The following is a 273,286-nucleotide window of genomic DNA, read 5'->3' as shown; positions in this document are numbered from 1 at the left end:
TCAGAGACACCACAAAGAATTAGCAGATGCAGAAGGAGCACAACGGTGTCAAGCTGGAGCAACAGGAATCTGTGTATGTGTGTTTTGTTTGAGTGCAATGACCCTCCAGGAAGAGTCAGAAATTCAAGGAAAAATCACTGCGTAAGACCGGTTTTGTCTATACATTTTAAAGAAGCTTGCTATGTTGGGGAGCAATCATATTAAAAGGACTTGAAGTGCCCAAGCTGAAGAGATGTTGCAAGTCTACATGGTGCCCAGGGGGAAAAGAAACCATTATCACCACAGGCAGTCTCCTAACATACGTGGCCCTCATTTTTCTGTTAGGGAATGGAGCCATATAGAAGGGGGCTAATTAAAGTTTTTCAGCGTTTAAGGAGAGTTGCAAAGGATTTTACTGATTTATAGGCCCTTTCTCTTACTCGGCAAGTCATCAGAGACTTCCCCTCAACCCCACAAGCCACAGGAACCTACCGGGAGAAGCTGTGCCACACAAAGTCATCCGTTCTTTCTTCGTGTGCTCACAGTTTAAAAGACAGATTTTAGAGGGAGTTGCTTGCAGAGTATCTTTTTCTCTAGTTAACAGCATCTTCCTCTCGAACTTGGGACATGTGAAACGTTACGCTGTGGAGTCTGAATCTGTAGGTTTAAATTATTCATCATGTTATGGAGATCAAGCAAGGTAGTGTGGCATCTAACATCAGAATATGTCAATTCTTTTTTTTTTAAAGTAATTTTTCTGTGTTTATGGAATGCCTTGCACAAGCGGCCATAACTAATGAGTTATTACCTCTACTTTAACAGCCTCTACTGGGGCTACTTTGATGAAAATAGTAAATCATACATTTCAAGAGACAGACGCTTTTGCATTTTTGCTGAAATAAGTATGTTCAGATTTTTTTTAATTGCAGTTGAGGGTGTCTTAGATACAAGACACTGTTATCAGGAAAACTTGTGTTCTTGAGATCATAGATAAAGTATGAAAAAATTCACAGAAATGTTGACAGAAAAAAAAATGTAGTGTATTTATGAAAAATGTTGGAAGATATATGGGCCTACAGATTGTCTTTATTACAGATAGTGTAATTTTTACTTATGCTTTGTTAAATCAATCATTTAAAATATTTAGAAGTGTTTTCATTTCCTCGTTACTAATTCTCTAAAATATCTGAAACAAAATAAAAAATGGTCAAGACAGTTTTCTCTTAGCTGGTTCCAACAAACAGGCCTGTTCAGTCTGAGATTTGAAAGGCTTTCCGCCCATCTGTTTTCTTTTCTGGTCTTTGGAGTTTTACCCACTGAGATTAAGTGATCGAAGAGGTAACATCTGTACTCCTTCCAAACCTGGATTACACCACTCTATGGGAAATAAACATAGGAAATTTGGTGGAATCAAACTTTTTTACAATGTCTGTAACGGAGGAAGCTCTTTAAGTGTGTGTGTGTGCTGTAAATACAGAGGAATCATCACTTGCCCTCTGGGTATCACACTGGCATACAGTGAAAGGCTTGACAGAAAAAGATAGAGGGTATTCTTGTTTATTCAAGATTATGCTTTTTTCTAACAAAGAGCTGTTTCAAGTAACCTATAATACTGGTTTTCTGCTTTGTGGACTGAAAAACAAAAAAGGAAATTATAGACAATAAGGGAAATTCCAATTTATAAAGTAATAACTGGAAGGAGTGCTACTGCTTTTCCTTTTGTAGCAACAAAGATGGCACTCTTAAATGGCATACTCTTAAAGCAGAGCTTTTATTCACACAGGGCTTCATTTATAGCACTCCAGCTCCTACTAAAATTGGTGACTCAGAAATAAGGCGTGTAGTCTTCCTTTGAAACAAACTCCTGTCACATGAATATTTCATGAAGCTTTCTAGACAGATGGAAGTAGAAAACAAAAACTTGCCTCAGAAATGTACCTCAGAAAGTGAGTCACTGGGCTATTTTCTAGAAATCTGACAAAGAAGGTCCTGTCCATGTTTTCTGGAAAAAAAAAAAAAAGACAACATGGAGCATACTCCTCCAGTGACCAAAGGGAAATTACTAATACTTAATATAAGGAATTATTGCTAGGAACAACTTGAAAATAGGAGTTTCAATGTGCAGAAAACTCAACAGCCACTGCTATGGGCTTCATTGTTTGATTCTGTTCCACAATAGAGTGAAATTTTTCTTGTCTTTTCAGGTGGTGGAAACGAAGAGACACCCACTGTTCGGGACAGTTAACAGCAAGTAAATAATACAAATAACTGTTAGAATTGTGAAAAATTTAAATCCCTTCTTTGCTAATTCAGAGAAAAAAATATGAAATTTGTGAGCTGCCCAAAGCTGCTTAGTCATCTTTTTGTTACTATACAATCTTTGCTCACTCTGAGAGTATCCCCTACACAGCCTTGGGCAAAAACTGTGATTTTCTTTTGAAACTCTTGTCTAGGTGATTTGACCATTTTCTACCAGATGAAGAAATTCTGAAACAAAAATTTTCCAGAAAAAGCTTATGTTCAGCTCCAGGAACTACCTCTAGTCCAACATACAGAAAAAAACCCACGTGGTGGCACAAATCATACCTAAGTAACTCAGGTATGTATTTTGTCCTGTAGTAGAGTACTACTGAAAACAGAGGAATAGTTATATTTTAAAAAAGTTAAACATTATAGAGCAAAAAAGAGAGGTTGTTTAATAGATGAAATTCTTAAAATAATTTAAATGTTGAAATAGTTCTCTCAGCATCTTGGAAGATCTAGAAATTTTCTATTTAAGATTAATTAAGCCCATAAAACTCTGCTTTGTGCCCACCTCCATCCAACTGGGAAACATCTGGCTTTGAGCTATCAGAGATCATAACTGGGGTAATAGAGAGAAGATTCTGAGAGTGGTGAGAATTATTTAACATTTGTCTTTATGAAGGATGTAAATTGTCTGTTCTTAATGATGTTTCAGCTTCAAAAATTTGCAAAAAAAAAATTCTAATAGATAAGAGGCAAGAAATTTCAGCACATGCACAGAAGGATATTCTTTGAAGTTCTTCAGTTACCAAGGACAAATTTTGCTGTGAAACCATAAGCAAAAAAAAAACAAAAACCCTTTTACAGCTAAAGACTTGAATGCTTCTAAATGTTGCAGACTGCTGAGGCCATCTCAGAGCAACAACAAAGATTTTGTGTCGTGTATGTCCAAACTAGGACATAGTGAAATTGATCTCAGCAAGTCTGCGGGCTCTTGAAGGTTTCAGAAATCATTTTCTACTAACATTTCACCTGTGGTCTTTATAGACATATTTTATCCATGCTTCAGCACAGCTGCTCTGTTATGAGTCATTTTAGGACTAATATGAACTTATCTTTTGGTGCAAATATTCTTTATGTAAATTATAGAATGGAGAATAAAGAAGTTTTATATCCTTTTATTGCTTAATGCTTCATAATATGGAACAGAGATTTTATATTACGTTTTAGAGATGCTGATATAAGGAAAAGGATAAGGTGGCAAATAAATGCATCTATAACACTATGATAATTTTAAAAAGGACAAAGGATATCAATATTTGTTTCACTGACTGTTCCTAACTAACAAGTTTTTGTGAAATTATTTAAGGTTTCCTGTCAAGCATACTCTCATCCTCTTTTCTCCTGTGTTGAGACTGCATGTTCTGTGCAAGAAAAATGTTATTTTTCTTCCATGACCTCTATAACATTTGGAGTCTTTAGGTAAAAATTCATTAATTTGTCATCATTTCAAAATATTCCGTAATCTGCCATAATTCCAAATGCTTCTGCAGACATTTTCTGAACTTTAATCCTTGTTATAGAATAAGACATGGGTTATTTGTGGATTAACATGGCATTCATCTGGGATGGCTTGAGTAATATGTTTTCATATGCTCCCACTACTTATTGAAACAGTTATACCAAAATGAAATTATTGATATATATCTATAAATTTTTAAAGATGAGTAACTGGATGAAGAGAAGTTACATTTACAAACCTGTCTGAAATGGTTTTGTCTGTTTCAATAGTAAAATATAATGATGATTGTCTGGTATAATTAAAATATGATGTAGAGGTTGTCAAATCCACTCTTACAACACTATTTAAGTAATTATGCAGTTACTGCTAGTAGTACTAGTCACTCAGGAGCATTCATAATTTAAAGAAAAGATATTTGTGGCTGATTTTGCATGTTCACTGCTAAGACTGAGAATAGCTCCCAGGCAGAAAGTTTACCATTTTATTGTATGGAAATGATTCCCCAGTAGAGCTGATGTTGGAACTATGCCTCAGGTCATCACATCTAACAATGAGATAAATGAAATGGGTATCCTTTTTTGGCAAAAAATTCAAATATTCCTATGTAGAAACTCAGAGCCTGCTTACATTTTGGAATGTGGAAATCTGGGTGATGTGGGGTGAAACATCCTCTTGGGAAAAAATTAAAATTAAATTGAAAAATTAAAATCTAAAATTTAGAATAAAATGTGAATCTGCTTATAAACAAAGCCCCTCAGAAAATAATAAAAAGCTCTTTATGTTACAATCTCCAGTTTTGAAGCAGGAGAGGTGATTTGAAGTGGAGGACAACCAGAGACTGGAAAAGGGTGCGGGAAGTCAGACAGGAATGCTGAAAATAGAAGAAAAGGCTACAAGGGAAAAAAAAAAGGTTATCTTCATTTGCTTGTTTCTGTTGTTGGATGCATTGATTCTTGGGTTCAACCTTTCAGCAGTGTTCAAACTGCTGATGGTATGGTATTCTTTATTTTTTTATATTTCTGATCATATGTATATCAGTACTGAATTAACACATTTACACTGCCAAATTTTTTATTATTCTTCCTGAGCAGACAGTTACAATGTCTCTGTTTATTGTTCGTACTCTGTTGTACACATATTGTTTGCAAGGTGGTTGCTCAAACCCCTCACCCTTCTTCCTTTGAAGTATATGGTACCAAAAAACCTCTAAAAATCAAGATTTATTGTACCTATTTGAAGCTTCCACCCTGAGGAATTTTCTATCAGACATCTCAAAGAAGTTCTATTTGTTCTGCCTAGTTTAGCCTTTTTTCTACTTTGTGGATAAAATGAAAGTCGTTTCTTTTAAAATCGATTTTCTCAAATCCTCTACAAAAGTCAAAATCAGTGGGTTTAATGATTCCCTTGGCAACTGGCTCCTTAGGCAACTCTGCAGCAATTACAAATAATACTGATATGTTCATCTGATGGCTTCTGATAACGACTTGATTCGGAATTCCGCTTTTCTTTTCATAGCATAGGGCACTGGTTGTTGAGAGAGAGGCAGAGACATTTGTATGAGTCTGTGTGTGAGAGAGAGAAGCAGAATTGATTTGCATTCTGAGCTACAATTTGTAACTGGAAAGACAGAATCAGGAATTTATTTTAAGAGATTTACTTATAGGCATGTTATGATCTTCCTCTCCAAAACAGAATAAAACAAGGACCTAAACCTAAGGTCCAGAATAAGAATAAGAAGGATCCAGAGGAAGAAAGGTTGAAATTCATATTCTTGAACCTGCAATTGTATCGTGTTTGGTCTTAAAGAAAGAAAGGTGTAGATGTGCACAATAGAGCTTGTGCAGAATATTGTACAAAAGGCCTGGTGCTATGTAACACCTGGGCACTCAGAGCTATTATCTGAAGTAGAACTATCCTGCTTTCATTCTTGCAGTATAGTTCCGTGTTTTTTTCCTGGATTCCAGAAGTTAAATTACATAGAAATCCCATTTGAAATAATGTTTCAGTAATTACAACTCTTAGAATAAATATATTTATGTAGAAAAAATATAATTTGTACTTCACAAACAGTGTCTCCATTATTAGAGATGGATATATATTATGTAAAAAAATGTCGTTAATAAAATGTTTGCCCACATATCTTCTTGAAACTGAAATATTGCTGTGTAGATTAGTAGGGACAATTTTCCATCATAAAAATAAATGTGATTTTATTGGATGCAAAGGTCATATGAAGAGGTTTCATTGCTTTCCTAGAATTTTCATGGACTCAAACAGTAGCTGATTGACTGAATCTGATATATCAGTAATGGCTGTTCCTCTAAATGACCTTCACTGTTCTTTCTCAGCCCAATATTTTTCCTCATCTTTAACCTCAATAAGCAACGATTTTATATGTCTTTTAGTTAATTGCCTGAAGTTATTTTGTACTTTCTAGCCAAGAATGTAGTTCTCTGGGATGAAACTAGATAATTATTTCCAATTAACAGTTAATTTAATTTTACAGTAAAAATTACTTGCACTGTTCACTTTGGTTTTATCCCTGTTGCAGAATTCTCCTCTCTTTTGCTGTTGTATCTGGTGAAGATCAGTGATGATGGCGTTTCTTTCCATGTTTGGATTTCAAGTACTGGACAGTAATATTTGTTTACTTAAAACCCATTGTCATCTTTTCATTGTTGAAGGTGGGGGCGGGGGGAAGGGAAGTAATTTTGTTGGTCTTGATGTCAGTGATAGGCACTGCAATTTCCCTGGGGAAATGACTAACTAGGTTCTGTGAAGGCTTTAATGGTTCTTTTAGTGCTGGACAAAGGAAGATTTGAGGCTTTCAAAAGTATAAGAGATAAGAAACCGAGAAGTAGTGTGTTCAGAGCTTTTTTTTTTTTTTTTTTTTTTAACGGATTTATTACTATATATTTTTGCAAGTCATTGCTCTCAGGAAATCGTCTCCAACCTCTCCATCTTCTCTGTCTCCATAGGCAAATGCTGGTTACATGTTAAAAGCAACAGTACTCACAGGTAGGTCTGCAGAGGCTTTTGCTCTAGTGCACGACGGAATATGGGAATATGAAAGGTTCAGACCAGAGATCTATTCCCTGCTTAAAGAAGGAAAAAAGAATATCTTCAGAAGTTGCAGGTTTTATGAGCTAAAATTTACGGAAAATGTGTCAGTTAAACTTAGAAAAGTCAACAGTAGCATGGAAAATATGGAGATTCAGGGACCAATGTGCTTTTGCTAAGTATTTTGGAAATCAACGTCTATGTTAAAGTGCATTTCCACATGCCCATGACATCTTGGGTTACGTGTGTGTGGGAAAGAGACAAAGGAAATTACTGAAGAAACAAGATCAAGACAGAGGCTTCAGGTGGAGCCCATGGTCTGGTAGGATTTTGGTGCTGAAACAAGAAAAATGGTATTTGGTCATTTGTTACTGTTTGTGCAAAGAATGTGAGAATTTGTACTTTCATCTAAATACATGGAATTACAGTGAAGATGACCAGCTAAATTACCAATTTCTTTCAAATTTAAATAATTCCCAGAGTGATTGCATCTAACCAGATTAAAAAAAAAATATTAAAAACAATTTATTTTTGCATGCAAAGTTAATTTAGGTCCAATTTAAGGGGACAGGCACCAGTGTGGAATATCTGTAACCAGGCAAGCCCATCATCCACATGAGAAGGTAAATATATATTCCATCTATATCTGGTAGTGGTAGTTACCTGCCAGGCACAGGCTGCTGTTTGAATCCACATTTAAAATACAGAGAAAATGTATATGGAAACTGTTGTTCTGTCCATATTCGTTCATAGTACTGCTGCAGATAGACACAGCTAATATGGGCAAAACTGAATTTCTCATTAATATATTGGTCTGAACAGTGTATGAAAAGTCATAGAATCATAGAATGGTTTGGGTTGGAAAGGACCTTAAAGATCATCGAGTTCCAACCCCCTGCCATGGGTAGGGACAACTCCCGCTAGACCAGGTTGCTCAAAGCCCCATCCAATCTGTTCTTGAACACCTCCAGGGATGGGGGAGCCTCAGCTTCTCTGGGCGACCTGTTCCAGTGTCTCACAACGCTCACAGGAAAGAATTCCTTCCTAAAATCTAATCTAAATCTCCCCTCTTTTAGCTTAAAACCATTCCCTCTCATCCTATTGCTCCACTCCCTGATCAAGAGTCCCTCCTCATCTCTCCTGGAGCCCCCTTCAGGTACTGGAAGGGGCTGTAAGGTCTCCCCGGAGCCTTCTCTTCTCCAGGCTGAACAATCCCAACTCTCTCAGCCTTTCCTCATAGGACACGTGCTCCAGCCCTTTGATAGTTTTTGTGGCCCTTCGCTGGACCCATTCCAACAGGTCCATGTCCTTCATTTGTTGAGGACTCCAGAGCTGGACACAGTACTCCAGGTGGGGTCTCACAAGAGCAGAGTAGAGGGGCAGAATCTCCTCCCTTGACTTGCTGGCCACAGTTCTTTTGATGCAGCCCAGTACGTGGGGGGCTTTCTGGGCTGCCAGTGCACATTGCTGGCTCATGTTGAGCTTCTCATCCACTAGCACTCCCAAGTCCTTCTCCTCATGGCTGCTCTCCAACCGTTCTCTGCCCAACCTATATTTGTGCCTGGGATTGCCATGTCCCAGGTGCAGGACCTTGCGCTTGGCTTGGTTGAACTTCATGAGGTTTGTTCACATGCCTTTAGTTAGGCTGGCTTTATTCAAAGAGACTCTTCTGCTTCTGGCACAGGTTACAGATGTGGAAAACCTGCTGAACGTTCCCAGATTTGCACTCTGTTTTGTCTTGCAAGACACATGGTTAAAGTAGTTATGAAGCCTTCTTTGTACGTAACAGCCCATGTATAAAGGCTACTAACAAGAGCCGTGGTGTGTCAGTGAACACCTGGATTAAATTTGACGGCTTCAGTGGTGTTTAGCCTGTGACCATGCTCTCAGTAGTAGATGCTGAGCACTCTGGAGCACCTTTACAAATTGCCTCATGCGGTCAGCCCCAGAAGACACGTCCTTAAAATTTTTTTAGAAACCATGTTTCTCAGTTTGATAATCTACAGACTTTGTGTTGGTTTAGTTTTTCTTTTTAACCGTGTTTCACTGTGATTAGTACATTTGAATGCCACTGTTTTCCAGATGACTCCCTGATTGAATTGGGGACCATGTTAGTTCTCCCCATGACCCGTCAGAGATAAAGAATTTGTTTACTGTAAATTGCTCACCACTCACTCCTATGCACCATCTGCCACACTTACCCACGAAGAGCTGCATTTCTAATAATAGCTCTTTTAACTTAAGAAAAATACTGCAAGATGTTTCATGAATGCACATGGGATATAACTGCAGTTTTAATCTTCCTGGTCACTTTACCCATACATATTAAGCTTTAGTGTCAATAAATCAATTTATTTTAGATTTCAAACTTTTTGTGTAACAAAGTTTTGCATCATCAAGGAAAGGAATGAGGAGGGTACTAATTTGCCCATAAATTTGCCTCAGCTGAACCTATCTATATGTTTAAACTTCATTAGGAAATTAATGTCTTTTAACCAGTAATAGCCTTTTCTCATTCTGTGTCTGTGAGGTTCTATTTTAGGACCAGAGAAATAAGATAGAGGCAAGCACTAGATATAGTAAAGCAAGTTATTGCCTACAACTTGGGTGCATAATGAGTGGGTACCTGGCCCAGGAGCAGAACACAGACTGATGGGTGCCTGAGATGGGTTAGGAATGGGAGCTGAAATAGGAACTGCCATCCTATAATTAACAAGCAAGAGAGATTGCATGGAGAGGAGAGAGAGTGTCTGAATTCCTGCTCATCTCTATGAAACATAGACTTGAACTCAGAAATGCTTGGGGGGTGTCTTCTGTCTAAAGCCAGAGGCTGTCATCCCCTCACTTTGAAGGTTTGGGGTTTTAAAAAACCCCATTACTTTTGCCAAAAGTACCAAAGTTTGGAACACAGTTGTTAGACCTGATGTGGGACATTTGGGTTCAAATTCTTTACTGACTCATCAGCACGGTATCTCCAGCTTTTAAGGGGGTCTTAGTAACTATTAGGCCAGGCCAAGTGTAGACACTTTCCACTCCTTTTGAACTTGAGGCACTGGAGCAAAGTCTGCAAGGTAAGAACGACCAGTGAAAAATAACATGAGAAGACAACTGATGTTACACCAAGTGTTTAAATACTACTCCCCACGGATGGAGTCATTGCATTGGTGAGTTTCTGATGCTTGGCTTGTTGTACGTTTCTGTCTGTTTGCTGTTCATCTCACTCCATGCATAAGACTCAGGTAATCACATCAGTTCATGGTGTTGAGGGGTGTCCAGCAGGTACCTACTTTTAAAGGCTCACTAACTGGTAAATGTATTAGATTTGCCATCTTTCAACTATTCTACTTGTGCCTGTGCACTATGAAATGTTTAAATACCTGAAAATTGTGTATGTCAATGTAATGCAATTCTTAGAGTTAGCAGGTGCTGCCTGAGGGAAATCGAAAGCCCCAAATTTCTTGCAATTCAGATGAATGACAAAGAATGATTCACATTTATTTATTCACTTAAATTTTTCCTCAATATTTAGTGTTGAGGAATGGCATAAGGAGATAACTGCAGCAAAGTAGCTGGGAATCCCTGCTCAAAATTAAGCTCCTGCTTCTTAAGGTTTTTAAACTTGGGACAGCTTCTGACTTCCATTCAATTAGCTGTCTTTTTGCCAGTAATTTCTTTTGCCAGAAGGTTCATAAATATCCAAGGGATATTTAATTTTTGTAAATATCTTCCAATCTTCTCTGGATTTTTATTCTAGATTAATTGTAAAATTGATTTTTCAAAATCTCAGAGAACTAAAGCATTTTAATAGAATTTTACTTTAATTCCCTACTTTTGCCATCTTTCCTAGCACTCGTCTAGAAGTGTCTTTCTGTCTTTTTTTTCAAAATTTTGGATGCTCTAGTTCACCAAGTACCTTTGCTTCATTTATTCCACGTGTCTTTTTGTTCCATGTTGTCCAGGACTTCATATTTTTTAAGTGTATTACTCCCTTATTGGAAATAATTTAATTCACTGTGTGTCATGAAGGGAATTCTTTTCCCTGTGTATCTATCTTTTTTTTCTTTCTGTATTTTAGTATTTTCATAGACTCACTGCTTTCATCCTTTTAACATATTTTGTCTCTGAGGAATCACAAATACATGTTTTCACACAGATTATTTTAATACTTTCTTTTTTGCAGAATTTTGTTTTCTAATTTCATGTAATGAGTGTAAGTTAAATAAAATACCATTATTAACATGTTTTGTTTCTATACATATATATCATGTTTAATTATTTTGTTCTCTTTCAGAACATCGTGTTACAAGAGGCGTAGAGACCCCAAAATTTGTCAACCTTCACATAAAATGCAACTCAAATTTTATCACACCTCCTGTTTTCAAGAGCCTGGAAGCCATAAATGGAAGTAAACAAAATAAGCTTCCTAGTTTTATTGTTATCTTCTAATTTTTTTTTACCTCAACATCTGTGGCAATGATCTCTGGTAAAATTACACGTGTTCCTGTTTTCATCTCATGATGATTGAGGGCTGCTTAGGATCCCTGATTGAGAAACCTATTTCTGTATCTTAAATATCTTGTTTACAAAATATCCACCGTGTTCTGCTTTCAAAAAAATAATTGTATTATTTATAACAGTCCTTCAGACATTGTCAGACATTTCCTAACTGGCAATTTTATCTTGCAAAGGCTGGAAAAGTACCCTCTTCAATAGCGTTGTTCTTGTAAATGCAATTACTCTTGGGAGCACTGGTGAAAATTTTGAGGCACAGTCCTTTCTTTCCCCTTTCAGTCTCTTATACCTGAGTTATGACAGATCTCCGTTAACTTAAAGCCACTTATTTCCATTTTTAATAAAAAATAGCAATAATACCAAACTCTCAGATTATTTACATAACCAAAAGTTAATTTAGACAAACTATTCAAGTGTGACTGCTATTGACTACTAAAGTCAAACTATTTCTTAACAGGAATTTAAATATGGATTAAGAAGCTTAACAGTTTTGGCTTAGTATTTACTTTTATACTTTACTATTAAGAAACCTATCTTCCATATCAGAATTCTCATTTTTAAGCTATTACTATGAAAAATTAAAATAAGGATTATTATTTTCATTTTTTTACTGTTATGATTGTTAATCTATGTGATTTTCCGATTATGCTAGCAGGTTTGTCAATAGTATGGGTGATATGTGAAGGCTTGTTCTTTTATTTTATGTTTTAGTAGAGTAGATCTATGGATGAGTGACAACCTATAGAACATATTTTTAAGACATTTGCAAAACTGTGGTCTTAGTTTGAATGCACATGGAAGACAAAAAGCAATCTATTTAATAACAGTCAGCAAAATTTTAGATGAAGCTACCCATTCATTTATGTAGAAGAGTGTATTTTCATAGCAAAAAATCAAAGAAATTCAATAACAGAAGGATTCATATATACACAATCCTAATTATTTTTGTGACTCACATATTGCACGTCTATGACAGTTTTCAAGGGAACAAATCCCAAGATGTGTTCCTTCAGTGGATTGACAGTAAATCACTTCCTTGAGTGACAGAAAATTCTGAAATACCAGGTTCATGCTATAGTCTGGCATCAGTAGAAATAGCAGAAAACCCAGTAAGTAATCGACAAATCAACTGGTACAGATTTTTCAGAGGAACGAGAAAGAGGATAACCTGCCCTCTCTAAACATGTCATCATGATTCATGCCAGAAAAAATAGTCAAACCCACGAAGCAGGACACTGCATAACTTTTCCAATTTGTTTTCCTACCATTAACTTATTGTTGTGACTATGATATGATCTACCATGATTACTGTCAGCCAATCCTTTCCACTTTTAATGGCAAAAAAACCAGTGACATGGGTTTTCCACAGCTACAGGTCTGCCTAATGACATGCTGTATGAAAAAAAAAACCCACAACAAATCTTTTTCAGATTTGAATTTTGTCATGTTTCACTTTTGTTGACTTTCCCCTGCTCTTCTGTTAATGAGGAACTGCCATCCTCCCTTCTCGACGCCACTCATCATCTCGGCTGCCCCCGTTGCCGTGATGGCTCGGGGTTTCTTGGGAGTGATGGGATTTGTCTCAGCTCTCTGATCATGGCAGAGGGAGGGGTCTGTTTATTCTTGCTGGAGTGCACTTGTTCCTAATCATCATGCCAGGTCCCCAAGCTGTTTCTTCACAATTGCGAAGGAACCACCCTGCAGAGTCCAAATTCCCTCTTGGGAGGCTTCAAACAACCCGTCTGTATGAAACACTGCAAATTTGCAAGCTTCAGATTTACCTCTGCTGCCTCCAACACGAGACAGACTTAATTGTGAAGCAAAAATTAGTTTTGTATGTCTACAGGTCTCAGTTTGGAAATTATAAATTTGGAAAGACTGTATAAATTTGGAGACTGTTACAAAGAGGCAAACAGAAATCCAGTTGCTTGACTTCTCATGAATGTCCCAAGGGCTTGTCCACTTTCCCGGCTTCCTACCAGCCTGGATTCCTGTTTTGTGTCCAAAGAAAGAGGCAACATTGATGAATTACATTTGACATCCACACTGTCTTTGCAAGGCATGAATGTGCTTGGCGGCTTGATCTTGGAGTGGACATTTATAGGTGACTTTCCAGACCTGTCATGTAGCTCATCAGACAGGTGGCCAACTGTTTCTCCCACAATTTGGAATTTTGCCCTTTTTGTAGGGCTGCTTGTGCCCTTATTTTAAATAAGATATAAAACATCAGTTATAAATAAACTTTGTGACCATTTCAATTTCTTTTTTAATCGTTTCCTATAGAAATCGCATGTGATGCTTCATTAATACATAGGGCAACTTTAGCAACAAACTGTTCTTCCACAGTAACAGAACATGAGCTTGGTGTTCCTGGAGTTCACTGTGATAATACCCTTTCTTTTTCATTTCCTGTTATAAGCAATCAAGTTTTTTGGTTACATTTCAGTGAGCTTTTCTATGTTTCTGGTTGTTTTATCTTCTTGTGTAGGTCTTTTGTACAATGCTGTGCCCATCCCTCTATGCAGTGCTCTAGAACAGGGCTCATTCTGTATTTAGAAAAATAAATGTAATATAGGTCTTCAGCACAGCTCTGGGTATTCCAAATGCTGGATGAATAATAATTATTTTTAAAAAAAAAACTTGGAAATTTTTAAATTTTTTTTTTTTTTTAAAGTTTTTTCTATTTTTTAGAAAGAGCTCTCTCATCAGGTACCCAGCTATGAATTTGCATTAATTCAAGTAATAGTTTTGTCTGGATGTGGAATGAAGCTTATATTTTTATTTTTAGTATTTAAATGTTTCAGGATTTGCTTAAAAATTTTCAACTCAAACTAATTACTTAGTTTATGCATCAATTTAAAATGTTAACATTTAGTTATATAAAATACACATATAAAATTTTAAGCATATACGAGAGAAACATATTACAGTATAAATATACACTACATATCTACATTTTGAATGTGAATATATATGTGTATGTGTATATATATATATTTATGCCCTTCCTCCTTCCAGCCTTGATCATAACAGCTGGATTGCTTTTTACCTTCTTCCTGCCACCCCACTGTATGTTGTGTAGATATATATTGTGTTGACAATATACAGGGGTGTTTTCTCAAGAAAATACCTTGGAGATCACCGATATTCCTTTAATTCCACTTTATCAACAGTTTTAAAACCAGTTGTGTATAGTTGTTACCATTGTGATTACAGCAGAACGTTCTGATTTGCTTATCTTCAAAATGGTTCTAGTGAAATAAGAAGCTGTTTTTCATTAAAATATTTTCAGTGATCAAATATGAAAATTAAAACAAATAGCCTTAAACTGTGTGGGGATAGGGAGAAATATTAACTATCTTTCTTTATTTTGCCAGGTTCACAAAAGGAAAACTAATTTTTCTGTGGAAGAAATTATAGTATACAAATAGTATAGTAGTATAGGGTTTTTTTTATGTTATTGACTTGATTTATTATTCACAAAGAACCTTTGAATAGAAACTGGCCAATGTATGAGCCAAAATACTGACTTCTAAGAGGTCCTTTGGCTGTAATTCTTACTGCCCTGTGAAAATCAGCAGGGAATATCACAAGCATGTTAAACTTTGCGTTTGAAAGTTAAATCTGATAAAAGTATACTTAGCAAAACATATTTTATAAAATAAAATGAAGCATTTTGATATTTTAGGTTTTGTCTCTTCTGAGGTATAAAGAAATGCATGCTATTCATTCTGTCCTGTATTTTCAGGTTTTATATCTTACTAATTTCATTTTTAGTTCGGAAAAAAAAAAGTAAGAAAAATATTCTGTCCAATCTAATTTAATTTTAATTTGGCTCAATACAACAGTTGCCAAAGGATGGTAATTAGCCTTGCTAAAAATGTATGCAACACAAAGAGGGGAAAACAGCCTTATGGAAAAATCTCTGAGACAGTAGGAAGGCTGTAGTCTTTTCTTAGACCTTAGGGACAATCTTCTGTCTCTCAGGGCAAGACATTTGGTCTTTGTTACCTTAGTCTTCCAACCCTTAAGTAAAGACAATGTGCTGCTGTATTTGGGGGATTGTGAAATTAGTGCCTACAAACCCCACAAAGTCAGTTCAAGCCCTTCCTTATAGGCATTGAGAAGAGAGTTGTCTTCCTCATTATGCTTTTTTTCCCTATACATGCTTCCCGCAGCAGGAGGTTTCAAATTGCCAGCGTTAAGCAGTTTAATAATTACTTTTGGAAAGTGAAAGTGCACACAGTTAGGCAATTCCATTTTCATTTTGAAAATATGTTTTTTTTTCCTCTTGTTTCTGAAAAAAAGGGGGTGGAAATTATGCTTGCTTATAGCTGAAATTAGTTTGTGCAGCTGGTTAGGTATTTGATTATTTGAGCCTCTGTCTTTAACAGCTGAGATAGTTCTGTTGCCTTAAGCAGAAATCGGTGAGGTGAGAGCAGATAGTGGGAAAGAGACAGAAATTGGTCTTGGGCTACTTGCCACACTAACAAGAAGTCTAGTGGGAGAGGACAGGAGTTGCTGGACTCAAATGGTGGATGTAATGGCAAAACCAGAGACCCACTTTAAAAACTCACATTTTTGCAAGTAGAAATAATTCCAGTTGCAAGTCACTTGGTGTGAAATTCTTTTCCCTCCCTTATATACAACACCATGATGGTAAAGAAAATCCCTAACAAAGGAAAGAGCATGGATTAGTTGGAACTTCAGTAAGAGTCCTGTGTTTCCCTCCATTGCAGTAGTCCTCTACCTCCAGGATCATAATGGCCATGTAAGATTGAACAAAAGTTATAAAAATTTGACTGGCAGAGGAAAAAAAAAAATGTGGTTTTCTGCTGTTTTAAAGTATATCTCTTCATATCATTTTTCTTTTTTTTTTCTTCCAGTGCAGATCACACATCTTTTCTTGTTCTCATGTCCCACACCTGAAAAACTAAATAGGACAGGGAAACTGAGAAGAGCAGTGAGGCAGCCTCTCCTCAAAAACTAAGCTCAGAGCTCTGTTGCTAATCCAGTTTCTGACAGAGTTACCCTTGTTTGCCCTTGGCTAGGATTAGAGGTTGGATATAGGGATCAGGAATGTGACATGGGAGGTAAGGAAACACGTAAATTTGTAGCTTATTAGATCAAATGGCAAAATACTTTGCTCTATCAAAGGAATGAAATAAGAACCCAGTATATTGTTGTTGCTATTCTTCATAAAGAAGAAAAACAAAAGTTAAAGTTGATGGTTGCCGTAAGACCATGAACATCCTTGCATGGTGGTGGGGGATGGACCCCAAAGGAACCATTGGCTCCTTACAGGAATACTACATTGTTCTGTAGAAAAAGGCAAGTTAAAAGATTTTGTTGTACAGCTATTTAAGAGATTTTTCTTTCCAAAGTGAAGGACAACACCCCCATGACTGAAATGACACACCGTCTGCCAGCCCAGCATCTGCCTTCTGGCACAATCCTCAGGACCTTAACTTTCAGAAGCCAAAATATCTGAGAGAGAGAAAACATTCCCCACTCAGGAAGACAGGAAGCATATTTGAATGATAACTAAAGTTTCCTTTTACAGTTCATATAACATAGTTATGGTGTAGCAAGGGAAAGAATAGAGTTTCTCAAAATAAAGCAAATTATGCATTAACAGAAAGTAAAATATGCCATGTCATTTCTGTCCAAACCTGTACCATGCTTTGTTACACCGTGTGGCACATTTCTGGAAGAATGGTTAAAATGTGTAAAATGTAGAAGAAGCAAAATTAGTGTCCAAATCCTTACCTTTCAAAAGTTCCTCAAAAATAAATGGCTTAACTCCCACTTGGAAAAAATTTTATGCAGTATCTCTGTGTTATATAAAGTAGTGATATGTCTATTATTTGAAAAGCTTTTATTTAAGTCCCATGGTAAGTTGAAACAAATAAGATGTAATATACAGTTATGAAAACTTTCTGTTTGTGAATATATGATCCTACATGTGTATGGTCCAGAGGATAATTAATTCTGGTGTGCTTTTTTTTCCCCATATAGTATCAGAATAATATTTTTTTTCCATATAGTATGATAATAATCTGTGAGTAGTGGATAAAATTTTTAAAGGAAAAATAAACTTGATCACGGTTATGGCTAAATTATGGGCTACTAATATGTATTCAGTCTATTATGTGCAACAAAGGAAAGAAGAAGTCATTAACCAGAAAGGTACGTGTTAAACAGAAACAAACCATTTTACTGTCCTGGGAAGCAGATTGGAATTGATTGGAAAATAGATAGTAGGCAGGTGGGAAGTGTATCATTACCTAAAATGCAATTTCATAAGTGTCAAATACGTGCAACTGTCCTACAAGACTCTGGCGAGCACATAGATTGTCCTGAAATGAGTGTCTACCTACCAGCCCCATATATCTCCCAAGTACCAAAGTTCTCTTGCACTCAGGACTTTTGCAAATGCTTGCAGCTTGTAACAAATAATAGTGTAGTGAAATAAACTACTAATGACTGCAAAACCATGATAAAGTTCCTTAGAATTTGCAATGAAGGTCTTTTTTTTTTTTTTTTCAGTAAGAATGATTGTGAAGAGCAGAGACCCTCACCAGCCATAAAATCTCTAAGAGCAGTAGATTGCACTTGCAGATAAATCATTGTAGTACAAAGGGACATCTAAATGATGCTGATAAAATATGGAACTGCTTTATCAGGTATTTAGAAAACTACATTTATAAAGAGTAATTGAAGAGAATAAAAAACACCCTGGGACCCTATTGTCTTGCACATGAAAAACACCTGAATTTTCCATCTTTAAATTGATTTAAGGAATGGGGAGAGGGATTGCATGAATCATCGCTATATCCTTATCATTGTTTTTCTAAATAGCCTGCAATTATAGTGGAAAAAAATTTTAAAAGTCTCAATTTCTGACTGAATTGTACCAAAAAACCCCATTGGTAAGTGTTTTTTTTCTACTGCTTATCTTTGGTAGACTCATGCAGCCGAATCACCCACAGAGCTGAGGACTGACATGAATCCTCCAGATCACATTAGTGATCCTGGGCCGATGCAGTTTTGGCATTCGGGGGAATCTCGAGTTCAAAATGTTTAGCGTATAGCAAGAAAACAACATCGTATGTAAGGCTATTTATCTGTCCATTTATAAGGCCACTCTGGCACAGTTAAATTCCATCTTTAGACTGGAAAGATGCAAATTGCAGTTGTTTGCATCATCGGTTTCTTTAAAAAGATTGTATGTGACAGACTTTCTGTGGGAGTATCAATCTTGCCCCAAATTTCTTTGATGGGATTGTCTCCAAGGCTCTGAGACTTAGCCTCAGAAAGATAAAAAAAACAGTCAAACAGCTAGAGCATCCAGATGGTGGCTTCTTTATTGATGACCCACCTCTTGTAGCACAATCCCTCTGCTGCTTTTGAAAAAAAAAAAAAAAAAAAAAAAAAAGATCAGAAATCCCTGTTTTGTTTCCTGTATGGATCTCCCTTGAAAGTTCTTTTCATTATTCTGGAAATTAATATCAAAGAGGGAATCTGAAAGACGTGTCTAACAGAAGGTTTGTCTCTACAGATGCAGGGGCAGGAGGGAGGGGAGTGCAAGCATCATGCCCAAATAATGATAAATACTGTGATTTCCAAACATGCTGAAGTGAAGGAAGAGCCCATGTGTCATCTGCAGATGTTTCACAACTGATTTGATGTTAATTGACATCCATAATAGCTAACTCTTTCCTAAATCTCTTTCAAAATAGAACAAATCTCCCAGTTCACCAAACACTGCTAGGATTTAAATATTTGTCTGATTTTTTTTTTTTGTGTTCTTTTGGCCTCCCAGCATCTTCCTAAATCTCTGTGGAATGGAACCTGTCTTCCACACAACATGATAGTGGTGAACCCCAGTGTTTTCAGCACAGCAGTTCATTAGCAAGAAATGTTAATGGAAGCGGTCAGACATTCTGGCTGCTTCAGTATAAATCAAAAAAAATTCAGCTTAATGCTACGGCCCTTCAACAGGATCAGCCGAAATAAAGTGTCTTTGTTAGACACAACCTTCTCCAGTCAGTGAGTGGGAATTAATCAGACTTCTTAATCTAAAGAATGAAAAATGTCATCCCAAACATGTGTTGTGGGTTGTTGGTTTGTTTTTTTTTTTTCCAATTCTTTTGCAAGAATTAGGGCATGGATTTATTTTTTTTTTTTTTTCTGCATTAACATGGACAACTCTGTTCTGCCTTTTCCCAGAGTGACCTGGTTGAACTTCTGCAGTTCTGCTCAGCACTGGAGAGGTGATGATTGTTTCTCTACAGACCGGTAATGTCCTCACCTGAATTACAGGATTTATGGAAGTGTGCAGCTAAAAGCATCCATAAAACTGTTTCAGGGTTTTTTTCTGGAATTTTCAGAAATCAATTCTGATGTCCAAGAGGTTTAAAATCCCTTTTCCTTTAGGAATACAAACGTATAGAAATACTCATGTTTTTGTGTGCTACTAATGTAAAACTCATAGCATAAGATAAAAAAAAGTCTTTTTCCTACTCATGCTTAGTTTTTCTAGTGCTCTTGAAATAATTACTGAATTCCACCTAAAAACATTTTCACATATTCATATACCTAAACATCTATTTAAGTGTTTCGTAATATATCTGTGATACACGAATGAAGATACATCCCCTTCCTATACTGTGAAATCTATTTCATAATTTTTAATACAGCCTGTCCTAATAGTTGTTGTGTGTTTCGTGTGTCCACCTTCTACTTTGTCATCTTGGAGCAACATAGCAATCCTCTGTTTTACCAACCACCTGGGCATGTTTGCATTCATTGCCTTTTTTTGCAGTGGAATAAAAATAATGGAAGAGGGAAAAGGATGGGAAAAGAGCAGGCTCATGTCATTTCCTTCTTAAAGTCAAGTAAATACTGCTCTCTTGTGGAACTCGTAAGGTAGTTACCAGCACTGGATAAAGGTGTCCTTGACTTTCTGTTTTATTTTGTTCCATTGAGTATTACTAAGGGAGATTTAGTGCATATGATGTAGCAGTATTTTTGAACTCTGCAATATAAACGCCAATCCTTCCTATTAATGTACTTTATTGTATTTTTTTCTTCAACAGTCAGCAGCCATTGTTGACATAACTGTGTGTGCTGATTTGGAATTAGATTTGTGCTCTTTGCAAAAAACATACACTTATTAGTATTGGAAAATTGCCTTTTCTTCTCTTTAGGTGACACTGAAATATATCTGTAATTTGCTCTGGTTCAATCTTTTGATTAGCCTAAATAAGAACATAAGTGGTTTAAAAAAAGGAATGAAAACTTGGGTATTAATCTGCATGATATTTGTGTATAAGGGGCGTGCTGTCCAAATGATGAGCTCTAAAATCTTTTCTCATGCATTATGAAACTGAGAGCTGAGTGAAATTTTTAGAATAACGTTGCAAAATATATCACTGTCCGGGAGAACTTCCGATGGGTGGTTTCCTGAGGGCATCTTCTCGGTAAGATTCTTTGCTTTCCTAAGAATATGTGTGTTTGAGTTCACGTGGCAGTTGCTCCCTCATTTTGCACCTCTCTACCTTGGCATCTGTTTTCATTACAGGACAGAAGTATTTGAGGCTGCTGTCCTTCTGTCAGATGTGGTCAAAAATGTCATTTGCGAATGAGGGATAGAAAGGCAGAGCAATTTTGTTACCTTATTTACCTGGAAAACGTAAGATAGATCTATTTGTGCCTGAATAGGTCCTACAACTTACATATTTTACAGCATATTTTATCCAACAGGATCTAAAGGAATATGCAGGCTACAGACTAAACTTCCCCCTTCTGGCGCAGCCTGAGAATTTCTACTGCAAACTTTATACTCAGTCTGTTTCTGGAAAAAAACCACTTGAGTTCATTGAAATAACACATACACAGCAAAATGCTTGACTGGAGAGAAACACTTCATTCCCCTGATATAAATTCTTGCTGCCACCTCTGCTGAGGAAACAATTCTCCTTAATGCGAGTACTTATCCCTGTGAGCCGCACCGATTTCGAGGATAAGTTATGTCAGAGTATCCCCATCATTAAAACCACACGGGCAGTTTTCAGGAGGCTGAACTTACTCTTGCCAAGAAGTAAGCCCTGTTCAGTAAGTTGGGGGAGAAATTAGGCAGTTGGTCTGCTCTAACTCTAGAATTACTGCAACAGTTCATGTGCTATAAACACAGCCCCTAGCTCCCCGCACACCAGCTTCACGGTGTAGCCAAGCCTTGTATTCTCTTGCTTGTAGACAGGATATTCTCTGGTGAAAAGAGGGAGTCTAAAGAATCAAGTCGTAATCAGCGCGCTTTTGTGAGCCCTGTGAAACAGAGCGAGAGTTACAAAGGAAAAGCAAGTAGATTTTGAGCGTACAATGCTTCAGGAGAGACTGGGAGAGGGCATTTTTACGATATTCTATTATGTCTCCTCTTTAGAGAGAGGCTAAGCCAGTGCCAAAGGAATAGTTTCCCGAAGTGCTATTTGTTCACAGGATGGATAGGAGCTGACAAGCCGACCATCAGAATGGCTGCTTTGTCCTTGGAGCTCCAGGTGGTTTAACAGTGTAAAGAAGTTACGTGTTTTTACCAAAATGACTGTTCATTCCTTTTTAGATGGCTTTTCAGCCCTTTCCACCGTATTTTCAAGGGCTTTTAAAGGAAACAAAAACAAAGCAGTGTATAAGGGGAGAGGGGTGGGGAGGTGAGGAGGAGGCAAGACTGGATAGATGTACACGTGGTGTGGAGAGGATCTCTCTCTTGCCTTGTCTAGAAATACATTCATCCAGAGAAGGCTCAAATGTAGAAGTAGTATTCATGTTATGTAAATAAGAATCGTGGCAGAATCATGGCTATAACCAGCTTTTCTAGCAGCGGGATTAACATGGCTATATTGCATCCTGTGCATTTTCTGAAAGCATATTTAAGGATATAAACAGCAGTATTAAAATTATGCCCAAGAGCCTTACAAGATTTTTTAAAATATAACATTTTATTGTTTATTTTTTTTAATAAAATATTTGAAAGCTCAGCCCCTTGTGACAGGTAAAGGTAATAAGATAATTACCTAATGTAGACAGCAAATAGCATCGTTGGCATTCATTATACCCTGGTTTAGTCCATGTAGATTAAGAGAGAAGAGAAGAGAAGAGAAGAGAAGAGAAGAGAAGAGAAGAGAAGAGAAGAGAAGAGAAGAGAAGAGAAGAGAAGAGAAGAGAAGAGAAGAGAAGAGAAGAGAAGAGAAGAGAAGAGAAGAGAAGAGAAGAATTATTACTACTCAAGAAAGAGGAGTTATTCTTGTTTACTACTTTTGGTTCTGATTCTGACCTTTTTGTAAAGATATAAATTCAGGGCTGAGCTGAGGGGACTGATGACCTCCTTCAAGCTGTTCTAGTGCAGCCCTGTGTGCAGTTGACTCCCTCACTGCCAGGGTCTGCAGCTGAGTCATGGTCAGCGTGAGCTTTTCAGGCAAGAAATAATGAAGAGATTTGGTTCGTGTTGCACAAAATGGGCTAGAGACCTCTAGTCCATTAACTCTCAGGACTATGTTGGCTTGGCTGAGGCCTGGGGACTGTTGGGATAAACTGGGGAATGGCACTGCCCACCCTGAATTTCTGATAAAACTACATTGGCAGTTCATCCAAAGAGGGAAAATTATCCCCATGCAGGGCTTAATGGAGTGATTATATCTTATTTGTATCATTCCTAGGAGGTGAAAGATGGTTGTGAGATTTGACAGAAACTGAGGCCCTTGTTTTGAAAGGTTTCACCATTATGTGTACGGCAAATGGTTGTGCCCAAGCTGCTTTCCTGCACAGCTCGTCCTCTTTGCTGAGCTTCTGCACGGAGCAAGTGTGGCAAAATCCCCCTGCAGATTTTGGTTTCTGCAAGAATGCTGCTCCCTTTATAAGAGTGATCTTTTTCATTTTTGCCTTTGCAAGCCAGTTTTCCCCAAATTTTTACTAAACTTATTAAACTTCTGGTCCTTATTCCTTTCTTCCATTTATTTACAGAAACTGCTCGTTAGTGTGTATGATCGTACCTGCTCTTCATCAGTAGTGTGAACTGTGCTGTGCTTTGTACCATCTCTTCAGAAGGTAGCATTGTCTTGTTTCCTTCTACCTTATGACTTTACTTCCATCTTCTTTTTAAAGCTTATTAATAGCACTGAAGTCTTTACTCGAACTTGTGTCTGTTCACCAGGCTTTTGCCACGTGTGCTAATCTGATTTCAGAAGGGAGGGAGATGTATAAACTGCCAATTTACATCTCAGTGTTTCTAGGGGTGCTGAATCAGCAAAAAGGAGCACAAAGGGCTGGGGCAGTGGCAATGGGGATAGCTGAAGCCAGAGAAAACATTGGCAGAGCAGGGACTTGCCAGATGTACTGTAGTGGGTAGTGCAATGCTGTATTCAAAGACGTGTAAATGAGAGGAGGAACATAAAAAAGAGATTTTGATCTCTGATGGGACCTTCCCAGTGCAGTAATCTGTGCCTCTGAACCTCCACGTTGCCTTGATTTTAATTCTGCATCTGTTACAAAGACAACAAAGACAACATCTTGGGAGAATTTACGGGATATGTAGCTCCAAAATCTAACTGCATGTGTATTTTCAGCGAAAACATTAATTTGCTGTGTTCAGTTTTATATAGTAGAATTGAACGAGTAGAAAACATGGTTTTTAGCTTCTGCTGCTAAAGAAACAGGCTGAGAAATTTGGCAGCAGTGCCACCCTGTGGAAGCAGAGCCACCAACCTGCCTCCTCCCGCGGGGCTCTGCATCCCTCGGATACCTCGATACATTTCTTTTCCCTCCTTCCTCCCCTCCAATGACTTTTTCTTCTTTTTCCCTCTGCATCTTGCCTTGCGTAGTTAACACTGCAGCCCTGTCATCTTGCCATAGCAGAGAGTATCCCTGTATCAGTTCTGGGGGTGTTTCCCTGGAGACCCAGATGAAGGCGATGCCCTGTTCTTGCCAGACCCCCAGCTCACCATTTCACTAAAGCTCAGGATTGTAAAAACTCAGGGTTGTAAAAACTCAGCTTTTATGGTTGGATGGGGAGGACAGGCCAGACTGGAGGGGTCCCTTGCCAGGAAAACAATTAAGATATCATTTTCTCCCATCCAAATTATTCATCACCCAGACCTAGTAATGGATACACTGACAGGAGTTTTCAGATGCAGCCAAGGTGTTTTCATAACGGAAGCCTCAATATTTTTCAGCTAATGAGGCCTTCTAATTACCAAATGGGAAATATTTGCATTGCCCTTGTGTTTGTTCCCATTCTCATTTTCCACTTTTTTTTCCTTCTCAAAACACATAAGCTCTCCCTGACTGGAGTCTCGTGAGCTTTGCCTCTTCATTTTATTACCTACTGCCAAATACTCTTCTCTCCTCCTATTTAAGTTCAGCGCACATAATCAGCGCTTCTAGGCATAACCACCTTGGCAATGTTTATCTATTTACTGTAATTTTTGAGGGAGACTGGAGACACTTTGGTTGTCTGACAGCTGCTTTGCAGTCAGTCAAAAGCAGAAACAGAATTTATTCCAGTGTCGTCTCCAGAGAAATCCTTTGAAAGCACTTCTATAAAGTGGGAATGGCGCGGACGACAGAAAGAAGCAGAGGACAGGACAGGTGCCTCAGTTGTGTAGCTTCCATCCAAATATGTGCCTTGCTCATTATTCATGTGTTCAGTACAGGAGCTCTCATACCCATCTGTTCCTGATGGAGGAATCAGAAATAGCTGTTGTGTTGTTGCAGGAGCATTGGCAGGAAGAAAGAGTAACAAAACCTCTGGTTGCAGTGTTAATAACTGTAGATTCCATGTGTCAAACCTTTGGTTATAATGTTAATAATTGTAGATTCCATATGTCAAACCTTTGGTTATAATGTTAATAATTGTAGATTCCATATGTCCAACCTCTGGTAAAAGGCAAGTCCAACCTGCCTAGACCCCTTAGAATATTCATCCTCCCAGGACAGCACAGTGACCACCTCACATCTCACCCCTAGTTCCAAGGGAGGTCTCTCCTTATTCTTCACTTGCACTTGGTACACGTGAGGGTTTTGAAGGCCTCCAGCTTCATTGTCATGGGTCTCACTCTGAGTTGTGCTGTGCTTAACATTGATAGTAAAAAGAAATGTTACTCTGCCTGGTAGTGATTGCTTTTTCATTTCTGAGAGAGATACTATTTGATTCGTACAATAAGAGAAAGCTGACTCTAAACACAGGCATAACTCTGTTTGCAGTTGCTCGTATACCTATTTATCATTTATCAATGGCATTATTAATAGAGGTTCCACAGGTAGTCCCCTAGCAATAGATTTTGGACACATAGAGACTAAAACCAGCTTATATAGAAAGGTTTCTGATAAACTACTTTGTTCTTCCTCCCTGATCTTGTACCAAGACATTATAACACACTAGTAGTTTTGGCGTCTTTATATATATATGTATATACACAAACAGATAATTTTTAAACTATAAGTAAATTTTTCAGGATTCCAAACTTTGTAATAATTAGCACTTGGAAAATTCTGTAAAGTTTTTCACAATTCATATTTTGATGTGCAAAGCCTAATGTTCATACTAAAAACTCTGCTAGAGATTCATTGCTCTCATTTGCACCTCTATTTGATTAATCTTTTTTCTTGGACCGTCACTTTTTTTCAGCAGTGATGGTTCTTTGCTCTTAATCTAACATCTTTGATGTCCCACTTTGATTCAAAGAAATGAAAGTGGGATGCTAATGTTTGAAAAGGTGCTATTCCTGTTAACTGATGAAGACATTCTGGTTCGGTTTGTTCACTGATACGTCTCCTTTTGGCTAATTGGTCTGATGACACGTAAAAGTGGCTCGTAGACATCACAAGAGTGACAGAAAAAACCATGCCCCCCAATTTGTTTTAGTGTTCTGGTAAATTTTTCTGAAAATTCTCCTTTCTTCTTTTTAGAGCTGTAAACATCAGAGGGAGGCTTTATTAAATTGCTTTTACCTCAGACTACAGGGGAGTTTAATGGAAAAGGGAAAAACGTTTGAAACTGTTGAGTCTTTGTTCTTTTTATAAAACAAGAACGTCAAGAGTCCACACAACAGGATTTTCATAATTTGGCTTATTACCTTCACAGCAGTAAAAAAGTACCTGGTTTTATTGAACTGGTTAAAAGGATACTGAGCAATTCCATACATAATGTACTTGAAAAAGCACACAGAAGTATAAATATTTTATTGCCAAAATGTTAATCAGTCCTATAGAACATATCTATGAAGTCTGAGAAGATGTTCTGTCTATTTTGCAGCCTTGAATGCGTGAATGTGTGCCGTACACAGCAAGGGTAACTTCTCCGTAAGAGTGAGCAGGAGAACAAGGATCTTCACAGTATGTGTTGGGAGGGTATGTTCCACTTATTTTTTTTTTAATTTTTTAAGAATTACAATTAATGGTGTTATGGAATCAGACATAGCAGGTCCTCTGCCATGCTAAATAGATAGATTTTTCTATCTATTTCTCCCCTTGTAATTGAAATAAATGCTTTATTTATTGCCTTCTAAATTAAACAGTTGTCAAGATACCGTGGTATTCTCCTTGGACTCTGTGTTGTAATCACAACTGATGAATCCAAAATTCTCTGATATGGCCTCTGGGACGAGTCGGTTGTGGTTTTTTGCACCAGCCTGTCCATGTTCTGTGAGTATTTTCATTTCTTCCTGCTTTTTATTGTTTCTTCTTGAACAGTCATTAGTGTTGGACAAGAAAACACATGCAATCTTGAGAGTTCTCTGTGCCAGGCTTTCTGCCTGGTTGGCTTTCCTTGCTGTTGCTGCAGGATCTCATAACGCTGTTCCAGGTCTCTGTTCTCTGCGGTACGGTGTTCACTGGGACTGCGATTTCCAGAGCAAGCTGGAAGATCAAAGCAGATATTGCAAACAAGTCCATTTTCTGTTGCTTCGTTTCTCATATCATCTATCAACTGATCTCCTGGATCATGTAGCGTCTTCCCAAACTGGCATTGCTTTGGTAATTTCTGTTGTTTTGCCATGTAGTCAGACATTATGATTTTTTTTTAAACTTTTATTTATGAAACAGAAGAAATCCGCAGTAATTAGTGAGTTTAGTGCTAGAAGGTTTTGTAAAGTTTCTATGGTTACCTAAGTGTCTTGTCTGCTAGTTTAGTAGGAGTCAGCTGAACAGTGAGTTATTTTCATCCTTAATTCAGTGAAGTTGGCATCTGTTTCATCCTTTGAGTCATTAGCTGTTACACTTTTCCAGCATATTTGCATTGCTGCTCTGGCCCTCTGCTGTGCAAACAAGAAAAGCAGTTTCCCCCTATTTTTGTACCCTTTTCCTACCTATATGATACCTTATAAATTGTTGCAGTGTTGTGGTTGAAATTATTTTCCATAGGCTCACACAGTTATACTCTGTACCACTGTGCGCCTGTACCAACCTTACCAAATCTGGTAATTTATTCATCTTGTGGCAATATGGTGCTTTTCTGTGAAGAAGAAACAGAAAGAGGCCTCTGAGTGTTTGCTACTGAAAGATTCTGAAATAGATATTTGTTTTGCCAGAGAAACCATTCAGGTGTAGCTACATACTGAAGCGCCATACAGCTCCACTGAAGCCTACAGAAAATTTACATCCCACTCTTAGATGAAGATAAGGGCCTACGACTGGAAAATTAGCAATGTTGGCTGAATTTGTTTGCATACCTATTACTGCATCAGCTTCCCCATCCCAGAAGTCTCACATATGTTTGTTATAAAACCAGTGTAGAGTGTGTGAAATAGCCTGCTCTAATTATAATCCAGACAATGCCAGGAAAGTGAAGCTAACTCAAATAATGTCTATTAAGTCATCTAACATGGCAGTATATGCCATGAGGTAAAACTGTTTGGATACAGATTGGCAACAAGGGAAATATTATGTGGCAGATCATGCCTTTTTTTTTTTCTGCCTTCTTTCAGCCAACAAATTATAAACTCATTTGAAAAGTCAGCTTAATTTGATATACTGATGTGGTGATGCCAACTTGGACAGTGCTTAATTCTCAGGAAACAAATCTTGTAAAAGCAAAGACCAGAATCTTCAGTGGTGGAATGTAGTCATTTCACAATTTTATTTAATTTTGGCACCTAAAAACCTGCAGGTGATAAGTTAATATCTCTGAGGTGTACTTTCACTATATTTTAGGTCCATTTTACAAATAGTGAGTAAATAAGCTTCTATTAGACCAATAGCGTACGAAGGAAGTTGACCTCTTTGGTCAACTGAGAATCTGGCGACTGGTTATATGTGTGATACACCAAATGAAGATAAACTGACAGAGAGAAAGCCTTTACTGAGACACTTGTTGGCTTTTAAAATATAAAAAAAGTTGATGACAACACTTTTTTTTCCCTTTTTACTTATATTTTTCCCCTCAGAGATTACTAGCTGTATCAAGGGGGATTTCACTTGTCTATGGTTTATTCATTAGTTTTATATCTTTAAAATTTTCCAGGCCCCAGAAGCTGTCACTGAAGTACTTGTAGGTGTGAGAAATAAGGATACTGTCCATGTTTGTTTGTCCTTGTTTGCCTACAAGTATTGGAACCTATAAAAAAAAACACCTTTCTATTATCTGTTAATCCCATCAAGTTTTATATGAATCCTAAACCATTATCTGCCTCAGTGTCCGAACAAAACACAGTCATGCATGGGAGCAAAAATGGGTATGTATTACAGTACTATCAGCTATGGAATCACGTGGTATTTTTTCTCACAGGGCCCAGTCTTCATTCACTTCAGATAGTCAGCTGTTACAATTCACTTTTCTGCATCTGGTCCTCCATTTTCATCCCCAGTCTCCTCCCAGATTAATCTTTTATCTTGTCCATAAGTCCCTTAATCTTCTGCTGACTCCTTAGTGTGCCATGCCAAAGAAATCTTGGAGGAGTTCAGCTTCCAGTCTTCTAAGAAGTTTCTATGGGACAAGGGGGAAATGAAGGGTTTCAAAAGCTTTCTAATTTTTCCTCATTTGAAAGATTGTAGAAAGGCTGGTTTTGACTTTACAATCAGCTCCTCCTTACACTTCCCCTGTTTTGTGTTCTCCTCCAAAGTAAGGATTCTAACCAAAGGATTGTCAGATTTTTTTAAATCATAGAATGAATTATAGAATGAGTCATCGAATCATAGAATCATAGAGTTGCTCGGGTTGGAAGGGACCTTAAAGGTCATCGAGTTCCAACCCCACTGCCCTGGGCAGGGACACCTCCCACCAGACCAGGTTGCTCAAAGCCCCATCCAGCCTGGCCTTGAACCCCTCCAGGGATGGGGCACGAATGGGACATAAATGAGAAAATGGAGCATAAATGAGACAGCCAGCATACTGTATTCAATTTTAGCTGGAGCTTTAAAACAATATTAAATTGCATAAAGATTAATGAAGGTAACAGTAACTGAAAAAAAGTTGTTGTGAAGGTAAATATTGCAGAACTGTCACCGTGGGCTACCTGGCTGATGGGGACACTTCCTAACGATGGGGACCTGGGTGCTCTCCCCTGGCTAGCAGGATTCTTTGGCTCAGCAAATATTCCACTGTTGTAGGCAGATTATCTTGAATGTTTCACCAGATGGGGCTTCTACTACTTTCCTGGAGAGACTATGCTTTAGTTTTACAAATCATGAATATTCGAGCTGAGATGTGCCTGGGGAATTTTCAGGGCCATATGTCTGGGCCATATATCAAAGTTTTTTTTTTGTTTATATGCACTTGAGTTACATGTTTTTTGCTTGCCGCCTTCTCAAGGTACACTGAATGTCTGAATGGGCCGGAATTGAATTCTGTTTATATTTATTATGAATTTACAACAATGGTACCTGCTATAGGCCACATCTTGGATCTGCTTCTTACTTGAGCACCCCAGAACCATTAGAAGAGCAGTGGATAGAAGAGGTGGCATAGATTCAAAAGCAAATTCGTCCCCATCATAGAAGAAAAAGCCACCTAAGTCTGCCACATACAGTGGCTGGTGGACAACTGCTGGCCTAGGGAGACCTGAGACAAATGATACTTTGCTAGGTAGTGTAAATGCAAGAAAAAGCCCTTTGGGATGTTCTGAAAAGTTCACATTTTTTGTTGTTCTTCAGACATTAATTTCAAATTTTCTACTCATGAATGTCTTTTGCCAATAAGTTGTTTTGTAAGAAGAGATGCTCTACTACTACTAATTCCTTGCTTGTGTTGTCCCTGTCTTCACCAGTTCTTTGGTGAGCTATAGTTAAACGTATTATTTGGCTATTTACTATCACAAATGTAAGTTATTTTGAAATAATTCTACTCTGCTTTTCAGAGAGAGAAGTCTCACAGCACATGCTTTGTTATGTCTTTGTTCATACCGGATTTTGCTGTGGCTCATTGCTTTGTGACATATTTTCCCCTGCTCATTTTTGTCCCCCACTGCTATCTTGTGTTTTATAGTTAATCCTAGCTACTCTTTAGATCACTCCAGGCACTTTTTTGTTCCAGTTTCTCATAATTTTACTACTAGCCCATAGGCTTCTTTACCATGTCTGCTCAGTCAGTATTATTTTTTTTTTTTAGCATTAGCAAGTTCTGTGTCCTTCTTGAACAGTTTTCTAGATCATTGGTATATTAGGCAGACAAAATTAGTCCAACTGCTTACCTTTGTGACACATCATCTGTCATCACGATCCACATAAAAGCCTTGCTTATAGTAATAAATACTTTAAATACTTTCTAGTATGTAAATATAAATATAAATAAAATACTTTAAATACTACTTCTTTAAAATAATATTTTCCTCCTCTTTGATAGTAATTTAATGTAATTTACTTTTATTTAATTGTCCTGTGATTCTGCTGGAAAAAAAAAACCCTCCCAACCCTGTTGCATATGTGTTTTCTTCTTATATACATAGTTCAATCCAGTTCATGTGTGGAATGCCCAGGATGTTCTATATGGTAATTGACAACTACTGAAGTAGAACTTAAAAGCTTTAAACGATATAGGTCAAGTAATAATAAATGTTATTATCACTTATATTATCTTCTTATTATCGCTATAGTATTATTATAGGTATATAAAACCTTAAATAATAGCAGAAAGTTCTATAGCTTTTAAGAACTCGTTAAACGTAAAGACAATTTTTAATACGTGGTGCTAAGGCTTTCTGATGAGAACCATGAAGTATTCCAGAGAAACACTTTGTACTGCTGTTTCAGTGATCTAAGGTGGTAGATGGATGTCTTGGCATCTGCAGTACCACCTCATTTCAAAGAGAATGAACTAACAGAGATGGAGTACAGCAGTTTCTAATATAAATAATGCTTTGCCTTTCTGAAAGGGCCCATTTACAGTTTTGAGGCCATTAGATTTCTGCCCTGGCTTCTTTAGCCCTGTAATTCTGCAATAGGATTGGAGAGCCAGTTTGAGATTGACAATTAACTTCTCACTTGTGCTGCAAAGCTTCTTTTTATATTTCTGCAAAACTGAACAAATGACTGCTACTAATGTTTTGCTCATCAAGTAGTAAGTGGAGGCCATTTAAGGCAGAAATGTAGGGTTTAGCTCCAGCTGCTGTTCTAATGTTGCAGAAAGCTTTTGCTGCAGTTCATTAAATTCAACTTCAGGCAGTCAAAAAACTGCCAGCTAATTATTTTTTTTCTTTCCTCAGCTGAGTGAAACCTGGTGTCACCAATTTCCACTCATAAAATGGAGCTACAGTATTGTTCACTCTTGGAGACTGAAGAAACAAAGCAGTGAGGAAGATACCAACAAAATCCTTAAAATAATAGGTAACATTGAGTCAGTGAAACTTTATTTTCTACCAGTTTGGAGTATTATCTTAGGAGTCAAGCTTTTTACGGGGCATTGGTTCTTTGCTAGCATGCCACGGGGCCACTATTGGTAGCTGGGAGGTTATATTGTAGTGACTAAGCCCCCAGATGAATGCCTGTCATGGTTTCAGCTGGGATGGAGTTAACTTTCTTGCTAGCAGCTGATGCGGGGCTACGTTTTGGATTCAAGCTAAGATTAGTGTTGATAATGTGCTGATGTTTTTCATTATTGCTAAGCAGTGAAGGCCTTTCCTGCTTCTCACACCACCCCACCAGTGAGTAGACTGGGAGTGCACAAAAAGTTGGGAGGAGACACAGCCAGGACAGTTGACCAAAGGGATATTCCACGCTGCTGAAAAAGAGCAGAGCTGTGAAAGAGAAGTATTATTCTTCAATAGTGAGTATGTGGGGTGTTTTAGTCTCTGTTATGTAGGTTCAACTCAAATTAAGTGATGAAAATTTCTTTTGTGGAACATCAAAACTAAAAATGAGGTCCAAAGCGGAAATACACACGTATGGAGATTCCCCTCCTGACCTTAAATACGGAATATCGACCCAAACTCAGGTCTATGTTATCCCATGCATGATGCTACACATCTCTGATAAATTGTTTTAAATATACCTTGATATCAACTGTACTACTGATGATTTTAAGTTGTTAGTATACCTTATAAATCCATGTGTGTTTAGCGTAATGTTCAGAAATAGGAAATATGAATACATAACTTCCTGCCATGGAGCTGCTCATGGGAATAGGGCTTTTGCTTGAGTTCTGTGATGATTTGCTCTTCAGGGACCTCACAAATAGAGAACACTTCCAAGCTAGTCAGCCAAGCTTTCATCCCAGAATTCTTGGAAAAACAGTAGATACTGAGGATTTGAGCTTCATTATTTAATCATTGTTTATTGTCATATCACAGTCAGGTTTCCAAAGAGAGAGTTCTCCGCTCTGCTATAATTGTACACACAGAGGAGACAGCCCTTACTATGATTTTACAATGAAAATTAACACAAAGTGAGTATAGCAAGGGAACAGTAGAGAAAAGTGTAAAGTAACAGCAATAGAATGGTGTGTTTGAACCTGAAATATGTAGAATCAGGTGTTTTTAAGGTTCCCAAATACATAGCTGCAGCTCTGGTTGCATGAAGAGAGAAAACAAATTATTTCAGCCTCAGAATTCACATTTTAAGTATGCATATTTTTGCTTTTATAGCATGCCTTCAAATACTTGTAAGTTGTCAACTGGTAACTATTGTTGCCTAACCGTGATCTTAAGAGTGAGGAGACACATCAAAAGAGAATTAAGGCTACGACAGCAATCAGTGCAAATCAGAAAAGTTCCAGGTAAGGATGAAATCTGGCATTTGCTTCAAGCACCAAGACACAATGGGGGCACGAGAAGAAAGTTATTAAGGGAATCAGGTTTAGAGTATGAAAGCAAGACACAATATGTCACCCTTCCTTTGTTTTTCTGTGACAGTTTTAGTATTTTTTTCTCTGATATAGTTGTGTAAATAGGTTCAGTTTAGGATAGGTTTCTGTAGGACTTCATTAGGCAGCACATTAAAAATAATCTGTCAATACTGGACTGCCAACAAACCGTGAACGTGCATTCACAGAAGTGTGCTAAATTCTGGTCAGGGGTTCAAATTATGTTGCTATTTCCATATACGCATCTCGATGAACCACACTGAGAAGAATTAAAAAGACTGAGCTTTAAGTCACAGTTTGACATGTACAGGTAAAAAAAGGCTTTTGTTTTCATAATTGTTAAAGGAAGGAAAAAAAATTAGACTTGCTTTCATACCCAACACTGAATTTGTGATGAACCATTTTTTATTTGTAAGCTAAGCAAGACTGATCTGATATTTATTGAGAAACAAATAAGTAATCTTCTGTCATTTTAAAGAAATATAATGACTCTATGAAGGGTATTTTTGAAAATAAACAAAAACTCTTTCATTTTATAATTTCAATTTCAGAATATGACTCTAATAAACCTCAGGACTAGGTTCTGAAGACAGCCCACAAAACTTTAAAACATATGTGGGAGCCACCAGCCCCTCATCTATAAAGAGACAAGTACCAAATCTTATTTTCTCTAAAAAGACAAAGAATTTCTAAATACATAAATGCATGTTAATAATGAAACAGGCTCGACCTTGAACTGTTTGAAATGTGATTTCTTTGAATGTGGGAAACAACAGGAGCCATGATCATAGGTTACGATCCTGTGGCTAAGTTTCAACTTCAACAGAGTGGCAAATTGAAAGCCTTTTTCCCTTACCCAAAGGGGACCCCAAACCGGACACAGAGCTCTCAACAGAACCCTAATGAGGGCTGGGGGGGACGACTAACCACCTCCTTCAAGCTCTTGCCAGTGCATCCCTGCATGCTGTTGCCTCCCTCACTGCCTGCGTCTGTAGCTGAGTCATGGCCAGTGTGTTGTCCACCAGGACCCACCTTACCACCTCCTTTTCAGCAGAGCTGTTTCTTAACCACGGACAAGCAGGACTGGGGAGCATCCAACAGTATCAGCTTGTCAAAGAGGGTCAGAATATTACACATCAGGCTGGAAGGTCCAACTTAAACCACTGTCACCTGTGGGCACCAGCAGGTTGGTGTTAACAACCTGCCACTCTGAGGTCATCATGCTCTTACCAGGCGTGATCCTCTCCTGGTCCATAGTTGCCTGATGGCAAACAGAAAGACCAACGGCATCTGCCAAATGTCATCGAAGATGTGCCTCACAGTAAGCCCTGCAACCTTTCAGATCAAGCAGCACTTAGCAAAGATGTCGGTTTTCAAAAGGATGTAGGAGATGCTTCACCAGCCTGTCACTGCAGGACAAGCTCCTCCAAGGCCAGGGGCACCACCCAAATGAGGGTAAGAAAAAGGAGTCACCTGCTCCCTCTGTTGAAAAATAAACCAAGAGGCAAGCAGATACTGAGACCTCCCCACTACGGCTCTTCACCTCCCTGAAAAAGCACAAACCATTTGTTCATCTGCCTGGTCGTTAGCTGCTTTTGGATTGATGTTCAGCTTTACTGTGTCTAAGAAAACAACCAGAAGATTCAGAAATAACCTTTTCTGTAGCCAAATTGTGCTCAGTGATGCCAAGAAGATCCTGAATGCCTGCTGAATCTCACTACCATTTCAGCACAATAATTTTCTAGACCTAATACTGCAGATCTTCACATTTCTAGGAGGCTAAAATATTTACAAGGCTTACCTAAGCCTCTGGATTTACCTCTCTATTTATCCCTTTTTATTATACTTGTATTGGAAAATCATATTCTCCTAATATTTTTTAAAATAAAGAGTACGTTTCCCAATCTGTGAGCCATTGCCCTAGAAGTATTGCAACCAATTACCAAAGTCCTGCCGTAAGTTTTCTTTACTGAATGTGAAGACCATATGATCTTCATTAACATACCATAGGTAATTCTCTTCTGCAGAGTTTAAATGAGAATTTTAATTTTATTCTCTCAAGTATCTTTTTTAACTGTTTGTAGAATTCTGCCTGTTCTGAATTAAACAACTTTAAATGATCTAAAAATTTCCTCTATTGAATTGCAGGTGGGAAGACAAATCCAGTGCTTTTGTTATTTGACTGTGGATTCCAGGAGAAGACAATGTAGGTAGGAGGTTCTTCTGAAAATCCTGAAATGCCTCTAAAATCAGTTGTGTGCTCTTAAAATTGGGTTTAAACCTTTTAAGGGTTCGTCTGGAAGGGTTACTGGGGGCGGTGATAACTACTGAAGTTGGACAAAACCCTGTGAACTGATGTGTAAATATACACTGCAGAGAAGGACATGAAAAAATTGAGTTTTGGAGAGGACAAAGACAGAACACAAGCAGTTATGAAAAAAGTGTCTTTTTTTTTTCTTAGGTAATCAAAACAAATTCTTGATTCTAGAAGAAATTAGAGTGAATTTGGTAATGCTTATTGAAAATCTGGGATGTAAACAGCAATTTTATTGATTGCATTGGGCATGTTTGTTTATTGGAGGAGGGGGATTTTGCTCCTTGTTTCTTCTCATATAGGGACAGGGACAGATTCAACTTCACTGAAGGGAATAGGTATATTTTGGTGGGATCTTGATCCACCCCTTATTCTCCACAAATGGGTTGGCTTTTCTGACCTAAAAATGGCAATTAAGGAAGAAAATTTAAAATACCATTGATATATGGCATATATTGGATATTTATCGATCAATTAAACATGCATTGTAGACTTGTATGGAAACAAGGACTGTAGCAACAGACTTTGATAGTTACCATAACATCAGAAAGTATTTTTATTTCTTTTTAAAGAGAAATACTAATATTTAACAAGAAAATGTTTTCTAATTTCTTTCCAAAAAAGAGACTAATTAAAAGGTGGTCATATTTCAGGGGTCTGGCTTTTACTGTTACTCTATCCCAGCATAGTATACTACATCGATTAAAAAAAGACATTACATGATTTTGTGTTTATATTTATTGTCAGCAATACATCAGTTATGTAAAAATAACCCAGCTGAAAATGTAAGATTTGTTACATTTTCACATCATCTGTATTAACTGAATAAAGCTTAGTGACAATATACACAAATTTGCAGTAGTTGTACGTAAACATTTTGTGCATTAAAAAAGAAATATACATAATTTAAAAAATAAAAATGCATTACACAATTTACAAATTAACATTAACAAAAAAAAGGTAAACATTCGTCAGACAGCTGCCTCCTTGTTCTACAAAATAAATATTCAAGTAAATTAAGTTAGGCAAAATAAACTCTTAACTTTGGGTGAGCACAATTTACATAAAGGTAAAAAGACAAATTTCCATTTCATCCAAGGTATATTTTACAGTGATTTATACATAGAGTTTTTTAATTGGTCTCTTCAGATTGTAATATTGAAAACCAAACTTTATCACATTTTGGCAGGAGGAAGGGAGTTTCAAAATTGATGCTTCATACCAAATATAAACAAGCTTGTGCAGTTGCATCAAAGCTTCAAAAAGGAACTGCTCCAGGACTCAAAGCAGACACAGTACTCTAGAAACTACAGATTTAAAAAGGAAAATACAAACCACCACATCAACAGGAAAATGTCTACCTTGCTATTTTCTGAATGGTTTATTTGATCACTGGAAACGTTACTTTCACAAACTAACAATCTACGGTAGTGGCTGCTTTAGGCACTGGATTTGTAGAAGCACTCTGATTTTTTTAAAGCAAATTGCTTTTCATTCTATACTGATAACTCACCTATTATTTATTTCTGTTTCAATGCTATAGGGCTTAATGACCTTCGCAACTTTTAGCTTTACATAAAATTTCAGCCCTCCTTATAGCCTAATATTTTTTTTTTTTCTTAATAACAAGGGAAGCCATTTTGGCTTCAAATTTCCATGCATTTTGTTAGTAAAAAAAAATGATAATGAAAACGCACTCGAGATTTTAACCGCAGCACTAGTATGATGCAGATGTGCACCAGCAAAATTCACTGACCGGATATAAAATATAACACATACTAAAATACTTGCATGGATTGCAAAGGCCAAACAGACTTAAAAAAACCTCCTATCTCTTTCTTTGTTTGTCTATTTTCTATAGGGAGAGAAAGGAAATGGCATACCTTTAATTCAACTTATTAAATTCTTAGATTTAGGACATAAAAGTCTTCAAGGCAAGAACTAGGCAACAGCTCCTGCTGTTATTATACCAGCCAGTGTAATAAATAAAGATGAATCATTGCCAATGACAGAAACCCTGTTTCCTCAATTCCCTATTGGTCCAAGACTATTTGACAACACAGAATCAGACTTTTAAAAGTACAGAAATCGTGATTAAGCTTTATGTCTCCACATGACAGTTATCATTCTTCAAAACTTTAGAACTTTCCCACATTATTCTTTTTTATGTCTGACAAAATAGGAATTAACTAGGTTTTCCTTGTTTTCTACTCAAGAATGCTGAAGTAATTAAAATCACCAATATTTGTTTTTTTTTTCCTATGGGTTTTTACAAAGCAATGTAAGACTGAAGCCCCCAGTCTTGCAACACATATATGAATAAACCACTGCTGTGGCAGGAGGCCATGGCACTTCACCAGCTGTGGCCGGATCAAGGAATAAAATGAGAATTTAAACCTGTACAAAAGACTGTTACTATTGTTCCTCTCTGCTCATCGTTCCCATTTGGGGAATGTTTATACGGTGGGAGGAAGGTCATTTTCTTGACGCAGTAACACCACGCTGGTAATATAAATTAGCAATGTTAAAGTAGGACCGTAATCTCTCTTGAACATTCACAAAATACACATTGGTTCCAAGAATTACTCTACATGGAACAAGACTAGGTATTTTTAAGAACTGATGTTACCCATTGACGTCTGTGAGAGTCTTGTCATCAATTTCAGTGGGTCTGGGCCAAAGTTTGCAAAACTAGAGTTTTATTCAGAGTGCAAAAACCGGTGCTTCTTGAGCAAATAGCATGATGAGTAGGCAGAAATGGTTTAGGTTATAAAAAAGACCTGAGAACCTAATATTGAACTTTATATAACAATTATTTTTGAGAGGTTGCCTGATAAAGTTTTGTATTGCTTAGTAGTGGCACAGTCACTTATATGTTCAGGCTACACGCAGAAGCCATTTGGTGAGAATAACCTTTCTCAGGTCATGAACCACGTACGTCTGTGACAGGCAGGTAGACACAGTGGCAAGTCAACGAGCTTCGTGTGGGAAGCGTAACACTGAAAAGCCATAAGCATGGAAGAGGTTAACAGTGAGTTTTTATGCTGCCGGAGTTTTTTTTAAAAAGTCACGAGCATTAAAATGGCAGAACTATTGATCAGAGTGTTTACTTGCCAGTACACTCAAGAGTTTAACTGAATAATTAAAAGACTCTATCCAATTATCCTAATTAGAAAAGACAAAAGGGCTCTGAGTATTGCACCGTCAGCAACAGTGAAAATGCTCTCACTAGCGGAAGGGGAAAAAGAAAAGCAAAACCATTTTATTTTAGATGAACAACCAACCAGAATACCTTTTCAGACAGCAAGTATGTCACTCAGGATTACAGGGCAACCACTTTTCTTTTTCTTTTCTTTTTTTTTTCTAGCAAAGTTAACAAATATAAAAAATCTAGTCATAAACAGCCTTCAAAGTACAATTAGAAACCAGCAGGACAATCTATACCAGGATAGGTAGGACGGGGCAAGAAACTAGACACTTGTATTACTGCCATGAGAGAGACTACAAATGGCCGCTGTGACAGGGAACGGTGTGTACGGCACACGTCCTCAGCCGATTCCATCCAGCCGCAGTCCGAACCGAACGCTACTCTCTTCAGGATCCAAGACCTGTCTACGCGACACTCCTTGCACAAGATACATCATCATCCTTTCCGAAAAGAGGCAGTTTCTATGGCAATACTAGTTAAGTGCATATCATGCTGCACTAATATAGTGCAAAAATTTGCCTTACATGTAGCAAAAAAGATGCAGGCAACAGTTTGAGTTAGAGAAAGTAGAAACGTATTGTAACATTTACAATGGGTTTGTTTTTGTTTTTTTTTTTTCCAGAACAGCAACCGCTAGAAAACACTGAATCTGAGAACGCCTCCCTTCTGGATGTACACGAGGCCTCTATACTTTGGAGAGATAACAGGACAGAATTTTGCAAGTGAGTCATTGCCCTCTGAAATGCAGGTTAACACAAGTTATCATCAACTGGCAAACTGTTGAACTTGCTCAGTGGGTTAATCCCAGTTAAATGTTAATATTGTACTAAGCACTAAAAATGCTCTTTAACAAGTATATAATCTGAGAGAGTAATACATATGGTTCACCCGAGTATATATGTTATGCTTGAATGTAAAGAGTCATAGACAGCTTGGTACAAACTCTTCATGCGGACTGATTATACTTGGTTAATGTTGCAGGGGCTTCCAACTGTTAATATTATGTCAGCTACAGTGTTCTGAGGACAGAAGTGGTGCTTATAGTTTGTAAGATTGAGGAAAGACCACAAATCTCCAACTGCAGCATCTATTAATGTGATTCTGCCAGATTTCTCAGTGCTGATGGTCTAAAGTAAAGCGATAATACCTTGAATATCTGTAGGCATTATGAAATCCATCCTTCTTTATCTATGGTGCAGTTACAAAAAAGAAAAAGTCAAAACACTTAATCCACTCCATAGAAAATCCCTGTGGCTTTGGATACCTTCTGATTTCAATCCATAAATTTAGACTCCATTTGTCACCATGAGAAGTTATATTTTACATATCTGCATCTCCATCATAAGCCAAGGTTAAAGGTTTCAGTCGGTTGTTCTGCCTTCTCTGGGGCTTCTTTGGCTTTTTGCTGAAACAATAAGATAGTTTGTAAATAGAACAAAGAACTAATAAAGCGATGGGTTTCAGTCTTAAATGAAAGATGAGTGTGGGTTTTTTAAGACCATGAATTTGGTTGATCATTTGTAAAAGCTATAAACCTAAAACCTTCACTTGGAGCAGTAATTTTCTCTTTATCAACCCAAAGCAACACCTAATTCAAAGCTCATTTGCTCAGAAACAGGCTGTTACAGCGCTGATGTAACTTGATGAAATCCTTGGCAGGTAATCCTGCCAGATCAGTCCGTTTTCAGAAGAACCCAGAGCCTGCAGTGCAATATTTGGTCACGTATCAAAGCCACAATCAGGTTCTTTTAAATTATATGACTCACATCTTAACCTCTTTTGACACATCAAGGGTTTCCACAGGGAAGTTCCATCTTTTGATTAGTTTTATCTCGTTATGCTTGCTGGAATGACTACCATTAATTTTAGATGTTATAATCAAACCAGTCATAAATAGCAGTGATACGGTTGTTAGCCATAATCGTTCCCCGTCTAGCCTTGAACTAGATTTTAATCCACCGGTATTTCCAATCCATTTGATATAGTATTAAAAAATTAGCAAGCCAAAGGAAAATACATGTTTATGCATGTCTTCTTTCAGAGTGTACTATAAGCATTTCTTTAAATCAGGCCTGTCCATCCTCAGTCTCGTCCAAAATCTTATCTCAGCTCTGTCACTTGGGCTTCTCAAATCTAATTCGCTGCTTCCAAACCAGTTGTTACAGTGGCTTCCAGTGACCACAGATTCCAGTCAGAAGAATCTGCAGTGAAGTTGTATGCTAATGATAACGATAATTTTCTCTTCCTCAAAAAAGAAAAGATTTTGTTCCTTACTTAGACACAAGTGAAATTTCTGGGAAGGTTTACTAAAAACCAAACAAATCCAGAAGCCCCCCAAATGTTTACTGATGCAGTAAAGCCAAGAGACTGCTGAGTATGACCACACTTCCCTCACCTTCCACTGCACAGTCCTTTGGATCAGAAATTCCAAACAGGACCTAGAAAACTTCAGGGAGAGTGTCCTCAAAGGTGACTTGTTCTTGCAAAAAATCTTTGCTTTCACTCGCATTAAGATTTTTCAACAAAAAATATTATTTCAGGTATGAAAAACACCTTTTTTTGGTTATGGCTCTCTATATCCTGCCAAATATAAAATCTGACTCTAAATTTCTAAATTTGGAGTCTAATTTTCTAAAAATCTGATTACTAAATTTCCTTCTTGCTATTTCTCTCTGCATTTTGTGACAAAAATGCAATGGAATTATCAGGGACACAGTAAATTCTTAACAGAGATAAACTGGGCAACAATAAACTACACACTTAAGCCACCCCATATTTATAAGAAGTTCTTCTAATCTCAGGAGAGCACGTGTTTGGCCATCGTCTAGACTACAACCAGAGTCCACTAACCTGAGCTGGGACAAAAGGACATGGAAAATGAAACACAGAAGTGCCTGCAGTTTCTACAGCAGCATATGTAAACACTTGCATTATGGTCTGCGGGGGACTGCTTGTTCGTAAATAATTAAAGAACTCACCAGGCTAGATAGATCATAGAAACAATAAAGATGAGTAAAACAAATGCACCAGCAGCTACACCATAAACCCAGGTCTTCAGCCTCCCATCTAAAAGGAATGAATGTTAGTCAGTAGTGCTTGAGTTAGTCTTGTTGAATTATTAGTTCTGATATAGTAAAGAAATACTTTTATAACCCAGAATAAACGTCTTCACGAGCAATTACACCTTAATAAGAGTAAGTACTATTAAACAACAGAGCAATAGCTTCTCTGTGCACTTGTGTTCTGCTTTTCAACCAAACTCCGGATAATGCGACCGGAGCCGAGACGTGGGGCAGAGGCAGCAAGGGAGACCCCCCCCTGCAAAACCCAGCCCCTGGGCCCGCTGGTAGCAGACAATCCTTCAGGGCAGTTTATCAGCCCAGGACTCATTTATGCTGTTGGCATCATTTTCCATTCCACCTCCAGTAAATTTTCATTCAAATTTTCATTCTTGTTGCTATTTAAATTTATATTTTCAAATGCCTTTAGCCTGTTCCAGCTCATCCATACCTTAACTGCACATACATAACTTTCACTTTCAATTTTTTCCCCTATCAAATGCAAGTTTTGTTGTTATAAATAAACTTCTCCTCACAGAAAAAGCAAAAATATACCAAAAAAAAGGGCAACTCACACTCATAAACAGAACAATGTCCGTTATTAATAAGGGCTGTACTTATGTGCAATCTGTGCAGTCCCAGCAGGCTGAGGTCTACATCCCGCTCTCCTGCTTGCCTGGGTCGTGGATGCATCCACTTGTCCCAGGAAAACCCGTGGGACTTTGTCTGTGGGGTCTCTGAACCCCAAATGAGCACGACACAACCCAAGGTCAGTGCATTCTGTTTGACTCACTACTTTTATCCGACTAATTTTGCAGATTTCTAAAAGACTTTTAAAAAACATTCTTTTACAGGAGGTTAGCTAGCCTTGTTGCATTTCCTTGACAGTGAAAATTACATAAAAAAGCTGAATTATTTAATTTACAAGGGGAGGTTTTTTTATATCATGAATTCATGTATATTTTCAATGTAATCAAACACAGCAAAAATTTTTTCTGAGCAAATACTTTTTGCTTCCTGCTAAATATCTAGGAAAAAAAAAAAAAAGGCAATATCAATGCAGTGGGTTTTTTTATGACGTAATAACAAAGACTAATCAGATTGAATTTGCTCAGATTCACAGTAGCCCTCTGTATTGCTGTGCAGTTAAGCTCAGGTTTCCTGTTCTCCAGCAGTGCAAAGTCTTGCAGTCATGTGGACAACTTGTTCAAGACTAATTAATATGGAAACATTTTAGCTTCATTACATTAATCAACCTAATGAAACATTATAACTTATAATAACTGATATAACTGAAATAACGGATCCATTAAAGATGGATTGAACAGTAGATTTGACCTGACACAGCCAATGGCATGATAATACAAATGAGAAGAATTCAGGCTTCAGTACTGCTGAATTAGTTTCTTCTCTCCTCAGCTTATTTCCATTGGTAAATGTAAGGGAGTTTGAGCTGGTTTGGGTTTGCTTGTTTTAAAATAGCATTATCTCCTTGAAAAAAAAAAGACTGGCATGACCTTGTGTATGGATTTATTTATTTTTGTCAAAGCAGGGAACTCTGTTCATGAGGTCATTCATATTTTTCAACTACAGGCATCTAACTCGGGCTTTCTGAATTCCCCTGGACAGATTATTTTTACGTATTCAAGGGAACTGGCATCTCAAATGTGTCTGTTTTGGGTAATACATCAGCACAGACACCTGACAAGGATAGTTTAAATGCCTTCCTTTCTGGAACTGCAATAAAATCTGTTGAAGACGGTGAAAGAACTATTTTAAATCTAGACTTAGAAACTGTGAGGAAAGGAATTACCATGCTAAAGTAAATCAAAACCTTTCTAGTAGTTACCCAATCTGAAAATTAAAAAAATCAAGCATAAATCTCATTTGAAGTGCAAAATGTTTTTCCACATTTTTTCATACCTTCACTGAATGAATTATTAGTTCTATTGAATCCTATTGTTTTTAGCTGAGCTGAGCTATGTTTCCTTCCTAACTTGAATTGCTGAAAAATTGGTGAGTTTTCATGAAATCTCTCAGCTGTTCCTTGCTCCAAAAACCATGTCTGAGCTCACATGAGCATTCGCTTTCCTAAATAGCTAAAGGTGACTGACATTTGCTCACTGTCAGCACTCTGGCTGCTACAACCCACCCTCTGGCATTTGCAGGTGGAGTGAGCTAGAATGAGTAAAAGATAACATATTTAGCAGGATGCTATTTTTTAAAGGAGGACCAGAAAAGCTTAATTTTCTTTTTTTTTTATTGTGGATTAAAGTATTAACTAATTGGAGTAAAGACCATTTTATTGCAGGTATCAAATATAGAATTACAGTACAAATAACAGTAAATAGGACTAATGGGATCTAACATAAGTATTTCTAACCCAAACATGATTTAAGCTGCTTGTTAGAAGTATTGCTGCAGTTCTCAATTTTCAGCAGTTTATGGATTATGAAGGTAAAGATACTGTTTTCAATTATCAGATTAAAAACATTCATAAAAGCGTTAGAAAAAAAATGAACACTTTAAGACACAAGTGTGGTAGAATATTTAGCTCTATGTGATTTAAAAGACACTTAAGAAGATAAGCAATTGCCCTCAATCTAACTATCATTTTGGACAAGCATCATATCTCTTTCTGTGAAAGTAATTTGTTACTTAAAGTTTTATTTATCTCAATGCTTCATAGTACCATGAAATATTTACTGAAATCTGACTACATGATGGACGTTATAAAGTATTTTTGATGGGATAACTGTCTTGCAATGTATTTCTTGCCACTCTTGCACATAAATCCTTGTTCAACACTAAAGAACCTGGTCCATCATAAAAGCAAATATTGCCTATAGAGACTTAGAGCATGTCTATGCTGAATATCAATAATATGGTTAGCTCTTGTCTAACATGAATTAGTTTAAATGTGGATATGGCAGAAAAGCATTAGCATATCTATACTGATTATTTTCCTACAATTTATGCTACGGCTGCAAATTTTAAGCAGCCCTTGCCCACCGCAGTCTGCAGTGCTACCTTTTCACTCCTCTGTCGACAGCATTATTGGTCAGGACAGCATAATCTAATATCCTGGCTTGCAATTTTGCAGCCACCTCCCTTCTAAAGTTACATTTCAAATAGCTTCTGTGACTTTTAATAGGTAGAAGGGATTAAAAGGAAATCTGCAATACAAGCTTTCATTAAACGTACTGATGAAGGAGCTGAGAAGGCTATGGGTTTGCTTATATCTCTTCCATTGCTTTCAGTCAGGGCAGATGCCCATCTTCTCAAATGAACACTTAAGGGTTTTTCTTTTCTTTTCTTCCTCAGCATCACAAAAATGTAAATGGCAGACCCTGCAGCAGCACTTAGCATTAAGAACTGCTCATTGCATGACTTCACCTGGCCCAAAAGGCTGTAGAAACCAAGTCCTTCCTCGTCCTGACTGGTTACTGGAGGGCTGGGTGGGGTTCACAGCTCGACTGGTTTTCACATCTCCCTTTTTGTCCTCCATGGTGGGGATCACCACCACCGGGATGAGTGTGCACTGTTCGAGCGTGCCATCGGAGGACATAACTTCAGTGTATCCATCTTCACAACTGCACGTTCTAGTCTGTAGGGAACAAGTGTTTTACACTGTGTAGCAGAAAAACACGGTTTTCTGTGAGCCATAAAGCATAACAACACGGATGACTGGAAGAGAAGACTGTTTTGATGAGTGCTAGCCTGGAGAGTACCTCTTCATATATTTCTATGCAGGTTCGTCCCAAGCCAATAGAGTCTATTCAACATTTAATTGAAAGGCAGAAAATGGTCTGAAGTTGATTTTAACCAGTTAACGTTTAGCAAAAAATCTCTGAAAATACTTTTTGTTGGCAGAATCTTTGCAATGCAGAGAGATGGGTGGGAAGCCCTGGCGGGGTTGTTCTATGCCCCAATGCAGTAGCACATACCTCACTGCAGTAAGCATGGGGTTGGCTGCACGGTGGGTTACATGACCTGTCAGCGTCTGGCTGGCGCATCACTAAACAGCCCCCTGTAGGACAGAAAATCATATTTTGACACGGCAATACCTCACCCCCGGTGGAGTTACTGATGTCATTACTTGCTACAGTATGTCATGGATTATAGTTTTATTGCTAATTTGAATTTAAGAGTCCTCTTACTCTAAGGTGAAGGATAATTGGTATCAAGTATTTTCTTACAGGTAGAGTAAGGATACAGCACATGTATTTGCATTCATGTGCATTTTAGAGAACTAATATTCGGCAAGTGAATCTTTTATTTTTCCCTTTGGTAGATTGCTCAAAAAACATTTTAAATGTTTTGTTGTGCTTACAGATTTTGGTTATCTAGGGCCCTCCTTATGACTTAAATATTAAAACCATGGCCACAAAGAAAATAAAAGCATATTTTTTTAAATTTATATCTTTGCCTGTTAAACTGAAACCAAACTACTCATCCAGTTTATGAATGGATACCTGTTTTCTGCTGCTCCTCAGTAGTCACTTTTACACATGCTATAGCTTTGCCTCTTATGAGGCCACGCTTCATGCTAGTCTAAGACAGATTTTTGAAAGTAGTATTATCAGTAAAGCATGTACTGAATGCTATGATACTGATGATATAGTGGATTTCAGTCTTTTTCCTTTTTATACAGTCCTCGTTCTCATTTCTACAGCTTTAGGTACAGTGCAGTTATTGTTATGGACCAATACACACAATCAGGCTTTCACTATCATCTCAGCCAGAATGACTTTACATTTAGAATCAGTTTGAATTTATCACGTTTCCTTCCATCTTACAGAAGAGGGATATGAGGTACGTAGTTTAAAATTTATACTGCTACAGGATGACTTATATCTTGCATCTCCCAAATTAATAACATTTTTATACTGGTGTGATATGATGATGAAATCCTGATAGCTGAGGTTGGTCCCAGCTGTAGCAGATGCAGTTAGATGTGGTTACGTAGATCCAAGTGTTAACGGGATGGCCAATGGAAAACAAAGAAAACCCTGCTGGTTGCCATAACTTTCCCCACCCGCAGAAAAGAAAATTGTCCATCCTAGCATACAAATCACATGCCTGTGGGAATCTATGTAATAAAATATCAGTCATCCAAGGAAGCTGCAGAAGGAAAGAGTTGCCTCATCGCCCATGGGAAACAACACCTTCAAGTAAAAAAGAACTATTCAGCATGATAATATTATGCAAGTAAATAAATAAAGGCCTTAGTATACCAACAGGACTCATAAAAAATGTCTGAATTAAAATACATTATACTAGAGACAATATGTAGCAATAGGGCAGCAAAGAAACACAGAGATACGGGTTGATTCTACATCAAAATAGGCAATCTCCATTTAAATCAATTGTGTATGTCCATCTATCAGTTCGAGCTCTTAAATACTGTCGTTTACACAAACAAATTCCAAAAAAATGTTCACATGTAAATTACAATCTGGTTCATGACTGTATACTTCATGCAGAGAAGTTCTTGCAGAACATTATACTTGAGTGTTTTGCATGAAAACTATCAGGAACATACAAAAAAATACAGTTTCGCATTGCATGGAAACTGGTGACTACATTCTCTGGAATTTTCTATTAGTATTCATTTCAAATCAGAAAGTTACCGCAGCTTTAAAACCATGTACTAACAAACTTTGAAAAAAAGAGATACAACATAGGTGTGAGGCTAGTCTGCCTAGGAGGCCCCGTCATGAATAATCTGCCAACAACACATATTCATACATTAGTATTTCCTGGAATTTATCACATGGCTGTATTCAGTCAAATCAGAACAAGCTATTATTTTTATGTGACTGACTGTGATTTGTGAATATGTTCTGATTTTAACATCTCAGAGCCCTAATCGCCAAGATGCTACTTATTTTGAAATCCTGCAGGACCTTTAACAGATAATATCATATACTAATTTCAATAACAATCCTTAATTAGACTTTTACTTACCATGAAAGCATCTTAGCTAAGCAGAAAGCAATCAAGGTGCATAAGTAATGCCCTGTTGCATTTTAATATTCTTACAGTACAAGGTCACACTTGCAAAAGAGACTTTAGATTACTAAGTATTATTTCAAAATCTTGTAAAAATAATACAGATATTTTAGTTCTACTGTTACAACAAGACAGTAGTGGTGGATTCCATCATCAAGAACTATCGTATTGGCAGTCCATGAATTAGAGCTCTCCTATGGCATTGAGGATGTGCTTTGGTTTTCACAAAAAAGTAGTTACATCCCATAGCTGTTCACTGAAGTATCCTGCTATAGATTTACATCACTGAAGTAAAGAAAGAAACCTATATTAGCACATTTATTAAAATTTGATATTTTGTGATTTTAAGGAGATATATGAGTGCTATTATCAGTCACACATATATCAATCATTGCATCCCTCTCTGCCCCTGCACAGGCACTGAAATGAACTTTAATATGTACAAGTTCTATTTGTTGTAGGGCTTGGATTCTAAAACCCTAAATTTAGAAGTGTAAGGATGTCTATTGTACATAAAATACACAATATAAAACATTCCAGGTTCAGTACAGAAAATAACATTTATGTTTACTTTTTGCATTACAGGCTGCATAATTCTGGAAAAGAAATGACATGATGATTCAAGACAGAACATTGATTCATATATCAGGAACAACTGTTTTTAGCAGATTCTTTTTAAAAAAAATAATTCCATTTGTTGGGAAAAGACATTATCCACCTACTTTCCAGGCCTTAGTGTATATATAAAAAGAGTAGTTACCTGTGACGTTTAAACCATCTGACCTTTGGCACCACACGGTTCGAGAAGATCCCTTCCATGGACTAGCCATCCACTTGTATTCATAGCACTGCCCATCTACACAGAGAACATTCACTTACCAAGAAATCTGATTACAAGATTTTAGGTCAACACCAGTGGCAGCTGCACTCATCAGTAGACCATACTCATTATGTTAAATGGCTTTTATGGCTAAGTAGGCCCCTTTCGCCTTCACCCAGCAACTTAGAAGGGTGCACAGCACACATAGAAGCCCCAAGGTCTCCTGCACCTACTGGATACGTAGAGAATAGACCAGATGTATCCCCAACACAAACCACAGTGCATGTGGAGTAAGCCTAATGCAGTTAATGGGCAAAACAGATGTTTCCAATAACCTCATAATGGTTGCGGCCCATCTGTTGCCCAAAACTCATTTAGGAGTCAGGTTCCTTTCCTGGTAACTCTGAGCTTCAGTCAATGCTCCAGCACTTGGTGAAGTGGCTGGGGTTGCATCTGGCTTCATGTCTCCACTCTGCAGTACATCTGCCATACAGCCTGGGATAAATCATGCAGTCCTTCTGCACCTTAACTCCCTTATAAATGTGTTTCCTTTTTGCCTGATCTCTCTGGCAATGGAATGGACAAGAAACGTCTGTACAGGAAATGACATTTCTTAGGTACTTTGTCCAGTACCATGGTAAGCATGACTGAGATTTTTTAATGTCAGTGTCATGCGATAACAACAATTCCAAGGGAAGAGAGAAATCTAAATTTGGTTATGTATCAAAACTTAAAGATTTCTTTTTATTAATGTTATCAAGCGGATAAGGCAACTATTTTTTCCCATATCATAAAAAGAAATTTCATCATTAAAAAAGGATCATCAGTTCTCCAAAGACTTTGTTCAAAGTGGTAGCATATGATAGCTAGCATCTGAAAGGTTTTCTGTTTACAGTTGATATTTGAAAAACAAAAATTTAAGTGCATTTCTATATCTATCAAGTCTGTATTTGCCTAAATTTGATAACATGAACAGAAAGAAAATAAAACTATGGTCATTCTGGTTTTTTTGGTGGGTTTTTTTGTTTTTTTTTTTTTGTTTTTTTTTTTTTTTTTTTTTTTCATGGGAAGTGACCTTATGTGTATTTTGGTGCTTACCATTGCACGGTCTTGTTTCCAAAGCCTGTTCTGGACAGAGATGTTGATTCTCTAATTCCTGAATGATCACTGCCCGAGATCGGACTTGTATCCCTCCAAAGCCAAGATCCTCACCATTAACACAGGTTAATTGACAAAGGCTCCACTCTGACCACTCTCTCAAGTAACAGTCCCCTGTCGAAGAGCAATTTCATAAGATGAATGACCATCACATGTGAAGAGTTTTTTGCACTGAATATGTCTTAGAAAAACTGTCCAAATCTGGTTTCTTAATTTTCCCTCTTTATAGTTCCCTTCATTCCTCTTTTTAAACATGACTTATAGTTAAGAGACTATAACATTTTGACACTCTCCGAATGTCTGTGCAGAAGAAAATAGTAATAAAAAGATTATACAAAAGCCTATTTGTTCTAAAGCATTCCCTAATGTTCTGTAGCATTCCCATTTCTGAATAACACCACTCAACGTTTGGATTTTTGTAAATTTTAGGGTATTGTGCACTGTATGCCTTAGGCTACATTTATATCTCTTGTTCACAATTCTTCTTTGATCTTAGAAAGAGAAAACATTCTCTAGTTTTAAAAAGCTTGATTGTTGCTTATTCTCATGCAGAATTTCTCTAAACAGACAGTAGAAACAACTGCTAGAACATTCTTGCAAGAAAGGGAAATGGGAAGGTGATTAAAATGTCTGCTCTGGCTATTTCACGTTAGCATAATAGAGATTTGTAGAATGTTTTCTTATAGTGTAAAACTGAAAAATAAAATTATACCAATGACACTAATTAGCATGACTGGCTAAAGAACATTTAAGGAAGATCTGAGGCACAACACAAAGAGACCATTTTGTTAAAACTGCAGTACAAAATGGGATTAGACCGTGCACAGACTCATAAATAAACCTCTTAGTTCTCATTATTTCAGTGAAAGAGATATTAAAAATTCATGCTACCTTGCATTATACTGATGACAGATATAATCAGTACTGTGTTGACCAGATGCCTGATTAATGAAGGAATTTTATTTGCCAACGTTAGGAAAGCATGCAAAGAAATGAATAATTGAAGAACTGATGTATACATAATAGGAAAACAAGTAGTGATTTTTGGAAACATTAGTTGGAGCATATCATTAGCACATCCCCACAGGGCAGTTACTCTTGCTGGCTAAATGTGAGATTGTTGAAGAGCAGGTTCCTGCTCAGCAAAATTTTAAAAGTGAGCAGTAAGCAGCTACATTTTTTTTAATATATAATTGACAAACAGAAAACATAACTACAAACTTTTTTTTCTTCCAATTTTAATTTAATAAGTTAAAATATTGGAAAATCACACAATTGGAATGCTGTGCACAAAGCAGTGATGGAGGCCTCTCCATTTTTGATTATTTTCTATTTATTGAGGCAACTACCTTCGGTCCAATCTGAAATGAACTGGAAAAAATTCTGAGAAAGAGGAATTGCAAAAGAACAAAACCAGAGTGCTGGTGTGGAATGATAGCTACATTAGAACTGAAGGAGTTAATCACTGCTTCTGAAGATATATCACTAATGACTCTACTGAACAACAATAATATACTTCAAATTCTACAAATAAGTGTTTGAAATGAACTGGAGGGGTTTTACTGGAAATTAAACAGCTGTTATAGGCTCTTAATCCTTCTCACTAAAAGGGTCATGGACCTGATCATTTATAACAGCTCCTTTGGATTAAGTCTACAAGGGCAATGATAGTGCATGTCACATCCAGTGAGTTAAACAGCTAGAAACACATTTTCTCAGAGACCAAAATACTAGTTTCCTTTGGAATAGCCCCTTAAAACAAAAAATTAGATTCTCTAGCTTATCCTCCTTAGACATCTGTAAAAGGCATCAAGTTCTTAGCCACTGCTAAAAGTATTAATAAACCTGTTAGGTGATCTAAGCACTTAAAGCAAATATTTAGCTGTAAACCAACACTCTTCCTTATAGAGTTAAACACAGGTTTTATTTCAAAAGATTTTGTGAAAAAAATACATTCTCCTTAGGTACAATCTGTGACCGAGACATGTCTTTTATAAAATTTAAAACCTGGTATTTTTTAAATTGATTTATTGTCATGAAGCCACTACCGGAAAGTGGTGACTCTGTTGGTCATTTGATGGATTAATCCAATCAGTAAAGCATGTGAAAAAATTTAATTGCCTGTGGGTAATGCTAGGCGCTGATAACTGTAATGATACCCAACCAATCCTGAAATGCAACACTTATTTGAATAGCTTTGTTACCTGGACAAGGGACAGTGCAGGTTTCCTCAAGTATCATCTTCTTATTACCATCTATAATAGGCTCTATTTCTCCACAGAATTCCTCATCAACTATTTTGCCAACATCTTCAGCGGATCCATCAAAAACCACACAGGAAATGTTCCTCACTCGTGTTCCCTCTCCACATTGAGCATCCTGGGGAAGGAGGACATACATGGATGCTGGACAGAAGAAAGTGTCAAAAGACTAGATCTGACTTACATGTCACTCTGTTTCCCATTATTTTTTGCTTAATGACTTATTCACTCCAGTAGGGGAAAAATAATTAAAAAACCCCAAAAAACCTTGTTCTTTGCTTCTGAAACAAACAAACAAACCCAAAAACTCTGCTGGCTGCTATGACTATTTCTCAAGTATGGAGTTAATTATGCCTTTGAATTGCAACTGTATTGCAGCAGTATCTCAAGCAGAGATCTCTTCTAGGATGCCAATCTATTTCCACAGAAGTTCTTTTACAATAGAAGGATTTCAATTATTAGCAAAGATGCTGCTCAGGTGCCAAAGTTTACATTTATACTTTGAATATCTGTAGGACATTGTTATATCTATTGAAAAACATAATAAAATAAAATATTATTATTTTGTTATCTAAAAATAAATCTTTAGGTTTTGTATAAGAGAGGTGGAAGCAAATTTTTTACTCTGTTTTTACACAAGTGTCTGAACACATCACAAATATGCCTAGATATACAAGCTGCATAACTTCAACATCCCATATGACTTTTACCTCTACTTTGCATGCAGACCATTGACCATATTGCCATCGATAACACGGTTTTACTGGACAGGGCTTGAATTGCTCCATCTGAGAGGGACAAGGTCTCCCATCACCCTGAAATGGCTGATTTATGGTCCTTCTTCTGATCATTTTTCCTGTAAATGAGAAACAGCAATATAACTAACAAGAAAGTGGTTAGACTGATTTATTCCTCAAGATGGTTCTATTTTGGTAAAAAGCATTGTGTTTGAATAAAGTATTTTTTCATACATTTGACAAATTAATTGTGAAGCAGATCAGTTGCCTCTCAGCAAATGTAAGTTGATATAACAGACACTTTATATTCTATCATTGGCACTGCAAGAAGTGCAAGAAGATGCATTACAGATTGCTCCTGTAACAGCAAACAAAAGTAGTTCAGAAGCCTGGGGAAAAATACTCTTTCTGAATGTGACAATATGTTTGTGGCACTTCGGTGGAGATTTTGGCTCCTCATCTGGAGTTTGCTGCTAGAAGAAACCAACATTTTCTGTTCTTCCCTGTGTTGATACAGAATCATGTGTCCCATGGTTGTCTGATTCCTGCAGCCAGGAACAGCTTGCAACTTTCCCTCACTGTCTGTCTGGATAACGTGATGTGCAGATTTTGCAGGGGATGGAGGATTCTTCACTTAGGCCCAAAGAAAATTAAAATACAACAGGCTTATCCAACATTAATCTCCTCTTCAACCATGAGTAGCATGCTACCCAGCATAACTGAGATACAGGTTCTATTTCCCATACTTATATGAACAGAGAGAAGAAGAAATTTTTATCCTTTCCGCAACTCTTGCTTCTTTCATCTTGCAGTGAAAATTAGACCACTAGGCTTCATTACAGAGCGGCCACGTCGTATAACCAAAATAGTGTTTGTGTGTCAGGAGTAGCAGTAAACTGGCTGCTCTAGACTCGTCACCTCACAAACGTGTCCACAAAACCAAGACAGCTCTGGCATTTTAATCTATATATAGAGATAAATATATGAACCACGTCTGAATTAAGATGTGTATATTTAAATTTGTATACTGAGGCTTATATTAAACTGAGGCGTTACATAGATTTACATAGATAACACCCAGTGTCATACATAACACCCAGACAGTGTTCACTGCAGCTAGTCAGAAAGATGCTTGCCAAGTGGATCCTCATCATTCTTGGATCCGCAGCTGCTCCAACTGAGATGTCACCAGAGAAAAAAAAAAAAATAAAAGATTTTCTTGAAAAGTACTGGAGAAAAAACCCCGAAGAATGGCAACGAGCTGAATTCTTGCATACGGAATTCTTCCTCGACTTTACGGGTATTTGGATGGGTGCACCGGAGTGACTCAACTTTGTGGTCACTGGGTTTATCAGATGGTTATATTGAAAAACAGCAGTTGCTTCCAACTTCCTACCTAACAGGAAAGTTACAGCTTCAAGATTTACATGTGAAGTTGTCATAATCTGTTAAAAACACAGAAAATTCGAAAGCTGCTTTATGTTACTATTTAAAATAATTTTTCCCACTTCTACAAATAAATTCTATACTTGGAACACACAGGAATTTCAGAGAGTGACCCACCTTCACATTTTGAAAAAACACAGCAACAATAATTCTTATTCAGAAAAATATCAGGTCAATTGTTCAGGTCTTGTATATAAACAGAAGCATGTACAGGAAAATCTGGTACCATATTTAAGCCTTTAGTAGAGACATTAGTTCAATTCTCACTCTATAAAGGTTATTTTGAACATAGAAGTGTAGATTATTTGAACGTAGAAGTCATGCTTTGGGAGGTAATGTCAAGAACGGAAACATTATTACATTATTAGATACTGCAATATCAAATTATTAACTATTATCATTAAGAAATATTCACATTAGTGTTTTTTTTCTCAATATATCATTCATTATATCTCACTGTTCCCAGAGTCTGAATGTATTCTGAGCCAAATTGTCCTTATCTTCAGTGAGGATGGTCTCACTGAAGCCTATTATTTCCATGAATATGGCTGATTTAGATCCCCATCACTCTCCCTAGCTAGTTACATTAACTAGTTCTGTGAGAAGAGTTATTATTGCTTTTCTTAAAGAAAAAAAAAAAGGTCAGCTTTAAAATATATATATACTGACCTGTAAGGCCACATGTTTGTGAGCACTCAGACCAAGGGGACCAGTCTGAGAGCTGACAGTTCACAGGACATTCCACCACACAGGACATATTCATTTGCCATGTCTTCTCCAAACCAAGCTAAAAGAAAATATTCAATGGTCAGCAGGTAATGTCAGTGTGTGTCATGGGTGCAGGGTATGCATTTGGACATGGTGATAAAGCTTTAAGCAAGCATGAAGTCATTACTAAATAAAAAGTAAAGCAATTAGAACATTTAAAAATAAAAAAGTAAAAGCTGCAGATGCTGGAGGAGTATGAGAGAAGGTGACACAGAAAATAGCCAGACTCCCATGTTTTCCCAAAAATACATTCTGTATTGAGCTCCTCTTTGGGCAGGAGTCTGCCTACCACTAACAAATGATGGTACCTCCACCTGGAAAGAAGAATTTTATGGCCATGCTTGGAGACAGCACAGTGGCTACATGGTCCTGTGGTCTGATCCTGTAAACTCATTTCTGTGTTCTTATAAACTCCCAGACTCCAGATTTTCCCCATCCAAAGAAGAAAAGAGCTATTTTCACTAACACACACGAGAATATATGATGCGAAATGGAATACAACTGATGGCATAAATATTTGCATGACAATAATAATCCCTGCAGCCTGTATGGCTTCAGAATGAGTTATAAGGACAGGTTGATTATAGCACGTATGATATAAAACATGAAAGAAAATCAATCCTGCCAATATGAACAGATCTGCAGCTTCCCAGCATAAAAGACTGTCCTCTTCATTGGCCCTCACCGGTGGACCTTGGTCATCATTGAGGCCTTTCAGAATCCCGGGAGGCTGTGGATATCTTTAAGTAGATAAAATCCCCATATGGTTTTAAAAAAAAAAAAAAAAAGCAAACTAGACATTTCAAAACCTATTAATTTTAATGACTGGAAAGGTTAATGACATAAAGCCAGCAGTTAAGGCTTTAAAAAGGAAATAAAAACACTATTTCCTACTAAATGCAAGCATAGAGCAATAATTAGGCACAACATTAACATGTCCTCCATAAATAAACTACCACAAGTACTGAAAAAGTCTCACCCTGATAGACTCACCAAGTCTTAAATTTGCATTTGCAGTACCATTTACTGAGACAAATGAGGTTTTAGGCCTCTGTTCTGTTTTATATATCAAAGAACGAGTTCTCTGTGGTGCAGTATAACCTTGATTATCCAGCTATTGCACACAGGCAACACCTGAAACCTTTGGATAATTAGGAAACTAGAGAACCATCTTTGAAGTCTGTATTTGGGGCAAATCTTCTGAGCAAAGGCTTTAAAGCCTCCTGAATTGATTCCTGCCAATTATAGAAACACAATTGCTCTCTTTGAAGACTGGCCTTCTCGGCTGGACTTTGGCAGCTAGAGAAGGAAAAGCCCAAGAGAGGTATTACAGGTGAGGAGGAGAAAGTCGAAGGCCAGATTACCCAGTGATACGCCATTTGCACATCTTAGGTACTGAAGTGTTGCTGAAATAGATTTGGAGAACAATTGGCAGGCTGCAATTTGATATTAATCACGTTTTCTTTTCTCATCCCTCTCCTTCCCTCAGTTGATGAACCAAAATTCACCTTGAATTGCTTAGAAAACATTTGGAAAAGTGTTCAGTAGCTTCCTTCAAAACCCGCCTGGACACGTTCCTGTGCAACCTGCTCTGGGTGGACCTGCTCTGGCAGGGGGTTGGACTAGATGATCTCCAGAGGTCCCTTCCAACCTTCTGTAATTCCGTGATTCTGTGATTCCTTATCTGAAAGAACCTCTGGTCTGGATGAGTTATGATTTCTGGTTCAAGAATGGCAAGGACGAGAGGAGTTGCACTGGAAGCTGCCACTGAGTGCCCTGTACTTTTGGTTGCACATGCCAGGAGCAGCAGGTGGCCAGACCACCACGCTCTATAAACAGTGTGATCCACAAAAAGTATCTCTGTTTGTCTATAGGAATGTTTGGCACCACAGATTAGCCTCTGCTGGAGGTTAATCATGTAATCTGACAAGCAGACTATTTGCCAATAAAACAGAAAAAAGTTTGCTTTCTAATGCAGACAAAACTGCTGTTTTCTAGGCTTTTCTGATCTTTAATTGAAGGTAAATGAGTAAGTCCATAAATATGAATGTGACCAGGACCAGCTCACTTTAGGCGATTTGATTTTAAAATACTCAAGGAAAAGACAAGCCAAGTTCTTGTGATGTGCTAATTTTGTAGAGTTAGAGAACAAGTAATCCAGTATTACTGTGCCTTCAGAGTTTGAAGGGAACTATGTTAACATAATGAGGACTTGGAAATAAGCTCTAGAAATTGATTTATCCTGGCAGTAATCAGGATGAGTGGCTAGCTTCTTTAGCTGATTGACTGAAACAAGCACAAGATCATATGGACACGTTAGGAAACCAGAACACGGGGGCAGGGAAGAAATGTTAGTATTTAACTATGCTGATGCTCATACATGGAGATGGTGATAGTCAAAAGGCAGCATGAAGGGTATTTTTATATATGGCTTTTAGTGGTTTCTTGAACGACATATTTTATATAGGAAGTCAGCCGTTGCAACTACACATTCTTTTCTTAGGGATCAGGATAGGTTTAACTATTCTGATCTCTCTTCTTTGCATATAATGAGAATTATAGTTCTGTAAATGTATCTGCACAAAAATTAAATAGAACTTTTGCTTTATTCATTCACCTAGTATAAAGTTTTATGATAGCCCAGGGGACATTCCATTAGCTAAATCGCTACAAAGTTATTTAATCTTTCTCTTACCATTAACTTTTCTAACCACATGCACCTTACTTTGAATTTTACTTAATCTTCCTGTGCTGCCCTTATAATGCAAAAACACAGCAAAAACCCCCACCCTGAAGGATCATCTGTGATTAGATTAGCGAGAAGTGCATAGTGTGTATTCACATTTTGATAATTTCTTGAATATTCTCCTCTCATGGCATGGAAAATCCCGGAGTTGGCTTTTACATTTTTAGAGTGAAGGTTCTGGAAAGATCTGAACAGCTCGGCTGTCTTGTTAATCAGGTTAACAGGTTTTACTCCTCACAGTTATTGGATCAGCCTTTGACCTTTTTGTACCACTGCTTACACATCCATAATTCAAGAAATAGCCTTAACGGTATGACTGGGGAGGGGGTCAGGGCTTTCTACAGGAAGAGGTATCTCTGTATGGTCTAGCAAATCAAAAGAGCAAATAAGACTGTATCGCAGCGGTTGCTGATAAAGCCACGACCCCACTGCAGTGATGTCTGTTGGCCAGTCATTTAGGGCAAGTAGCTTTTGAGATATTATCTTGTTGCTCAAATTATTTCTCTGAGCAATAAACTTTCATTTCCTAAATATAGGAAAGCTCCAGTGGTTTTCTGCCATGAGATTTCAGTGTAAAATGTAATTATTTGTTCTAAATGTTGCTCAAAACCTTTGGTTAACAACAGGAATAATTTCTTGGCTTTATGTTAAAAGAAATATATTTCCACTTAAAATCTAATAAAGCATATTTTTTTTCTATTGAAATATTCATGTGGATGGATATTTTATATCATGTCTTGGTATGAATTAATCAATATTGCAGTCTCTTACAAATAACCCAAGAGCCAATTTTTTTTTTTTCTTTTAACGCATTAAAACATTAACAGAATGCATTAATGAATTCCCCTATTAATACCAGAGAAACTTGCTGGTAGGTAGCCAGATCCTGACTTCTTTCCCTGAGACATAAATGATCAAATTATTACATTTGATTATAAACCCAAGAGGGGTGAAAGAGGAATTTGGGACAAAAGTCAGGTGCCGGCTTCAGATGAAACCTCCTGCTTTTGCTAAGAGCTTACAGATTCAGGAATCCAAGATGCTGGAGGGGGTTGGAGAAGCCTAAGTAGGTCTGATACACCATTACAAAACTATAGTCCAGGGTACATGGTGGCTTCCTGACTCCCTCCACTTCTGATGAGACTCTTCTCCATGAGCGCGTCCTGCAGAGCAGCTACTAGCCAGGAAGGTCCAATGGAAAAGGTGTTGGTACCAAAGCTGCTGTGGAGGCCACTCCACCTTAGTCCCACATTGCAAGTGGTTTTGTTTCTGATGTTGAGGTGGTGGGGGAATGGCAGCTGAAACAAGTTCAGTTCCTTTCCATCAGAAATACATGCAGGATTGCCCTTAATGCAACACTTGTGTTGCATTTTCACAGAATCACAGAATCTTCTTGGTTGGAAGGGACCTTTGAGATCATCGAGTCCAAGTAAAAAAAAACCCCAAAAAACAAAAAACAAACCCCCCCCAAAACAAAAAACAAACACACACCAAAACCAAAACAAACAAACAAACAAAACCAAAACAAAACCACACAAAACAAACACCCACAACCACACACCACACCCACCCACAAACAGACACAAACCAACAATCTCGGGCGCTAGAGCATGCCCTGAAGTGCCATGTCTACACGTTTTTTAAATATCTCCAGGGATGGTGACTCCACCACCTCCCTGGGCAGGCTGTTCCTGTGCCTGACCACTCTCTCAGTAAAGTAATTCTTCCTAATATCTAATCTAAACCTCCCCTGCCGCAACTTCAGACCATTTCCTCTGGTCCTGTCATTATTTCCTTGGGAGAAGAGGCCAACACCCACCTCTCTACAACCTCCTCTCAGGTAGTTGGAGAGGGCAATGAGGTCCCTCCTCAGCCTCCTCTTCTCCAAACTAAACATGCCCAGTTCCCTCAGCCTCTCCTCATATGACTTGTTCTCTAGACCCCTCACCAGCTTGGTGGCTCTCCTCCGGACACGCTCCAGCAGCTCCTGTAGTGAGGGGCCCAGAACTGAACACAGCACTGGAGGTGAGGCTTCACCAGGGCTGAGTATAGAGGCACAATCACTTCCCTACTCCTGCTGGCCACACTGTTCCTGATACAGGCCAGGATGCCGTTGGCCTTCTTGGCCACCTGGGCACACTGCTGGCTCATGTTAAGCCGGCTGTCCACCAACACGCCCAGGTCCTTTTCTGCTGGGCAGCTTTCCAGCTACTCTTCCCCAGGCCTGTAGCATTGCTTGGGGTTGTTGTGACTGAAATGCAGGACCCGGCACTTGGCCTTATTAAACCTCATCCCACTGGCCTTGGCCCATTGATCCAACCTGTCCAGGTCCCTCTGTAGAGCCTTCCGACCCTCAAGCAGATCAACATTCCCACCTAGCTTGGTGTCATCTGCAAACTTATTGAGGGTGCACTCAATCCCCTTATCTAGATCATCAATAAAGATATTAAACAAGATTGGCCCCAAAACTGAGCCCTGAGGGACACCACTGGTGACCGGCCGCCAACTGGATTTCACCCCATTAATTACAACTCTCTGGGCATGGCCATCCAGCCAGTTTTTTACCCAGTGAAGAGTACACTTGTCTATGCCATGATTCGCCAGCTTCTCCAGGAGAACGCTGTGGGGGACGGTGTCAAAGGCCTTACCAAAGTCCAAGTAGACAATGTCCACAGCCTTCCCTACATCGAGAAGGCGGGTCACATGGTAATAAAAAGAGATCAAGTTGGTTAAGCAGGACCTCCCTTTCATAAACCCATGCTGGCTGGCCCTGATCCCTCAGCTGCCCTGCACTTGCCGTGAGAGCTCACTCAAGATGATCTTCTCCATGATCTTTCCCAGTCCCGAGGTCAGACTGACAGGCCTATAGTTTCCCAGATCATCCTTCTGGCCCTTCTTGTAGATGGGTGTCACACTGGCCACCTTCCAGTCATCTGGTACCTCTCCTGTTGACCAGGATTGTTGAGAGATAATGGAGAGAGGCTTGCTGAGCTCTCCCGCCAGCTCCCTGAGCACCCTTGGGTGAATTTCCTTCAAATTCCTCTCTCCATGCAATTGAAAACATTAAGAGCAACACACAAAATGCCAGAAAACGACTGCTTTCAAATTTGAAGTTAGTTTCAACATTTGCAAAACTGCTCTTGCAAAATTTAAGGGCTCCCATCTGCTGGTTAGTTCTCCATATATGCTTCTATTTAATATTTCGTTCGTGCTGCACATTTTTTTCACGCTAGCTTGGGTACCTTTTGCATTGCACAGCTGGAGACAAGAAGTTAGCATTCAGCCCAGCTGCAGAACAGCACGTGAGAAACATTTTCCAACACATTGAGTAAATGATTGATACTGGCAGCTGTCCAAGGCTCTGTGCAGGAATTGTATCAAATTAGAATGATGATTAGTGGTGTGATTAAGATTTATTACCTTTATTCTACTTTATTAATTATTGTTTCTAAGCCATTTCCTTCCGGACATAATAATTAGCATACATTCACGGTGGCACTTAAAAGTAACCAAATGAAATTGTATAAAAGTCACTGTTGATGGCACAGGTTATTTCAGAGGTACTTAACAATCCATGAATAATTGCAAAAACATCTGGCGAAGATGATTTACAGGCTGCACAGCTCAGCTGGCTCAGCATTAATTAACACTGTTAGAAGGGAGCTTACTCACAGGTCCCCACTCACCTCTTCACAGTACTTCAGGTCAACCGATTTGCCATCGCTGCGAACACAGTCGAGCATCCGTGTTTTGATACCGTTACCACAGACAGCCTTCTCGCTGAGCTGACACGTGCTCCAGTCTGGAAACGAGGAACTCATTAGTGTAGCAGATATTCTCGATAAGACTCATAATGATCCAATCTCCCACCTAATTCTAATTCTGATGGCCTGAAATAATCTTCACAAACAGCTTTAACACGTGCAGAGGCTCATGGAACCCAGCTGTTACACATTTTTGGAAACAGTCACTGTTCCTGCAAATAGTCAGTGCCATGAAAAGTTCATATTCTGTCTCGTTTGCATGGATTTTGAGCAAATCAAAAAATCGTCATAGAAATAATTTTTCTGGAGTTATAGCATGCGCACGACCCAAGTCGCAAAGTCTCCAATAATATTTTATCTGGATCAAATAGCCTGGACCAGTTTTCAGTACAAGCTCTTCAGCTCCCTCCATATAAGAACAGAAAGCTGAAAAATCAGTCCTGCAAGGCGAATGGAACTAAGCCGTCATCCCAAGCTGTCACCGGATCATAGCACCACAAATACCTGTCACGTTGTAGTCATAGTGGTAGCAGTTTTTGTTCAAAGTGCAGGCTTCTGTCTCGGTGGCAGCAGGACAAGACTTTCCATCATCGGGTTGTCTCAGGGACTCAGCGGACCTTTCACGGACACTACTTCCATTGCATGGCTTGAAAGGGAGATGGGAAACCGCTCTGATATTTCAGCATCCTGACACCTTTTCATGCAACATTATAACACCCTCACAAGTAACCTCCTCCCAGAACACAAATGTAAAATAACAGCCTCACCATTTCCTTGTTATTTCAGAGAGAATTTAGTCTGTTGTTTGACCTTGGTACCACTGAAAATGAAACATCCTCTAACTTAGTAAAACCTTGGTACTTTCCTAACTAGTTCATATTTCAGGAGTGGCACTTTGAAACCATTTAATTCATAAACTGGATATTCAGATGCTCACTTTTCAAATTCCACGCTGCGGTGCACCAGCCCCCAAATACTCAGGGGTCCTGAGACAATTTTTATCTGCGGTTTGGTTTTCTTGACATTTCATTTTGAAATTGCCAGCAGGAAGGGGAGAGGAGACCCACAAATATCTTTTTGTGCTCAGTCTTGATCTACAGACTTTGGTCGTTACAAGACAGTGACATTTTTAGTGCAGTGACAGCACTGCTATGGAGAGGCTCACACCTCGGCTCAAAGATGGACTCACAAACCGCTGCCAAAACTATTCCACCTCACAGAAGCCACCCCACACTGAAGAATGACCACTGGTGACTATATTTTATGTTTTGGAGCAATTTCACTCAATGAATAATACTGACACACTTTATTTGCAACCAACTATCAACGACCCCAAAGATGACAGTGATTATATATGTTTACACGTGTAACAACTGCTCAGCATCTTTGCACAATACATCATATGTACATTTTCAAAGTATGCTCCTAAAATGATAAACATTACACTTCAGTGTACTTCTTACCAAGGAACATCGAGACCACGATCCCCACTCAGATATAACACAGTCCTCGGGACAGGGTAAGGTGCATTTTCTAGCACCAAGTGGCATCTCTTCAGGATCACACAGATAGTCTTCTACAGTGTCAGAAGGACCATCCACGGTGTTCAACATGCACCTGGAAAAAACAACTGCACATAAACTGCATTCGCCGTGGATTTTGTAAAGTAGCTGCGTTCCACGGTATTCCGAAGCATTTCAACATTTTGTCAGCAAATAACAATCACGAAGCAATTGAAGCAACAGAACTAAGTATTGATCTGTGAATATCCAAGAAAAGCTGAAGAGCCGAAAATAATCCTCGCTTTTACAGATTACAACCATATAACGAAATGCACAGAATTTAGACATTCCCTATCAGTGATTTTCTGGGCAGGTGATTTATTTGATGTTAGCTTACCAGTAAGCGAGAATGATGTGAACCAGCCACCATTTCGAGATATTTTGTGCATGCTTCAACTGATAATTTTAAATGTAGAAATATTAGAACTTTTAAAATTTTATATTTTTATTATTAATCCCTAATTTACACAGATGCTTTTAAATTACAATTATATTAAATGAGCGGCTGGAGGCCCAGTTAAAATGAGAAATTAATATGCTCAGTTTCGCAGAGCTGAAGGTGACAGTCTTCATTCCACAATATTTCCAGTGCTGTGGAATCTGCTGCTAACTTATCCCTTCCGCCTGTCAACAGAAGACCCACTAGTACAATACTAGGATCATTCAAATTAAAAGGCTTGAGTTTGTTTTCCAGAATTGCAAGAGAAAAGCTCATATCAATATGAAGCCTTTCACACTCATGGAAATATTCTGAATGCCTTTCATTAGACCACATTATTTTCTTAAAAATATCTTACGTTATCAGACTAAACCCACTTTTGAAACATTCTGTTGTTCTGAGGTAAACACAAGAGATACAGCATGAACTTTGTGGAATTAGCACTCTATGTGATAATAAACGAAAGATTTTTTTTTTAGTCTGAAAGGACTGAAATCACTTTCTTTGATGGTAGTGTTAAAGTTTATTTTTCAACATAAACACTGTTTACTTCTTATTTTTCATGTTGGAATTTTTAAGAGAATTCTTATGGGAATATGTTTAGAAGCTACTATGTGAGAAGAATTGTTCACAGTCTTTCTAACTTTGATGAAGCAAAGAGTAATACTGTGACCTTCTGGAAGCAAACAGTTACACTGAAGAAACAGCGCTATTGCGAACAAAACCTTGTAAATGTGCCCATTTCTAAGTATTTGTGCCAGGGAAAAGAGAACCTTTAGCATTTCACTGCATACCACTCCCATTTTGGTCCTTCGAACTGAATTCATATTATGCAATTACTCAAATTTATGATCTCAAATTGTGTGTCACTTTGCAGTCAGCCATTTAAAAAATAAAAAACAGTTCCCCCCCAAAAAAACCCAAACAAACACCAACCCCAACCTTTGCTGTGTACCACACCATGTGAGGCTAATTTTAATTAACCTTTGATTAGAGCTCTAGGATGACGAAGAAGCCTACAAGATGCTTAGATCAGGTTCAATAAACAGCAGCATATTTCTGGGCTCTTCTTTTTCACTTCAATCACTTTTGACACTTTTTTTTTCCTGTAATAAGTGTAACTATTATTCCCAAAGGTATATGTACTTAGAAGGGCTTTTTTAAAATCATAGCTTCATAGCCTACCTGGTCTAGTGGAAGGTGTCCCTGCCTATGGCAGGGGGTTGGAACTAGATGATTTTTAAGGTCCCTTCCAACCCAAACCATTCTATGATTCCATACAGAAAGAGGACCATTCTACCTTTCAGAAAAGTGAGAAAGTCATACATTGCAGTGTTTAAAGTAGTATAAGAAGTACAATATACACTAGTTTATAAACTAGGAATTGACGTCTATATCCATAATGAGTAGACAGAGCTGTACTGCACTCACTGAAGCTACTCTGATTTACATCAGCCAGGGTTCTGGTCCAGTATGCTAAGGCTGCACTTACTACTCTACTAAAATTACATCAAATTAAACACAGATATGGCTGAAAGTGAAGGTTCTCTAAAGTGAAGGAGGAGCAATATTGTTTTACCTGACTTTCCTCGTTTGAACACCTTCTCCACAGTTCACTTTTAAGTCCACATTGGTCACCTTGCAGACGCTCCAAGGCTCAGTGACCCACACGTACTGGCTGCAGTCGCTGTGGCAGGGAACTACCTCATACACCTGGAATCCACATCGAGTGTCATTATTTTATTATAATACAGACAAAACACTTGATAGAAAACTATAGAAGTAACAAAAAGTCAGAAGCTAAGACGTCTAATGAGAGATTCCCTGGTTTTCTCTGCCACTAAGCCCATGCTATGCCATTTCTACCAACAACATCAACACAACTAGCATAAAATCTGTAACTGGCTAGCTCATGAGTATGCTTTTTAGAAAAATGCTGCTAAAACTCTGCTAAAACTTTACTTCTATCCTTCACATCTCTCCTCAACCATGCCATCCCACTGTTACTAGTTGTGGGGTCTTTGTATTCCTAAAGAGAGGTGAGCTCAAGATAAATCATACCTATATATGCTGGTTCATTTTATTTTCATTGCGAATACTTAAAATCACTCTAATATATTCCTGTGCCAGCTTTAGTATTTTGTTCAGATTTGAATGCAGATTTGAAATAATATCTTTTATAGTACCTTATACACTCTTCCATATATGTTCTCATACATACATACAAAACAAGGACAGAAAACGTAAACATTGGAGCATAATCAGGAAGCACATGTTAAGGTTATATCTCAATTTTATAAACTCTTACCTGAGCCTGAAGAGAGTATTTTCATGAATCAAAAGGAACAACCAAAGAAAAAAAAAAAAAGAAAGAATTAGAGTGAAGCATAGTTATTTAAATAGCTTTAATTTAGCTTTTATTACAAACAATATTCTATGACTTCTGCCAAGCAAAAGGCATCCAGTTTGTCCTCTTGCATCTCGCTTGCTGTCACGAGACATTTTTATAAGAAGTTTGCCCTTGGAAGAAAATAACATTTTGTAACTATAACTGCAGGCCATGGCAGTTGGGTGGCGTAAGGATTGCACACCCACCTGCTGGATAAGGGGGAAAATAATGCCTGGAGCCAATGAACAGAGGGATGTCCTTATTTTCTCTAACATTCTCAGACTGGCTTCTTCCTTTGAAATCCTCTGAAGGCCATTGACGTGATTTTATAATAAACCTGACTCTATTATTATTGTTGATTATGAAGACTTTTGGCCTAGTGCAGTGAGTACTTCAGTTGGAGCATGGTTTGGGGGTCTCCTTGGCATGCTTGGCCCATTAGGGAGGATGCTCAGTGAGACACCTGGCATTCACTGTGTTCAGTCCCCCTCCAAAATACAGTCAGACATGTCAGCCCTGAAAGACATTGAGCAACTTAAGTCTTAAAACTTGATGGATGTCTTAAGCACTTTCTTTCGATGTTTCACTAGCTTTACCATTAGAAAGTTCTCCCAAGGCTTAACCCAAATCTGCTTGCAGCAGTATAAGCCTGTGCTTTTTTATCCTATCCACGATGGCCATGGAAAATGGATTATTTCCTCCTTCTTTGCAACAGCCTTTCATGCACACGCTAGCAGACTGCCAGCGCCCTCCCTCTCATCTTCTGTTCCGCTGGCTACACATTGCAGTGTTTCCTCAAAGTTCATAATTCCTAGATCTCAGCTTACAGCGTAGCCCCTCAGTACATCACCTTCCGCATACCTGTGGGCATCACAGACCCAGTCTAATCATTATGCTTTATATGTATGCAAATAAGCACGTTACATATATAAGTACCAAATGCATAAACAAAACAAATTACATTTAATGATTGAAATAAATATTCTGAAGAGTCAGTAGTTTTCCAGCTGAATGAGTGGCAGATCACATTTAGATTAAATAACTAACTCAAAATTAGAATGCAGGTGTATTCCCTGCATGTTTCTGAATTGACAGTGAATGTATTTAAAATTGAAAGACACAGCCTTTATATTATTCGACATTCCTATCTTATCTGAAGAGCCTCCTTTTCATGAAAGTACTAGATTTCAATTTTATTTTTACAATAGTTACATTTTGAATCAACTATCATTATTTGGCAAGTACCACGTAATATTGCAACACATCAAATTCGATTCAAACTACCAGTAGAGGGCAATAGTGTTGCATATAAGCGGCAAACAGACCTCCAGCAAAATCACCTTTGATGCAGAAAAATACGAGCCTATTATGTACTACATGAATATTAAAGAAGGAAAAAGACTTCTGTATAGACTATAATTTGCTCCTATTGAAACGCATTCCTCCTAATTTAAAGCATATTTACATGCTGACCCAAATCCAGCAACCCTCATTCTAGTTTGTATTTTGTTAAAGTAGATCACAAACTTAGTTTATTAGCTGCGGTTTAACACTTATTATTTTCTAAATTAGAACTAATTACATTCCCTAAAGAAGAAAATTAGATCAACAAGCCATTTCACTGTGTGCTAGCAAAATGTCAATAGGATAATATTAAGTACATGCATTTTTATTCAAATGTAAATTGACAGCACATTTTTTTTCAATCTTTGAATATTTACAGAGAAGACCATGTGGCTGTTTAACATGCCTCTGCAGACTAAATTAAATTCAACAGTAATATGAATATAAATCAACTCTGAAGAGCATAAGTTAATTGACAAGGAAGGTTTTCCTTTCTAAAACCCTCCAAGCAAACAGGAGCAAACAAGCTCCGAGGAGTTGACTTGGACTATGCTAAACTTGGTCCCAAAGATTAAATGTTCATCAGTGGCCAAAGAACTCCCAGTGTGATCTTGGATCACATTTTCTGGCTTAGTTTCACTTCAAGAGGATCCAGACTGTGCAGACAGACAGCTCCGTACTGGAAAATCAAGTGCGGTTAGTGGGACAAGTGGGAGATCAACTTCAGAAGCGCATTCCTGACTGGAAGGTCAAGCTCCAGCTTGACTAAAACCCACTAAGGGACACCGAGGTGATATTGAGTGAGTGTTTGAGAAGTTTTAATTTGCTTTCTGATCTGAGATGGTCAGGGAATGACACTAAGAATCTTGCCAGTTTAAAACATTTTACCCATTGTAAGAGAAGATCTTCAGAAATGTGTTTTATTGTCTGCAGTTCAGATAATGGGCTAAGTTCTTGCAGATGAGGAAGTAATGAAGGCAGATCCTATGATGACTGAGGAAATCTAAGTCATCACATATTCCTCCTTCTACCTGCATCTGCCCCTTATGTTGTATAGTTTTTCTATGCTAACAAACAATACAGCTAAAAGCTACATCAACAATGTAAATATAAATCAAATTACCTGATTGACATGATCTAGCTTTGGACAAGGTCTTCCACCATTGTAGGGTTTTTCACGGAGCCATTTAGACCGAACCTTTACCCCACTGCCACAGGATTTACTACAACGAGACCAGTTGGACCACTCACTGAGCTTGCAATCTGAGGGACAGGGAATAATACAGGCTTCCTCAATATAACCTGTGGGAATGGAAAAGAAAGTGAAATCTCTTCAGCGTGTCACTCTGCCACTTCTCCCCGAAGCCCTCGTCTACTTCATTTAGACTGTCCAAAGTTTGACTTGACAGGACTGTGTGAATAGAGAGATTTCTTCATCATTAGGGCTAAATTAAATTCTGCAGAAAATTGACACATATAGCTGGAGACGGCGTTAGAGGAGCAGCTGAGCATCCTCACTGCTGTCTGATTAGGATTCATACTCACCAGCTTTCAGCATTCAAACTTTCTGACAGCTACAGTGTAATTGACACTAAACCCATCTCTTGGTTGCATCATTCTTACATTGTAAAAACAACGTGTTTTTTAAGGAAAAAATGTTTAATTAAAAGCTCCTTCATAATCGTATCAAGTAATTCAATTGTCGTTCTACCTCAAAAATCCAACTGAATCAAAAGATATGCATCTTACCAGCCTGGAGCAAGGGAACTTAACACCTTGTGACCTTTCTAAGGCTAGAAAGAGAGAGTGGCCTGCCACATTAATGATCTGTCGATTAACAACCATCTGCCCCCACCAGCACACTGAATAATTGCACTGAATGGAAAAGCAGATGTTTGGTCTGGATAAGTCATGGGTCCTGAGAGGTTGGGAAGGGGTATGACATGTTCCCTCGGGGAGTAACATGAGGCCTCAACTCACTGAATAAGTGAAAATGTCTTTCTTTCAAAAGCAACATATGCCATAGCTCTACAATATGTGTCATTTACGCCAATATTTACGGCAGAAGCTATAAAAGCTCAAATAAAAAGCTGGCCTTTACTGCATTTTTTACTACAGCTACACCCTAAACCTATATGAACTCTCCTCTCCCCTCTCCTGTGTCAGATCCTGTTGACAAACGTTCACTTTAAAGAAACCTCAGTGCATTTAAAAGTGAATTAAAATATTTGATGAACACAGTTTCAAAATTAACACATACTGGGGTGAGACCATTCTCAAACGATTGGCACAGTTTGCTAGGCATGGTTTCAAATGTTTCTCAAATATCTTATATTTTTTTTAGTTTGCAAGTAATCACTGTCATTTTCATCAGAGCGGATGTTAGCAGCTTTATGTTTTAACCTCTGCTTGTAAATAAAGCTGTTCTGTCACTTCTAAAAGCAACCAATACCAAATAATCACAAGTTGTGTAAAGAATAAAAACACTTACAAGACTTCAATTCTATGTACTTATTTCTAGTTGCTTCCGTTAATTTGTTTTAGCTATAAAGAACAGAGGGGTGGTTTTTTTAAACACACAGTAACATTCAGAATATTTTATGGTAAAATTCAGGTGATGGTTTTACCCTGTAAAGCCCTCCTCTGTTTGGCAGTGTTAAATAGTTTAATAAATATACAGAGCACATACTGAATTTGAGCACTGTGGAACTACTGTTCACCAAATGTATCTTCCTTAAAATGGCTAGAATGTTATTATCTTGAATTATAAGCATGTTTATTAAATATCTCTCACCATTTGATTGATCAGATCAGTAATATTGCATGAAAGGCACACTGTGTTAGACAAAATATATTTTTGAAGATCATATCATTGCATATCAGAGGTGGTGACATAGATTACCCTGCAGTAGTAAACGCTAAATTGATTACATTTCACCTTATCTGACACCTCTGAGTGAGTCTTAGAAATCAGATGCACCCTGTTTCAGAGCCCCATCCTACACTGAACTTTGATTGCATAAATATCAAACTCTTATCTTCACCAGAAATGAGCTTTTGACAAGCCCTCTTAGGTGCTATACAAAACCATATCCTCATACAATCAAGAAACTACTGAATGAAAACGGAACATAACAAAAAAGTTAAAAGAAACAATTCCCTCCAAGCAATAAAATAAGCCTTTAGTGATATTTATTGTCTGATAGAACTAAGTGAGGATTTTACTGCTCTTTAAAAATTTTGGTTGAGATTCTGGAATGCTGCCTTTATATTCAATATAATTTTATGGTGGTTTTTTTTTTTTTTTTTTTTGGAGAAACCTTTATACTATAACAAAATTATGCCATTTAGCATTTGTTGAATTTCTGCCTCTGTAATTAATGTCTGGAAGAAACAAATTCAAGTTGCTTTAAATATATTGTACATCCTCGTGTCAGTAACCTTAAATGGTACAGGCTGTTTCAGGAAGACTTTATTTTAAGGACTTCCATAAACCCCTGAGCTATTTTAAATTTGTCTTAATTAATCTCAAAGGGATCTTCTCAATCTGCCCCAGTCATAGAAAAAGATCTTCTTCAGGATATCACGATATTTTGGGATATGGATAACAATAGCATGGGAATACTTCATAGCCTACCGAAAGGAGCATGTGTGGAACATACTAAACTGAAATGATTGACAAATTAGAAACTATTTTGCTTGATTGCCCTTAAGCTCATCCAAATGAGGACAATGGAGATTTTTTTGAGATAATGAGAGTGTTAGCCAAAATGTTTAACAAGATTTTTAGAGTCTTGCAGACAGACATGGTATGAAATACATTATGATATACGCAAGTCCCAGGTAACATTTTAATTACACTAAGCTGTAGTTCAGGTGATTCCATGAAATACCAAATGAAACCATACCACTATCTATGACATACCTATATTGAAGTCAGCCACTAAAACTGCTTTAGCATAGAATGACATAAAGCATTGTATTACACATATGGTGTCTTAGTAAGAGTTACAAATAAATATTTATTTATAATTTATTTCTTTATTTAATTTATTTATTGCCAAGTGCAGGGTCCTGCACCTGGGATGTGGCAATCCCAGGCACAAATACAGGTTGGGCAGAAAATGGCTAGAGAGCAGCCCTGAGGAGAAGGACTTGGGGGTGTTGGTGAATGAGAAGCTCAACATGAGCCGGCAGTGCGCACTGGCAGCCCAGAAAGCCAACCCCATCCTGGGCTGCATCAAGAGAAGTGTGGCCAGCAGGTCATGAGAGGTGGTTCTACCCCTCTACTCTGCACTCATGAGACCCCACCTGGAGGACTGTGTCCAGCTTTGGAGTCCTCAACACAGGAAGGACATGGACCTGTTGGAACGGGTCCAGCGGAGGGCCACGAAGACGATCAGAGGGATGGAGCACCTCCCCTATGAAGACAGGCTGAGAGAGCTGGGGTTGTTCAGCCTGGAGAAGAGAAGGCTCCGGGGAGACCTCATAGCAGCCTTCCAATATCTGAAGGGAGCCTACAGAAGAGCCGGCGAGGGACTCTTTGTCAGGAAATGTAGGGACAGGACAAGGGGTAATGGTTTTAAATTGGAAGAGGGGAGATTTAGATTAGATATTAGGAGGAAATTCTTTATTGTGAGGGTGGTGAAGCACTGGAACAGGTTGCCCAGGGAAGTTGTGGATGCCCCATCCCTGGAAGTGTTTAAGGCCAGGCTGGATGGGGCTTTGAGCAAGCTGCTCTAGTGGTGGTGGTGTCCCTGCCCAGGGCAGGGGGGGTGGAACTCGATGTTCTTTAAGGTCCCTTCCAACTCTAACCATTCTATGATTCTATAAATAAAAATTACAAGCTTGCTTATATGTTACCACATTTTGGAAAGGATGCGGTAAGCCAGTTGACATTTCTCACCTACTTTATTGTGAAAAAAATACTGATCTGCCATCTTATACTGGGTCCTTAATCCTATAAGCTTCATGGAAAAGCTTCTGCTCTCCACAGAGCTCTTTCCTACGCCGTCTCTAGGGTATCCGGCCTATGATGTTTTTCTCTCCCTCCTTCCTATTTCCTCAGAAAAGCTGGCATCAAAACCCAAACTCCACATGTGAAAATTAACCAGTGGAAGAAGAATGGAAAAAACATATGAAGAAGAGAACAAGAATGGAGTCAATCATTAAAGGCATAAAAAGAAGGCCTATAAGGTATGAAGGCTTGGAGCTACTGGAAACGTGCAGTATTTTTGGAGAGAAAACCAGTTATTATTATGCAAGAAGCATAAAAAACTCCTAATCACTAGTACACTAGAACACTGGATAAAAAATCGGCCAAGGACATGAACGAAATAAGGGGGTGCAGAAAGGACGTTCACAGCTTCCAAGTCTTCTCCAAACAGAAGGAAAAGAAAACGAATGAGTGAACTTACTTTTCATGGCAAAGAGTCACAAGTCAGAACAACAGAGGAGGCACAAGACAAAAGAGAGACTGAGGGAGAATAGAGGAAAGGGTAAGAAAGGACAAAGCGAGAGGAAAAGGAAAATAAATGGCTCAGAACATAGAGTCAAGAGAATTGTAAAGACAAACTGCATAGGGATAGAAAACAAAGAAAGAAGAGAAAAGAAATAAACAGCCTGCCAAAAGTAATATCTTGGTGTAACACATACAGAACACGATGCCCTCAAAAGAGCCTACTCTGATATCTCCTGACCAGACAGTGAAAATATAATGAAGAACGTTCCCACAAATAAAAAGGGAAGAAATAAAAAGGACTCCCTTAGAACCCAGGCAGAAGCACACTTCAAATTGCTTGCAGATATTTCTCTTTCTTGAGAAAGAAGACTGAATTAAAAAAAATAAATTACTTGTTCAAATGACTTGTTCCACTCCATTTACTATCCACCTAATGGTACTTTTCAGAAAAAGCTTCTCTGAAGCATGTTATCACCTCAGATGATACCCTTCTGTGTGTATGATGTCAACATATCTTTGAGGATGATTAAGGAATGATAATCTCCAGAAGTTCGTAGCAAGCACTCCTCAAATCCAAGAAAGCAGATGTTCAGGAACTTTGAAAAAGTTTATACTGTTTTTTGGGGGGTTGTTTTTGTTAAATTTCAGGTGCTTGTATTTGGAAACTTTGTTCATGCTGTAACATGTAACAGCAAGTGAGAAGAGAGCATATCATGATATAGGAAAAATCCATAGAAAACAGAGAATCACAGAAATCAGAAATATTACATTCAAATGGGACTGGTGATGCAGATACATAGTTTCTGACATGTAAAGGACGTGAATAGGACATTTTTTTGCTTTTCAGTCTTGTTTCCACTCTGATCTAATCATTCTTGAAAGGGTGCCCCTTGTGTTAAACAGTGTAAAAGGTTATGAAAGAAAAAGTCCTCTGATGTGTGGGTGTATGTATGGTGGAATATCACACAGTTGTATCACACAGACAAGTTGTGGAACACAATTGCAGCAAATGGCATTCTAGAGCCCTGAGGTTTAAAGAACAAGAAAGAAATTACCAAGGTAGAAATGCAATAGTTTCAGAGAGAAGGAAAGAACGAGAACAGAGAAGTGGCTACGAAGAAGAGCTGAGGAAAAGGTGGGGGAGGGACAGTGAAATAGAAGAACACCACCATAAAGGCTGAAAATATGTTCTCTGGACATCAGCAGCTCTTGTTCTGTCTGCTCTTCCCCCTCCTGACTGAAGTCTTTCACTGCATACTCCCTGCAGCTTTCTCGTCCCTACAACATCTGAGGGTCAGAGAGGTGAGATCTTGGGATACCGTGGGACAGAGCACTGGCCCTGCATGGTCTGGAAGGGCATTGGAAAGAGACACCCATCTCTTAAGGCCTATTCCTTTTCCCAGTGCAGTACTTTCTCAATTATTTCAGCTCCCATCAGTTGAACTTCACAAGGCTGTGAAATGGGCAGTTGTCTATTATGAGCAAGAACATGGCTATTCTATCATTAAAGATTTACTACTGAACAACGATTTAACAAATGGCTTTGAACCACTAGGAGTACGAACTGAACTCATTATTAAAAGGGAAAGGTTTACTGTCCCATTGCTAATTGGCTATAAAATCTGGACTCCTAGAACAAAGTCGTTAAGAGATGTGATGGATAATTTACAATGAAGGACTTTAATGGACTTCACACTTTGTCTAATGACAAAACAGGTGAAGAAGGTAGATATAAGATTTTTCCCCACAAACTGCACCTCCAAGCCGTGTAAGAACAGACTAACTACTTGAGTTGCAAGGTGCAGACATAACGAACATCGTAGAAAGTGTTCACATGAATTCTTTTGTCCTTAGGACTGACAGAGTTATGCTCCTGCTTTCATGACTAAAATGTCATGCTACATTTCCAAGAAAAAACCTGCAATGTCAGAATGGTTTATGTTCTATAACACAGATTTTTTTCTTTTTTTTTTTTTTTTTCAAGGAAATACAAAGTTCTTGCATCTCACCTTCCAGGGCAAAGAAAAATATAATTATTCACATTTCACTTGTAACAGGATGTATGTATTTCTTGAGACTATTCATATTTCTGCCTAGCCATGGAAAGACAGATTGAACTCCCTAAGACTTTTTTTCTTTATTTTTTTTTTTTCGGTATTACCCTTCAGAGCCTCAAAAACCTTAGAGCAATTGTTAATGTTTAACTATCTTCTGCATCAGCAGTTCTGTCTCCTGTGAACTAACTACAGGTCTTTGGGTTGATGGATGACTGCTCCATGACTGATGTCCTGTTGACAGGGCAGATACGGTGCCACCATAGTGCAGGGACCTAAGCTCATATTTCTGGTGCCGGGCGATAGGTAGCATATTCTTTGAGAACACACAATAGGACACATATGGCACCTTGCATATATTTGAAAAAAAATATTAGAAAAGATAAAAGAAAAGCTATGAGACAGCAAAGTAGCCTAATAACAATTTGAGAACCTAAGCATACTGCCATGCTATATTAGAATCTCCTATGGGAAATATATTTAAGATAAACACGTGGCAGAAAATCTCAATTACATTTTAACACCCTGTTATTTTTTGTTGGTACATTTGCATTGCTTCAGGTTAGAATACTGAAAGTGGAAAAAAAGATTTAAAAAATACAAGTGGATACAGCAAATTCTAACTGACATTTTGGCCTCTTTAGACTCCGTTATAACATACGAGATTTTACTATCGCATACATAAGGAATTAAATACAAAATTCCTCGATTCACATAGCTACTCCTAGCAGCTGTTGTAAAAGTATTCACTGATACACAGATATTCCTCTCTAATCCCCCGCATAAGCCTTGTAGCCATGGAGGGCTTTGTGGAGTCAGCACAAATCAATGCATCTCATTTAATTAATGCTAAAGGGGGAAATAATCTCACACTAATAAGGCAGCAGACAAACTATCCCAGACTGGTTGACTGTGCCTAAGGTCTTAACAGTAAACTGACATGAATTAAGAAGGGTAATACGACCTATATAAAAATGCTGCATCTGTCTGCCATGCTACTGTGTTATGTTTGCCTTCACATCGCGCACACAAACGCAACCACCGCTCAGCTTATGTGGGTCATGATTCACAAGTGATATACGATGGAGGAAAACTAAATATTGAAGAGTCAATAGCACATTTCATAAGCACGACAGGGGCCTGCTTTAGATTTTTTGCGATGAAAATTCCAAGGTACAGTTTAAAGGGACCACGAAGAGGCTCTCTTTCAATTTTTTTTTTCACAAATACACTGAAACAGATTGGCGGCAGACACATGTCATTATCCACAGAGCTCTGGTGTACTAGTGATGACAGGGGTAAAGAAATGAAAAACAACTGCTGCTTTTCTAATGGAAAAAAAAAAAAAAACCCAACTCTCACACTTGACTATCAAGCGAACTATATGTTTTTGTATTTCTCCAGTATAATTTCCTATGAACTACTGAAACAAAGCAGGAACCAAAAAAGGGGGAATTTATGTGTCCTCCATTAGGGAAAACTGATAAAGAACGGCTCAGTTACCACTTTTAGCTGACGTTACCACATCTGCTGACAACTGTCAGCTGTTTGCTCCTGCCCACGCTCCCCAGAACTGGTATGGCTGAAACGTAACAGCACCAGAATATTTCAGATGGCTGCTGAACGGTGCTAACTCTTTCATCAATAAATTTAGCTCAAATTTGAAACAAAATACTTTGAAAAGAAAAATCAAAATATTAGACATATCTAACACTGAAAAAAAATCACAGATGAAAAAGGAAATTAAGAAAAAAACCACCTTGTCCCTCTGCAGCTGAAACTTGGGTCTAATTTCAGCTGATAACTAGGGATTTCTTTTGAAGTACCTGTTAAACTACAGAAAGCTAAGGACCCTCTCAAAAGGACTCTGCCCTCTGCTTCTCCGGTGATCTCACCTAGCAGTAACACAGATTTATTTAAATTCATTTTGCCTTTCCTTTTTTTCAGAGCTATGGTCATGCACGTCTTTCTGAGAACCTTGTTCATATGGGGGACTCAATACCTGCACCCAAAATTTCAAAGATTAATAGACCCATAAGAAGATGAGTCTATTAATTAGGTGTCTTCCTTGTGTTGCATCATTCCTTTAGCTCCTCGGTGTCCGTGAAACTGTTTGTTAAATATTCTCAAATCTTTTGAAAATGAGATGTGTCGAGTAGTAAAAAGAGCTCTGAAGTATTTATTTTTTTCTGCTCCTGTTTACCTTTTTCGTTCTTGAGTAAGTCAACAGAATTGTGACTATAAACACACAAATTTCACAAAGCAAACAGCTTATGACTTTTTTGGCACTGCAGAGCAGGACTGTCTTCTGATTCCTCCCACTCAAAACATGCAACGCTGACCTGTTCTTAGCCTCATAAATTTACACGGCAGTATTTACATAAAACTTTTGACAGCCTCGCAATTTGAGCTTCATGTGGCATTTTAGTGGAGCCCACAGCATAGCCCAATATATATTAGTCACATCAGTGTGGGCGTAGTTTGTTCCGCTCATCAGATTTAGAGGATGTTGTCACAGGTGAAGAAGTACAATTATCCCCATTTCCCACCTCATTATTTCATGGCATCAGGAGATGACAAAAGTCCAAGTAAAAGTTGGACACCGCACAGGAAACATCTTCCCTTAAATAATGGTCTTGATTTCTCTCCTAGTCCAAGCAGCTTCGCCAAATCATATCCTATAAAAATTGCAATTACATACTGTACTACTTGAAAAAGAGATAACAGACTCACAGGAACTAAGAATAAAACAGATTTCCGAATAAAGCAGATAACAGAGGAGAAAAACACGACTCTTCTTCTTTGGATCTGTTACAAAATTAGGGAAAAATTCAGTGCTATCATTTCCGTAGGGAAATAAGCAACAATGGCAGAGTTTAAAAAAATAACCCAAGCAGGCTTGAATGATGAGTCCTGTCAAGTTTAGCTTGAAAAACTAAAAGCAGATTGATGGGAAGCTACAAGGCACTTTTATTTGCTAGCAGGTGGGGTAACTATTGTGATACCACAGAAGTCCCTTGTTGATTTGCCATAATATAGCTTTTATGCTTGTTCTTAAAGACGAAAACAAACAGCACACTGAAATCTAGAGAAGATGCTGAACTGAAGAACTGTCATACACCAAGGGCATGAAAATAACAAGAAAAACATCATAAATACTGGCAAGATATAAAATAAGATTTAACTGGCAAAACAGCAGCTTATACACATTGAGAAAAAATAAAACAAATCATCAGAACGTAATCCATGAATACAAAGCAGATATTCAGAAAAGGCAGAAAACATATACTGAAATTAGATTGAAACATCTATATCATCTGTTCTAGCCCCCTTGTATCTGTAAAATTGTGCTAAACCTGCAGAAATGCTGAAGGGAGACAATAAATTAAGCAAGACTTAGAAATATTCTCTACTACGCATGTGTACACCACTCATCAATGATAGATTTTTGTTCCAGAAGAGCTACTGGAATGGAAACCATAATTTTAGCGACTTATTTCTTAGCATCAGTTTAATTCCTTACCATGAAAGTCAGTTTAGATACCTCATTCCTTGTACACCTGAAATTCCTGCCAAAGAATTTTAGGAAGTGCAAGAAATATAGGGTTAGTTCAACAGCAATTCCAAGCTTCATCTGCCCATGCACTGCACCATGGACCAAGATAAAGGCACTCTCTCCCTCAACTGGAACTGATGAGAAAACACACACAGAATCAGAGAACCAGACACCTTAATAAACTGATCTAGAGAGAAAGAATTCAAAACTAAACAACTCCAAAACCACAAAGCAAACAGGCTTCCCAATGTGCAATACATATAGTAATGACTCAGAAACATTTCCAATTTACTGGAGATTTCCAAATCTCCAGTGAGAAAAGCGGGATGGAACAGTAGAAATTAAAAAACAAAACAAAGCAAAGCTATATTGTGTTTTGGGAAGGTTGCCTCTGGAGCCTGCTAGTGTTAATAGCATGTAAATGGCCGTCCTGGGTATAGTAGGTGTAATAACAATGTACTGTGAGTGGCTTTTCCGCTGGCTTATTATTCATTGTGGTCACTCTGAGTGTAGGTGACATTCACTGACAAAAACCATTAGATTAGAAATTGCTATCATGAAGAGTTATAACAAGGTAAACAAAGATGGTCGAGAATATCCTTTCTTTTTTCCAGTTTTATTTCCTCTTTTCTATCTCTCTGATTCTCGCAATGGAACTACAGCTTGATGTGCACTGCCAGGGCTTGAAAGCAGCTACATCCACGCTCGTTCTACATGAAGAAAGAGTTTCCACCTCTTTTTGCAAGCTCCTGCAAGCAGCACGTTACCTACCACACACACCACCTATAATTTGCTCTTGTACAGGCAGCTTCTCCCCTCCCCTTGGCTGTTGACACAAAACCTGACAGTCGCCATTCTTCAAGCCAATGCAAACTGACTGGCAGTAGGTCATCAGTCCCTCTAGTTTCCCGCCCACTTAAGCTCTTAAGATCTTTTATAATTTTCCACTTTTCAAAGGTCACTCAGGACTTAACGCTGAAAGAATTCCTAACATAGTAAAAGCAACATAAAAGCAACAACATAAAAGCAACAACAAAATAGGAAAAAGTTTAAATTCTGCATTTTATAATGATGTTTTCTGAATAATTCAGATTGTTCCATGACTCTTTTCTCAGTGTTCCCTACCAGCTTTCTGAGAAGCTTTCTAACTCCCTCAGGACAACTACCCAGCCTGGGCAGACCTGTGCTCACACAACTGCTGGTGGTTAGAGGTAGCTGCATCTTTTGGTACCGCAAAGATGGCAAGTGGTCCTGGTCAGGCTGAGCAAGTGTGGCAAGTCCTCTTTAGACTACACAAAAGAACAAAACAAAATCTTTGTGGACCTCAACCCAGAGCAAACAGCTTAGAACAGAACTGAAGAACATTCTCAGAGTAGAGAGAGTCCCATAAGAGTTTAGGATTTAAACTTTGTCATTCTGACGGCTTTATATAAACTTATCTTTCAGTATGAGTTAACTACAGCAAAAGATGATTCCGAATGAAAATAAACACAGGAGAAAATTCTTCACAAAATTATCTTCCAGCTTTGCTTTGAGGTATTAAGCTGAATGCTCACTTTGCCATTGAATCACAAATATATGCTACAGCTTGGCCTAATACATTCAGTTTCTAACTTATCATAGCTCTAAAGAGGAATTAATAGTGCTAATTAAAATCCCCTTAAGTCATTCAATGTCTTTGATTAGCCATTTTAACTTTATCCAAGTAATAAATGAAATTTCTGTTATCTTAATTTAACCTTATAAAGTAGAATACACATACAAATTAAACTTACATTGACCTTTTAATGGCCCTGAGACTAACATCCCACTTTTCATACCAATAGCTCAGATACAATTTTGCATTGCAAGCAGGAAAAAAAAAAGAATGCAAAAACTCCAGTGGTGTAAACCAGCACAATTTTGGCTCACTGAAAATCAGAAAGTGCCAGTTTTGATCCTCACACAATAGATGCATCCACTTTAGGAAGGCTCCCCCCAGGAGAAATGTGCCCACAAAGAATATAAAGTCTTTAAACATCCTAGTTTTACACATGACGGAATTACACAGAGAAAGTGTTGCGTGTTGTAGCACTCAGGTCAATGCCTGCCTATTAAGGTGCTGAAGAGCAAATGGTAGAGATAAGGCTATTTAAGAAGATTAAAGCTATCTAAAGAATCTGTAGAAATCATTTCAGCCTTTCCAAAATAGTCCTGTGCTGTCCCTGTTTATTTTTTGAGGATCTGACACTTCTAAATGGCTTTATTCACAAATTTGCAGATACAGTTATCAGGAAAAGCGACAAGATTTGTCTTTTATCTAATACCTAGTTAGCAATTTACCAGGATTTTATTTTTAAATATTGCACTGTAGTAATCAGGAAAAATTAAGCTTACAATTTTGTGAGTCAACAAAAACGTGTGCTGGGTTTGAAGGTATGTTGGCATCCTAACCAATAAATATGAATCTCCTAATTCTACCTGCACAGATATTATGTTAAATGAAATAAAGCAGCTAAGTAAACACATGAAAGAAAAGAGGTTTCTAAATACCGTGACTGTTGCATCGTGATGTTTCCACAAGTCGATTGTTTTGGTCATAGCACGCCATGGCCTGGTAACGATAGCCTTGTCCACATTCCTTAACGTCTCCTTGTACCTTCATTCCCAGCAGTACTTCCAGTTTACCCTCTGGTAAAATACAGTCTGACCAGTTTCCCACAGGCTGAGCACTGTACTTGTCACACGGACAAAACTGGTTCTCAATCAGAGGATACAACTGAGAATTTTTGCATTTATCTCTTTTCTTACTTTTTCCTAGAAAGAAGAAATAATTATTTTAGAAAGTTTGTATCAATTTACATCTCCCTCAAAATTTCATTTAGACTTCTGTAATTTCAAGGCAATCAAACCCATATGCCAAAAGCTAGTTCCATTAATCTTCATTCATTTCGGTTAACGACTTGAATTTCCAAAGTAATGAATGCCTACAGTTTGCACAAAGGTCACATTGGATAAAGTGCTTGGGAAGTACAGTCTCAAAACGTGTCACAAGACAGAGAAAGACTCTACCTAATGAAGAGGAAAATCATCCGCAAAAGAGTATTCTTTGTTGTGTCAAGAAATAAAGCAGAAAATTAAGCAACATATTGCCTCAGAGAGTGATCTGAGCTGCTGGGTGGAGGCAATGGAAGAGTGCAGAGCACAAAGAACCGGGAGAGCAAACCCTCAGCTAGGGAAAGGACCGGCATAATCGTGAATCCCACATTCCACACCACAGCTAAGAAGTTCAAGAGAGGTAAACCAAGGCTTACGGCTGAAAAGCACTCAGCTGCCGTAGCAATTCTAATGCACCAAAACACCACCCAAGAGGGATGTGAGCAGGTTAACACCTGAACCTGCTAAGGCGAGATGATTGTTGATTCGTCTGACACCATTTTTTTAAAAAACAAAAATAAAATCCACTTTCACTAGATTTTCTATCAAAAGGTTTTCTACTGGAAGCTCCGGGGAAATTTCAACAAGACTTTTTTTTTCTCAATTACAATTCAGTGTAAAAAAAAAAAACCAAACCCAAAGAAAACAGACCCACTTCAGTCTGGTAAGAATTCAATCTGGTTAGACAATGCCGGCAAGATACAGCTTGAGGAGGAATCAAAACAAATTGCAGACCTGCTCTCTAAACTCTTAGCTGAAAACGTGCACCTAAATCAAGAAAATGCAAATCATTAATAAGGTCTGCGGCCACTCTGGTTTTCATTATCAGTCTTCCAAATCTAGCTTCTTGTCTTAGTAAAATTAAACTTTTTTAACCTTGTTTGGGACTTAAAGTGATTTGAGAGTGATGTGAAGAGAAGAGTTTTCCTTCCCCAGAGCAAAGCAAAGTTGTTCTGGACTTCTCTCAGTGCCTGACACTACCGACATCATGTAGAAGAGTTTGTGTTTGTGGGTTATATCCTTTTGGACGTTCACTAAATTGTCCAACACCTGCCTGAAAAATCTAAGTCAAATAAATTTTAAGGAAAAAAGAAAAAAAGCTCTTGAAAAAATATTTTCATATTTTAAGCTGTAACTCAGAGAAACTGCTTGAGAGAGTGTAACCACAAAGGTCTGTCTCTCGCATTTGTTAAATGCTTAGCATAGATAGATAATCTCAAGGGCATAATTCTGTACAGATGATAAACCAACAACCTTCCTGACCTCTTTGTGCAGAGAAGCAGGCTGCAGTACCAGGATTTGGAATAAACATGGTATGAAAACCCTTTAAGTAGCAAATGATTGTGCCCCTTTTGGTGAAAAGATAACACAGGGTTCAATAAAAATGCAGGTAAAGATTTTTTTTTTTCTTTTATTTCCTCGGACTGGATCAGACTGTTGGTTAATTATGCTGCTTCACATTTTCTACCTCCCTGGAACTGCAGCCGGTGCTGACTTGCCTGTCAGAAAAAGAAATGGTCTGCTTCGCGGTTTACTATGTGCGTTCTGTTTAGAAGAAACCCTCACCTCCCCTGTCCTCCTCTCTGGTCTTCTCTCTAGCCACTTCCCCGTGATCAAGGGTCTGACATTTTTGGCAGGAGTTTGTCCTCCTGAGGGTTTCTTCTGTTTTTTCCCCACCTACAGTATACAGAGCTTGACAGTAACACCGGGTCTGCTTTCTGCCAAGAGGACAAACATCGCTTGCTTTTCGCAGGGGAACCTCAGAACAACGCAGGTTTTAATCAAAACAGTAGCAATAATTAACAAAAGACGTATTCTTTCTCGTTGTTACTCTTACCGACGAGAGTGCGTTTTCTTGTCCTGACTCCTCCACAGTCCCCATTACAGGAAGAAAACTTGGACCAGCTCGTAAACTGACAGTCATCTTGGCAGGGAATCTGGCACGTCTGTGTTAAGGGTGGTAACGGGCCAGAGTATTTAAGGCACTCGCTGATGTCAGCCTGTCCTCCGTCTTGTCTGCGACAAGTAATCGCTGCAAGCAAAAAGGGATGGAGTTTAATTCAGCAGGTTTTTTTCATGAATGTCTCTATTCAGTTTAGTAAGCCTAAAATATTCTACCACAAAATCACACTGAAAGCCCAGAACAGCCACGCAACAACCTAATATTTGCAATCAGTTACGTCTTGAATGAATACATTTGACATTTCTGCCATTTTTTGAGATTCTGTTTAAATTTCTATTTATCAGGACTTACTAGGAAAATAAAAAAAACAAACTTACAGACAACTGCAAATATTATGGTAGAGGGGTTGGAACTCGATGATCTTTAAGGTTCCTTCCAACCTGAACCATTCTATGATTATAAAGGTTGCATCACGTTATCCACACCTGTTACACCACTTTTCACATTATCATTTTTCCTACGGACATAGCCTATAACTCAGACATTAAAAAAACTTGCAATGCCATTTTAAGCAGCTGAATATTATATAAGCTATAAAGTTGTATCAGCAGCACATATTTTAGAAAAAGGGACAGGCATTAAATTTAGAAAGAAATTTGAGTTCTGGATACCACTTAACCACCCACAACAGTATTGCTGCCTGATGTTCTTCAGCAATTTTTAGTCTTTAAAAAGGGTTGATGGACAATGTCTGTTTGCCAGGGATGGAGTACCAGCCAAGACGGGTACAATGTTTTATAACAGCATAGCCATATCCTGAATAAAACTCCTTACTCTTAAGAAAAAGAACAATTTTCTTAAGAAAGCTTCAGGCACAAAAGGAAGAAGTTGGAACTTAACAATTTACAAAGAATAGGGCTATTTCACTAATATAGTCTTTAACAATGCTCTATTATTGTTCCTCGTGGGTGTTTTTTTTAACGTGGTTGCTTATATATTGTTCTAACCTAAGCTTCAGTAAATCTTATTTTATTTCCTTGCCCAAAACAACATAAAACTTATTACACAGTAACAAGATTGGAAACTTCTAGCTGTTTGTTTACACAATAGAATCATATTTATGCTTCTTGGCACCTGACAGCACACAGTATATGCAGTATCTCATCATGACTGTAAAAGTAATTTGGGTCACCAATTGTCACAGTAACATTGCATTCAAACACAATACATCATTCTGTACACATATGAGAGAATATCATGTTTTATATTACACTCCACTCCATAATTTAAGCACAGCACTACAATTGTACTGACAATAATTGTTTTATTGGTATGTGAATTGAAAAAAAATGTAAATTTTACTAAGGAAACTATTAAGGCATAATCAAGTTCAACCGTTGGAGAAAAAAGGGGTTTGAATGCAAAGTTTCAAAATGAAACAGAAAACTGGCTATGAGTGACTATTTCCTCCTGGAAGAAGGAATTGTAAAGGTTTAGTAACCTATGATTTCTGAAAAAAGCTTCTGTGTCTAAAAGTTCTAAACTAAATTTCTACCTCATGATGACTGTAGGAAGCTGAACTTGAGGATCCATATGGTCCGTTTCAAGCCTTCTAAAACATATCCAAAGGTCCCAAGTGAATTGTTTTTGCCACACGTCTGTGGTAAAACACTTCGAAAGGGAGGGGCGGTTTGTTTTTCCAGAGATGCTAAGCAAACAACTTCCCTGATCCTTGACTGCCCTTCGGCGCAGGGCTGCCAGCGCTATTTGTAACAGGCTCAGTGCTGCATTAAGTTGTGCTTATTGGGGGACCGACCAGCTGTACATTGTCTAATACAATTATTCTGTCAAATCCTATTATTATTGGTGTAGTTTACATGAGGAAACCCCTTTTTCTTTAGATATAATTATAGTGATTCAATGAGCAAACCCAAATCTAAAAATCCCAAAGCAAACCCAATCTAAAAATTGAAAATCCATACAACAGCTATTTTAAGGATGTGTTAACTATACCTATTATAGGATTTCTAAAATTAAACAAATATTTTGGAAAAACACAAGTCAAACCAGTACCTTCCAATACAAGCCTAGGTTATGGTTTTGGGTTCTGGTGAGATACTCTCCTCTGCGAATAACAGGCATCAATTTCCCCAAGGTAAAAACACAGTTCAGACTAGATCTGCCACATAGAAATTCACAGAGGCCAAACCTAAATCCTCTGTCTTGAGTTTGACCTTGGCATGTTCATACATCAGCAAAAGTAATTGCATTATCTTCACTGTGTTCTGAGGAACATAGAGGCCCCCATTTTTAGCAATTAAAACTCTACCTAGCCAAGGGCTAAAAGACGGTCCACTGATTAACTCAAAAACTTTTAATAACCTTCTTCAAAAGTTTAATACCCATTTTAGGTACTGCCTCTCCATCTAGTTCTCTGTTAGGCCATAAATATTGTCCATTGAAGAACATTCTTTCTAGATAAACAGAGTTTTTCCAAAGCCAATATTCATTCCCTCATCTTTCTTGGTTATTAAGCATTACTCCGTGGGCAGATATCCACTCTGTCATGAATATTTTCAGACTTGTATTAGCGCATCTGATTTACATCAAGCAGACCCAGGTGAGAAGCTCCCCTGAGGATTAGCATTTTGGGTTTTTTTTGCAGATTAACTGTCAGTTGTACTGTAGCAATCAAAGCAGGAAAACTCTTCATTCTTGAGACCTAAATATTTCACCTTAATAACAACACAAATTAGAGGACAGCTTGGCATACTAAATCAATCCCTGAATCCCAATTTTCACAGTGCCTGTCCATAACTATTTATGCTACTTATAGTTGACAAGATGTGGATGATTCACTCTATATTCCATTTTCCTAATGTTATTCTACAGATTCAAGTATCAATCTGAAAGGTTTAAACTCCTTATGACTGTTGAAGAGCGGGTATTTTTCCATTACAGCAGGGATTTTGACAACTGTGTACATTCCATTAATACATTATTTTGAGCAGGTAAATGACTGACTGACTTGATATCTGAAATGCTCTTACTGTTACTGGAGTTACTTTTTCCACTCACAACCCAATTTGGGCAAACTCACTGATGCCTCTCTGATCAACCCCATGGTAATTTAATTATATTCTAAAAAATTCACTGAGATTGATGATTAACACACTATGCAGAGAAGTGTCTTCAACTACTATAAAGTAATGCAGTGCCAGACTAATTATTTTGCCTATACAACCACGTTATATTTATTACAGACATTAGCAGTAATGGAAAGAGCATGGTTCTTCTATCACTGAATTAAGCCCAGGCAATTGTTAAATGAAAACATAAAACAGGAGTACGGCTAACAGAAAAATCAAATTTAACATGGAAACCATTCACTTACAAAATTGTTTTGGTATTTAACAATTATTATCTCCTAGAAGGAAGGTATGAAATAAACGGCAATCTAAATTTTCTAGACAAGGGACTTTGAGGTAATTAAACTTTATCTGATAGCAGTGTTTCCACCAAGCCACAGGGGACTACAGGCTGATATATTTGTCGCTGGCACAATGAAACACTAAGACTATATTTTAACAAGACTTGTTATGTGTGGGTTTACATCAAAACATTGCCAGTGTTACCATCATTAGGATACTTCATGAAGATTTAACTAAGATGTGAGTTTCAGTGTCACCTACACCTAAAAATTAAAGTATTTTATAAATTAATGTGCTCTATGTCCTTTGTTTTACAAAACACTTGTGATACCTTTTTTTCAATTGTTAAGTATTTTTAACAATAAAAATATTATATTTCATTTCTGGAAAGGCAAGAATTATTCTAGCACACTGAATTTTCTTACGTCTTCTATCAATGCTGCCTAGGCTGTGGTTTCATCTATGTTTATTTATTTCTCTGTGGGACACAGCGGACTAGAAACTACATGATGAAATGCTTCTAACATGAAGTATCTCAAGCAGGAGCATGCACCAATATTATCACGAAAAGATAAGCCTGAGTGTTCTTTATGTGCCAAAGAGAGTAACAGCATGTTTCTACCAAATAAAGTTGTCTGGAGATTCTGGCTCTTGTTTTGTTAACAAAAAAAAAAATTTCCCATGTAAATACTTGTCTTGAGCACTGTTCAAATTCTTACTTCAGTACAAAACCTGAATCACTGCAGTTCAGTTAAAATACGAACCTGGCAATAGGGCACTCTCATCTGTTAAGTCTTGATGACTTTAAAATAGTAGTTTATAGCTCCAAGAAGGAGCAGCGCTCTTTCCTGATTTTGTCTCCTTTCCCTTGCTTTCAAATGAGGGCACGAAACCCCCACGAAAGCAAATCCCCCTCTCCCATCAGCGATGCCCAGAGAGGGAGGCTGCTCTCCCTGCTTAGCCTCAGCAAGAGGAAAGGGCTTTTGAACACGGATTCTGCCTCCGAGCCTCCCCGCGGCTCTGATGAGCCTCCAAGGCCTCCTCCTGTGCTCACAGCCATCCCGGGAAGCTTCCTCCCATTCCCCCGCTCCACTGTCTTTCAAATAACTCCACACACACCCTGTGAATGAAGAATGGCGAGAGCTCGGGATCGGCTCTTTAATAATGGCCAATTCTCGGTGACATCAAGTGCAGCCATTCGGATATTTTCTCTGACAGCCAGGTTACTTAAGCTTCTGCTTAAATTTTATAAATAACCTTCCTCTTGCTATTACAGAATATGCTGACAGATTTCACAATTTTCATCCCATTCCTCCCAGAAAACTCTGAGGAAGATTTATGGTGGCAAGGACTGCAGGCTGTGCATCCTTTTGCAAATCTCTTTTCGGTCACTGGGATAGCCCTTACCATGTGCATCCATCCATATACATCATGATGTGATTAGGCTACTGCAGTTTGGGCACTTGAGCTTCTCAGCTGCTACGTGTCCTCTCCACTAGCGTTGGGATGCAGTCCAACAAGCTCTACTTAAATCTGCAAAGCTACTGGCAAAACAAGCCTTCTTAGCAAGTAAGGTTCCCAGGCTTTCCTATACTATTCTAAAGGGATTTGAACTGTATTTCTAAGTTCCTTCAGAAGTCACTGGAGCTGAGGTTTACTGACACGGATTTTTTAAAGATATGAGCATAACATAACACAACACACACCTGCCTAAGTTGTTCGCAGTTTCAGACTTCATACATTGACTTATCTCACTGAGCAGACCACTACTTCAAAGTTATCTATGTGCTAATAAATGTCAGCCTTAAGAATACTAAGTAGTATCTCAGCACACCCTCACTGGAGCAGGTTCCTCCCACGGTGAGTTTTATAGCCACATCTCCATCAAATACTAGTAGCCTGGCTTTATCAAGCATTTTCTCTTTTGTTCTAGTTTTTTGGGGGTTTTGGGGGGTTTTTTTTGGTATTTTGTATTTGCCAACACTCTGTGCCTCTCCCTCCTGGGTTTCGGGTGACTCATCAAGACATCTGGTCACTTAGTCTTGTTAATTGAGAAACAGCTTATGAAAATAAACAGAAGATAAATGTTATTGCAGTAAAATATGGCTTTTCTCTACATTTCCTTTTCCTATTGGATAAGAGGTCAAAAGGAAGTTGTAAACTCCTTGCTGATGCACCCATAATATCTTCTCTTGAGGGTTTTCAACAAGAGACAGAAGACTTGTTACTGCAATTCTATGATACGTTCCTGCCCTGCTTATCCACTGCTAAAAGGCATTTCACCAGTGATATGATGGCAAATTTTCATTCATCATAGAAATCCAACACAAGTCATGACTATCTGTCTTGTTCATGATTACAACAATGAATTTGCGGCTCAGGTATTAAATACTATGCTACTAAGCTTAGATTTAGATATAAATACCTGTCCATCATTTGCATGAATAATTAGCAAACTTTTTTCTTGAAAAAATTCTTTTAAAAGATCTGTTCTTAAAATCCACCAGCCCCTTTAATTCTCTTTCCTTTGCATTCACCCAGGTGCTAATTTTGTGACTTGTTCATTCAAACTGACACGATTTGTAACAAAACCTTCATCGTACAAGACAGCCAGAAACAGAGCTGTCTTTAACAATGAATCACAAATCTAAACTTCATGATTCGCCCAAGTATCTCTTCTGCCAAGGAAGACCAGTGTAATTAAAAAACTAAAAAATGGAAAGGTAAATAATAAAGCTGTGATATAAAGCAAGGCCTGTATATGCTCTAGCTACTCATAGACTCTTAAGATCAGACACCTCACCAGTCATTTTTAATGATTTCTAACTTCTAGTTTTTCCTTCAGATTTAATTGTCTTTCTAACTACGAACAGTGCAGACTATTTTGTTCAAAATAAACCTCTAATAAATGCGTAGTCAGATGTGCCTTTTCCCTGGTGTATGTTCCTGTTCTATCTTATTTAACACATTTGCTGATACATTTCGTGTTACAGTGTGTGTAGGCAACCAGATCAGAAACAGGACAAACTAATAGCACTGGCAACACCAGAAAAGAGGAACTGAGAACTGTTCTCACATTCAAGAATGCAATTACTTGCTCTACTGAGTATCGACACAAAGCAAAAGGACAATCCACAGGAAACTAAAGGGCTGAGCTTACTTTCATAAGATTATTTTTTCACTTTGTCATGAACACTAAATTACCATAAACGAATGAATGTGTGATTTCTGCAGTCATGAGCATCAGCAATTTGAGAGCTAACACCTTCTCAATTGAAAAAGATATGCTGCTATGTCTGCGTTTTCACATTTGTGAATATGCATAAATATTCACAATATTTGTACAGGTTATTGTAAATATTTGTACAGAAATCACCAACAGTTAAATATCTGTTGAAGATATCTTCAGTCCAGTATCACATTACAAATGCAGTATCAGAATGTTATACCAAATGGATTTCAAATTTCAGTGTTTAGCGTTTCCTGATTTGGGGGTGGTTAAAAGGACTTGCACAGTCTTTTCTGTATCTACATCACAAAATAATCCTTAAATCAATGATTTATAGCACAGAACTTTTAATAACATATTGTCATGCAAAGTTTTCTACAGCCTGTAGGAACTTTGTTTATGACAAGCCAAGTATGCCGGAGGGAGACAAGAATTAGCAGGGAGAGGGGGCAAACCCTCTTCCAGAGTCTTCCTTCAGAAACTGCTGAAATCTTCCTAATTCTGTCCAGGGTAGAGTTCAGTCAGCCAGATGCTTACTTTCACTCAGCTTCCCTTCAGTGAGGACCTTACAGTAAATTACATGTAATTTACATTAAAACTGTTGTGCAGGGGACCAAACAAAATAACACGCACCACTGAAAATTCAGACATGGCTATTTTCATGGCAGAATTTAAAATGCAAGAGTGGAAAGGGAACACGCTAGTGCCATGTGTAGGAGATAACCTATATAAAACAAATAAAACACACTATCCATGTTCAAAATGCAATTTTTTGATTGAAACTTCAACTAATAATCTCTAGAATTGCAGAATTTTGTTTTCCAAAGCGAGTTACTTTTGTGCAAAAATTCAACTTTTACTTCCAAATCATATCCATTGTAAAGGTGTTCAAGAAAACAGAAAATATTTTACTTTCTCAATCTAAAGAAAAGTTGTGCTAGTTTATTTAGCTCCTACAGAATAGCAGTTTACAATACTGAGAACAAAAGTAAAAGATATATTCAACACATTGTCAGGTATTAAAACACTGAGACATGATACATAATATACCTGCGTTTGAAACTTAAGTTTTATGTTAATTAACACAATTTACATTAATGGGGGAAATACTGGGCCAAAAAAGACTCTCTTTAATGCCTGTAACTTTCACCACTGCAACAGGCTAGACAGTATTTAGATTCATATTTAGATACCTGGACTGAGGCACAAATAATCTTGTGCCTAAACCATGACAGTTATCCAACTGAAATAACTTTCTCCATAAGTTCTAGAACAAAATGTATATGTTGGATAGACTTAATAAAAAGCAAGAGCAAACAAAAATCTTCCATTTTTAATAGCTGAGCTCAGAAACATTTACAGAATTCTACCAAAACCACCCACTTCTTCAGGCTTAGCTGCTCCCAGGGTTCTTAATTAACAATTGCTCATCCTACCACTTGACTATATTACACTAGAGAGCTACTTCCATTATATCTGCTTGTCGGAACAAGGCTACTGCTTGAATATATCGTCCTTTGCAAGATCAAACTCTGTGTAGTACCAGAGGGAAATTCTGCCAATCTGTTTTACCAGATTTGAAAACCGTATGCCCAGGAACTCCAAAATAATGTATTACACCCTGCATGTGTGTGTACCGCACGTGATTGAAATTACAGCTTAAAAAAAGGAACGTCTCATGGTGCACAAGAATAATAAGAAACAATTTGCATGCAGTACAGTTAGCTATCTTTCTTTATTAATTGACTTTGAGGCAAAGTCAAGAGATTTGGGTACGACTGTGCAAGTACAGAAGACAACATTTTACACTGTCTGAACTCCTACCGTCAGAGACACAAATCTTATTTTCTCAGTGTGTAATCTGAATGTATCCTCCAGAGCTGCTAGAAATAGAATGCATTAGTGATAGACCTTCGAAAGAATTACCACAGCCAGCAGCCTTTTGTATTAGGAGGCAATACCTTCAGGTTTCATTTTGTGGTAAGCCCTAAATTGATCTCCTGTAACACTTTATGAGTAATCAGTAGGAGTTACCAGCCTAATATTTACTCTATGACTTTTTAAAGTATACCATAACCTCCTCTAATACTGCAAGGAAGTTAATGACCAGAACGTTTCACTTCTGCAGTTAGCAGTGTCCTTGCTCGGGAATTCCACAATCTGCTGAGCCAATGTTGTTATAATGTATAGAAGCTTGCACTCAGAAAAGGCGAAAGAAAAAAAACCTTCTTGGAATTCAGGGTTGACCAGTAGTTCAAAGCAATCCAATTACTGTAACACAGTAAGTAGGAACTGCAACTATTTTCATACTGAATTTATTTATTGCACCTAAAAAACTATCTCCTGACTATGCGTTGAGTTCTGTTTAATCCACAAAACTCTCTGTGAAGCCAGGTGACAGTAAAGCTGGACAGGGATGCTAAAACGATTTGTTATCAAATGGAAATGGTGGAAAAATGCCTGAAGGACTGGGTTCGAAGGCTCAACGGTTTTCAAGTCCAGCCAACAACTGGTTAAACGTGCTGCAGCTCAGTGGTTAATTCCAGGGCCAATTCTGTTTGTTTCGCATCTTTAACAACCTGTACGGAAAGCATCCTCAGCAAGTCTGGGGACACCACCAGTTTGAGAGGAGCATTCACTACCTACCTGGAGGGTAGGGCTGCCATTCAGAGGACCTTGACAGCCCCGAGAAATGGGCTGGCACTGAACTTTAACAGTGTAAATGCAAAGTCCGGCAGCTCTCACACTTCCATTGCTCTCTACGACTACCTGATTTGAAGGTATAGAGAAGAGAGAGCCAGATTGTTCTAAGAGATATATAGTGAAAGGACAAGGGGCCACAGGACACAAACTGCAGCAAGGGAAATCTCAGCTTAGATATTAGAAAAAAAAAACCCAAACAGTGCTAGGCTGGAGTTCCTGGGAGATGCTCCAAACATGTTGAGACATGGCCCTGAGCAACCTGCTCTACTATGGGTGGGATCTCACTTTGAAACTGGCCCTGTTCTGCGTGGAAGGTTGGACCAAGGGACCTCCAGAGCATCCTTCCAACTCAAAATTATTACACAGTTCTACGATTCTAAATTTTCAAAGAAACACAGGCAGCAAAAGTCTTATTTTCAGTCTAATGGATATACCCATAAACACATCTTCATATCCTCGCCACATGAAAAATGTCACATTTTGACAGGTGAATTTACACCTTTTTCACAAAAAGAAGCGTGTAAAGTCACCCATCCCTTTCTTCTTTTCTTTTTCTTTTTGCAAACATATTTTCCACAAACACCTCTGCAAACTTTCTTCAGGTCAGGATGGTGTAATAAACTGAACAAACAGTACCATAAAATTAGTCACTAATGTGGTATCTATACTTAAAAATAAATTAATACTGATATTTTTATGAATAAAAAAATTGCCAGATACCTGTTAGGATGCACCCTACCCTACCAGAATTCAGTATTTGCCTTTGCTCATGCACATAAAGATAGATAAAATTAATGTTAGGTTATAATGACTAAAATTGTAGGCATTTCTCACACCAGTGCAGCTACAGATTTCTGCAGGATAAATAACACAATAAAAGGGTCTCACCTCTTGCTTGTAGCCCAGGTCCACACGTCTCATGTGCTCCTGGGCTGTCTTGGCGCACATACCACGGTACGAGCTGGCACCTGCGCCACTTGTGGGTCTTCCACCTGAAACGAGGGGGCAAGCCATCAACTTCAGACAATCCATCTAAACTTGTAGCAACCAAAACAGAGGCAGCACAAGTGCTAGAAAGTATTAGAAACCACCATAAGCTATTGCTTATTATTACTAACTGGTCATAACCAATTCACAACCAACAGTAACGATACCATAAACTTTTCCCTCTTTCCTGCTAAAGTTTTCGCTCCTTTTAGGATTAGGCCATTGAGAACACAGGGAAGGAAGGAGGAGGCAGAGGAAAGAAGAGAAAGCAAACCATATATATTTTCAAGGACAAAGGTACATTAAGACTAGCTAACAAATACACAAACAATACAAACCACAGTATGAGGATTATACATTAACACACTTATACAATATGTGAGAAAGAAATTTCAAAAAAAGAATCCTGTACAAAATAATAAAATGATGTGAGTTGAATACTCAGCTAACAGAAGGCCTCCTTTGCTGTGGATTTATATCTGAGCATGCCCAGAGTATTTTCCAGTCAACAAAATGACAAAATTTGAAAAGTGGATTTACGGAAGTGACACTAACACCTCATAAAAACAAGGCAGACCTATTAAATAAGGATGAGTTTTAAATATTAGCACACCCTAATAAACCTCCTCTCTTTCTCACTTTCAACAAGCTTTTTGAGGTAGTACAAGTTGCAAAATCTTGTTGGAGCTGTCTCTGGTTGATGTAGACTACCTGTAGCTATAGCAGACAGGAGAAGCTTCACATTCTTGTTCCTCAAACAAGGAGTCCGGGCACTCCCGACCCCCGTTGGCGGGGAGCTGGATGATGACTCGATGACGGGACTGCTTCTTCACTGTGACACCTCCTGCAAAGAGTAGAAGAGCTTGTTTCTCCTCCTACTACAGAGGAATGAAAGTAATGAGGGGAAAAATAAGATTTAACATATCAGGTATTTGATTTTGCTATAATTTGCAATAATAGCGACATGCTATTTTGTCCATAAGCAGGAAATTAAGCCTAATAGATAAAATACTTTAATCTCAGCTAAAGGCCAGGAAGCAGAACTAAACAGAAAGAAACAGTAGCAATACTGTACAAATGAACATACAGCTGAAGTGAACACACAGTTCAAGTGAAAAAAAATTAAACCAGCTCAGTCTGCTGCTACACTTTACAGTTTCAAAGTGTAAATTTGCCCTAATCATTTGGAAGCAAAACCAGAAATAGAAATTAATGGGAAGTATTTATTATATTTCACAATTTTTCCATTCTGTAAATGACTCAATCAGCAAATGTGCTTGCCTTTTGCTTACCTCCACAGCCAGGAATATAACAAATTTAATTTGCAGTCTTGGTTCTCTCCAGGCCAGGCTTTAATTCTGCTCCCCATACCCTCATTTCCCACATGGGACTAGCATTACCCTATCTAGATACACAACAAATATTTCCAAAAGAGTATGCCTTACATTTAAATGTGAAGCTTTATTTCCCATTCTGGAATTAATTTACAGTTTACAGTTTTTAATTATTATAGTCATTCATTATTAATGATAAACAGTAAGTAGTTCCTGTAGGAATTTTGATTCCAGTCATCTTCAGATATCAGTTGCTCAGGCAGAAAATGAAGAGAAAAGCCACAAATCTATATTAATACCATAGCAATACCTAATACACAAATACTGTTAGATAAAAATCCTGGGTGTTGGGGGTTTTTTGGTTGGTTTTTTTGTTTGTTTGTTTCTTTGTTGGTTGCTTTTGTGGTTTTTTTTTTTTTTTTTTTCCAGAGAGCTGTAGCACTGACATTTGGCTGACTGGGTTGGTATCAGCTTTGGGTGGGTTATTACAGCAGCTGCAGCTTGTCTGAACCCAGAAGCGTGCTGGACCATGGCCAAACAATTGTAATTAGGAGCAAGCAGTCGGAGAATCCCGGCGGTGGCTCTCCACCACCTGGCCGCTTTTCAAGGCAGAGGAAACTCTCCGCTCCCCGAGTCCATCAGCTCCAGGAGATGCCAGAAGCTGGCACAAGGGGCAAGACAGACGGGCAGCCCAGCAAAGCTGCTGACCAGTTTGCTGACACAAATGGGTAAAACCCATGAAATAAAAATCGGTTGTCTAGTATAAATAGAGTTTGACTCACTGAATAGACAAAAGGCCTGTACTAGTTCACAAATATACTGTTTTTGTAGCAGCATAAATGCTAGAGTGGAGTCAAAATTCAGGAAAATATGTTGACTGCATCAAGACCTTTCTTAAAACCCAGCAGAAACAAGAACAGAAGAGGATGGCAATTTTGCCCAAAGTGATCTGCCCCACCAAAAATATTTCAGAAAGAACCATTACTGTTGCTGTAAAATAACACAGTATTTTAAAATGAATAACTATTTCATAGATTCAGATTCAACAGTCTTACTTCAGTGTTCTTTTTCAAAGAGGTTGTAAATTTAATCTTCCTAACCCCTCTTTCATTTGTTAGAATGCACTAAGCACTAATAGGAATTACTGCAAAAAATGACTTTCTGCTTGTATTCTTTATAAAGCATGAAGAATTGGCCATGACATTCAAAGTGCATATATTTGATGTAACAATATCTTACATTCTGATAATAGGGTAGCTGTGAGTAATCACCACGTCCTACACAGGGATTAGCACCCCATGGAACTCGGGCTGTTACAGAGTCTGTCTGTAATAGTAACATATTATAAAAATACCTCCTGTTAAGCTTAAAAGAGAAAAAGAGATAACGTAGAAAAATGTGTGTAATGTTAACCCAGTCGTCACTTTATGTACGATTTCAATGTAATAAGAATTTAAGAGACACCTGCACTGTTTTTAAGAACTTTGCCAATAAGTGGTACTGCAACGCATGTTTAAGTCAGGCCATTAATATCAACTTAAAGTCTGCTAATTTCATTAACTTTTCTTCTGTTTTCATTGGGGTAGAATAAACCAGCACAGGCAAAAACAAAAGAGTTTTGCCATAATTATATACCTATCTCTCTCTCCCTTCAAACACAATTTCTGTAATTGTACAAGTGTGTGTCTGCTCTGTGACTAGTTATCTCTTTATCAGTGGAAGATGGAAAAGGAGCTTGTAACATAAAAGCGGGCAAAAAGGAAAAAAAATACCCGAACAGATGCTTAGAGAAAATGTATAGAAAAAACCAATTATGTTCAGAAAAAACACTACGTCCTTCCTTGCAGCCGTTCTACCAGCTCTTACATGTCCTCTGTCAGAAAGAGATGTGTATAAGTATTCAGCAAAACTGACTGCTAGTCTGACTTTTTTTTGGTTTGGTTTTGTTTTGTTTTTTTTTCTTAAAAATCTGTCTACTAACACACAATAGAAAAAATTACCTTCTTGGCACGAAGATGGACACGGTGTCCAGTCACTGAATGGAGTCACAATACAGTCCTTCCGACAGGGAAGCAGACAAGGCCTCACTGTTTCTGGTCGGAGGCTCTCAGGGCATCTGAAAAAACCAAAACAAACGCATAAAAGAAGCATTATCAAATAAACAACCATTCTGCAGTGAACTGGTGAATCGGGAGAGGCACCGAATGCCCGCAGGCACATGAGGGGAGTGCTAGTTGCCCAGAATTCACCAGGATTGAACTCAGAAATACAAACTGTTAGAATTTAAATATAGCTGGTGGAAGCAAGCCAAAACCGGTGCTTACTACACCTGGGGATTTAACTTAAAAAAATCATGATTCCTCACTCAGCATTCCGGACACTTCCTTGCCAGTGCTATTTTCATGTTTCAAAATTATTTTGAAGAAAAGCCATCTAGCTTACCTTAGCAAAATACATTTTTAGCTCCTCATAAATTTACCACTAACATAAACTCTGGGAAGAGGCACGTTTAAACTAAATAACATCGCTAACCCAGGAACAAATAGGTATAAACTGGCCATGATTACGACAGAAACCAGAAAAGGGATTGAAACTGCCAGATCAATGAGACTGTAAAAGACTGTCAGAAAGGACAGAAAACCTTGCTTGTTTTAGGAACAGGCTTTATCAGCATATAAAAGGGATTGTTGGACTGCCACATATGGGACTCATTAACCCAGGTCATTTTCACCCATTCTGTGTTCCTATTTTTTCATCAAGGACAAACAACTCTCTACGCTGCAATACTTGTTTTCAGAATGATGCAATAACTCTTGCAGAAGCACTGCAAATCTTTAAAATAATTTCAGAATTACTATTGCCCTGGGTGGACTGCCAGAGGAATATGTAAAGAGTTAAGAAAAACATCGCTTCTACATTTTGGAGCTTTTGGCTCATAGCAGGAAAAATGTTACTATGAGTAGCTTTTCCTCTTGTGTCTGCTGGGCATCTTGGACCAGCGAGATGACACCAGTTTTATATTTGGATTGGATCAGCTGGGGAAGCTTGGCTTGCATGAGGCATCTTTCTTGCCAGGCTGAAGGGAGCACAGGGAAGTCTAACCATGAGCTACCAAGAAAACGTGGTCTCCCTGGTCAGTGGACAACTACGCCTGTGTCGCTGTGGGAGGAAATGCTGGGGAAAAGGAGGAGAAAATTTGAGTTGCAGCTTTACAGGAACACGTTCTTCAGCAGTAACTTGCTAATTTGCGATTTCTCTTAGTTGTCTCTGCATTGTCCTGTCAATTCACATAAACTTCTCAGAGTATGACCCCTTACTGAGAACCAGCACCAATTTCTTGGTGCCCTCTTATAATGAGATCCCCACCCTTCCTCTTTTCTCCTTTAAAATATCAACATGAAAGGCCGTGAAATGTAATAGCTATAGCAACAGAAATCTCCATAAGCTCTCTCTACCTTTTTTAAGTCAAATTGTGCCCTGTTTCTATGTGGTTCATAAAATCATGGGTGTATTATATATGGTCAGGTACACTTTAAAAACACATCTGCCACGAATCACATACATTGACCACAGTTTCAGAAATTTTCTCTAAAGGTAAAATTCAAAATGCTTCTGAAAAGTATTGAACATTGGCTTACTAATGGCTTTTTTCATAACAGAATTATAAGCATACAAAACAGTCTGACTTATACACATTCACTGTTTCAATGAGAACTTCATCTTTCAGGAGCACCGAACATTAGAATTCCTCTTCAGATCCTTGGGCAAGGCAATTAGTTCAATTAGAACACCATTTCTATCTTTTATATTGTTTGTATTTAGTATATGTGGCTGAAAGCGAAGTATTGATTTTTTTGCAGTCCTTACTCAAGGTCAAATTAAACAGAAGAGATACAAGCTGAAGTCTGTAACTTGTGAGGTAGATAAGGCCAATAATATTGATTGTATCATACCACAGTAATCCTTTTTATTAAGGGGAGTTTAAAACAAGGTTCCTATTTACATTTTCATGTTAAATGTCTGGCTCTTTATAAATGATTCTGTGATTTTAATGTGACTATTTGGAGGATCAACCAAGACTTTTTTTCTCATTTCACAGGACTCATTTATGCTACAATAAAAGAGCCCTCCTGCCGAAAATTTAAGATCAACTTGAAGGCAGACACATTAACAGCAGATTTAAAAAGGAAGATAAATCATGAGGTTTTTTTAAAATGTAAAATGAGTACCAAATAAAAGATATAATGGTAGCATGGCTGAATAGAACTGCAACTTAATGCAGATACACAACAATTTAGATTACTGAATGTGCTGGCATTATTCCTCATATTTCCATTTAAAGTAAATTAGGAATAAGTCTATCACTGAATAAAGCAACAAATGGCAGGCACCATGCAAATATTTAGTATGAGAATAGCTGCCTCATGTCTAAACGATCGCTGCTATCAGCTCTTCCAGCTCTGAATCTGTCCTCAGTGGGATATTTACAGACTGCCAAACTGTATGAAGGTATTATCGAATACATTTTACTAGCAGCTAACCTGTATTTAACCCTGGTCATATATTAAATTGCAAAATTAAATCATTGGGCCAAAGAGATCTCTTAAAAAAACCATGTATATGGGAAAAAAAAACCCCACAAAGGTTGTCAAACTAATTTTCAAACTAATGCCCTGTCAGAGCTGCACTACTCTTGACCTCCTTGGTCTACATAAAGCACTGCTTGCTTGGAGGTACGACAAGGATCTTGGAAACGGTGCTGCACACCACATACATGCCTCAAGAATTTTATATCGACTCGTCCTGATGATGACCATGGGACATGAGACATTAGAGACATGGTTTAGTGGTGGTTTTGGCAGTGTTAGGTTGATGGTTGGACTCGATGACCTTAAAGGTCCCTTCCAACCTCGATGATTCGATGATTCTATTGCAAGGAGCCAACTGGATTTGGCAGTCAGTCAGCCGTCAGCAAAAACACCACTGTAAATATCACCCATAAAAATCACTAGTGAGAAAGGTATTCTATAGTCCTTCTGCAGCTTCAGTTTTGTATTTTTAAAAGATGAAATGTTCCCCCATGAGAACACAAAGACGGGGAGTCTTTTTGTCTTTGCATGTAGTCATTGGTGATGTAAATATAGAACAGTAAAATCCAAAAATATTTACAGCATGAAGGTATTTTTTAAGATCTTTACTTTTTTGGGCCCACTTGTCCCACGTTGACTCTCACACAGATGACCTTTCTTGTCTGCATCCCCACAGAGCAGGTGGCCTCCCCGTTCCAGCTGGCCGAGGAGTTGAAGGCAGAGACAGAGGTATCCTCTATGCACTGTCCCCAGGGGCCAGTCTGCCAATGATACACAGTGCAAGAGTGTTCGTTACAGCTGCGCGTTTCCTGCAGGGCACTACTATTTGGGCACTGTATTCCTCCTGGAACAATAAAACAGGGCAAGAGTTCATGCAGCGGAAGGAAATAAAGTGCTTTATTTTAAAAAAAGACACACACACACACACGCACCCTTCCAACAATACTTTGAAATGTTAATAGTTATTTACTATCACTTTGATTGCACGTGAGAAACCTTGTTCCTTTTTTCTCTTCTTCATATGGCCAATATGGACTTTGACAAACTTCAGTCAACAGACTACACAGAACAGAATGTACGTGGACAGTAAATGTAAATGTGTAAAAAAAAGATGCCGAAATAATCGTAACTTAGATAACCCACTGCTTTGATGTGCTTGGAGTAACCTACAGCCTTTTTATTTTGGGGTTCTCTACAAGAGACTGAGAGATGACATAAGGAAGCATGATGGCTCTAGGCTGAAGAAACGGTTAAATGTTCTAGTTCTGCATGTGTAGAGACCATTGTTTATCTCTAAGTCACGGATCAATTAAAAAGATTTTTGGAGCTCTTGTCCTCATTCCCAGTGGGTATTTATCCACGTTATGCAATTACCAAAGAGGATGGCACAGCTGGCAATTTCAAGTCCAGATTGAGATAACAAAGGCTGTGGCAGGTTAAAGATTAAAATGCATTCATGTGTCAAAAATTGTGAAGAAAAGCTCAGACAATGCTATCTTTGTTGTGTCCGGTTTCAGATAGTATGTTCAGTTTCTTATCTTCAAGCACTTCAAAGATAATCTGCCCTCCCAGCCCTCCACGAGTAACGAGGAGGTCTTTCCTACCAGACCTGACCAAAGGCTGCTAGATGTCCAGCCCTGTGAGCAGACAGCACGTCTGCTCCACCTCTGGTGTTACCAGACTTAAAGAACCTAGGTTTAAGAATCAGTTTACACATTCATGGCCTACACAGGAACAACAAGGACTCCTATCTCCAGGTGATAGCAAGCCAAGGAAAATGGAAATAACATTTTAGTCTTTCCTAAAAGGCAAGAGCAGTAAGAAAGATAACTGAAAGAGCAGCTTTTTATTAGTTACCGCAGATGAGCCTTACAATGTTTTTCACTAAAAAGAGAAATGTATCTTCACACCAAGCACATGTCAGAGAGCATAATAACCTTTATATCCCACTGCTGAACTTTAGGTTGACTTCCTGCTCCCCAGACATGCAATAAGGAAGGGGTTTTAAGCACTCGTTGTTGAGAGAAATTAAACCAACAACTAAATGTAATCAAAGAAACAATGGATACTTCAACTACTCCAACACAATTCCGTCAAGTATCACAAGTGTGAAAATACTTTATATCCCAAGGTGCTTTTATGGGATGTCTAGATCTGCAGCAAATGTGAGGAAAGAGCCATTCTCATGAAAACACAAGGACAAGACCCAAATTCTCAAATTATTTCCACAAATATTTCTAACTTCTGACTTTAGGCTAAAAATATTGATGGAACCAAGCAACAGTAATCATCATATTAACTGAGATATCATGCCAAAGACTAGCTAATCTTAAATTTTGCAAAGGTGGATTAGGAAAATCTAAAACCATGTGAATGTAATTAAATGACTGGAATGAAATTGTTTTTTGGCTCAGAACGGATGCAACTCAAGTCTATCAGACTTGCTTAAAATATATGTCAGTATGCAAAGCATCAAGACAAAATATGTCATATGCATTTTCCTAAAAAGAGAAATAAAACACCAAACGGTAAACCAAAATTATGGTTATGTAATAAGTATGTAACAAGTTTCAAAAAGTTATTCAAGTGCGTTCCTTCAGGAAATAAAAAATGTTCCAGCTAACACCAGCAGATAGGAATATAAGGAAGGAAATTAGGAAAGTGAGTGTATTTTGAAAATGAAAAAAAAAATAATCAAAGACAGTAAAGTTACAAATTATTTGGCATGGGAGAGAAAATCGATTCACATGAGCAGTTGAGACGTGTTCCCCCAGTACAAGGGTTAAAAAAGGGAGAATTTAGAAGAGATAAGAAAGGTTACTGAAATAATTATTTCCATCTATGTTAGCTCAAGAAGAAACACATGGGAAATATTTAAGCAAATTCATAAATTAAAGGGGGTGTGTGTGGAAAGCAATGTTATGGAAAGCCATAACCACCAGTTCCTAAGGCATTTGAGAATAAAGTGACAACTTAGATTCAGTTTTGACAGCTATGCGAGAATGTATATTCAGGGAAAAACTGAGAGTGACATTGACTTGTAAATGAAAAACACTGGGGCATGAATGTCTGCAGCTCAGTGGGAATCCAGTTCTGTTCAGATTAAGCCAGTAGTTAAAAACTATATAAGTAATGAACAAAATGTGGAAATAATATTACTGAAATATCAAACAACTCTCACTAATACCAAATCTTTGTAATATTAAAAAATACACTATTTATTTATAGTGTGCTATTCTCTCCATTCCCTTGTGTTCCTTCAAATTAAAATAGGTACAGAAAAAGAAGGGGGTTGTAAAACTGGCAGTTAGAGATGCCCTTTACAACATCTGCATGAGGGTAACAAGATCGGTGCCGCTCAACTTTAAAAGCATTTCACCAAATGAGGGCAGGTTTGACAGGAATATATACATTAATGAGTATCACAGAAAAAAATAGAATAGACATTTAATTTTATCAGAATACATGAAAAAGGGACGTACAATACTGAATTCATTTTATATAGTACATGATCAGATGACTGTAAATAACTGCTTGGCAGTACTAAAAATAATAATTTCGAGGTACCAAAATCAGTTGGAGCTGAAGTGTTTCTTTTTGGTTCTGAATACTTACGCAAAGCACACTGGAAATGAAAGGCTGGCTTTACAGAGGGACTTGCATATTACTCATAAAATAGCAGTGATATGAGGGTAATTTCCTTGAACGCTTTAACAGAACTGTCATATGCTTAGATTGCTTTTCTGCCCGGTTTGGAGCTGGTAATGGGTAAGACACCTTGCTATAGGATATTCAAGGACTGGATTTTATAAGTCTTTTTTTGTGACGCGGTCTTGATAACTTCCAAATTTAAAAATGTTTAACAGTTTTAAAGCTTTTAGGATGACTTGAATTAATCATTTTGATATCACTCATTTTACAAATGCATGTAATTTTATATATGTATTTCAAAATAGCTGGAATAATCCTAAAGTTTGAGAAAACAGGTGCAACTGAAGTGCCTTTTGTGATCTAGATCAAGTGGCTTTTTATTCCTGTTTCAGCCGAAATCAGTTAAAACTCATGAAAATCCCCATCTTCTCCAAAATTGATCCACAATTTGCTGTGAAAACAATTACTGAATTCTATGCTTTCAGATTTAATTACCAAGCAGTATTACTTCAAGCCAGAAAAATGAAAAAATTAAAACCAAACAAACTAAGCAAGCATCAGAATAGTGAACACATTAAAAAGCCCTAAGTATAATTCGTCTTTTGCAATTATGAAGTCAAAGTACACTGGATTTTTAACAGGAATAAAATTTTAAGGCATATCAACCATGATTTGCCTAGAGTTGAGCAGAAACTCCTTTGATCCAGCTATTCCTTTCACACTCAGTAAATCAGTCTGCAGGTATGTGAGAAGTATGAGCTATTGGCCCCTGTCAAACAGAACACCTGATGAGATGGACAACTGGTATTCTATACTATCTAACTCAGTGATGTTTAACAGTCTGTGATATATGAGGTCACACTAAATAGTCCTTCTGGCATTATACTTTGTTAATCCATGAACATGGATTAGCATATAGTAGCCATATAGTAGCCATAGTAAGACATTGCCATGCATATGCATCCTTGCCCTAAGACAAGATTTCAAACAAAATTGTCCCTCACTGTAATTTTATTAAATTAAGCTTTTTAATCAGATTATTTTCGTCTTTGCATTTGACCTGTGTGGGATTTTGCTTCAATCTTTACTTTTCCAAAATCAGTATCAGTCATTTACTACTGATAAAACTTCGAATGTATCCACAATATTGGTGTTATGCTGTATGACACTGATTTATATAATCAATGCAGAATCAATCTGCATATATACTATTTACTAAAAATTTAAGACTTATTTAGCACTTTTTAGTCTCAGGTCTTGGCCTGTGTAAAGTAGTAAATTGCTAATTATATAAGATTTATTGTAAGCAGGAAATTCAAAAAATAACAGAAATATTAAGCAGGAAATAAAACAAAAATAGACAAGCCCTACATTCAATAGAGATAGGCTGAGCTGTATGTGATCCTTTTACTAGACTTATGCAGAACAACTATATGATGTATCAAGTAACATCATTATGTCCTCTGCTGTAATTTTAAATTTTGACACAATGGCTTTCCTGAGTTTCTTACTGTACCATGAAGATGTATTTGACAGTGACACAAATGAGCTACCACTACAGGCAGGCTCACAAGACAGGCAAATTTATAAATCACTTCACCTTTCAAACATTCAAGCTGAGGACAATGATCTCAGAAAAGATATCAAAAATGGTTATGGTGACACCAGTTTCCACATGGAGTCATCTCACAAATCCATGGAAAGTCTTTATCTTGAGGAAAGAGACTCCCCTCTCTCTCTCTCTCTCTCTCTCCTTTGAATAGTAAATTCAATGGAAAGTATATAGTAAATAGTAAAAAGTAAGTAAATAAGCCCATCCCAGATATGCATATCCACACTGTGCTGGAGGCTCTGCATGGTTTGACCATGCAGAAGAGCTGTTGTTCTAATGAGGAGATACTGACGAAAGGGCATACAGCCAAGGTCAGCTCCTGGCTCGAGCAGAAGCCAGTGTGATGCTGGAGGGGCAGTCGTATCCCACAGCTCATTAGAAAACTTTGTCACTACTGTAATTTACATATGGCTTCCATTTTTCCTGTGAAGCTATTCTTGTTACTAAGGAATTATTATAATACTACTGAATTATTCCTATTCTAAGTCATCCAAGAAAATCGATTATACTGTGGCTGTTTCCTGATGGCCAGTTATGCTAACTTGATGGCTTCTTCAAATCAATTCAGCAGCATATATAGCTGGGAAGTAAAAAGAAAAATAAGGTCTTAAGTGTGAAATGAAATAGCTCTATCATGGACAGTCATCTGCCAACATTAACAAGCAAAATGAGAGAATATAGTGTTTTTTATTTCGAAGAGGAGAGAAACTGAACAATCACAGACAATACTTCAATAGGAAGCCATCCAAGATCCAGATAAAAGAACCTATTTCATATGTATTTACAGACCCTCAGCAATTTCAACAGGGTGTTCACGTTTAAGTACCCCAATGAACAAGAATTAAGCATTTCAGATACTTTGAGGGGTTGCAATATGCCTTGTGTATGTAACGCCTGCAACACTTTGATCTTGCCAGGCTTGTAGATGGAATTCTCCACGGCTAGCAGGGAGATGCACATGATCAAGGACTCACAGTGAAAAACCTGGACTCCTTATGCCATCTTAGAAGTCAATTTTAGTCTTATTCATAGACTGGCAACAGGCTTGCACATTCTTTCGTTAATTAATGTCCAATCCTGATATCACAGGAATTGTGTATATTTATGTACAATATATCTGACCTGTATTCTGAATAAAAACTTTCAAATATCATGGCTATGTTATATAGGAATTACTATGAAATGTTTTACCTAACCTGGTCTGTCTCTTGTACAAACAGTTCAAGGAAACGTGCAAAAATCCAAAAGGGAACACCTGTGGGACCGCTCACCTGTGCAGAACTGATAGCTATTTTCAGAACTCAGTTTTAATGTGTAAATGGAATTACTGATCTTACATTTATGAGACTTGGGATTTTTAGTAGTATCTGACATTTACAGAGTTTTCATCAAAACAATGTGCATTTTTATAAGCTCTGAACGGAACTGAGAACTGCATGTTTCCCCAAAAAGGTTCACGAGGAGCTTCCTTTTTGTATCAGCAGAACACAGACTTTCAGATACACGAATATATTCTGTGCCCCCAGAACATAAAATGACCTCCCAGCACCAACTACACAATCAGTCTTTCGTGTTTTGGGAACCCTGCTGATCCCTGTCACACAATTCTGGAGGTGAAAAGTCATTCAGCTATTTGTCACACAGCAAATGACTAAAAGGCATGAGACGTATGAGGAGAAAGATGACAATAACCCTAATTTCAGTGAAGCATAAAATATAAAAGCCAAACTGATACGTTTGGAATATAACACAAGTAAAGGTGAAAACTACCTTCCAGCTAGAGTTGTAACGACATGCTGAGCCTTGGAAGGGTCTTTTATTTATTTATATATTTTTATTCTCTGGAGTTTGTACAGAATGCAAAGGAGCGCAGTGTTGAAGATATCTGACCAAGATGTGAGGGAATTGCTATAAGCTAGGTAGACATACCAGCTTGTACGCTTAAAAAAAGCACAGAATAACCTCATCTCAGTGATAAAGAGGCCAGGGTTCGAGCAAAGCTGAAGCACTACAACATCTAGGCAACGAGTTGGCTTCTCAGCAGTAATTTAGGGTTCATGTCACTACTACCTGTGTGGTTTGAGACCTGTCAGTCTTCGTGATCACTCAGTGCTGCTTCTGATCATGGTGCAACAGACATAAATAAAACTCATACACATAAAATCCAACCTGTGCTTAACAGCTTTGCTCCATCTGCAGCCCTGTAAATTATCCCAAGATGTGTTAAGTTTCAGAGTCAGAATAAAATGGGTACTTTTTAAAAAGAAGCACAATAAAGTGGAATCATTTTCTGAAGTAATTTAGGTTTCCACTCCTGTGGCATGTTTGTCAGAATGCTAAATTTGTGTCTCCAGTAAAACTACATATACATATGGAAAATCTATTATCCTGATCTACATGAAAATACAGATGCACATGAATATATGTTTATTTGAATTATCATCTGAAAACATGGCTCTGTGTTTCCCTCAAAATTAGTCTATTTGGCACACAATAAAACAGGGACAACATAAACCCAATTCTGTTTGTAATTTTAAGAGCATTTCTAACTTGTTACACAGATCCATCTAATTTATTATTTGAATCACTGACTAAAATGAGTATAATTCTCATTGCCTATTACAGTTGTAGCAAAGGTCCCTTTCAGGGAAAAGGCTGAAAATGCCTGATCCGCTACATATTTTTTTTTGCAAGTACCTGAACTATGTCAAATACACAATATGCTTTAGCAATGAAATTAACTGTGTTTACAAAGAGAAGTGTTTTGGCACCAAGCTGCCCGGTGCAGTTGACAGACTGGAAGGAAGGGATGCCATCCAGAGGGACCTGGACAGGTTTGAGAGGTGGGCCTGTGTGAACCTCATGAAGTTCAACCAGTCCAAGTGCAAGGTCTTGAACCTGGGTCATGGCAATCCCAAGCACAAAAACAGGTTGGGCAGAGAATGGCTGGAGAGCAGCCCTGAGGAGATGCACTTGGGAGTGTTGGTTGACAAGAAGCTCAACATGAGCCAGTGACGTGCACTTGCAGCCCAGAAAGCCAACCACATCCTGGGCTGCATCAAAAGTGTGACCAGCAGGGCGAGGAAGTGGATTCTGCCCCTTTACTCTGCTCTGGTGAGACCCCACCTGGAGTGTTGCATCCAACTCTGGGGCCTCCCAACATTAGTTACCAATGTGATCTAAGAAGCTACAAAAGCCATTTGTTAGCACTTGAATCCATTAAAACTCTCACTTTTTCAGCATTCTTTCTTATATCCTTCCAAATTGGACCTAAATTATAGCTAGAATTACCAGTCCTCTATAAATACCTTTCATAGAGCTCTGCATAAGATAAATCACCTGCCTTGTTTAATTTTAATAGAAAACAGGAAAACCATACATTTGAAATCAAAACAGTAACATTATGCAGAATAATAAAAAAAAGAGCAACGTTAACTGAAGTAAGCAAAATAAAATGTCTTTAAAACAGCCTGAGGTACATTTGAATATTTTTTCTATATAAAAAAAAAACACGACTCCATCTCATAATTTGCTTCTGTTGATCAAGAAATGACTTTGACATTGCAAAGACAGCGGAGAATTCACAACCAAACCAGAGCCTGCAAAGAGAACGCGACCTTACCTTCACCTGCATAGGCCAGAATGGAGCGGGCGCGCATCTGCTTCCCTTCTGTGGTTTTGCCGGAGCAGGTGTGGGAGCAGGAGGACCACGCGGACCACGTGCTGAGCACGCAGTCCTTGGGGCACGGAGCTTCGCAGACAACCGGGATGGGGTAGATAGCATCTCTGCACAGCTGTCTGTCAACCTCTTCTCCTGGGAAAGAAAAGGCCAGTAGCAGTCTATCATTTTTTAAATTAACTTAAAATGAGCAATCTAGTCCAGATGGGCACACAAAGAAATTAGATTCTGTTCTTCTATGTAAACAAGGTAAATAGATTTTTTTATTAAAATGACTTGTCTCCTCTGCCTTGATTCTGGAAGAACATGCTTAAACCTAGTTTAATTTGATATTCTGTTGAAGTGAATGCCAGCCTGGGTGGTCTTTAAGCTTTCATTTTGTTAATACGTATTTGATTCCACAGAAAATCCTATTGTGAATAACAGAGTATATAATACACCTATAGAAAACTGTATACATGGAAATGCACATACATTAATCACCTAGTCTTCATCCATGTTTGTGGGAGAAGGGGAAAAGGATCCTAACTTCCAGCTCAGCCAGTTTTACAGCCTACAATTCATCCTCTGAATTGCAGCTATGCATCAAAATATTAAGAGTGTTGCAATAAGCTGCAGAGTGTCTTGTTTGGTTAGAGAGATCTTCATTTGTTAGCCAAGCCAGTAACACATCACTCTTTGTGTCATGGAATCATAAAAAGATCTATGCATTTGTATTCTGTCACATCAGTGTATACATTTCATTATAATAAAAAGATCCAGGCTGGTATAAATTGTTTAATGAAATACTAGCTAGTGTTAAACTAGCAGGGCTGCTTTGTTTTCAGTAAGGAAATCATGGGAGCACCGTCTCCAGGATTTGTCTGAACAGCACCCTAATCACAAAGTGGTTAGTTTTGTGAGGTGACATATGATTTCCTGACCAAATCAGTTACTGTCCATTAAGTGAGGAATGAACAAATGACCACATATTCAGAGGTCAATAGGCCTCACCGACAGTGGCAAAAGCCTCAGGATAAATCTTCACTTTGGAGCAGATGAGGGAAAAGAACCAAGGAGGGAGAAACGTCAGTGAAGCATATGCAACCTCAACTGGACTGAACAGGAGTGTCTATGGCATTTCACTTGCTATGACCCATCATGTCAACCCTTTTGTTTTAATAGCTAAAGTCAAGAAATAGTGTCTCATCAAGATTTTCAATGAACATAAGTCTTTAATACAACAAACATTTGTTAGAAATAATCATTAAACACTCTAAAATTTAATGATAAAGACATAGGCCAGTGTTAATAACCACCACCTGGATTTTGAAAAGCTAATTTACTGAGCACTGTGAATGCTGTAAATGAAGCCAAAGATCTATAAACACTGGTTTACTCAAGCCTCAAATTAGTCTTTTATTGCTTAATAGAATAATAATAAAATGAATCAAACACTAATCCAAACAGAAACTACATTTTTGTCATTCAAGCTTTACAGGGTCTTAAAATCTCTCAAATAAGACTCTCTGATACACTGAGTTCCTGAAAATAGGAGGTTCTTTAGTACTAGTGACATATCATGAGTCCCAGAATTATTAACGACCAAATTTTATATAAAAAGAGGAAAAGATGAGGGCCATCCATCCAATATTATATCCCTTTAACCAGTGTCAAATATTTTATTCATACAGACTCTTTAGGCACAACGGAACTGCAAACATCAGTCTTCCCTGGCTCTGCTAACCAGGGGAAGTCCTGCAGCTCATGCTTTTAAAATAGCCTAAAGTAGTCATAGCCATCTGCATTATAAAGACCATTGAGATCACGTCAGTCATACAATAGCTGTATTTTCCCATATTAAAAACAGAAATTTGAGCCCGGCCAAAGGCTTCACAGATCGTCCACATCAAATTCTGCTTCCCTCGTTGGACTCAGTCTTTGTGTCAACTGCTCCTTCTCTTGTATGGCAGGTCATCACGTCCTGACACCACTGCAGGAGGGATTCCTGCCTCCTTCATCAGAATGGCACGTGTTCGGGTTGAAGGACAAAGTGGAGGACCAAGGCTGAAAACCTCTTTTCCAAAGAATAAGGGGGAAAAAAAAAAGCTAGAAAAAGGCGTGAACCTTACTGTCAAATTGTTCCATAGCCAAGCAAGACTCAATAAGGTAAACTGCTAGGATACTTTCATGCTTTGCAAGAAATACCCCTATTACAATAAAGTAGGTCATAGTGTAAACATACAATACTATATAGTGCTTATTTATTGCCTGCCAACCAAGGTGGTGTTAACTTGAAACTCAAGCTAAATTTGGGGACACAATGAGAAACTGTGTTAAATTAGTTTCAGTATGAGTTTATATTTCAAACAAAAAACCCCTTCACTCTCTCCCAAAATCAAAGCCCTCTTTTATCCTTTGCTTTTACAGAGGAAAATATTCTCAAAATATGTATCTTTCATAATAGCATTTAGTTTTTGTCAACTGTCCAATTCTTATCTGATGAATTCAACAGCATAGATATGCAGTTGGAAGGAGTCTTTTATAATGGGTACTTCTTATCTTCAGGGAGATATTTTATTTCAACTAAATTGTTTCTGACATTTCACTAATGATTTTATGAACAACTTGACCTTTGTTGTCTTCCTTTTTAAAGTGCATAGTGTAGTCAACTACCAGGAACCACTCAACCATGCGCTGGGAACAATGCCAATGTAAAGACTAAAGCTACTTAGAAAAATTCCCATTTGAAAAAGTTTGCCCTGTTTAGTCTAATATTTTTTTTGAACTTCATATCTATACATTTATGTAGCACAAGAATTGAAGACAGAACTCCAAAAATACGAGTCAAAGGTCCCTGCCCTGAATTTTTTATACACTAAGCAACAGAATGACAAAAAGTAAAAAAACCACGAAGATAAAAATATAACATTTCCATCAAGAAAACTCTTCACCCTTTATCTGTTGATTTGTTCATTAAAATCTGGAATATAGCAATAACCCCTACTCACAAACAGCGCCTTACGTAGCTGAATGATATTTCTCTCTCATGCAACAGATGCACATTTTGAGCTATATTATCCAAATTGCACTAAAGGGAGTGACTGCAAGTAGAAAAGACAGGAGGCAAAATAAGTTTTCTTTTTCAAGGACTTGAAAAGTCAAAAACTCTTTAAACCTTTGCTGGGATTTTTACAGGCTTGTATCATCATACAGGTAAAGACCGCCAAGGAGATAGCCTTTCACATCCACATCTCCTCCTTGAACTGTTATAGGTGATCCTGCCAGACAATCGCAAGGGAGCCACTACATTAAAACCTCCTCGTGGCTGCCTTCTCATTGTGAAGAACTTCTAGTACATGTGCACACACCAGAACCAATAGTGAACTACTGAACTATTTAATTACTTTAAAACAAATAAACAAACAAAAAAATCCCAAACCAACCCATCAAACAAATAACCCCAACCTACGGAATAGGCAATTTTTACATTTTTACAGATTAAAGAGAGGTAGCTTGTGAAGAGCATGCAGGAGGAACTGGCTAACTGTTCACAAGTATCAGACTGTATTCACATCACCATTTTTGTTTTATTATATTCACAAAGCAGATATGGTGTCCGTGAAAATTTGGCCTGGATGCTAAAGGTTGGGCTAGACTGCAGAAGACCTATGTTCTGTGTTTAATGTAGTTGAATCATGTCACTCCTTTATGTCTTTGCTTACTCATCTGTAAAATGTGTCTGATCCTTAAGTTCCTTGTAAAATGCTTTAAGATCTTTCCAATGGGAAGCATTCCCAGAGCTGGTATCACCAGAGAGACATGGCAAGGAAACCCTCTTGCTTATTGTGCATCTTTTAACATGATGCATGCTTCAATGCACAGCGAAAAATTGCTGTCAAATTCTGACCTGTAGTAAATGGAAAGGCAAGTGCTTAACAGAGGGCAAAATTTTTTTAAAGCCTTAAATTGAACAGTAAAATCACTGCAAGATTCAATGAGGCATAGAGAACGACTGAAAAAAAATCAACATAAAATAAAAATGCCGCTGGGGTTCTATGCAATAAGGTAATGAACGCGGTCTCAGTCCTGTACCTGGAAACCAGCTACAGTCTCTGAAAGGCTGAACTATAACCTGATACAAACTAAGTAAAAAATTGACAATAAAGTCAAAATAAATGGGATCAAATCAAGAGAGTGCTTGGAACATTAATATTGAATTTTTTTTTAAAAGTGCCTGTGTGATCAGTGACAGACAGGAATATCACAGAGTGGTAAAACAAATCATATGGTTATATTTCAAAGTTCATAAAAGACATAATGACAGCAACTAAGCCTAAATGCTAAAATTGCAGACTTCAGACTGTACTGCTAAGTTGAATGTGTTCCAATTTACTAGTATATCTGCAATTCTAAGGAAAAAAAAAAAAAGGCTCAGTTATGCCTTTGTGGCTTCTTTTTGTGGCTCCTGGTAGCCACGTCTGCTTTTAAATACAACAGACCACAGGAAACGACAATGTATCCTTCAAGCATTTTTTAAGCTTGCATATTTAAAATGACAACGTAAAAATACAAAAGGATGGAAAACACTGACAGCTCAAAGCATGGCATGATCTGGATGTCCTGCTTGTACCTACTGGGGTATATACTGTGTTGTATGTATCTGACTCTACCAGTTACAGGCATCGCTTGCTCAGCGATGCCACAGAATGTGTCATCTGATGAGTGGGCACCTGAAATACTTGGTGTATTTCACTTTTTAAAGTGCTTTGTGTTTGTGTGTGAAGAAGGCCCTGTTCTTGTTCAATTACCTTCAACGATGTCTCTAGGCATGGAGGCTGCAGGAAAAAAGAATGCAGCTCGTTCACACGATGTTAAAATCTGCGAGCTGTTCTGGTTGCCATTTACTGCTTCCTTCCTTCCCCATGTAAAAAAATAATCAACAGGAAAGTATTGCTCTGCCTCCTGTATGGGTTGTAAAGGCTGAAATGGCCAACAAGACTGTTCTTTATCTTGAATTCTCACGCAGTTTCCCATACGCATTCCTCTCACACGAGGACCTACACTTGTCCTTATGCTGACCCCCTTGTCAGCCTTCGACTGTGTTGAATGACCTTCTTAGACTGGCTCAGGAGCCAAAACTGCTGTGTGGACTCTGCCCATCAAGAGCAAAATATGCCTGTCTATATTCAAAACCCAGTAAAGCCACGTCTGTGGTATGTGCTTAGTCCTGTTTCTCGTACAGAAATAACTTTAACTACTCTCCATACCCGAAGTTCATAAAGCATATGCTTCTCCACAAAAAGTTTTGTGCATGCTACAGTTTTACAATTTTTGTGTTATTCCTGTAGGTACACAAAGATAGTTTGATTAGAAGAGGAGGAAATGCTTCTTTTTTCTTTTTTCTTTTTTTAAATTTTCTAACAATTCTGAAGTGCCTAAATGTGCGTTTTAATTATAACTCAGGGCAGAAAATAAGAAAGAAAATATCAGTCTAAGATGTGATTGCCTCAAAGTGACAAGAATGTCATGACTGTGATAGTACAGAAAAAGCATTAATGAGTTTACTATTCAAAATAAAATTTAAAAAATAAAACTTCAAGAAAACCACTGGAATAAGAGAAAACATACAAACTTACCCAAATATGAATGGACACTAGACTTTCATTTGTAATAACCTTGTCTACACATTGGCTGATTCGTCCAATGGAAAATGGGCAGTTCTTCCCATTAGAGAAAAGCCATTAAAATTATCACAAAACCATACATTTTTCAGATGCTAGGACACCTTACATCTGCTAATAAGCAGATAGTAATCAATCACCAGGATAAACTAACATTATCATTTTAATTTCTAATACTATTGCATTTCTTTCAAATCGCTAAGCAATTACCAGTCCCCAAAGTTCACCACTAAAGGAGAAATCCCGACTGCCGAGCACGAACTGTCACAGCAAATTAACTTTTCCTTCCAAACCACGGTGCTGCAGCAGTACTGTGGATTTTTCTTTTTTTCAGTCATCAGAAGAGGTAGCGAACTATGTTGTGGAGGCCCATAATACTTTTCATTCAACTTCTGCCCTTTTGCATCATCAGGCACTTACGATCTGTCTTCCTCCAACCTCCTTACCTTACACCAACTTCACCAGAACTGCTGATTGGAAATTCAGTCTCATACCATGGCTGAATATTATTTTTCTTGGCAATTCTTTTTGTTTTGTTCTTTAGTTGTGTGGTTTTGTTGTTTTTTTTTTTTCTTATGCAAGAGGAACTCTCCAAGGAACGCTATCTTTCCTGTAGCACGTGTCTCTAATTAAAATGCATACACAACTGCGAAAGGCTGACCCAGATTTTTCAGTAGGGAGAATTTAGAAGTTAATCTCTGAAAACCTAATCAAATAAGCCACAGAAAGGGGAAACAATAATATTTACATGCAATTCGTCATTTATCATGTTGTTTCGCCCAACAACCTTTGGAGTATTTGGAGGGAAAAAAAGCATCACATGCAGCAGTATCTGACAATTTTTGACCAATTTTTGCTCTTGAAGCAGTTCAACACTTGTATATAACAAATACTTTGATAGACATTAGGAAACTTTAAATGTTTTATTAATCCCAGCAGCCTTCATAACATCTTGACAGTGTTTATTCATATCTGCTCCAAAGATAAAGGCTGTCAGCGTAAGCTTTAATGTTAGTAAAATGACAGTGTCCTTGAAAACAGTAGCAACACTATGTTGTTACCTTGGATGTAATTATTTTCTGTTCTAGTTCCTGAGTGACCAGCTGTCAAAAAAATCTCTTTGCGTGAGGTAGGTTGATAAATTTTCAACTTTTCGAATAATTTTTAACCTCTCTAATTACTGAACATAAAGCAACATTGACCTACAATTTATATTCTCTATATATTCTACTTCATTGGCTCTGAAGTTTTTCAATAAACACCATGTGAAAAGCTGGTGCATTTTCCCCTTGTATTATTCTTATCAAGTGATGTTTCTGCATTCATTTCTATTGCTTAGGTGCCTCACTGGTAGTTCTGAGTGTTAAATCAGCTGCTAATTCCCTAATCACAGGCCTTTCTCTCAATTGCTTTTGCTAAGTAGCATCTGCATTTAATTAAGTACGTCTTAATTAGTTGATGGTTAATATTCGTGCAGTCATTTTCTTCTAAGAAGCCTAAGTAGAAATGACACTCATTTCAATGAAGAAAAATACACCAGTTTCTCACATCTGCTCATTATGCAAAAATGAAAGAAAGTTGGTCTAATAGTTTAATTATATGAAGACACTGTAGGATTGCAAACTGTTTGATTTGGAGATTTGTGTGTGAAAATTTACTGTGGTTTTGGTTTCAATGTAGACTTTCAAGTAGTATCATACAGCCTGTTCCTTACTAAATGAAAAATGATAAACATGATACCTCGGCCACTTACTCAAAAAACCATCATGAATCTCAAACATGGATGGATTTTTTTTTTTTAAATTAGAAACTTTCTAGCAAAAGCACTTATACCTTCATCTTATTTACACGTTTACCATGACTACACACACAAAACAGAGGCATATAGAAAAGGCCACTGACTACTCCCCTTTCACTATGCATATACTGGAAGATACGACTACCTTTTAAAATACAATCCTAAATTTTAAAATGTGGCTTTGCCTTTTGTTTAAGCAAACATTTACAATGAAAAATGATTGATGACGGCAGGAACAAACGCTATACAAAATGAAAACAGATGGAGCTTAGAAATCCACCATATCCAGTGTTTTTCAGATGAAAGATAATAGCATGTCAACATACTGAAGCAAAAATCATGATCTTTTAAAGATCTTCTATTCCTTAAGGAGAGGAAACACCACGTTCTGCATGCGATAATGTCTTGTTGATGACTATGTGCAATTTTCCTCATGTATTCACTTTATGGTAAAGGAAATTTTGATGAGTGGGAAGTTAGTGGCTTCAAGAACTCGCACATTCATGCAGAAATCTAATTCCAACCATAGCACCTGAGTGCTTCTGCTCCTTCACTTCAACCAAACCAGAAAGAAATCCAGTTCAGTATTCCTTAATGCACCAGGTAAAAGTAAGGCTTTGCACCATATACAGAACAGTTACAGGAATTATCAAACCCAAAATAATGCTCCTTACTTTGAAATAATGGTAACAATAAGGGGACAAGACTGAAACAAAAATGAAGAACATATTTTAAAGATGTATATTTCCTTCTAAAACTGCTTCAGGTGGGAAACGTCTTTGGATGGTCTTTGGATACAACTGGTTAAAATTAATGAACTCACACCTTCAGATATGATATTAATGCTTCCAGTAATTTCATTTTCATGTCTGGTAATAGAAGAACATATGTACCTCCATTTATATTAGAGTCATCTATCAGGATTACAGTCATGTAGATACAGTCTAAATTTGACAGAGGAAAATAAAAACAGGGAAAGGAATAGCATTTCTTTATCCAAATAATATTTTTTCAATGTAAAATGCAGTGCAATCTGTCATATATGTAGGAAGGCCAGAAGAAACAACAGTATGAAAAAATAATATTCCATAACTACGTTAACTCAGAAATATACAGTAATCTGAGGTATTTGGCTGGGGAAAAAAAAACAACTTATTTTTTTTCCATTAAAGCATGAACTTCTTATTTATGCTTCAATTCTTTATGAGAATGAGAAAAGTGGAAGAAACTTTGCTTCTCTCTTTGTCATCTTAACAAGAAGAACATTTTCTGATATCCACTTTCAAACTTACCTCTTATTCCTTTATACCCTCTCTAATTTTTCACTATTCTTTGCTAGATTTACTCAGGTTGAAAAACTAAATTACATACATTTCACCCAGACAACATGGGAAAAGTTTTCCAATTCTCCCTGTATTTATTTACATAATTTTGTAAGTGGCAGCCACAGTATCAGTTCCCCCAAGGATACAGCATTCACTTGGGTACCTGTGAAGCTCATGATTAAAAAAATTAAATAAATAAAAAAATAAAATATATATATATACACACACATAAGGTCAGTTCCTTCACTATACACAGAGAGGCACACTGAGGATGTCTTGCAGCACCAACTATGGCGTAAAAAGTAACACAGCCTTTTTATCTCCAACACAACACTGTAAGTTACCGAGTGCTTATTTTATATTATGCATCAAAGACTAATGGAAAATTCTTCTTGCAGAGGATACCTTCTTTGAATTTTCAGTACTTCTGATACCACTGAATATCCACCAGCATGAAAGAGGCTATATCTGAACTACTAGTGATAATGTGGGTGTCACTGAAAAAGACCGATCTAAATAGGAATACTGAAGAATTAATCCAAATTAATTAAATGGGACTTTGAAGGAGATTAGTTAAACTGTATTAACATTTTGTATGGCTCGCCTTATTCAGAATGAAAGAGAATATTCCTAAGAAATAGAATTAAGGCCACCTTAATTCTGAATAAGACGATTCACATACACTTTAATATAGTTTAACTAATATTATTTTTGCAGTTAATTTGGATCAACTTTCCTGAGTGTGCAGACAAGAAAAACTAAACAAAAACTGAAACGTGATATGCCTTTAGCCAAAAATCTGCTATGCTTTAACTTCATGACATAGTAGACTCGTACCACATGAATAGTAGTCCAATATTTCTAATAAAAAACCCAGCAGAGTACCTACACATTGCCTAACCATAGGAGTAAGATTTTCCTACTGCTTGACAGGTAGTTGAAGCATTTTCATGGTTCATTTGCTAATGTAGCCTTACTGAGAACGATAAGGAACAGAGAATACAAGTGTATTGATCATAACCAAGCGCAGTTGCCTTGTAGTGTCAAATAAGCAAATCAAACGTCATCTTGATATGAAGGAAAAAGTAAGTTTGATGAGAGGCTACGGTCCTATTGAGAATAAAATCAATATTAGTCATGGGATCAAGTGAGATCAATATGTCAGACCAATAGGCCATTTTAAGCAGAATGGGGAAAGGAGGGGAAAAGTGCTGACAGAGCTACAAGGAAACAAGAAGACACAGTGCAAATCTGGAGGGCAAGGTCACTCGAAAATTCACAGTGTATTTCTAAAAACACTTGGTAAAAGCACCAACTCACCTTAAAAAGATATTGTTGATCCCAAGATCAACCAGACATTCTCACAAACTTTTTCCAATCAAGCCACAATTTATTCAGTGATAAAAAGATATAAAAGTATGACTTCAAAAATAAAATAAAAAAAAAAAAAAACTTTCTTCATTTTTTTTTTTAAAATGTCACAGAAACTTTATTGTGCTTAACAGTGAAAAAACTTCCTTTGACAGACTTTAGAAATATTTGGAGAGTAATTTTTGACATTGGTAATAATAGGATTTAAAATACATTGATTTGAAAATGCAACACGTATCTATTTTAGCACTGAACTATGTCTTTTTGTTTATTTCAAAACCAAGAAGTTTTATTAATCCCTGGGAATTCCATTACTATTTTTCACTACTGGGTATGCTCACCAAATTTTTTAACTCATCAGATAAGGGCAAGTAGAGTGTTGTAGCCTTTAAAAAGGTTTCACAGGTATTTTTTTGTAACTACTATTTTAGCCATTTCTCCCCCCCTCCAATAAGCCAAAATTAAGTGGAGAACAAGTCCGGGAAAGGCAACGGAAGTCAGCAATTTCAAACAAGTTTGATTAGAAATGATAATTCTGATGTGCTGATCTGAATGAGGTTAACATTCAGGAATATAAGTTAGGAATTGAAGCATAAAGAGGAAATAATAGGCAAGACTACAAAAAAACAGTAGCATAAAAACAGTGTGACAGCTCCACTAACATCAGCGGAATGACAGTGCTCACCACAGTCAACCTTCTCAACAATTCCCTGCACTGAGGTACTAATCAGCATATTTTAAACAGCTGCCTTAAATGGCCTGGTTTTCAAGAAACACTAAGTATCCATAACTTTCATGAACTTCAAGCTTCCATGAACTTCAAGCTTCTTATTTTCTGCATAAATATGAGTTTTGGAGGATAACTTTATAAATTTAGCTCAAAAGTTCATGAAGTTGCCTCATAAATTGATTCATAAAACCTCCAACACTGCAGTTTCATCACTAAGTATTTTGCTAGAATTTGGCCACCAACACTTTAACGTTATTCCTCTCTCTAATGCAAGAGCGTAACCCACAGCTGAAGAGAATGACTAATGGCATGCAGCTGACAGAATACTGGATGAATTTTTCAGTTTCTCAATTATGTAATATTTCACTACTATAAAGTGAATTTGCAGCAAGTTTGCAACTGTACATTCACAAATATCTGATACCTCTTGTCACACAAATATACCGTTAACTCAAAAGGGATTTTAAGAGAATAAGAAAAAAAAATTTTTATAGTAGAAGATGATTGCAAACATTTTCTTTGCATTATTCATCCAGCCACAGCTAGTAAAGAGCTGTCACTCTATATGTAATCTGACAGCTCAATTCAATCACAGTTAAAACACAGGACCCAAGAGGTGTAAAAGAGATCACTGCTACTGTCATGTTTACACATTTCTGAGAAACAGTTTTATAATTAATTTCATGGATGCTTCTGTCCGTGTCCTACTACTGGCAGATAAAATGCAGTCTTTGGAGAACATCTTTTTATCCATCTTGCAATGAATATCTTCTCATCATTACAAGTGGAAGGCACAGCATGCCTTTAGGGAGCTCAGGCTGCGAATTAATCTTGTCTTTTGGAAACATTTTCATAACTGATTCCTCTCTAGAAGACGAAAACTAACCCATCCTTTTGACTTTTCCTTTTTCCTAGCCTCTCAGTATATGGATTCAGAGAAAGAGCTCTCAGGGAAGCAACCAGAGGTAAATACCACTGTGTTTCATAAGCCTATGCTAAATTAAGGAAATACAATCACACTGTCACACAACAAACCCAAAAGTAGCAGGAACACATCTGCTAGTATAGGGACAGTATAACTTTTCTACTTCCTTAATAAGTTATACAAGCTAATGACCTAAAGTCACAGAAATCTGACAGATTTCACTGCAGATTTGCACCTAGACAGAGAGATCAGCTGTACCCTGGAAATAAGGCTCCTTTCCCCTACTAGGAGGACATCACTGTTTTTCTAGAAGCCTCTCACAAGATTTAAGAAGGTTCTAGCTAGCATTATTCTTCTGTTTCTCCTCTTAAAAAAAATAATATATATATATACATATAAATATATCTCCATTCTGAGTCATTCAGAACAAGAGATTTGAGGTAGTTTCTACTTACTACCTGTTCTCTGGAAAACACTAATGCAGCAATTTGCTACTTTTAAAATAGTATCAGTACAAATAAAGGATGTCTCAAATCAGTAAAATTAAAATCAAACATCTGATAATTCCTAGGGCAAGATTTACATAGCTAATCCATAAATTACGCCCCAAATTATGTCAAGAAACCAAACAGCAGTAAATGCCAGAATTAAAGTTGCCTTTGTATAATGCAGTTCTTTAAATTACAAAATCACAGGCTTATTATTTTTCCACTGGGTCCCTTCCTCCTTCAGTTCACAGATTGGAAACTCCTTAATGAGTAGCTATTTGGTATTTTTAGTTTTATTCTCTTTGTTCAAGCCATGAGCCTATGTTTTATTTACCACACATTAATTAAGTGTTATTAAAACAGAATTGGTAATTTTTCTAAGATCTTTCTGTCATGGCTATCAAACACCCACTAATACATTTATTTTCAAAACACTCGAGATAGACAGGTCAGTATTATTTGTATTTTGCTGATGCTGAACAAAAGCAGAGCAAAATTAAACCCTGAAGAATGAGACAACTAAGGCTAGTTGTCTCAAAGACAAAGCCTTCATTACTACAAAATGCCCAGTTAATCCCCAAAGGAGATATATCCGTTTCACAAATAAGTAGCAGGTTCTGTGGGGAAAATGTTATGAAGGCACAATTAAATAATTAAAGACTTCCATCTGATACATTCACATAAGGACCAGACAAACAACCTTAATTTCCTAATGTTTGACGGCTTGGCTTTGCAACTTGAGATACTTAATTTTGACACAATATTTCTTTCTGATTTTCTGGTTTAAAACAGAAGCCAAGTGGAAAACAGAATTTCTGCCATGGGTTTTACGCTGGCTCTGGACACACTGCTCTGCTGGGTGACCTCATGGGGACAAAAGCAGGAGCAGACTATAATGTGCTGCAGTTCAGCTCTAGAAGTGACCAATTTCCTTCTCTCCCCCACTTCTCTGGCTTCTTATCCAGCCTTATTTTCTCCAGACACTAATCCCAGTCTGTCACCTCGCTGTCCCTTTCACCCAGCCCTGCCAAGTTCTCTCTGGCTGCTTATCAAATCCTCCCTTGGGCTGACCGTCACTAGATTGAATCACTCCCCAAATTCCTTCTTAATCCCAGCCATCTAAAGACATTTTATAACTTCCTTGAGTTCCTTACTAGCTCTCAGTCAGCTGTCCTGGAGGAAATGGGGGTCAAATCACACCTTTCCCCAGCTGTTAACATCATTGCTTGGTCAGTGCCACTTTCTTCCTCTTGTCTGCCATCCCCCTTTTCAACAAATCCTGGGTACAAATCCATTCCATCCGCAAGGGGTCTGGGAATCTATGTAGCTGAAGCTCTGCCAAAAGCTACCTGCACCCCAAAATCTTCAAAAGATCACTGGGAACACTGTAGAGGCTGGGATCCTCAGCTGTTTGCTCTGATTTGGATTAAACATTGTGGCCGAGTACACTTTACTCTTCGTTTGAAGTTTTTTTGAGTATTCAGTGGAGATGGTGCTTGCGCAGTGCATGGGAGTTACGAGAATTGCAAAACGAGGCAGATTATCTCAAGGCTCTTTAAGTTGCCACTGGAACGGTCATCTTGTGAAATCAAATATTTCTTGGCAGATAAGAGTGGTTTTACATTAATCGGTACTCAGCACAAATTATGGTCTGAAAGAAAGTTCTGACAATGAGCTGCTTAAAGCTGGAAGTACTGAGAAAAAAATTCCTATTTATTCTGGCTCAACGTGACTGGATAACGAAGATGTTTTAATTGTCACCAATTATCAACACACCAGTTTCACAGCTTTGAAGCTGGATAACATTTACTAAGAAAATTTACCATTACTGTGCAGATTGCCAGAAAATATAACAAGGCCCGTGCAACCGTTTTCTCTTGGATGGAAAACTGACTCCCAGCAAAACTAATGAGAGGATACTGTCCCAGAACATGTTATCATAAAGATTAATGACAAGTCCTGTGTAATATAATCTTCTAAGAAAGTGATATTTAACTTATAAATATGTAACATTATTATTATATATAACATTATTAAATGTAACATTATGTCTTCTGAGCATGTTTTATCAGAATATTTAAAGTATTTTCCGAGTCTGGTCTAGGGAGTTGACACATGACACACAAATCCAAAACCAAAGTTCAACATTGGGTCTATGTCCTCCTTTCAGCTGGGATAGAATTAATTTTTTTCCCAGTAGGTGCTGTGCTTTTTATTTAGAATGAGAATAATGTTGGTAATGTGCATTGTTTTAGTTGTTGCTAAGTAATGTTTATAATTAAGTCAAGGATTTTTTCACAGAAGCAGAGAGGAAGCATAAACAGGACAAGCCGGCCAAAGGAATATTCCATAGCACAGATGTCATGCTCAGTATATAAACGGGGGTTGCCTGGGGGGTGGGAATCTAGAATCGCTGCTCGGCACGGGCTGGATAATCAATCATCAGGTGGCGAGAGCCATTTGTGTTGCATCACTTTACTTTGTATATTCTTTTACCATTATTTCCTTGTATTCCTTTATACTAAATAAAGAAAATCTTGTTAAAAAGAAATGCCTTAAAAATCCAATGCTCTGAAACATAATGGCCTGAAAGCATCAATTTTAAGGTCCTTTAAACTGGCTGTATTTTACTTTAGTAACTAATTCTTACATATAAAAAACATCCAATAAACAAATTGAATAGTTTTTATGTAACCAGACACATCAAAGGAAAGAACGGATGGGGTTATAAATTTCATATCCTACGTGTTTACAGTGAAGAACAAAGGATACATCTTACATTTGATTTAAATGCCTCAGATGGTCAGCCAAAAAGTTGTCAGGAAGAAACGAACAGTTCCAATCAATTCCGTAATGTCATTAGCTAGGAAATTAATATTGGGAAATGATGACTAATGCCCATATAACCAAGTTCCTGTAAGCATAAAGCAGTATGTGCTGAAAGAAACTGTCATTAGCAACTGTATTTTTCTACTAATTGAGTGCTGAGCATTGGCCAGATTTTCATCTGGGTTCTCTTGCAGGATTAAATCAATAATTCAATGTAATTCGAATTTGAACCTGGCTCTTCATTCTTTTTAAAGAACTAAGCCATAAAGTGACACAAAGTAAGTATTTTCTTTTTAAATAATCATCAAAATCCAACTAGTCTGATGCTTTCTTCACTGAATCCATATAGCCACGTAATAGAAAGGGCAGAAGAAATAGACTCTATCTCTGGGTATACCTATAAAGCTCCCGTTGATTCTCTTATTGTTTGCCATTATGAAAATGAATGAAGACCAGCAGCTACTCTTTTAGCATATATTTTGATTCAAGCCATAAGTATACAGAAAGACCCAATTTTTAAACCAGCCAAAATATTTTAAGTGAAAATGGGAACACCAGCCAATCTGCAGTTTCTCTCCTGAAGTTTATTCTACATATTTAATTAGATATCTATTGTAAGAAGATACAAGGATACAAGCTAAAAATTAAGAAACACAATATAGTTCTTGATCAGGAAGCTACAGAAGATACTTAGAACTACATGAAGAAATTTTATAAACTTTTCTGCAAAGTTAAATTCAGTAAAAGGAATACAACATGATCTGAGAGGTGGAGCACCTCTCCTATGAAGATAGGCTGAGAGAGTTGGGGTTGTTCAGCCTGGAGAAGAGAAGGCTCCCAGGAGACCTTATAATGGCCTTCCAGTACCTGAAGGGGCTACAGGAAAGACGGGGAGGGACTCTTGATCAGGGAGTGGAGCCATAGGACGAGGGGTAATGGTTTTAAACTGAAAGAGGGGAGATTTAGATTAGATATTAGGAAGAAATTATTTCCTGTGAGGGTGGTGAGACACTGGCCCAGGTTGCCCAGAGAAGCTGAGGATGACCCATCCCTGGAGGGGTTCAAGGCCAGGCTGGATGGGGCTTTGAGCAACCTGGTCTGGTGGGAGGTGTCCTTGCCCAGGGCAGGGGGGTTGGAACTTGATGATCTTGAAGGTCCCTTCCAACCCAAACCATTCTGTGATTCCATTTCAGAAATAAATATTTCTGAATCCAGAGAAAAACAGTAAAGCAATTAAATTCTACAGGATTGTCATATAGTTGAAGGCTGGTGACTTCAGGCAGTCACACCAGCTCAAAATAAGCACAGGTAGAGGAAATGTTCACTGTTCCACTTTGGTCAGTACAGTGTTTGAGCCACCCCTTACAAAGCAGCTAAAGTAATCAGTTTGAAATGTTTACATATGAGTATCCTAACAGAACAGACTCGTTTACTCTCTATATCTTCTACTTAACTTTTGCTACTTCAAAGAGTTGCAGGAATTTGCATATACACCAAGAGCCTCGCTGTTGCCATGGTTCCCTCTTCTAAGGCTAGTCATCTCTCACAGCTGTGAGGCAGGAGATGGCAGTGGGTCCATCCCTTCCCCCTGTGGAGCTAACTGTAGCCCAACAATTAGCTTGAACAAGGTCCGGAAGAAATTTGCCCTTCAAAAGCGAGACCTGTTTCATCCAGAGTAACACACGCAGCGGAACAAGGCCCATTACATTATAAAGGCTTTAAATCAATGTATTATTTACACGTTCCTACAAAATGAGCAAGTAATTTCAGCCCGTGTCTGAAGCACATTATTGGCACCACAGCCACTGCTGGTACCTGTGCTACAGAGCTCAGCACAAAGGGAAAAACCTTAACAAAACCATAATTAATGAACTGGCATTTTATAGGCAATTTCAGCAGTAGTTAATTTTGCAGATTTTTATGTCAGAAATTATTTTTCCGTATTTACATATGAGTAGCACTAATGTATCTGTCACGGAGTGGAGAAGGGGCCAGCTTTCCTACTACAGACTGAGTCTTTAAATAATACAGAAGTATTTCTGAATCTGCACGGATTGCCATAGCTACAGAGAAACAGAGCAAATTCATCTGCTGTAAAATCACTCTTCTAAATTGCATTGAAGAACTTAATAGATAATATGCACATACCTCTGTATGGGCATGCATGCAAGTATGCCTTACATGTATCACATGTATACACATAAACAGCTGAATTACAACTTAATTTAAAAATTCCATTCTATCATTAGCAAAAGTTAGTCTGTAGCATGGGACATTTACCACAAATCTCTAATTATTAAAATAATTTATGTGTGGAGTAATTTTCATCATCTTCTGTCCAACCTTGGAGTTTCCACAACTGAAAGGAATTTTTTTCATGTAAAGGAGCTTCTTAGTAAAATTCCCTGGAAGATTGGCTAAGACTACTTATTCTGAAAAGGGTCTTTCCACAGTAGAAGGCTGAAGTTCCATTTCTGTAATAAAATACATCAAAGTTCATTATAACCTCTGCAATGACAACCTGGGGTACTGACTGTCATTTTTTTTTCAGCCTGGATGAAAATTCTGGTTACTGCAATCCACTGTGGAAAGAGAATGACAATCATAGGCCTCCAGCAACAACACAGGAGGATAATCTATTGTTTGCTATTGTCTCAAAGGCTGTAATGACTCTTATCTTTACACCAAATTGAAGAGGGAACCTCATTCCAATTATATAAAACAATCTCTCAAACACCGTTGCTTGATTCTAATTGTAGAATAAAACATTCAAGTCAAGACATGTTATTCCAACTAATTATGCTTTAAACATATATAACAATGCAACAGTCCACAGAAAGAGAAGATACTCATCAGTGTAGGGTTTATCTTACATTAAAGCAGCACTTTTACAGTACAATATTTATTCTGAAAATTAAAACCCCAGCCTTTTTCATTTTACAAAGCAAAAGCCAAGGGGAAAATACACTTCTACTTTACTACATTTAAGTCCCTTTGATCCAACCTCTCCTATCCAGGCACTGATTTAAGACTAGGCTAATTAATTCAGATGAATGAAAAAATAATAATAAAAAGCTCTTGAAAAGACTGAAGAGAGTATTGTTAAGTAAAGATTACTTCAGTTTAAGTTAAATAGCAAACTTAGGTGATAACTAATGCTTTCCACACGTTGTTTCCCTTCACAGTCATTTTTACCTGTAAAACTGAACAAAATTCCCTGTGTGCCATTTAGATCAAACTTCTAGTAACACATGACTATTATACAAATGATGTATCCTGTTAACAAGTGTTTGGTGAAGAAGGATACCAGGGGTATCCTGTGCCAGAGTAAGAGGCCAGAGTACTAGATGGGAGCTACCTGGGAAGAGGTGGTGGCGTGTGTTTAGAGGAGCATTTAACAGTCACCTACAGGATTTCCAGTGGGTTGGTGCTGTGGGAGGCAAAGTAAGGAGATGCTTGAGCAGAGTTAGCTTGGAGGGAGAGACTACAAAGTTTGGTGGGTCCTTACTTCGTATTTTGTTTGCTTCTACTGTGTCATGCTAATCTTTCTCAGGAGAGACCTAAGCAAAAGCCAGTTGGTATTAATGGTGAAGATCACAGAACATTGTTTGCTAAGAGAAGGATGGGATTTCAAGTAAGAGTCGAGGCAATCCACTACGTTACTCTCCATTGCTTTTGCACTCTGTCAAAAGACTGAATACCTATCTCCGTGGGTGATTGGGTCTTTGTAAAACAAACCATAATTGCAATTTGTTTTCTCCTTTCTTTGGAGCTGTGCCCACAGGTCTTCAATCTTAAAGACTGACAATCACATGGCTGAAGCCTGACTTCTCACTCCTTCTGGGACAGATTGTTGATACAGGCAATGTATAATGCCATATAATTACATCAATATATAATGCCATATAATTCAGAAAGACAAAGATTAATCCTGGGGGTAAAAAAGTCAATCACAAGTCTTTCGAGTCAAATTTCGCCTAAACCACAGCACATGCAGTACAGAGAGCAAAATCTGCAAGTTTGAAACATAACAATAGAAAATACCATATACATAAAACATATCACAAAGTTTAGTAGCTCGATTGCATGCTCCAAATGTATTGTAATTACAATAAATTGTAATAAATATAAGTGTCTATATTATGATTTAGTAAGAAATTAGGCTAATCAGAAGTTAGACGTGAGCAAATACCACTTCTCAAAACTGAAGGTAAGCCAAATTATCCAAAATCTAGTAAAGAAAAAAAATTACACACTATTTTTGTTATTAAAAAAAGAGAAAAATTCTGATTCATTTAGGAAACACTTGCATTTACGAGGATAAGGCCATTTTTCATCTGAAAATGTACACAAAAATTCAAATATCTTCAGTATTGTTGCCAAGCAATTATTACACTGTGAAGGGAATTTTTTTGAGAAAGGGACATAAAATGTAGTAGATTCAACATTTGAATTCCAGGTTAATTAATCTTTTTTTGAGATATAAAAATGGTCACCAGTTCTCTTAGGTGTATGCAGAAAATAGAGCTTACACTCTTCCAAGGTTTTCAATTTAAGCCCCAAAACTCAATTGTAACCCAAAATCTTGAGCATGAAATCTCAAGATTTAAGTCTCTCTATAATCAGTTATTTTTACTTCTGACCAATTTAATTACAAAATATTTTGCGCAGCTGTTAAACACTCATAAGAGGTGTCCTCTTACTTAATCCTCTGTAGGGAGTTAGAATTCTCTTACCATAACTGCGCTGTAGTCAGTACAATTATTTTAATTCATATGCTGCTCTATACTACAATATTACTAATGAAGAAAGAATATTTTCGCAACAGTAATTCATGAGTCTTCCATTGACTAAAGTACTTTGTAGGCAGCTTTCAAAATTGACTTTTATTTCTGTGTCACACAAAATCTGTTTTCTCTCACAGAGGATAACTGAATAATGGAGGTATTTTTTTTTGACCTTTTGAAGAAGCAAGACAGCCTGGACTGTCAAATCAACTCCATAACACACATCAAACCATGCTTTTTAATGAACACATTATTATTTTTCTTCCAGCTATATTTACTGCAATGTGTCTTACTTTACTCACACTTTATTTGGTTTTGGACTGAGCAGATCAGATTTGTTAGTGGGATTACATCAGGGAATTCAGTCAAGTCATTGTAGGCATGAGTCACCTACTAAAAAACAATAGCTGTTTTCTATTTACTTTTCTCAAACTCTCTTCTGAAATGTACGCTGTGTAGGTGAAGGAGCTTGATCCTAGAGCAACTAGAGGGCCTATCCTTCCTAACCAATACTGAAGGACATTTCTCTCTATTCCAGACAGCTTAAAGACTGAGAAAGCTGAGGACAAAAACTGCTACCCTTTTGGACTACATTTTAGCATCTTCACTCTACTCAGTGTGGACCGTAGGAAAAAGCATCTTACCATCGCTGTTGACGCAGACGACAACAGGAACCTGCGTACCAGGGCCGCATGGCTTCTCGTTGTCAGGAATGCACTCCTCCAGCCCCACGATTCTCCAGTCGTAGCAGGAGGGCTCTTCACACGGGATGGCTTCCAGCAGGTGAGGGCAGTTTCCTGTTCCCCCCGTAGGCTCATTGGTGATGCGCCGTTTCCTTAGTTTAAAGCCTGAAATGTCCGTGAAAATACAAAGGGCGGATTAATTAAATTGTAAAATGCAAAGTGAAGAGATTTGTACCTCTCTACACCTGAGTGAACAGTTCTGTTTCTCTTCTGTGTAAAAGATGCCACAGACACTCAGCGCAACACTGCATTTTAGATAACTGGCTAGAAGGAAGAGAATTAAAACTTACTAAGAGTTTTACTCAAAAGTTTTGAGCTTAATCCATAAGCTTTGCCTTAGATCCCTGTTTCTCCTAGTCATACTTACTCCAGGAGGGAGAGAGGAGTAATTTCCTGTGCATCACTCTTGCTGGATCCATCTCGCCTAACCCATCTTGACTAGATTGCTGGGTTGTTCTTCTCAGGTTCTTTGTTTGAAGACACGCCTCTTAATTCAATTATAATAAATACTACTTTAAAAATGTATTTCCATGTATCTTTCTTTTTTTTTTCCTAAATTTCTAAATTGAAGCCAAATTATGTCCAAACGGGTTACTGAGCATGCCACAAAAGGCTAATACAATGTCAGAAAAAGAACTCTAGTGTCTACTGCAACAAAGGAGGCAAATGATCCACAGTAAAAGGCCAAACATGTAAAGAGACTTGCTGCTAAAACTGGGAATGCCCGTACAACTTTTACATCATTCTCTCAGAAGAACTGTCAGTGAAATTACAAAATAAAATATAAGGAATTAGAGATAAGAGGGAAACATTGGCAGTTGAGAACAAGATCCCTGCTCATATGTGCAGAAATAAAGACTTGCGTAAAGTACACCCTACTATGTTTCCATTAGGCAGGTGTTCAAATCAGCCTCACAAACTTAAACACTACCCCTGAAAATGGGGCAAATCTTTCAGTGGTGAAGCAGCAACAGAAATAACAGACTACTCGACAGCTCTACTCAGAGGAGATACCCCATAGGCTTACACACCGAACTGCCTTTTCCTTCTGGAATTGATCAAGTTTGGGTCACATTACCATGAGACAACATTGCAAAACCTGCATTATTGCTGCCCGGCCTGAAGTGCAGCTTGCAGTATATCAGGAAGAAGTAGCTAAGCTAATGTGGTGATCACAGTTGCTCCTTCAAGTGGACATATGTGGCTGCTCTTTCTCACGAGTGTTTTCAATCATAGCACCAAGTCTGTATTCTCAGCTTGTGTCAGATAATCATATCGCAGCAATGACAAGCCCAGTTTTTCTCATTTCCAGCCAGAAACCTGCAGAATTCTTACATGAGGTCCTTGTCAATGTATTTTTGCATTCCTATTTTGATGTCAGGTTAGTACAATCTGTTCTGCAAAGGAACAAACTGTAAAACGTGAAAATTGAAACCATCACATATGTCATTAGTAAAAGTGTCCCTGATCAACAGCGAATGGTCCCAGCTCTTTGTCAGAGAATGCTTCATGGTCTATTGGTCAATTCTTGAGCTATTACTGAACTGTAAATCTTTGATTGGCTTGGACACTATGCACCTCAAAGGTAATTTCTGTTCTCCTTTTGAGACAGTGCCAGAATTGTCATTTGAACACAAATACAAACTGTATCCCTCTCAGTTTGAGAGGAAGGTTTGAAACTGGAATTGACCTGTAATAACCCAAATTGACCTTGAGAGGCTGGCAAACAGCTGCCATTTTTGCCAGCTTTGCTGGAGCAGTAATGCTAAATATAGTCCTAATTCAGTGACCTTTTTTGATGCTCAGAAGCGCAGAATATGCCCTTCTTGGTACAAAATTTAGTGTACTTGCATAGCCAGAGGTGCCTAGTGACTTAGGAGTATGGAATAATCACCATGAAAAGGCTTTGCTGAATTTTTACATACCTTTCTTGGCCTGAGGATCATCACAGCTTTCATAGGTGCATGGTCCCCAGGCAGACCACGCCGAGGTCTCACACTCTGTAGGACAGGGGATATGGCACAGCTGGGAGGTGCTGGGAAGAGGTCCCGTACACAGACTACGGTCCACTGGCCTCGAAGCTGTCAAAACAAAGTCAAAACAAAGTCAACACATTTCCATGTGTCACTGGTCACGATCCTCAGCTCTAAGTGGACAGAACCATCCTTCATTCTGAAAGGCTGCTATTCTCATAATTTTAATCTGATGAAGTGATGGGAAAATGCCTGTCTTGAAAAAAATGAAAGAGAAGTCAGTTTACCCTCTGCATGAACAGAGCCAAATCCAATTACGTGGAGTCAGTAGATATTGCAGCTCCTTCTTGGACTTAGTCCTTTCATTTAACAGATAGATTATGTTACCACAACAGTTCTTCACATTGCACTCTCTCTAAATCGATGTCCCGCTCTCTTATTATGTCTTCGCTTAAGAAACTGAGCAAAAAGCTGTATAATTCCCTTTGCTCCTATATGATACTATAACTTCAAAAGCTGGTTAATTAGTATCTAGAAGATTATTTTTAAGCTATAACCTGAAACACAGTTAAAAAGAGGACAAAATTTTGTTTTTTCTTTTATGCTAATGACCTTCAAGGGCACACTCAGCAATAAGACGTGTGCAGTAGCAGTGTTAGTTCAAGAAAGATACATATATGGTTTACATATAACATAAATATATGTAAAATTGGCTGGACGGTTGCACTCAAAGAGTTGAGGTCAACAGCTCGATGCCCAACTGGAGACGAGTGACATTCCTCAGGGGTCAGTACTGAGACTGGTGCTGTTTAATATCTTTGCCAGTGACATGGACAGCGGGATTCAGCGCACCCTCAGCAAGTTTACCGATGACACCAAGCTGTGTGGTGCGGTCAACACCCTGGAGGGAAGGGATGCTATCCAGAGGGACCTTGACAGGCTTGAGAGGTGGGCCCATGCAAACCTCACGAAGTTCAATAAGCTCAAGTCCTGCATATGGGTTGGGGCAATCCCAAGCACGAATACAGGCTGGGCAGAGAATGGATTGAGCGCAGCCCTAAAGAGAAGGACTTGGAGGTGTTGGTGGATGAGAAGCTCAACATGAGCTGGCAATGTGTGTTCACAGCCCAGAAAGCCAATGGTATCCTGGGCTGCATCACAAGAACTGTGATCAGAAGGTTGGGGGAGGTGATTCTCCCCCTCTGCTCCACTCTGGTGAGACCCCACCTGGAGTACCGCATCCAGCTCTGGTGCCTTCAACATAAGAAGGACACGGACCTGTTGGATTGTGTCCAGAGGAGGGGCCATGAAGGTGATCAGAGGGCTGGAGCACCTTTCCTATGAAGACAAGCTTGGATATCAGAACACAACAGAGAAGTTGTGGATGCCCATCCCTGGAGGTGTTCAAGATCAGGCTGGACGGGGCTTTGAGCAACCTGGTCTAGTGGGAGGTGTCCCTGTCCACGGCAGGGGGGTTGGAACTCGATGATCCCTCAAGGTGTCTTCCAACCCAAATCATTCTATGATTCTATATACATAATATATTTTAAATAATTAAAGCTCTGCACAAGACAACTGATTTTTTCATTAACGTATTACTAATCTATAAGGACACATGTGAAGGCCGATTCTTCTATCTTTAAGGATCAATAAGCCCTGGAATGGGGCAAAATCACCCTGCTCTTTCCATACTTTACCCGTTTGAATTCCCAGGTTACACAAACAATAGGACAATTCTACAAGGTGCAAGAGCAGGGCACAGAACTCTGAAACAAAATGTACCATTTCATTACAAGCAACATTTTAATTCTCTTTCATAGTAAAGGACTTAAATTATTAAACTAAGCAGAGAACATCTGCTAGAAAGCAAAATGAAGTCTGCCATATACATTTACTTTGGTTGATTGAAGAAACATGCAATTCCTTAACTTAAAACACCCTCATCCTACTCCCTCAGCATTTTTTCATAGGAGAGTTATCTCATTAATTTTCTGCCACCGCTACAAATAATCTCTTTTCATGGAAAGGGCTCTCTGATGAAACATATTCTCAAATAAGTTCAGAATATGACAAAATATCCTTCTGAATATCAGTAGCAAGAGATATAACGTTAAAGTAGATCATATAGTAGATATGATCTATAGATATAACGTTAAAGTAAACATCAGGTTGTTAAAGTATGGTCTCATTTGTATACGCGTGTGTCTTTCCTTTCAGACTTTCTAAGTAGATGATCTTTCCAGTTACAGAAAAAGCATTCAACTCTCACTTTTTAAGGGGAAAAGAGAATGAAAAATCAACACCCTGTTCTGGTTTCCCATGTTGACTCCTTTCGCACAGTTTTACGCTGTGTTGCTCCACATAATGAAGGCACAAGGATGGCAGACAGTCATTCAACATTACTGCCTCCAGCTCACCAATCTCTTAACAGAAAATAATACACGAACAAACAGTCCAGCATTTGCATAATGCTATGTTGGAATTCAATTTTATGACAGAACATTGAATTTTACAATAAGTTTGACAGGCACACTTAACATGCATGATAATCAACATTATATGCATATCTTGTGTAAAACATGGATACAAATAAACATAATTTGCCTGTAATTGAATTTGTATTGAATAGTTTCCAAAAAAAAAAAAAAAGAAAAAGAAAAACAGTAAGTAATTGCTAACTGCACTTTTTTAACCTTGATTTAATCGGGGAATTGCCCAAGTGAGACAGTTGAAATTAAGGGTCAATTACACCCCTGAGACGCAGCCTTGCTTCAGGGAACAGAGATAGTGTTCTGGGGAATGCTGTGCTTCATCTCCAGCCTGCATCAGGACAAAGCACTTACCATCACACTAGTTCATGGGATGTTACTTAAAAAAAATAATAAAGACCTTTCATCAGGAAGCTTTAAATAGCAGTTTTACATATCATAGATGTGCCATACCTCAACCAGATTTTTTTTAAGAGTTTGCCAATAAAAGGTACTATTGTGCTACTGGCACAATCCATTTGGCTTCAAGCTAAATTTGTGATGGTCCTGAAATTCTAAAATATGAGGAATTGTGACTGTGTTTGGCTTTAAAGAGGCTGATTTAAGTAATAGGAATGCCATTTCAATTTTTTGGCAGGTATCTGTCCAGTAAGAATTCTAGCTCTTGTCAGCAAACATTGCTAAATAAATTTATCATGAAAACACCTACTGAAAATATCTGCCTTTTCCATCACTCATTAGAGCGTAGGGGAAGAAAGAAGTGTTTTGGGGACAGGTAAGTGGTATCAATAAATCTCTCAATATGCCAGACCGTTTTTGAAATGCTGTTCTTAGAACATAAGTGATGTACAAATGTCTGCTACTAGGTCTATTATATACTGCTTTTAAAACAAAAGAATTCAACAGTAGGACAGACAATTTATATTCCAGATTATTAAAAAATGTTTTCATCATTGAACACTCGGGGTGTATTTTACTCAGGATTATTCAGAATTCTTTCTTTGAGATGACAGTAAAATAAGAAAACTTAATCTTGCCTGGGTATCTTAGGAACATCTCACTCCCATTAATTTAAATGGATTTCTTTCAGCATCAAAAAAGTATAAATGAGCTCAGCTTTTGCTGCTTATTGTTTAGCAAAGACGCTTGGAGAGAAGATGATGCTGGATGCAGAATTTCACAGTTTAAAACCTTGTCTTATCTCTATCCTTTCATACTATTTCGTGGCAGCAATAAAGATTGTTCTTTATTCCTTGGCAGTGAAGCTGAATGCTGATTAGACTGTGTGTAATACTACAAGCCCTGTGCAGAATTTGACCAAATTTGGGGCCAAAAATGGAAATAAAAGTCAATGCATTTTGATAATCTCTCTTCCTCCTTTAGTCTAGCTAAAAAAATACACTCGGTTTTGAATTAATTTTAGGTTTGAGGTAGTGACCTAAAAACTAAAATGAGATTCAATCACCCTGTGCTCAAATCATCTACTATATTACGAAATTTTAGCTGAATATATTTTATAGCCTTATAAAGCAACTCCCAGAATGACTGCATTTTAAAAAAAGCTGGAAAGAAAAAACACATTTCTGTTCTTAAGATTTTGCTACATTTATCAGGCTCTCAACCACCACATTCTTCTCCAGGAAGCCTCAACAGACCAGTGCCCAGTAATGACCAGGCTGGCAAAGAAAGTGAATTCATATGTGGCTGCATCAGCATAAGCAGAGACAACTTCATATTCCTCCTTCTGGTCATTTGTTGTAGTGGTTTCACAGTAAACAACAGAAGGAATTTTCTCCAACTAAGGTGCTCTTACTTGAAAAAAGCAAGAAAAACCCAAGCCCCAAACACATGGCCAATAATGAAAGAATGCATATTCTTCCCCCATTTTCTACAATGCTGAATGCTGTCATCAAAAGACAGCAGATAATTCAGGTCCCAATCCTCTAAGCAACTGCACAACTCCGTCCATGTAAGCAGTTGCTCTGTGTTCCAACAGGGCAATGAGTGTGTGTTTGAAGATGTGGAATAAATTTATGCCCATAAATGAACTTTCCTCCCATCGCCATTCTGCAGGGAGGGTTTTAAAGGTGCTTGGAAAAAGATGACACAATCTACCTCATAGGCTCACCGTGAGAGAAACTTCATGACTAAACCATTTAAATAGGTGCATAGAGATGAAACAATTTAAGACAGTGGTAAGTAAACGGTAGAATGACAGTGGCCTCCAGGGATCTTGATTGTCAACTGCCTCAATGCTACACCCAATACTCCTTCTTCTTCCTCAAGTCTAAATTTATGAATTGTGATAGGAGATAATACAGACCTGAATGCCACGAGGGATTCTGGTTTAGCGACGTATTAAACATTCAAATTCTTACTGGGGCACTACCTCGGTGGTTTAAATCTACAGAGGGGACTGGGAATAGCAGCTGTGATGCATCACTGTGATGAGCACAACGAAGCAATTCCCAGCGCTCAGAGCTGAGAGGAAAATCAGTCACTTGCTCAGGTGTGGAGCAGGGCACTGTCCTTGTATCCTACCTGGCTCCTGGACTTTATTAGTTTGAGTTTAGGCCTGCCACTTTCAAGCTGATCTGAAATTTCCTGAGAACGCACGAATCCATTAAACTATTTCCGAGCTATATACACGCGTTAGTGATACACACACAGCCAACGAAGTTCCCCCGAAAGGGACGTTGCCTCCTTTGCCCGCTTTGGATTGAAAGGCCGGGTCAGAGGCCTTAATTTACCTACCTGTTATTTCAAAAGTGATCGATAGCAGAGGTGCAGCACTAGCCTTCGACTTGCTCTGTGACTGACTTTCTGAAATAACAGGGAAACGCCACCGTGAGTATACGAGAACTCAGCCTTCCCGAGACAGCATTCACTCCAACCAACAGCAAACTACGCTGAGACGAAGGCGTTTCCCCGCAGCTAAAACTGGTAGGGTGTCTCCCCCGGCTTTTTCCAATCCTCAAACTGCTCATAGTTTTCTAAAGGTATTGTTTTTAAGAGGCACTGATTTGCTTGTTCCTAGGAGGGCCGGAGGGCAGCGCTGAATGTAAGGTGGGAAAGTGGAGAGAGGGAGGATGAGCCTCAGAACCAGCTCTTCTGAAAAATCTGTCCTTTTTGAAACTAAGACCCACTTCACCCCTAGTTTGAGCTCTCAAAAAATTGTTCTCATGTTTATGCATCCAAAGACTAGTTACATTTTAATCAGCTTTCCAGGGCCGGCAGAGATTACCTCCTGATGGGCTCCGCGTATTCCTGTCACAGTCTGATAAGGGCAGATTTCACACCCGCCTAAGCCGGCGAGACTTCACAGCCTACCAAAATCCTAATCATCATTCCGAACAGTGAGCTGCCACTGATTTTATTGTTACCTCTCCTTAGCCGGGAGCTTTTACTCCTTTACTCCGAGGCAGGGGCATCTAAACTTTGTTCGGCACAGGCGATTTGCTAAAAGCCCTTGGGCGGAAGCCGATTTGCATTAAACAAAGAGGCTTGAAAGCTGCTGCTTTAATAAATACAGATGTGGGGCCCACAGAGCACAGGAGTCACACCCTACTGATCCAAGCAGTCGTGCCGAAGGGGATGTCGGCATTAATATTCCCCACAAACTGCACCTCTGCAGCAAGTTTGAGAGTACCTTTAACCCACAGCAGAAACCTCATTAGCCGGCAGTTTGATCAGCTCTGGTCTAAGTGTTGCATTACACACGATTTGTATAATGTGTTGCTTTTCCTGAAGTATGTGGCTGTATTTATTTATTTTTTTAATAATAATAATGATGTGTGTTTGTGTGAAGCAGCTACAGAAGAGGACAAAATTTAATTAACAAGCTAAATGCATTTAGCTTAATTCACTAATTATGAAATCTATAGTGCTGCATTAGTATGCAGAAGCAGACATAACATCAAATACTCAAGTTCAGTTCTTAAGAATGTACATTACCAAACGAATTTTGTCTCCTAAGCTATTCTCTCTTTTCCTAAGAATCTGTACACGCTGTAACAGTGACAAGGAATAATCTCTTCTCTCTTTCAGTGAGGGAAACAAACCCATGAAATTATGTTGGCTTGAACTCCTGAAAGCCACTTAAGAACTTGACCAAATCAAGAAAAGAAGGAAAAAAAAAAAATAATAAAAATCCCTGAGAATGAAATCTAGTCATATTTTTACATATTTCTATATTGCGCTTACATGCCAGAACTGACAGATTCCATCTGCATATCAAACCCCACAGGTTCGTCACCCAGCTGAAGGACACACAGGAAAATTTACATTAGAGGAAGGAACCGAATCTAAGATTTCTGACACACCTTCTCATGCTCTTTCCTATTGAGAGACACCCTTCGCATAAGACAATGTTATTCAGTAGATATTTAGAAATAGTAATTTGTAGCTAGGAAACAATATTTGCAGCACAGAGCATGAAATCTCTGCTACTGCAATTAAGTATTTTCATCTGAACTAGAAAATAACAGTAACCTGCAAAGTTAGAAGGCACTCATGACAGAAGACAATGGCTGTCAGCGAGTTCTGGGATGCTGAAGTGCTCTGATTTCACACTAATTCAATTGCAAGTGAATAAAATTTACCTTCTTTTTCCTTGAGGGTATTTAAATAGGAGAGGAGGTTTTCGTTAGCTTGCACACAGTACATTTCTCGGGTTTGGATGCCACCGCCACACAGCGCGGTCTGATTTCCTCGCCTCTTGTCCTGTTGGCTAAGGAGAGGATCAACACGGCATTCTGTCCACTCTGTGGTCCGCCAGCCGTACCTGGATCAAATTTGGTTAATTGGGTCTTTAGAAATCAGGAAGCCATTTCACACAGCATTAAATTATACCAGCTGAAACACCTTAATACCTTTACTCATTTTCTAAAAGGCCTGAGCCCCACAATTTCTTGTACAAAGAGATGCGTTAAGTTTGCTATTTTATGTGGGTGGAAACTTTTCCTCTATTATTTCACTTCTGAAATTGTTAATTTTAGGAAAATCTTTTCTTTTCAATTCCTGAAACATACTGTACATATAAATAATATATCGGAGGGAAGAAACACTTGGTATACAGAGACATATAGTCTATGTTCAGATAAGCTAACTTTCCAGATTGTGACTCCTGGCATTTGTTTATAGCTAGGCAATTTATATGAACTAAAGCCAAAATATCAAAGAAATGTGCACACTGAAAAACGTAAGAGCCAGAAAATGAGAGGGGAAAAAACCACAACAACCCGACTCCAAAAAAACAAACCCAAAAGCCTCTTGTTTGTCTTTGATAAAGAGACAGCAGTTTCTCCTGAATATCAAGGTAAAGCTATAATTGTATTTTTTTATTATTACTTCAGAAGAACCTTTCAGTAAGTCCCTTTTTCACTGTCAAGAGGAAGATGGCTCTGCAGTACTGAAGTGTCCCTGCTGGGTACTGATGAATGATGAGAAGCTGTGAGCTTTCTAATCAGTGAATGCACAGGAAGGAGGATCTGTGACTCCCGGTTAAAACCCCAATCAGGATTACAAACCGCGAGAAATGCCACGGAATTCTCCACCCAAGAAGTACTTTAAGCCTAAATCAAGCGAACCACTTCCCAATGTGGCTGGAGATGGGGAAAGGTGACATTTCAACTCCTAAATGAAAAATACGTACCGCAGTCAAAGATGCTTAACATCAAATGACATTTCCCCAAACCCTCCTCTCAGTCTGATAAAGGAAAAGCACAGTTGGGACTTTAATATTAATCTCGATTAGTTGATAAGGATTACAAGAATCTCTTGAATCGTAAAGTGCTTGCTGTCATTTCTCCTAAACTTTAAGAAGGGTTAATTTATTCGCTGTCGCCGTTAGCCTCTCTCACTTTGCATTTGGGGCCCAGTCCTGCCTTTGTTGTGCTGAATACGAGTCTCACTAAAAAAGTCCAGTTGCTAAACAGATGTTTATCACCTCTTTCTTATGTTCAGTACTTTGTCTCCAAACAGAGAAGTACTACAGAATGCAATGATTCTGGTAGAAATTTTGTAAGGAAAAGATCACTGACAAATTAATACAATTAATTTATTATGGACTTGATTGAGCCTGCATACATACATACAAATGTTCTCTTTTAAAAGTTAACACTAATGAAAAAATATGTATTCGTTATTTTTTCCTGTATTTAGAAGAGGAAGTGATTTCACTATAATAGCAGCTATTTGCAGACTTCAGGCTTAAAAGCCTCTTAAAAGAAGAGCACTGAATAAGCAAAAAATTGAAAAAAAAAACCCAAAAAACAAAACCACCAAACCTATTATTTCTGTAATAATGATTTGGTTGATATTCCATCATCAGCCCCGTACGCTTAATTGAAATTCTTTATTTTGGTATGAAATGAGCCAACTCACGTAATGCACGGTGCCACGCCATCTCCTTGAGAAACGCACTGCTCTGTTTCTTCTAATTGCGGGCACTCGCTTTCGCTGCCGATAGGGAGCTGCTTAATGGTCCGTGATCTTGTACGATTGCCTTTCGGGGTGGTCATGTCAAAGCAGGTTTTGGAGCAGGGGGTCCATTCAGACCACTCTGACACCTGGCACTCCTTCGTGATCACGCAGGACTGGAACGTAATGGGCAACTTCTCTTGTTTGCAGAAGCTGTAGTAAGAGAGAATTACAACTTTCAGCACACGTATTCACAGACACAAACAGAAAAGTGATGTCCATTTGCAACGTGGAAAGTCAGTAAATATTTGTAAAGCTGTTAAGTTCCAGTTCGCATGCATTTGATCCCAAAAAAAGTCAGGCAAAAGGGCTTTTTTGTTAAAGTGACTCAAACCAGATACATAAGATTTGCTACAGTTAGAAGGACCAGTATTGCCGTATATGTGATCAAAATTAAAATATACATCTTCATACATATATAGAAGTAAAAAAGAGGAAATAAATAAATTTTTCACTGCTTATGTTTTATTTTTAGGTATACTCAATTATTTTTCTTGGAACAAAAAGGAAGTGAAGGATCAATAACAGAGATGGCTATACAACATTTTAGAAGAGAACCAAGTGCTCAATGTCATCTTCTCCTTGTTTCCAGACTACAAATTGTTTAAAAACACAATGTCAAATATATCGAATACTTGGTCACTAATAACGCGCTTTATTAACAGCTTTATTAATAATATTTATTATATTGCCACACTGATGCCTCACGGTCTAAAAAGGGAATGAACTCTCCCTTAAAATAGAGTCTTCCCTGCTACAGGGAATCCATAGGCTTAATTTCTTCTTCCTCATGAAGGCCATCATTTTATTTCCATTCTCCATCTGATTTGCTGACAACCCACATAATAAAGATTTTCTCCCTAAAAATGTCTCTGCATTTTTAAGTGTTATATTCTAACTAGAAACTAACATTTCTATTTTAAAGCTTGATTCACAATAGGAAAATGAGCAATATAGAAGCTAAACTACAATTAAAGTGAGCATAACTTGAACTCCTTAATTATAATTACAACATAAATATATTTATCATGTCTGTTTTGGAATAAAATTCTGGCTTCTGAAGTAGTTAAGCAGCCAGGAAAAAGATTTATTGGCACTACAGATGGCACAATGAAACGTTTTGTTCGGTACCAGTCCTATAAACAACACAACAAAGGCTCTTTTTTTTTCCCTCTGAATACAAAATAATACAGAACAATGAATATTTACAGCAATTTTGCTGCTATACAAAATTTTGCCCTACCCATATATCCAACATCATGTTGAACTGCTATGAACAAAGTTTTGTAATACTAGAAGCAGGATACTTTATGAGACTAAGAAGAGATTTAAAAACACAATAAATGAAAGTGTTTCCTCTATGCACAAGAGGGGGAGCAATTCCACATCTTGGTAACAGAAGATCCTGGTTGTGGAGACAGACAATGTCAGCGGGTTCAGAAAGAGGTTGGATGAATGTGCGGCAGTAGGTCTATATATGGACACTAAAATGCCTAGGCAGTGATGTACTGGCACCCATCCCTAATACATTGACTTTGGATACTGGAGAAATACAAAGGGAAGGGACTGCAAAAGGCACCCAGGCTTCATATTCTTGGTCTTTAAATAACATCTGAGACACTGCTGGGCTTGACAGACCACAGGGGATTACTTAGTAGGGGATTTCTTATGTTCTTATTCTGTGAAAGGTGGTGGTAGGGAGGGAGCCCTAACACGATGGACAACATTTATTCTGCTTAAGGAACAGAAACTACACCCTGTTTGGGGCGAAAGACACCCAAAGCTCTTGAGATAATTTTTCTTTAATAATAGACCTTTTCCCCCTTCATGTAGCCTCATCTGGCATAGAATTACGGTACTGTCAAATTCAATATAGCAGTTTCTGTACCTTTGACAAAACATATACACTCATTTATCCCACAAAGAGACACATTTTAATGACTAGAGAAAAGATCTATTCCTTATGGATTCTAACATGGGCAGTATTTGCAAATCCTTCTGGAGAACAGATGAGATATCATCACCTCCCAAGTTCCTTTCCAATGTGACTCCTTTGAGACCAGAAAAAAGCAACCTCCTCACTCATATTGTGACTGGGGCTGAGTTTAATTATAGACACATACTGCCAGGGAACACGCACAAAATTGCCACCACAAAGTAGCTTTGGTGTGGAGTGAAGAGATCAATCAATGCTAAGGGAAACCTCCACCCCAACACAAAGGGTTCGAGTTCTTTAGGATGATTGATGCATAGGACAAATGAGAACCTGAGCCTGCAATCAAGCTCAAAACTAATGATTTATCAGTTTTTAAAAAATAATATTCTTAGCTAGTTAAATTCAAGAGGATTTTTTGTCACAGATTTTCTGAACAGAGTGGAAAAAATTGAAAAAATTGAGCCAGTGTTTTCCCATAACCATAATTAAAAAAACACACTTTCACAGAAAGTTGTCAATCGGCTCCCCTTAAAAAGTAAGGCTAGCCCTGCAAACTAATGATATTTATTGTTTTTTAAAGGATATACTCACTTTCTGAAAGATTACTATAGGTCCCAGGCACTTTTCAGATTCCAAGTGCTACCAGATCATTCACAAAGAATTCAAGGTAGTACCATGTTAATAACCCCGTTGTTTATTTATGATCCTTGATAGAAGTAAAGCAATAGAGTTAAAGCATGCCTCACTTCAAATATTTACTTGCAAAACTGATCAATTTTAAATAAATACAAAACAAGTAAGTTCTTAAATTCTTGTAACCAGAACATAAATATTACTAGGGAGACAAACAAGAGGCAGAGTTATCCATTTATTTTCTTGTTTGCTTATTAAAACCATGCACCACTTGCAGTATTATGTAAATACTGATGAGTAATTGATATTGTTGTAAGTCACCAGCAAACAATCTCTTCACTGTTACGCATACTGTCATATTATTTCTGTGAGAGGGCAGAGACAGTCGCAATTAGCAAAAGAAGTGTCAGACAAGCAAATTAGCTGCTGTTTCTTCTTTTAACACTTGGTTTTCTAGGAACAAGTTGGAGAAACTGTGAGCGCTAATTGCAAATGGCCGTTATCAAGAGTTTTCCTTCACGTTGCAGGCAGCAGGAGAAGACGTGTTGCATTCTAGGTCAAGTAGGGGCTAGGGAAGCATCACATTTAAACTTGCAGCATCACAAATCTCTCTAAACAAGACCTAGTTAAGACTCTTCAGTTAAGTAAATGGTTATGGAAGTGTTTCAATCTCTTTTAAGGTAACAGAGCAGATTACAAATCCTTTCCCTCACTACCACCCTTCCCTGTCCCAAGTGCATTATACACCTATTACCCGCAACTAAACTAATCTACACTTCATTTCATGTTGCATCTCTACATATCCCCCTTTCCCAGGAAATTTGGGAACAATGAATTTGATGTTCCAAAGTCCCCTCTCGTTTTTCAAATACCTTTTTTTTTCTACTCTTGACACCTTTAAAATATTTGCAAAAGATTTTTCAAACTTTATGCTGCCAAGAGAAACAGATGCTTCTCATACCTTTCAGTGTAGGTGACTATATATACACAGAGATGCGTAATTAAACTTACTAATACCATATTGTATGAAAAACTCTGAAAGATACGTGCCATTTAAAAAGTTCAGCATACGTAATATATTAGCTGAGAAGGCTGGTCACATTTCCTTTAAATGTCTGATCCAAGAAACTACATAGATTGATTCTTCATCGAAACCTGGGAATGTATTTCTTGCACAAAATAATGTCTTCTGGGTTCGGTACCTAACGTTACAAATTTGAACTCCAGAAATAATTTAAAGCAAAGCTTAATTTCATGTAAATCGCTCTGCACTTTCTGATGGATTTATGCGTCTGATTTAGTTACCCAAAGTTGGATGAATCTTCTCACAGGAGAAAAAGCAAATTGGCAGATCAGAAGACAAAAACAGTTAACATTAATTTCGTGATACCACCCAAACCACTAGAAGTTATGCATCAAACATCTCCATGCTCTGTGTGCTTTCAGTAACATCTAAGCATAGGCTCTATGCAAAGTCAGTCATTCAAAAAGCACAGGTGGTGCACAAATAAGTCCACACTGTCAACCTATACAGTTCTGTCCAGATAATTGCTTGGGAAGCTCAAAGAAAAGTACTTGAGTTGCATCAAAATGCTGTTTTAAGTCAACAGAGCAGACCGGATTCAAGACGATGTCGCACAGGGGTAACGTAAAGTCTGCAGAAATTTTCTCTCCATCCAGTGAATACATTCAAAGGACAGTGTCCTAAGTGTCTGCCTTTGGGCAGGGACGAGGGCATCATACAATTTGAAGGAAGGTTTGAGAAAGTATCATTTCAGACAATAAATAGATATAGCGGGGAACTGAAGCTGAAGGTATATAAGCATGCAGATGACATAGCAGAAAGAGAAGACAAAAGGTATATAAGCACATAGATGACACAGCGGAAAGAGAAGGCAATCCCAAGAAAAACAAAACATCACTGAGCCCTACTGCTATTAAGCCAACATCAAACCTATTCCTGACCTGAAAGACTTAAATTAGATAAATGAACTAAAGAAAAAGCCAGTGCTGGTTCAAATGGCAAATTACAGAACATAATTGCTGCTCAACCTCTTTTGGAGATGTGTGGTCAGGAATTTGTGTCTACTCATGTTCCGTAGCCTCGTTTTTGCTCCTACAGCTATAAATAAAAACTAAATATTGCTTTGGATAGAAAAGTTTCCCTTGGGGATTTCAAAGTAATTTGTGGGATAATTAAGTCTACAGGCACATACAGAATGAAGCTTGAGGCATAAGCCTGGAGCAAATTGCACCAGCGCACCTGTGTACAAATGAGCAAGCTGTGCAGTTGAAAGCCGTATCTTCATTGGAAGAGAAGCTTTTAAACGTGTGAGAAAATTAGATTATTCAAGAGGTAAAACAATTATTTCTGAGGTGTCCTAAATTTCTATTAGAGAGTGAACATGCTTCTACAATTTTTAAAAGTCAGGACAACTTGATTTTATCTGCCAATGACCTGTTTGAGTGTCTGTAATCTCAGTCTCAAAATTTATCTTTTAAGCTGTGTAGAAAAGTAGCAGAAGAGACCACTGGAATTTTCTCCTCTATAAGCTCACCTGATCTCTAAATTTATGCAGAATGAATAGGAAAAACAAATAGGTTTTAAGGAAGGCAGTAGGACCCATTTTATTCCATGAGCTCTAGATAACTTGTACAGCTAAGAGATTTTCTACTTTTGTTGTTGTTTCCTCCATACTATATTGGACTGATAACTATAAAGAACAGTTCATGAGAAAAGACCAACAGCAGCATGAGAATGACTGAGTGGTTCTAACTAATAATCCATGCAGTCTGATACCTGCCTTGGCGGTAACAAACGGAGGGCAAAAATAGAAAGACAGCCTTTTCCGACATACCCTCTGGTTTTCCAGCAGACTGTGGCTTAAAGACCTCCTGATCACAAGTTGCATCATTGCACTGAAGAGCCCTTTATAGAGTTTTCCTCCATGAATTAGTCTAAACACTTTCTGAACCCAGACAAGATTTTAGCACCTACATCATCCCGGAAACAATGAGTTACACACCTTTTTTACCCACCAATAACCGTACATAGGTATTTTTGCTTTAAAATTGCTCTGTTCATTTCGTATTCTGACTTCAGGCTTTGCATAACCATACGCTATTCACTTTCTCTGTAGCATTTGTGAGCTTAGAGACTTCTATAAGCTCTCTGCTTGACTACCTCTTTGTTAGGTCCAAGAGTTCTCTTTCACTTACTCTCATTTTATTTGAATGCTGTTATATCCTGCAATTACAGACCCTTTCTACTGGGGGTACAACTCTGAGATGTAAAACTGGCCTGGACTTGAGGACTGTTCAAGATTCATTCTGAAAACACTCCCAAAATACCTGCACATTACTATGCCTGGACAATCTATCAGTTAATGTAAATACGAGTCCACATATCCAGTGTATTAAGGAGACATATTCTGGAGATCAATTTGGTGCTTTTCCCAATACAGCTGCTCTTCATGTTCAAATGCAACAGAGCTCCTATGTGAGGTTTGCAATTTAAATGTCAAATTGCACAGTGGAGAACATGTCCTTTAGAGTAAATTAAATTCATTCACCCAGTGCTGATATTTTGCAACAACCGCTATTTACTGGTTTTACCTATAATGTAAATTAATAGAACACAATTGACAAGGTTAATGCAAGCCAAATAGTCTCTTCAATAATTTCTGTCTGCACTATTTTGCTATGTTTTCTCTATTCCTTCACCTTTATTAACATTCAGCTTTGGTTTTCCTTAATGGAATTTTCACAGCTATTATTCCTTATTTTCATTCACTGTATACATTCCCCTGGAATTCTGATACATTTATCTTTTCTGTAGCTGATTTCCCATTTGATTACATGAAGAGATTTCCATTGTTCTGAAATGAATAACATGGCTATGGTTCAGGAGGGAGACTGATGCCAACATAAACTTTTGGCACTCACAGGAAACAAAACCCATGGGTTAGAGCTGGACTGAAAAAGACTTAAGTGGAATTTTACCTGTAAATTGAAAACTATGATCTTTCAATCCTGGATCAGTATTTGATGTGGTAGTGGATTACATCCACAGGTTCCTTGCTCCTGTGGCTCTGAAGTTCCTTGTAGGGGCACCTATAGGTCTGCCCAGCCTGCTCCAGTCCTGCCATGGCTGACATATCCTCAACCCTGGTGTGGAAAGCAGACACTCCCATGGCTTACCACGCTCACGAGAGCTTAGCACGGAAGGCATTATCAAGAGACACTCAACAGACATCTACATTGTCAGACACCACACAAAAGACTAAGGAAGAAATGGTGTTCTTCCTCCCCTTGCCTCCCTCATACTCCCTCATACTGCCTCCCTCATGCTTCCCTCATACTATGCCCGCATTCTCCACAATTCCTGTGCAATCTGCTCTGGGTGGACCTGCTTTGGCAGGGGGGTTGGACTAGATGATCTCCGGAGGTCCCTTCCAACCCCGTATCATTCTGTGATTCTGTGAGATATAGTACCACAGGGATTAGGTATCACAGGCCCTTGGTGATCGGGAAGGGCTGTGGGGTCAGAACCCACTCTGTCTGCTGAGGAGTTCAATCCCAGCACCTTTGGGGATGGAACTTTATCGTTCTCTTTGAAGAAGGCTGCTCCATTTTCAGCAAAAAAATACAAACTCTGTTTGTATTCCAAAGTGAAACAACACTTTGGAATACAACAACATAATACAATGATGTTTTGAACAGACAAGATTGAATGAATGAATTAAAAACTTTAGAAGAGTGAAGAAGATGACCAAAAACTAGGCTAACTGCCTCAAAGAAACCCATCCTGAGCATGATGTGAAGAGGTTCAGCCGTTCAGCAGAAAAAGGGAGCTGCTTCTGAAGATTTCAGATCAAAGCACAATCAACATGCTAACGAAATCCAGAATCCTTTAACAGGTTTTTAAGTGGCTTCATCTAAATACTAAGGAAGAAAAGCAAGGACTATCTTGGAGATAAAAGAGCAGAATAATTTAACCATTTCCTCGCCTTGAATGTCCTGTGTACCATCAGGCATCTCCCACAACCAGCTGTGTCATCAGGAAACATGGGAGTCTCTCTTGAATTCTTGCTCATCTCATGAGACATTACATCATTGAATACCATTAGCAAAATGGTTTTCAATCTTTCCCACCAGCCACAGGATGAAAACTATTGACATGCAAGTGCATTTGACCAAACAAACTTGTCTGTAAAAGGACTTGGAACAGCGACAAACTGCTTAGAGAACACCAAAAACTAGATGTTAGTTTAGCACTTGAAAGCCAAAATTACACACACAAACACAAATACACAGAAGCAGGCTTCCGGCGGCTGCATTTTTGACTGAAGGACAAACTAAAGCTAGAGGAAGCTTTTGGAAAAGAAAAAAATAACAATTAAAAACGCCACCAAAACATACCACTAAGCTGGACAAACAGTGTCCTTGCAAGACATCCTACAGCCATGAACGAACATTGATCCAACTTCCCAAAAAATCCTTAAAACAATAAAGAAATTAAAGCACGATTTGAATACGAGCATAATGTACTTTTCTTAGTAGAGAGAATCTCAGCAGGTCACTTTAAGTTTGCCTAAATCTCAGTAGAAGAGAAAAACATGTACCACAGCACTCATCAGCATCGCAGCCTAGAAAAGCTCAGGCTTAGTCCCACAGCCCAGATCCTCACACGCTCTGACAAGAACCACCTCGCAGAAATAATCTGGTCGGGTCAGAAGGTCAAATCAACCTTCGAAATATATGTACCCATGTGTGCAATTTTCTACAACCTTGAATGATCACTCTGCTGATCAGGAGACCTGAGGAAATCCAGGAACGTTCATGCTTAATATTAATCTTTTGCATTATTTGGGACTAAATCCAGATCCTAATATTGCATAGGATCCTCCTTGTCCTTTATCTGGCCACCATGGAACCTTAACAGATGCTCCGTATCAGTAACAGGGATTTTGGAGTTAATGTACGGAGACAAGAATCAAGCACGATGTCCCAGTGTGCTGCAACAAGCTATTTATCCGCTATGCAGTGTTCTCCTCAGACTTCACACAAGCTGTTGGATGCATTGACCTCTAAAGCAAAACAATCAAAGGAACTCTATTCCATTCTTGGATTTTGAAAGAGATTGTGATGAACTATTTGGTATAAAGAAAAAAAATAGTTAATTTTCTCATAAACAAAATTAAATGAAAAAAAAATTCTGTTCAATGAACAAATCCTGGACAGCAGGAATAGTAGAAAGGTGCTTTAAATCCAGAGTTTAGATAACCCCAATGAGTTACTCTGAAGATTATAAAATGTAATTTGTAAAGTCTAAATCTAATTTGTAAAATCTATTCCTCCTTGAGTTTCAGTTGAGGGTTGGTACACACTTGCTTCTTTAAATAAGTTAGTGAAAATACAGTGTCTGCATTTTTTCCTGGTGGCAAATGTAATCAGTATCCCTCATGACATAGTCCTGATTCATTTTCCCTACAGCTGCACTGTTTAGTATTGGTTGTATTGTACATTGTTCTGAGAAACTGTTAGTACCTCAAAGTATAACGGGCTGTTATATTCACACAAACAATGAGGCCCCTTTTATTCATTTACAATTCAAGTACTGTCCACCTAAGTGATTTTCACAAGACCAGTTTCCCATGATCCTTTCACTTGATCCTTTGATCAAGTGATCACATGATCCTTTCATTTTATTCACTCCTTTCAACTTTAATTAATTCTGCCAACAAAGATGCACAGCCAAAACAGTTTTGAAAAAAAAAACAAAACCACTCAGGCTTTCTACATGACAGGAGAAAAGAAAACAGAGATTACAACTACTGTGTGAAGGAAAAACCTATTGACTAATACAGGCAAAGCCACAAGATGTTCTACTACACCCTACAAGTGGCAACAACAGCTGCTGTGGGGCTGTTGCAAATACCATGACTGTCCGAGGAGACAAGAAAGCAGAACTGTTTAGGAAGAGGTGTTATCTTTCACAGTCCAGTGACATGTATGCACATCCCATGTTAGAGATAATTTTAAAATTGGTAGAGCAGGTTATTTGGCAAGTCTACATAGATGACTTAGTAAAGCTTTTTTTGGGCAAGGGGATTTCCCTTTGTTAGAAAATTTTGTTACATAGCGGGTAATGGTTTTACACTGAAAGAGGGGAGATTTAGATTAGATCTCAGGAAGAAATGCTTTGCTGTGAGGGTGGTGAGACCCTGGAACAGGTTGCCCAGAGAAGCTGTGGCTGCCCCATCCCTGGAGGGGTTCAAGGCCAGGCTGGATGGGACTTTGAGCAACCTGGTCTGGTGGGAGGTGTCCCTGCCCAGGGCAGGGGGTTGGAACTGGATGATCTTTAAGGTCCCTTCCAACCCAAACCATTCTATGATTCTGTGATTTACTTTGACCCTAGCAGATTCATGGAGTTTTCGGCAAAGAAAAAATAAACAAAATGTAAAACTTTATGAATAAAAATAGACAATATTGAAGTTAAAATAAATATATATATTACTGAAAAATATTAATATTAGTTGTGATTCAGGTATTAATTTAGATTTGTTCCCTGTATTGATGCTTAGCTTTGACAATATCACTAGTTTCATTTCAGTCTCTGACATCTGGAAAAATTTTGTCAATATTGGAAGGTAGATGGACATTTTATTTTCAGTGGGACCACTGAAAGTGAGGCACTGAAGTGCCCAATTCTGCTGTTCCGGGGGTCTCTAAGTGAAGCAGAACTCTGTGACTTCACATCCTGTGCGGTCCCTGACTCCTTGGGGGACAGTATCTCCCAGGAGGATGCTCAGCTCACATGCTATACCATAACTTTACAAAGCTCATCGAGAAAATAGGGGCATACTTTATGTCCCAGACTACACTTAGCAGTCACATAATAGAAAAAAAAACAACAACCAAACTCTAAGCAAGTAATGTATTCTAGTTTGTTCCTTATGGGACTATTTACAGACTAAGATATGATACCAATATAAAGATGTCCAAAATTTAGAAAATTATGATTTGATTTGTATTTATTTATTTAGGTATATTGAAGTCAATTAACATAAAAATTCTCTGACAACAAGGCAGAAAAGATGCATAGAAGTATAGCATAGGAGAATCCTCATTAAAGATCTCAGTGCCTATTTTCATTTACCACTGTGCATCTTAATCTCTTACTGAATTAAGGCTAGAAATTCAACACAGCATTCATTCATAGCATTCATTCACTCATTCATAGGATTTATGGCCACAAGAGATTATCAGAACCTGTACTTCGACCCTCATTACATTACAAGCTATTATATTTTGCTAAGGAAGACCAATTACGTGTATTTGAATGAAAAATGTACTCCAGAAAGGCACCCAATCTCGGTGCTTTGCACAGAAATATATGAATGTCATGCATCTGAATGACAGAACAACTGTTCACTCTATGAAAAGAGTTAAAATATGATGTGGAGAAAGAAATGGTTCCTTGCTGTTGTTTCAATTATTCAGCACAGTATGTGCGTTTCAATCTTAAACCTAGATTTTGGCATGGTATGTCAAACGTATAGCAATACTGACAAGCCACTGTCAAAACAGCAGGCTCAGTAAGATGATGGAGCAGGTACTTAGAATAGAAAGGAACTCCCAGTGAATAATATTATGCATATCCACAGAAACTACTGTCTCCACCAAAATCACATTAAATATCTACAGAATGCTTCTGACTTTCAAATTCATGGAAATTCTAAAAACACAGTGGAAAACGGTAGGAAAGCAATATGTTTGCATCCCGTTTCTCTAATAATATTTTACATTTTTATTATCCCAATGCACCTGACAGTTACTCTGCCGTTTTTAGTTATCAGAAGGTTTTTCTTCCAAGATTACTTTCTTTTTCCCTGTTCTCCATTTGTTAGCAGCATGTGCTCTAAGTGATTCCAAGTTAATTTATCAACGTGACTGTATATAGTTCATTGTCCAAAATTTATTTGTGTTCTGCTAGTGAACCAGTTATGGATTCCAAACCCCTACAGTGTGATGAACTTGGATGCTTCCTCTACAAAAACAGCTGCAGAGCTGCCTTTCCAGTATCATAAAGCCCACCTGTAGACATGCACACTTCCATCTGGTCCTCAATGAACAAGCCAAAGGTTGCTTACGTTCCTGCATCTCTACAGCCTGTCCTCTCTGCATTGCTATTCCCCCGCCTTCCCCCAGGCTGTCTCCTTGAAGATAGTCCACCTTAGCCACTGCCACCTTCACACACATCACCCTTTCTGCCTCTTGCCTTATGGAGCACCTCAGAGAAGTACAGAAAATCTTCTTCCGAGTAAGGAATATGCTACAGGGTCCAACAAACCCAGCTGCTGTATTATATGTCTAAATCTTTCTTCTCTTTGCTGTCTGACAGCATATACCTCAGGGTGACTTGTCTGCTTCTCCAGACCAATGGCATAAAGAAAGCAACAGGCTTATGCTGTATTTTTTGTTATCTTCCTCCTTCACACAGTCCATAACATAAAAGAAGAACGAGAGTCCATAAAGTGGATGGAGGCATTTGTTGCGTGATTTGGACAGTGAGCACTTGGATTAGGAGGTTTCAGGAAAGACCAATAAAGTCAAAAAGTCATCCTAGAGGAGTAGATTCTCTGGTTTTCTGCCAGTACATCTTGAGTATTAATTGCTAATCAGCCTAAATACTCTGTTGGCCATTCTCCGATTCCTCAGTCCTTGGTTATCCAGCTGAAGACTTGTGGCCAGTAGTGAATATAGTGACTGTGCTTTAAGCAGACACAGGTCTATGTGAAGTAAGCTGAAAAATCAGGCACACTATACCCTCAAATTTGATACCCAAAATTAACAAGAGACTTAAAAATTTTTGGCCCCACTGTCATGTCTCATGTCTCAACTATAATGTTGGAATAAATAAAAGCTCAAACTCTTCCAAACTTAAAAGTTAGTAAAGTGCTGCAATGAGACCATTATGGAAACTTCCAAGTATATATAGCAGTAGAAAATGACAGGCTTAACATGAGGCACAATCATCACAACTTGTAATAGTGCAAACAGATTTGTAACTCAAATTTTACATACATCTTATGTTTCTCTACATTGACAGTTTGCTGTCGAACGGCTCTCTGTGGGACTTGTGGACAACTCCACTTTCACAGAAAAAAAAATAAAAAATATATTGTCCTCTGCAATAACAGCAAGAGTGTCCAGGTTTTGTTAGCGATCGAGAGTAGTCATTTTACAAGTCACCTTTAATTACCGAATTCTTTCTTCTCCAACATTTCTGTTTTTAAAATATTTTCAGCGCACCAGAATTTCAGACTAAGGGAAACATAAAGTAAATATAGGCCGTGTAACACGTACATTATTGTAGAATGACCAATACAAAATCCAATGTTTCATCCTTCATGGGAGACTATGTATTGTTCACTTGGCAATAAAGTGTATAAATTACACTTTGATTTTCTTGTTTCACTTCTCTTTACCGTGCCTGGTGTGCTGATGTGTCGAGAGAATTTGCCTTTTTGAAGTTTTGCTGACAGCGTTACAGAACCATTTTCTCTGGAGCACCCTTCTGAAACTTTTTTTTTTTTTTAAACCCTTTTTATACTATACCAATTCTGCTATCTCTGCAAAAAAATATTACTCGCCTGAGGGTTTTTCTTCTTCTTTCAGTCATGCTGCCAGGGGGCTGATTGTTTCTGATAGCTAAAGTCAAAACTCCCTGAAAATGGACTATTCAAGCTGAAGAGCGTTTCACGTGAGCACGGCAGGTTTTCCAGTCACCTTACCTGTCTATATTATTTAGTAACACAGTTACTACGTGACAGAGATTATAAAATCATTTGAGCTGGCTGCATTGACAACCTGGGCAGAAAAATAATTCTATTTCTTGAGATTCTGGAATGCTAATCACAGAATAAGGCATTTGACCACTTAGTGAAGAGTGTAGCATAAATGAAACAAATGGATATATAGGTGACATACATAGCTAAGTCTCTAAAGGCTAAGGTACCAGTGCCAGAATTTCTTATATGAGTCATTTAACCAAATTTTCTTGTTTTCACTATGCAACTGGAAAAAAGGATCTATGTTAAACTGATGGAAAGATTATTAGAATGCCTGTGTGCATTTACAACATTAAATTATATCAATTAGACATCAAAATGTTCACTGCATCCTTTGTATCATTTTCTCCCCTGTGAAGAATCCCTCCTACGTTGTATTATCTATTGTTTCACTGCCTCAGGCAAGAAAGTTTCATCCATTTCCCTGCTACAGCCCGAAATGTGCATATATGGTATAATACACTGAGGTATCTGAAATTAAGACAGCGTTACTGATCTGTGTGAATTCAACAGTGAGCGTAAAGGTGATGAGTAAAGTAAGGCCATTGACTTATGATTATACTTTTACTTCCTTTTACCATTTCTCAGAGCCTCAACACATGACTGTTTCCTCCCCTCCATTTCTATTTTTTTTTCTTTTTTTTTTTTTTTTTTTTTTAAATATGATCGTTCTGAATTATTTGTTTAACCTCTATAAAAACTTGGGGACTTTCAAACAGAGCAGTTGGCTGCTATCTGCTAGCAACTGATATGTTTAATAAATTATTCCCTATATTTAAAGGTTAATGATGTTCCTGGGCAAGGCACAACGACGGCTGCATGATGTGAGGCTGGAAAAAGAAGGGGTATCTTCCCGAGCCAGTGCTGCAGACAACACCCGGGACTGCCTGATTCTGAGATTCCTTGTGCAGACATTCATCCAAGTCTGACTGAACATCTGGAAGAACTGTAGAAAACCAGAGCTAGAAGAGACTGCTAAAAACTAGGCAGTTGGCCCCTCTTTCCTAACCAGGAATTACTTGAGGTGCGTCATTACTGACACATGCGTTTCCAGCCTGTTCTTAAAAACCTTTGAATATGGAGGTGCCACACATTCCCCAGGCAATCTTTTTCCAGAGCTTCGCTATTCCCCGGACTGAGAAGTCTAACCTCATTCAGCACTGTTGTGATTAGCCCATTATTGCTTTTCCTATACAGACATCATATATAAAGAATAGCTTATTCTATTCTGCCTTGTGATGGGCTTTTATTTACTCATAGACACTTTAGATCTTCACTCATATGCCCTTCCTTCCACCTAAACAATCCAAATCTTTTGGTTCTTCCCTTAAGCAAGGGACCTCTCACCATTTTCCTGTTTTACTGCTGCATCCTCACTTGAAAGAGAATATACTCAAAAAAACCCCGTTTACTACACTTGAAAAACTGTAAGATATGGTTTCTGATAGGAAAGGTTGAAGTGATTACAAGTTCTGTGATAGACTGTTTAACTGGCACAACGAAAACTCCAAAGTAAAACACCCTGATAAAAGTTCATAAACACTAACCTAGCAGCAACGGGTGTCAGCCTCATTCAGCAAGACACATTAGTCATTTCAGGGCTGATGTAAAATTGATTAATCATGCATTGAACTAGAGCGAAGGAAATAAAAAGCATCACATCAAAGACAGAAAAAGGTAGACTAGACTGAAAGAAGAGTTTTGAGTTGGACAAAAACCATTCTGGGGGATAGGAAGAAAAAAAACATGAGCTAGCAAGGGAACACCAGGGAAAAAAAAAGAAGTGAAAGATAATACAGTTGCAGAAATGTACCCAGAAGCCTATGGAAAGAGTTATCAAAATATTTGTGACTGCTGAAACTCTTGAAAAGTAAAATAAATAAAAAAATAAATAAAAATATCAGAAAAGAAAACCAGAAAACCACCTAAAGGTGCAGATGCAAAAGAAAAAGAAGTAGTACGTGAAAGAAGCAAAGAGGTTTCACAGTCTCCTTTTCAGGAATTTTGCTGTAGGAATCAAGAAGGACAAACAATATTTCATGCTCTTCTACTTCAAAACAAAAGGTACCGGGAAGAACAGACACTGCCTTCTCATGCAGTATCTTTCTCTCTCTTTTTCACTTTTATTGTGAGTCTGACCCAGCACAGTTTTCTGCTAGTCTTTGTGCCCAGAGCCTTAAAAGTAGTAATATCACCTCTTCCAAACACGCATGACTTCCGAGAGAGCAAAAACCTGCCTGAGCGCAGAGAAACAAAATAGAAATTTGAGAGATATCTTCAAGCTTTTGGAGGAAATCTATTTAGACAGAGGCTAGGGAGTTAGCAGAGTTAAACAGAGTACGTTTATGTGGTGCTTGGTATGACCACCAGCAAAGTTTACATGTTTCATGTCACAGAGGCATCTTGAGCTTGATGAGCGATGTTCATAGATTCATAGATTCATAGATTGGTCCAGCCCGGAAGGGACCTCCAAAGGTCATCTAGTCCGACCTCCCCGCAGTCAGCAGGGACACCCCCAACTAGACCAGGTTGCCCAGGGCCTCATCGAGCTTCACCTTGAATGTCTCAAGGGAAGGCGCCTCAACCACCTCCCTGGGCAACCTGTTCCAGTGTTCCACCACCCTCATGGTAAAGAACTTTTTCCTAATATCCAATCTAAATCTCCCCTTCTCCAACTTAAAACCATTGCCCCTCGTCCTGTCATTTCATGTTCTTACTGGAAATTTGAGGGAGGTCATCCTCCCCCTCTACTCTGCCCTGATGAGGCCACACCTGGAGCGCTGTGTCCAGTTCTGGGCTCCCTGGTTCAAGAAGGACAGGGAACTGCTGGAGAGGGTAAAGCAAAGGGCTACAAAGGTGATGAGGGGATTAGAACATCTCTCTGATGAGGAAAGGCTGAGGGACTTGGGTCTTTTTAGTCTGGAGAAGAAAAGGCTGAGGGGGAATCTGATCAACGCCTTAAACACTTAAAGGGTGGGTGTCAGGAGGACGGGGCCAGTCTTTTTTCAGTGGTGCCCAGGGACAGGACAAGAGGGAACGGGCACAAACTTGAACACAGGAAGTTTCATCTAAACATGAGGAGGAACTTCTTTCCTGTGAGGGTGGCAGAGCCCTGGGAGAGGCTGCCCAGAGAGGTGGTGGAGTCTCCGTCTCTGGAGACATTCAAAACCTACCTGGACACGTTCCTGTGGGACCTGCTCTGGGTGGACCTGCTTTGGCAGGGGGTTGGACTGGATGATCTCCAGAGGTCTCTTCCAACCCCTACCATTCTGTGATTCTGTAATGGTATATTGAGATTCAGGCTTGTGTAAAATAATACCAGTGCGCACTGCACATAAGTTAAACAGAGAAAAATAAAGATGTGCAAATTAATAAATAATGATTACCTCAGAGCAGCAGTTTTCCCGTTTCTGTGAGTACACGTGACCTGCCTGGTTTGGTACCCAATTTGTATGTCCCAGTACTTGTTCTCCTGTCTATTCTGTCTGTTTCGATTCCTCTTCTTCTTAATTAACTCACGAGCCTCGGGATCCCGAACTGCCTTTTCTCTGTCCTTTTCCTTGTCTTTGTTCTTCCCTCGTTTCCTTGCTTGCCTTATTTGCCTCGAATGGGGCACCGAGCACGCGCTCCAGGGTCCCACGTTGAGGCTGTAGAGGCTTTCTTCAGCGGCACAGGGGCTGGACTGACAGATCTGAAACTCGGTGAGGTTAGGACAAGCAGATCCCCCGAACTGTGGCGGAGCCACAACGTGCCGAGTTCGATGCTGAAGCCCGTTGCCGCAGGTCTTGGAGCACTCCGACCAGGGGGAAAATTCAGCCACGATGCAGTCCTGCCGGCACGGGATGAGGCACGCCTGCTCCTGGCGAGGCTTGGGCTCAAAGTACTCGCAGATGACATCCTCAGCCGGCACCCCGTTGGACTTCTGGATGCAGATGATGTCCCTTGTCTGGATCCCCTCCTCCCCTCTGAGGCACTCCAGGGGCTTCTCGTGGCTGCGGGAGAGGACGGGCCGGCACTGGTTCCAGTTGCCAATCTGCCAGTCGTACAGCTCCTTGTGCCAGTCGCAGACCCGAAAGCAGCTCTGCTGGTTGTCCGGCCGCTCCGGCTGCTTGCAGTTGGTGGGCAGCGTGGTCCAGCCCTCCACGTGGGCGCACCAGACCGCTCGCGTCTGGATGCCACCTGGACCACATTCGTCTCCCATGCATCTCCCCCAAGGACCTGGAAAACAAGAGAAGATGCTAACATTGCACACTGAATGGTTTTTTTGCCATGGTGCAAAACCAAGCTCACAGAACCAGTTTCGCTTTTCCTATACCTCTAAGAATTTCATCATTGGAGAAACCTGAACTTGAAAATGCAAAACAAGCATGGCATTATTCTTCATCGCCTATTTTTATGATTACAGATACATTTCACTCTTTATCCTAGACAAATTGAATACTTAATTTCAAGAACATACACAGGAATTAATCACTTTAGAGAACTAAGAACTGAGCAATCACAAAGTCATCATGTAGTTTTGACTAGCGGGATAGGGACCGAAGTCCTTCCCTCCGTGAATCTAATCTTTTCTCTCACCTGCATGAATACCCTTGAAATATCCTGAAACCCTGTTTCAGTTTTCGCTTCTCATTTCTACTGCACTGCTCTTCAAACCCTGGTGCCAATTAATATCAGTTCACTTCCTTCCATATCGTGTTAAATAATGAGAACAACAACATAATGCATTTTGAAAAATAGAGGTAATTTCAGGTAGGCCACTTCTATTCTTTCCCTTATTATAAATAAAATAAAAATTAAAAGCCAGTTAAGGAGTATTTGTTCCACACAATCTGTGGAATGATTATATGGAATAAGTTCTTGAAGGAAGAGACATACCAGCTGGTAACTCTCCAAAGAACAGAAGTTATTGCTTTTTTTAAATCTCTAAGGTCTATGGTAAATACTTGACATGTTATTATAACTAGTGTCAACAAACCCAATAAAAATCTATATTCTTGAAAGATGATACGGTTGCTTTTTCCATTATTAAAAACTGTAATTTTTACTCAGGTCAACTCACAAAATCCACAAATCAGCAGGTAAAACCTCTGTATTTTTCCATTTTTTTGAGAACTCTCCTCATACACACCATGCATGGACTCACTATGAAAGAGTAAAAGAACAAGCACTTCAGAAAAAAACCTGTAAGCATTTCCCAAAGAAAAGATGTCTATCTGCAGACAGTTGGTCACACAGAAGACATTTTCTCTGATCGAGGAGTCCTCATGTTCCATGAAGAACCTGGGGCCAGGCCACACAATCCTCATTCATCTGAATCAGCCCAGTAACAAGACTGTTTGTGTGAGTAAAGTTGTGGGAGATGCTGGGCTGAGCCTTTGTTATTTCCAAAGCAGGTTAACGGAATAATTCTGGTACTGCATACGAGTAAGTTTATTTTTTTATAAATAAATACATATATATTTATATAAATAAATATAAATAAGTTTACAAATTATTTACAACACTTTCTTATTGAATGACTAGAAGGAATATGAAGACACACCTTATTACTGATTCCCCAGAGTTTTAAAAGTCTCATTGACTTCAACACAATTTTCAGCTGTTCATCCAACATTAACTTCAGTAGCAGTTTGGGAACGGGATGGTGATAGGCTATACCCTGAGCCTCTGCTCCCCACTCCCTCTTTTTTAAGTGGACACTGCAGCTTAACAGTTTGTTTGTAGTTCTAAAATCCTAAGCATTAATACTCCATAGCAATGCCAGCTGGCAGAGACCGATTCAGCCCATGGAAACTCCTCCCTATTTTTTGCAGATTAAGTTTGAATTAGGGTTTCCAAGGTTTAGCTAGCTATCCAGAAAAATAAATGTATATTAAATACAAATACATTTCAGTTTCCATTTCAGCAAGATTACCCTACTTTATCTCTAACCAGCCTTCCACAAATGACATAATCATTGTTGTATTTAATTTAGGTGTATTTACACTGAGTTAAGAGATACCATTTCCCCAGAACACCACTTTGAATACTTGCCAACTTTAAAAGAATAAAGACTGTAGAAAATCTCCAAGTAAAGCAGAGATATTAAAATAATTGTGATTGAAATAAAGCTAAATGGTTCACCTTGCAAACTACAAGTTTCTGTCTTATTAGATCACTGCACCTTGTGTATATTGTGTGTGCTCAATGAAGAAATTCCTCTTTTAAAAGACCAGGTCTTTACTGTATTCCAGATGAAAAGTTTGCCCATTTGGGATTCTACCAAATATTCAAACATCAATTAACCAAGAAATCACATTGCACCTAAAACTTGTGCTTGACATCTAAGTATCTTCAATCCAATTCATTGACATGTTTATACTAATGCAAATGATAAAAATCTCAGCCTCAATGCACTAACTACTGCCTTTGGCAGTATAAATATTAAAAAAAAATAAATCTGTACATGAGTGTGATAATTGGGCAAAAATAAGCTCTTTCATTAGATTACAAGAATGTTGTTTTTACAACTGTATCCAAAATAGTGATGAGGTGCACAGAAAGGCTCATCTACTAAACTGCATTATTTTGCTTTTGCTGTGAAGTAGTATGTAATTTTTTAAAAGTATTGCCAGTGATTACCAACAAACCCCAATTTACATGAACCTTTGAGCAAACTACTGCTCAGCACCTCTAGGCTCACGCAACTGTTGACACAGAGCTATCAGCGATGTATCTGACCCTCCCCCTTATTGATATTAAGTTCATCTTTAAGTTTAAATACAAAATAATCCATTTAGAATACAAGGTTACAAGTACTGCAGAAAGCTTAAATGTTCACTCTACCACACGCCTCTTGATATGACTATGACAGGGCCCCAAAGGGAGCCCCAGCTTTGGGGCAGGGATCTGTTGAGGGTTTCCCCTTAGTGAGCTGACTCAAAAGACTAAAGAGCTTCCCCGCCTTACCAAATCAAACTGCTTTTGTGCAAACACTGAAAACTTGGGGACAGGGTAAGTGTTAAATAAAGCAAGCTGAATGCAAAAGCAAAAAAAACCCAAGAAAATCAAAAAAATAAATGAGTTATACAGAATTCCTCCCTTGCCCGCTAAGCCTCCCAGGCGACTCTGTGCTTCCCTCCCGTACGGTGACTTTCTGAGGGGCAGCAAATCCTGTTCTAGACTCTCCAGCCTCTAGAAACCCCTCTCCCGCTACATCTGATGACCTGCTCCCTGCCATACCCCCCGCCCTCTCAAACTTTCTCTCTTTTCTATGCTATCTCCCCCATGTTTGTGGATGGCTCCACCAACTACTTCTTCAACAAACTTAACAACAATCAGGAACCAAAAAAAAAGTGTAATCAGTATCATACTTCACAACTAGTCATATTTCTCTTTGGAGTTATGAAGATATAGGAAAAAAAAAAAAGGAGGAAAAAAAACCTTCCTAACACTCAGTGCTCCTTTAGAATGAGTTTCAAACTCATTTCCAATGAATTAATTTCAAAATAGCTATAAATAGTTCAGCGATCTCAACAGCTTACTTTAACCTAGTTGTCTTATTCGGGGGGAAGGAGAGGGGGGGAGAAGAGGAATTGCCATTTTGTTACTTTCTTTAGCTTTAAAAAAAAATTTAAACAGTTGATGTATTTCTAGCAATTTGAACAGCAACTTTCTTTGATCAAAATTATTCTGAGAAGAACTAAAACTTTTTTTTTCTTTTTAAAACAATTCCTGGCATCCATATTAACCAACATTTCCATCAGTTTTCAGTTGCACGCTGCTTTGAAATCTCCAGTTAAGTTATCCACATTTTCTTGTAGGATCACAAGTCACTGTTGTTAACCTCAAGCGTTTGCTGAGGAGCGGTGTTGCCATATGCTCTCTATATGGACCTCACAGAATGAGAGAGATAGAAGCTCCTTGGCAAATAGAAAGAGATAGAAGCTCCTTACCCATCTCTTTATACCAGTTATTAAAAAAGCCTACAATAATTCCCTTCTAACTTTAGTGGCCCCAAACACTTTGCAAGCATCAAGGCCAAACGTAGTTCTCATTTGAAACTAATCACAGAAAAGCAGGAAAAGAAATGTCTCTGAAGTGAGTAAATAGGCTTTGTGGCTTTGGCCAAATAACAGGAAATGCATCCCAAAGTAGTCCTAACCCACTGTCAATTTTCATCTCATTGCCACAGATTGAAGGGAAAGCACCCAGCACATGCTTGCCTGCTGGTCAAGACATCACTGAAGACACATGATGAAAAAGCAGCGAAGCAGAGGCTTTGAATGATCCTCAGGAGAAAACCACGTACAGATCATTTGCAAAATGCTTTTTATATTCTATCCTCATTACGGGCAGTACATTAACCACAACATAAGTAAATGTGAAATTTTGGGAAAAAATTAATCTCACAGAAACTACTGTGGCGCTGATACAGAACCTGGCAATGACAGAGATCAGCAGAACATGATGTAAAGGGTCTCACCCACCACCACCACCATCAACGAAAGGCTGCAGGAGGGGCTGTGGGGGGTGGCAGCTCTTTCACAAATCCTCAGCTGATGTTAAGCACCGCTAACAACAACAGAAAGTCTTTAGGAAAGCTGTCGAGCCTAATCAAGGCCTCATAGGATGTTTTAATTTGCTCTTGATAGATATTCTTTAGGTTCCCTCTCTCCCACTGAAGGAGTCCTCACGCAGACACTCCGCTGTCCCTGCCGTGCACTGATCCCCTTACCCCTGGGCAACGGATTCTCTTAGGATTTTGTTTTAGGCATATCGAGATGAATGAGTCACAGTTTACCTGTAGCGAGCTGTACTCTTCTCATGAATACCATCGTTTATCTGCTTTTTTGTTTAATCAGCATACTACAAATGGCAATTACAGAAATAAATAGGAAGCTTCCCTCTTTTTTTGTTGTTGGGAATTGTCACTGAAGTCTTAGGGAGTTTAAAATGTCATTTGTAATTCTTTGTCTTCTAAAGAGATTACTGTAAAATACAATATTAAGATTCCCTCTAAGCTTCTGTAGGATTAACATTTATTTTTGTTAGGGAGTGGGAAAGTAAGTGCATTAACCATTACTGCAAGTTTATCCTGAAATTTCAGGGAGGGACCACAATGGAGTCAAAAAAATCAAGACAAAACCCCCACTAAAGCACTGATAGCTTTGCAGCTGAGAACAAAGTAAGCTATCGTAGTAGCTAATATCTTATATATTAATATTGTTTCAGGTATAAAAATTATCACTATTTGAAGAATAAAAAAAACTTATTTTGAACTTTGATTCAGATCAAATAAGGGTATCTGAAAATCCCTTGAGCTTTTCTCCACGTACAAATACATAGACAAAACAAGTCCCTAACAATCCCCAAATATAAAACACGTCTTAAAACATCAAGACACTAGTCCCATTTTTAACAAATGAGGGTTGCACCACTGATTTCATCTGAATTTCGCTGTAGTTTCAGTGAGAACTGTTTTTGACCCATTTTGTGTTACTGGTTTGGTGCCTGTAAGTAGCATTAACAGTTTAATGCCAGAGAGAGAGACTCGGGCTGCACAAGACAATGAGCAGCTTAGTTTTCAGTATTTTGAGAGGATTGTATTTTAAGAGACTATTGAGAGACTGATTAGCAGAAATCTACTTTTCCTACGTTCAGAAACAAGCTAACCTTGCCCAATATCGGACACCTCAAATTTCTTTGTATTGTGAGAAGGTTGTGTTGAAGGCCGAGAAGGTTAAGTGGGTGATACAGGGCTGAGAGTCAGAAGGACACCAGCATTACAAGATCTAGTTCAAGCCTAAGCAGTAAATCTCGAGAGAGGTCAAAAAGACACGGATCAAGAAGTCTTTGAAGGACTCGGGAGCTGACAGTGGGTGCAAAGGGCAGCTCCTGATAGCAGAGCCGGTGAAGGAGCAGCATGAACAGCAGGACACCGAGAATATAACAGCCTCAGAGCTCCCGCCAAAATCACTTGCAGATCCTTTGGGCTAAATTAAAACACGATAAGCATGTCTATAAGTTGCTACACTATATCTATATTATCTATATTTGCTTTACTCGATTATAGCAGTGGAGGGAAAACAACTGCTGCTGCAACGGAGTTATTTTCCTCATTGCGAAAGTCTAAACAGGAAAGAGTCTCCCTGATACAGACACGTTGTCTGTTACCCTGGGAAGAAGTAACACAGCAAACCACTGTAATTCTAGATAAATTATTTATGCTTTCTTTTTTTTTTTCTAATATAGAACCTGAGACGCTGCCAACATGACAAGCTGGCAGCATTTGGAAAGACAGATTCTGTAATTTATACTATTGGGAGTGCCAAGACAGTAGAAGATCATTGATAGACAAAACCTTTCTATTTTGCCTCTTTCCCACCCGCGGCGGGACTCCCTGGGTGCTGTGCGAGTCGCCACCTGCTCTGTTTGCCAGCAAACCCTTCCCCTCCAGGAGTGCTATGGATCACCTTGACTGTCCTCTCTATTTAATGCTTTTGTCTTTTTCGGCTCCTCTCTCAGGGGTTGAAAAGAACACGCGAGGCAGCGTCTGCATCAAAGAAAACGGATTCAGGATACGGAAGAGAGATTTAAAAAAGGAAAGGATTCTCGACATAATAGAACAGAACACCTCTGATTCAGAGCAAGATAATGGAGAATCAAATATGCCTACAAATGATTTAACTCCTAGGTCAAAATTTTTTACTTCCTGATTCTCTAAGGGAGAGTGTAAGCCACACTGAGGTTCAAATCATTTCAGAATCTGAAGAACAAGTTGTTCACATTTCTGAAATTAAAAAGGAAATATAAAAATTAACGTTAAAAAACTGTGGCGTACATGCATCTAATCTACAAATTTCACAGTTTCCCCATTTTCAGGGCACGCTTTCAAATAATGGGATAAAGATAAAGGCCAACTCGACAGTATATAAAAATCAGCCACTTTGAAATCTTTCTAGCTGTGCACATAATTATTAAGTCTGGGCCCTTTTATTTTTTCCCCTGTTAATATCCACTAAGAAAATACACTCACAGATGTTCCTGATACTATTAATGGCACAGTAATTAACATTATCCATCTGTTTTCAAATTTCACTTAAAATCATTAATGTAACACACATGAAAGAAAGCTAAGAGTATCCATAGCAGCTTAAATTCTGACATCTACACCTCAAAAAGCACAACACTTACTCAGTGTTTCCCTAACTGAGCATTTTCATGCTAGAACCTTACAAATTGCTACAGCCAAATTTTACTTATTTTACTCCAGCAAGTACTCCTTTTGTATAGTAGAAAACTGGTGAGTCTAAAACAAGGCTGTGTGCTCCATAAGAACAAATTTGGAATTTAACGTGCTTTCCCAGTGTTGATGCAGTGCCCTCCTATACAATAGTTCTTGGTAGCTTTAACACACTTTTCACATGGTAGAGGGTTTTTTTGTCTGCTTTGTGCTTTTTCTGCCATAACCTTGTGACAATTACAATAGATATTGAAGTATTTTTTTTCACCTATTATAAACAAGGAGTATTTATTTCTATAGTATAAAACAATACATAAAGAAACGAAATGGTCTCAAAATTTTTCTCCTTTATTTAATACAATGCTAGTTCTTCATCCCCCAGACAGTCAGATCTGAAAACCTAATTCAACCCTTTAAAAAAAAAAAAAAGAAAACCCAACCACCTCCATAGATTTGAAACTGTTTAATATTTATTGTGTTGCTCTGGCTGTGTGGATTCAATTTTTTAAATAAACTGTATCAGGGCTCACACTTTTCATACCACATTTCTTTCCAAAGTACTTTGAATGTGCAGTGGCATAACACTCTGAAAGTTGCTATCTACACCGAAGCTATCGAGAGCCTCCAGCTCGCAGCAGTGGTGGAACATGATAATCTCAAGTATATGCTAGCACATACCCAAACATGAAAGGCTGACAGCTCACAGTGCAGAACTATCTGGTTTTGTGTTGTTGTCATAACCTGTAATGAAATCCTTTCCTTTAGCTAATTCTCAAAACATTATTCAGATTTTAAAACAGTTCTTCCTCCAAACATTTTTTTTTTTTTTTAGCATGAGTTCCTCTAACTATTCATTTTCCTTTACATAGTATAGCAGCAGCAGCCAAAATGAATATTGAATGAATACACGAAAGGAATACTTAATTGAAGCAGCATGCTTTAAAGAGAAATAGAGCTTCTACGTTCTACAAAGCAATTACATTGCTTTGAGCCTCTAGTCATGTTGTAATAAATACTTCGGATATTGTGAGATACTGAATGCAGTTTCTTCCAGCCCACACTCTGCTTACATATAAAGCTGGTTCGTGAACATTTCTTAGTTTCATTAGAGGTAGCGTTAAACCACACTAACATATTCCTCACACTCCTCTCCTTGTGTTCTCTCTCTTGTCACACTGCTGGCTGAAGAGCCAGATAATGCTCTTCTGACAAAATGATGATTCCCACACACAGCAAACACTCTGGCAAGCTTTGTAAGCTGGATGAAAGGCTTTATCAGCCTCTACTCATATCTCTCCCACACATGTCTGTTTTGGTTTTTTTCTGATTACTAAGAGTTGAAAGCTGCTCTGCCTCTCCTGCGTGAGACAGTTACACTGAGACAGACCAAAGACCTACCTACTCCAGTGCCCATCTCCTACAGCAACAAAGAATCATAGAATCACAGAATGGTTCAGGTTGGAAAGGACCTTAAAGATCACCCGGTTCCACTCCCCCTGCCATGGGCAGGGACACCTCCCACCAGACCAGGTTGTTCAAAGCGCCATCCAGCCTGGCCTTGAACCCCTCCAGGGATGGGGAATCCACAACTTCTCTGGGCAACCTGGGCCAGTGTCTCACCACCCTCACAGGAAAGACTTTCTTCCTGAGATCTCATCTAAATCTCCCCTCTTTCAGTTTGAAACCATTACCCCTCATCCTATCACTCCACTCCTTGATCAAGAGTCCCTCCCCATCTCTCCTGGAGCCCCTTTAGGGACTGGAAGGGGTTACAAGGTCTCCCTGGAGCCTTCTCTTGAAGAAGCTATGGAAACATGGTGAGCATATACGATGCCTTCCCTGGTACCCTCCCAGCTTCCCACCATTTCCAGCTCACACAGCACAGTAGACATGCTGGTACCACCCTTCTCATATAACGAATATTTGGACATCAGATAAAGAACATCCATGTGTTGTTCAACTGCCTTCTAAAGAAGATCACTTTTAGAAATCATATTAGAATCTCCTAAATTTCCTGTTCTTTTTTCTGTGCGAGGCTACTAGGAAGGTAATGATAGAAAACACATGGCATGAACCTATTTTTTCTCATACAGCAGGCTAGGAGAAACAGAAGAAAAAACACTCCCATGAATAGCAGAGACAATTGTGAAATCAATAGTTACTTCCAATAATTATAGAGACTGTAATCACGAGTAAATAGTAACATCTTACAATGAAAGCTCTATAATTATATGAGCAACAATAACATCACTGCAAATGATTCTTATCTGTTTCCCTTTAGATTTTGACAGCTCTGTCTGCCTCAGAATCTGATTTTAAGGGACAGATTATTGAGAAAACCAATTCAGGATCCGCTGCCTATTAAAGAGGAGGATTTGATTTGTATAGATTTAGATGAGGTTTTCCCCTTGGTGTTGAACCAAGATTCACAGTTTTCTCCCCATCGGCATTTTGTATTCAATTCACTCACAAATCTCAAAGCAAATTTCAGTGGAAATTGCTACATTTTAACTGGAACACTGCTAAGACAACATCTCACTTTACCTGCAAATCTCATTTCTAGTACTAATCTCAGTGACAATACATGGAAAAGCAGATTTTTGCACTAATTCAACCAACTGAGGCTTGTCCTTCACTTTCATCAGAGTGAACCTCAATTAGACCAACTGAAAAAAACACCACTAGCTCTTGTCACGACACTTGGGTATCGGCACATGTCACATCATCAATTGCTTGGTACTATTAGGAGAGTTTATTTCTCTGCAGTGTTGTGCAATCTCGTGGTAATCAGCCATACTGAAGAGGTTACAGGGACTTTAAATCAGATCACTCACACTTCTATCATGAATATTTTGCAATAAATGTTTTTTAAATGTGATTTTCTTCAGTACACGCGGGCTGATATAATAAAAAGAGAAGACAAATAAAAAGAGAAGACAAAATATTTCTGTTTCAATTACCGTCAAGACCAAGTGAATGCTTTTATTTTTCTCCCTCTGTCTCAATTTTTGCCCTTTTATTTCTTTCCCTTGTTCATCGTAGCCTCCTGCTGTGGCGCTGATGGCCAGAAGTGCTTGTTGCGAGGCTGCCGCAACCACAGGGTACATCCGTCAACACAGGCCATCACGCTTGTGCCAGCCCAGCAGTTCCCTAATCCCAGCCCCTGCCTACATTAGCCAAGGGCAAACAAGTCAAAAACCTCCTTCACTGAGATACGAAGAAATTTACTGCTACGGCTTTTCAGAGACCGGCTACAGCTTTTTGCCTAGACCACTCGAAGCAGACACCAGAAATTAAATGTAATATCTTTGTGCCCTGACTTTTTTTAAAGGATCAGACTTCCTCCAAGAGGAATGTCAGACAAGGTAGCACAAAGTTGGTTACAAGAAAAACACTACAATTTAGTTGCATGAAGTCAGAAAGAGATTTAGGTTGTGCTCTCAGCCCTACTTCTAGCCTGCAGGATGATCTACGTACCCCATTTCTGTCTCCCTGCACTTCAGCTTCTTCTGTCTAAGACAGGGACAACAATATGAATTTTTAAAGCCCATTTAGACATATTGATGAAAAACGGTGTGTGAGAAGTAAATAGCAGTAGGAACACACGTTCTGTCATTTTCTCTCCGGAAGCACACAGTTTACTCAGTATCTTTCCCTTGAGTTTTGCCCTAAATCCCAGTTGTGTTGAAAGGTGTGTTTTAATAAAAAAGCAAGAAGCCCAGACGATAAGCTGCTGCTTTTTCTTACTCTTGACAGAAATCTTATTCATAGAGCACAGCATGCATACTTCTCATCTGCGCCTTCGCTCTGCCTCCTTGGCCACAAGAGAGCTAATATAGTTATTCAAGGATCAAATAAGAAGGTTTTTCATAACTCTGGATTCTTTATAGTTGTTTTCTTTGCCACCAATGGAATAAAACAAAATAGGAGACCTGAACTTAATGAATATCACTTAGATAATGTTCTGGACTTCTCATCCTTTTGGTTTTCTTCTAATTCACTGGAGCAAAAAAGTTCATAAAATTGCATCTTCGAAGTAAGGAACACTGCAGAAAGGGCCAATTTTATATTTTTATTTATATTTAAATATTTCATTATTTAAATTGCCTACGTTTTGGACTGAAATAACAATCCAGTCATAAATCTTTTGAAGTGCACTAGGACTTTATGTCTTGCTGAGGTACATTCTCCCAAGCATATCATCTGTTCATTTATTATTCATTATCATCTGCAGTTTGCCGAATTCCTGTGAAACCCATTTTCAATTTTTAAATGGCAACTTTCCCCTAAAATTGTGGTGCTTTCATTATATAGACATAGTACTTAAAACTATGGGAAGGAAAGCCTACTAAGCCATGTGGATGTACTCAAAATACAGGTGCTGCTGTGTATATTAGACAAGGATAGATCTATATTAGTTTTGAAGAATCTTGTCAGGACCATATGAAACCTGTCACTGCAATGTATGCAAAATAAGGAATGTCTTCATTTGAGCGCTCTATAATCAATCATTTTAATTCTAGACACAACTGAGATAAATAATTAATTTTAAAAAATGACTATTACTTAGTTCCATCTGGCAAACGTGTTGCACAAATGTATTAAAATAAGCACTTTTGTCTATTTTTGTGATGTTGGAAATATATCTAACAGAACGTTCTATGTAAATAGGGGTTTTTTTTTTCCAATTTTTGTTTTAGAAATAAGTAATAACTTCTATGAAAAATTAATGTAAGCAGTCATTTCAGTATCTCAGACCATATCATAACTTTGGCTCTTAAACAGAATTTCCCATTAATCACAGCAGGGACTCCTGCTTAAAAATACATGAACTTGATCTGGTATTATCACACTGATCTATTACAAGAACCCAAGATGTCCTATTAAAAATGCAATGCATCACTATTGCAAAGATTTAAAAGTATACAAGTATTTTAAGGAGGGCAGCACAAGAGTAGTCTCACACCAGAAATCTCCAGGAGATCTTAAAACTCCTCTCAGCCAGCAAAGAAACAGCAAAGACAGGAACACAGTGACCCACCTCTTCCTTTGTCTTCTGTTCTAGCACAAAACCCATTTACTTTTCTATTGCAAGTGCTACCTTTGATTTCTGAACTTACTTCACAGAGATCTTTTCATAAGAAGTAACAGCAGAATATTTTAGTAGATGCTACTAGGAAACGACACCTCTTTTATTCTTTTCTCTTAAGAATCCCTAAATAGTGGGTAAAACTTTTTTGTTGTTTTTTAATATCACCTTAGACCTTCTGTAGATTTGGAAGGATTTACTCAATTGTTATGTTGGCAAACCTCGCAGTTAAGAGAAGGTGAGAGATGGAGAAGGCATTAAAGAACTTTAGATGTCCAAAGCTACCATGGCATTGGGGCAAACTGCATGTTTCTCTCCAGAAAGGCAAATGCAAGAAATGAATTTTTGTCTTTTCTATTATTTTTTCTGCTTCTTTGGAAACTGTGCTAAAGCATCAAAGTTCAGCAGTGAGGATATCACTGAATACTCCCTCAGAATGATTTTATGTCATTACTATTTTCCTGTCCTCAAAGGAGACAGATTTCCTTTCTGTTCTCCCCTAAATAACTCCTCATTCAACTTCAAGAAAGCCATAAACTTTTGATTTCATCAGACATCGTGAAAGTCCCTAGAAAGGAAAACATGACAGAATATGCATCATGTGGTATTAATCAGATATTTACTGAGCCAATTCTTTTAGTTAAAATTTTTGGGAAAAAAAAAATTAGAAATTTTATAAAAGAAATCTCAACAACACGTAGGTCTGAGAATTCTTGTGTAGATAAAAAAACCAACAACAACAAAACAAACAAACAAACAAAAAAACCTCTACATGAAAGAGAAATTCTTCAAGAGAGGTCAGCATAAAGTAAAACATTGTAAGACAGAGGAAGGTGTCTCTTGTAAATGCTATTAAAATAAGTAAAGGGAGGAAGGAAATAAACCTTTGGTTTCCGCTCTTTCAGAAAGCCAGCCACAATTTGAAAAGCCCATCCAGTAAAGATAAACCAGACAGTACTTCCTCTACCAGGTATACTTCTGTGAAAGGCATGTAAATGCTAAAGTAAGTAAAATTCACGTTATTACAGGATATTTAAAGGCACCCATTATACTTCACAAACAATGGTCTTGACTGTCGCCAAATTCTCATTGTCAGCAGAAACTCTGGGATCATTTTATCAACTTCTGAGATAAGACTTGGCAATATTTAATTTTCCACAAAACATGAACACAAAGCAGTACACAGAGAAAATAATTTTAAATGAGAAGAGAAGAGCGAAGAGAGGAGAAAAGAGGTAAGCCTCAGGAGGAAATGTCACCCATGTGTACAAATACCTGAAGGGAGGGTGCAAAGAGGACGGAGCCAAGCTCTTTTCAGTGGTGTCCAGTGCCAGGCCAGAGGCAACGGACACAAACTGAAACACAGGATGTTCCCTCTGAACAGCAGGAAACACTTTTACTGTGAGTGACCGAGCACTGGCACAGGTTGCCCAGAGACGACACAGAGTCTCCATCCTTGGAGATATTCAAAAGCTATCTGGACATGGTCCTGGGCAACTGGCTCTGGATGGCCCTGCTTGAGCAGGGAGGTTGGACAAGGTGACCTCCAGCGGTCTGTTCCAACCTCACTCACTCTGTGCTTCTGTGCAACACACACATATCAACACCAAACACAAAAGGCACAAAGGAAGTAATTGGTTATGTATTTTCCAGAATCTCAGTTTCCCTAACTTCACTATGCCAAAGTTTAAATCACTATAAAAAGACTAAAAGACATTACGCATTCATGAGTAGATATATCCAGAAAGCAGACAGTAGGAAGATGCTATTTGTTAAGGATTTGGGGGTGTGACTTATAGAATTTAGCATAAAGTCTGTACCTTTCTCAAAATGGCTATTTAATTCCATGCCAGAGATTTTGTATCAGAAAACTGACAGGAAGAACAATTTATTATTTGATTACAGAATTTAAAAATTTAACTAATAGATAATTCCCATAAACTTAAAATATGTAACATATATTCACACTTTATTAAATATTAACTACACTAGAAATTAATCCCTATATATTTTTATGGTTATTAACTCCAATTGAATAGAGAAAGAAATGTGACAGATACAAAATGGCAGAAAATATTCAAAATTATACATTGCAAAGACTTTATAATGCACTCTTTATGGATTACCACAAGTATTAAATCTCCTTGTTTAAGCTTCATTGAATAATGTGTACTTACATAAATATATCCATTCTTAAAATTCTTCCTCCCACTACTTCAAAATGTTAGATAAACATGAAGCGTATTTTCTACATGGTGAAGGAACAGTCCACATGCAAGTTTGAATTAAAGGAGAAAATAAGTATTGGGAGAGATCTATATATCTGAACAAGGGCATGATCTTTTATAGTCAGTCACACTAGTAGAAATTTTAGGACACCGAGTGCTTATTAAGATGCCACTGCAGCTGGAATTAGGGAAAATGTATTTGAAAAAAGTGTCTGCAGAACCCAGTTCAACAAACCTGCTGAAATGATGCTGTGATGTCAGGTCAATCAAATGTCTAGGTAGATAAATAGGTTTACTTAACTTCACATTCTTCAGTTTTGCTAATGATTGATTAGACCTGAATTCCTGGGTGTAAATCTACAACAGGACTTCAAGAGAGAGAGACAAACCTGGGAGAATCTCTTTGTGATATAATAATATTCAATTAAAAGCCATTCCAGAAAGCAACTGCACCTGAGTGAAGATCTATTGTTGCACAGCCCAAGAAGGCTCATCAAGCTGAATAGCAAATCTTATCCTTTTAAAAGGCTGAGCTAACATTATACCACTTTAGCACAGCTCCTTTGGCTACAACACTTAGGAAATTAGAAATGTCATTCTCTATTTTAATTCACCTTCAGGTAAGAAGGTTAACTCATTGACAAGGAACTTTTAACAGGTCAGATCTTTCAAAATCAATAATGAACTTGGTTGGAGATATCTTTCAGAAGGGATGACTTCAATTAAAGCAGCTCTCACCAGAGATAATGAGTAGAGAAGGAAGGTTAGTGTCGGACAAAGAAACACTCGCCCTCTTGCCAAATAGGTGACGCAAAGATCCTTATCTGCCTGAATTACACTGGAAAAAAATCTTCAAAAGGCTCTGAAAAAACAGAAAGGTCACTTTGTTTCAAGGAGCCTCTTTACGAATGGGTAGGAGAGACTGAAAAGTCTTTCCTAATCATTTTTAAAACTCATCAACATGAAAATGTTCGCCGGGCTCAGTAAAAGAGAAAGAAAGAAAAAAAACTGTTATGGGAATTTCAGTGTCTCAAAGGACATTTACAGTGATCTTATGTCCACTGTTGGTTTTTTTCTGAAGACTCTGTAAGAGGTAATTATCCATCCAGGATACATTAGCGGCCATAAAATCTCTCTCACCCTCTTCAGATGCACCGTGGAAGAAGAAATTTTGTCCAAGCAGGGACACACATGCATTTGGCCCAAGTTTCCATCATAATTTAAACTTTGACTCAATTCCAATTTTACTGGAGAACTGGAGAAGCTCTTGCTCCCTCTCAAAATAGAAAGGTTATGGTCAGATAACAGCAATTTGCCTCATGTAGAAGTGTAGCAAACTAATTATAATTCAAATGCAGGAGCCTAAATTTGTCTTATATACTTTTATCTCATTACTAAATCCTCAATAACATTGCTTTTTTTTCTTTTTTTTTTCCTTATTAGAATACTATTTAAGATACTTCTTTTACTTGGAGTGAAAAACAGCCACAGTCATCTAAAGAATAGGCACACTTTAAGAAAGCCACATTTCTTTGCTCAACATCAGGTTAATACAGGCAAAGGACAGCTCAACCCAGTACGGCAGCGCTGAGAAAAACAAGTCAGCTGGGTAGCAAAGAGAATAAAATATACCCCCAACCACACGCATCTACTTATTATATGCAAATCGTTGCACTTTGCTTAATTAGGAAGCTCAGCATTTTTCCTTCCAGTTCTGACTTTTAAAGGCAATAAAGCCACTCCAGAGTAGATGGTTATAGGAGTAAGAAACCTGACTTCGTACCAGTTGATCAGAATTTCCCTAGAATAGCACAGGACCAAGGAAATCAGAAATGAGACAACTTTCTTCTCTTTCAGCCATTCAAACAAACCAGCAAGAAGACAGCATTCTCTCCCCAGACATCTTGAGATGGAAACTAGATGCTTTTCTGGAAGATGTAGGAGGGCAACGAAGCTGGTGAAGGGCCTGGAGCATAAATCATACAAAGAACGATTAAGGGAGCTGGGACTGTTTAGTTTGAGGAAGAGGAGACTGAGGGGTGACCTCATCACTCTCTGTTACTACTTGAAAGGCCATTGTAGAGAGGTTGGTGCTGGTCTCTTCTCACAAGCAAATAGCGACAGAACAAGAGGGAATGGCTTCAAGTTGCAACAGGGTAGGTTTAAACTGGACATTAGGAATAAATTATTCACTGTAAGAGTGATCAGACACTGGAACGGGCTGCCCAGGGAGGTGGTTGAGTCACCATCCTTGGATGAGTTTAAGAGTCGTTTAGATGCGGTGTTGGGGGATATGGTGTAGGGAAAAACTTTGTAGAGTAGGGTAGAGGGTTGGACTCGATGATCCCAAGGGTCTTTTCCCACCTGAATGATTCTATGTACTCTACTACTTACATTCACTTTATTGGTTTAAGGACCAACCACATCTGACCTCAGCGAGTTAGACATTGCGTGGCTTCCAAGAACTAGTGTCCAGGTGCTACCCCAAGGAGGCTAGATCAGGAAGATACGTATAACGCACGTGCAGAATAAACAATGGGTTGACTGCAAATATATTGGTTGGATTAATTTTTTTGATCTATCATTTCCTTTGCTTGATTTTCCTGGGAAGGTTTATGTCAAATGGTAAGAAAAAGGGCAAACTGCGGAGAAGAACTACTGACAACTGTGAGTGGGGCTGAGGTATAGTGATTGTGAGGAAGGCAGGAAGAGAGGTTTGAAGGAGTCAATCAGAAAAGGACAAGAGCTCAAAACTGCAGATTTCACATAGAAAAAGCCCCTACGTTAGCTGCTTCTGCAGCTGCTGCCACAGACGGGAGCCTTCAGCTGTCTCAAAACCTTAAATTATCTTGCCTCGGTTGAGCAAAAACCTTAAATAATTTTCAAAACAGACAGTAATTGCACGATCCGCACAACATTAGTGCAACGTTGTGTTGCGGAGCACCTAAGGACGTTCACACAAGTTACTGTCACTGTTACTTGACCAGTATCGGCAGCAGGGACGACTGGCTGGCAACCTCTCCCCTGCTCCGATCAGCAGCGTAGGCAGGATGCTGCCCACATTATCGACATAAAGTAGGATTTAAGGTAGGATTCTCTCCAACCACATTGCCATTGCTGGAGCCCAGGGGCGGCCTAACTCTTACCAGCATGCAAAAGGCATTTGCATCTATTGTCAGACCCCATTATTGTTCGGAACCCCAGCACCTGACCATACATTAAAACCAGAAACCAGGTGGAAATCCAGAATTAGATTTAAATAAGATGTTAGGTCAAAGTAAAAGTGAAAATACCATCAGTGGACCAATGACAGCGTAATTTCATTCGGAGCATTCTATTACTATCACCCACTCGATCTGTTATGATATATGTTAACAGAGTAAAATATGACACAAAAAAACTGACTGAAAGATGCTACTGGGAACATTTGTTTTCTTGCTTTCCAAGGGAAGGAAAAATACAACATGTACTATCTACAAATCACTATTAATTTAAAGGTGCAGAGAGCACAATTTTACCAAGTCACTGAATATATTTATACTGATTAATAAATTTGAATTAAATGTATTTAAAGCAATAGCTTTTATTGAAAGTACGTTCCAATTTTAAAATAAGCAGAAAAAATGCACACATTACAGTGAGAGACTGGAAAAAAACCCAGCTATTTTAGTGCTCTCCTTTTTCAATAATTCAAACACTAATAGCTAAAATCCAACAACAGAAGCTCAGACAGCGATTCTACTACTCCCTTGGTGGCCTGTAAGAACTTGTTTTCAGTCACTAATCCAGATGCTAACAGACCTTCCTCTATTACTAGGAATGATATCAGAAGCTTTCATAATTTCTCTGTAAGAAATGGAACACTTATCCGCGCAAATTCAATATTAATTGCATGTTTCACTTCAAACACTTTTTACAGCCAACAGGCTTTTCACTATCAGCGACTAAATCAACCATACTACACAACTTACAGAGCAGAAATAAGAAGAAGTCTGAATGGAAATCCAAGAGATTTTCTATAAAAGAACCTGACATTTTCTTTAGATAATACAAATTACCTGAGATGATTTGTATTAGAATGGTGTCTTCTAATTATTCTTCAGTTTCTCTTTGTTTCCCTGAAACCTTCCAGACATAAAGGTTTGAGAACAATAAAATAGTAAAAGCAGTTTCTCTGGGAATAACCATATTTCAGTTGTGCTGCAACAGCCATCAAACTGATGTCCTGGTTTTAATTTACAAGAAACACTTCGGTAGCATGAAAAGACCGACCCATTATCATCTCGTAAAAACCTAGAAATTGCAAGACCAAAACTAAGGATATTTTTTTTTTCCATTATTCGGGTATATGCTCTTTTATCAGATGGCAAAAAACATTCCCAATAAATGTACTGCATGGTTTAAAAGAAAGCTTCTAAAAGCAATTTAGTCCTAACCAGGGCCTTACATCAATATTTCAATATAAATGACAAATACATACATTCCCCTTTTTTGAAGAGTTAAAGGGGTTATTTCTATCATACATATAACAATAATAACAGAAGAAGGTTATTTCTGTTACTTTGTGGTACTCTCCTGTTCAATACATGCAGCCTCCTTCTGTCTAGTGGTGCTTAATAATTCCCGGTAATGCTCTAATCTTTAATGAGTTTATTATTACACATGGATCTCCTAGGTTATTAACTGAAAACATGGGAAACTTTACAGGGAATTATTATTAAGAAAATGGGAAATACATTGGTTGGGAGTACAGTGTTTGAGAACTCTGAGGTGTCAGCTTGGGACCAGCACCGGTGGGGAGCAAAGCACTTGCCCAGAGACAACTTCTTGGTCCTGCAGAATACGAAATTATTTTTTTCCATTCTCCCACAAACAGCACGTAGAAGCAATGGAAGAAGGCACAGTTTTACACTAAAAAATCCATATTCTGCAATGATACCGTGAACTGAAAATTCATTACTTCCATTTCAACAGTGCAGAACTGTGTCCCTGAAAACTTATCATAGAATCATAGAATGGTTCGGGTTGGAAGGGACCTTAAAGATCATCCAGTTCCAACCCCCCTGCCATGGGCAGGGACACCTCCCACTAGACCAGGTTGCTCAACTTGCTTTGAGACAGAATTCAAAGAACCAGTGCCAAAAAAAGGGTCCTCGCATTCCAGCACAGTGCATTTTTGGTTCATTGGAAACACACAACGCCTTTGTTTGACACTGCATATGTCTCAGAACTACTTTCAAAGTGAAGATAATACAGTGAAAGACTCCATGATACATACATATTGAGAATAAACATTTCAAAAGATGTTTCCTTTTTTTGTAACAGCATTTTTAATTGGTTAAAAAGCTTATTTACTCAAACAAAGAGAATTCCATTAATGTATTTCAGAAGAAGCACAAGATCACTGCTGCAAATCATCAGCTGGAACCATCAAAGCCTCAGGGGAGCACGCATGTGTTGCCTCCAGCAAGTCCTCTCCCTCCCTTCCTCTCTGCAAGACGGAGGCATAAAAGAACCAGGTGAAGGCCTCTCAGACTTGCCCCAGTAGGGTTTCTAGGACCAATAACAATTTTACAGTCTGGTTTGCTTTTGTCTGTGCATTTTGAAAGGTCCTAGATGCTGGATGATTAATACTCACAGAGGGAATGTTTTCTTGACCTGAAATTACATGCTTGCAGAGCGCTAGGCACCAGCTAACAAAATGGATTTTATTTCCCAGCAGTTTATGGAAGAGGTGGACAAAATGGCTAGGTCAATCCTGTTCTCGTAGGTCAAACCCAAGCCAATAAGTGTACCTCTATCTTAAACACCCTGACTGCATTCACACTGTGGCCAAAACGGCATCTCTCAAGACCGTCCAAGGTGAAAAATGATGATCCAAAACCCCTTTGGCTCCTCTATACACACTCCTATACCACCTAACCCTATCAAAAGGCCAGCTGCTGCACTGTCCACATCAATTTTCTACTGAGGCATATTATGACAGGCTAACATTCATAACATTGCAAGAGAGCAATGGAGGTTTTGCTGAGGGTTTTGCAGAGAGAGAGGTGATGGTATTCAACGGACTTATCTTTAGAGATGTACTTTATGCTAGAGGCAGAAAACAGAAGTCAGTGTGAGCTACTCTCCAGTGACTGAAAGTCTCAGACCTGTACAAGCTCTGAGCCCTTGAGTTACAACTGGCTGTCAAGGGCACTGAGCTGCATCTCAAAGACGTACACCCTCCCTCAAACCACTGCTCAGAAAACATATTTCAAAACATACCATCTCAGAAAAGACATTAGGCCATGCTGTTCTCATGTATACGGAACCATTACAATTTTTTTTCCTTCATCTTTAACATCCCTTTGAAAAGGGACAAACCCCTTTTCAATAATCAACCTTTCATTACGGTTCTTGGACTGAATAAAAAAAAGCTTCTCTCAGCCCCTAGTAGAAAGCAAAGCAGGCAGCTGTGCTGGATGTGCGCTTCCCAGTCTTCCCCTTCAGTCTTCAGATCCTTTAGGGTTCCCTTTCACATCACAGGCTAAAAGTCTGGCTCAAAACTGGCAGATCTCCAGCCCCCATCCACGAGGGAAGTCAGCACTTGGGAAGCTCATCACTCAGACTTACCATATCACGTTAGTGCTCATACCAGCTTTTGCAACTCTTGCACAAAACGTCCCAGATGATGTCCAAGCTTGTGATCCAGACAAACTGAGCCCTCAAAAGCAGTAACAGGGGGGTGGGTGGTTACAACCCGTGGCTAAGCAGCAACTCCCGGTAGAGACTCCCTTCGTGGGAGGCTGAAGGCCAAGCTCTCAGAGGCTTTCCCAACCAAACCGCAGTGCGGGGAGACAGCATGGCTTCCCTGCGTGTTCTGCTGACGTCCTTCTTCAGAGACATGGGGAGGACTGCATGCTCCTCTACCCTTGTTATTTTAGACCTGCCCCAACGATCATGTCAAGGTCATGAATGTGACCTAGGGAAACCCTCCAACACCACTGCAACTGCACAGCAGGAGCACAGAGAGTAAATCGATCTGCTCCACAGCCGTAAAATTGTATCATTGTCCTCAAAACTGTGGGCTAAATAAATACGAATCACAGAATGATATGGGGTTGGAAGGGACCACTGGAGATCATCTAGTCCAACCCCCTGCCAGAGCAGCTCCAACCTAGAGCAGGTAAAAAGCAGGTACATTCAAGCTGTGGAAAAACAAAAAATCAACTTGAAGACAAGAGATGATCTACATGCTTCAGCTGTCACTGTCAAGGGGCTATGATGCTCTTGAGATCTAGTCCTTGTGAGAAGCTGGATTACAAACTGGGTTACCACTTTACATGCTTTAACGTTGGTCAGCCCAGGAGCGGTCAGACAGTAGCACTAGATGATCGCTGTAGGTCCCTTCCAACTAAACGGTTCTATTCTGTTCTGTATGGCCATAGTCTAACTGTGGCTGGTCTCCTTAACTGTATAAAAACCTACTTCCGTGAAATCTGCTCAGCTCTTGACCTCAACAACTTTATCATTCTCTAAACAGCTAATACTGCCTAAAGCAAAGGACTTTAAAAGCACTTATTTATTTTACAGGTCTCGTAACTGCATCCTTTTCCTGCGAGAAACTGCACAGATCTGAGGTGCTGGGGGTCATACTTAGCATTTACACATATACGTACAAATAAGATGATGGAGATCCACGATGCTGAGATTTAGACTAACCTTGTCTTTCATGAACTTGTTAATAAACAGTGACTATTTGCCATCTCCTCTAATAAGTGAAGGAGGGGCTTCAAACAAAAGTAGAATTAAATTGCAATTAAAACCAAACCAAAACAGGAGATTCCTCACATAACATGTAAAAAACAGCTTGGGAACTTCTTCTTGCAGGTGACTATGCTCAAAAAGCAGCACGACATGGTCACGGAGGAAAAATTTAACAATAGGTATTACACAGAAAGGGATTACCATTGGCTTAGAAAGAAGCAATTTGCTGGAGGCGGGGATAATAGTTTCAGAGGTGGTATCACTACAGGATTGTCCTCATTTCATACTCTTCCCCAGGCATCCCAAAACGCACAGGGTCACAGAAAGGATATTGTGTTAGATTGAGCTTTGTTTTGATTTAGTGCGACTGCTCACTTTTTTAATCAGCGTGTATAAAAATCCATGCTGATAAAATTCTCCCTTCTATCCCCAAATTATCATGTATGCTTTCATAAGATCCAGCAAAATCCAAGCTGCCCAGTGTGTACCAAAAGCCACCACGCTTAACACGGGGAACTTACAGAACTGTGAGGTGAAAAAGCATGGAAGGATGTGTCTTAGCAAGAAGGTGTTACTTTAGAGGCAAAGAGGCTGCTTATAGAGAATCCAAAGAGAGCCTAAAAAAGGAAAACTTCCTAAAAGGCATTATTTGTACAGAGAAGAGAAAACAGCACACAAGCCAGAGCTACTACAGGTTTCCTCCTCCTTTAGTTCTGGATATTTCAGTGAACAATAAGCAAGGCAATGCTTGTAGAAGTGGAGTTTGCTTCCCTGTTGTGTAGTATTAGATTAAACATCATTTGATGATGTAGAAATAGGTGACATTTCCAGAGATTCTGATTATTATTATTATTTTATGTATTTTATTTAATACATTTACCTGTGTGTGTGTATGTGCACCTATCAGAAAAACCAAGAATTACATGATGGGTCAGGGGAACATAGACATGCTACCAAATTTTTAGATCATAAAATCTGGTTTAATTTTAGTATTACATATACAAAACAGAAAGTGGGTTTATGTCCTTTATTAATTAGAAGAGGAGGGGATAAAAGAACAACAATTGTGCAGGAGGAAGGCATAACTCCCTCAGACCTAAACACTGGAGTAATTTTCTATTTTTTACCATTGTAATCAATAAATATGAAAGTAAACCACATACAGCTCTACCGGAATTAGTATCTTAAGGCTCCATAACATGACAGGCATTTTGCCTAATTGTTCCTCCACTCAGGTAATATAAAGCAGCTCCCAAGAACCAAACCTTTAAGGAGCCTGAATATTTTTCAGTTTGAGGGAAACAAACCTCTCATCCCATGACAGCAAGACCCCATTAGAGAACGTGCTAATTGGCTGCACCCTTTGGGAGCTCAGTGCACTCCACCTCTTATTTCGATGCTGGCACTGCACCTTAGTGTGAGGTTATCACATTAGTCAGTTCCCGTTGTGAAATGCCGTGTGGGAAGCTACAGCGCGAGTGCAAAAAGGCTGAGATTCACTTTGACTGCGGTGTCAGCACAAAGTTCCCGTCATATGCTATTGAGCCAATGTGATGCACTAGTGTGACATTGCCCACCTTAATTTAAAAAGTATCATGAAAACTTTCAGTTTGGATGGTACGGTCATTTTATCAGTGCCTTTTGCTACTTCTTTCATGTTAAAAGGATATTATCTTTCAATAGAAAACAACTTAGGTTATCATCTGTTTGTGCTAGAATATTCTCAATTAGGTTTAGGAAAGCAAAAATGCCCTGCAACAAATCGTCATTTTTATATAGGCTTATCCCTGCGTATTTAGGTACAGGGAATACCATGGATGTAAGCGTGCATTTGCAGGGCATTCCTGTGCTAACAGATGCTGCACAAGCTGTCATCATGAAAGATGCAAAGGAGGCCGGTTGGAGCCCCCCTCCTATGAGGACAGGCTGAGAGAGTTGGGGTTGTTCAGCCTGGAGAAGAGAAGGCTCCCAGTAGACTTTGTAACGGCCTTCCAGTACCTGAAGGGGGCTACAGGAGAGATGGGGAGGGACTCTTGAGCAGGGAGTGGAGCGATAGGATGAGGGGTAATGGTTTTAGATTGAAAGAAGGGAGATTTAGATTAGATACTAGAAAGAAATTCTTTCCTGTGAGGGTTTTGAGGCACTGGAACAGGTTGCCCAGAGAAGCTGTGGCTGCCTCATACCTGGAGGGGTTCAAGGCCAGGCTGGATGAGGCTTTGAGCAACCTGGTCTAGTGGAGGTGTCCCTGCCTGGTTGGAACTGTGATCTTTAAGGTCCTTTCCAACTCTAACCATTCTATGATTCTAAGAAAATCAGGAGGGTCACAACTGCGATGTCTCTCTACTAATTACTGTAGAACCACCAGTGAAAGATAGTAAACCTGGAAATTATCTACTGTAATAGCTTAATCAGAAAGAACTAACCTATACACACACATCCCCAAACCTCTAAAAGAGCTCTGAACCATGGTCCCTACTCTTTCAGCATATGAAATGCCAGCCCACTACACACGTGAAGCCTGGGCTTCACATGGTTAAATACCATCAGTTCTGCATGCACTGAGCTTCCCAGCTGATGTAATGAGACATCTGATTCTTGATTCATACCCGTATCTCAGGAACCACAAATATGTGAATTGATTATATACAATCTTCCTGAAAAACATCTGGTAGAAATCACCTTTATCAAATCCTGAAGCACTCCTTGTTTCTTTAGCTACACAGCCTAACATATGCACACGCATTCCCATTCCATCAAAGAAGCAAAAATAGTTGGGGAAAAATGCAAATTTTTAATACCTAGTTAACCTACCTAATAGCATAAAAGGTATACACATGAAACACAAAACCAAAACCCCAACATCTGAATCAGCACCTCAGGCTTTATTTTTTTAGTCAATTCTGCTATCCTATTATAAACCCCAAATATCTTTGTTGTTTCCCCTCAATTCAGGATACTAAAAAAAATAACCCTACAGAAGTAATGTTAGCAGCCACTCTAAGAACAGACCCACCATTTCCTATCCAGAGGCTTCCAAAACGTTGAAATCTGACACAGAAGGAAACTTGTGCTCTGAATCATAGGAAGTAAAATTATATAGCTGGACTAAAGAATAAAAATATTTTTAACGTTGGCAAAAACTTTTATAACATCTTTTGATTTATAAATAATTGGTTAGTACCTACTGTGATTGAAAATGTGACTGCCACTAATGAACACCTTGTCTATTGCTTGCACAATGCCACTGTATGGGTGGCCTTTAGGGAAATTCTCCAACATCAATCAGGATATTGAAAGGGACGCAGCCATGGAATTATTTTAGATATTATTTTTCAAATTACCTTTTGTTTACGTAAGGATGGATTTTTTTAAAATTCATATAGTTTATGGAATTTAGACAGGGAAAGCAATATAGATAAATATATATATCAGCCACAGTCTCATGAACAAGAGGAGAATGAGGCAGCTGAACACATTCTCAGGTCACTGGATATGAGGCACTACTGTCCCTTAGATCTTGGTTCAGTTGGTAACAATGCAGAGCTGCTACTTCCTAAACCATAATGGCATTCCCGATACGGTTTTCAAAACTGGCCTTCTGAATTACAGGTAGTTCACAACTTGCTATGAAAAAGTAGGGTTCTATTTAATTTTTGCAGAAAAAAACGTCTGCACATAAAATCCCCCTTCAGAGTGCAAATGTGCTTACATTTCTGCAAAATACCTCAATGGCTTAACAACATGTATTGCTTTTCTTATGTAATTTACACTTCACAATTATTATTTTTTGACAAAAATTGTTTAAGAATCAAAATTGTATTACTCCCATGGCTTTAAGATATTTTATCTACTCTGATTTTGGATTATAAGCATTTCACCTAATACCTCTTTCTGTTGGTTTGTTTTTTTTTTTTTTCTATCCTTCTACAAATTCAGAAAAGTTATTTTCAGGATTAGAGTTATTTTGGAGATTATTTTAAAGGATTAGATTGATGCACGTTTCTCTTCTCAGAATAATGATTATTCACCAGACTTGCATGCAAGCCTGTAACAGCATTTGATCTTTTATGATCTCATCAAATTTCTACTGATTTTTGCATATAGCTTCTATTTAAAAGCATAAAGATATTTGTAAATCCCAGATCAGCCATTTTTCTGTGCCGTTTTCTTTTTGCATGTAAGAAGGCTATTTCATTCATTGAATGTTTCTTTTTTTCTGAGTGAGTGAACTTGGAAACATAAACATTTAAAATAGTGAGAAGAGAACAGTTACTAAATTGGTCTCTAAATCCAATCAATAACTAGACTGAGTTAATTAGCAGATTATTATGTCTGAAGAAGGGTTTTTTCTTTGGAGTGAAATAGGACTTTTGTCTTTAAGTTTGTATTTTTTTCAGTTATTATTTTACAGTGTCAAAGAATTACAATAGTGTTCCTCTGCGCCTCACATATAGGGGAAATTAACAATTACAATATATTTGGTTTCAGAAAGAGAAAGAAAGCTCAAACAAACCCCAATGGAATTTTTACTATCAAAACATATTACCAGCATTAAGAAGAAACACTTCATGAACTTGTTTTGACAGTAAAGCAGGAACTAATTGGATCATAATTGGCAACAGTCAGACACTGTTGGAGCAACAGAACAGATTTCTGAAGTTATTAGTTTATTACTTAATTAGTGGTTTCTATGAACCATAAAGAAATGTTGATATTTAATCTACACAAGAAGAATTTAAAGGATAAGTCTAAGTGAATCCGCTGATTTGTTGACAGCATTACTTAAGTCTATTTACACAAGAACTGTAGTGCAGAAACCATAAAAATATAGAGAAACAGGTGTGATTTTTTTTTAATCTGATATTTCATGCCTAAAATACAGCCCTGAAGATAAAACATAAATCCAAGATTTTTAAAATTCAGCCATAGCAAAATGTATCATGAGATATATAAAGAAATACCATGATAGAAAATAGTCATGGTAACATTTCTTATGATGAAAACATTGTTGTTAAAAAAATAATCCTTTTCTACAGAATTCCACCTATTTCTTGATATTAATGAATGATTTGGGGACTTACTGTAGTGGTATATTGCTTATACTGCTGCAGGTTTTAGAAGTTCTATTCAGATCACACAGGAGGGAAAAACAACCTTCATAGGCTGCTCTGCAGGCAAGAAGGATGAGCTACTACTCTTCACATCTGCAATATGAGCAGCATCATACAGGTTCGATTTTAGGGGACAAAAAGTCTTGTGAAAAGGGTCATGAAGTACTGGAATACATCACCTCATCACATCACAGGGTTCCCAGCTCTGGAATCCCTTAGAAAAAAGTGAAGGCAGATACCCCTCAGCATGCCCCTGGGCACCAAGTCATTCACAGCTTCATTACCCTGTGTTCATGCACTATAAAATTTCTGTGTAAAATGTAATTCCCGTCACTACATGATTGCATGAGTTTAAATACAACTCTGCAAGGGAAAGTGGGTATGTAAGGCAACACTGGTACAAAGGATCAGGATCAATGAAGGGATCAGAAACCTGTAGTGGAGATAGCCGTGAATGGCTTAGGATGCCAAGGAATGGATGAGCTTAAGTTGTTGCGAGAAATCAGTGAAGAAACACAAAAGGCGATGGGACTGAGCCCAAGTGAGAAGGGTCAGAAGCGAGAGGTGGCGTTCAGCGCAGCTGTGATGGATGATGGCTGAAGCTGTTGAGCAGATGAGATTGCAGAGAGGAACAGAGAAGAGGGAACGTGCCCGAGAACTGCCTCGCGAAAAATTCACTGCACTGAATCAGCATCTTCAATAGCTCTGTAATTCCTAATGTAATCTCCCTTTCAGAAAGGGCTGCCTCATTTGATAAACCAGGCAGTGATTTTCTGATGTGCAGAGCCTCTCCAGGGGGTCAAAATTTCTTGAAAGAGCAGCGCTGTAAATGAGCAGTCCCAGCCTTTGCACGAAGGGAAGGAGAGGCACACAACAGAGCGTATTTGACAAGCAATTTCTATCTGGTGCTATGGCTTAGCCTATATGGAAGATGTAAGCAGAGGCAAATACAATTATTTGGAAAAAGTGCTGCTGATAGACATCTTGGGATTCTGGTCATGTCTGAGTGGGTATGGTGGTAATCAACACGGCAGTGACACAAGATGTAGTGGGGGAAACAATTTCTGTTTCAAAGCACTGCTAGGGGCTGAGAGCCTCTCTCACCTGCCAATCCCCTCAAAATCCACAAAATATAAAAATTGATGTATTTATACAACATTCAAAAGACAGTTTGTTGCTTCTAGTTAAGATAGAGGCAAATTTGATTGACTTCCAAAATAATTCTTTTTTCATTCAGTCACAAGGAGGGAAGAGAGAGCTGAAAACAACATTATTTGTTCCATCATTTTAACTATATCTTTTCACTTCTTCCTTTTTTTTTTTCCACAATCAATGCAGTTACTTCTACAACGCACATGGTTCCACACACAAGGGTGCATTGGCCTCACAGCTCAGATGCTATCTGGGATCAGAAGTGCACCAAAAAAAAGGAATTGAACAAGGTTGGTCCAAAGGACAGAGCATGTCCCTCCTGTATCATTTACAATTACAATCATCTCTTCTACAGGTCTGTACATCCAGGCAGCCAGATAGTACAAGTAGAAATTATTTTTTTAACAGAGCAGTTTGGACAGCACTGCAATACAGATACAATTTTCTGTCTTTCTGCTTTTGTGGGGTTTTTTGCTAGTATCCTTCTAAAATAAGGATGTAGGAGTGCCAGCAAATAGAAATCTCTGCTTTTTAAAGCAAATACTTCATGTATTCTCTTACACAAATCTTTCATTTTTCTAAAAAATAAAAACAATTTGAAGTTTCTGAATTTTTCTTAAAAGAAGTTAGACCTTTTACCTTAACTGCTCCTGCTGGTATCAAACCTAGAAACCTGTTTCCAAGTCTCCCTCACTATTTATTTACATCTATGATTCTATTCCTCTTTGTTGCCAAATTCTGTATAGATGTATAGCCATCTTCAGTCTATCTGTTCACGTACTATTAGCTGTTACTTTTTTAACCTACTATTCCGATTATTTTTTTTAAATGTGTTGGAGCATAAAGTAAAACCTTTCAAGCTTCACTTTCTGAGTAAATAAAGCAACCTCATTTAAGCCCTCCCTGCAAGGCAGGCTGAACGTCTCCTTGGTGCTCACAAGTACATGTTTTATGCACCAGCTTTACAAATTGGATGGTTACTCTCAGTTTCCTTTACGCAGAAAGGGTCTGATTACTATAATAACATTGCCACACAAAATAGCAGCTTTTTAGCCACCGTTTTCATGTCACATTTTCAGTGGCTACGTGGAACCTTCAACCCAGATTCTGAATGTCATGATCCTCCAGCAGTGATCCTAAATTTGGCAGTAACAAGACAGAATTCCACCTACCTAACATACTCCGAAAGTATTCAATATATATGAATTTTTGACCGTATTTTAAATTTTTCTTTCCTTGAATGGAAAAAGTATCAAGCATTATTCTTTTGCAGTTGCCACAGGTAATTAACTCTTCTTTTTTTTTCCCCCCAAACATCAGAAGATTGACAGTGAAATCAATCTTAATATCAGATTTGATATCTAATTAGATTTTAAAACACCGTAGCTGTGCTGTATAAGTTTTTATTATAAGAGCTTCATGAGTTACTGGTTTTGCACTGGCAAAAAAATTAAAATCACTGGTCATACCATCATTTTTAAGATCTTACAGTGACCTACTCATTTAGTTCAAAACCAGAAACAGTCTCAGTACATAATACCCAGAAGGCTAAATAAAGGAAGAGCCATCTGCAAAAAATGCTCTTCTACACATAACATTCTCTTCCGGCATTTCTGTGCTCATTAAACATTGCTGCTTGCATCTACTCTACTGCTGCCTTTTTGAGATCCCAACTTGAATCTTTGACAAAGATATTCTGTAACTTGTGTGTCAATCAAAACGCAAACTTGCAGTGGTTTACAAGCACTACTAAAAAGGTGAGGAAACATGCTTGTCACATCGTTAAAAATGCTGAATTTGGGGGGGAAAGAAGGATAAACAAGAGAACTGGTCATATATTGGATAACAGCATTTGTGCAGCTTTCACATAAACAGTAGGGCTGTGATCACTCTTGAGCTGTGCACGTATCAACCTTATGTTCAGAAAGCATATATTCATTTTCTCTAACAAAAGAAAATAATAATCTAAGGTCAACATCAGCACTGATGCTTTTTTATATTAAAAGATGCTTCCAAGCTCTAGGACAGTACCGAATCTGCACAGACTGTGCTGAATGCATGCAATCTAGAGAGACTTCTATTACCAAAAAAGACACTCCCAAAGACGACTGTTATGTTTTGATTTGACAACCTGACTCTATCCCAAAGGCTGTGCTCACTGCAGTTGCAACACAAGTCCAATCAAATCTGAACCAAGCTGAAAAGTAATCACCTTCTGTGAAGACCATTAGCAGATTAAGCCTGGGATAAAAAAAAGAAAAAAAAAAAAAAGTTACATGCATTTATCAAAGGGCAGAAAACCAATGGCCTGTACATAAGCCATCTTTTCAATTGTATTTAGGTAAGTGATTAGTCTTCCTCTTATCACTATCATCTTGCTGTTTGACTTCACCATGGCCATACTGTGACCTAAATACAGTAGATGTATCAAAACCCAACAGATCAAGTCCCATTCCAGCTGCAGGCTTTTTAAGTCTACTGATACATTGGCTGTCACAGGACAACAGCAGTCACTACACGGAATGGTATTCATTTCTATATTTTTTTCTAGACTCTATCAATTAGACTATTTCAGAGTCCAATTGATACAGATCACAGTTTTGGAGTTGTTTTATGGGTTTCTTCACCACTTTGTCCAGTTTTAGTGCTCTAGAATCCTTAACTGCTTCCCACCCATTCCTATCTGCAGCTTCCGTTTAGGATCTGGCTGTGTCCTAGTCTCTAAAGGTACAAGTCATACCCTTACAGGGTTGGTGAAGCCTACCACATGAGCGGTATATTCTCTTTGCACTGTGATTACGTTTGTGACACCTAATTCAGACTGTGGTTTGGATATTCATTTACTACACAGAAATAATGGACATTATGCCATCACAGAAAAAGAACCACACAGACCAGTTTATCCAGGAGCTGTAACCAGTGTTGAGCCCCGCACCCTGCCAAGTACTTCAGACACTGCACATCTCTGCTGGGGGTATTCTTGTCTTACGATTCAGATCTCCAGTTTAGGTAACAGCTGAAGCACACACATATGCCCACATGCAACTATAATTAATACTTAACACAGAAGATACAGAAATCTAAAGAAACATGTCAATCCTTAACACTTGGCTTTGTCTCTGATCCATTATTTCTCTAAAGCACTTTCCACACTGAGCTCGGGATCCCCACGCACTCTCTTTGGTTAGTTATTGGAGCCAACCATGTCAAAATGCCAAGCACTGCCCCCTTGGCGTATGAAAACATCTGCCTGATCCTTCTCAGAGCCTACAGAACTGCTCCCAGAACAGAGTCTTTGGTCTGCTCACAACTCCTAGAAATTTTAGAACTTTGACATCCCCACTCCATTTGCCAGACTGTTCACTTGCGTTTCACTGCAGAGAAGTCAGGATAAATTGGATTTGGAACTGAGTTCCATGTCAGAAACGACACCTGAATGGACAAACTACTTGTATTTGACATACACATATTACAAATAATTTACTTCTAATCTATAACAGAAAGAACAATCAGTAAATCCAATGCAAATACAGCCAACTCCAAGCCCTTAGAAAAGCAACTTGGTTGTAGGACATAAGTAAGACCAAAATTAAATAAAATTAAAAAACCACCACAAAACAAACAAACAAAAAAACCAAACTCCCCTCACATGGCTGGGGTTGAATGCTCAAGATCATCCAAAAATCATCTCAAATTACACACTGGGCTGATGTAACTGATAACTAGCCGTTACCTCACCTGGTGCCACACAAACGTACAAGGGCTAGACTGGATTGTGGGACTGTCACTAACAGGCAGCTGGCTGCAGAGAGGAAGGCTGGGGACCACCTTTTTCTTCATGAGAACCATGTACCTCTGTAGAATGATGTTCCAGTTTTAACACAGTAATTTTCCTAATTCAAGCCAACATGTAAGATCTTTCTACACTCGTGCACACATGCACTGTAAGGCATCTCAGATGCAGAGGCTTTACACTTCCCATCTGTATCACAGCCTTTGGTCAATGAATTATTTATTTCCTCAGTTCTACTTCAGCTTCCTAGGCAGACTATTCTCTCTGTAGAGCACATCATATGGTTGCAGAACAAGAATCACATCAAATATGACTTTCAGAAAAGAATGAGTCATTTATTAAGAGTCCCAAATGGATCATGTAATTTACTTTTTTCAAGCACAGCTGGATCTGCTTTTCAAACTCTTGTATCTGTACACCTCGCAGTGTCTGAATAGCTTGCAGAACTAAGCACATCCTTCAGCTATGAGATAATTATTTTTGGTTCACTTAAAATATATATACCAGTACCAGAGGCCCAAACACCCCAAGGATCCCTCTGCAGCTTTCAGCACATCAGCACTTTTACTTCAGCACAACTCATTGTCTTTGATCTCTCTTTGAAAAGATTTGGCTTGTGCTGAGGCTGATTCTCCAAAAAGAAACGGGCATTTGGAAAAACAAAACCTTATACAACATTAATTCAATATCGGTGCTTCTCTTTTAATATTTTCTCTCATTGCTTTAAAATACATGATTTTCTAAAAGTCTGCAGGGTAGTGAATCCGACTCCTGAGTTTCACATCACTTATGGGCATTTCAAGTGCAGCTGTCACCAAGTGAGACTATGCTGAACAGGGATACTACATAGCATGAGTCTTTGGCTGTGGGAGAAAGTGTGCCAACAAGGGATCATGAAGTCATTAGCACGATCACCCTAAGGGCTTTCAGGTGCCAAAAACCACCCAGCAACCCATTATTGCTTCCTTTTCTTGGGGTACCTCCATCCCTAAATGTATGAAGAACCCATCTTCCAGCTCTTTGCTGCACAGAACTTCTCCTTTACTTGCAGTAGAGTCAAAATTATTGCTCACTCTTGCTCAGAGTTCCTATTCCTAATGTTAATAAAATGCTTATGCTGAAAGTTCATGGTAATCACGTGGATGCACACATAATACTCTTTGGCACTGTTCTTGGTCTGAATAGAGAACTCCAGGCTTCGCATTGGCTAGTTACCAGTTTCGTTAAGTTTGGCTCATAATTTGGGATCTCATTCTACGCATGCACATAGCTCTTAGTGAAAGGTTAAAACATCTCATTGTTACTCTCTGCAATTTGATAAAATAAAGAGTTAAGAATTTTACTAGGTCTAAAATAAACCGCTTGACAGTAACCAAAGTTCTTGCCTGAAGATCACCACAGTGCTTCCTAGGTCACTGATGAACATTGGTTGTCTCTATAAAGTTTTCCAACATAAATGATCACTTTTGGATTGGTGAGATGGAAAGCACGAATATAACTAAGAACAAACAACAGCCAGAGCCATTACAGTTTACTGGAGAAATGTTCACTTATATATATTTAGCAGATCTAGACTGCCCGATCAGACAATATTTCCACCTACAAAGTCGCCATCTGCTTGATGACAAAGGATAGTTTATATCTGCACATACATGTAGCTCTGCCACCAGAGATGCATGTGTGAAACCCACACCTCTGTAAGTATTTTTTCATTATTATTTTGCTATCATAGCTTCAGCTATGAAATAGATTGTTCATGACTTAACCACGATGCAACTTGGATTTGTTCTGAGTTAAAGTTGCATGACAAAGGTTAAAATGATAAAAGCTAATGGTTAAATTATTAGAAACAGTAGAAAACAGTGGTTATTAACGGAAAAATATAACACACATACACTTTATGGATCACAAGTATTATATAATTGTTTCCCTCCTACACCCCACCTGCTAATAAACCTTCAAAACCTCTGATAAAGAGCTGTTCTCAAATATGGAGCTCTTCCTCCTCGCAGACTCCTACAAAAATTAGATGATCCAAGGTCAATTATGGGTGTTATTCAGTATCGAGCCAAGGTCCAATTTATACTACAATATATCATAATTTTTCAGTGTCAAAAAAGTCAGGACTGTTATTTGATTAACTGAATCCATTCCAATCTGAAAATGCCTCTGGCTTCAATATTCTGACAAGATTGTCGTTTCAGTGAACTCTAAACAATACATACATTGACCCCTAAAAGGAAAGGTAGTTTAAGTTGCCTGTGTGATTTAAGGAAAAACAGAACTATATACATAGCATATATACACGATTAAAGTTACCAGAGTATCTTGGCACTCATGTAAACAAATATCAGAGCTTTCAGACCGCAGATATCGAAAATGTAAGTCCCTAAGCAGCAATATATTTGTGATATGTTATGCTGCAACACATCATTTATTTCACAAGAAATCTGTTTCAATGAATTTCACATATACAGCTCTATTGAAATTGAGTTTTAGAAGCATCCCCAGAACATATTAGCGAGGAGGTGTGCAGGCTTCAAATCTCACCATAAGGTACAGCAAAGCAACACAAAGGTACCTTCAGACGTGGAATATCTACCAACATACACTTGTCGTCCAAACTGATTTGCTTACCTTTCATGGCCTTTCCTCCTCTGGGATTGTGAAAGAAGGCCATTTCACCTAAAGTAACAATTGCATCCAAACACTGAACCATGTAATTCACCTTTCTCCCAGTTGGATCAAATCAAGTTTCTTTCATACACTGATAAATAGCAAGCGCTAATTAGCCTGATGTTAAATAGCAGCAGGTTTGGCATGTTGTGTTAATCCATCGTTTGTCTGGAACTCAGGTGCCTGTTCCAAAGCATCTCCCTACAGCTTTAACCCATCACCGGAGTTCAGTTTCCAATTATTTAGGACTTCAGCCAGAAGAATGAGGGGGAAAGTCTGGATTTTCTTCCTCCTAGTCTTAAAGAAAATATAGCCGTGAGGCACTCTCTCAGACACATGGCATTTCACAACACTTCCAAGTTATACACTAGAAGATCTGGTGTGCATCTGTCTGCTCACAGCATTTCTCAAGAATCTGATCCGTGCATCCTTAAACAACTTCTGGAGTCCTGCCAGACTGGTAAGTATAGCTAAAGGAGGCTAATACCGGTATGTTTAATAACATTATAATTACTATTATATCTTCTTTACTAGGGATAGCTGCAGAATCGGCACAGCTGCAAACCAAGCATGACTTTAAGTCACTGACCAAAATCTTAATTGTCCAAAACCAAGCCAGTCAGAATCTATAGCGAAAGAAGATAAAAAAAAGCAGTCTGAAAGACAGTAAATTTTGTTGCTGACAAGGTGGGTCCAAATAATTACTCTCTTTTTTGTTGCCATCATTAGTTGATATCATGCTGTGATTATGTAGGATTGCACTGCATATAAACATACAGGCATACACATAGGAAAGTACACAAGAAGCTTCTCTGAACGAAATTTTTAAATCTAAAAAAGAACATGCTTTTGTTTGATCTTTGTTTTTATTTTTAAATATTTCAAGCTTCTACCCCAAACATTATCAATAACGATTAGGAAAAGAATAACTCAATTGTTTTTTTCAGTAAGCTGAAAATAGAAACAGTTAAATAGCCATATTTTTTCCTGAAACATTGGTAAAGTCATTAGTGGATTTGTAATAGTGGCCTAATGTTTCAAGTCAATTGCAGCCTTTTTTTCCAAAACAAATCATAAGCTACCTACTAATTTTAAAAACTAAATACTTAACAGCATGCATGTGGTGGTTGCACCAAATGTACTATCATGAATGGAATGGGAAAGATGACTTTGTGATTGATACAAGACAATATGGACCGTCGTCTTCCTAAAAACCAGCAATAACTGTATCATATCCAGTGTGGTTTATGCCCATTACCCTCCAAAGGGAAAACCCTAAATTTAAAATCCAGTGTTAAAGTATGTATAGGAGCCTCGTCTTTTTATTTGTTACAAGATGGATTTATATTGCATTGTGTTTTTTAATCAAAGCTACAGCAGCCTCTTTCGCTCTTCCCCTATATATAAAAGCAACCATCCTTTGTCTTTTATTCGCATTATGTTGCAAAATACTGCTTTGTTTCGGTGTTGGGAGATTGGAAGGTGAAATGGAGGTCACCCAGTTCCCCGAGGTCAGCCAACACTAATAACACCAGCCTCTGGAGAACGCCGCCAGTGTCCCATTTCTCTGAAGGTCAAGCAACTGCTGCAATCATTCAATGAGCAACTAATAAGACAATTCACAAGCCCTTTTTTTCTTCAGGGGTAAAGGACATGCGGCCATGCTGTTCCAATGGCTTTAAACTCTTGTAAACAAATTTCTATTCACAGAAAGGTTCTTTTAAATGGATGGAGAAATAAGTGTGGTAACTACAGTAGCATAATAATTTGAGAGAGGTTGGGTTTTTTTTGCTTTTCAGTAAAGATTAGCTAGTAATTATTAAATACAGATAACTTATAATGGAATCTGTGGCACTTGGGCCTTAAAGTCAACATGTACTTAAAAGAGTACAAAATAAAACCAAAGAAATATATTAATTCATTTATTAAAACTGTGCATAGGTTCCTGCCCTACACAGAATCATGGTTACCTGTATCCATGCTGGGCACATGCCTAGAGCCTGGCCCTTCCCAGGGAAGTGGTGGAGTCACCATCTCTGGTGTTAGTCAAAAGACGGGTAGACATAGTGCTTAGAAATATGGTTTAGTGATGGGTTTTGTCAGATTTAGACAACTGTTAGATTGACAGTTGGACTAGATGATCTGAAAGGTACCTTCCAACCCAGGCAATTCTATGATTCTATTCCATGATCACACAGCCTCCCCATCCACATCTCTCCTGCAGATCCACTTGAGCCAGTGTCTTTCCAGAGCTTTTCCAGACGTTTCCCAAAGTCCCATGACAGCATTCAAATCTAAACTGCAAACTCCCTTACTTCTCTCAACTCTTTTTCCCCTTCAGACTGACCCACATCTCAATCCATATTAGCCTTCCTGCTCACACAATATCCCAACACCAGACTTCATTTTCCAAACAGCCAGGTACAGGCAACTACACATAGAAAAATGAGGTGAGTCTATGAGGGAAGTGGGTGAATAGTAGCCTAAACTTTGGATATCAGCAAATCCAGCTATCAAGGATAACGTAATCCACTTCAGTAAAAATGTAAAAAAACCTCTCCGCATAAATGTCTTCACCAACAGTTTCCCAAAACTGCAAAAACTCCCAAGGCATTATGAGTATCAATAAACCTAGATGTCTGTGCAACTAAACTAGAGAATCTCAAACAAAACAGAGCTATCATTCTGTCTGCATGAAAAAATTAACGAAGTATTTTGTTAATGATATTACCTGGCCTAGTGGGAGGTGTCCCTGCCCATGGCAGGGAGTTAGAACTCAATGATCTTTAAGGTCCCTTCCAACCCAAATCATTCTATGATTCTATATTTTTATTTGATTTATAGTACAGTAATTTTAGTGTGAGCTGAATGTGAGGTTAAAAAAAAAACAAACCACCCTAGAGATAAGAATATTGCCCAAACTACATTGGTTATATTTTAGCTTAATATATATACATATCAGTATGGAATATATGATGCTGTTACACAAAAATCATAACCCACAAAGCCAGAATCGGCCAATGGTGATCTAAAGTGATGCTACAGGAATCCAGAGTAGGAATAGACTGCTGTATGAACTGCAATAAAGCATCAAAGTTTTATTATTACCTTTATGGGCATTACAAATCACCAGGATGGATAAGCGGTTGTGTATGAAAACAAAACAAGTTGCTGGTATCCTAGCATGATGACTTTCGAAATTGGAGCAAAAGTGCTTAATTTGGTTTCGCTCTTGCAAAGCATTTGGCTTCTTATTTCAACAATTTACTTGAATCCTATGGAGAGACTTCTGGGCATCTCTGTCAGAAGACACCAACTTCACAGTTCTGCTCTGAAGAAATGTAATTTATGGTGGAACGAATGGCTCCTGTCACGATATGACTACTTGCTTTGTGAGGTTGCAACCTTGCAAAGAACAGCTTGTCTTCATCTTTTCTTTTTTTTTTTTTTTTTCTGTACAACAGATAGCAATTCACAGGTTTTTTTCCTCTTTTTTTTTTTTTTTTTTTTAGTGCAATGCATTTATTTAAAGAGCAGCAAAGAAAGTTTATGTTATTATTAATGTTAAGATATGTCCAAGATCTGAAAGTAAAGCATTTTTGCTTTTGCATTTCGGGTATCACATTTGCAATTTTTTGTAAGGCTAGGCATGTGAACTGAAGTTCAGGTGTTTTTGAAGACAAAATTGTTAACAGAACAGAGAAAACAAAAGGTGAAGTCTGTTTGTTTAAAGGAAATTCTAAAACCATCAAGCAGTGCTAAATATAGATAGAATTTAATGTATATAAAAGTAAAAATGAGGGAGGCAAGAATTTTCCATTCTATATTAATGACTTCTCAAAAGGAAATGTTACTATTGGCACTCTTTTACATTATGTCCACAAAGCCAGAAAGCACAAATCCTCTCTGAGAAGATACACGTCACAAGAGGACAATACGTTATCTACAGCTGGAGTTCCTATTAGGGCCTCACTCAACATGTTAAAAAAATGGCTTTTCAATGGCGCACATCCACATTATGATATCTAGTTCTGACCCTCTCATGACAGCTCTCTCTGGGGCAAGTTAATGGGCCAGATATTTTGCTGCTTAAACTTGGAACATTAGAACTGACTTCCATGAAGTTCAGGGGATATATACCATCAGCATCTGTCCTGCATATTTGCTGAATTTGAAACTCAGATTGTTGTTTATCTGTCCATTTTGAATTGGATCACGAGAAAAAAAGTTAGTGGTAGGCTGGTATTTTGGGGTTTGAAAGTGGGGATAGGAAGGTGTTATATATGAGGAACAAATAATTACTCATGACTTGAAATAGTTTAAAGCTTTTGTTTGGTTGGTTTTGATTTTTTGTTGTCTTTTACCTTTGGAGAGGGAAAGAGGAGAGCAGAAGCACACCCCAAAACAAGGCAGGACTTCTAGTAACCATACCAAAACACATAAAGCCTTAACCTTTAGAAACATCCATCTTTTAAAGTAGTAACTAAAATGTTTGAAAGACATGCTTTCTACTTACAGATGAAAGTTGAAAAAAAATCTCATCAACATATTCAATTATTAAAGCTGGCCAAAGTATCTACAGAAAACAATACAACAAAATCAAAATATGAGCACTATTAAGTCATAAGACTAGCTAAGAATTTGCTTTTCATCTCTCTGTCACTACCAGTTTGCCATAATTTAAAAGACTGAGACATCAAGCAAAATGAAAGACCACTGAAGCGAAATAGGTGAACAATTGTCACAACCAGAAAGTTACTGTGGGAAAAACTTAGTACTTAACAAAAATTAGTTTCATAATTTTCAATATGCCGAAGCCCATGGTTAACTAGAAAGCTTAAGATATAGTTGCTGTAAATGTCTGATTTAAAATTGTCGATCATCATCTTCACTGATAATTTTTGAATAAATTATAGAACATATCATTCTTCTACATATTGCTGATATTTCTTGGTAAGTAGGTGAACTGAACAAAATGAGAATTTACATTGCAAGCCCAAATATTACAGGGAATAATTTCCACCAGATGGTTGAAAGCAACTTTTTTAATGCTGGAAATGTTCACATTTTACTGGTTTTTGATTAACCCTCCAGTTTTGAAAACCATCCAATATTTCTGTTTCTCTGTACCTGGAACTGAAATAATATTTACATTCACAATGAATATTTCACAGTTGCTTCTCAGTCTAAACCATCTCTGCTTATCAAAACCATGCGTAATCGTGAATCAAACATCAAGCTGCAGCTGTAAACAAGCTAATCCAAAATTAAAGGTTCATTACTCACATAATAGAAGACATGTTGAAGCATTTCATAATGACACAGAATTTCCCTTTTGACTGCTTTTGATCTTCAATCTATTTTGGCCTGAGGTCAGCTGGCAAACAGATACCATAGATTGATTTCTGTGGGTGTATGTTAATGATTCCCCTTTCCATCCTTTTGCTCCAAATAGCCTTAAATTGGCATCGACTATGATGATATTCAGAAAATAGACTTCACAGAATTGTCCCAGTGCTGGTTATAAATAAAATCTCAGGTTCAAGAGAAAAGAATTCTTTATACCACGAGAGACTACTGAAATTGATCCTGATACTATTTAAATGTGCATAGTTTAACTGGGTTCATCACCTTTCATTCACATCATTCCCTTTTGTAAGCACTGATACACTTACTATTTTAGCAAATCCAGGTTTTTGCTATAAACACTGGATCCAATTTGCCTTTCAAAACCGATCACAATTCACTTGAATGACATCAGCCTGGGAAATTTGAGCCTCGAAAAGGCTGGGCCCTGTCTTTGTTATGATGTAACCGCATCAGGCAATATCGCACGGTCAGAGCACTTACCCATGCAGCACGACAGATGCCTAAACAATCACCTAACTTCTGAAAGCATTTTTTTTCCACTCGCGATGTTAACTGAAAGATCACCAATACAAAAATGACACTTACCTAGCAATTAGCATGATAGAAAGTCTATGAGGGAGTGCATAAGCAGAGCTGGCTAGAATAAAGTTTACTCTTTCCAACAGTCATGAATTGTTTACTCCACAGAACCACTGGTTAATACTAAGACAAGCATGTGGTCCATGCCCAGATACCATAAATCTACAAGGACTGAATTATAACCCCTGTATGAAGCCTTCCCTCTAGCAAAATACTGCTAGACTTCATCTCAAGCGGGACAGATGCTTGGCTGTTGGTGGGCAAAGTGCTGGGCCCCCTTTCAGTATTGCTTTTGCAGCAGTGGAAATAAAAAATTGGAATATCTGGATGTTTGGAAGAATAAGCAGCAAAGCACACGTGTTCCTCTTACACCAGCAGGCGATTCTTTAACGTTACAGCAACCTGGTGTACTGCTTGGACGTTTCTAAAACACAGGCAGGCAGATTTGATAGGAAACTACCCACCTAAACCTAAAAGAAAATCTTCTTAAATGGCCAACTCCTGCAATTTTTTTCAGAAGCTGATTCTTCTGTACTGTAACTGAAATAGCAAACAAACAGAACAGAATACCACTGAACTTCAATAGCTGTGATTTAAATCTTAGTTTCCCATTCAGACTTAATCAGCTATCTTTTCTCATTTTGTATTGAAGGACAGTCTTCTGTATGCCTATATGTATCGTACCATATTTAGGGATTGTAATTTCCAGGTTCAATCAGCCCAGGCTTATCTACATATTTATTAGGAGAAAGGTTAACACAAATCATTCTGTTTGGATTCTAGTGTAACCTTTTTTTGGGTAGCAGCAGTATAAGTCAGATGCAGCCACGGCTAAATCAATAACCCCCTGAAAGCTTGATTTTTACTGCTCCATTTTCATATGTTGAGATAAGTAAAATGATAAAATGAAATGGAACTTTAAGAATTGGCTTATTATTCCAACTCAGACATGCATAGAAAACCTTCGCATCTATTGTTACAAGGATTATACCAATAAGGGATTGTTACTATCATTATTCAGAATCTGAGGAACTGCACTCTTCTTCTCTATATGGACCTTGTGCATCCATTTTCATGGACCTTACAAGAAAACAAAATTATGCAGCTGTCACTCAATTCAAATGAAATTAATATACTACTGTTCACAAGAAAAGTGAATGCTCATCTAGGAAGCATTTCCTTTTGTAAAGAGACAATATGAGATCTGCATGACATTCAAAAGGAAGTTTGGAATGATAAGAGAACGAATAAAGCATAAAAATATTCATCTACCTTTCAGAGGTGGTATACAAGTGACATGGTATCCTAATATTCAAGTTCAGTCAAAGTGCTGAGTGCTGGACATAGCTGCTAAATATTGTAGAATCGGCTGAACATACTGAAGAACGTTCAGAAATTACAAAAAAATGATTTGCACTATATACAGACTATATCCCCAAATCTATAGGTTTCGTATGCAACATCTTTAAAATACACTCATTTAAATACATTGTTAGCAGCAAAAGGAAGCTCAAAGAAACCATGGGCTGGATGTGGTCTGGCTAGTGAAGGATGATATGGCAAAGACTGATACAGTTCAACAACTTTTTTGCCTCAGTCTTCACAGACCGTAACAGCAAGGTTTGGGAAGGAGTGTGACAGCCACCAGTGGAGAGTAACAAGCTAGAAACTACTTCAAGAAATTGGACATGTGAAAACCCGTAGAAGTAAAGAGGATTGGATGGACTAGATGATCTCCAGAGGTCCTTCCAACCCCGTATCATTCTGTGATTTACCTGTGGGTGCTGAAAGCAGGCTGCTGTGCCTTCAAGGCCACTGTCCACAATCTACAGAACTGGAGGAGGACAATGGGAGAAATGCTGACAATCGGGCAGACCCTGCGAGCTACAGGCCAGGCCAGTCCCAGCACAGTCCCAGGCAAGGTCACGAAGCAAATCTTCTAAGAAATTACTCACCAAGACATGAAAGACAATAAGGTAGTATCATGAACGTTCAAAGTAGTTTTACCAAGGGAAGATCATTCCTGCACACGAGGAGAAAGCAGTGTGATGTAAGTTGACTTCAAGAAGGGTTTTGATGCTGACTCCCACGGTATTCTCATCAATAAGAGGAAAACAGGACAGACTGCTAGATGGTTTGAAAACTAGCTGGACTTCTGGGCTCAAAGACTGGTAAACAGTAGCCTGAGTTGTAGCTGGTATTCAGCATCGAGCACAGTACCCCAGTAATTGATGCGGGGGCTCAAACTGCTCATACTGCACTGTATTTGCAGATGATACTAAATTAGGAAGGGTGCTTGACACACTGATTCACAGTTTCAACCCAGGGGCACCCTCAGAAACTTGGGGACCATTCAGTGTGTCATCCCACCCTTTCCAGTTCACCTGAGCATCCTCAGGTGAATAACAACATTCCATACCTGCAGGGTTCTTTTTACTAAAAAGAATTTAACACAAATTAAATACTGTTTGCATTCAGGCATGGAAAACAACTGTGGTAGCGTTTACTTCATTACCCTATACTACAGAAATTACAAGATTAGATTCTCTACCTAAAATCAACAACCCGGAACCACTTTGTAATTTCTATTAACAGTTTTCAGCCAATAAAACCTGTTTCCCAGAGCTACCCAAGTTAAATATGCTTTCAGGTCAACTAAAAGTACATATGTTTCCAGTGAGTGAACTGTTTTATTAGAAAGACTGGTTCTTTTCCCATCTCATTTACACTGGTCTGTAACAAATGAATTCCAAAGAGGCAGCTAAAATCAAATTTGTAATAGAAGTAACCTTCACTTGTGGTTAGTAAAACACATTTGAGTTCCATATAGGAAAGGAGGAAAACGATTATAAGAAGTCTACATTCTGATTTACAATGCGAAGGCAAGCATGGTAAATTGAGATCAACACATAATTCAGTGCAAAAAAACCCATTCCTGTCCCAAATTCAAACACTAATGCGGATGTACCTCAGACATCCTCTGGTATCATACCTGGCTTACAGGTGTTGCTCTTAAGATATAGAGGTCTCTCAAACTAGCAACCTCAAAATTAAAAGGTTAGGAAAGCTTTACCAGAAGACAAAGGTAAGATCAAAAATGCTTATAAATGTCTCAGAAAAGTTAAATTTGTCTTATTTAGGTATCTGTCTTGTGCTCATTTCCCAGCCTTTGCTTAGACTGCTCACTGCAGAAATGGGCCTTCTGGAAATAAAAAAAAAATGAAAAAAAGCTGGACAGTGCCAACAAAAACTAGGGCTTTAAAAAAAAAAACTCCTGAGCTTTTAGGAAACAAACAAACAAATAAACAAAACACACCCAACCAAACAACCACACACACACATTTTCTTTTTCTTTCTCATGAATAACAAGGGCCAGTTCATGAACTTCATTAACTAAAAGTTCAACAGCAATAAATTCTCTTCACAGAATCACTGTCTGACCTTCCCATTTCCTCCTATGTCCATCCACAGTTGTGTATGATGTGCCAGTATCCAAAACCCACACCCTTCCCAAAAACAAACCAAACCAAAAATCTTAAGGCTGGGCAACTGAAGGCTCCCTTCAATCCAGGGAAATTTCCTAGCTAGAAGAAAATGCACGTTTCAGATTTTAAAAAAAAAACACCACAACACTTCTCCTGTGTCATTTGCACTTGGAGTGACTGCGAAGAGAGATGAAGGTTGTTATTAATAAGGATCCCTGCTGTTGTTTCAGTCAGCGATTTATCACCTTCACATCTAAGTAGAAGGAGACCAGGCTGCAGAAAGGAAACAATTCATTCAAGGTGGCTGTCCTGGGTTGAGAGACACAGGACTAACTTTTCTTCTAATGCTGGGGAAAATTGCACTTTTAGAAGACCCTAGTGTCTGAATTTGTGAAAATATTTACTTTACAGCCAGCCAGGCTCTGTGGGATTCAAGGTTTTAGTGTTTTCGAGCCTTTCCAGGTGCAGGGACAAGGAGGAGCAAGGCCTGGGCATTTGACCCAGGCTGGCCAACAGGATTATTTCATACCACGAACGTCACATTCAATATAAATTAGAAAAGTTTGCCGCGTAGCGGGTGCTCTCCCTTGATGGTGGCGGTCCAGACAACTCCTTGCCCCGGTGCCGGAGCCCTGAGGCCTTCCCTTCCTCCTGAAGCCATTGTGCTGGCAGTGTCCGCCATTTGCTGTCCCTGCTGGGAGTGCACAGCTTCTGCTGAGAGAATTGGCTGAGTATAATTCCTGTATATCTTATATCAGTATCGGGATTAATATTGGTTCTTTAATATTATTGTTAATTATTTAGTCTTAGTCTATTAAATCTATTTATATTTCAACCCTTGTGTTTCTTTGTGTTCCCCGATTCCCCTTTCTGAGTGGGGAGGGGTCATCGGTGATAGAATAATTGTCTAACGACAATAGATTGTTATGGGTTCTCTCAAACCATAACAGTGGCATTTCTCCTTCCGCCGTCAGCTGCTGAAAAAAAAATTAGTAATTTCTACTTAGTTTGTGCCTATCTATAGTGGCAGTGTGACACCGTTCATTCACATTCAAAATAAAACATGCTGCTCAAAATATATTCTTCAGAGAATGTAACTTTCTAATACGACTGATCATTATTCCTCAGTCAAGTGTCCAATTCAGTCTAATAAGTACATTCCTTGTCTTTTATTTTATAATTTGTACAGGATTATGGAAGTTTGGAATTCACATTACCATTAGAGATTATCACATGTACTTTGACTTAAAATACTGTGTTTATTTACTAGTTTTGCTCAGATGTTTACTATGAAAGCTGACCAATATTTTCATAACACTGATGGATACAACAGTCAGTAATCAAAATTAATGCTAACTCAATAAACAATTGAAAGATGAAGTTTTGGCAGTTTAAAATGTAATGCTGAGTTGAGAAGTAGTGCATTGCCTATTTTTGTAATGAAGCAGAAATAATTAACCTCTCAAAGTATAGCACATGTGGCATATTCCTCTTCAAAATTTTTCATAAATCTCCCAAGTTTTTCACTCAATACCAATCAAATTTGCAAAACTCCCCCTGAAGAGTGGTTTTTTGTTGTCTGCATATGGCCGCCAAAAAAGGGGAAGCTCTCCATAGTCATCTAACTGTAATTCGCTATACTTTATCCCCCCATAAACTTTATTATCCTGTTAGAATTTCTGGGCATTTCCACAGAAGGTGGATTACAAAGTGAAAGACAAGGTACTGAAAAGGCATATATATTTTCTAGAAGTAAGCAAGGACAGTGATTTCTTTTTCCATTTTATGCCGCCCTCCTCCCCTCGCCAGCAGCATTACCCGGAGCACGTACTGGTCTCCCTCCCCACCCCAGTTTGATTTTCCACTCAGTTGTGCTTTGTTGGAGTCAGTTGTCTGCAGTAACAAAAGATCATCTTTTGCTGTTACAGCATTACACACGTGCCTCTTAGTTCAGACAAAAAGGCATACTTTTTTTGTTATCTTAGCTTGTTTTCATCATTCACCAGAAAAGGAGGAGATGAAGATAAACTGGAAGACAAAAACAATAGGAGTTTGAGGTTGTCCATTACGTTTTTTCTGGGTTTTTTTGCTTTGAGGCAGATGGAGGAAAGATAAATTCAAAACATGCTGCTAGAGGTGAATGGGAGGGAGAAAGGTTTAGCATCAGGGTTGCCACAAAAGCCAGCTCTTTGCACCATGATTTGGCCTGGCTTTGATTTAGTCTTAAGCAATCAGGAGTGCTACGCTTGGTATTCTTCTCTCACTACCATCGTCATGGATCGTTTTTACTCCACATTTTGTTTATTTTTTAAAGAATGTAGACAGAATGCAAACAGAGATAAAATTTTAGCTCAAGCAGCCAAAACCACAAGTTTTGTTAAACTGCTGTGAGTTTTTACCCAGAGAGAGAAAAAGATCAGTGCCATCAATAGTCTAACGGTGACAAGTTTGTCAAGCCTACAAGGAAGTTGATGAAATGTTTTTAATAAAGAAAATAAAATTAAGACATTACTTAATTTTGCTTGAAAAAGATTTTTGTAGAGTTGGGACTGAGTATTCCTTGGGTCTACATTCAAAATCTCAAACCACATTAATTATTTTGTTCTGAAATGTCTCAGAATGATTTCTTTGACTTTCTGGACAGGGTCACTTCATCAACTACCTTTAGAAATATAAATCAAATTACCTTGTGCAAGTAAAGCTGATCTAGGACTTTTTCTATCAGAGTTACTGGACAGAATCAAAAGAGTAAAAATAACAAGGGCTACAGGAAACAAAACCTACTGTAAAGACTGAAAAAAAGTAAAAATAAAATTAAAAAAAGAAGAAAGGGTATCTTTAGTTGAGAAAAAATAAACGATAAATATGCCAAAACAGACTTCATAAAGGAGAAAGTTTACTTCATGGAGGAAAGCGAAAAAAAATGTCCATGGGGAATAACACAAGTAACGGATTCCATTTGTTTTTTGGAAACTTAGCTTAGACATTGGGAATGAAAACCATTATATACAAAAAAGTCATTTTAATAGCAAGAGAGTTAACATACTGTCTGATTGCCCATGAATACCTTGGTGAACCTCTACTAAAAGAGGTTTAAGACAAATTAGACACGACTTCGGTGAAGTTAATCTTGCCAATGCTGAACTAAATGTCCCTTCTAGTTCAATTTTCTACAGTGCTATGATTTTGCTTCCTAGAACTACATGTTCAGAGATTAACAAAGGATACATTACAAATGTCAGAATCGCCACCACAATATATTTTTGATAAGCTAGAAATTAAAATACTGAGCTTTGGGAAACAAAAAAGTCACACCAGCTGAGTTTCCACCGTAGTCTGATAAAACAGCCCCTACTCCCAACTACTGTAGAGAAGGATTTGACAATAACAGGCAATCCTATCTGTTTGACACAATACAAGAGTGATGGCTGACAGAAACCAAAATTCAGATTACCAGGATAAATGATGTGTTGTCACAGTACAAAAGGGTATTGAAGCAACAACAAAGAGGAAGGCGGAATTGACACCTACGTACATCTCATTAAAAAGAAAAATCTGATTGAATGCTTGACTAAGTGTAACAGATCTTTCAAACCACAAAGCTCGCAATTAAATTAGTCCTATCTAAAACAAATAAATGAGAAAGACACATGACCACACAGAAGAATTATAACACTGACTGCTAATGAATTACAAGCAAAAGCTAATGCACTGGTCAGGAAACCAAAATTTATTAAGTGCTGTGTGTTTAACTACTTGATATACGTAATACATAGAACATATTATGCATATTTCATATTATACATTTTATATAGTATCAAAACTGTGTGTTGCATATAAAATATGTACTTATACTGGTAATATATCGTATAATAATTTATTATATTTATAATGCTTAACTTTTAAATAATATATTGATTAAATGCATACATGTATTCTCCATCAAAATAAGAATGTTTTGCATATCAGAGAAAATTACATTATGCACACACACTAATGAAAACCAACTAACTAAAAAAATAACCAACTAATCCACCCCCTAACTCTCAAATACTACTGCAGGACTTTTAAGTTTAAAAAAAAAAAGTCATGTAACTTTCAAAGTGCTAACTTAATTAAAATCTTTGAAGTATGCAAAAAAATAAATAACATTCCAACTTTTATCGCAAGCTGATAAAAGTTGATGTCAAAAACCTAAATACAAGGTTTTCCAGTTATCCACAGGTTTTTGTGAACACCACAGAAGTTCCAGCGTGAATTGCTAGATATTTTAAGTCCCATATACTTCAAGAATTCCAAAAATCTAACAGCCAAGCAACCCTCCTATTTCGACAGCTCTAGTGGATTTTTTAGACAAAGAACTGTAGTCAGTATGTAAAAATCAGTAGTGGTTTCAAAGACCTATTTTAACATCAGCATTTCTAGAAAAACACTAAGGAACTGAGATGCTAAAGCAAAAGACTTCAGCAAGAATCAGCATGAGGAGTGATTAGGAAAAATAAAACATAAAAATCAAACCCAAACCAAAACAGCCCAAACCAAACCCCAAACAAACAAACAAACAACAACAAAAAAACAACACCACAAAACTCAAACTAATGTTAAAACATTGTTTTTCCCATAACTACCTGGCTGGATAAAACATTTTCCAGGCTGAAATCATCCGTGTAAAGTAACTAAGAGTATCCCAGTGGAACCAAAACCTGTCAGAGCAGAGCACAGGTGCCTCTTCCCTGGCAGAACTCAGTGACACTGTGCGCTGCACAAAGCTAATGCCATTTTCTGACTTCAGAACAGCACAGAAACAAAGAGACAACCTTGTCTCTTCCATGGGTGAGAGTACAAAACGTTATGTATTAAATATACATAAAATATGTCAGTAGAACAACATATGTAAATATTTCAGGCCAGGTTAGCTGTGGATGGGTTTCTGAAGGAGTCGGTGGCAGTAATCAGTGCTTCCCATTCCTTACAACCAGCTCAAAGCTTCTCAGCTTAAAAAGCAAAATTCAGCCTCAGCAGTGAAAGCAGAGGTCAAGGTATGTGAAGGAAAGTCTTCAGTTGGAGGGGAGGGAATAACTTAAGACATCTAAGCTGCTGGCATATTTACAGATGTACACATGTACATGGTGGGGGAGCTACGAGGTTTGAAGGACTCCAGATGGGTGAAGATTCTCCAGGGTGCTGGGTGGGGTAGATGTTCTCAAGGCAATATTACCCTGCAAGCAGGAAAAAAAAATGCTTTCTTGAGTCTGTCTTTGCGTTTTTAAATGGCAGTGACTGAAGTGGAATTTCTTATATATATATTTTTAGTTGTGCAGAATATGTTTACAATATTTTTCTGTAAGTTAGAGAAGTATCAAAAAGTATTAGATACTTCTTCTATTGCTTACAAGCTTATAAAATCACAGAACAGTTGCAATTGAAAGAGACTACTGGAGGTTATCTCATTCAATCCCCCTGCTCAAGACGGACCACCTAGAGCAGGCTGCCCAGGACCTAGGCATCACCTTTGTGACCAGAACTAGACCCAGCACTCCAGATGGGGTCCCACCAGTGCTGAGTAGAGCGGAAGGCTCACCTCCCTTGACCTGGCAGCACTCCTGCTAATGCAGCCCTGGATACCATTGGCCTTCATCACAAGGGCACATTGCTGCCTCATGTCCTCCACCAGGACACCCAGGTCTTTTTCTGTTGAGCTGCTTTCCAGCATCCAGGAGATGCAGGACTTCATACTTCTCCTTGTTGAACTTCAGGAGGTTCCTATCAGCCCATTCCTCCAGCCTGTTGAGGTCCTTCTGAATGGCAGTGTGACCCTCTGGCGTATCAGCCACTCCTTCCAGTTTGGTGTCATGAGTAAACTTGCTGAGAGTGCACTCTGCCCCGTCACCCAGATCATTAATGAAGATGTTAAACAGGACTGGGATACACTGCTAGTTATTGGCTTCCTGTTACGTGCCACAAGTTGTAATCAGGATAGTAATTTCAGGATCCTTTTTTGCATGACCTGTGCAGTTGCACCACAGAATGGCATGAACGGCGTTTTGTGCCAACAGTGTTAGTTCTATATTAAATGATAACATGAAGAAAAATAATTTCTCCATACTGCAGTGGAATAAGGCCTAGCTTATGGGTATCATTTCTATCCAAGAGCCACCTAATCCAAGTCAGTATCTTCATGAAGAGAGCTTAAAAGAATTTGCCTCACCATGGTACCCACATCAAAAACCCAAACACATTGGGATGGAGAATTCATCCCTCTTTTCTGTAGCTATCAGAGCAAAACAACTCTTTAGCAGCCTGAGGGGTCAATAGATTGCATATTAAATTTTTCATTAGACCTTTTTTTAACCTTCCTCATTCTCCCTCTGGTTTTTTATTGTATCTCCAAATTCTTATTTTCCTTTGTTTCGTTTATCTTTTAGAAATCAAATGCTTTATTTTGTTCCACTTCTGATCCCCTCTCGTTGCACACCCATAGCTCCCCCATCTCCTAGTTCTGCATGTATTAAATATTACTGGCTTCACATTACGTTCAAACTTTTTGATATCTGGTTTGGATCATCCTGTGATGAAGCAAAAGGGATCTGTAATTAGATACAAAAAAATTCAAAGCTAAAAGCATCGCATTACATAATGCATTCAGTATTAAGAAGCATTTGATAGATTGCTCAGAATTTAAAGTCAAACGTCTTCTCATCTCTCTTTCTCAGCTCTTCGTGTTTCATTAGCACGAACAGGTTTTGACTTTGACAGCATTTTTCCCACATTCTGTATATGGCTGTGTATTTGTAGAAATGTAGGATGCCAAGATTCACTCTTTACAGTTACTGAATATCACTGAATTCTACCTTAAAATCAGAAAGGAAAATATAACTTGTACAAACATCCCAAGTGCCTAACAAAGAACATCACTTGCCACTACAGTCATTGGTACCTTCACCACAGGAGGTATCCTCACCACCAGTGGCACCCTAAGTAGAGTTTAGATTTTGGGAAGGCGGGGTAGAGGGAGATGTCATGCCATTGCTGCCAGAAGTCTTGTAGCAGTTACTTGCCATGTCCCAATAAATCCCATGACTTCTGCAAGCAGGTACTAGAGCTGGGGGCAACAGCTACAGCACGGAGGAAGTTTTTCTCCCAGAGAAGCAGCAATTTACTGATCACGCCTAAGCATGCAATATGCCCTGACAGGGCTCTCCCACACTGTTCACAGCTTTCCGAGTGCCCACTATAGCTATTTAAAAACTGGGCTAATGCTTTGTACCAGCAGCTTCTTAGCACCGCCTGCAAACCTGGCAGTGTTACACAGACAATTATACAATGGCTCCGGGAGGGAGGGAGAGGGATGCTCTTGCCGGTGCAGCCAGCTCAGGCATCACGGCCACTGACAGAATTTCTTTTGAGTGATTTCTTAGGAAAAATGGCATAGATGAACCCGAGTCCGTGGTGCCACACTCAATTAACACCACTCATCAGTGTGGGTGCAGGGCAAGGACAGGGAGACTCCTCTCTGAAGTGCTGGTTTGCAGTGTCACAGCTTGGGGGTCAGCAAGGGACCCAAAACACTGGGTAAAATTTTGAACCAGGCCATACACTGAGAAGAAATATGAAAAGGTATTAGATACAAACTACGAATTTAGGATAAGTCCTTTCTTTCAGCTGTAGGATGGAATTGATAGACAGCGTAGAACTGACAGACAACTGATAGACAACGTAGAAGTGTGGCCAGTACATGTTAAGAGCCATTCACTTGATTCCCCTCAGTGGAGACAGTAATTTGTGGGTTTTCTCCCTGGACATCCACATTTACACATTTTTTAGGAAAATTTTAGTCTCTGAAACTGCCGATGGGAGTATTGAATGAATTCTGTGTTTTCCTTTGCTTGTGTGTGTGGCTTTTGCTTTACTCTATTAAATTTAGGGAACTCATGCGTTGAGATAAAGACACTTTTACTCTTCTGATTCTCTCCCCCATCCCACTGGAGGGGAAGCGAGTGTTGCATGGTCCTATTTGCCTGCTGGTGTGAAACCACAACAGCACGCTACAAGAAGCACAGGCTTTGGGGAAGGAAAGAGAAATGTCAAGGAAATGAGTGGAAACTCAGGGCACGCAGACCCATTTGATTTTTGCATTCAGGGGCTTCTCTCTCTTAGCGCATTCTCATAAAAACTGAAATGGTCCCAAACACTGGTTTGGGATCCAACATGCAAACACATAGCCCACTACGGAGTTGTGCTTTTATTTTTGGCTTAGAATTCACTTATTATAAGTTCTTTGACCTTGGATGTTTAATTCCGACTTACTAAATACTGTTACTTGAGCAGCAGCGTATGGGCTAGACAAGTTTAAACAACATTATGGCAACATTTGCAAGAGATATTTAGACATAAGGAGATGTGTGTATTATTGCTATACTATGCACTTATTAATTTTACAGCATATGCTATTTCCCCCAGTACCACTCATTATTGGAGTTATCCATTATGAAACTCCTGGACAAGTCAGAAGAAAACAGAATTCCAGAAATTCCTGAGATCTGGGTTTTTACAAGGTCTGGCTACAAAGTGATATGTTAGGAGTTCTTTGGCTCTATCCCATATCACTAATATCCAGACATTTCTCATTTACTACCTTATTTCAGTCATACAGTGGGCAATAAGATGAATGTGAGGATGACAACTAAGAAGGTACGCTTACAAAAATAATTCCCCAAGCCCTTTGACACAGGACAATAAACTCTGCCTTTTAAGAGACCTTGGCTTGATTCCTAGCACTAACAGGGGGGAAAAAACCCCAACACATGACAAAGGACTGATACGCATTTGCTATTCAACCCTAAGCTGCTGGCTAACAGAATAATGAAGCTTTACAGAGCAGAAAGAAGCACCAGCACTACAGGACCTTGAGGGTGAAAACTGAAGAGTGCACCTTCAGCGCGGTGATAAGCGGGACAAAGAAAAACTAGAGATAACAAAAGCAAGGTCAAGAAGCAGGGGCAGCACAAGCCCATATCAGAGAGGAGATCATGCCAGCTCTGAAAGAATGTGACCTTATAAGCATACGATCTTAGGACTATAAGATGAAGTCTCCTAAACAACACATTCATATGTTCCAGGCCAGTTAACGAGAACATATACAGCAACGGAGGAAATATAATATGAAATAAAAACCATTCTAATTTAGATGCTGTTAATGTCACCCTAAATATTGTTAATATCCCTTCAAAACTGCAGCAAATTAGTGATAAATGGGGAAAGAAAAATTCCGAGAGTGTTAGGATTATACACTGGACCTAAAAAAATAATAATAATAAAATAGGAAATTTAAGAGATTTAGATAAATGAGTAAGACAATAAGACAAAACATCGAAGACATCTTTGTTTCTTTCTCCTTTTTTTAAAACCCATAAACATGGCTTTGGAGCAAAAGCTGAGACTATAGCTCTGTCATTGGAATATTTGGCTTCAACTTATACAAATAAAAGCACATCAAAATAATCATTACTGGAAGTGACATCTTTAAAATTTCTGGTCTACTGTAATAAAAAAAAGTAAGATGGGCATTATAAATATATAAATACTTCCATATTGTTCTTTTATATATAAATAATAACTTCATAAATACTTCCATATTATTATTTTAAACACTGGGAAAATACTGTTTTATTTTTAAATAAATAGGTAGAAGTTAAAAAAATTAAATTAGTGTATTTTCAACAGGGGAGTATTTCTTTGAATTACCTACTTGCACCTCCCATATGCTTTTGCTTTCCACGAAACTACCATCAACAATATTTTCTGGGATGTAACTTGGCTCACAATTTCTTTCCCTACTGGAAAGGAAACCGTATCTTTATGTTTCAGGCTATCACAGGAGATGCCCAACTGTCTCCTGTGAGTACGTACATAATGTTCAGAAAGAAAACAACCTTGATGGAAACAATCTATTATGTATGACAACAGTTCTGCTTTGGAACTGAGCTAAGATATTCTTCTCGCACAGCTCTGAGGGACCTGTTAGCAGGAGCAGTTCTTCCCAGATGGAGCAATACTACAGCTCTCCTTTAGAAAGTGAGAACACTCTCGATCCACTTTCTAAGATACCAACTGTCCTCAGTCTCGTTTTCCTTCTGTCCTTTTTACTCTTAGGTGAACTGCGCAGACAGATATTTAAAAGACCGATCAGTAGGATTGTTTCTCAGTCTTGTTAACTTTCTTTGCAAAACACACTTCATCATTCGAGGTGCCCTGTGCACGTTCAGAACATTGAGATATATGCATCTATAATATAGTAGATTATGTCCATCTGAATTGAGAGAGTTGGGGTTGTTCAGCCTTGAGAAGAGAAGGCTCTGGGGAGACCTTTGAGCCCCTTCCAGTCCCTAAAGGGGCTACAGGAGAGATGGGGAGGGACTCTTTATCAAGCAGAGGAGTAATAGGACAAGGGGTAACAGTTTTAAACTGAAAGAGGAAAGATTTAGATTAGATCTTAGGAAGAAATTCTTTTCTGTGAGGGTGGTGAGACACTGGAACAGGTTGCCCAGAGAAGCTGTGGATGCCCCGTCCCTGGAGGGGTTCAAGGCCAGGCTGGATGGGGCTTTGAGCAACCTGGTCTGGTGGGAGGTGTCCCTGCCCAGGGCAGGGAGGTTGGAACTGGATGGTCTTTAAGGTCCCTTCCAACCCAAACCATTCTATGGTTCTATCAATGAAGTATAAACAAAGACCTATGAGCAAATTCGACAGATTAGTTAACTCTAGAGCTATTTCTAGCATTTTAACTGTTAACTACTATCTCCTGTGATGGGATCCTTGGTTAGGGCAATATTTGGAAAGAAAAAGCCATCCCAATTCACACATCTCCTATGGTGATGATCCATTATGCAAGCTGATGTCTCATACTTAAATATTATTGGTAATGGGCGGTATTCCACAGTGTCAGCAAAAACGTTTTTTAAAAAAAAAGCTACTGCTAATGCTCAGTATATCGTTTTATCAGTGACAGAGGAGCAATTCTACATCACCAGCTTTGTGTTGCTGCTGACCATCGCCCTGCATCCTCCAGGCCTAAGCAATCAAAGTATTTATGACTGGGTTGGTCTCTGACCCAGATACAGAACTGATTATTGAAGCTTTCATTTGGCAGGAGTAATTCTGACCTACTGCGCTAATAATTTTGCTGATGGGAACTAATTAGCAACCAGTCTACACACTCTCTTTAACCTAGCTGTTAACAAGCTCCTAATGAAACTTCAATCAAGTCACACTGTGCACTGGATAAATAAATGTGTGCACACACACACGTGTGTATATACTGTAGTGAAAGTCAAAGTAAAACCTGCTGAAACGCAAACTAGAGTGTCCAATGTCTCAACATTGACAAAGATAAGGATGAGAAACTGAAATGGCTGGATTTCTACCTCCAGAGTATCTCATACAGGTCAATTTAGGACAACCCAAAGGAGACTTAAATCTCGACACTATGTGAGTATAGCCCTTCTCTGCAATAGTGCATCAATGCTATGAGAAACACATATTGAACTCTATCTAATTAAGTAAAAAAAAAAAAAAAATTAATAGATGCTTATTAGATTACCTCAACAATTTGAAGTAATTCAACACTCCAAGTTATTTTTCAAACACACTAAGTTTTAAAGGAACAAGTCAATGATCTTAAGTGCCTAGGGTAGAGAGTTGTGAATATTCTCATGTTAGGAGAGACTGGGGCCCTTCCACAGCTCTGAAACAATGTTTGAATCCATTTAAATGTTAGTATCACTGTGCTAACCCATCAGAAGTCATATAGCTATGGTAAGGATTTGGACCAGAGCTAAATCTTTAAAAAAATAATAAAAACCATCTCCAATTATGTCAGATTGAAATTAAAAAAATAAAAACGGGGGGGGGGAATATCATATGTGGTAAAAAAACAAACAAAATTCTATACAATATTCTAAGTAAACAGTAAATGCCTGTGCACTCTGCATTCACACATCATAAGTAATGCACCAATGCGATTAGGTCAACATTGAACACACGAGAGAGCAAATCTCTCTGTTAATCAACTCCTGCTAAAGCACTTCAAGATTCAGAATAATCAAATGGAAAATAATCTTCATGGACTAAATCAATAAATGAAGAAAAGCATGCAGATCGATTGCTCTTTATGTTTCTTTGATCATTTTGTGATTCAGCATAGAAGAGGTAGTTAACGCCCTTTGAATGTGGTAAGTCCTGCAACAGCAGAAGCATTTAAGAAAATAGCCTCTAAATTCATCTAAATATCACATTTTAACTGATCAATACCTACCAATTTTACCTAAAGAGAAACATTTGTGTCTCATTCTATGAAATATTAATTGCATGTATACAAAAGCTCCTACATAACTTTATGATAAATCACAGAATCACAGAATGATGTGGGGTTGGAAGGGACCTCTGGAGATCATCTAGTCCAACCCACTGCCAGAGCAGGTCCATTCAGAGCAGGTCCCACTGGAACGTGTCCAGGTGGGGTTTGAATGTCTCCAGAGACGGAGACTCCACCACCTCTCTGTTCCAGGGCTCTGCCACCCTCACAGGAAAGAAGTTCCTCCTCATGCTTAGATGAAACTTCCTGTGTTCAAGTTTGTGGCCATTACCTCTTGTCCTGTCACTGGGCACCACTGAAAAAACACTGTCTCCATCCTCCTGACACCCACCCTTTAAGTATTTATAGGTGTTGACCAGATCCCCCCTCAGTCTTCTCTTCTCCAGACTAAAAAGACCCAACTCCCTCAGCTCTTCCTCGTAAGGAACTAAATTAAACTAATCACACACGTTCTGTGAATATTGAAGACAAGACGAAAACTTCTATTTTGTTCTGTCTAGCACTTACAAACTGACAGTCTGGTTGATACTTTAAACTGTCTTCTACACCACTGGTTTACCTGCACTAGACTCATACCAGAGTTAGACACTTGGTTCCATCCTGTACTTTTACCTCGGAAAAAAAAGCACAAGATTGTTTAAATCTTAAATCAGGCTCTTTGACCTTTTCTGATTACTAGTGTCCACTCAACCTTTTCTGGATGAATGGCAGATATCTTTGTCCAAGACAGTTTATTTAGAAATCACAATATTTCCTATAAGTTAGATAAATTGAGCGGTCACTTAACGGGGAGAAAGGCCAACATCAATTGCAGCAAAGGTCACTCAGTTCAGTTATCACCGACTGTATTAAATTATCATCAGATCTGAACAGCAATTTCATCAATAACCCATCCAACTAGAACGACTCTGAATGTCAGAAACCACCCACCCTCCCATCCTATGGCAGGCGCAGAGCATTCGAGGAACTCATGCGTCCCTGCAAGGCAGCGACAGCAAAGGCCACTGCAGAAACACCTGATGGGAACAAAGTTCTCATCCACCTGTTTTGGGGGAAAGGAGAGGGAACAGAAAGACACTAATAAGCCGGTGCTCTACAGTATAGTCCTTCCCACACTACTATAAACGCCACCCAATGCGCTACAACTTCAGAGTACTAACTTTCCATAAACCCCGGACTTGAACCTTTGCATCTAACATCTCACCAACTCGAGAAAACAAAACTAACAGGAAGGTGTTCATTCCTCATCTATGAGAGGACTTAACTACACTGACTCCTAAGGCCTTCAGCTTGAAGTTCTGCAGCATCGCACGATTTTGGGCGCTCTTATGGTCACTCTGGGAACACCCTGCTCTTCCCAGTGTCACCGGTCAGTTCTGCTGACTCTGATTTCACCAGGAGCAAGAGGCAATAGAAGAGACATTTACTGGAAACTTTAAATAAATAAATACAACTACTCTGATACAGAAAACAATTTCATATTTTGAACCAGTTACTACCAAACTCCCAAGTGTTAAGAAAAGACTTTTAGCTTTTATCATAAACAAGTGTTTTTATTGTTGAAAAACATTATTTCATTATTTTAATGAAATTACAATAGTTCAGTAACTCTAAGAATCCCCATAAGTGTGAAGAGTTCAAGCATGAAATGTTTGTGCACTTTAGTCATTTCTATTACAAGGAAACACAATACATGTAAACTGACTCCATGAAGGGAGTTATTTATTCTTTTTTTAAAGAAACACAATTAGTTACTTCTACGCGTACACTGTAAAATAAAACTAAAGTCTACACATTACAAAAAAGCCACACCATGCTGTGTTTTTATTTTGTGTATTTATTTTATTCAAACAGCTAACTGAAATTACAGGTACACAATATCCATACTTAGATCCCTTTCATACTTTCAAATAAATCATAATGTAATTTTCAGAAAATCCACTCTGAAAACAAATGTGAAAGTGAATGCCTGAGCATTTACAGATGAAATCTATACTGTCTACTCAGGAATCAGCAGAGTAACAGCTGGCGTTACATCCAATCGGGAATGACAAGCAATACCATATGGCGTGTTTTTCTAATGCAGTTCAAAACACCCAATATCCAAAATACCATACTTAGAGGAAAGAAAAAGGGACTTGAAATCCCACCATTACTAATGATTAGTCCAATAATTAGTCTACTTTGCTCTAAATTATTTAGCTTTATTCCTAGTGTGACCTCTCACCTATTTCACTGAATTTCACTGAATTTTTAGAGTTGGAAGGGACCATAAAGATCATCTAGTCCAACTGCCCTGCTGAAGCAGGATTGCCCAGAGCATATATTACGGTCTAACTATACCATTTGATGGGGCAAAGCAAAATGATTTACCATTAACAAATCCTTGCTTAGGGAAGGTTGCCCAAAATAAGAAATGCTCATCCAAACTCTGTATTTTACATTTAAGATGATTTTTAGAATCACTTAATAATTTTTCTTTTCCTTTATATGAAATATGATTTCTAAACACCAGGAACGAGTCAATACAGTACCATTTAAAGTTGCAGCCATCACTTTCCTCCGGAGATCAAACAGCAACAGAAGTTTTGCATAAAGATGGATTACTTCAGGACATACAAAAAATGACAACTGACTCTTTTTCCCTTCCATTTTACACTCAGAATCATGCTGATGGTATTAAAAAGAAAACACTCAGAAAAATCCAGGTTTAATCAGCAAACTGTTAGTTTTTCTCTATTACCTGGAAACTGTTTCTAACAAAGCACAAAACCGCAAACTTTTTAAAAAGGGGCAGGAAGGAAGGTTACTCTATACTTTAAAAGAAGCTTTGATTGACAGAGATATGTATTTATAGAGATCATGGTTTTATCTTTATATTCTAAGATGCAGTTCTAACAACCTGTCACTGAATCCACTGAATTAATGGCAGAGCACTCTTACTCTGACACGAAGAGAACATACTGTATGAAAACAACATACTGATACGGCAGTATTAATAGTACTGCGGGTTTCACTTACAACCAGCCATTGTATTGACAGCTTTAACATATATACTTCTAAAAACAAAAAAAAACAAAAGCCAAAACCCAAAAAATCTCTTTTGCAGTTAAGAACTTAGCATAGATAAATAAATAAATTATTTTTTAAAAAGATAATTTTGTGACACTGACAATATTTTTCAGGAATGTATTTTTAGACAGTTTGTTTCAAATGTTCATACAAATAGTTATCTAGAAGGAACAAAAATACTACACATAATACTAGGTAACTAAATTAAAAACCCACATGAAAGAATATCCATACTTAACACATTTAAAGAAGATTTGTGTTTCCTTATTTGTTCTCAGGTGCTCACCTTTTCTTACATAAGGTTAACTAGAAATTAGTTGGGCTTCCCTTGAAAATTGTAAAAGGCTTTTGCAACAAGTGGAATAAATTTGTCTTTTTTACAAATGAGGATTTTAAATGGCATTAAAACCGAAGCAAAATAACAATCCAAAATGACGGTGGTGCTAGCTGTATCTCACAGCAACATTTAGTGCTCTATATTGCGACTTCACTGACCGGGGTGAATCCATCTGTCCCACTATTAGTCCATAGCTAAGAATGAAACAGATAAACTCCAACCTTCAGTTTGAGTTTACTGATTACAGATTGAGTGTAAGGCCATCTGCTAAGTTAAAATAATCTGTCAGGATACCAGAAATCCTGACACTGAGAAACAGGCGGCAAAGATCTTTCAACGATGAAAACTACACTGTAATTCTATAGCATCACTATAATGATATAAGTATTTTCAAGAGGCTACTTATATTTAACCACCACAAAGTATTTAAGAATCTTCTAAAATACCGACGCACCAGGCCACGCTGCTGAAATGTGTTCTTACAAGCACATCAGTAACAATTTGCAAACTGAGAAACTCTGAATTGCACTGGTCTGAGAAGAAATACTGCATTCCAAAACACCCTACACAAATTCTTGTTCGTAAACAAACTACAAAAATATCTTATTAGCTACTGCGAGCAGAGAGATGGCATTGAAACTGCAGGCAATCTTAGAGCTCAAAGGATGATCAGCTGAAAGAATTCATTTCATATTTTGCTCAGCTCTCTATCCCTGCAGTAGAAAGACTGTTTGGCTTCCCATACTGTACTGAAAAGCTACATAAGGATACTAAATTGGAAAAAATAAAATAAAATTTAACAAAGATCAACCAAAATTATCAAAAAATAATCACTTGATTACTAATTCAAAGGGCGTTGTACATGCATGACCTTTACAATTAAAATGGGCATTGCTTTTATGCTGCTAGGAACAATTTCTGTATCTTTACCAGACTGATGCACAATTATCAAGGCAGATAAAAGCAGAAGCTTGGAATCGTGCTGAATTGCTTCTCTCGTAAGAGGCTACCATGAAGTAAATTTCAGTTTGAAAGCTTTTCCATTAAGTAGGTTTTAAAACAATATATTCTCATTTTGAAACTTTTCTTGAGACAAGTTACGTTTAAACACATGACATTCTCTGCTTTGAGAATGGAATAGCGATGAACAGCTTGGCTAAATGCAAAATGATTGCCAACAGTCAAGCCAAAGGTACTCATCTACCAGATTTCAAAGTGACAGGTATTATACTTGAAAAGTTTAACTCTCAGAGACTTCTTTACTATCACAAGGAGTAAACTCTTTTTTGTCTATACTTTTGTCTATACTACATTGAAATTTAAAAATAAAGGGTCTCAGAGGTGGCAAGAGCTACATGAGTAAGCAGCAATTTACGTTGCTTCAATTCTACAGAAGACAGTGGTCTTGGTAGATGCAAAGGAGACAGAAATGGATTGGACATATAAAGAAGAACAACTTCTATATTGACCTTGAACCATCAACTACAAACATAGAGTAACTATAGGAACTAACAAAAATCTACATTAAAGCTTTCCCAACTGTCACCCAAAGAACACAGGATGCCAAAGCAATCTATGTTAATCCAAAAGTCATGTATCCATGTGTTTTCTAAGTCTGCTTGTAAAAATACATTAGCATTATGCTCAGAATCAATTCTAACAGGCACCCATATTTCTGAAGGATAAAAATTCTAAAAATTCTTCCAAAACAGAAGGAAACAAAGCGCCACCTAGCTCAATTTCATCTTCTGCTTCCCATTCCTTTTAATTCAAGGTATTAGGTGTTATTAATTAACTAAAGCATAAAGATTAATCTACCTAATAGCTAAGAATCTCCCGAAAAGAAAATGAGACACACATTTTTTACCTTTGTGGGTTTTTTTGAAAGTCAGTTTTAACATGGCTAGTTAGACACAACAAAATCAGTGCTGGGCATTTTGTTTGAATACATATTAAAGATGTACATTTAAAATACATATTAAAAAAGAAAGATTAATTTTTTTAGCATAAAAAGTAATTTAAAACGGCAAAAAGAAACATCTAGGAACTTCTCAGGGAGAATATTTCCCCCCTTTTATCCAATAAACAGAGAATGTCATTTATATATTTTTAATCTCAAACCTTTGTTTTCTAGTTAAAATAAAAAATAGTACTTAAATATCTTCTCTGTAAGCACCTAAAAATTATGCTGAGCCAAAGCACTGCTGGCTTTTCCATCTCCCAATTCCTATGTTCCAGAATGGATGTTGAACACTTGTTGAAATGTTACCTTGAGTCATGACATTAAAATCACAGGAGCTAAAGCATATAAGGTTGGACCCAGAAATTCTGTTTTCGCAATGGAAAAATCCCACAGAAATACCCTGTTATTACAATCTGTATAGTGAGAGAATACATTTGCACTAAATGTCCTGCTAAAAAGACTCAGATTGGACTCTCTCTTGACCATGACAAAAACTCACAGAATTATTAAACAAAATGGGATTAGGAAAAACGCAAAAATTCCTGTTAAGAGATCGTGTAGGTATGTGTCATATTTTACTTACTAAGCTTACACTGAAAGTTTCTCAACTTCTTATGAAGCGAGGAAAAAGGTGTCATCTCTTAATGGCACATACTCGATGATATCACGAGCGCTATATGTGACGAGGTGGCTCTTAGCCTGGGAAGCAGAGCACAGCAAACGACTGACGGCTTTATCTATTTCCTAATCTGGCAAATTCCAGGTCACCTTCGGAGCTGCGGGCTCTAAAGAAACAGCAGCAAATGTCTTCTGAAGAACCTAATGTTTATAGGGAGTGCGGCTGAATAATAAAATCAAGTTTTGCATCGCCATCATGGTGCGACTGATATTCAGGTTTCATAACTCACAGATGTAGAATATCATTAACAATAAAACAAAAAATGTTTCGGGCTTTGTCTTCTAATTACAATTAATCTTTGATTAAAAAAAATCTTAGATATTGGCAGCATGAGATAAAATAAGACTGTCTTTGCGTCTCTCATTTTTCTCTTTGGAAGTGCACTAATACAACATCACAAAAAGGTGAATCACTATTTCTTATTGCAGGTAGGGGCCTACGGCAGCAAGAGCAACGTTTCTCCTCCAGAATACCGAGCAGTTATTGACCAGGTGACTAATACAGACCGGGATCATGGGGACAAACATCTCATACAGCCCCCATTAGACCACTGAGACAGAAAAGGGGTAGGATACAGAAGAGCTAACAGAAGTCATATGAGAAACTGGGATGGAGACCAGAAACCTATCATTTCTACCAAAAAAAAAGCAAAAATAAAAAAATTACAGACGATAGATTTGAAAACTCATGAAAACCTCTGTACATACAAAAACTTACTGTGTTTTAAAGAACTAGTCTGAATGTTTCATTTCTCATCTATCTGTATTGTGCCTCGTATCACACTGATGCTATATCACTCTGTAGCGACTCTAGTTATCAGAAGAAAAGGCCCCCCATTTGAATAATGTCTTTTTGTGGCTTTTCTGTTTGGTTGGGGTTGTGTGCGTGTATGTTGTTTTGGCTTGGTGGTTGGTTTTTTTTTCTTAGAATGAGTTACCCATGAAAAATCCCAACTTCCACGTGCTTCATAACTTTATTTAATAAGCAATTAACAGTCAACTCAGTACCTGGAAAGAATTCGCATTTGGGCAGTGATCACCTCTCAGAAGGAAGTAATTCTCAACCTGAAGCTGGAAGATAAAAGTCACATTAAACCAACTAGAGTAACCGCTATGTAAATGGTAGATACTGTGCTGCTCCGTGCAACGCTAATAGGTTGATTTATCAAGAAAGATTAGAGTTCACTAAGCGCAGCTCAGCTAAGGGATAGCTGAGGGGCACGACAACTGACAAATACTCTTCTTGAGTAATCTAGTCATGAAGGGGAAAAAAGGATTACAGAAAAAGGCAAACTAGCTATAAAACAGTGCGACGTGCAGACAATAGTGTAGTCCTTCAATTAGTGATAGAAATCCTACTACTTAAAATATTTACAATAAATGTAAAGCAGAGCTTGGGAAAGACATGGCAGATTGGGAAGAAAGAACAGAGAAAGGGTAATTATTCAGCCTCATTAAATTTTTCATCAGAAGCAGCAAACAATCATAGTTTGAGCATTTCCTTTTTCATTAGAGTGCTTTTTAATATTGACATCCAACCAATTATGTTCAAACTAATTCCCAGAATACTGCGAGAATGTAGCTACTTTCAGAAGTTTTTCCGGATTAATGAACTGCATTATTTTTTCATTAGAAGCTGCAGCGTGCTCCGAGACATACAAAGTGGGGAACAAAAAACCCACCCTGAACAGAACGTATTCTCCAAAAAGCCCTCTGCTTTCTTAATGAGTTTCTATCTTCAGGGAGCCTTCTTCATCTTCACTTTAAAAATTCAAAACCAAAAGCAACACTACTACTTCAAATGGACTCCTTGTTTATAACCAACTGCAGCAAATTAGATGAACTCTCTTGTCTGTTAGCACCAGACACAGGTGAAGTGATACAACACAAAAGTAAATCTTTTTTAATTGCCATGCTATCTTTGATCTCCTACACTCCAATTTTTATGTTGGGGGTTTTTTTCCCCCCAGATGTGCTATTCATTAAACTGTTTTCTCTATCTAGGTTAAACTACTTCAATAAAATTCTGAGGATTTAGTAAGCCTTAGCCAATGATAACTTCTTTTTGAATATTTTCAATGAAAAAAAAAGTTAACAGGCAATATGTTATCTGATTCATTATACAGAAAGCAGGACATCTGTGTTTTATGGCTTCTTAATATATTTTGTCTTTCCTTTCCAAAATAACTCTCTCCGGTAACATTTACATAAGAGGTGATGAATGTTTGTCTTAAATTGAAAAGAAATTGCAACGCTGAATTGCATTAGCAACTAATATAGGCACCACAAGACAGAAAACTCTTTTTTTTTTGCTCTTCCTTTTAATATTTTATCTTTAATTAAGTTGCACCTTTTCTTCATCTCAAGTTCTCCTTAAATCCATGTTTTGTTAATGAATGCCTCCCTCTAGCAGTGCTACTCATCGCTCTCAGGGGATTATATACAAACTGGATTCCATTCATAGCATAATAATAATAAACTTCCTGGAAAACAGCGTTTTACTTGTTGAGAAAACAGTATCTTTAGAAAGGTATGGGCATATACTGAAGATTGCCTTTAATTTACTGAAGCAGCAAGGTGATTAGTTCCGAGGATATATATACAACCTTTATAAGAGATACCTAAGCTACTTTAGAAGCAAATTATCTACTGTCTTTCTTAAAACAGCTTACACCCAAACTAGCATCCATATATGAACAGTAACAATAAGTAATTTACTCCGAGACACAGATTCACTGTTTCACCTGTTTCTAGTTTAATAATAATATGAAAGATTTCTCATGAACACAAGAGTTCTTCAGATATGAACACACCTATAACCTACTTCTTAAATGACAGTGATGGAGAGATTACGTAAGCAATAGTTTTTGTCATTTTGGGAGACTTTATTTTCTGTTTGCATGGCAGGAATTTATAGTTCACTGAATTATTATAGTCACTGAATTGTGACTTTATTTCTAGTCAGCAATGTCCCCTTACAGGTGAGGCTTCAAAAAACCATACCTATTTTGGAAACCCTACTTCTACATCCAAAAGGTAAAATCTTTACTACTCAATTTTAGCTTTTGTCTTTGGACCCTGATCCTTAAGGACTATTTTGTCTTAAGAGAGAAACTAAGCAGTACACTGTTCAGGAGAAACTATGAACTGTAACCTAGCAACTTCAGTATTTTCAAGGGAAGGCATTTACTACATGACATCCTCAGAGCAATAAAATGAACTTCTTACAGACCTAGGATAAGAAAAAGACAAAAATGATGGTATCTCAAAACCCAAGTTGTCCAATATCCATATAACAAAATCATAAATTTAGAGTAACTTCCACCACATGTAATTGGTAGTACCTCTGATAAAATGGCTTAAATCTGTACTATGACAAAAGAACCAAGACTCGATTATAATCAGTACATATACTCATCATCTTGATTTATTCCATAAAGCTTTTAAAGCCTATTAAACACAGAAGGGGAAAATGAAATGTTTATCACTAGTAAATATGTAAATCACCTATACAAATCTGTCATGGTATGCACTTTGCAGAGCTTCAGGTGCAGAACAGTCCATAGACTTCTCCTGTGTTTCTCTACAAAGACATGGAATTACAGTATAGAAAAATACCCTGAATTTCCTAGCTTTATGGTTCAGGTACCCAAACTATTCCCAAGGTGTTGACATTCATATATCAAGTTGAAATATGGAGAGCCACAAGTCATTCATCCACGTCAAGTTAAAGACTACAAATCTTCCTTGCATGCTCAGTCGCTTTATCACTCTCCCTTCTCTTCCTTTCACTGTCTTCTGCATGGCACCAAGCACATCTTACAGGAATGAGCTGGTCTTTCCAGTGACGCTGTCTAAAAAGCAATGCTGACTGTGAATTTTATTTAGGGTTTCAAAAAAATAAATAAAAAAAAGTGGTTTCAATGACAGCCTTCAAAGTATGCCTCTTAAAAACCGCAAGCTCAGCAGCAGCAGCTAAGCTGGAATTTCTTAAAACAGGTTAGTGGTATATATAAAAAAATACACTTCTGTTATTAGATGTGACCAAAAATTCAAGCCATGCTACTGTTTTAGTCAGACACTGAAGACCTAGGTAACCTGCCACTATATGTATTTTAAAGTAGTGCCATTGGATCCATAGAGCATTGCTGGGCTTGACCAAAAGAAGTGGGGCCAGCAGGTCCACGAATGTGATTCTAGTCCTCTACTCTGCTCTGGTGAGACCCCACCTGGAGTACTGCATCCAGCTCTGGAGCCCTCAGCACAGGAAAGACATGGACCTGTTGGAATGGGTCCAGCGGAGGGCCATGAAGATGATCAGAGGCTGAAGCACCTCTGCTGTGAGGACAGGGTGAGAGAGCTGGGGTTGTTCTAGGAAAGAAAACTGTGGTTTTGTGTCTTTTGACATTGGCTGTGTAAAATTACTACATGGCGGGCAAGATAGACAGAGACCTGACTCCCTCTTTATGAGGGTGTCGAGTGATAGGAAGAGAGGTAACAGTTTTAAACTGAAAGAGGGGAGATTTAGATTAGACCTCAGGAAGAAATTCTTTACTATGAGGGTGGTGAGACCCTGGCCCAGGTTGCCCAGGGAAGCTGTGGCTGCCCCATCCCTGGAAGGGTTCAAGGCCAGGCCGGATGGGGCTTTGAGCAACCTGGTCTGGTGGGAGGTGTCCCTGCCCATGGTAGGGGGTTGGAACTCGATGATCTTTAAGGTCCCTTCCAACCCAAACCATTCTGTGAAATTCAAAGCAAGAGTTTTGCTACGTGCAAACAGAAGAAGAGATGACCGCCAAATCTGTGAATGTGGAAATGCTAAGTAACGTTTAAAAACATTCCTCTTACTACTGAAGAGGTTTTCAACAATTCATTTTGGAACTACTACACAGACAATCCTGCTTCCAAGGTTTTTCATAACACTGTTTTCCTATGAAAATAGTTTTATCCTTTACTATGGCATCTTGATATCAGCTATTTGAACTATTTTTGGCACTTGAAATTATTTGAATGTTTTTTTAGTGTGTTAATAATTTATCTTCGTATCTTTGTAAACAGCATCTTTAACAAGTCTTATGTCATTTTGTATAAAGCTGTGGTACATAGGAACACCAGCAATTGAAGAGAATTCAATTGTGCTAGGCACTGTACAAACACAAGTCATTATAAAACAATCTTTCTCTGTTCTAGTCTTTATTTCTCTAATGGCTTAGTGGTAAAATAGCTATTCCCCAGCACACATAAGGAGAGTTATATTATTGTTCACTAATATAAACATTTCATTTTGCATAATACAGGAGGTAGATAGTAATAATGTATCTCATTAAGAATTTTCTCATTGGGTTAGCAGATGTCATCAATCTTTAAAACGTTTAAGTATGTCTCATTACATCAGGAACCATTTCCAATTAATATCCTCAAACTCACTTTATGCAATATAAACAGTCTACACAAAACAGTCACTTATTATTTCTATCCCACTCTCTCTTTCAAAATACCTAGGGAAAACTCTTACCAGTATTTGGGCATTTGAAAGCCTGCTGTGTTTCCAGGAAGGCTGTTCACTAGGGATCACACAAGAAGCCCAGAAAAGTTGTCGATGCCCCAGCCCTGGAGGGGTTCAAGACCAGCCTGGATGGGGCTTTGAGCCACCTGGTCTGGTGGGAGGTGTCCCTGCCCAGGGCAGAGGGGTTGGAACTGGATGATCTTTAAGGTCCCTTCCAACCCAAACCATTCCATGATTCTAAGAAACTTCAGCTTGGGCCAGTCAATAAGGGCTCCATCTAATGCCAAATCCAAATCCTTCCCCAAATCCATGCAGACACCCAAGATTTTCCTTCTCTATTCCACAGACATAAAGACACGAAATCAATCTTGGCACTACTCACAAAATACAGAAAGTGACTTCAAAAAGAACAGCCACTGCGGTTTACTGACAACTTCCAGAAATGTCAGCTGCACCAAAATGTACAGTGCTAATTAATGCTGAGAACATGCTGATTGCTACAATAAATGGCTTAGATTTTGCGTGAAATCCCAGACACTGATAGGTTTAACCATGTACAGCATTCATATGAAAGTGGTAAATAATGGGATTTCAAGAGGAGATTGATTTGTGTTAGTGGTAGCAAAACTGCTTACATTAACTTTTGCTTGACTGAGATTTAATATCCAACACAATAAAGTTATTTTAATTTTGATCATTTCAGAAAACTTTTACCAAATAATGTGATTTTTTAGAGTTTCTAGATATGTTTCACTCATCTAATTCTTCCATTATTTTAGAAATTCCATATATTTTTACTCACTAGACAGAAATAGACATAAAAAGAAAGAAGAAGTCCATAAACAAAATCCCAAGTTAATGCTACTGTTGTCTCCAGCTGTAGGCTCTGCCTATTTTCTCCTTCGAGGCTCTTCAACTTCTATCAGTCTGAATTCAAGCAGATCTTTACCCATCTAAGGAACGCACCACATTTTTCAGCTTCACTAGTCCAATAAAAAGAAACAGAGATTTTGACTTGACATATATCCAGAAAAGGGTCTCCCATGGAGAGGCCTTGTTGGTGGACAGAAAACAAATCATAGAGGAATACAAGAAAAGAAATAAAGAAAAAACATGTATGAAGTTGTGAATGCAGCAAAGGACCTTCAATAAACAGAATAAATAGATGTAGTATCCTAAACCCCAGAAATTACTTTCTCGGCTACAGTATGTAGTTTAATGTCCAATTTAATTTATACTTGTCTTTGAGAATACTAGCCTTTATATTATGGGAATTGGGCTTTCTATTAAATCTGGAGTTATTGTGTTAAAAGCTACATGCTTCTGACATCTCAACAATTGAGTGGATGAACACGATAAAAACCATCAACATCAAGTGGAGTTGGGAACTGTCAAGTAAAACCCCAGTCTGTAAGATATTAATAAACAGAATTAATCCAACATTGGAACAGCCAGCCTACAGAAAAAAGCCAACCCATAATTTTTGAGGTATTCTCTTATTCCAGCATGCCTATAAACTGAGGGATTCAGCTGATCCAGTTAGCATAAGCACTCCAGGGCACTTGCTAAAAACAATCCAGATGTTCTCAGCTACCCATACAACATGATCAACTACCACTTTCCACTCTTCTGACAGCTTCAAAATGCTACCCTACAAGTGAAGTCAACCATTAGCCCAGAGTATATGACTTGTTTATGTTAACTAGAGGATTATCAGCCATGCTTTTTTTCTATTTTCCTATTTCGGGTATGGCAAAGTAACTGCATAAGGAAAAGAATTTCAGCAGCACAACATTCTTCTCCAAACATGTAAATATTTACTCTGATTTTGTTAAATAAGGACAGATTACTAAAAAACCATTTGTAAGTAACTTCCTTAAAGCACCCATTTTCTGCATCTCTGCCAAACATTTTGTTGCCAGGCTGCGCTAAAAACCTTTTGCATTCATCAAAGGCTTAATACTTGCCTTGCACAATTTCTGTTTAATAAAGAATCTGAAAGGATATTTTATAAATGAGGGCAAAGAGCAAGAGTGATGAACGTGCCAAATGAAAATGAGTATTTCCTTATTCGAGTCATAGACAGACGAGCCCCATTTGACTACATAAAAGTCAGATTTAACCAGGAGACAGTCAACAGTGTGGTTGCTTAGATGCACATTAGCAAATGTAATGGAAGTGATACATTCTAACTCTAATTAATATGAATTTATACAAGGCATATGTAACCAACACTTAACCGCCTTCAGTCTTGGAGGATCATTTATATTTTAAATCAATGAGGTAACTGTAAAGCATCTTTATCACATTTTGCTTGAATAGGTTTTTTTTCCTTTGAAAAGCTGATGAAATGCAGCTTTTACTAATATTACTTTTATCTTATTCTGTAACTCATGACCTGAGAATAAAAAAGATGAATCCTGAAAAACACCTTTTACATTGACAGTTTAAAAATTTTGACCTCTCCCTCCTCAAGGATGCGTAGGTAGATTTTCCCTTGAAGAGGTCCTCATTGCCCTCTTTCATCATCCCATGTGAATTCCCTTCCTGTCAGTCAGGCCTCAAGTTAAAACATCTTTTCTCATTTAGCATTTTCCCCTTGGTCTTCACATCTAATCCGCTTCTTCAGATCATTTCTTCATAATCTCTTTACAATCAGGAGTTTTCTATTTACTGACATAGGTTTATCTGTCTCTAGTCTCAAGTTGTGATTACTGCAAAAATTCTTTACTTTGGTTTTGGAAAAAGAAAAACAGGTACTAAAACAAATGGGGAATTTTCTGCTATAGGATGGAACAGCTTCGACAAACAAGCTGACGCAACCTTTAAAAGGTAAGTGCTTTCATCAGAGGGCTGGTTAGGTAATTTTTCTCTGTCCCTCTTCCCTTGTGATCATTCCTGTCAGTGTGTATTTGGCATATTTTGAAAAGCCTGATGGACTGCTGGTCCTAGGAAGGACTTCTGCCCCCCTCAGGCATTAGCACGAGATAGGAACACTCAGTCCTGTGAAAATGAGGACAGTCCTAGGGACATACGTAGGGAAAATAAAACAAGGACATTTTATTCAGTGTTTCTATGTTTGTTAGATACCAAAGGTTTTAGATGAGGAATTTCAGACAAAGTGTTGGAAACCCTCCTCTCTCCAATTCCACTTGTGGCACCAAACTCTTTTTAAAATAGAGTCGGACCTTGGAATGTGTAAAACTGTAAAACTTGACAAGGATGCACGATGGTACAGAGGTTGTGTTTGCTCCACTTCGTGGGTAAGTGGGAAACCAAGAGGTTCAAAACCAGAGGGGTTTTGAGACCCAAGTTCTTATCAAGTAGCGAACAAGCATGACGTGGTTAAAAGGTCCCACAGTAATACCTTGAAGCCACGGAAAGATTTGTTCCTAAGTTCTTTGGGTGAAGTAGGAGGCCCTTGTGCAGTCCTCTTCCCAAGAGGATGGAACAAGGAAGAATCAAGGAGAGAAGAATCAAAGCTGCCTGAAGAAGGTCAGAAAGAGGTTAAGGAGAACTCGGGCTGCAGAGCTTGCAACATCCCTCTGGTGCCACTGGAAAGCACCTGGCACACCAATTTCACACTGGACCTCCACAGCCCCAGGAGCACAAGTGATTTTCCGTACGTTTCCTACACCCACGTTATTGCCTTTCCTTTGATTCTCCACTGCCTCAAACATTGAGCAAGTTATTCTCCAAGGACCAATTCTCACACACTGAGACACAACATAAGCAGAAAAATACAGATATTTAAGCGTTCTCTTCAGGAAACAAAAAATTTTTCCCTTTAATTTTAAAAAGGCACAGTTACCTACAAAAAGTCTATTCCAACTTAGCCATTTATTAAAAAGAAGGGGGGGAACATCCAGCTGCAAGTGTTATACAGAAGAGCAAGTCTTGGTATCACTCAATTGCAGACAGCTCAAAGAATTCAGCAGAGCTATACCAATCTATATGATCTGATCAATAGTCTTTAAAACAGATAATTATTTTAAAGGCACCGCCTCCCAGATTGTTTCTTATGACTTTTTTGGTTTACGTTCCAGAGATATGAATCCGATGTTCCCTCTTCCACTTCAAGAGTGTAACGTGCATTACTTCACACTGTCGGAAGAAGCAATTTTACAGCATGATCGAACCTTTGCGATTTTGAGCAGCTCTTCAGTAATTATATTAGTAACCGTAGGCAGGCATCGCACCCAACACTGACAGCACATCACAGATCACCGTGTCGGTTGATTTAACAAAAACAAACGAAGCACAGGGTAGAAAGAAGGAAAGGAGACTTCTGATATGGCAAGAAATGCCTACATTTAGCCAGCTGTATATAGGAATGGTACATATATGGCCTGCATCATGAAATGACAGACCAAGAAAAATATGCATTTTCTTGTTTTGGAAGAGTGATAACTGTATGGCAGGTTTCATTTAGGAAGCAGCAGTCCTCATGTCGTTCACTGCAAAACTGACAGATACATCAAAATCTCAGCCTATGGTAGATAGTATAAACAAGATTTTGAGATGTTCCTGGATATGAAAGTTTCACTTTAAACACGAAAGAAACTGGACAATATCATTTAACAAAAGTTAACACACAAGCAGATTTTACTGAATTGTAGCACATAGATATGAAAAATTTTTATGCATATATAGAAACAATTCAATAAAGCTTCAAATAGTTAAGACAGAATATGAATGAAATTTTCAACATTTCAGGAACTCCCAGAAGTTCATTGTAGCGGTGTAGAACCTGTAGAACCTGAACCAAACAGCTATTAATTGCACATGAAATCAGTAGACTTAGAGAAAGGCAATTAATGATGAACAAAACAGGTATTCAAAAATTCTTTCAACTCCAGAAGTCCAACGCTCAGCAGCGCACGTTCACCTCACATGAGTGGAATCACCACCCCTTAATACCACAACTTCTGTTCTATGAGTTGCTAAAAACTGCTGTTCTCTACCTCAAATCATCAAGCAGGCAGACACCATGACTCAACTCTGGGAATCTAGCTGTTTCATCACTCTGCTGTGAAGAGCCAGGTATTCTGCACAGATGGAGACTTTGCTTTAGCTTACATTAAAGAAACCGGATGGGCTTTCCCAGTGACCACACAAAATGAACGAGCTATGTATTTGTATCTGAAAAAAACCACACACACCACGTCTGCATGGCATGGAATGAAAACGTTTTGCGAGAAACCTGGTTTAAAGACTAGTAACTACGATCAACTATGTTCATCTAAATGCCATTCAAAACAGGGAAGGTCCATTAAAGACATCATAATTGCAGCATAAATCTGCAACAGCAAACACCCATTCTCACAAGAGATTCAAAAAGTTATGAAAACCAAAACTTCAAAGCACTTTCAGTTGGAAAAGTAGAAATTACTTGGTGATGGCATCCATATCACAGGAGGGTGGAGATTAGAGGGGACCTCTGGAGATCATTTAGTCCAACCTACCTGCCCAAAGCAGATTGATTCAGCCTGAACAATGTTGTGAACAAAGACAATTAAAGCCCAAAATGGTTAACTTGAGTATTACAAACACCTCAGATTTTTATGGTAGAAGACAGGGGGATGGTAATAGACAGGAAAATTCATGACCCCTGAGAGGTTTTCATAGGTTGGAAGTTAACAGCTGACATTCGAACCAGATGAATGCTCCTGCCCCCACCCCCCAAAACAACAACAAACCCATAAAACAAGACACCAACCCCTAAAAAAAAATAAATTATAAGGAAACTGTAACAGACACCAAACCTGTTATTTTATAAGAGAAAGAATGCCTCAACTCAAACCTCATAACTTCTGAAGATTATTATCAAGGGCATCCTTAAGAAAGCACAATGCAATAAACCAGTATAGAAGACATGGAATAGTATACATCAAGACATTATTTCAAAAAATCTTTAGAAATTAAAACCAGACACATGCAAGTCAAGCCCAGCACTTACAAAAGCTGATGCCAGACTAAATTCAATACAAAAATAGCATGCTTCTCAAAAAACGGATATAACAGGTCCCAAAAGGCATATAATCAAGCTGATTTCCTAGACACAGTCTTAGCCACGCGTTTCCCTGACCCGTGTCCTTCACAGAAGGAAAAGGAAAAAACCATCTGAGTTGGATGAGCTCACTCCCTGCTCAGTTTTATTATTCCCTCTGATACTTCAGCTGAACCTTACACACCCCGTACTAGACATCCCTTCAGATCACCGACCAGCAATTCTCCTAGTTCACTTTCTAGAACTTCCCACAAAGAGAAGGGGGAAAACAGCAAAACTCAATAAACAGCTAAGAAAAAGAGTGTGAAGACTTAATTAGAAGCCAAATGCAGATGCACTACCTTATTCACTGAACCTTGCCAGTCATTGTTTGAGAAGAGCTGCTCTGACTTTTTTTTCCATCATGTTATCATCAAATTGCTGATGTTCTTATATTAGAAATTGCACAGTGGACATGCTTATCCTATTCCTTATTGCAGGCAAAACAGACGACAGAGGTCACAGAATAAAAGCCGAAGGGAAGAGCTAGCTCTTCATCAGGCAACCTAATTAGATCATACCTGTTCTAAACAAAAGTTCCTCAAGAGCAGCCTTTGCCAGGAAGGGAGAAAACAGGGAGACAACAAAAGCCACCCAGTCTCCTTCAGCTGGTTTAACTGAGGTGAGTTCAGAGCACGTGTACTATATGCAAAGTAAGCGGAGTTAAGTCCATAGCAATCTGACAGGGCATGTCTGGAAGTATTAGTTGACTACAGTTGTCATTATTTTCAACCTATGTTACTATTTTAACATTTTTAAATTCTATTCATTAAACTGTTACATGGAGACAAAATAAAAAGCTAGAGAGTTTCTTCTACGGATGCCTAGCAACTTAGGGTAAACGTAAAATGCTTTATGAAAATGCTATATTATGATTGTGCTTTTGCATAAACCTGTGCATGCACTTTATCTTGTTTTTTTAAGCGTGTGCTGAACACTTACAAATCTGTAATGGAACTGAAAACTATATTTTGAATCTGTCAATGGTTCAAAAGAAAAAAAATGGGTCACTGTCATTGTGCGACCCATCTTTCAGTCAGAAGTGAAAGTTGCAAAGGATTTTCCCTTCTTCAGACTTCTCTTTCTAGCGTTATTGGAAAGCTTGTCTTCTTCTTTAAATGAATTTCCTTTTAATCTCCTCCCTGAGCTGCCGGATAGATGGAGCCTCTTAAAAAATTCAGGATATCACTGTAATTGTAAATTGATCTGCTTCTGTGGCAGAAGGCTGGGGCCCTCCATCCAGGAAAGAGACTGTCTTCTCAAAGTTGTTTTTCAGACAGATGATTAATTTGCACTCTTCCTTACTACTGCGTTATCCTTTAATGGAAAAGCAATTTTTAAACTAATCTACTACTTTTCGGATTGTTTTATTCCTAGCAACATACAAGGAAGAAAGCCAACTGCTAAAGCCAATGTGAAATATTTACTGTCTTGAAATTTTTAGATTTCCTGGAGGAGACTCTACTTACATAGGAGCTAAAACTATATTAGACAACTAAAACACACATATTCATCACTGATAAAGTTCTGAATTAATGTAACATATTAATAGACACAGGAAAATTCCCCACTGATTTTTAATGCAAAGTTAAGGTTGGAACACTGTTATGACTATGCAATCTTTAAAACAGACACGTAACTCATTAGTATCACAGCCGAGGAAATTATCTCTCCAGTGTGGTGCTGAATCCACAGAGCCTATTTGCCTTTGGCTCTTTGGTTATGAGATCTGGCATCACTTGGATTATTTCACCTAATCCATCATTAGCTTTCACGTGTCCTATATACCGTGCAACAAACCTAAATTTAACAAACCCAACTCCCCATCAATTACCACGCTGAATATATTACATGTCAGCACAGAGCACAAAGATTAGACGTGCTGAATTACATCTTTCTTTGTGAAAAGTCAATATTTTTAGAGCGCTGTTAATGTTGCTGACTCCAGTTGTAACAAATGTTCCTCCCCATTGTGGACAGGCACTAACGCCCTGACCTTTGCTATTCACCTACAACACAGAGCTACTAAACAAAATGAAAAACCTCAGAAGACAGAAGATACGTAAGAGATTCCAGTAACTGTGCCAGAGAGTCACAAATGCTTGGGTTTTCTAATTGTCATATTTGCCTGGCTGGTGGAATCCTGGAAGATGACCTAATTTTTTTTTTTTTCCCCTTTAAATCCTGCAAGTAAACATTAGTAATTGAGATTTAACTTTCGCTCCCCACGTACACAAAGCACACAAAAAGGTTATGACTTACAAGAAAAAATAAATACGCTGCTGTGGTGTTAACATCGCTCCCGTACTTACCCGTCTTCCACAAATACACCGATGAAGTTTGAAATTCACTTTGTGCACGAGCGTCCCAGATTCCCAGCAGCAGCAGCAGCAGCAGCACTCCCACGCGCCGGGCTGGCACGGCGGAAACCCCTGGACCACGGCAGAAAGCAGCGCTCCCCTCGCTCAACCCCATGCCTCCGAGCAGCCCGCTGCCGCCCTCCAAAACCCGCCGCACCACCACCAAACCTTCTCCAAACGGTATTCCACCTCTTCAGAACGTCTTCGCGGGGAGAAGGGGGCTGGAAGCCTCTCTCCCGCTATTGTGCATGGCAGTTGAGAAGGAAAAACTGTTTAACACCAGGGAACAATAGAGTCCTTGCTCGCTCTTGCTGCTGCAGCGGCGGCAGCGGCTGCTGCTAGTATGGTTGCTGCTCCACACTCTTCCATTCAGCGGTTAGTAGCAGGTTTCCATCAGCTAAAAGGGAGACAGCTGTCCGCAGGGGGCTCCAGCTGACTGAGCAGGTTATCTTGCTCCGGGAGGCAGCAGCAGTCATTTACACCAGCTGGAGAGAGCGAGAGACAGAGAGAAACAGGGATGAGCAGACACACAAATAGCCCAGGCGCTGTAATCTCGACGCAGAGAGTGACTGCAAAAGGCTGGCTTCCCAGACACGGCTCTCCCTGGAATATCCCAAATGATACGGGCCAAGAAGAAAAGAAGAAATCATCATCAGATGTGCTTCAGAAACACAAGTCATACAGCCAGAACAGATAAAACCAGAATGACATATATTAATTAAGAGAGCATCAGATATTTGTCCCGATAACAATATGTATGTTGCATTAACCATTTTGTAAGCAACAAAAAATAAGTGATTACACATGCATTAATTTGACAATTAAGACCTGATGAAGGAAAATGGGAGAAAACGAAGAAAAAAAAAATGAAAAAAAAAAGAAACCTCACTAACTTGCCTCGTGTATTTATCAAATCTCTTTCAGGTAATAACATATAGTTATCTGCCGTGAGGACACACAAATATATGTATATGATAATGTGTATGTATGTGTAAGCACATCACCCCCGTGCTAGATGAAGTGTGCATGTAATATATAATGCAAGATAACATCCCTTCCTACCCAGCCAGTATGTACACATATACACATGCATAAATGTCAACTGTGTAATTTAAAATAATTTGAGGATCAAGTTATCAATCATCTTTAAAACACACACTGAGTTTTACATATGAAAGTATTCAGGATACATTAGGCTGTCATGATGATACGAAAACGTGGAGAGAGACAAAGCTTTTTAAATAGGGATCTCTCTCTCTCCCACCAATAAACAGAGGCAATAAGAAGCCTAAAGATCGGGTTTCGGACACCTATAAACTGGGAAGCAAATGAAGAATTTTCAAGAAAACTGCTACCATATTCAAAAAGTTTCATTAAAAATGAAAACAGCTACAAAAACACAGAGCAGGAACACAGGACCCAGAGTTTGAAAACGATGGAGCTATTGTTGTTTAAAGAAGAAACCTTCAGTCAACCTCTCCTGGGACGCCTGTCATTTTGCACAACCTTCCCAGCCTCAGCCTTTTCACATGCATTAGATTAAAATCAGCCGTGATCAAATAATTCCCAAGTCCTTGCCTGTTTAAATATTCTGACATCAGAGCAAATTAGCAATGTTGAAGGTTGCAAATTCGTCTTTGTTTACTTTCCACTCTGTTACGCCTCTAAGAGGGAATTAAAGGCTCAGGGAGCTCTAGCACCGTGAGGCTGTGATTAAGAGAGATAAGCAAGTGTGGATTACTGTTCCTCAGCTGTTGAAAAACAGGCAACAATCAGGAGATTATAGGTTGATAAGGGATACATAGAAAGCCATGATCTTAACAAATTTATAGCATCCTGATGCAGAACTTACACCCTCAGTTAAAGCACTTTTGGAAATACATTTTATTCACTTCTGCTACATGATGCTGTATTGACTTTAGGAAGGATGGAAACGCCTTCTGTCTTTGCTTCGTTGAACTGGAGAGAATACTGCTTTAAATCAAAACATTCTCCGAGTTTACAGAATTACAGCAATTTCACTGGTAAATTTGGGGTTAAGTTAGTCACCTGCACATCATTTTGCATACTATGTAGAGGGACTTAAGAATATTTAACCTAATATAAATAATGCTTCATAATTTATGAAAAATAAGACTGAGAATTTAAGGGCTTAAAAAAGTTTTAAGATTGTCAGGAAATCTGTGGCAATAGCTTTATTGACTTGAATAGTTCAAATAAAACATATATAAAACTTACACATTCCTTTGAAAAATTACGAGTAACAATATTGGCTTTTTAGCTGGAGCTACGCACCAGGGGAAAAAATCGAGTTTATTGACTGACTAAGGGAAAAGGCATCCTTTTTGGAGTTATTAAATACAATGGATTCTACCTAGAATTTTTATGCATGTATAAAGAAAGGCTCTGAAAATATTTTGTGCGTGACTCAGATCATCCGGAAACATCATCAGGGAACACATCATCCATGTAGTTGGCACAATGAATCAAAGTGGATTTTGACAGCAGAACAAAGCAATATCATGAAAGAGGGTGAGCACACATGCACAAACACTCAAATATTTTCTTATATTTATGCAACTATAGGACCACACACCTTTAAAACTTGACTAAAATAGAGACTATTAAAACAAAATAATTTCACACTACTTTTTATGGTTGTGTCATTTTTTTCTGTCAAAAATCAATGAACTATGAAAGAATATTTTCACCTTTTTTTTTGCTAAGAAGCTATGATGCATTTAAAACTCTTCAGAAATATGTCAAAGAATGGAGGAAGTATTTATTATGCAAATGTATTTGTGTGTCTGGAAAAAAAAAAAAAAGGATTCCTGAATAGCTGTTTTTGGCAAACGCTGGATCACTTCTGCAGTACATCCACTCATCCTCTATTGATCAGGGCAGGGAAAGGCCAGTGAAACCACAGGCCAAAGAGTAGGCTGATGCCTGCAAAGAGAGACACCAACACCATCCTAACCGCTGGAGTTAGACTTCAGACACAAGAGGCAATATATCCTCTTATACATCACAAGCTTCAGCTGCTACCAGCTCTCTTACCCTGAGAGGTCCTGAGAGCCTGTTCCACCCCGGTGTATCCCATATGCTCTTACCCTCTTCCTATTTGCTACACTGAATGCAGGACTTCCAGTTAACAGTGCAACCGGTATTTCCAGCCCATGCTTGCAATCCATCTTCTAATACATACCAAATTATCATAATCTATCAGTTGTTTACGGCTTAGACATTCCCAAAGAAATGGTGAAGTATTTCTGAGAAGAAACATCTAGACAAACCAAACAAACTACAATCAACATCAGTATTCCCAGAATGATATGGGGATGGAAGGGACGTCTGGAGATCATCTAGTCCTACCCCCTGCCAAAGCAGGTCCACCCAGAGCAGGTTGCACAGGAATGTGTCCAGGCGGGTTTGGAATGTCTCCAGAGATGGAGACTCCACCACCTCTCTGGGCAGCCTCTTCCAGGGCTCTGCCACCCTCACAGGAAAAAAGTTCCTCCTCGTATTCAGATGGAACTTCCCATGTTCAAGTTTGCACCCGTCACCTCTTGTCCTGTCACTGGGCACCATTGAAAAAAGACTGGCCCCATCCTCCTGACACCCACCCTTGAAGTATTCATAGGTGTTGATCAGATCCCCCCTCAGTCTTCTCTTCTCCAGACTAAAAAGACCCAAGTCCTTCAGCCTTTGCTCATCAGAGAGATGTTCCAGGCCCCTCATCATCTTTGTAGCCCTTTGCTGTACCCTCTCCAGCAGTTCCCTATCCTGTATCACTAACCTAATAGCGTTAGTGTTCTACCTTGGAGCACCAACATGAGTCTCCATAGACCTTTATTCAGATACAATTATTTATTTGAGGCACAGCAGCCATGTGGAGTCTGTAAAGTGCTAACACAAGTGATTGACAACTTAGTACCTTTTTGTTTTCTAGGAAAAAATACAACTAACCTCATAGACCTTTATGAAAATGAGGTAGGGTTAACCATAAGTTACTACTGGAATTACTTTGTTCTTGTTTCCCAGCATTAAACTGATAGAGGATGACCCGAAAAAAAAACCCATGCAGTATCTTTTATTTAGCGATAAGAGAGATGAGAACAAAATATAAATTTCTTAGCCGCTGGGTATGACAAGCTGCCTGCCAAACAGAATCACCCTGCTGGTATTCCTCTGCCAGCAGGCAATCCCATGCTGGCACCCTCCTCTATTTCTGAAATGCCATGAATAAAAGCTTCAGGATCATATTATCTTCCATCCTGAATACGTTGTATTTTTACATATAGTAAAGTCAAAGAATGCGCAGAGAGTTTGCACGTTTGTTTCTAGAGTCAACAATACTCAATGAAGAACTGTGTCCAGCACGATTTTCGTCTACCTTAAACTTCACAGTCCGGTTAAGGCAGAAATCTTGAGAGAAGTTCTAGATCTATGAAAGATGTTTCACAAACTCTACAACTGTACCCCACTAAAACACCTGGGCTGTGTTAGTACAAGAATACCACAAAAATTACCCAAATTCTAAAGAATGAAAAATGTTTTCTTTCTTGTGTAGAAAATTCAAAGTCCTCCTCATCTGAACTCTGCTCATTTTGATTTATCTCCAAGACTTCTTCCCTTCACTTAGGTATGAAAATGATATAATAACAGCTGAAAAAAGCTTTTGCTCTCTTTATTCCCTGGCCAAAACCTCCAGCTCTGCATTTTGTGGGAGCCTGACCTTCCCACAGATATTTTACTACAGATGCCAGTATATTGTAAGGTTTATCTTTAGATGGGACCTGCAAGAATTTTATTAGATTTTGAGAACTTCAGGCTAGAGTAAGCTGTACCGAGCTCTTTTAGGCTTTGCTGCAGAGCACTGGGCACTCCTCACCACGGCCAGTAATGGTCTGTTATTTAAATTCATATCAATGCCAGGGAGCCCAGTCAGGGAAGCCAGAAAAAAATTCTAAACAGGAACAATCTGAATAATACGAATATGTTGCAACATACTTCACCTCTCAAAATCTGGCAGCTCCATTCCCTAAGTCCGAAATTAAATGTGCTGTGCAAAACGTGCAGCTGAAAAAAAGTTATTCTTCAGGGATCCTAAACATGTGGCCTCTAGGTGTCACACTCGACCATGTCACAATACGCTATTATGGATTGCTCTTATTCTTTCACAGCAGGTAAAAGACCTTGATTTTATCCTTTCAAGGAGTGATATTATGTCACATCCTCTTTTCAAAATTGTAATTTAAAAAACAAAGAAAGAAACAAACAAAAAACCCCAGCGAATTTCTGCCTCTTTCATATAAGTAGTACAGTTCTTTTTGGTTTTGCCAGAGTACCCATTTTTGCAAACATTAGAAGTATCACAGTGCCTGTTTGTTAAATATGTCATAATAAATATATGTCATTGGTTCGTATCATGGATTTGGAAAACAAAATCGGGAACTTTAAGAGTTATGTATGTGAGCTGTGCAAAAGTAAGAAAGCATTACATGTACAAAATCACTACAATATGTCAATAGTGTATACTTAAGCTCTCCAGTGTTTCTTGATTACTTCAAAAATCTTTGCAAAAAGAAAAAGTTATTTTTGAAAAATGAATAAAGATTCTACTTGCATGAATGCATGAGCAGCAAACACATAGTCATCTAGTTCTGACTTTCTGCTTTTATTAAGGTGAGTTAGTAAGTCTTGAACATAATTCACATTTTTGAGGATTTTTAATTTGATTATATTGGGATGTGTGTGTGGCGTGGTATTTGTTTGTTTCTTTTTCAATGTCATTTAGAATTACTGGCCAGAAGATAAACCTAGAGGAATTCAAGAAGTCAATTAATTTATCAAGGAAGCTGCCTAGCTTTGGATCAAGCTACCTGATGTAGTGGCCCAAGAACTGCAGGAGGTCAGATTAAATTAGCTAATTCCACCTTCTGGCTTTAAACTCTGTCAAAGAACACTGTCCTTTCGGCCCAGATTACGCTGCCTTCAACAGCTGACTGAACGGAGCAGAATCTTTCCAAAGACCAAAACTGGCTGCAAAAGTGTCTGTGATAGTTCCCTATCAGGAAGTGTCATCTCTATTGAGAATTCAAGCTCTCACCCTTTTCATATCAATTCAGAGATCTGTTTAGTTGCCTCTGGTGGAACTTGCTACAGAGCGGGGAAAATACAGTATGCATTTTTCATTGGAAAGCATTGATATAACACCTTGCACGGAAGAGATTTTGAGCATGTTTGCATATTCCAAAGCGAATGGAGTTAAGTCCTTGCACTTGAAATTCCTCTGGTAGAGACTATACGCACAGCATCATTCTAATCACACACAAAATTCACAAGCAAAACACTAATTAGAGTTAGGGTTTGTAGCAAGGTCTGCCTCACTACTCTGACACAATTACACTTTTCAGTTTCTTAAGACTGTCAAATTTGCAGTTTCATACTAACTTTATACATAAAGAAAAAGACAAGAAAGAGAAAAACACATTAAAATTATCTCTATCCTGGTCCCAGTCATTTCAATGAAGAAAAGAGACAATCATTACTTTGTTTTGTTAATAAAAAGGGAAAAAAATGTGTGCATGAGGGAAGTGGTGAATTTTTCACTTAAAAGCTTGTGGTAACCTCTGCTTTGGGGAAGAAACTCAAACTTTGCTTCTGTTGGGAGTGATCAGTGTGCTCTGATCATTAAGGATGATTCAAGGACTGGAGCATCTCCCTTATGAGGAAAGGCTGAGAGAGCTGGGACTCTTTAGCCTGGAGAAGAGAAGGCTGAGGGGAGACCTTATCAATGCTTATAAGTATCTCAAGGGTGGGTTGAAGGAGGAGAGAGACGGACTCTTTTCAGTGGTTGCCAGTGAGAGGACGAGGGGCAACGGGCACAAGTTGGAACATAGGAGGTTCCATTCAAATATGAGAAGAAACTTCTTTACGGTGAGGGTGCCAGAGCCCTGGAACAGGCTGCCCAGGGAGGGTGTGGAGTCCCCTTCTTTGGAGATTTTCAAGACCCGCCTGGATGCAGTCCTGAGTAACATGCTCTGACATGCTCTGGGCAATCCTGCTTCAGCAGGGGAGTTGGACTAGATGATCTTTATGGTCCCTTCCAACTCTAAAAATTCAGTGAAATTCAGTGAAATTATAACCTCTGAAAAGAAATCTGCACACAATTAGAACCTCTTCTGAAATGGTGGTACCAATAGGCACTTGCTTAGAGGGTGCTGAGGGGGAAAAAAACTAAGATTGGGTACAAAAGTGAGGCTGGGACATAAAGCCAGCCTCTAAGTCACTAGGATAGAAAACATGGGAAAGGGTAAATGATAGGAAAAGGTAAGAAAACAGACTGAAATCAGGATAAGAAACCTAACTGGGAAAAAAAAATACTGTGAGGAAATAGTGACAACCGGAATTTGTGTGGGTGTTCTATTTACTATTTACTCTTTTAACACATTGGGCATTTTTTTACCAAACTCGAGTTACCTCGCTTTCAGAAAGTCCAATACAGACTTCACTAATGGAGAAAACAAATCAACCAAAGTGACCGTATTTGTCAGTAGAGACAGTTTTCTATCACCAAGCCCATTATATCACATTTTCTGACAGGAAACCAAAAGGCAGGAGTTTAATGGGACTTTCCAAGTCAACTCTGTTCCTCCAATGTGTGCACATACTTTTGAAATCTGTGTTTCTAACATCAGTGGGAACAGCTAGCCCCTATGCCTAACATGAATTTATGCTGAATATAATAAGTTTATCCAGACAATGTGCTCACTGGAGAAAAATAACAGTTAAAACTGACAGCTGTAAATGCAAATAAGTAGAATAATTCACAGGACCTGAAAGGCAGGCAGGGAGATTTCAAAGACACAATGAAGAGGTAAGTATTGAAATCCCTGGCAAGGGGAACAGAAAGAGAATGGAATAAACAAAGAAAATCAGTGCCCATTATTGCCTTTGAAAATCCTCTCCAGGGAGAGCTTAGTAATTTGCACATACCAAATCACCTTTAAACAAAAGCCACCTTCAGTCAATTTTAAACCTTCTCCCTATTAAAACCCTATTGATTGATCATTCTTCATCTAAATGTCTGACAAGCCAATTTCCATTTTCAAGGAGGGAAATGTTGGTCTTCTTTTTCAAGCCATAAATCACTCAAACATTCTGTTATCAATTCTCAAATTAGTTAAGTAATACAAATTAATACGAAAATTAAACAAAGCTGCTTTCTTTAGTGAGTTGTTCTTTCATTGGTTTTTTTTTGTTTTTGTTTTTTTTTAACTTAACCAATACATTTAATGGTTTCCAGAAACGGATAGGCTCAAGAGTAGTGACAAACACAATATAGTTAGAAACAGCTTTTAATGATTTGTTAACTTCTAAGAGTCCTAACTTAGCTGGCCAAAAGTACAGCTGTGTGTTTTGTGCTGACTTCAACAGATCAATAAACAAGAGGAATAAAACTTCAGGAAACTCATTAAAGGATCTCACACCATTCTGACATGGGGTAAGGTGAGGCGAGATTTAAACCATATTAAATTAATGACCAAGGTCCAACTGTGATTTACTAACTAACCAATTCATAAAGTAGACCTACATTATATTATTAATAATCATATTTTACAGAATCTTAGATTATATTTAAAGTTACAGCACAGAAGACAATATCTGAAAATAAATTATTTGCTTTCTAATTTTATATGAAAAATTCAAAAGTGTGTTGCATCTGTCGTACTTTCATTATACAGTAAGTGCTTTAACCCAGGGCAGGTGGGGGAGGGGGCAGGGAAATCTCTTCCTACTGATCAATCTTCCTATTGAAAATTATAGGTCATTCTCATTGAAGTCAATTCTGCAGCTAACTACAATGTAAAGACTAAATCTAAATAAGGCAGGCAAGAAAATTAATGAATTCTAAGCCCATATCAATAAAAGCATGATATAATTTCAAACCACATGGATGACTAGTTCCAAAACTCTGAGTTGTGTTAACAAAAACTCCCATTCTCCTGACTATTCTTCCTCCTCTCCTGTTGCAGCGCCTGCATTCCATTGCACCAATATTTCTGTGGCAAAAAGCAAGCAAGTGGTCAAATCTCTGCACTGAGACAGGTGACAACACAACCACATATAACTGGAGTTTCTGCATACAGATCACAGTGCACTAAAAACATTCTGTGCTGCTGAAAAATCTTCTCTAAATTATCAGCATTAGCATTAAAATTAGGGCTTCACTAGGGGGATCAAACCAAGCTTAAGGTGATGTGACACTTTCAGGACAGGAAAAAATTTCATTAAATTGGCACCATTGTTCTTCCCTGTGGTGACAAAAGACATTATTGCCAGTTTTCTCCAATCGCTATTGTACTTGCGTATCTGAAAATGAGAGAAAAAGCTTTCCAATTAACCGTTCATGGCAGCTTTAATACTTCCGCAAGTTCTTCCCATGAGACTCAAAACTAACCTTCATCTAAATAACTGACGGTTGCATCTATATACTCTCTGTAGAATATATGACAACTTACTTTGATAATACTGCTCACTGAAGAAAGAAACACTATGGAGGAGATTAAAAGAAGGGGTTTTCTCAGTGATTGTACTATTATTGAAACAGTATAGAAACCTGCAAAGCAGCTGTCTCTAGATCAGCATTGAGTTCATTTGTCACCTTCCAGGTAGATGAGTGGAGCATGATTTCCCTGGGACAAGGAAATTTAATCTACACAGATGAAGCAGGGTGCGGAGCACTAAAAAAATGAAGCATGACTTTGAAACCGCAGCAGCAATGTTTGAATGACACCCAGTTCAGGTAAAATAACAATCTGAGTTCAGGTAAAGGGACGAACATGTTCTACCAGTGCAAAAATGGTGTGTCATGCATAAAGAACTTTACATAAGAACCTGTTTCCTACATGTAGCAACAGCATACAAAATAATTTATGATTCTTTCATCTTAACACTTTTTTAATACATTTATTAATTTATCACTTTTACAAACAAAATAGCAACACATTTTACGTCAGCTTAAATTCTCTCTGCACCCATATATAAGTACAGATACAACACACCTAACTTTAGGGTTTTGGCTGATATATCAGCACTTAGGTAGAAGCTTAATCTTCTGAGATACTCTACACAGTGAAAGGAAAATATCCGTTTTTGTAATATGTGGCTAAAATACACTCACCACTACACCAAACTCCATCCGTTGCCTGCAGACACTTCTACATACACTCCAACATTAATGTCTCCATCACACATATTGACACTAGGAGGTATTTCGAATATTTACGAAAGCTATCTTTAGTAATGTTTATATCAACTACAAAATCAAATTCAGAATTGAAGAAAGATGAAGAAAACAAAAAAATATATTCTGCTTTCTCCCAAAGCTAATAGAAAACCGTAATAAGCAACTTACTTTGGAGACACTGGAGGATAATTGCATGTTAAATCCCCAGATAATGTCACTTTTTCCTTCTTCCTACAGGTATACAGTCATAACCCTAACCTATGTAGAAGTTTGTCCATATCCTACTGTAGCATATGCACTCATCTAAAGAGTCTGAATACTACATGGTCTTTGAATATATCCTAAATACTGAAACTTGCTGAACAGAAGGGCAAATTGTATCTTACTTAGGCTCAAGTAGGATGCAATTCAATAAATTTATCTTCTGTAAAGTTACAGCGTTGCCATAGCAAAGTATCACACTGATAGGATTCAGAAAAGAACTCCCTTCATTATGTCAAACACTTTAAACAAGCATATGCCTACACCAAATCCCCTCTCTCTGTCAATAACTCTTTGACTGGCAGACAAAAAAATACTCGCTTGATTGCCAACCTTGTGAATCAGAATTTCTTGAATGTAAAATTTAGCTATATTAAGTTATTTGACTACACTGGTCTCTAAATAAAAGTTATTCTTGATTTGGGTATAGGCAGTTTGGCAGGGCTTCTTCTGAGATCCTAAGATTTAATTTTCAGTTCCGAAGGTACTGGTGATGTGCACCGAGGGTTCCCAGCCTCTGTTAGAAACAAGACTTCTGACTTCTTGTCCTAAGTTTTCTAGGTGCATACATAGTTTTGGCAAAGTGAAGAACCACATATCTTGGATCTTTGGAGGAAAGGAGGAAAATCAAACTTCCAATCTCTCTTATGTGTATGCAAAAAGAAAATTACTGCTGTCTTTGGCTAGGACAGAACTTCTGGTTTTCATGAAGCATTAGGAAAATTCAAAGGAAATTATCTGTTACAGAAAAGAAAAATAATTAAAGAAATAATAATTTAAAGAAAAATAATCTACAAAAGAAAAATAATTAAAATATTAATAGAGAACGGCATTTTTCATTGAATTCACATCTTCAGAACATAATTCAGAAACCCAGTCTCATTTTTTTCCCCATTTGAAAAAAAGGGCAAGAATTTTCTTTCTCTTCTGCATTTCCTACTCTCTTTCACATTCCCATCCTTATGCTAACCTGCGATTCCAAGTAGTGATCTTCAGATGATATCATCATGAAATGATCAGAAATTAGTTTCTTTGGCTTTGTGCAATGCAATGCAGAAGATTGTATTCATTTGATTTCAGAATGGACCATTAGCCACTGTATTCTTAAGCCATTAAAAGAAAGAATTTGAAATCAAACAATAAATAAACCTAATGCATACCTCTAAGCCAAAAGTAATTAAAATAGATAGCAAACAGTTGTTTTATTGTTTGTTTCCCCCCTAAATTATGATTTTTGCAACAGTTCTTTAAATGGATTTCACTTTAACTGTGTTGCAAAAATGAGATTATATTCATTGTATGCTCTTCATTAACTCAACTGATGGTGTTTTAATTCCTACAACATACAAAGTCTGATGTACGTTTTGCAATTTGACCTAGCTAGTGTGTGTTGAGACTAATTAGCTTCACTATGGCAGAACAAATTATTTCCTTGAAGAGCACACACACCACTTTCTAACAAAGATTATTGGTAAACTTTCAAGGTATTTCTTGTCTTCCAGAAAAGCAACTATTTCATTTTTAATTAACTTTTCTGTACCCTGATTTCCCTAATGAACTACTAATCCATATTGTATGTGATGGTAAATACTTTCAACAGATCTAAAAGAAGATGAGAAAGGACACTTAGCACAAGTGTTATGTCTGCTATACTGAAACACTTCAGCATTATTATCAACCATAAATGCAGTTTAAAAGACTAAGGGTTAACCAGAAAGGCAATAGCATGGAATTTCATTACAAACTATTAAACTACGATGATTTTTTTGCCTAAGACTTCCCATAATAAGCCAAACGCCACACCTGCAGTTTGGCAAACATACTATCTTAACGTATGTAAGCATCATAGAAACGAAGCTGACTAGTTCCACGGTCACACAAAATTAGTCTACTCATCTGTTTTCCGAATTGCAACGCAGTATCCATGATGTCACCTTTGGAAGTGTGCACTTCTGTTAAAACGGTACGCACATCGGTTTACCTTTCGAAACCCACCGCTTTTGAGCCAGTGCTTCCGCAGCAGGTCTAGACGACTTTCACTGCTCAGCACCTTGGACAGGGCCTTGTGACGCTCCATTGACGTCAACGCTTCCCTGCTTCTAATTTGTTCCCTAAGCAGCGTGTTCCTTATTCTTATATATCAAAGTATATCTATGCAGAGACCCTGTAAAATACACCCCTTAGAACTTTTAAACTGTATTTTACAGCAATTATAACATTATCTACGAACTGTAGCCCTGTTGTCTCCAGAAGTTAAAGTATTTCTTTTGCTGTTTCTCTTTGTTAAGTCAGAAGTCATACTACCCAATGAACACAAAATGAAACTGAGAAGATGGATGAAATGAACTAAAATCGTACTTGAGAAAAGTTTAAGTATATACTGTTTTTAATGAGGGAAAAGATCTGTACACGAAAAAATCTGTACGCTTCCACCAAGATGAATGTAATAAGATACTATCAAAGGTATAAGAAAGAAGCCTATGGAAAGGGAGGAGAGAAATCTGAATCACTACAATATCAGTAATTTTGCCTTTAAAAAGAGAAGAAAAATCCAGAAGTGTAGAACAAGATTGTTTGCAGGGTATTCCTCCAAACCCCTTTAGATGGCAAAATTTTTCACATTAATCATAAAGAAATTACACATACTTCTAAGATATTTCATAAAATAATAAAAAAGTAACATTATTTTAACACCATGAAACAATTGTGATTTTATTGATTCTGCTGAAATTGTTATTCTTAAAGTCAGTGGAAACAGAATTAAATTTAAACCTCCAATTATCCTGTAGATTATACTCAGATGAGCCATAGGAGAATTTCTGCTGATGTTCACTGCAAGAAATCAATATAAAACTAAAAGAAAAATATTTATTTTAGAGATGCTCTTAAAAATAGGCTTAAAAATTACTATTTGGATCCACCTGCAGGCCATCTCAGAAAGATTGCAGCTGAGGGGATGAGACAGCAGGGGAACCCATTCAAGCTGATCCAATTTAGATATGCAAATTTTATCTTGTGTGTTTGAAAAGAACATTATGGCACAGCATAATTTGCACCTTGAGTTCCAAAGAATAATATTTCTAATCTAATGAAAACATGCCTCCATTGTTCACTTTCCTACTCTCCAGGTTTGGTCCAACCTACTGCTGTCCCACCTATTTAAAATTGTGTTTTTTCCATATTTCAAACAATTAACTAACACTATAAAAAACTGAAAAAAAAATACAAAGGTATTTATTTTGTAGTTATCTAAAAAAGGCAATGTTACAAGTGGCTGAATGATGTATTATAAAGCCTGTAATAGTAACGGGGCTAATATAAGCTCCACTCTGGGGATAAAATGCTAAATGAAACAACTGAAGTTTAAGATCATGTTTGACACAGTGCACTGTTAGCTTATTTTTATTTTTCTTGATTGCTCCAAATAGCGTTATTTGCTTAATGATAAACTATCTCAAAGACATTTTTTTTTTCATCAAAGTGGATGGAACAATACTGAGAATTGTTTTGGCCCACACAATTTATACTTGCAACTATGATGTATTATTATTTCTTCTGATTCAGTGCTACTATTGATAGAGAACAAGACAAAATATCTTAGAATTCATGAATTTATGCATTATCTTAACAAGAACTTGTGTAATGGAACTAGCATTAATGCTGATTACTGTCTAGCTCAACAGACAGTAACAATAATACGCTCAATGCTTCAGAGCACATTTTCTTCTTAAAGCTGCCGGAGAGGCCCTTATTGTTATCCTTCTAAAGATGCATAAAACTTACGTTACTATAAGAATAAACAACAACAGATTTGAGCAAATATGGCTGAGATAATGTTTAAAAGGAGATTCACAAAGCACACTCTTTTTTTCTACAGAGTTGGAGAGCAGTCATTGTAGTCCCTTCTTTTTAAAAAAGCTCCTAAACATGTAGAATATTATCAGATGTTGCATGAGAAATGACATATCTGATATTGTAAGGGCAGATATAGTCAGAAAGCAAACCTATTTTCAAAGAAATATCTCAAAAATTAATATACACGTAAATTCGTATGGGACCAAACTAAAATACGTGAAGTGCAGTACTACAATTATAACATGTACCTAAGAAATACTTATCAACCTATCAACTCTATAATTTTAAATCCGTAAAGAAACATATTTAAATCATTCCATTCATAAGAATTAAAGTGTAAAATAAAATTTTAAGTAATTGAAAAAACACTTGAATTTCATAAAATTCACATTCCAGAGGTGCCTTTAATTTAAAAGTGGCTGAATGCAGTTTCACTACATTAAGGAGCACATTTTGAAGTAAATTCAACCTCTTTATTGAACCCTTTCCACTTCAAAGAGGTTCTCCAAGGGTTAGTTGTAATATTCAGCTCAGCCTCTGAATCTTCACCCAGGAAGATAACCAAATAATGAGCTCTATTCTGATAAATACCCGGGAACCCACTTGTTCCACAGACACAAGACTTATCTGTTTCTTACTTTCATCCACTCTGGGCATACTGGTAATAAAATAACCAACACTAGATATTACTGAAGATTACATTTACAAGTCCTTTAGCTATTAACCCAACTAGACTTGATAGTCCATTAACAAAGGTTAAAAAAAGAAAAACAAAGGCTTCAAAAGGAAATTGCTTCCAAATACCATGCAATACATGGTAGTCGATCTGACTGACAATTTATTTGAAACTTAGCTCTCCAACAACAAGTACAAAGTAGAAGAGATGGGTAGAAATCTGGAATTTCTAGGAGTATGTCTGCCACCATTACACTGCCTCTTAATTATTTAGTAAAGATCAAAGTAATTTTGTAATATCAGAATTTCAAATCTTTATTGTAATGACGCCATGAGCACAGGTCATGTAAACAAAATGCAATTAGAAGAGGGACCAGCAAATAAAAGGTTAATCTGCTGAAAATGAGCTTCATTGAGGACTCCTCCTATGCTCTCCATCCCAAACAATTACTGGAATAGCCCCAGTGCTGATGTTAGTGGGAACTGGCACAGACTCCGAATCAGGAAATCGGCACAGGAAAAGTGCAAGGCCTACGCTTGCACTATCCAAAACAGAGGAGCCATAAAAATAAGTTTGCAACGGTAAGTTTTAACCAGTCTGTTAAACAGCGCACAGGAACGATACCCACCCCAGTTCTGAGGGCGCTGGGCTACCTTGGCTTGTAGGACGACAAATGAGCAGGAGGGGCCCAGCACCAGGCAAGATTCCAGGGTGCTGCATCCCAACCTAGGGGCAGCGGGAGGATGCCTGGAAATGGGATGGTGCATCAGCCATCCTGCAACTCTCCGTCAGATGAACGTGCAGTGTGTTGCAGAGGCTGGACCTTATCTTTACCTCTAGAGGGGATACCGCTGTACGGCAAAGTTTCGTATTAATGATAGCTTCATAAAATGCCCTTTTATTTTCTGCTTGATTCCAAACTGCTACCACAGCCATAGTGGAAGTCTACCAAACATATGAGGAAAACTGAGGAAATTAAAATGTTTCAAAATTCATAAAGTCAGACAGAGACGTTCATACTTTGAAAGGGCACAGAGGAGCTAAATTGTTAGAGCACTCAAATCATAAAGAATACACTTGACATGCCTTTGAGTCAAGAGCACTCAGCCACACAGTTGAAATGAGAACTATCCTCATCTTGCTAGCATCCCTCAACCGCTGTCTTCATCTCTGTCCATTAGAGTGCTATCCGCTGGGACTGCTGTGGCTGTGCTACAGGGTTTTGAACATAGAAAATCCTTTAGCTAAATAATTTGAAAAATAAAAACAGAAGTGGATTTTTCGTGCATGTTAAACTATGAAAAAAGGGAAAATTTTCAAGACATTTCAGTCAACATTAGGATTCAGACACTGTCCAAATAACACAATACATTAATTCATACAACCTATGAGTTATATTAGCAAAATACGTATCTTACTGTATGTCACAATTTGCATTTGATATAATTTAGTTTATACAGTGATAAGTTTATTTTGTATGGTCATAATGTTCATCAACATCCTGTTATAATTAACACTTTCCCTTGCTGCTTTAAATATAGCCCCCATTTCCTGTTAAATATGCTTTCCAAGAAGACTAGCACATCAACTTCCTCCATATATTTGTCATCGGGTGAGGACAGAGTAAGACTCAAGTTTTCAAAACAAATCCTTTGGCAGGAAACAAACACCTCAAATGAATTTAAAGAGAGGTTACTGAAATTTTATTACATCAACTTATGAAAGTAACAAAATACCAAACCACAAATAAGGTGGGAAAAAAAGCACTCTGTAAAAAAAAACCAGAAAAACAGGGTGGATCTTTAAAACAGATTTCACATGGCCACATATATATTAGGTAGTGAAAAAAAAATAAGGGAGGGAGGTAAGTGCACAAGCAGACAGATTTTCACGAATTCCAACTGTATTTTCTGTTCCAACATACGTCATGCATAAAAAAGAAAATTCAACACAAAAAGTATTTCTAGACAGAGCTTTTATTCACTTCAATCATCTTTCCTGTCATATAAAAATGATCATTTTTAAGGGTAAATCCTGAAATCTTTCCTTGAACACCAGGGAGAGGGACTTCTGCCAGGTTGAAAGACAAACATTTTTATCAGATAAGTCAAAACTCTTCTTACAGTTACTACTTCTACATTTTACCTGGTTCTTAATTCAGAAGAGCTGCTCACCACTGCCTTTCAAATCCACCAGATTATCCAGGAGTGATAGCGCTTGCAGTCCAGTAAATATTTGCAATACATTATAGTCTCTGTTTTGGCGATTAACAATCCATAAAGAGATTTTAAGCAAAGCTATCAGTTTAATCTAGCAGGGCTTTGCATCCAGTACGCCAGACTGAGTCAGACAGTCTTAGTGGGGAGGCGATGGTGCAGCCACAGCATCTGAACTAAGGCAGTGCATTTTTAAAAACCCAGGGGAGTTACAGCCCCATTTACTCCATCTGCGATACACTATGGGGGAAAGAGAAGCAAGGTTTACTATGTATTTATCTACAAAATATGTTGTCAAACAGCTATTTTCCATACACAAAAGTAAGTAGAATGTTTGGAATGTATATAAAACATCTGGAATACAATTATTTTCAGCACAAACAAACAATATTTTCGTATTCTGACATGAAGTGCTTCTATGGGTAGCATTCAGTCACTCCGTGTGACTTCTGAGACTAGTAGTTTTCATTAGAGCCGACTCTACATTTTTTCAATAGCGGAGCCACTAGGTACGGAATCATAGAACCACAGAACAGTTTGGGTTGGAAGGGACCTTAAAAGGTCATCTAGTCCAACCCCTCCCCTGCAATGAGAATGGACATCTTCAACTAGATCAGGTTGCCCAGAGCCCCATCCAACCTGACCTTGAAAGTTTTCAGTGATGTGGCATCTACCACCTCTCTGGGCAACATGTTCCAGTGTTTCCCCACCCTCAGCGTAAAAAATTTCTCCCTTAAACCTAGTCTAAATCTACCTTGTGTTAGTTTAAAACCATTACCCCTTGTCCTATCAACAACAGGCCCTACTAAAAAATATTAGCCCCTTTATAAATAAGCAGAGCAGTTCTGGACACACCGAGACAAGACCTCCAAGATCATTTCAATTATTATTTTTCTACATCTTGTTATAGAACCTAAATAGTTGTTAAAAGATGCAACTTCACAGAAAATACAGATGGCTTGCACCGGTCAGTGTTGTTCCTCAATATCCATGATTTTGCATTACATTATAGTTTAGGCTTCCTGAGGATAGCTGTATAATTTACAGAGACTTGTTTGTAAACCCAAGATTTCTAATTATTCTAACAAAACATCTCAGGAATGCTGAACACACACAGAGAAATAATATTAATAAAGTTTCAGTCTTTGGTAATTTGAAATTATAGGTTACAGTATGAGAAATTCATATGTGAGTAGCTTCTACTGTTTTCAGAGTAATAGTAAAGAGTTGGGAATAAATCCAAATTCTCTGTTGTGAAATCTCCCAATCAAAGTCGCTAAAGGTATTTTAGGCAAGTGTTTGTTATACAAAACATGAGAGTTCTAAGCTATAAGTGACTGCAAAAACACAGCTCTATTGACTGCTTACAACTCTTATTAACTCCTTAGAATTAGCATTAATATTATAGCTTTAAGTTATGACTTACCTCTACAATCTATAAACTGTTCCATTAATACATGAGAGCACATGTAAATTAGAATGGAATCATAGTAATCCATCATTCTACCAAAACTTCTTTTTTTTTTTAGTTTACAGTGTCAGAAAAATATAAGACTTTGCAAGTATGGCATTATGTTAGTATGAGATATTCTTGGAGAGTTCTCACTTATCTCTTGTTGTTATTTCAATATCTATAATTCTATTACCAAGACTGATGGGGAGGCATGAAACTTAATGGAACACGTGTCCTAATCCTGAAAGACAGACTGACACTTCAAATTACTGATAAAAAGTAAAGAAAGAGCATATTATCAGACAATTTATTATAAGAACTACAGGGGGGAAAAAAAGAAAAAACCACTAAAAAGTAATCAAAGTCCATAAAGATATTTCTTGCTAGTAATGGAACGTGTATTTGTAGTTCTGGCTTCTATGATTCTATCACAGAAAAAACAGAGATGAGCACCAAGTCCTGCAATAACTGTGCACAGAATAAAAATAAATAAGATATTGAGATGGATTTCTCATCTAAAAAACAGAAGTCCCACAGAATTACATAGTGCTTTAATTAATTCACAAAGTAAGCCACATACTGAAAATGAGAAAGATTTCATTATTAGCACCCCTAGACATGCTTTTCATCATGATTCAGTTATTATACTGTGCACAAGAACATTTTCATGCAGAAAAATAGGAAAAAAAAGGATGAAGGTAACATGTGAACTACAATAAGAAGCTGCTGCTAAGTGTTAGCAAAGAAAGCAAAGAGAATTCAATGTTTAAATTAAATATATATACATTTATATGCATACAGTAGACTTCAAGACCAAAATAAATATTTAGCTGTACAAGAGACACCTGAGATTAATTGCAGACTGATAGTTTTCCCTACAGTTAAAGGGTTTTTTTAATCCACCTTATATTGTGAGTTTATTTATTTATTTTTTTGATCATTCCCTTGAAAATTATAGATAAATGCGTGATTTCCATATGTAAGCTTCTCAGAGAGGCTAGCTGGCAGATACACAAGCCAAGGCTAATCACTGAAGAACCAACAAAAAGAAACATTATCTGAAAGAGGATCCTTCTAAAAAGCGTGCTGGGAAGTAGCATTCTCAATCACTGCTGACGAATGAAGTTAGATAGAAGCTGGAAATCGCTGCTCGCTTGCCCTTCAGTGTGTAGGTGCCTTATTCCAAAAACTGGCCAAACAAAAAAATGAAACTCACAAAAAATAATTTCGAGCATGCTATAGACACAGCATGAAGCGGCTAATTCAGATTACACAGTAAAATTTCTACAGAAATTTTTTCATTTCTCTGTTTACACTTCCTTGATTTTTTCAGTTAAAAGTTGTGAGTTAAATCCTTGCAAAAACATACTCTCCACCTCTATTGGGCCTTCACCCCACACTTCTCAATTCATTACTAATTCCAGCTATTTACCAAAAACCTACAGTTATCTTATGCATATTTAATGACTTTACATGCGTGTTTATAAATACGGTGCTTAAAAGTCCAACTTTCAGATGATGATTCGTGGCACACTGGGAGCTGCGGTGGCCTGGCCACCGAGGGAGGTACTGGGGCTACTTGTGATGGCTTTTAGGACGTGTCAGTGTCTGAGGGTGACGGGGCATATGATACCACCAGACAGCAGGCTTTGGCGAACACCTGAGGCCAGTGGTGCACCAGGAGCAGATCTCTACAGCAAGACACGATATTCCCAGCGGTGAGAGAAGGCAGCTGCAGGCCATTCCCTCTGCCCGGCTGAGCACAGACCATCTCAGAGTCTGGACTAAGCGCTTAGCTTTGCAAATTCCAACCGTATAAAACGGGAACCGGAATAACTAAGAAACTGCATTATACTACAGCATTTCAGCACTTTAATTACCAAAAGAAAAAAAAAAAAAAAAGATACTTTTTTCCCCCCAATTACTGTTCTGAACACAAACACGAGCTGATTCAGTAACAAGAAGTGCTGTAAACGTTGGTTAGTTTTCAAAACAGAATTTCCATGGATCAGCACTATTTAAAATACGTACCATGACACAGCACTGAAGAAGTTTCCTTTACTCACTGACGTAACACTAAAACCATATCTAAAAATTTAAACCAGTTATTACACTTCACACCACAACAAAGTAGCTCAGGGTGTTAAAATGAGACAAAGACACGGAGGTAACCCAATTGATTCAATTCACGCCCAATCACTAGGGGTTCACATTCTTTTATTCTATTGAGCAAGAGTAGAAAACAACCAAAATTGTTATCCTTGAATTTTAAAGTTATCTGTTTCTCTGCTTCACACAGACATTTTAGAGCTGCCAGTGCCTAGGAGATATTAAAAGGACTCTCCACGGGTGGAATCATCAGGCATTAAGACAAACATTCATAACCCTAACTAGTCCATCAATTTAATGAATAAATATTCTCTCAACTGCTTCAGTCCTACATTTTGAACTTGATCGACAATTACATACTCCACAAAATTAGAAAGGACACAGACACTTCAATACTTCGATATGACTATAAAGAAGAAAAACATCCCTTTCCTCGTTCCAAGACGAAATGAGGCCACTGCATGACTTGCCTCCATGTGTTTTTTACAATTTCTCTTAAATTCAAAATAAGTTTGTTGACTACAAGTTTTAAAAGATACAGAAGTCTGCTTCCCAACTGATGCAAAAACACAGTGCTTCTGGCAGTTACCAGCATCCCATTGCTTATTTTCACTGAGTCACTAAAGTTCTACTGTTTTAATATATCGCATATATATAGCATTAACACTTCAAGCCATAGAAAAGATCTCAAAATTTTCATAAAAAAATATAATTTCACCAAATGTCAATATCGAAGTTGGGATAAAAGTGAAAAAGGAAACAAAAAACTGCTTTCAGAAGTTAGCTAGTTTATCAAGCAACTTTAACAATAAAAGTGAAAAGAACAACGTCTCATTTAGTCTGGGTATGTTGGCAATCACTTAAAAATAGTCATACTTCCTGTAAAATTATTTCTTTGAAGTACATAAATAAACCTCCACACCTGTGTAGGAAGCAATATGAACAAATACACAAAGCAAACTTGAGAAAAGTTCTTAGTGTTCCTAAGGGGAGAAAGTTGAGGAAAACAGGTCAGAACGAATCACCATAACTTTTCTCCCCTCACTCCAAAATACCTGTTAAAAGCTTAGTGCAATTCATTCGGGCTGGAGTGCCTCCCCAAGCCTGTATTCATTGTATCCAGGATAGGCAACAGCTGGAGAAGCCTGCTCAGTTTTTGTCTGAAAGAAATCTTTTCTTGCATATATCTGTTCAATCACATCTGCACAGAATGTTCGGAAACAAAGGAAAAGTTACGCAATCCAGTCTGACCCGCAATCCGAGAGTTCAAAGATAAACAGCACTTTTCAGCATAAATCAGTCAACCATACAATGCACTTGATTATTTTTTTTCTCCGTTAATCAAGTGCTTGAACTTTTCTGTTGCTGTGCTGGGAAGAATGGGTATAATTTTCTCACAACTATTGCAGAAAGTACATGTATTTTGATGGAAATGTGCAATATTGCACTGCCTGTGGGAGTTCTCCAGTACGTATCTTGAATAGGATTCATCAGTGTCCATTGTTCTCTACATTTCAGCTATACTTCATTCCAGTCAATAAAGATCTAGTCAATAAGATATAATTTATCTTGCCTGGAAGTGTACATCTAAAACCAGTCAGATGAATCCTGCCCTAAAATATCAGAACGCTCTTTGAATATAGAAGAGATGTCATGTCACCTACTCTACTATAGATGCCTAAATTAGATTAAGCCCATGTTCTCTGGCTTCCAGATTTGGAGTATGTTCCTTCCTTCTGCAACAATAATAATAATAATAAAAAAAACCTCTGAAAATTATTTATATGGCAATTAAAGTTCTTTAACACTTCCATTCATAAACCAGTCTTCATAAACTCTGTTCTTATGCTTCTCACACGCTTGCCTTCCAGCCAATCATTTCTTTGGAATGGGAAATAGTTACAAAACTTGGACCATAAACGTGAAATAGTTTTGAACACAGTGATCTTGAACCTCTTCTGTGCTTCCAGTATGAAGCTCAAATGTAGAGATTTGGGGATGCAAAGAACAGAATAGCCTCTATAACCTGCTAATAACTATAAGATGTATCTGCCACAACAGAGCTGGACTATAATGGGATACTTGTACTCCTCACACAGCATCTCCGACTATAAGCAAAATACCAATTTCCCTAGAGTTTCACAGGTTCCTAGGGTTCGCAGGGCCAGAAAAATTTGCTGGGTTATTACCGAACCTTAAACTCCCCCAAATATGTCCAAATCACTAAATGTGATCCATTCTTTAATGTGTATTTTTCAGAAACACATCTACTTTAAAAAAAAATATTTTTAGCACCTAATATTTATTCCCCCTCTGAAGGGATTTATGCATCTCATATCAAGTAGTACTTAAGATTGCTGTCAATGAAATAAACAGGGGTTTTTGCAAAGTTTCCTCAAACAATATTTATGTGACATTTTTCTACACCTTCTCCTGCTCTTCTGCACTCTTTTAAACTACCAGCATCAATCACCAAGAACTCTTCCAGTATCGATTCCACAGATTAAAGAACAAGTCTTTTAGCCCTTCTACTAAATGCTGACTTTTAGTCTTTCCTGCACTATTTCACAGCCAGAGACTGAACTAATCTCTGTCAAACTGGGAGCCCACGAGGAGTTCCTTTGTCTGCTCTGACTCCTTAAGTCCTCTCTAGAGGACTCTCTAGAGTCGGTGCTTTCCCCAGTCAAGGATCCAGGATCTTTCTGAAAACATGCCCTGCACTTCTTGTTTCCAGATGCATCATTTTGCCTGTGGTTCGACCGAGTCGTACTTCGCCCGCATAAATCCTTATTACCAACCAGTCCGGATTATTCCCAGGACTATTCTGTTCTGCGACTCTAAAAAACAAGTTATCAACTGCAAGTTTCACGGACACTGATTTTGAAACTTTAAGTCAGGCTTCTATGTAAAATATAAAGTATCCGTTTCCTAACGCAGGGGTGTTTCAACAGAAACAACACAATTCAGTAATGATCCCAGTTATTTCTTTTTGCAGTGTGACCATTAACAGTTTTTCAATCCAGTTGATGGATTTGTCTTTGTATTTAGATTTTTATTGCTAATGTGGGACGCTAAACTTCTATACAGAATTTCACCAGGGACTTCATCAAGTGTCTTATCAAAGTCTGGCTGTTTACTATACTCATCCTTATCAGCTAAACTTAAAATACTTTAGAGGGTATACACAACATTTAAAATAAAGAATTAAAGATGAGGTACACAGGAAGTGTCAGTCAACATACTTTAATGGAAAAATATGCCCTATCAAGCAAAAAATTATTATTCCTTTTTATTATTATTATTATTACTATAAGCATTCAACTGTTATCCTGTACAACTTTTGGCTTTTGGTCTTTTGGTGAGATATGTGCTCACCTCTGACAGTGCGCAGACACATTAAAAACTTTGAAGGTACTTCATCCTTGGTAGGGGAAAACAGATACCGTATTCCGAGTTAATTTGAAGACTGATAGAGTTGAAATTGCTTTAAGTTTTGGAGTTTTGGCAGTCAATCTGCAGAGAAGTGTGTGGATTTCAGAGATGAGGTAGAAACACAAAAAGAAACAAAAAACTAAAACCTTTAGATCTGCAATAAGGTAGACTCAAAGCGACAATGTGATTTTTTTTAGAATAGGATTCATAAGGGTCTTAGGAAGGGCTTATTACAAAGAACCAGCCAGCACAGAGGTGGATATTGCCAGGACCCACCAGTGCTCAACGCACACACCTCGCTGCAGCCCAGGGCAAGCGCTAGACGCAGGTACACGGTAACCTCTCCACCCTGTCAAAGAGCAACCCAGCTCTGCAAAGGCCTAGGGGTAAAAACTCAGTAATAAAAAAGGACAGGAGAAAAAAAAAAAAAATCCACTCTTGGAACATTTCAACTACCATACCTAATACTACACACAACTAAAATGGTCACAATTAACTACTCGTTAAGTATCTATACATTAAACAAAAGTATATGTACCAAGCAGATTTTGGACATAGGTACAATACAATGTAACCTGAATATAATCACAGTGTGCCATAGTTTTAAGAAGTAAATAATACCAGAGGAGATGGAGATGTAGTTCGTTACTCTGGATTAACGACAGCACACATGTCTTTGTGGATCACTGCTGTTAGACTGGAGGTATCTTGCAGTCTTCTATGAGGGCAGATTTCATACATCAGAAATAATATTTTTATAACAGATTTTCAAAACAAGTTTAGTTCCGCTCATGAAGAACCTCTAAGCCAAACTCCAGAAAAGAAACGCAGAAGAAAATAAGCAAAGAAGTAAACTGAGCAAAATTGTCAAGTGGTGACAGTGAACGACATCATTTAAGATTTATTTAACATCTTAACTAGTAATTATGTTGTAACAGAGGAATCAGTTTAATAAATAAGCTTAGGTGAGCATGAAATACTTCCAAAATAAAAGATCTGTGGAAGACTTGCCTTCTGTGTTCCTGACAAAAACAACATAAAATTTCCTATGAGATAAGGAAGAAATGTATATGAAATGTCACAGAGCAAGGTGTGCATCAGTACCGGAAAAAATCTAAGAAATGTTTTGCACCCTCCTACCAACCCCACTCTCCAAAAGAAAGAGAAAACCACCACCCTATTTTTCCTAGAGTAACAAAATAAATTAGAGACTTATAGAGATTATTAGGTTTTGCAATTAAAATTTTAGCCTTAAACATACAGTTTATGGGAGTAATGCCTGTGCTTGATATTAACAAATTCCATTGAAAGACCGTATTTTATTGGTTATTACTAATTTAATCTAGCTATTCTATAACCAAACACGTTCCTTGGGGTGATTCTTGATGTAATGATTTTGAGTTTGTTTTGCCTGGATTCTTTTTATGGAGCAGTGAATAATAAGAAGTTAGTTCAAGCAAAAAACAAAAAACCCCACAACACCCACAATTTAAAAAATTAAGAATTGACAATGAATTCCCTAAGAAGGACTATCATGATATTCTTTCAAGCTAGAACAGTCAGAAGTTTATCAAGTAGACACTGGCTGGCACCAGAGACGTACCTCTTGACCTCCTCAAAACAAGAAAAGAACACTTACAATTACAATAAAGGTTTAAGAATCACAAGTCATGCAATTCCCAGCAGAGGCAGTAATTGGAGAGCCCTGATCAAAGATTTCATTAAACCAATTACACTCTGCCTTGTGTGTGAGACTAATCACGCAGGTGTGATCCTGCCAGCTCGAGAAGCATCACTACAACAGCCAAGCACGGACCTTGCAAGCAATTAATCTTCTCACGGCGAGGCTGACCTGAAGGAGCTGCCCCGTGCTCCTGATGCTGTCTCCATCAGGGCACATGGTGGCAGGGAATGGAAATAAATTTGTAGATTAGAATCAGGAAAGAAAAACTTAGAAAAGAGGTAGATCTGAGGATTGGAAGGAGGAGAAAGACCGTGAGGGACACTAACATTGGTAGTACAGGACTGAAACAAGCTGCATAAAATGACCTTGCGAAAAGACAAAGTGTCATATCCCGTCAGAGCACATGTTCCGAAACTCCCGGTACCACAGTCTACCAATTCATCACTAAAAGAAAATTTTACACAATGTTAAATATATTGTACATTTTCTCCAAACTTTTAATTCATTTAAAGCATCCATGAGGTTGTCTCTTAAAAACAAACCCAGCTTAAATGTAAAGAAATCTCCTTTCAAATGAGTATTGAATTCCATATATTTATAATCTTATCGCTATGGTTATACTGCTGATTACACTTGACTTTTACACTTTGTTACTAAATGAAAACAATTCTAGCGAGTAATCCTAATACTACACCACTGGAAAGATTTGAGAAGTTGACTGTATTGGAAGCTGTCCTAGAATATTGCATATTGGTTTTAGAAAGACAAATAAAGTCCAGTTTCAAAAGCCTGTAGTTTTGAAAATGAAAATCTTGAATTACCTAATTACAGATTTCTGAACATCTTAAACGTGCAGTTTTTGTTTCTCCTGCTAAACTATACAGTGCACCATGTCCTTGGAATCTGTCCTTAATTACATTCAGGATGCTCTGCACAAAGCTGTACAGAGCTGGACATAATCTGAAGACAAAGCAATTTTCCTGAAAACTGTTTTTCCATAATGGTCTTCCTGACAATGCAGCTGCTAGCCAGGATTTTAATACATTGGTTTTTTAACTATATAGGGAAGCTGGGTTAATAATGGGGGAAAATGTTAAATTATCCTACGCAAGTAAAATGAACAAAAAGAATTCAGAATCTGCAGAACTAAGGAAGAGCTTTTTTTTTTCACATCAAATTTTAGAAAAAGAACTATTCCAGAAGTGGTATGCAATGTCTTTCCATCCTCAGGAGACAATACACAGTTTAATATATCATTTGGTATGGCTTGAATATTTTACACTTAGGAAGTATCCGTTACGTAACTTTCCTCCACTGTGTTTAATTACCCCATTAAGCAAGTTGGTATTCGCGTTTGCACTTGGAGCAGCTGCACTAGAGCTGCAGGGCAAAAGGATATAAAACCAAGAAGAAAAATTAATAAAACATTATCGTTTCCATTTAATAAGTTCTCTTTCTTTTTTAATTGAAACATTTATATTAGTAGATACTATTCCAGCCTTGTAAGGTAATAAATCACATAAACTTTGTATTATTCAAGCTGACTTAACTGCCAGATAGAAGTATCATCACTTACTAACGGCACAACTTGCCCTTAAGCGTTCCTCATTTTATGCTATTTCTGAGGAGTCACTTTGTATCCAAAAATGTTATTCAAAACACAGAATGTGGTGCAAATGCAACAAATCAGAAATCATTCTTAGTCTCAACTTTTTACATAGGAAATAAGTTACAAATTTATTTTACTGTGTTGCACAGCATCAACTAATCCAGATGTATTTCTGAGAAAACAAAGATGAAAGTTTTAATTAATTAATTAAAAAGTCCGCAAGTCATCACACATTCTTAGAAACAGCTTCCAAGTTTGAAGACTCTAACTTTTCAGCCGGCCTGTACATGACATCCATCAAAGACTGGAAAAATAACTTATTACCTCAGCACGGTCATCAAATAGGATGCATACAATAAAGAGTAAGAAACAGAGTACTGAGAAGTACAAATTTATTCATTAGGAGCCATTATTACTGAAAAGGCAATTCCAGGTTGCTGGTGGCTGTGTCAGTAGTGCCAGGTGTGGAAGCTCCTTCCCCTACGGGACAGGCTATCGTGCATTAGAAGACTGAAATCTTAAGTATACAGATGAAGGAAGCAAAGTAGCATTTTTGATTTTGCCTATTCCCTTGATTCTTGAAGTCCTGTTTTTGTAGCTGTTATAACAATGTCCTATTTATATAAATGGAAATCTCATTACAGTACTTCCTCATATCTGGCAGGAACAACCCTATACAAGGCTTTCTGCCATCCCCATTAAAACTTTCCTCCTTTTAGTAAAAATGTTTCCAACTGAGATCTTTTCCAACCATCTCTACTTTTCACTTTGGGGCAGAGATAAGGCAACTATCAAAAAAATAGAAAAATCACTATTTTAGAAGCATCAGAAGCGTATCGCAGCACGGACTAATGGTCAACACCTGTTTTGATGTCAAAATTCAGGTATTTGACAGTACTTAACATCCTAAAAGTTCCCCTCTCACCCAAAGCAGGTGTGTATATAGGGGTAAAGTTCTTAAGGGGGTATAAGGATAACATACAATTAGCGCACGTATTACACTAGCTATATGCCTTTAATAATACTTATGGTTTTCTCAGTGAACTTTTTATGCTGCCACAGCATAGGCCTATGATACACCCTTTTAACTGTTTAAAACACTGTCCTAAAACAACTTTTACTGCTCTTCATGAGCTGTTTAATTGCATTGCTCACGAAGGCTGTGAGGACAAAGGCAACGCGACAGCTCAAGCAGCACATTTGTGCACACCCACACAAAACAGAGAGCAGAGATTCAGCAGAGCTGCGTATCGCATACATGTCACACCGATAATAAGGAAACCAAATTACCATGCAACTTTTATAAGCCTTAATCTGACTTTTCATTTCAGTTCAATAACCGATTTAGCAATATCAAAGAGTTTGGGCACAACTGACAATTCCTCCCAGGTGGCTGAGAAATATTTCTTCCTTTCTTTCTGAAAAATTAAACATTTAATTCCCATGAAGGGGCACATGCCAGTGGTTAATTAGGAAACATTTTACAAGAAGAGCTAAAAATTGTCATCGACACAGCAGGCAAATATTGACATTTTTATAAGCACAGCCATGCCACGGTTTAATTTCTGGTTCCAGAGCTCTCGTGGGCAGGCAGCTGCCGCCCAGGCGAGTTGAGAACCTCAGCACTTACTGCTAATTCCGCCCTTCTGATACTTATTCAAACTGGCAAGAAACATTCCTCCTACATCACTTTCAAATATTTGACAGCCTGGCCATCCATTAAATGCGTCTCCTAGAGATGTCCATGGATTGCTATATAATTCTTCCTCCCAGCTACTGAAAAATAATGTGATGCGCAGGAAGCTGGAAGGGCTCCCAGGTCCCAGGGTGCCTGACAGGCAGGGCCAAAGCAGGAATAAAAGTCAGCAGGGTGAAGGTACAGGACTTGATGGGAGAAGGCCAGTAACAGATTACACTGATTAACGGGAGGATATAAGATACTCTTCTTCACTGAGAAGCTAGAGAGCAGGGTTAGCTGCTAGGCAGGGAGCAAACAGATATTTGCAGCGGGAATTGCTGCAGCCTGTTGCCAAAAGTCACTCCGCTCAAATCTGTGCAAAGGCAACACCGACTGCCCCGGGCTCACAGGGAATGAATAAGGGAAACTGAAAAAAAATCAAAATGAAATAAAAAAGGCAAAGCAAAATAAAGCAAGACAACAATCAACCCCCAAGACGTCCTTTCTTTTCCTTTCCCAGAAATCCTACAAACCTTAAGTAAAACCCCATTTTCACTCTAAACTTGGAGTTCTAATGCCAGCTGTGACTCAGTAATGCTGTCTTCCTGAAGCACAAGATGGAGCCACAACCACTGTGGTGTGTATAGAGATATACATTCAATTATAGGGGCAATTAGAGAGGATAAAAGACAGATTAGATCCTCCCCCTAGAACACATACCCTGCCTGAGGAGCCGAGGATGGGGAGGAGTGGGTAAGGGTTAATTACCAGCTGGAACCTAAACATTTTCTTTTTGACAGTTCAAAATGTAAATCTGTTCAAGTGACATAATTTTCACCAAGCACCGACACACATGTATTAACAGAAATGTCCGGCTTTTTCAGTCATTTTTGTACTTTTCTTTGGGTGGTCCAAGAAAACAATTTCTTTTCCTTTCATTTACACACCACCACCCACTCCCAGGATAAAAACAAACAAAAAGACCCCTCACACACACAGCGTCAAAGACCAAATATTTAGCATAACCACTTCAAACAGTGTCATAAATCAGGTACTGCTCATACTCTATTTAAGACATTGTACTCTGCAGCACAATGAAAAACCAAAATCTTTCATAACACAGGAAAATTGTATGTGCTACAATCACTGCAAAACACGTCCAATTCATTTTTGGGAAGAAGGTCACCTTCAGCAAACCTATATCCAAGGACATTTACTTAACATGTAGAAAATGTAGTTAGATAAAGCAAAACGAGTTGTTGGAGAACTTCGGAAGAAATATTTTCTAACTAAACTACCGTAACAACAGTTTTGCGTAAAAACCAAACAAAACTTTCTCATGTTTATCAGCTGGTAAAGTTTTGGCTTTATACTGCATATGCTCTTACATCGCCAGGGATTGTGTAAAAGAACAACACTGCTTATTCAACATAGCCCTTTTAACATATTTATCATCATCTCTTATCTATTAGTGAGTTGAGCTGGTAGTACAGACTAATCAAAATGCCTTTGCCATCCATTAATACTGTCCAGTTAATCATCTATTGGGTTTAGAAACAATGTTAAGCTCATTTTATACTCTCCATGTTCTATTGGTACACATCTTTTAAACTATTTCATTTTTACCGCTGAAGAGGTCAAAATAAATTGTTCCTTTTATTATTAAAGATTTCTGGGGTATGGGAGAGAAAGAGCCAATGCTTATTTGACTGACACCATTAACGACTTCATTAAGGACAAAGGAAAATTTGTTAGAACCAGAATAAATAAAGCAGATTTCAGCGTTTCATAATGTACACATTTATGTGAATTTGAACTCAGAACATAATGTTTCTGTGTTAAAAAAGCTAAACTTTTAAATTAGAATTAAAAATATAGACATCCCACTGTAGCATTATCTTGAAAACAGCATTTATTTTTAAGTAGTGAAATGGAAAAGAAGGAGGTTCAACCTTCCATACTTTCCCTGTCCATGGCTGAATTTGGAATTCCCAACACAGATGGTAAGGAATATGAAGTACAGGGAAGGTCTTCTGGGTTCTATATTCACCTGTCTCTTTTCAATACCACCATTCTCTTTATTTCCTCAGTTAATATCTGCCAGAATCAGTAAAATGACATCCCTCCATTGCTACTGTTGTTTCATTCGACCTTGATATCATGAGCAAGAATGTAATTATGATAATGAACCAATTATTTTTATACAATATAGCAATCAAAAAGACTACCACTCCCTCCCTTTTCTCATGATAATACCTGAACATTCTGGTTTTATTCCATCTTCAATTGCTCCATGCAATCATTCTCATTAACATTTTACTTTTTCTTTTATTTCTTATTTCCAAAATTAAAAAAAAAAAAAAAATAGAAAACAGCAACTTTTTAGAATACTCATAACAGCATGCAAGATGTATGATTTATGAAGGACAACAAACAAATATTTTAATGTTTGGAATATTTTACATGGTATGAATTTTGAATGACAGCACATCTGTCTGTTAGGAAAACCAACTGTCAGTAATGCAGCAGCTACACCATCACACGAACAGCGTATTTTACATAGTTTATATAAAAAACAGTGTGAAGGATGTTTGAGAGTATTTAATTTTCTAGTAGTTTGTAGACAATCCAGCGATACCTGCCTTCCAAGGGACTTTTTCTCCCATAATTCTTGGAGTTTTCATATCATTTTGTCCAATAATCATTACATAAAACCAAATAATTTGTAAAAATATTTAATTATTGGCAGCTTTCTGATTATGAAAATGAAGTGTCCCAGTTATTGTGAGGTCAGATCTGTCACATAGAGTGGAAAAGCAAATAATTAGAATCAAGTATGCACAAGTAACTTGAACAGGTTTTTGCACGCTGAAGTACCATTAACACAAAACTGTTACCTTAGTCAAATCACTGACTCTGATAAAATATTAGATTGACTAAAAACTCATGGCTTTGTCCCCAGAGATCACAGACTGACTAAAAATCATGCTATTTTAGAGAACAGAACATTTCCTCTCCTGCTTAGAAATGAATCTTTCCAACCTTGGTCACTGTAGCATTTATGTTCAAACTACATGTACACGCAAGTTGCAGAAGAAAAGAACATTCTTCTGCTACCACGATTACAGCTTCAGTCAAAGCTGTTACTCACAGATAGATTCACTTATGATGAACTGTACAGTTGCACAATCAATTTTTGACTTGAGACAATCTAAGTGCACAACAGCAAGTTAGCTCTTATTGCCTAGAGACAGTTTTCTTTACTCAGATATATTTATAACCGGAACAAAAAATATAAACCTGAAACGCTCTACATTTAATTTAGACAAACTGGAGCTTACTGTTATCCACATAAGAATCCTCTCTTCTTTCTTAGTCTACTTGTAGGACTGCTTTATGCACTTTGTAGCTCTATCTGTAAATCATACCTCAGTTAAGCAAAGATAATTGCTAGTGATTTAAAAGGCTTTTCAAATTTTTCGTAAAAAGTATCGATGAGCTGATAGGAAAGAGACAAACATTCCACATGGAATTCCTCCATGTCTAAAAAGTCGTAAGGAGTAGAAACTCAACACACCTTTCTGCCACGGTGAAAATTCATTCTCCACTGCTAGTGAGGGACTTCACAACCGTCATGATTCCACGGCATAATCAAGCAATACCACAGGGACAGGCAACTTCTGTGCAGTGAATTCAGAAGAAACCTATAAATAAGCAGGTAAAACGTCAGAAGGCAAAAAATTAAACAAATTACCCATACAAGTTCCCGTAGTGATTCATTAAGGAGAGGGTACTGATGGGCAGCGTGTCCTGATGATCTAAACTATGTACAAGCAATAGGAAATTCAGCATTAATATCTCTGTATATTCAAGCACATATGACGATAAGCATATTTTAATGGCTCCCCCCATTTCAAAGCTTAATCTCCCCCATATGCTCCTGAAATGCTTTCTAACTTACCCAAATAGCCCAATATTTAACTCTCCATAGCATAATCGTGTCTGGAAGGTCATTCCACACATTTTTTGTTTCTGAGAAAAATTGCTGCCAGGCATCTGTTTTGAACCTTTTCTCCTCTCATTCTTTTTTCCGTTTATGCCATCTGATCACATTACTTACATCCATCTCAAAGTTCTAATTTAAGAGGACATTGCTCTGAATCATGGCTTAGTCTTGCCCGTACTTTTCCAAGTACATTGAGAGAGATTTTTATTTTTGATCTGAAGCTATTAAAAAAAAAAAAACAACAAAACTTAAACACAATCTTTTACCTGTCTGCTCTTACTACCCCAAATGATTAAATCTTTACAGAAGCTTATTAAAATCAAAAAAGTCAAATCCACAGCCTTATTCTAATATAAGCTCCCTCATCTGTTTTATGAAGGACACAGAAGAGCAGAACAAGTTGCATATAAGATGTCCCGCAGTCAGGACCACTTTTTCCTTAGCTGCATCCATGTTTGCCAACACTGAGAAAATTCTCGGTTTATACCCAATCTCATTTGAGATCTTCCTAACCGTTTTAGCTCGTACTGTTAAAAAAAAACAACAAAGGGGTAAATCAGGGTCAGAAAACTTATACGTAGTCAAAAGTTGCTCCAAAAGTTTTAACGTAATCTAGATCTTATGGTACAAAGTGCTTTTCTCTCCACATTTAAGCTGTAACATTAGGGGTTTATACTGACTGCTGTAAAAGAGCTGCAGTAACGAGACAATTCCTTCACAGCCTCATGGTAGTGGATAAGACTATTTTATTTGAAATCCCATTGGATTTCGTGGATCTCATGGATTTCATTTCAACAGGAACATTCTAAAATTGTTTTACTTTTTTCATCATGAGGAAATTTAAAATAAGGAGCTGTCTGGTCTATATATTAGTATGCCACCACTGCCTAAGTTGGGGACTTGGAGCAAGAAGCCCATTGTAAAACAGAATGAAATACCCTTTTTTGGTTGATTTTAAGTCTTTGGCAATATGAGTTAGGTATGTCCATTCAGCGGTAAATGTCTCTCAGTAATACACAGAAGTGAAAATTGATCTTCCTGGGCTTTTTGACTCCTTTGAACTAACACATCGTACTGGTTTGGGCTAGGATAGAGTTAATTCTCTCCACGGTGGCTCCAACGGTGGGTGGAACTGGGGGCGCACAAGAAACTGGGAGGGGACACAACTGGGAGAGCTGAGCCCAACTGACCAAAGGGATATCCCAGACCATACGTCATCACACTCAGCAATAAAAGCTGGGGTAAGAAGGAGGAAGGGGAGACATTCAGAGTTACGGCGTTTGTCTTCCCAAGAATCCGTTACGCGTGATGGAGGACTCCTTTCCTCCCTGTTTTTTCTTTGCTTGCACGTGCAGCTTTTGCTTTACCTATTAAAACTTGTCTTTATTTCAATACACAAATCTTCTAATTTTTGCCCTTCCAATTCTCTGTCCTCTGGGGGGATCAAGCGAGGAGCTGTGTGGGGCTGAGCTGCCCACTGGGGTGTAAACTACGATATACAATGACTCTAATTCAGAGAATTTTAGACCAAGCTCTATGGGTGCAATTAGGAACTCTTATATGCAGATGTTCAGATGAGGCAAGAGTTTAGGTTATGTTCATTTTTCATCCACATAAATCACAGCCATTTAAAGCAAACACCCCAAGAGCTTCACACGAGCACCACTAAACAGCCAATTACATACAAACAAGTTAATTTGAGTGAGGCACACAGGAGAATGGTCAAAAGCAGCAAATTTCTGTTTGATTGAACCTCTGAACTGTTTAAAATGAAGCCAATTTCAGTCAAATTTTATAACACAAGTTTATCATGAGACTGATATTTCACATTCAGCTTTCAGCTTGAAGCAAATTTTTATAGCCTGCAGAATGGAATTATAATAAAATGCTGACAAGCCCTTACCATACAAAATAGTTTCTGCTAGAGGGTGGATTGCCTATTCTTGACATTTCAAAATAAATGAGTTTACATTTAAAGAATGAGATACAGTTCACATTCAGTAACTGTAACTCTTTATGGCTTTTTCTATTTGATAGATGTGAAATAAATATCAACAAAAAGTTCAGATTCTTGTCCCTTCCTAAGTTCAAAGCTGAAATGCTTCAGACTTCGGCCCTAAGGCCAATTAGGTCTATCAAGCCTCATATGACAGCAATGTTTAAAAAAAAGAAGTATCCTTTGCAAAGCAGAAAGACACACGTTCCTGATTCTCAATTCCAACCCTTATGATTTAAATGTAACTCCAATGTTTTAATGCAACAGTTTATGTAGATGTTCTGTTCCTCCTCCCCCCTCGTAATTGAGTTTCTTTAAGTTTTTTTAGAAGAAAAAATTAGTTCTGAGCCTCCCATTAATACATTTGTGGTGCCACAAACAGCGTTCGGAACACATACACAGTGAGTCGAGGGCTGTCATTTGCTGCCGTTTACCACAAGAATCTGCATCAGATCACACAAGCAAACACAAAGATACCAATCCAGCACCCAAAATTTATAAATATATATATATAAATTTATAATATTTATATATATGAATCCTGTTATTTGACTTTGTCCTGGTCCCAGCGGGAATAAGGTTAATTTTCACAAGAAGCTGGGACAGGACACAGCTGGGATGGCTGACCCCAACTAGCCAAAGGAGTATTCGATGTTATGTGAGGTCATGCCCAGTATAAAGCTGGGAAAACTGTCCAGGGGACAGGAATCGCTGTGGGCTGGGCATTTTGGTTGGTGAGTGGTTGTGCATTAATCGGTTTGGTATATTCTTTTATCACTATTATCGGTTTTCTCTTCCTTCGCTGTTCTGTTAAACTGTCTTCATCCCAACCCATGAGTTTTGCTTTTTTCTTCTGATTCTCCTCCCCATCCCACCAGGGAGGAGAAGCGAGCAAGTGGCCATGTGGCTCTTCTTTGTCAGCTGGGGCTAAACCACGACAGACTTGCAAACACAAAGCTGACTACTAAAATGAGAATGCCAGAGGCATCTCAGTTTACTGTTCTAAGACATAGAAGATCATAAGTTAAAATTAATGTTTTAAAGAGGTACCTAAAGAAGAGATGATTTTCTGACCAGTAATGCCGTTATAAAAGAGATAAACCCAGGAAACACGGTTCTTCCTCAGACCTCCTGTTCACCAGAGGACATGTTTTTCTCATTCCTTGGCAAAGGTACAGCTTAGCATAAGTAGAATGTCTTTTATGTTTTAGTTTTTCTTGCTAACTTTGTGATTCTTTTATATGAAATTCCCTGTAAGCTATAAAAATAATTCATCACACTATTTTGCTGACAGTTGACAGACTGTAAAACTACCGCTATTTTCACTGGTTTGGATTTGCTCTTTCTTTTTATAATCATTTGATAAACCTAATTTTCCAATAAGAATATAGTCTTTCAACATTTGTTTGATTCATATCCGCTCATTTCCAAAACAAATGGTCATGGCAAGGCGGCAAGGTAGTCCTTTTCCATACAGACTTTTCCCCATATACATTTCAGTTTGAAAAGATTTACTTTCAGAAGACCTCATTCAATCCCAACCGTTATACCAGTAACACTATCAACAGCAAATTGTTGCACGGCGTAATTTCTATGTAGATCCATTAAATAGTCCTTGATTATAATATCTAGTGTTTTCACCTTCTGTGGGATTTACCTGCATGAATACATACAGTTAATGCAATTTATTTTCAGATAACTAGCCCTTCTTGACAGAAATTATGATTTTCTAATGTAAAATATCACCAGAGCGTGCACACGCACACACAGAGCATTTTTGATAGCTCACTTTTTCCTTCTCCTCTTTTGGGTGTGAGCGAGTTAGAAATTTTTTCACTACACTTGGGTGTACTATATGAGAAGTTTTTATACCTTTGGAAACCTGATGCGTAACATGCATCACATAACGAAAAAAAAAAAAAAAGAATCGAAACAACATAAAAAAAACCATATACAATAGACCTTAAAAGCTCATTGGAAGAATCCTTTATGTAATTAAACCCAAACTGAAGTATAAAGTCAGATCTTAAACTCCTAATTTTGCATATGTAATCCTGTCTTGAAATTATGTGTCTCAGGTATGTTAATAGTCCAAATCCATTTTGGATTTTTTTTCCTCTTATTGTATCTTTTCTGACATTCACATGTCTCTAATAGTTCCAAATAGTCTTCAAATACACTTTTTATTCTAACACAAGATGAAGGAGTATTTTTACTACTGTACATTTTGTAAGCCACAGATATATCAGAACAGGATAATAAACTCAGAGTTACCAGTATTACAAAGAGGCTTACATTAAACAAATAAATTTAAATCACAGAATTCCCACCGTAGCTATAAACACTTTGGAACTGGAAGCTTTTCTTTAGATTTATTTGCACAGTCGGCGACTCCTTGGGCCCATTCAGGCTTTTATATGGACATAACTGCTGCCATATCTAACCGTCTTTAAATGACATTGAAGTGAAAAATAGTACACATTTTTAAAAATCCATTATCAAATATTCTCCTTTGTAGAGATACAAGTTCATCTTAACAGAGAGAAATAATGACAGAGAGCAAAGCAGGTGGGTGAAGATATAAGGTGAATGAGTAAAAAGGCAGTATTAAAGGGAACGCTATGTTACAAGTATTGCAAAGTCCTGATGCAAGTACTGGAAGTAAACTCAAGGAAAGAAATTAGGTTTTGTCCGTCATCTGTGTTCTTCACATGGGAAGGGGATGGGGATTTTTATTTCTATCTTTCACAGTGATATTATTTTACTCCCGCCACTCTGCAGAGAATTTCCATTTCTATCAGTAACAACACACTGTGCCCTTTACCTGCTTGTTTAAAGAAAATGAATAAAATACTCCCCCGTATGAAAATGAGATCTGCCACCTTTTTTATTATTTGGAGGCATTTCTAGCTGGCAGAGGGGCAAACTGTAAGTGACACCAGCATGAGAATTTACGAACATCACCATCCCAATTACTTTAAGGGTCAACACACATAAAAGAAAAGGGCAATCATCCAACTTCTGTTTCAGCATTTACACAGAGCATTTTATTGCAACTCTCCTTTTCCTCTGCCTTTGCTATACTCAACCAGAATGAAGATATGAAATATTTAATTCTCATACCTTTTCATTTCCTCACATCATTACAATTCCAGATCACTATCTTCATCTGCTTTCTATCCGGTTTGGATGCCACTGAATGCCTGGCTTCAGGAAAGAGCAAAACAATTCCTGTGGGACTTTACCTAATGATTCTTTCACGTTATACTTCAGGGATTGACACAAATGGAAAAAGTCTTGGAGATTGTCCTCCATAAAATACCACTCATTGCATTGCAATTTGAATGGAATTCACCAAGGACTTGGACCATAATTTATATTTGCCAAATATATGTTAATTAATTCTAATGACATTAAAGTAATCTTCCATTTTGGTGCTATCATATGGCAAACAAATGAATAAAAAGCAATTAATTCTTACTAGATTTTACTACATACTGCTTATAAA

General features: G+C 38.0%; 1 protein-coding gene across 1 annotated transcript; it reads right to left on the bottom strand.

The window, feature by feature from the left end:
- Positions 1 to 40,441: 40,441 nt before the first annotated feature.
- On the bottom strand, positions 40,442 to 234,666 carry THSD7A (thrombospondin type 1 domain containing 7A). The gene is made up of 29 exons (XM_074150357.1): positions 234,504 to 234,666; positions 157,147 to 157,978; positions 140,240 to 140,488; positions 138,457 to 138,638; positions 136,610 to 136,678; positions 131,319 to 131,474; positions 129,295 to 129,498; positions 108,678 to 108,869; positions 100,402 to 100,636; positions 97,204 to 97,319; positions 94,581 to 94,713; positions 93,771 to 93,874; positions 83,454 to 83,648; positions 81,233 to 81,496; positions 68,753 to 68,931; positions 66,205 to 66,210; positions 65,476 to 65,609; positions 63,359 to 63,512; positions 62,400 to 62,541; positions 61,818 to 61,933; positions 55,287 to 55,404; positions 53,145 to 53,290; positions 52,378 to 52,552; positions 50,114 to 50,287; positions 48,956 to 49,051; positions 46,128 to 46,210; positions 45,577 to 45,787; positions 42,100 to 42,187; positions 40,442 to 40,526 (listed from the first exon to the last, which is right to left on the bottom strand). The coding sequence occupies exons 1-29, from the start codon at positions 234,664 to 234,666 to the stop codon at positions 40,442 to 40,444; spliced, it is 5,001 nt and encodes a 1,666-aa protein (XP_074006458.1).
- Positions 234,667 to 273,286: the final 38,620 nt, after the last annotated feature.

This window comes from Numenius arquata, chromosome 7 (assembly GCF_964106895.1).
Source record: "Numenius arquata chromosome 7, bNumArq3.hap1.1, whole genome shotgun sequence".
NCBI classification, from domain to species: Eukaryota; Metazoa; Chordata; class Aves; order Charadriiformes; family Scolopacidae; genus Numenius; species Numenius arquata.
This window is presented reverse-complemented; position numbering and strand designations above follow the sequence as displayed.

Coding starts and splice junctions, on each gene's coding strand:
- THSD7A (XM_074150357.1), bottom strand. CDS start 234,666: ATGGGGTTGAGCGAGGGGAGCGCTGCTTTCTGCCGTGGTCCAGGGGTT. Junction 53,291..55,286: donor ACAAACATGTGGCCTTACAG/GTCAGTATATAT, acceptor TCTCATTTACAG/GAAAAATGATCAGAAGAAGG. Junction 49,052..50,113: donor GGAAACAAGACCGTGCAATG/GTAAGCACCAAA, acceptor TTCTCTGTGTAG/ATGGGCAGTGCTATGAATAC.